At 44.0% G+C, this 240,204-nt stretch overlaps 27 protein-coding genes, 3 long non-coding RNA genes and 1 pseudogene across 59 annotated transcripts; 16 read left to right on the forward strand and 15 right to left on the reverse strand.

Annotated features, from left to right (window-relative positions):
* Positions 1–275: 275 nt before the first annotated feature.
* arid2 (AT rich interactive domain 2 (ARID, RFX-like)) lies at positions 276–15,074 on the reverse strand. 2 transcript variants are annotated; one of them, XM_037243616.1, is made up of 21 exons: positions 14,554–15,074; positions 14,344–14,437; positions 13,364–13,461; positions 9,244–9,377; positions 8,089–8,307; positions 7,953–8,020; positions 7,796–7,865; positions 7,462–7,712; positions 6,960–7,056; positions 6,661–6,870; positions 6,437–6,601; positions 5,883–5,961; positions 5,674–5,808; positions 5,397–5,593; positions 3,110–5,313; positions 2,743–2,873; positions 2,542–2,680; positions 2,383–2,468; positions 2,186–2,312; positions 2,030–2,121; positions 276–1,960 (listed from the first exon to the last, which is right to left on the reverse strand). In XM_037243616.1, exons 1-21 carry the CDS (start codon positions 14,643–14,645, stop codon positions 1,849–1,851), a joined length of 4,800 nt encoding a protein of 1,599 aa, XP_037099511.1. In that variant the 5' UTR covers positions 14,646–15,074; the 3' UTR covers positions 276–1,848. The 2 variants fall into 2 exon arrangements, with proteins under 2 accessions (XP_037099511.1, XP_037099512.1); XM_037243617.1 differs by having other exon boundaries at positions 2,379–2,468; positions 14,554–14,645.
* A 1,137-nt stretch (positions 15,075–16,211) lies between these two features.
* gas2l3 (growth arrest-specific 2 like 3) lies at positions 16,212–29,077 on the forward strand. Of its 4 annotated transcripts, XM_037243590.1 has the most exons (12): positions 16,237–16,292; positions 17,326–17,384; positions 18,070–18,153; positions 18,844–19,022; positions 23,161–23,216; positions 25,019–25,211; positions 25,527–25,645; positions 25,723–25,864; positions 26,333–26,396; positions 26,465–26,606; positions 27,066–27,173; positions 27,709–29,077. In XM_037243590.1, the coding sequence occupies exons 5-12, from the start codon at positions 23,193–23,195 to the stop codon at positions 28,936–28,938; spliced, it is 2,022 nt and encodes a 673-aa protein (XP_037099485.1). In that variant the 5' UTR covers positions 16,237–16,292; positions 17,326–17,384; positions 18,070–18,153; positions 18,844–19,022; positions 23,161–23,192; the 3' UTR covers positions 28,939–29,077. The 4 variants fall into 4 exon arrangements, with proteins under 4 accessions (XP_037099483.1, XP_037099485.1, XP_037099484.1 ...); XM_037243588.1 differs by having other exon boundaries at positions 16,212–17,384; XM_037243589.1 differs by lacking the exons at positions 16,237–16,292; positions 17,326–17,384; positions 18,070–18,153; positions 18,844–19,022 and adding an exon at positions 21,013–22,273.
* A 1,429-nt stretch (positions 29,078–30,506) lies between these two features.
* LOC119117369 lies at positions 30,507–34,051 on the forward strand. The gene is made up of 2 exons (XR_005096506.1): positions 30,507–30,699; positions 33,932–34,051. It is a non-coding gene; the product is annotated as an uncharacterized LOC119117369 (long non-coding RNA).
* On the reverse strand, positions 31,042–36,124 carry tm7sf3 (transmembrane 7 superfamily member 3). Its single transcript, XM_037243592.1, has 12 exons — positions 35,869–36,124; positions 34,997–35,151; positions 33,952–34,102; positions 33,551–33,671; positions 33,233–33,404; positions 32,985–33,162; positions 32,832–32,918; positions 32,476–32,556; positions 32,264–32,416; positions 32,033–32,133; positions 31,810–31,972; positions 31,042–31,746 (listed from the first exon to the last, which is right to left on the reverse strand). The coding sequence occupies exons 1-12, from the start codon at positions 35,927–35,929 to the stop codon at positions 31,493–31,495; spliced, it is 1,677 nt and encodes a 558-aa protein (XP_037099487.1). The 5' UTR covers positions 35,930–36,124; the 3' UTR covers positions 31,042–31,492.
* Positions 36,125–36,514: 390 nt separating this feature from the next.
* Positions 36,515–38,155, reverse strand: fgfr1op2 (FGFR1 oncogene partner 2). The gene is made up of 6 exons (XM_037243593.1): positions 37,848–38,155; positions 37,566–37,702; positions 37,384–37,501; positions 37,168–37,310; positions 36,990–37,103; positions 36,515–36,924 (listed from the first exon to the last, which is right to left on the reverse strand). Exons 1-6 carry the CDS (start codon positions 37,870–37,872, stop codon positions 36,784–36,786), a joined length of 678 nt encoding a protein of 225 aa, XP_037099488.1. The 5' UTR covers positions 37,873–38,155; the 3' UTR covers positions 36,515–36,783.
* Positions 38,156–38,325: 170 nt separating this feature from the next.
* med21 (mediator complex subunit 21) lies at positions 38,326–39,509 on the forward strand. Its single transcript, XM_037243594.1, has 4 exons — positions 38,326–38,414; positions 38,503–38,617; positions 38,856–38,956; positions 39,032–39,509. Exons 1-4 carry the CDS (start codon positions 38,373–38,375, stop codon positions 39,209–39,211), a joined length of 438 nt encoding a protein of 145 aa, XP_037099489.1. The 5' UTR covers positions 38,326–38,372; the 3' UTR covers positions 39,212–39,509.
* An 817-nt stretch (positions 39,510–40,326) lies between these two features.
* Positions 40,327–46,396, forward strand: LOC119117370 (serine/threonine-protein kinase 38-like). Its single transcript, XM_037243596.1, has 13 exons — positions 40,327–40,711; positions 41,630–41,769; positions 41,840–41,891; positions 41,968–42,090; positions 42,148–42,355; positions 42,417–42,571; positions 42,659–42,761; positions 42,841–42,902; positions 43,003–43,120; positions 43,182–43,305; positions 43,378–43,473; positions 43,548–43,639; positions 43,713–46,396. Exons 2-13 carry the CDS (start codon positions 41,636–41,638, stop codon positions 43,835–43,837), a joined length of 1,392 nt encoding a protein of 463 aa, XP_037099491.1. The 5' UTR covers positions 40,327–40,711; positions 41,630–41,635; the 3' UTR covers positions 43,838–46,396.
* Positions 46,397–47,878: 1,482 nt separating this feature from the next.
* Positions 47,879–56,684, forward strand: LOC119117417 (aryl hydrocarbon receptor nuclear translocator-like protein 2). 8 transcript variants are annotated; one of them, XM_037243667.1, is made up of 17 exons: positions 47,879–48,108; positions 50,379–50,490; positions 50,566–50,604; positions 50,832–50,870; positions 51,069–51,235; positions 51,294–51,376; positions 51,456–51,548; positions 51,639–51,756; positions 51,836–51,985; positions 52,708–52,945; positions 53,039–53,145; positions 53,951–54,101; positions 54,182–54,240; positions 54,315–54,429; positions 54,508–54,592; positions 54,670–54,748; positions 55,470–56,684. In XM_037243667.1, the coding sequence occupies exons 1-17, from the start codon at positions 47,958–47,960 to the stop codon at positions 55,625–55,627; spliced, it is 1,944 nt and encodes a 647-aa protein (XP_037099562.1). In that variant the 5' UTR covers positions 47,879–47,957; the 3' UTR covers positions 55,628–56,684. The 8 variants fall into 8 exon arrangements, with proteins under 8 accessions (XP_037099562.1, XP_037099564.1, XP_037099565.1 ...); XM_037243669.1 differs by having other exon boundaries at positions 47,880–48,108; positions 54,318–54,429; XM_037243670.1 differs by having other exon boundaries at positions 47,882–48,108; positions 51,078–51,235; positions 54,185–54,240; positions 54,318–54,429.
* A 2,111-nt stretch (positions 56,685–58,795) lies between these two features.
* zgc:162331 (uncharacterized protein LOC793007 homolog) lies at positions 58,796–67,790 on the reverse strand. The gene is made up of 6 exons (XM_037243613.1): positions 67,671–67,790; positions 65,356–65,706; positions 60,484–60,675; positions 60,264–60,417; positions 59,938–60,123; positions 58,796–59,873 (listed from the first exon to the last, which is right to left on the reverse strand). Exons 2-6 carry the CDS (start codon positions 65,585–65,587, stop codon positions 59,552–59,554), a joined length of 1,086 nt encoding a protein of 361 aa, XP_037099508.1. The 5' UTR covers positions 65,588–65,706; positions 67,671–67,790; the 3' UTR covers positions 58,796–59,551.
* A 53-nt stretch (positions 67,791–67,843) lies between these two features.
* Positions 67,844–73,852, forward strand: slc13a4 (solute carrier family 13 member 4). Of its 2 annotated transcripts, none has more exons than XM_037243611.1 (16): positions 67,844–67,982; positions 69,724–69,852; positions 70,377–70,513; positions 70,590–70,753; positions 70,816–70,870; positions 70,954–70,996; positions 71,300–71,380; positions 71,451–71,635; positions 71,699–71,818; positions 71,886–71,987; positions 72,055–72,156; positions 72,226–72,335; positions 72,615–72,724; positions 72,788–72,949; positions 73,017–73,154; positions 73,302–73,852. In XM_037243611.1, the coding sequence occupies exons 1-16, from the start codon at positions 67,860–67,862 to the stop codon at positions 73,437–73,439; spliced, it is 1,899 nt and encodes a 632-aa protein (XP_037099506.1). In that variant the 5' UTR covers positions 67,844–67,859; the 3' UTR covers positions 73,440–73,852. The 2 variants fall into 2 exon arrangements, with proteins under 2 accessions (XP_037099506.1, XP_037099507.1); XM_037243612.1 differs by having other exon boundaries at positions 70,957–70,996.
* Positions 73,853–73,941: 89 nt separating this feature from the next.
* Positions 73,942–74,886, reverse strand: LOC119117385 (cytochrome c oxidase assembly factor 6 homolog). Its single transcript, XM_037243615.1, has 3 exons — positions 74,766–74,886; positions 74,453–74,598; positions 73,942–74,372 (listed from the first exon to the last, which is right to left on the reverse strand). The coding sequence occupies exons 2-3, from the start codon at positions 74,594–74,596 to the stop codon at positions 74,274–74,276; spliced, it is 243 nt and encodes an 80-aa protein (XP_037099510.1). The 5' UTR covers positions 74,597–74,598; positions 74,766–74,886; the 3' UTR covers positions 73,942–74,273.
* A 965-nt stretch (positions 74,887–75,851) lies between these two features.
* ptprz1b (protein tyrosine phosphatase receptor type Z1b) lies at positions 75,852–98,523 on the forward strand. Of its 3 annotated transcripts, none has more exons than XM_037243566.1 (32): positions 75,852–75,923; positions 85,364–85,432; positions 89,784–89,963; positions 90,437–90,588; positions 90,666–90,761; positions 90,819–90,885; positions 90,944–91,101; positions 91,547–91,694; positions 91,873–92,057; positions 92,118–92,244; positions 92,317–92,357; positions 92,417–92,878; positions 92,939–93,083; positions 93,145–93,318; positions 93,382–93,526; positions 93,603–93,694; positions 93,756–93,841; positions 94,328–94,348; positions 94,451–94,547; positions 94,912–94,994; positions 95,065–95,199; positions 95,260–95,391; positions 95,450–95,607; positions 95,679–95,814; positions 96,217–96,363; positions 96,422–96,515; positions 96,586–96,659; positions 96,745–96,873; positions 96,944–97,096; positions 97,161–97,303; positions 97,371–97,506; positions 97,571–98,523. In XM_037243566.1, the coding sequence occupies exons 2-32, from the start codon at positions 85,369–85,371 to the stop codon at positions 97,712–97,714; spliced, it is 4,104 nt and encodes a 1,367-aa protein (XP_037099461.1). In that variant the 5' UTR covers positions 75,852–75,923; positions 85,364–85,368; the 3' UTR covers positions 97,715–98,523. The 3 variants fall into 3 exon arrangements, with proteins under 3 accessions (XP_037099461.1, XP_037099459.1, XP_037099460.1); XM_037243564.1 differs by lacking the exon at positions 75,852–75,923 and adding an exon at positions 79,128–79,408; XM_037243565.1 differs by lacking the exons at positions 75,852–75,923; positions 94,328–94,348 and adding an exon at positions 79,128–79,408.
* A 72-nt stretch (positions 98,524–98,595) lies between these two features.
* LOC119117354 (HMG box-containing protein 1-like) lies at positions 98,596–102,342 on the reverse strand. Its single transcript, XM_037243567.1, has 13 exons — positions 102,270–102,342; positions 101,494–101,589; positions 101,342–101,422; positions 101,103–101,277; positions 100,953–101,022; positions 100,755–100,866; positions 100,565–100,656; positions 100,327–100,483; positions 100,109–100,253; positions 99,921–100,039; positions 99,661–99,841; positions 99,458–99,599; positions 98,596–99,388 (listed from the first exon to the last, which is right to left on the reverse strand). The coding sequence occupies exons 1-13, from the start codon at positions 102,310–102,312 to the stop codon at positions 99,368–99,370; spliced, it is 1,434 nt and encodes a 477-aa protein (XP_037099462.1). The 5' UTR covers positions 102,313–102,342; the 3' UTR covers positions 98,596–99,367.
* A 471-nt stretch (positions 102,343–102,813) lies between these two features.
* Positions 102,814–109,095, forward strand: pik3cg (phosphatidylinositol-4,5-bisphosphate 3-kinase, catalytic subunit gamma). Its single transcript, XM_037242572.1, has 24 exons — positions 102,814–102,968; positions 103,447–103,666; positions 103,730–103,901; positions 103,956–104,218; positions 104,295–104,381; positions 104,455–104,555; positions 104,626–104,795; positions 104,883–105,070; positions 105,143–105,250; positions 105,316–105,394; positions 105,463–105,877; positions 105,943–106,041; positions 106,103–106,238; positions 106,599–106,664; positions 106,747–106,890; positions 106,949–107,030; positions 107,089–107,192; positions 107,266–107,412; positions 107,488–107,578; positions 107,642–107,772; positions 107,942–108,053; positions 108,122–108,279; positions 108,344–108,425; positions 108,525–109,095. The coding sequence occupies exons 2-24, from the start codon at positions 103,454–103,456 to the stop codon at positions 108,722–108,724; spliced, it is 3,348 nt and encodes a 1,115-aa protein (XP_037098467.1). The 5' UTR covers positions 102,814–102,968; positions 103,447–103,453; the 3' UTR covers positions 108,725–109,095.
* Positions 109,096–109,187: 92 nt separating this feature from the next.
* Positions 109,188–127,152, forward strand: ano2b (anoctamin 2b). Of its 3 annotated transcripts, XM_037242573.1 has the most exons (25): positions 109,188–111,246; positions 112,322–112,494; positions 113,346–113,378; positions 114,983–115,357; positions 117,404–117,502; positions 117,598–117,740; positions 117,891–117,945; positions 118,013–118,064; positions 118,981–119,036; positions 119,100–119,212; positions 119,277–119,411; positions 119,476–119,636; positions 119,702–119,784; positions 119,843–119,935; positions 121,714–121,788; positions 121,863–122,064; positions 122,131–122,242; positions 122,308–122,365; positions 122,434–122,534; positions 122,606–122,745; positions 122,822–122,974; positions 123,261–123,313; positions 123,839–124,017; positions 124,421–124,526; positions 125,117–127,152. In XM_037242573.1, exons 1-25 carry the CDS (start codon positions 111,210–111,212, stop codon positions 125,471–125,473), a joined length of 3,144 nt encoding a protein of 1,047 aa, XP_037098468.1. In that variant the 5' UTR covers positions 109,188–111,209; the 3' UTR covers positions 125,474–127,152. The 3 variants fall into 3 exon arrangements, with proteins under 3 accessions (XP_037098468.1, XP_037098469.1, XP_037098470.1); XM_037242574.1 differs by lacking the exon at positions 113,346–113,378; XM_037242575.1 differs by lacking the exon at positions 109,188–111,246 and having other exon boundaries at positions 112,375–112,494; positions 113,159–113,378.
* Positions 127,153–132,850: 5,698 nt separating this feature from the next.
* Positions 132,851–143,332, reverse strand: ntf3 (neurotrophin 3). Its single transcript, XM_037242579.1, has 2 exons — positions 143,154–143,332; positions 132,851–134,246 (listed from the first exon to the last, which is right to left on the reverse strand). The coding sequence occupies exons 1-2, from the start codon at positions 143,169–143,171 to the stop codon at positions 133,389–133,391; spliced, it is 876 nt and encodes a 291-aa protein (XP_037098474.1). The 5' UTR covers positions 143,172–143,332; the 3' UTR covers positions 132,851–133,388.
* A 3,722-nt stretch (positions 143,333–147,054) lies between these two features.
* LOC119116877 lies at positions 147,055–166,284 on the forward strand. 2 transcript variants are annotated; one of them, XR_005096380.1, is made up of 10 exons: positions 147,055–147,417; positions 155,493–155,626; positions 158,993–160,446; positions 160,507–160,625; positions 163,337–163,390; positions 163,935–164,027; positions 165,011–165,238; positions 165,326–165,429; positions 165,508–165,618; positions 165,944–166,284. It is a non-coding gene; the product is annotated as an uncharacterized LOC119116877 (long non-coding RNA). The 2 variants fall into 2 exon arrangements; XR_005096381.1 differs by having other exon boundaries at positions 147,056–147,417; positions 155,493–155,561.
* Positions 157,396–162,642, reverse strand: LOC119116874 (annotated as a pseudogene).
* Positions 163,735–167,196, reverse strand: rbm17 (RNA binding motif protein 17). 2 transcript variants are annotated; one of them, XM_037242578.1, is made up of 13 exons: positions 167,067–167,196; positions 166,778–166,909; positions 166,561–166,680; positions 166,333–166,499; positions 166,140–166,252; positions 165,967–166,017; positions 165,494–165,632; positions 165,266–165,417; positions 165,140–165,184; positions 164,709–164,782; positions 164,507–164,605; positions 164,359–164,431; positions 163,735–163,989 (listed from the first exon to the last, which is right to left on the reverse strand). In XM_037242578.1, exons 2-13 carry the CDS (start codon positions 166,898–166,900, stop codon positions 163,892–163,894), a joined length of 1,254 nt encoding a protein of 417 aa, XP_037098473.1. In that variant the 5' UTR covers positions 166,901–166,909; positions 167,067–167,196; the 3' UTR covers positions 163,735–163,891. The 2 variants fall into 2 exon arrangements, with proteins under 2 accessions (XP_037098473.1, XP_037098472.1); XM_037242577.1 differs by having other exon boundaries at positions 165,095–165,184.
* Positions 167,197–170,555: 3,359 nt separating this feature from the next.
* fbxo18 (F-box DNA helicase 1) lies at positions 170,556–175,658 on the reverse strand. 4 transcript variants are annotated; one of them, XM_037243018.1, is made up of 22 exons: positions 175,565–175,650; positions 175,407–175,450; positions 175,188–175,334; positions 174,687–175,090; positions 174,467–174,603; positions 174,253–174,400; positions 174,000–174,181; positions 173,851–173,925; positions 173,687–173,778; positions 173,427–173,595; positions 173,146–173,359; positions 172,953–173,040; positions 172,795–172,890; positions 172,589–172,725; positions 172,424–172,520; positions 172,198–172,364; positions 171,951–172,023; positions 171,685–171,879; positions 171,496–171,621; positions 171,256–171,362; positions 171,034–171,168; positions 170,556–170,956 (listed from the first exon to the last, which is right to left on the reverse strand). In XM_037243018.1, the coding sequence occupies exons 2-22, from the start codon at positions 175,423–175,425 to the stop codon at positions 170,795–170,797; spliced, it is 2,970 nt and encodes a 989-aa protein (XP_037098913.1). In that variant the 5' UTR covers positions 175,426–175,450; positions 175,565–175,650; the 3' UTR covers positions 170,556–170,794. The 4 variants fall into 4 exon arrangements, with proteins under 4 accessions (XP_037098913.1, XP_037098915.1, XP_037098914.1 ...); XM_037243020.1 differs by having other exon boundaries at positions 173,687–173,775; positions 175,407–175,658; XM_037243019.1 differs by having other exon boundaries at positions 175,191–175,334; positions 175,407–175,657.
* A 278-nt stretch (positions 175,659–175,936) lies between these two features.
* On the reverse strand, positions 175,937–178,178 carry nudt5 (nudix (nucleoside diphosphate linked moiety X)-type motif 5). 3 transcript variants are annotated; one of them, XM_037243038.1, is made up of 10 exons: positions 178,086–178,178; positions 177,804–177,868; positions 177,578–177,645; positions 177,458–177,510; positions 177,288–177,395; positions 177,111–177,206; positions 176,931–177,032; positions 176,799–176,807; positions 176,662–176,715; positions 175,937–176,601 (listed from the first exon to the last, which is right to left on the reverse strand). In XM_037243038.1, exons 2-10 carry the CDS (start codon positions 177,858–177,860, stop codon positions 176,492–176,494), a joined length of 657 nt encoding a protein of 218 aa, XP_037098933.1. In that variant the 5' UTR covers positions 177,861–177,868; positions 178,086–178,178; the 3' UTR covers positions 175,937–176,491. The 3 variants fall into 3 exon arrangements, with proteins under 3 accessions (XP_037098933.1, XP_037098932.1, XP_037098931.1); XM_037243037.1 differs by having other exon boundaries at positions 177,804–177,930; positions 178,086–178,139; XM_037243036.1 differs by lacking the exon at positions 178,086–178,178 and having other exon boundaries at positions 177,804–178,074.
* Positions 178,179–178,773: 595 nt separating this feature from the next.
* cdc123 (cell division cycle 123 homolog (S. cerevisiae)) lies at positions 178,774–181,688 on the forward strand. 2 transcript variants are annotated; one of them, XM_037243029.1, is made up of 13 exons: positions 178,774–178,903; positions 179,069–179,140; positions 179,254–179,314; positions 179,524–179,556; positions 179,637–179,732; positions 179,799–179,905; positions 179,999–180,050; positions 180,127–180,202; positions 180,407–180,529; positions 180,628–180,656; positions 180,733–180,837; positions 180,903–181,040; positions 181,190–181,688. In XM_037243029.1, exons 1-13 carry the CDS (start codon positions 178,830–178,832, stop codon positions 181,235–181,237), a joined length of 1,014 nt encoding a protein of 337 aa, XP_037098924.1. In that variant the 5' UTR covers positions 178,774–178,829; the 3' UTR covers positions 181,238–181,688. The 2 variants fall into 2 exon arrangements, with proteins under 2 accessions (XP_037098924.1, XP_037098925.1); XM_037243030.1 differs by having other exon boundaries at positions 181,193–181,688.
* Positions 181,689–181,826: 138 nt separating this feature from the next.
* Positions 181,827–195,357, forward strand: camk1da (calcium/calmodulin-dependent protein kinase 1Da). Of its 4 annotated transcripts, none has more exons than XM_037243027.1 (15): positions 181,827–182,090; positions 182,420–182,492; positions 182,602–182,642; positions 182,849–182,912; positions 183,114–183,218; positions 189,678–189,809; positions 190,495–190,569; positions 191,356–191,494; positions 191,716–191,842; positions 192,956–193,031; positions 193,845–193,957; positions 194,021–194,099; positions 194,199–194,286; positions 194,361–194,568; positions 194,641–195,357. In XM_037243027.1, the coding sequence occupies exons 5-15, from the start codon at positions 183,121–183,123 to the stop codon at positions 194,757–194,759; spliced, it is 1,254 nt and encodes a 417-aa protein (XP_037098922.1). In that variant the 5' UTR covers positions 181,827–182,090; positions 182,420–182,492; positions 182,602–182,642; positions 182,849–182,912; positions 183,114–183,120; the 3' UTR covers positions 194,760–195,357. The 4 variants fall into 4 exon arrangements, with proteins under 4 accessions (XP_037098922.1, XP_037098921.1, XP_037098920.1 ...); XM_037243026.1 differs by having other exon boundaries at positions 182,420–182,488; XM_037243025.1 differs by having other exon boundaries at positions 181,827–182,488.
* A 3,297-nt stretch (positions 195,358–198,654) lies between these two features.
* ccdc3a (coiled-coil domain containing 3a) lies at positions 198,655–201,585 on the reverse strand. 2 transcript variants are annotated; one of them, XM_037243034.1, is made up of 3 exons: positions 201,007–201,585; positions 200,610–200,787; positions 198,655–199,232 (listed from the first exon to the last, which is right to left on the reverse strand). In XM_037243034.1, the coding sequence occupies exons 1-3, from the start codon at positions 201,411–201,413 to the stop codon at positions 198,948–198,950; spliced, it is 870 nt and encodes a 289-aa protein (XP_037098929.1). In that variant the 5' UTR covers positions 201,414–201,585; the 3' UTR covers positions 198,655–198,947. The 2 variants fall into 2 exon arrangements, with proteins under 2 accessions (XP_037098929.1, XP_037098928.1); XM_037243033.1 differs by having other exon boundaries at positions 198,655–199,253; positions 201,007–201,579.
* A 931-nt stretch (positions 201,586–202,516) lies between these two features.
* optn (optineurin) lies at positions 202,517–206,920 on the forward strand. Its single transcript, XM_037243023.1, has 13 exons — positions 202,517–202,654; positions 203,477–203,601; positions 203,672–203,871; positions 203,986–204,147; positions 204,215–204,396; positions 204,473–204,569; positions 204,727–204,836; positions 204,914–205,063; positions 205,245–205,329; positions 205,404–205,562; positions 205,674–205,807; positions 206,215–206,288; positions 206,395–206,920. Exons 2-13 carry the CDS (start codon positions 203,481–203,483, stop codon positions 206,505–206,507), a joined length of 1,587 nt encoding a protein of 528 aa, XP_037098918.1. The 5' UTR covers positions 202,517–202,654; positions 203,477–203,480; the 3' UTR covers positions 206,508–206,920.
* A 491-nt stretch (positions 206,921–207,411) lies between these two features.
* mcm10 (minichromosome maintenance 10 replication initiation factor) lies at positions 207,412–213,766 on the forward strand. The gene is made up of 18 exons (XM_037243021.1): positions 207,412–207,696; positions 207,852–207,893; positions 208,059–208,325; positions 208,409–208,609; positions 208,691–208,801; positions 208,865–209,066; positions 209,150–209,315; positions 209,395–209,562; positions 209,686–209,802; positions 209,937–210,127; positions 210,193–210,287; positions 210,373–210,477; positions 210,546–210,977; positions 211,049–211,173; positions 211,257–211,370; positions 211,444–211,589; positions 211,667–211,709; positions 211,811–213,766. Exons 2-18 carry the CDS (start codon positions 207,887–207,889, stop codon positions 211,892–211,894), a joined length of 2,574 nt encoding a protein of 857 aa, XP_037098916.1. The 5' UTR covers positions 207,412–207,696; positions 207,852–207,886; the 3' UTR covers positions 211,895–213,766.
* Positions 212,699–214,092, reverse strand: ucmaa (upper zone of growth plate and cartilage matrix associated a). The gene is made up of 5 exons (XM_037243039.1): positions 213,910–214,092; positions 213,636–213,686; positions 213,460–213,558; positions 213,185–213,283; positions 212,699–212,930 (listed from the first exon to the last, which is right to left on the reverse strand). The coding sequence occupies exons 1-5, from the start codon at positions 213,965–213,967 to the stop codon at positions 212,842–212,844; spliced, it is 396 nt and encodes a 131-aa protein (XP_037098934.1). The 5' UTR covers positions 213,968–214,092; the 3' UTR covers positions 212,699–212,841.
* Positions 214,093–214,174: 82 nt separating this feature from the next.
* phyh (phytanoyl-CoA 2-hydroxylase) lies at positions 214,175–216,474 on the reverse strand. The gene is made up of 9 exons (XM_037243031.1): positions 216,339–216,474; positions 215,791–215,840; positions 215,486–215,596; positions 215,249–215,417; positions 215,094–215,175; positions 214,849–215,030; positions 214,634–214,783; positions 214,441–214,575; positions 214,175–214,362 (listed from the first exon to the last, which is right to left on the reverse strand). The coding sequence occupies exons 1-9, from the start codon at positions 216,402–216,404 to the stop codon at positions 214,309–214,311; spliced, it is 999 nt and encodes a 332-aa protein (XP_037098926.1). The 5' UTR covers positions 216,405–216,474; the 3' UTR covers positions 214,175–214,308.
* Positions 216,475–217,119: 645 nt separating this feature from the next.
* Positions 217,120–232,071, forward strand: cdk17 (cyclin-dependent kinase 17). The gene is made up of 17 exons (XM_037243024.1): positions 217,120–217,256; positions 223,256–223,400; positions 224,197–224,361; positions 226,495–226,628; positions 227,531–227,656; positions 228,126–228,182; positions 228,253–228,367; positions 228,446–228,540; positions 228,614–228,676; positions 228,765–228,888; positions 228,994–229,114; positions 229,183–229,280; positions 229,360–229,465; positions 229,772–229,814; positions 229,925–230,015; positions 230,126–230,203; positions 230,283–232,071. Exons 2-17 carry the CDS (start codon positions 223,274–223,276, stop codon positions 230,321–230,323), a joined length of 1,584 nt encoding a protein of 527 aa, XP_037098919.1. The 5' UTR covers positions 217,120–217,256; positions 223,256–223,273; the 3' UTR covers positions 230,324–232,071.
* A 725-nt stretch (positions 232,072–232,796) lies between these two features.
* On the reverse strand, positions 232,797–234,771 carry elk3 (ETS transcription factor ELK3). Its single transcript, XM_037243032.1, has 4 exons — positions 234,540–234,771; positions 233,909–234,451; positions 233,231–233,350; positions 232,797–233,160 (listed from the first exon to the last, which is right to left on the reverse strand). Exons 1-4 carry the CDS (start codon positions 234,744–234,746, stop codon positions 233,068–233,070), a joined length of 963 nt encoding a protein of 320 aa, XP_037098927.1. The 5' UTR covers positions 234,747–234,771; the 3' UTR covers positions 232,797–233,067.
* LOC119117066 lies at positions 234,760–238,074 on the forward strand. Of its 2 annotated transcripts, none has more exons than XR_005096410.1 (3): positions 234,760–234,777; positions 237,243–237,399; positions 237,730–238,074. It is a non-coding gene; the product is annotated as an uncharacterized LOC119117066 (long non-coding RNA). The 2 variants fall into 2 exon arrangements; XR_005096411.1 differs by lacking the exon at positions 234,760–234,777 and adding an exon at positions 237,014–237,140.
* Positions 238,075–240,204: the final 2,130 nt, after the last annotated feature.

The following is a 240,204-nucleotide window of genomic DNA, read 5'->3' on the forward strand; positions in this document are numbered from 1 at the left end:
TTAAATGAGCTTTTGTGTATTTTATTGATTCATCTTAGTATTTAATTCGATCAAATATTTTAAATTGTAATTATGCTCTTTGCATTCATGGCGATGCAAGAATTGGGCCGTGAAGTCATTACAGGGACAATGCGAAAGAAAATCACGTGTTAGGAGTTAAATAATCTATTTTTAAATTTAAAAACAACGTTTTCATCGAAGTTGTGATGCACTGTAGTACATTTTCCATTGCAAATAATGTCTAATTCATCACAGAAGAAAAGAGAAGAAAATGAAAAATGTTCAGTGTTTTTATTTAAAAACTATAAACAGTCACCAAAGTAAATAAAGCCAATCTCTAACAGACTGTTAGGTCTATTTTTAGTCACACATCCTACAGACACGGCAGAAATGAGGATAGTTGGGTCATGCCCCCCCCCACCCCGCTCAGATGCTAATAGGACAGGCAGTCATAAATGGTACACAACACACGGTAGAGGACAGTCTTGAGGACGTGAGCCGGAATGTGGCATGGTATTAAGAATGAAAAAATAGTACAATAAAACTCCACACTATATTAAGATAGAAAAAAGTAGTGAAGAAAATATCATACCTGCACGTAAAGCAAAGAACACAGGAGAAAACCTGTATAAAAACTCCATGTATTTAAACCAATTTACAAATACAAAAAAATTTTGGTACGCGCACTGTGCCCGTACAATGACAAAACGCTTACAGTGGATAGATATATGTCATTTGTTTTGTGTGTGTTTGTGTGTATGCGTGCATTGCGGGGTCAGGTGTGAGGAAACAGAAAGGGGAAAATACCTTCAATATTTTTTTTTTCTTCTACAAAATGACATGATATATTATTCCATACTCTTTCAGCCAGCAAAATGAGTTCTACAAGGTATTATAATACAAAATGTCACAGTTCCACAAAAAACTGTTTTTTTCCCCCTCTCCCTAGGCTTTACAGCATCAGTACCTTTGCAGAAGTATTTACAGGGTTTTAAGTACATTCATACACTGCTGAGTATAGAATCACATTAGATACAAGTGACCAGGGATCATAAAAAAAAATGCAAACAAAAAAAAAACATACTACTTTATTCAATCCTACCAAAGTAATGCTTCTATTAACACCACAGAGCAAGTTCTCCAGTGGCTGCATCATCATGAGAGAGGATCTTCTTTATATATATTCACAAGATATTTACAAGATTATTTTTTTTCTTTCATTAATTGTAATTTCATGTCATTTATTTCAATAATAAATAGGTGAAAATATATCGACTCAAGTAAGAAAAACCAAGCTACCAAGTTCCAAAGAAAAACAAAAGAAGTCTGCGCTAGTTGCCTGTCGAGTCCTCCGATCCTAACCCTGTGGAACGCCTTCCAAACCCCGCCCCCCTCCAAATAAAAACGGTGGTCTTCATTCAGTCGGAATTCGCTCGTCAGTTCGTGGGGCGAAAAAAAAAGAATCGACAAAATGTGCTCGTGTTTGGTGCTCATTTTTTTTTTTTTTTTTTTTAGGGGGGGGGAGGCGGGTCGTCGGCGGAGTCCCTCGGGGAAGCGGTTGGAAAAAGCTCCCTGTGATGGGCAGCTGGTGGAAGACCCCGTGGCAGTTTGTTGAGTGTGTGGACGAGGGTACGTGGTGGGCTTTCAAACACAGGTTGAAGGAGCTGCGGGGGGGGGGAGAAAGGGGGCGGAGCTGGGCAGCAGGCGGAGGTTCTTTAGTCCGGATTCCTGCGCTTCCGCTTCCTCCCAGACTCGCTACAGCTCACCGGCGGCGTCTTTCCTCCTCTCGCCTCGGTGGGCGCGTGAGGATGACGGAGGAGTTTCTAGAGGTTGTCCTTTTGGCGTTAGTTAGGCCTGGAGCGAACGTGTCAGTTCATAAAGGCATTTGGCGAGCGTGGTGGAAACCTCCATGTTACTTAGTGCCAGCACGGAGAGGTGCGCCTCGTGCTTCTTTACCAGCCTGAAAATTCGGGATTATTGTCAGATTCTCGCAGAGACAGAATTTTTTTTTTATTTCCTCCATACTTACATGCGACCACAGTCCGAGTGCTTGGCGATGTTCTTTAACGTTAAGGCAGCAGTTAGTCGGATGTGTTTGGTAACTGGTCCCTCCTTCTCGTCCTGATGAGGGCAGGAGAACATTTAAATCATCGCTTCTTTCCCAACGTTTGCTCGAGATGCTCACCGTGAAGTCCCTGAAGACCAAATTTCGAGAACCTCGACGGAGGGCCATGAGAGCTGCGCTGGGATGATTGACGATTGCTTTCGGCGGTCGCGCCGCCGGAGTACTGCCTGCCGCCGGTGGCGGCGTCCTTTCAAAGCACACGTTTACAAGTTAGGGCTGAAAATAATTCTCATCCCGGCGTTCAAAATGACACGTACTGGGAAGAAGTTGGGTTGGGGCTCTGCGCTTGCTGCTCCTCCAATTTGAGTCCAGCTAGCAAAGCTTCCCGAGAACAGTGTTTATCCTGAAAGCGAGTTCACGGAACCAAAGTGTAAGTTCCCCGGAACAAATACCAGGGTGCAATTCGGCGCTGGTACCTGTAGATGCGTAATGAACGACAGTCTCTGTCGCGGGAAAGGATCGCATCCTTCCCACTGACATTGGCCCGCGTACACGTCCTTTCCGCCATGTTGCGTCGCGGCGTGGTAAAACACTCGGGATGGAGTCTCGAACCACCTACGAGTGGAAACGACATCATGAACAATCAGATTGTAGAAAAGAGGGATTGCCCATCTTACCGTTTACAGGATTGCCAAAGACATTTGAAGTTCTGCCCCGGTTTCCTGCTCGGCTCGGGCGGCGCCGTGGGGGCTTGCTGGGGGGCGTTGCTGTCTGCAGGTTGGGTGGCGGGGGGCGGAGACGGGGTAAGCTATAGAAGAGATGAGAATTGTCAAAATATATCAAGAGCTATACTGTTAACTTTTTTAAAGATGCCATTTTGTATGCCGAGATGTAACCGAAGCGCTCCCTGGAGGCCTCAGTTGTTCTCTCGGCAGCTTTGCTGTAAGGAGGTTTGTATCGGTGAGAGCCAAATGGTCTGAACTGGCCGCACCTTCTTAACCTCCACGTCGTAGCGACGATCGGAAACACGGCAACGTGACTCACCGTTGTGCCAGCTGCCTGTGTGGGCGAGCAGTTCCTCTGCTGACTGGCGTTCTCGATTGCTACTTTGGCTACGGTGCTTGGGTCGGTTCCCGCCGGCACGGCCACCATGGTGGAGCTGCTGCCCGCGTTGTTGGGGTCGCTGATGGTGATTATCCGCACTCCCACTTTGTTGGGGATCCCCGAGGAGGCGGCGGCGGCCGCGCGATCCTCGCTCTCGGCCGGCCTCTTGACGCCCCGGGCTTCCGAGGCGACGCCGTTCGCCGACGCGCTCTGGGTGGGGGTGGAATTGGGGAGCAGTTGCTGCCTTAGCGCGGGCACGGCGTGGCCAGGCCCTAAAGGTCCGTTTGTTAATTCCGAGGGCGGCCTGGGGCCGATCGCCTGAGGTCCATTGGCCAGGCGCTCTGCCTGCTGGGCTTTGGCAGTGTCCTGCTGGAGGGGAGGACTGGGAGCAGGGGGACTCTTCTCGGCGGGGCCCACATCCCCGTTCCCCAAGTACTGCTTGGAAGCAATGTGATTTGGAATGTTTTTGCTAATGACGCCGCCTTCGCCCCGGTCCACGTCGCACACCCCGTTGACCAGCGTCCTTTTAGGGTCGGGGTTGCCCTCCGGGGCGGCGTCGGGGGAGAGGGCCTGCTTCCCATTGGCGGGGGAACTCTCCGCTGCCGGACCGTTTAGCGTCCCCTGACTGTTCCCTGAGTGGTATGGAGGGAGACTAGACTCCATGCACTTGCGACCGTTTAGCAGCTTGGCGCCGACCCCGACGTCCCCGTTACTGGTTTTCCCGTTAGCGGAGTCTCCGTCGGGCATGGAGGAGTTCTCCATCACCTCGATTTTCCGCTCGTGGATGTGCAAGCCGGTGGCGTCCTTGGCCTCCTCCTCCTTTTGACAAATGATCTTGTCGCCTCTGAGCGGAGCCGGCGGCGGAGGAACGGCGGGAGCTTGCTGGGACGCCGTCCCCGTCGAGAACGGCGGCGACGGGACGCTCGGGGCCACGGCGCCGTGGCTGACGGCGGCCACGGTGTTAAAGCCAGTGTTCGGGACCACAGTAAAAGTGACTTGTCCGGTCGCCATGGGGGCCTGGATGATTGCGGCCGGACTACTCGTCGAGATGATCTGGCCAGGCAAGAGCTGGACCTGACTGGGAACCAGCTGCACGTTCAGTTGCTGCGGCTGGGGAGGGGGCACCTGGGGGTTGTAGGCCGTCTGGTAGATGACCTGCGAGCTGGTGCTGTTGGGAGGGGGCACCTGCGGGGCGGGGAGGATGAGCTTTCCGCCCGGCGTGGAAGGCCCTCGCTTTGGAAGCAGAAGCTGTTTGATCAAGCTGGACTCGGAGGAGGTAGGCTGCGAGGGAGGAGCTTGCGGAATCATTTGCTGATGTCGTTTGATGGACAGTGCGTTCGCGGGAGCCGGGCACGGGTTGGAAGGGGCGCCGGACTGCCCGGCTATTTGAATGGACTGGGCACCGGGAATGGCGGCAGGGTTGGCGAGAACAATTTGGTGTATGGCCGGGGTGTAGGCTTGGCTTGGTTGAGGACCGGCACCGACTATGACCACACTCTGCGCCTGTGTCTGAGGCTGCTGGTTGGCTATCGTGGCTGCTGGCCCAGTGGACTGGCTTGGCGCTGGTTTGGGGGCGATATTCTGAAATGTGACACGGGAGCTCGTGGAAGCGGACGCCGCCGGATTATTTGACGCCGCTTGGATGGAAGAGGTGGTAGCGGATGAAGACACCCCGCATTGAGGGTCTACGTGGGGCGAGGCTCCCTGTGACGTGGGCGGAGGTGGCGTCGGGGCGAGGGGCGGGTGCTGGGAAATTGGGGGGCAGACGCCTTGCACCCTCGCCGTGAGTATGTGACCTTGGGGTACCTGTTGAAAAAGCGTGACTGGCGTCCCGGTGGGGAGCATGGGGGAGTGCTGCTGAAGCGCAGGTGAAGCGACGACGTTCTGCGGGCTGTGGTTCTGGGAAGCCGGTGCAGATGTCGGAATCTGGACGACTGGACCGGACCGGACTTGCTGCTGCTGCGCTACTGCCTGAGTGTTTGGTGGTAACTGCAGAGGCGAGTGCGGGGCCACCGGATGATGGGGAACAGCTGGGTGGCTTGCACTGGGGGTCTCCTTCGCAATGGCGGTCCCAGACGGCGTCGCGCCACCTACGCTCGGGCCTGGCGGCCGGCCTAGCTGGGGTGGATTCCCAGGAGGTGTCCCTAACACAAAACATAAACTAGTTTGTTTTTCCTCATTTCCAACTCCAATTACTCCTTCCTTTATCAACTAAATAAAGCTCTACCTGGAGGTAGCGCCTGGGGGCCGGCAGGGGCTTCGCTCCGAACTGCAGGAGAGGGCGCTCCACCTGCCGCCTGCTGGTAGTACAGCTGGACGGGCAGCGGTATTGACCTCCGCCTTATCCCCACCAGGAGGATGTGAACCGGCCCGTTGGATTTGGACTCGTCCTGCCGCCGCATCGTGTGATTGGGGAACACCGTCCTGTAACGGGCAAGGTAAAAAATTATGTGGAACATTTCACTCTTTTTTTTCCTCATCTTAGGGCAGTAAATAAGACTGACCGCAGACATTTGAGGAAGCCGGACGAGTTCAAGATGTTACTTCGACCCATTTTGCTGCACGTGGAAAGGTACTCCGAGTACATGTCTGACCTTGACACCGAGCCCTCAGTGTTTGTCTCAAAGTGTGCATTTAGCCTGTTAAAAAAAAAAGACATTTTGGGCTTAAAAAAACAATTATAAACAGTGTAGTAATTGTGAAGATGACTTACCATTGCAATGTAAATTTCTCTCCATCGAGTTCAACTATGCCAGGTGGTGTCTGTGCGGACTGAACCGGAGCCCGTGCGGCTGAAGAGCAGAAAAACAAAGCGGTACAAACGTTTACGCTTGAGTCATAAAAATGTATCGTCGCTGTGCTGATTCAGTTAAACGACAAAAAATGTGAGTTCCCAAATCTGTCCACTAGATGTCACATAAACGAATGACTACATTAGTTTGTGACGCAACCAAGTTGTTCTTTTTATGAGTCTCCAGAAAACTTGGCAAACGGTGCAAAAAATTATTGATGGGGAAAAAAAAAACAGTCAACTCCTTGATAAACTGGAAGGAATTCAATCTGCATGACTTTGAAATCAGATTATCACAAATCTCATCAAGCTGACATAAAAGGAAAAAAAAAAAAAGCCTTTTTAATTATTGCGCACCGAAATTCCTCTCGCATGCCGGCATCTGGACTTTAATGAGTAACAGTCAAATAAATCGTCCATATTTTACGTTTATTTGATTTGAACTGTCATGGTTGGTGTGTGTGAAGGACACTCACTCGTGGCTGTCGCTCCTTGCGCCGCCGCAGGTACCTGCTCGACCAGCTGCGGTCGAACTTCGGTCGCCTGTTCTGTATTGGCCTGATGCTCGATTAACCGCACCGCCGTTAGGGCATCGGGTCCAAACGTATGAAGGTCCACAGAGACTAACCTCACCAGCAGGTCTGCGGAGAGGAAACACGAGTTACATTTGGATTTTTTTCGCCGTCATCCGCTGCCTTACCTATGCTACGGTCCACACAGGCAATCTTGCTGCAGGGAACCTCCCCGAGCTGAGCCAACAGGTAGAGCACCTCCAACGAGGCCATGAGGAGCATGAGGTCAGGCAGGGTGAGGAGGACCATTACCTCCCTGTACGAGTCCTGGTCCACATACTCACAGATGAGCACGCCGTTGTCCTCCGCTTTGCTCAGGTTGCCCAGGATCTCCATGGCTACACGACAAAAAAAAGGAGACCACATTCCATACAAGATGTTTATAATAATAAAATCATAGATTTATTATAGAAGAGCAAAAGCGCACCTCTCATTTTGAGGAACCTGTCTCTGGACATTAAGCATTTGGTGATGGTGTGAAAGATCAAATGGGTCATCCGAAAGTCAACTGGGTCGAGCTGGAGCTGGAAAAAATAAAATAAAATCAGCAAGAGCTCTTGAATGAGCATTCCGGTGAAGAAGCAAAGTCGACAGAGATAGGGGAGAGAAAAGAAAACTGACAAATGTTTTCCATAAAGCGGCATTTGCTTTCATTAGCATTCATTGACGCGCGATGTCGTCTCGAACAAATGAGCAGCGCGCTTTTAAAAGTGCCCCTCGAGTTCCTGGAGACAAAGCTCTAACTGATTGCATCCAGGGCTCTTTGCATACATTTTCTAGAAATAGCACTTTGATGAGGAGTTCGTTCCCCGCACAGCAGTAAATTAACATACATAAATCATTCACTAAAGCTCCGGGGAGGTGTCGAAATAATAGTTTGGCGAGCCTTTCTGCTTGACCGCGTGCGAGAACGTGACCAATCGACTCACCTCGGCGGCCACGTTGCCCAACGTGTCCAGCCCGAGTTGCCGGAGCGAGATGAGGTTACAGTGGGCGCAGAGCAAAAGGAAGCGCAGGCACGTTCGGTTGGCCGCCAGCAGCTTCACGTTGGCCTCCTCGAAGGAGAGGTTTCGCAGGATGACGGCCACCTGCAGCACCCGCTGGGCCTCCATGTCGCCGATGCCCAGGTTCCGCGGCGGGTGGAAGAGGCTCTGCCAACGCTCCGCCACTGAAGTACCATCTGAACAAAAAGGGACGGGAAACATCATGTTGCCATGGTTACGCTTTCATGCAAAATATAATTTCACCCGATTAATCGATTACCTTGTGCTGTACTGTTCTTATCCCAGATCAGCTCCCTGACTTCAGCATCCTGCACCACCTCTTTCCAGAACTGAAAAAAAAAAAAAAAAAACGTTAGCCTACCAATATTGTGTGGATTTATTTTTTTTAAAAATGATTAAACACGCCAAATCATTACCCTGATAAAATCCCGGGACGTTTTCGCCTTCCAGTCGGTACCAAAAACCCCGGAGAAGCTGCCTAGCGCTACAAAAAAGAGAGCACGAGATGAACACACATTTATTTCTCCACATCCGACCGAGTTGCTGACGTACAGTCGTCGAAGACGCCAGTGTGGGCCAGTAGCAAGGTGACCAATTTGGGGTCCTTGTCCAGCTGCATGGCGTGCTTGCTCTCGTTGGAGAGCAGAGTGCAAACGTTGACGGCAAAGTCCACTTCGTTGGGCAGGCCCGAGAGGAGAGACAGCACCAGTTTGTTGTAGTCGCACGGCGGGATAAATTCAGTAGACAGCCCGTAGCTTTGGCGAAGATAGTCTGAGGAGAAAAGTTCCCAGTTACTTTCCTGATCCAAGTTTAATGGTACCCCTTTCAACAACAACAAAAAATACAAGTTCACAGGTCGGCAAGTTTCTAAGCGGCAAACAAAACGCAGTCGAGCCCCCCCCCCCCATTTTTTTTTTCCTTTAAGCCGCAGAGGACATCTAAAGGAACCGATCGAGTCGACTTTGCGCATTTACATATTAGCAACAGAGGGCGAGATTTTATCAGCGGTTATTATTTAGCCGCCTCGGCTTCAAAGAAAGCCTTTTTCTCGATTTACATTCGAGCAAACGTGCCAGGGATGGTAATCGTTGGCGCGGGGGGGGGGGGGGGGAGAAAAAAATAACCGTTAATGTAAATCATCGGAGTTCCTTTTACGGTTACAAGCGCTCCGTTCAATTTCTGCGACTTGCCGTTTGGACCCCTGAACACCTGCATCGGGGGTCGGGACAAAAGAGGGACTGTACGACAAGGTTCTAGTAAGGCTGCCGCGGGGGCTACGACCAAAATAGAAATCCGTTTGTGTGACTGTCATTCGTGGTTTAACGCAATGGCGGCAAAAAAAAAAAAAAAAAAAAAAAGTGGGCCAACTGTTACACTGACATCTGACACCTCTTTTTTTTTTTTTTTTTTTTTTAAACACCTGGAGGAGAACAAAAAAAAGACATTGCTGTGTAGAAATTAAAATCTGGATGGCCGTTAGTTGGAAATATGTTCTATTTTTTCAGTTGCATCTTTTTCCCTGCTTCTGAGAAAAAAAAAAGTGAGGATTAACCTTTTTTTTCAAGTTTGTTCACACACAAATGAGATTTTTAATCCAGCTACCTGATGCATAAAATACCACGCTAGCCCAGTGACGGACGCTAAGCTCGATTTAGCTTGCTAAGCATGGAAAAGGGGAAAACCCTCTTGAGAGGGCGTCGGGCTTACCTGAGACAACATGCTGCTGGTAGTTGTAAGACGTGGGAATGGCGCCAACTGGAAGAAAGGTCTTGGTGTTCCCCGGCTGCGCTTCGTCATCGTCCTCGCCAAAGTGGTGGACCCGCTCATACTTTTCCAAGTATCTGCGCACAAAAAAAGAAAGTGGTGAGAGAAGTGTACCCTGTTGCACTCCGAGCCTGAGTGGCTAAGGGAGGGAGAAAAGAATAAAAATAAATAAGATTAAATACAAAAAAAGATTCTAAGAAAAAAGAAAAAAACAATAAAAACCTAACCTGAACAGGATTTTTTTTTAAAATAAATATTCACACCCAGCAAAATGATTAATTATTTAAACTAGCTCTGACTTGCGGTCTTTTAAATGTTCACTATGACAAAATTTCACCAAACAAGTGTAAACATAAATCACAAAGTCATAAATCAGATTACAATAAATGAACACAAACAAATCTGTGGCTTTATCCCGTCAACGTTTCATAAAACAATCTGCAAACATGGACAGTGCTGAAATGAGACACTAGATAAATAAATGAATAAATCTCAACACCCTTTGCAATTTCACGGAAAGAATGCAATTTCCAAACTTGGCAAATCCTTCCCCGGCGATAAGGCAACACGTCTTGGGTCATAGCAAGCCGCACGAAATACCTCCGCGGTGAGCGTGTGGCCGTGAGTCACCGAGCGAGCCAGCCGGCGGCTGTTGGTGAATGAAGCCCTCGCTTGTTCATCACGGTGGAGGTAATCCCCCGTCCGCTGGCTGCCGGGTGACACGCTCGGCTATAAATACACGGCCGCTCGTGGAGAGGGAGGAGGGAGGGAACGAGGCGAGCGGGAGAGATAGGGTGCAACGTCATCAACCGCTGTCTGGCCAAAAGCAGATAATGACTATACATGGGTGGGAGCCTTTTTTTTTTTTTTTTTTTTTAAGCGAGAGGGGCTCCATACCTCTTTCTAGTGCATTCATGATGACAGAAAAATCTATTTTGTAGGTGTTTGATGTGCACACTACATTTTGGTTGAACCACTCCACTGATTTGAATGATTTAGGGTGAAGGGTCAAAAACAGGAAACGTGAGCTTCGCACCCTGCTCCTGATCAAAGAGGCTAACAGGAAGCTTGGCCGAGAGACTGAAGATCGTATCGCCTCGATTCCGTCAGAGAGGTGTGCATCGAGACTCTTGAACGATTTTGTGGTATCGTCAAGTGGCGCAGTGGGAGGGGGGGGCACACAAACGCTCCCACCACCTGGTTGCACAGCAGCATCATAAAAATTTAGCTAGTTAACTTTTTTTTTTTTAAACTAGTATTTTTCTGCTTGTTTTTCCTGCCCAAAAAAATTCTAATAACCAAAACAAAGTCTGGGTTTGATTGCCCTATTGCCCCTGGTGTGTTTGGGTGCACTGCCCCCTGCTGGAAGTGGATGATGGCATGCAAAATTTAAAAAAAAGTCTTGGCAATAATCCCAGCATGAGTTTCAAGCGTAACGTTTTCAACTATAGATGATTGACAGCAAAGAGTCAAACTGTAAAGACAGTATTTGGCACGGCCGTAATCGATCTGAAAATAAAAAAACATTCCTCCGAGGACTCAAATAGTGATGCTCGAAATGCAGCCGCCACGGCTTCGACTGATAATGTATGACAGGAGCATAACACATGGAAAGGTCAGCGCAATAATACCGTTCAAATTTTTTCACAGCTGCAAACATCTGCATCGGAGCGAGCGTGCGTCTAAAAAGGCTTTTCAAAACGATGCCAGTTCCTCTGCAGCACTGAGGAAGGAACAGTGATTGTTGTCAGGGGGGGGGGGATTTTTTTTTTCTTTTTTTAAGAGCCCAAAGCTGGTGCATGTTGTCAGACATAAGAGCAAACGCTGACAAATGCCTTTTCTAAAAATGCTCCTTTGCCTTCCATACAGTCCGATTTGAAACCAGGCTGAATCACAACAGATTTATTGCGATTGTTTATTAAAAGCTCCGGCCCCGAACAAAAACTCTCCGCTGATGATTTGCGATTTTAGCCGTAGCGACAAAACGCGGCAACCCGAGCTCCGCTGTCGAGTTCAAGGCAGATGCGTCAATCTTCCGGCCGGCGAGGAGACGAGAAGAAGAGATGAGGCTGTCAGTGGAGGCTGACACCGCCGGCGGGCAGGTCAAAATACAAAAGTCTTAAAAGCCCTCGGGTTGTCCGTGATGGATCGCTCTTGAGCTCCACTCGCCGGACGGGGTCTGGTCTTTATCCGGAACTGGTCTACCTACAATCTTTGTCGATGGACTTAAAAAAACTAATGCAACAGAGCGAGCGAGCGCTTCCTCGAAGTCGGTCGCTGCCCTCTGGGCGCTCTTGCCGAGGAAGCGGCGGTGAGAGCAAACTGAGGTTACGCTCGCGCCACCTGACTTGTCAAGTTTACATTTGGGAGACACCACGAGCTCCCCCCCCCCCCGACATGTTTTATTAATTCTCTCACGAAGGTGTGTCTGGATGATTGAGGGGAGGTTTCGCTAAAAATCTAGACGCGAGGGTGGGGAACTTGCTTGCTTGAATCTCCTCCCAAAAAAAAAATATAATCATGCGAAAAGAATTACCGAGGACATGTGAACTGAAATATGTCCATAACAGTTTTAGCCAAAGCCATCAAACCAAATCAGTTCTCAGAGTGGTGAGCTACTCTGCAGCTGCTGCAGGGTAAAAAAAAAAAAAAAAAAAAAAAAATCACAGGGGAGAGAACAGATTGGTCCAAATAAAACCAGCATATAGCAGAGTTTGCATTTGCAATGTTATACAGTAATACTTTTAAAAACAATCATTAAAAAATCATGGCTTGCGCTTATTCTGCCGCAGCTTGGATGAGGTTTTTATTAGGCCTTTAAAACAAGCGGCTCTGGTGGGAAATTTTATTCGGGAGGGGGGGTGTTCCCACATCGCTCTTCTGTCTCTTGCTCTTTAATTTGGATGATGAACCCGAAACGACCCCGTCCGATAAAACGCCAGCTTTTCTCATATATATTTTTTTTTAGATAGAAAATACTTTCCATCCTTTTTGATGCTGGCAAACAACACAAAAAAACTTCCTGTGGGCCGACCTGGAAGAAGGCCAACGGGAAACCTTCACCCTGCGCCGATTACATTTTAAAAAAAAGGTAAGAGGAAAATATAATTTCCCCTTTCATCCAATAAGCGATTTCACGCAGTCAGCAAAAACGCGGCGGCGCTCGCTCGCCTGCGACATCCACCGCGGCAAACTTCCTTTGATAAAAATCAACAAATTAGTTCCAACGGCTGTTGTGACACGCAGAGTGATATATTCCGCATGCCGCCTCCCCTCAGCTGTCAGCCTGCTCCCTATTTCACCAGCACCACCGAGTCTTTTAGAACCGACATAATTTGAGAAATGACTTTACTCCCGTGGTCAGCCAAGTTTTCTTATTGTTTCAAATCGGTCGTTTTAAAAACACCGCCGGAACCGTTCAGCAAAAAGTGGAATCCTGCATATTTACCGAGCCTACGAGTTCAACGGCTTCCCGCAAGAGGCTGGCAACTAGCACAACAGACAGTCTTGTCATCCGCCTTTCTGCCAAGTTATATGTTCTGCTCTTCACACCAGACCCCCAGAAAAAAAAAAAAAAAGACGTTTGTCTCGGCAATAAAACCTGACGGGGATCCATCTGTGGCGCTTAAAAGGAACTGAGAGCATCTACCGCAAAACGAGGGGGGGGGGAGAAAAAAGCTGTCAGCTTGGCCACCTTTGCAGCGTAGAAATAGTCGCAAAAGTGGATTTTCTAACAAACCGCCGCTTATGACAGGAACTAACACTAGATATGACGAAAGCTCAAGATGCTCCGAAGAGCCAGACTCCCCATCACTTGCAGCTGACTCGGAGCGCTGCAGCTTGAAACCAAAACAATAGCGGAAAAAGCAAAAAAATGGCCACGTTATAAAGGGGAATCCAAAAATGCATGATTCTTTCTTCCCCCAAAAGGTTCCGTGAAGTCACAACACAAAGTCACCAATTCCAAACAAATGGGAGGAGAAGAAAACCGCCTGTTGATTGCATCCTAACACTTGTAAACACTTCCCACATGCTGCCTGGGAGGCACAGAGTTGCTACTCACCGAAGGTAGTACTGTTTTAAAGCGAATGCAGCGTTGGAGCAACTCCTCGGAAAATTAAACTCTTCCCCGAGTTCATTCCATTGGTTTTTGTCAGACACCTGCAAAGGAGAGAAAAATGAGATGTTAGAGGAAAGCCAAAATATAATAAAAGCAATTGGAGAGAGCGGCAACATTGGAACCATCTGGTTTTCTATCTACAGGTTTTCCCCCCTCCCCATAAGTAATGTTGAAAATCAATAACCTTGTAAAATACGGTTTAACCGAGGTGTAAATAACGACGCGAATAAACACACGAGAATGCCGCAAATGTGTGCATCGCAACGCATTTATTTACATTTGACACATTAGTGTGTGTACAAGTGTTGGAAGACTTAACGTTTTCAGTTGAAGCTAGTTAGCAACACGGCTAACAGGCTAAGTTGACTTTTCCCACGCTAGCTTGACACGAAAACGACGCTAAACTCCCAACAAACTGTGCCCACGGAGAGGGAGAATGCATTAGTTGTCGGTAAGGCGTTTATTCGGGGTTCGGTGCGGTGCCGTTGACAGTATTCACTATGCGGGCCTACGAGGCCTGTATTTTGCGAGCAGCCATGAAGCCGAGGAAAATGGCGAGGAAAGAGAGAAGGCTTTCCCCGGCTAGTGGAGCGCCGAGCAGGCGGACCGGCAGCACGGTTCGGCCTCCGTGGGCTTTTCCGTGTGGCGATAATCGATGTTAAACGTGCCCGCTAATTTTGAGTGGCTCCAGAGTGCGCTCTGGCTCGCAGCGCTCGCCACTCAATGGAAAGCGCACAACAACACAAGGCAGCACATTGCAATAGATGGCAAACTAGCACAAGGCCAACACCGATCCACTATCGGGGCTGTCTGCTTTGGGGGGGATCCACTCGTCCCAAGCTGCCCCACACGGGAGTCGCAGAGCGGTCCACAAGCCGCACCGAGCGGGGTGGAAAAATATCCACTTTGGGTTCCCCACTCACCTTAGCAAATCCACCTAAAGAGACGACTCTGTAATAGAGAGCGGTCAGATCCAGCTCTTTTCCACCCACGATAGGAATCTTCTTGAACGGCGATCTGGGGAGATAAACGAGCACGAATGTCTCTCAATAACACTTCGGCGCAAGTCAGAGTGCGGTTCGATGTGAACCGAAAGTTGCATTTGGTGTAAATAAAGGCGCCCGAAATCTCACCCTCTGCTTTGGTGAAATTGCCGCAGCTCGTCCAGGAAAGCCTGTCCCTTCCTTCGCTGATCTGGAAGATTTTTCCCCGTCGAATTTGCCATTGTTTTTGCATGCAAAAACGGTTAAAGCCCACTTCGGTTGCTTCCTAAGACACCAACGATCCCATACTCCGCCGGCGCTCAGTCATTCGCGAAGCGGAGTGTTTAAAAAGTTAAAGAAATAGCTGGTAGCAAGAAGAGCGGCAGCTCGCTAATAAAGACTGATGCACACAGCGAGCGAACCCGATTCAAACCCGGACTAAGTTCCGAACGAACAGTCCCAAATACGAGCGACCTACCGGCGGATTAGGCGCGCCATAGCGGGACGTGTTCGATTAATGCTTTTTGGTCGCGGTTGTATTCGTTTGGAGTGGTTTGACAGTGTGGTACGGACGCGGCTCCGAGGCTATCGCACACACTGTAGAGCGGCAGAGGGATCCTGTTCTCAGACAAAAAGATGAGAAGGCCGCGGAGGCCAGCCTACCGTGCGTGCAGCGCCCTCTGTGGTCGATCCCCGCCACTGCCACCGTCCGTCCAAACCAGAGCGGCTGCTGCTGGAACAATAGACTGTTTTCTTTTTCACAAACCGTCTGACAAATTGTCTGATTTAAAAAAAAAAAAAAAAAAACGGGTCAGGAGATATTTGGGGGTAGGGTATAGCACTAATTAACGCGGGATCTTGTTATTGCAAAAGCCATTATGATGGTGAATATATTTACAGTCAGACACCCAGTTCAGATTGAAAACTACAGATAAACTTTACCCTCCCTCCCAAAACATATTGTACTCGTAAACATCATACGAGGGAAAAGGATAAGACACTAACAGAATCTATGAAAAAAATAATATTTTTCTTTGTAGATATCCTAATCCTTAAAAACTCAAGATAAACAGTGTCAAAAAGTATCATACTTGTAAATATACAGTACAGTTGTTATTGCATTATTCTAAACAAATGTTAGTTTTTGTCCCACTCTTAGACATAATAATTTAAGAAAACAAGACAAAAGCAGATAAGATATGGAAAAGATTGCAAGTCATCACCTCTATAAACACTGCAATATTAATTAATAGTTGTATTTGACTAATTAAAACTGTTTGGGGATATATATTAAAAAACTTGTAGTATGTGGCCAAAAAATGCATGCAACCAAGAATAAATCGGAGGTTTGTTTATGACATGTCATCTTACCAGGTAGCATTTCACTCGTTTTCTTCATCAACTAGTTAAAATGCATTGCTTGTTAACGAGATTGGTTAAACCATAATGTTATGCGTTGTAAAAACGCAAATTTTAAAGTATCCGTGTTTTTAGGCTTGCTCTTTGTTTGAAGAATTATTTCCAAGTCAAATTTGCAATTCCGGTCTAATTAACTAATATATTCCATAATTCCAATTACTTTGTTTTGCTTCTTCAAACTCTGTTTTTGCAATGTAAATCGCCTACTGATTTTCGTTATTGCAAAAGCAAGTGGTTATTAAGTATAACTTATGTTTTGCACCTTCGTGACCCTCCTAAAACTTTCATCGTTGCTTGACCCCCCACCCCGCGACCCCTTTTGAGTGTAACTGCCAAATGTTATCTTCTTGACAGGGTTACATTCAACCATTACGCGTACCCCCTTTACTCAATGAAAAAAAAAAAACCTGTCACAAAATGGCGGAGACGGACGTTAACAGACCCCATTTTGAAGATTTGACAAGCATGCGGTGGGGAAATATGTGTTTGAATTGCGTGCCACCTTCGGCGGCACGTCTTTTTTTTTTATTTAGCAGAGCGCACCGGAGTTCACCTCGGCCGCCGCCCGTTTGGACAACCCACGCCCGTCAACCGAATTCGGAGCTCATGAGTTCGCCGCTAGCTAGTTAGCATGGTAGCTTAGCGTCCCAAGCTAACTTGACGAGGATACTACCGAGCCGCTGTGAGGACATTGGGATAATCCTATTAGCTGCTAACTAGTGTTATCTACAAGTGTATTAATGTTAGTAATGGATGAATAGTTAGTAACGCCTCGAAACGCCGTTTAGTAGCAATACAATGTTGTAGCATCGCCTTGACGCTATTTGTACCACAGTCTTTCCCTCTGCTAACGCATAAAAAAAAATCAATATTATGGTTACTATATTCAGTTAATTCAAAAAATCATAGACTAACGTTTTTATTTATTTGTTGAGGTAAACATCACGTTAATAGTCGAGCTAATAATGTACGCTAATGTAATTACAGTGCAAGATAACATGCTAGTTATTCGATATTTTTTCACGTTCTTTCAATATCAACGTTGACATTTAGTTAAGGCGACCCTGCCGGGATTAACACAATAATAACAGAATGGGAAGTTTTTGTTAGTTATAATCAAACAACAAACGTATTAGCAATACAGGCTACAGGCTAACGTTAGCTCATTGTACTGTAACATGCAAGCAGGTGAATTTGTGTAAAATCAGATAATAAAACACTTGAAGCGCAGATCAGAGTTCTTACGTTTGATTAACTTGATAGTTAAGCATACATATTTTTCGTCATTTGGTCTTTGTTGACATGACTGTCAGAGCGTGATGTAGGTCAACTAGTTAACCCAAGTTCATAACTGACATATGTATAGAACTGTACACATCATTTGGCTGCATTGATCTATCACCGTGGAAAAAACATTAAACGAACTGTACTGTTTGTCTATAATTTGTCAATTCGATTCCTCCCTTTACAGGAAATGAATGTGTTTACTGTACCTACTTTTAGATACAACATAATATCTGCAAGGAAATTGAAGTTTTGTACTGGAGCTCATCATGTGACTTGTAAGTAATACAATGTTATATATGTCAAAAATGTCATTTACAGTATAAATTTTTCAATGATCATGCATTCAAAGAATTTGGAATATTTGTGCATGTTTGTCCACATATTGAAAGCATTTTTCCTTTTTTTGCTGTCAATAAAAAGTGATAAATGCAGCACAGCTATGTGCAGTCACACATCATATGATTTGACAGCCTGGCCACTAATGGCATATGGCGTAAAAGGGGCAAAGTATAGGCCAAGCAACCAAACAAAAGAACTCAGTGGGACGTTAACTGCGTGTAACGTCCTTACACGTCCCCCGGGAGTCCTCAATTTAAAGTTTTGGGGCACAGTGAGAATACAGAGGAGTTATCTAGTGGATTCTGGCTCCGCCTTGTGGCAGTCTGGAAAATTACATCTATCAATCAACTATGTTTACCTTTTCGTTAAATAAAGCCCGAGACCGGATTAAAACCGTGCAATATCAATACACCATGTCCCACAAAAAAAGAAATCAATTACTAATGTTTAAACATACCACTTTGCATGTTAAACTCAGCATCACTTATACAATATTCCTTTTTTTCTTTTTTTTTTTACTTGACAGATTCGTGCAGCTAAAGTTATGCAGCGTTTTATAATTTAGATTACATTTAAATATTGCTAACAATGAAAATGTATCCATTTTGCTTTTTATGTCAGTCCAATATCGGCGTGGAGATGCAGTCCATTTCTCACCACCAGGTGTCGCCTCAGTACAAGGTTTGGAGCCAGCTGTATTCAGAGGTATTCATTGTACATTTTTTAAAACAAAAATAATCCTAATATACATTTTGAGTATATCCTGAGATTTCCTAGTGTATTTTATAAAATTTGTATTTATAATAAAAATAATATTTTTGTCATTTGAAAGTTTTTTACTGCTTGTTTACCTCGGAGAGTATGAAACAATGAATAATATATTTAAAACAACTTCAAATTGTGTAATTTAAGTTTGTTTTGGTGAAACATTTTGTAATAATAAATAATTCACATGGCATGATGCTTTTGCAAATGGGGACATCACGTGTGTGTGTACCAACACTATTTAGAAACTGCTTTACATGTTTTACAACAAAGAAATATCTAGTTACTTGGAGCTTCAAAGGGGGCTTCTGTGAGACTGGACTCTTTCACAAAGTATTTATTATCCTGTATGGGAAGGGTGCGGCCCACTCAATACTCCTCCAGCTTTCTCACGAGACTAGACAGAGTATTCACTTTCCTTATTGTTTATTATAAAGTGGGCCATCATTTAGGACAATACCGCAGGGAGGCCTTTTTACTAAACTTATTCACTTCCATTTAGCATTCAACTACTTTTGATCACCCCATAATAAGTATAACTTAAATGTCTCTCATGGTAATTCCTTTTTGTGATTTCTAATAATCAAATTCTGTCATATTAAAACGCTCTATGGATGGTTTTAACGGCAGGTGAACCAGACCCCGCCCCCTCCAGAGGCAGGCGCGCTCTGATTGGCTGGTTCGAACAGCAGCAGCGCAACAGGGCAAGTTGACGTACAAAAATGACTCCCTTGCCGACGTCCACGTTTCCCACAAGGAAAAGCCGATTTGGTGCAAACTGAAAGACTCTCATCACCACTGCGCTGCTGGTAAGTGTTGTTTTTGTTTGAAAAATGTGACGAAAGCTGGAGAAAAGTTTGCAGACCGATCGGAAGGTTTCTACACTGAAAATGCCTCGTGGTGCATTGTATTAAAACTTACATTTAGTGTCGGAACCAAATTACAAGTCACATTCCTGCATTTAATGTACTTTTAGAGGTATATTAAAAGTACTCGTGAAGTTTAGACACACGTTTTTGTCCCTGATTGGCAGATGGGAATAAATAGTTAAGAGGATCACTGCGAGTCCATCTAACGTGGGAGGCTGCACTTGCTGATAAGATCGTGAATGTTTGGGATGAGGGAGACTAAAAAAAAAGTATTAGTAACCGATACTGCTGAATTTAGACTTGAGAACTTGTCATTTTGATGTGCAGCATACGCCCTTTGCAGCGTGCACACTCGGTCACGTGACTGTGAATCTATTTGAAATCTTGCTACAAATGTCATTATTAAGTATATTGTTTCACAAATGATTAAAACGATGTATTCCTTTTTTGTGAGCTAATGCATCATAAATAAATTTAAAAAATAATTAATACATAGTACAAAGGCAGCCTTCATCTATCTATTGGCACCATCTGCTTGATCTTTGGCACCAGGCCTTGGATTTCGGGCCAGTTCAATTCTTGTGAGACCCACATAAGACCAGCCCAGATGAGACAAAAGCAAGCTTAATGAGTTCAACTCCACCAGGCGCATATGGGCCGACACAATGGAGATGATAATGAAATTGCAGATTACCCTTCATTTATGTTACACATGTTGGGGGGCTTTGATTTCCATCCCTGTTTTGCCCGACCTTCACTGAAAGAGGGGCTTGAATAAGGATTTTGCAATTCCTAGAATACGTAGACCTACATTGGCGTGTCTTGGATACTTCTGTGTATTTTTGGAGGCTACATTTGGTTACCTTGGAGTCTCAACAATGAGCCCTACATAGTACATTGCTGTAAGTTTTTGCCTTGGTGACACAAACGATCGTATTTCTATCGTCGTAACAACCCATCGGGCCTCTTCAGCTTGCCTTGTGAGGTCGGCTAGTTGGAATTGATTTGCTGAGAAGTCCGCAAGGGACGTGATGATGTAATGGCCGTTAGTTTTGCATGTTTGGGAAGAAGGTCATCAGTAACGGCTCAGACCGGGCCCCTTGCCAGACAGGCCCGTTTGTAATTTAAAGAATGCCCGCCTTATCAACCGAGTGACCTCATCGAATTGTTTGACCTTCGAGGTTCCACTGCACTTGGTAGCGCTTGTACATATTTACTCCCCCCCCCCCCATCCTTTCAAATCAACCGGGCCCCTTCTGTATTGAAGCTGGCTTGTAAATGAAACACTCCTGTGACAGGATAATTAAGTCCCGACACAAAGGGCTCAGCAGGAAGGACTTGGATCGAGTGGGGAGTTGGTATTCTCTCGGGCCCGGCAGAACCCAGGGGAAGGTTGCAGGAGGTTCTTTTAGATGCGGTTCTGGCCACCCATCGTTTGATTATTTTTCATTTTTTTTCAACTCCACTAATTGAGGTCCAAACGCATGCAGCAGGAAGGTCGTAGCGTGCTCGGAGCTGAACGGGGTCATTGCCTTTTTTTTTTTTTTTTTTTAATAATTCATTTCAAAGTGACTCATAATTATATAAGGCTGTTCATGTTCAAAACATTTGTCATCTTTTTTTTTTTTTTTTGTTGAACTTCCAAAGAGCTAACATGACATTTCCTGGGAGTGTGAAAAAAAATGGGCCCAACATTTTTTTTTTTTGAAATTACACATGAGCCAACTCTTGATTTATTTGTTACTCATCTTTGGAATCCCTCCCAGGCATTCCCAGGGCAGCGCGGTGTAAAATCAAAAAGGACACTCGTCTGGAACGTTCTACTTTTAACTCCTTACATAATGCGCCCTTCATTTAATGGCACGGGCTGCGTGTGTGTGTGTGTGTGTGTGTGTGTGTGTGTGTGTGTGTGTGTGTGTGTGTGTGTGTGCGCCACGTGCTGAGTTTGTGTTGTGATGACGCTGCGTCGTGGAGGTGGATGCTGTCTGGAATAGCGTTGATCCTCTTAACTGATTAGTGCCCGCGACTAGAGAAGAGGAACCTGCGTGGGAGGCGGACGGACAGATGTCTACTCCCCCCCCCCCCCCCCCCCCACCTCCACACGCCATCATCCTTGTTTATTTCAGACCCCGAGGACTCTCTAATGAGCTCCTTTCCTTTTTAATCGACTTCTGGAACTCTCAAAATGGAAAAAAAACAAAAACACCTGGAAATCTGAGTTCTTTGGACTCGAATATCAATCGTTGGTTCTCGAGGGGCTTAGACCTGAAACAAAGGCGTCATTTCCATCGTAACAAGAAGTGCAGGTCGCTCGACTGAAATCCGATCTTTGTATCCCGAGGTTTCTGTGCGTCATTTACTCCGTTAATCCCTGGATTCGGAACAGCTCAATCCACACGCATAAAATGAAGCGAGGAATGAAGAACTAGTTTGTCCGTGAGTGGAATTGAGAAAGGGGAGAAAACAAATGATGGCTATTTTTTTCCTTTCCTGGTAACCATTTTGGAATTTGCGTGGAAAGAGTTGAGGGCCACTCCCAAGTTCATCACTACCACAACACAAGTTTTGTTTGTCTCCTCCTCCTCCGTCCATCTCGCCCTTTTGTTGACATCTGTGGGAAGTCGCGCCAGTCCATTTGCACAGTGACGAACATTTGCCGTGTTGTTCCGAGGGCCCGGATTGTTCCTTTCCATCTGAGATTCCAAATGTCACCGTTCTCCAGCTCTTTGGCACAACGGTGACATTTCAACACAATGCTTGAATAGTGTTGAAATTTTCAATGAACTTTTTTTGAAATATTTCATTTCAGCCTGTTTGGGGAGTTCTTGGATTGGTGGAAGTAGTTGGTGCAGGGGGGGAGTCGTCGGCGGGGGTGGGGGGGTGCAAAGGAAACAATGGAAGCTTTGTGAGTGTCCCGCTGTGACAGGATTTTTTTTTTTTTAGGGGGGGGTAGTCCTGGTTTCACCAAGCGTCGGCACTTCATCAGTCAGAGAGAGCGCCTCCTCCTGCTCCCATCCATCCCTAACTCGCCCCCCTCCCTCCCTTCTTGTCATCCCTTCGCTCTCCGTCGCCACTCACTCGTGCGCCTCCACTCTAACCGGCTTGCTAACGCATCTTAGCTGAGAGGGAAATGTGCTTTTTGCATTGAGAAGACTCTCACGTGGTCATTTTTTTTTTTTTTCTCCATTAAGGTGAGTGAGCTCACGTCATCTTTTCTTGGAATGCACTCTTTTGGAAATCTTTCCGCATGACAACATCAGTAATGTGCCATAGCGACGGTTATATGAGGTCATATTTGGAGAGGGATGTGTGTGGTGGCGGAGGGGGGGCGAAGGGGGGGGGTTGCACTATTGCCTCAGCTGTGTTGACCAAATTATCAATGTTATTAGGATCTCCATGCTGTGATTGCTTCCCCCCCCCTTTTGACAAACACGCTCTCACACATACGCACACCCGAAGGGACAGTTGAGTCGAGGGTAATCCTTCACATCCTGTGTGGGAAAGGGCAAGAGAGGAGCACTCGCGCTAACCACGTCACTTCCTCGTGAGAGTCACTTTTTATTCCGTGGAAACGAAAACAAGCATTTCTGCTCGTTATCAATCAATAATGAGCGCTCAGTTTGACTCGGCAGGTATCAAAATGAACGGAATTTCTCGCTGACCCAATTTGGAGTCTTAGAAAATAACAAAAAGAGAATTGTTTGAAGAAGAAATTTGAGGCCGGGAAGCCGTGATGGCCAAACTACAGTGGGACCTTTTTGTTACGCTAACAAAAGGCAATCCGGGAAGAGGTTTAACCTGAGGCTATTTTGATTTTGAATTAATTTTGCCAATCAGAAAGAAGGAAATTTATCAATAGTTTGATTTTACTACTGAAGAACTTTGATGGTACATTAACTAATAACTGTCATGTATTTCCAGTCGCACTTTTAAGTCGATATCAAGCCGATAGAAACTTATTTTAAGGTATCGGATACTCGCGGAGACTGCCGATATCAACAACTGCGTCAGAAAAGAATGCTTATTGTTAAAAAAAAATTTCCCCCAAAAGTTTAATTCTTTGCTCATATTCCCACAGAATGAAGAAGTGAATCATCTGTGATCGCAGTCATGGCTGTCCAGACTGGCATCCAGGTAAGTTCATGAATTAATTCATGTTAGATGGACAACACCACACAAAAAAAAAAAAAAGCATCGCTGCTCCTTTTTGAGCACCACCCATCTTCAAGCCAGGCTTTGTTTTCATGACGTTAGCAGCAGCTCCCTAGTTGTTATTTTGATAACATTCAAAAAAATGTCGACATCTGTCTCTCACCCAGCAACTGAAGCAAGCCCACCTCTGTCACGGCACGTCTCGTTCTCGTCACACGTGTCTGGCGTTCCGCTCTCGGGACCCCGAGGAGTGTCTTTAGCACATTTTCGGGAGGGGCGGCTGGAATGCAATCCAAAGTTTTTCCTCCTTCCCCTCCCAGTAAGCAATGTCAACCACGTGAAGATCCCAAACAACAAAAGTGTCAAGTTACGTTTTTTTGCATTGCGACGTATTTTGCAACCAACTAAACCCGTTTTTTTTATTTTTATTTAGTTTTTTTGGTGCCAGGCGATGCTCCATTGTCTTTTCATCAATCACAGCATCAACCAAAAATAAAGGAGCCCTAAATCAGATGTATTGATTAACTCTTATCCAAGATATTGATCCATAATCGACTGCAATGACTCTGCAATCGAGTTTCCGGTTGCGTCACGCAGCGCATTCGCTCGGGCTGAAAAAAAAAGTCCCTGAACGCATCATTAAAAGCGAACATCTGCCAGTTGAAATCTCACGTGCAAGTTATGTAATAGACAACACAAATCAAGACATCGATCGGTCTTTCTGCTTTCGTTAAATATCGAATTGTTTCGGGTCGCCTTTACCTTTGACCCTATTACAATCGCAGGAGGCTTGCGGGTATAAGTGGATCAAGTTAAGAGCATCAGCTCAACTCCATGAGGGGGGGGGGGAATCTAATGTACTGCTGATTTAATTCTCGGCTGTAAGGTTGCATTTAGTCGGCGGATTATCGGGAGACATTCCTCCATTCGGGGGGAAAAAAGGCGATTTAAGAAAATGGTGAACTGGCTAATCGGAGACCGCTAATCTGCTCGCAATGTAAATTTGAATTAAGTACTTGTACATTGTTTTTGTTACATAATTAGTCGTATGTAAAAAAAAAAAAAAAAAAACACATGCAAGTGCTCCCAGTTGAGTTTTGTTACATAACTCGCGTTTGTCCAGCTGGGTCGATTCAGCTCTTTTGATCCAAGGTCACATTTTCAGAACATCAGGTGTGTGCGCGCACGAGTTTGTGCATCTTTCTCTGCGTGTGCTGCGCTCGGGTGGAAAGGTCATTCCCGAGGCGTTTGCTCCAGCTGTTCACCTCACGTGTTGCCTGCAGGGACTATTTTTTTTTTAACCGAATAAAATCAGACAACAAATTTATTCGAGGAAATTAGTCCGTTGCCCGCAGTGGACTGCTAATTGTATAAATAAATTGTTTGTCGTGAAAACTTTCAACATTCATTTTAGTAATAGCGTAGAAAATATTGTCAAATAACTCCGTCTCTGTTCGCCTTCCTGTTTGTCGGCGGAATCATCGAGAATGTTTCAAGGCCCGCACGAGACCCTGCCTTGTTTTCAACACAATAACAACGGAAGGAATGTAATATCGGCACGTAATGGACATCGAGATTATCGCCGTGGGGGGGCGTGGCCGCCTCGTAATAAATTGCGTAACATCTGTCCGAATGAGTCATCTCCATGGACATCTGCTAGCGATTTCCCGAGCTTGTAAACAATGAAAGACTGTATCGAAGGGGTTTGATAATTCCCTAATCATTTGGGCATGACTAAAACCCACCTTTTTTATTTTTTTTTACGTTCCTCTGACTGCTTCTAGATATGGTTTGGCGAGAAGTTCGACGCCCCCGTCCTGAACCCGCGGTGTCCCCGCAGCCCGTTGGCGCAGCGGCACGGCCGCGGGCCCGGCCTCACCGACGTCTTCCAGTACGACCAGTGGCTGGCCGTTCGGCACGAAGCCACCCTGGTACCCATGCAGGAGGATCTCGCCATCTGGCTCACGGGCATGCTGGGTACGTTTGATTTCCTTTTAGAGCCCAATCGATTATAATTTCGCAAGGAGGAAATCAAAACTGGTGGGGTTTTTTTGGGTATCGCTCGGAAACGTGACGGGAATGACCCAACTTTTGTGTTTCTTTTCAAACTTGACTAGAAGCTCTGAAAGTCAGGTGCAGTTACTTTTGTTGTATTGGTTTAAAAAAAAAAAAAAAAAAAAAGTGGGCCAATCTTTGTCACTTTGTGCCCATTGTGGATTTTGTCCCACATAAGAATTCAGTGGCAGGTCCCATATTTTTTTTTAAGTGCAGACAATTGATTGACTTTTACAGAAGAGGAGGTGAGGGCCGAGTTCTTCATGGAGGAACTCAACAACGGCGTCAAGCTCTGCAAACTCATCGGCGCCCTGCAGAATAAAATCGCCCAGAGTTGCCCGTCTGCACTCGGCAAGGTGAGCAATCAAATCGGAGCTGAAAATTATTTCATTTGAGCTTTATGATCTGAATTTTTTTTGTTTTATTCCAATAGCTTTTTCCAACGCAGAAGGTTGCCTGTAAGCTTGGCGCCTCTCCGGGTTCATTTTTCGCTCGCGACAACACTGCCAACTTCCTGTCCTGGTGTCGGCGCATCGGCGTGGACGAGACGTACCTCTTTGAGTCCGAGGGGCTCGGTGGGTTGACGCCGCCGAATTTTTCTAATCCCGCAAAACCCTTTGCATAATTGTCAAAGGGATTTTCTCCTGTTATGGAACTAAATTAGGCTTTGCAGAACAAAAGGTTTATTTTATTCTCAAATCCGATGACGGCCTGTTTTCTTAGCCTGCAAGTACTGTTTTTTTTATTTTAAATCGCCGATGACTTCATTCAAGTCTCCCAAATCGAATCACACAAGCAAAAGCAAGCCAGGCTGCGAGCGGTTTTATTAATATCCGTACATTTCAGCTCTCTGCTCTAAATTTGTGTTCCCTTCTGCATGATTCAACCAAGCATCCTCCCTCCGGGGAATCATTAACTTCCATGTCACGTTTTCAAGCGTTGCACCTCTGTCGTCCCGGATGTTGTCGAAACAAGAGCCGAGAGGACAGCTGCTGCCTCGTGTTATTTCCTCATAAAGTCACCATTTTTATTTTTTTTAACAGTGCTGCATAAGGAGCCCAGGCAGGTCTGCCTCTGCCTGCTGCAAATTGGACGCATCGTCTCCAAGTAGGTCAATTTTGTTTTTCCATAACACATTGCGAGAAAGAATCCACGCTAACGCAAAAACTCGGCAGGTACGGCGTGGAACCTCCTGTGCTGGTCAAATTGGAGAAGGAGATTGAGCTGGAGGAAACCCTGCTCCTGACCGAGCAGCCGCCGCCGGCCGTCCAGACCTTCAGCGTGTGCTGCCAACATGGCGGCCTTTACCAGTCAGGGGTGAGTCTTAAATCTATATTTTTGGTCACACGTGAGCTCTAAATTCATCTGTAACATCCACGTGCCCCCGCCTCCATGATGTCCACCAAGATGGTGTCCGGCCGGCCCTGCCGCTTGACTGGTCCGCCGTAAGCGGCATGACGCATCGTAACTGACCATGTGACCGCGTCCGCAGGCACTCTGTGACTCGCTACTGCACGTGGCATTAAATAAATGCACAGATTTATTTTTTTTCTGCCATCTGGGCTGGTTTCCTGTCTCGTTTTATGACTCTAAGAACAAGTGAAGTGGAATCCAAAACATAAGTAGCTCCAAATGTGCAGCTCGGAGACAATAATGAAGATCGCCACGTGTTGCCTTCAAGCCATCTGCCGTTTATTTTTTTTTAACCATGATTCTAATTGTGGTGAATTCCACAAAATCAACCCTCCTCACTGTGCCCCATTGTCCCTTTTTCAGGAACACGGCGCCGACGACCCGCCTTGCTGCAACTGCTCCAACAGGGTGTCCATTGAGTACCTGTCAGAAGGTCGCTACCGACTTGGGGACAAGACCATCTTTATTCGGGTGAGAGTTATCGGCTACTCCACATCTCAAAGGGACACAGTGTGTATTGAGAAGGATCTCGTTGTTCCATCCGAAATTCGATACTCCCCGAGTGAATTACTCCCCCGAAACCCGTAAGCCTTGTTTTCTGCATCGCTTTCTCTATCGTCGGTGTTTCGGCTTTGTAAAATAATAATGTTGCAAAGCAGGCGACCATAATTAATGCCTAAATTGCTGTTTATGTTAGCTTTACGTTTTAGCCATGCGATTAGCGTAAGGACACATTTTTAAAAGAATGAGGCAGAGGTGAGTCAATCAAAATGTATTGATTGCACATGAAGGTTGATTTAAAAAAAAAAAAAAAAGTAGCTTAAATAAATATTTTAATTCAATGTCCCAAAGTGCTGTTTACATGTTAAGCACCACTTTAAAGCGCTGCAGGTAAGCTCGTTATCTTCCAACGGATGACCTACGGCGTTAGTCCCATTACATCATGAGCCAAAGTGCTTCTTCACGATTGGTTGACATTGAAGCCGAAACTTGTTGTTGTCCTCAGATGCTTCACGGCAAACACGTGATGGTGCGCGTCGGGGGCGGCTGGGACACGCTGCATGGCTTCCTCAGCAAGTACGACCCGCTGCGCGTGCTGCAGTTCACCACCTTGGAGCAGAAGATCCTGGCCTTTCAGAAGGGCCCGCCAGGCTTGGGAGGTCACCACGGCAATACGGCGCCGCCTCCTGAGATGGACCCCCTGGCGGCTGTCGACGACCTTATCTCCTCGTCGTCGTCCTCCTCTTCCTCGTCGTCCTCCTCCTCAGGCTCGGTCTGCAAGACCTCGCTGCCAGCCGCGGGTCAGACGTGTCGCTCCTACGCCGCTTCGCCTGCCTGCACGCCCACGCTGGCCAGGAAAGGGGCTGGCGCGGTGCCAAAGAAGAACCTCCAGTTAACGTCGCCCGCCCTGAGGAAGCCCACCCAGCTGCCTTTGCCTGTCTCCACCAAAGTCTCCTCTTCGTCCTCCTCTTCTTCTTCTTTGCCCAGCACACCTGTGGGCAGCTCCAAGCAGTCCCCCAGTCCAGTGCAGGTCCAGCGTAGAGCTTTGACGCCCCAAGCAGACCCGTACGCTGCATCCAGACCGAGGCTTCGACCGCCCACTCGCATCCCCGCCTCTCAGCCGAGGAGTCCGGTCTGCCCCGAGCCTTCTTCCAAATGCCCCAAACCGTCCAATCCCATCGCCGTGCCACGCCCTGCCACCGCCCCGAAAGATGCCCGACCCCCGCCTGGCGCCGGCCAGCGCACTCGCCTCGCGCAGCGCCGCCCCGGCTCCCCCGCCTCACGCCTCCGTCTCGAGACAGCGAGGAGGGTCCGGGCGGCAGCGCGTAATGCGGCCACGCCCGTTCTGCAAGCTCGCCCGGCCTCCCCAGCTACTCCAGAACCTGCCTCACCTCTACCCGTTAAAGACACCGCAGCCAAAACCAAGGTGCCGGCCTCGACCAAGGATTCCGGCCCCTTCCAACGAGGTCCCGCTGCCCCTTGGCGACACCCTGGGGGCAACGGTGCCCTCGCCAACACCAAAGTCAACCAGAAAGAAACCACCACAACCCAGAAGGCAGGACAAAAAACCTCCGCTTTGACTCACACCATCAAAGCCGTCTCGGCCCCTCCGAAGACCACCCCGGATGTCATCGCGAAACCGGAGCACGGCACCAGCAGGAAGATCCCTCAGTACAGAGGCAAGCGCGAAGACCCTTATTTCGAAATGAACTGTCGAAGAAGGCAGAAGACCTGATGGGAAGGGCCTTTACCAGCAGGCTGGTGAATTAGAAAAAAAAAAAATCTGCACTCGTTTCTGCTCCTTTCAAACTTAACCCTTATTGAATCAAGTCTACTGCAATTTTATTTCATAGCAGGGGTTAGAGTTTTATTTTTTACGCATATTCCACACTTTTCATCGAAAAATCGACAGTTCTTATGTCTCGTCTTTGTGGTGGAATAATCGACGGCTCCTCTTTAAACTACCTAACAGTTTCTTCTAATGTTTACATTTTTACACACGCAACAGTCGCGACGGTCTGAGATACTTTTGTCCAAAGTGAGCTTCGTAAGCAGAAAAGGCTACCAAAGTCATACGTGTCATTTCTAAACGACACAACCGGAACTGGAACGATTTTATTTCTCCAGGGAGTGATGGATAATGACATCTTGGCGCCATCAAGATCAAGTCCTCTGTCATGTGCCTTCATCACAAATCAGAGTGACTGGCATTAGAATGTATTAGATGGGTGAAGGGGATTTTTTTTTTTTTTTTTTTTAAATGAAATTTGCACAGTGTGTACAAACACTTTTTAAGGAGGCAAAGGTTACAGATAAACTACTGATCAAACTACTTTTTATTTTCTCTCATCAGGCCATGCCATCACTTTCAGTGCACATTCAAAACTTTTTTTAAATGTTTTCTATGTTGGTGTGTTGAAATTCTAGTTTTCCATGTGATGTTTGTCTATATTCATAGAGTATTTACAGATTATTAAAAGGTTTTTCCCCCCTTTGTGTTTGGCACTTTACAGAAACCTCTGTTCGTCACACTGAATGTTGATCATGTCTCTTGTCCCAGATACTGTTTGTTTTATGTGGTTGTTTTCTAATAAACTGGTGAAAATCCATCTTGACTGTATTTTGAATTCTTGTGGTTGATTTACGCCTTTGGAACAAAAGGTCAATACAAGTGCATTTTAATATAAACATATATTTTATTTCCAATTAAAATTGTTAATAAAAACAATTCTGATGAATGAAAACATCAGCAACTCCCAGAATTAATGAAATTTGAAGTCTAACTACGCAAATTTTCACTGAAAAATTCTGGTCCCTTTTTACACCCTCTCAATAGGGTTCAATGTAATGTGCTGCCATCTCGCGGAAATAATGGAACACTGCAAGAGAATTTAATTTGAAGTCTTACTACGCAAATATATCCGGAAAAATTGTGGTACCTTTTAACACCCTCTCAATAGGGTTCAATGTAATGTACTGCCATCTTGCGGAAATAATAGAACACTGCAAGAGAATGAATTTAATTTGAAGTCTTACGACGCAAATTCTTGCGGAAAAATTCTGGTCCCTTTTTACAGCCTCTCAATAGGGTTCAATGTAATGTACTGCCATCTTGCGGAAATAATAGAACACTGCAAGAGAATTAATTTAATTTGAAGTCTGACTAAATTCTTACGGAAAAATTCTGGTACCTTTTAACACCCTCTCAATAGGGTTCAATGTAATGTGCTGCCATCTTGCGGAAATAGTGGAACACTGCAGGGTATCTCAAATGCCGGAAGTAGGAACGCGAATGACGAGTAAATGAACACAGGTGTAAAAACCATTGTGCGATTTTTTTACTTATGCAACAGATAATGATTACAAATCTAAAAACGCGAGTTTATACATATATATCTTTTTTTTTTGTAAATATCTGTGGATTATTTTCTAAAGAAGAGTTTTGTTTGTCTTGCATGACTGAAACTGCACCAGGAACCCTGATCGAATTATAAAGGTGAGTGCATGTACACAATATAGATGTTAAAAAAAAATAATCGACACATTTTGACAATTTATTATTACAGTATTAAATGACACATTCTATTACTTATTTTATACACCATGAGGCTGGGATGTTCATCTAAAGTATTAAATAAAATATGGACCGAGCAATCTCGGGTGTTTTTGCACACCAAAATTCTGAGTAAAATTCTTGGAAAACAAATTATGGCACAATTGCGGATAAACAGTCAAACAGTGTAACAACTTTACTTTTGGGTCAGGTCCATTCCAACATGACAAAAAGAAAAGATTAAAAGCGTCTCTTTGGAAGTGTTTCCTAACTAGTCCGTTTTTGTTACTCACTGACTCAGCCTTTTTTTTACTGGTGCATTTTAAAGTATTTATTTAAATTAAAGGATAAGCCAGAGTTTTAAAACTATCCACGACCGCTGATACAAAATGTGCTATTTTGTGTTATAGTGCAAATAGACGAGTGCAGTGACCAAAGCATAAAAACCTACAATGTCATTATTATTATTATTCGGTTTCCTTCAGTTCTGTCTGGATCATTCTCAGTAATGCTGTTCTTGATCTGTACATAGTAAACAAAACAACGAGGGTCATTTTTTGTAAAACACCTTCACCCCTCACATTTCCTTCCAAATTTGAGGTGTGGCTGGAAGTGGGAGAAAAAGACTGGGATGCGTTTGAAGTCCATGACACGGAATGACCCCTGGCTTCCTCGCTACTTGAACGTCCGACACGACGTGGCGCTCGAACGCAACCCAGCTGTGGTTCGCTGGTCTCTAAAGCAAAAGCGGCGTGTGCTCTCCGGCCGGCTCCATCCGCCTGGTGAGCTGCCGCGCTCTGGCCAGGAGGCGGTTGGGCAGCGGCGGGAAGTGATGGCTCGGGTCCAGCACGTTCGTCTTGCGCCGTTCGCGCTCCTGCAGCCACATGAGGTACGGGCTGGGCGGGAAGAAAGGACGGGTGCGTTCCCGGTACAGCTGCAGGACGATGCCGGTGAAGCCCAGCACCACCCAGACGGTGATCATGATGTAGTCTAGACAAAAGAAAACCACAATTTAATATTTGTCGAGAGAACAGTTGACATTTACGAACTCACCGATGGTTTGGAACGGCACGTCAGTGAACGCGGCGCTGAAGTTGTTGTTGAGCAAGCGCTTGAGGATGTTGAGTGTGATGTAGGAGAGGCTGGTGTAGATGTAAGCGTTCACCGCCAGGATGACGGCGTAGGCGCCGATGACGCCGCACGTCGTGATGTTACCCTGATGAGAGAAGGAGCCAATGGAAACGCTCCGATCCCACAGCGATGACATCACAGTTACCTCTCGGGGCCAACGCATGAAGAAGAGCGGGACCATGATCATGATGCTGCAGAAGGTCACCCAGAAAACGGCGTCGGAGCGCCTGAACACATCGAGGTCACCTGAAAGAAGATGAAATATAATCCTGAGTGGAGTTCCGCAGGGATCAGGACTTGGTCCTCTATTGTTTGGATATTATACGAACATTAGTTTGAACTCTTGTGAGCCACGAGGAATTGACTGAGTTCCTACCGAGGGGAGTGAAGAGGACGGTGGCGGCGAGCAAGAATCCGAGCATCAGGCCGACCACCACCACGCAGGCGAAGACCGAGCCGAAGCGCCACCAGCTCATCACCAGGAGGACGCCGCCCACCACGCCGATCACCGTCGACACGGCCAGTCGGACTGCGAAAAGCGAGACGCTTAGAACGTGGCGACGACGTCAATGGACGGAAACAACTCACTGTCGTAATCCAGTCCGGTGGTCCTGGTGATGAGCACGAAGAAGAAGAAGGCGGAAAAGCTGAAGCCCATACAAAACAACTCTGTATGAGAAGAAGAGCTGTTAAGAAATCCACAATATTCCAGACGAGACAAAAAAAAAAAAAAACAGTCACATTGGAGACAAGTGGATGGCTAATCATGGGTTCATTTTGGACATAATACAACATCACATGCAGGAGACCACATGACAATATTGCCCATACAGTATTGTTCAAGTATTTGTAGCTTTGGCGCCATCTGGTGGTGTCTTACTATATGGAAAACAAACGAATTCGTCAACGGCAAATTAAATATAAAGTGAAGTTAAAGCGCTCACCAGATTTGAAGAATCGATGCCCAAAAAAGCAGACGAACAGCCCCGCTAATCCGATGATGGTAAAGAAAATTTTTGTGGTTATCTTTCCTGAAAAGAAAAAAAAACCTCAGGAATTCCAACAAAAAAAGGTTTTGTGAAGGTTTCAAGTCATACCCAGCGTTTGACAGCTGTCCAACTTGGAGGCGAAGCTGCAAGCGTACGTGTGGACCGGGACGTAGGAAGCCGACGTATTGAGGACGGGGTCTCGAACGATGACTGAGTAAATGACGCCCTGGCCGGGGATGGAGCTAAAAATAGCCGTAGTCATTTCTGTCGAGGACAGCGTCACAATCTGCAAGGAACGGGAAGACGACTTTAATCCGTGGTTGCGGAATTCTTATGATTCATCTGGTTTTCCGTACAAGTTTCCCGCTCTCCATCATTCCGTCCACGTCCGCCACGTCCTGGACGGCGCGGAAGAGGCTGGGCTCCGAAAAGTCGTTCTCAGGCAGGAAGTACTGATAAATGTCGTACTGCAGCCGCCAGCGCGTTTCTGTTCCCGTGGATGTGTCGCAAGATGGAGGATTGCCCCCCCTAGTGGACAAATAAAATTGTGATATTCTTGAGAAACCGCAGCGAATACCATAAAATCACTTAAGGCGTTAACAGCGGAAGAGGAGGCGGCTGAGCACGAGACCACTGCAGAACATGACGCACATGTGAGCTGTCAGCTAGCTTACCTCGCGTATCCCAGGTTAGCTGGCGCGAATTGGATGGTGGTCTCAAAGAGGTTGTAGCGTAGGTAGATGTTGGGGTCCACGTTCAGGTTGAACTCCAAGTTACAGCCTCCGGGTATGGGGTCTAAAACAGGGAGGGGGGGGGGGGCGGGGCGTTGTGACATGTCAGGATCACCCAGCAGCAAACATTCAAAGCTAATAAAAATAAATAAAATTAAATAAAATTGAAATAAATAAAAATAAAATCTAAAATCCCCAAATAAAATCAAGATGAACTGACTCCCCTCATCTTATGATGAAAGAACTTCAGCCTTGATTTTGCAGAAGCGCAAATGCAACTTCCTCATCTTATGCAACAAAACCAAAATCTACTTTTTTTAAGAGCCTCATCGTTGATAACGTACCTGCGCTGGAGAATGGCAGAATAACGCCCGTGCCTGTGACTGCGCTTCCATCGGCAGAGAAGAGGAACAAAATGAAGGACGTTTGTCCCGGCAGGAGCGGTAACAGGATGCCCGTGTCGGCTGCCGTTGATGACAAACCAAGCACTGGGGTCTAAAACAAAAACTCAAAAAGTTGTAATATCCCCTTCCGCCACTAGATGGCAGACATCTTTTTTCACATTTAAAATGCAAGACAAAAAAGAACCCAAATACTAATAGTAAAAATGCACAAATTAAGATCCATCAATCCTTTAAGTCTCAAGTTCAAATCTAATTTGCATATTTTAGCGATAAATCCGCAGCGGCGATTATCACAATCCCGCCTTTGTACAGAGCTCGCCTTGTTTTGGCAACACAACAACAGACGGAAAATGCCCATTTGATATGGTCGACGCTGAATTTATCCAATGCGACACAGCGGTACTAAGCGGTCACAAGAAATTCTTTTCTCATTCGCTTTGGACTAAAAAATAACCCTCAAGTGGTTTCGTATGAACCATAACAGAAGAATGGATTATTTTTTAAATTAAAGATGGATTAACGCATTTACCACGGCTCAATTTCAAATGATTATGAAATAATGACAACTCTCGCAAATGAGCTTAACTGCTACTTATAAAATCCACTCTAACTTCATTTGCGTCTGCATACGTTTCTAAACTATTTATATTTTCCTTTGACCAAAAATAAATAAATATACCAGTCTTGGGAAGGTTTCTGGGTCTCGCCCTGTTGTGACCGTTGGGCTCTTAATCATCTGAGAGCTGACGCAAGAGTCATGCCTGATTATTTTCTGATGTGATTTTATCTGACGGGTGTTGTTATGACAAATACCCGAAAAATAGAAACGTGACGTTGCAAAGAAAGGACAACACTGGAAGACAGCCAGCGCTGTTCTTTCTTCCTTCTCGGCATGTGACCGTTTGTTACCAGAAGAAGATGAGCTTTGTTTGTGAAAAGGCGTACTTTGTTCGTTGGGATTCTATTGGGGGGGGGGGGGTCTTACGGTGCTATAGGAGAGCGTAACGTTGTGACGTTGCGTGTGGAACTGCACGGTGACATAGGCGACCTCGGCGGGGATCCTGGTGGCCACGGCCTGCAGCGTCTCGTTCCCCGACACGCTGACATTCTGAAAAGCTCCCGGCTGGAAAACCACCCGGTCTGTCACAAGAGAGCAGTCGTGACAATCACATTGTCCGTATCCGACTCAAACTTTACTCAGATTAACTGTGGAAAAAAATTACATCTGCGCCAAACTTTTATTGGATTGAGTCTTAAAATTACATTAAGTTCCTTTGGGGTTGAATGAGGCTGAGTTTGTGTTAATTCCTTGTGATCATAGCTCATTGATTTTTCAATTCTCCTAAGGAGACTGAGCCAGCATATCTGAAATCAAAACATTTGAATTTTTTTTTTTAATATACACACTTAGACTTTGTAACTATTATATGGCAGCTTTAACATGGATGTGTGTCTTGGGCTTCATTTAAAAAGCATGCAAGATGATTTTCTGCACAAGTTGCCTTATCTCGTCTGACATTTTGCAGGTCAGACTTCTTGCTCTATTTTTTTGTTCTCATTCTGATTTAAGTGGAAGCACGTGAGTCGTGTGAGGGCAGACTTTAACCTTTATAAACACCTGTTTATACCGCTGTGGAAAAAAAAGTATTTATACACTGCTGTTATAAAGTACGGGGTCACATAACGTTAATTATCAATCACGATAGATATTGTTAATATGTTAAAAACAGCACGTTTAATTTAAAAAAAAGATCATTTTAAATCTTAAGGAAACTCTTTACAAGAAATCACCCTATCAATTTATTTATAGATTATATTTCTTGTAAATAAGTAAAAGCGTTATTATACTGTACTTACTTTCTTCCTGAGCTTGAACTTCACATATTAAACACAACAGCCAGCAGATCCACCGAGACATTGTTTATCTCCTTTATCGACTCCAATAAGTTTCACGAAAGCTCCCGTCAGTCATTTGTAACCTCGAACTCGCCTATGTTTAGCTAATGAAAGTCCCCGCGGGCAAAAAGGCGACATGCTTTTCAGAGTGACACAACTTCAGTGTTCTTCTGCTCGCTCTCCTAGTCTTCGACTCTCGCGGAGGTCTGTGAAGGCGCCCTGTGCGAGATTTGTGAGGTCGCGCGATACTTTGCTTCGAAACGCCCACTATTTTCGTTTGATAAGTAAATAATCAAAATGGACACATTTGATGAATAATACGCGACAGCTAAATAAATGCAACTAAATATTTTTAAAACAATTTATTTTTATTGTCCACGTATCAGTCTTTTCAATGACATATTAAAAACGTATGCATCGTGATGTTACATATCTACATCAAAATTTTGCATTTAAATCTCATTTTGATTGAAATAGTTAAAATATTTATTAGTGGTTTTGGTGTATAACGTTTATTTATTTCACTCTTCGGATTTATTAAGGCAGATTATCACTTCAATTTACTTGTGTTATTGTCTGTCAACCAGAGCAGTGGAAAAAATAAATACTGTGTTTGATAATCATATTTATTTTAGCTCACACAATTTTTTTCAAATCTCACGCACACTTTCAAGTTATTGCAAGTGCCACAGGCTTCACTTGCCACACTGGCCAAGCTAAAAAAAAAAAGAAAAGAAATGACAAGTGATTGTTCAACTGCAGCTCTGGAGGAGGGTGATACAGTAGGCATGCACAGTGTGATTGATGGTGGAACCATGGAGGAAAACTGGTGCATCCCAAAGACATCATCGTGGAAGCGTGGATAGGAAGTCCAGTCTAGCTTTTTTGTAAGCTGGCGTCAGTGTTGGTCAGTGGCGGCGGTGAGAGTGACATGGTTTCTGATGGGTCTTCTCTCTTCAGGATCAGGAAGGCTTCGCGACTGATTCCGAGCAGTTCTCTCAGTCCTTTGTTCTCCAGCTACGGCACAGAAACATGATGCTATTAATTCGCTTTTAAAGAGAGAAACGGTCCTTCGCTTTTACCTCGAGCCGTTTAATCCTTTCTTCATCTTGACATAGCAGCCCCTCATCCACCTCGATGGCTTTCCTCATCACAGAGGCCATCTCGTTGATTTTGTCGGCGTGCGCTTGCAGCTCCTGCGAAGGGAAATTAAATTAGGAGTCGTCTGGCTAGTGCGGGGTTAATTCAGTTTGAACTGACTGTTGTGTGCTGTTCCTTCAGTTGTGTCACAATGGTGGGGTCATCTCGGTTCCTGGCCATGAGCAGCCTGGACCTCTGCTCTTTGTATTTGTTCATGATGAGCCCCAGCGCCGACTGGTGTTCCTCCAATGATGTCCGTAGCTCTGCACAGACAAGAGTAGGATTAGTTCAAAACAAATAAAAGTCATAAAATGCTTTACTCTTTTCCATGTAAACCTTTGTTTTCCATCTGGAGAGCTCTAATTTGACGATTTTCCTGTTGGATGCCCAGGATCAGACTGGATCGAGGCCGATGACGTGCAACCTGGTTGAGTGTGTCAATCTCTACTTGATACTGGTAAATAAAAACAAATTAAATATGATTAATCACTCAAAATGCCCTCACCAAAACACCCTACCTGCTGCATGGCATCCACCCGCTTATTTAAGAATGTTGTCTGTTCAATTAACAGCTCTGCGGCGTTGTCATGGTTACGGAGCCGATCGACCAACGATTTGGCATCTGCCAGGACTTTCTCCAAAGTACAATTCATGTCTGAAAAGATACAACACACTTTTAGGAACCAAGAGTGGCGCAAATTGAAGAAGTCCGATATATAAACGAGGCGATCTATTACTAGACCGAGTAGAATACAACACTACAGTTCCTAACTCGGTGGAATCAACAATATCGATATTACCTGGAGAGCTCAAAGTGCAAGACATTAGCTTTTAGCTCGGTTGCTACTTCCTGTTGATATTTGGTAGCTAGCATTAGCTACAGCCACAACCTCGTCCACATAAATAGGTCAAAAATGGTGCCTCCTCGTTTTATTACAAGTTATCACGTCAAAAACAAAGTCGCATCACGGTGGCACGGTTTACAGAGTTGGTTCGTTGTTGAAAAACAGAGTCTTGAAATGATTAACTGGGATTATAACCAACAAAATGTTATCATGTATCGTCAACTCTTCGGAATTTAATGGCAGCACGCACGTCTCGTATAATCTCGCGTGATTACAAATACAAATCACAAAACCTTAACAAAAATCGCCAAATTATGGAAAATAATGATAAAGCATTGTTCTGTATTTTGCTACAGTACTGCAGATAAAATTTACTATAAATAAATAACTATACAAATTTGTTTTAATACAAACGATGAAGCACACGGTGGCACTATCGAGTCGAATTTTGCTCACTAATAAACGAAGAAGATAGTAAAAATGGCGGATAGGCTAACGCAGCTACAAGATGCTGTCAATTCGGTATGCTATTCCGAAGCTTTTATGCATATTTCCGATCCATACCCGATTCGGAAAGGTGTTTTAATAACCCATGCGATTGTGTTTGAAGCTTGCAGATCAGTTTTGTAACGCCATCGGTGTCCTGCAACAGTGTGCTCCGCCTGCCTCGTTCAGTAACATTCAGACGTCGATCAACAACGATCAGCCTGCAAACCAAACTGAAGGTGCTTTATTTCTAAAAGTTCTCCATTACCTTTACGAAGTTCTACATTTCTATGCAATCGGATAACAGACTAAGCAAAAGTGAAACATCGTTAAAAAAAACATTTAAGCACTCAAAAAATAAATTATAGTGTATTGCCCTTCATCACTTCTCAGTTATAAATAACCTTGCATAGTTAAATGCATACTAAATAAGTTAAGCTTTACTCAAACAATGACCAAATGTCATTCTACATTTAGAATACGCTCAGCTGTTTGCAGCCCTCATTGCCAGGACAGCTAAAGATGTGGACGTGCTAATTGATTCTTTGCCGAGCGAGGAGTCCACGGCAGCTCTGCAGGTCAGTGGTTAACAGATACAATAATACAATTAATACAAATCGAGATTGTGACACGATTGGGCTACTATTCACCAGGCGGCCAGTCTGCGGCAACTGGAGGAGGAGAACCACGAGGCGGCGGCCCGTCTGAAAGAGGTGGTCACCCGGGGTGACATGCTGCTGGAGAAGATCCAGAGTGCCCTGGCGGACATTGCACAATCTCAGCTGCGCACCCGCAATGGCGCCCCCAGCCAGACTTCGCCTGCTGAATCCTGACCTGCCGTCTTTTTTCACATCTATTATCTATTATCTACATCTAGTATTATTTATAACACTCAGCCGCGAGCCTCAAAACCCATGCTGGATCTGTCTGTCGGGTGAAAAAAAAAGAAGCCATATTTGATCACTTCACACTGGTAGACTTGTTTACTTGGGTTGGAAAAAAAATAGTCGGGCTGCAGTTCAGTTTTTGTATGTTTTCTATATTGATTTTGTAAATATTTATGACCACGAACTGATGCTATGCTCTAATGGCCATTTTTGGTCAATAAAGTTTGACTAAACAGTTGTTTATCCAAATGTGTTCCTGTAGTTTGTAGCATGCAAGCAAATGTTTACGTTTAAAGCTTTCCTCTCAGGAAAAAATAGGAATTGGTATTTTCTTTAGATTTTATAAGCTTGTACATAAATAGCTTTGGGAAAATGTCAAGCTGGAAAAGGAGAAGAGTGATGTGGATCAGGTTTGGGGCACCTTCAATAACAACACATTAAAGTTGGGCCTGAGGGGCAACAGAGTTTATTGGCCCAAAAAACTAAAAATAGAAGGCACGTCACATCTCGGTGGCCAATGTTGACGTTAGACTTTAAAAAAGCCTTCTGTGCTTAGCACCACACCCAAAATAAAGTGTCAGCAAGTCACACCCACATCCCCCTCATCCAGGCATACTGACATCATGGCTCTTTCATTTAAAAAAAATGAAGTTGCCCAAATATAGACTCTTCCTAAGCCATTTATGGCTCGTGACGTCATTTTCACGTTTTCCATTTTAAAGTCAAGAACGTAAAAATCCAAAATGACCTTTTATTGTCCTCAATTGCTTCGTAAGTAGAAGGATGGAACTAAATATTCAATGAAAATGTCTAATTTAATTCATGGTTGTATGTAAAAATAATAATAGTTAAACAAGAATAAAATCATTGGAAACAGTGACTTCTTTCATTCGCGCAAACCAGTCTGATGAATCTGCGTCCAAACGAAGGGGCGGATCCCAGCTTCCTATTGGCTGGAGCGCTTTTCATCCTCCAAAATCCTCCCCGCGTGATTGGCCGTTTACATTTTCTCTGCCGCTGATTGGCGTGACTTGACGTCACTCCAAAGCTACGCCATTGCGTAACTGCAGCGACCGATGAGTCCGACGGTCCGAGGAAACCTAAGCTACCTTTTCCCAATTTTGCACCTTAAAGACCGATCAGCCGCCATATTCAGAAACCAGAGGGTGACTAATGAAGATATTTTATTTTTTTAAATATAATTGGATGTTTTCCTTTTCTCTTCGGCTGAGGAAATGAGCCATGTTTTGTTTTTGATATCAGCTGTGTTTACTGTGTATAGTGGTGTTCCCGTTAAGGGTGACCGTTAGCTTAATAATTGAACCCTCCAGCCTTTTCTGCCTACATTTTAGGCAGAAAAGACGCTTTAACTCAATTTATTTTATTTTCTCCTGGTTCGTGGGGCTGGTGCCCAGACAATAATCGACTCTGGAGCAGGACACGGAGGTAGGTTGAGCCCATGTTATTTTAAAAAGCACTGGCTATTTTTACCCTGTTTGCTAATGGAACCTGTTAGTCTGGCGCAAACGGAATATAACAAGCATGAGATAAGCCTTTAAATATTTATTTATCTCTGGAAAATAAAAAAAAGAAGTCATCAATACCAGTAGCGAGCTATATTATATCTCTGTACGTGCGTGGTGGATTAAAATGTTTTTATTATTTGACATTTTTTTCCAATCCCTTGACGTGTTTTCCTTCCTTGCATACACCCTTTTAATTAAAAAAAAAAAGATTACAGTGAATTAAATTGATTACCGTTTTTTAGTACAGCAGTAATGAGGATTTCTGCTCCATTCTGCTTTTTTTTTTTCCCCCAACTCGTGTTTTTTTTGTTTTTTTTAACTCGTGTGAGTACAGCCCATTCCTCTCCTTAATGTCATGACTGAACTCTTTCATTCAGGGATGGAAAGTTTCCTGGCAGGTCTCTTTATAGTCCTTTTAAGGGTGGAGTGTGTGCATGAGTCGGCCTCTTGTCTGCACTATGTATGGCATGGATACGTCACACCAAATGTACTAAATATTTTTTTTTGGGTCAGGTAAACCAGCACAACTGCGTCCCATTAACCCCTCAACACAAACTTCCCCATTCAAGCGTTACTGATTTATTATTATTATTTCCTTCCAAGCAAATCAGGAAGTGTCTTGTTTTTGGCCGATTGTTGTGGCCACGTCTAGACCTCTTATCTCAGCCCCGCAGAGGTATTTTTTTTAATCTCTATGATCTAATCAAGAGCAATCATACTTTTCTACTGGCATCCTGGTAGAAAAGATTTTGATGATGTATGCCCCCGCCCCGCTTCCTTCTTTACCACATTCTTGTACGGTGGACTGACATCTTTTCTTTCTGTGTTTTTGCCACAGGATAGCATGGCCATGACTGGAGGGACGGCAGCCACCCTCTCCATGAGCAACCACACCCGTGAACGGGTGACCGTTGCCAAACTGACGTTGGAGAACTTCTACAGCACGCTGCTCACCCAGCACGAGGAGCGGGAGACGAGGTAAGATTTTTTTTTTGTGCTTTAAATTAAAAACAATTTCCAAGTCTCACTATTTAATTTCTGTTGCTAGGCAGAAGAAGCTGGAGAAGGCCATGGATGACGAGGGCTTGCCAGATGACGAGGTACAGCTGTGAAAAGATGCTTTAGATATTTTAGATCAAAAATCATATTTGCCATCGATGTTTTCTGTGTTGGCAGAAAGTGATGCGGCGTTCACAGCATGCTCGCAAGGAGACGGAATTTCTGAGGTTGAAGAGGACGCGGCTGGGTTTGGATGACTTTGAGTCGCTTAAGGTCATCGGGCGTGGTGCTTTTGGAGAGGTATGATGGAAAAATCATTTTTTTGGTTTAGTCTGTTGATCGTGCTTCTCTGTCCAGGTACGTTTGGTGCAGAAAAAGGACACCGGGCACATTTACGCCATGAAGATTCTACGAAAAGCAGACATGCTGGAGAAAGAGCAGGTGGCTCACATCCGGGCCGAGAGGGACATTCTCGTGGAGGCAGATGGTGCATGGGTGGTGAAGATGTTTTACAGCTTCCAGGACAAGAGGAACCTCTACCTCATCATGGAATTTCTTCCCGGAGGTACGTCTTACGTTCACAACTTCAAGGCACGGGAATTAAAACGTTACCTACTGGTTGCTAGGCGACATGATGACGCTACTGATGAAGAAGGACACCCTGTCCGAAGAGGCCACCCAGTTCTACATTGCCGAGACGGTCCTGGCCATCGACTCCATCCACCAACTGGGCTTCATCCACCGAGATATCAAACCGGACAATCTGCTGCTCGACTCACGGGTGAGTTTCTGCTCATATCTGAGATCTGACGGCATGTCGTTCAACAAGTTTGCACTCAACTATTTTTTTTTTTTCTCTCTCTCACAGGGACATGTGAAGTTATCTGATTTTGGCTTATGTACCGGACTGAAGAAAGCCCACCGAACAGAATTTTACAGAAACCTCACACACAACCCACCCAGTGACTTTTGTTAGTATCACACTTCTCATTTTGGTTCCGGGTTGAAGTGGAAGATTTTGCCATTGATGTCTTTTTCATGTTTCTGCAGCCTTCCAAAACATGAACTCCAAGCGGAAAGCAGAAACCTGGAAGAAAAACCGGAGACAGCTGGTAAATGTTTTCTGATGCTGTAGTGCCCCCTGTCGGTCATTTAATATAGCGAGAGTTTCATACAGGGGAAAAAAATGCTAACGTGTCTTGTCATTTTCAGGCTTATTCCACAGTGGGCACGCCGGACTACATCGCCCCCGAAGTCTTCATGCAGACGGGCTATAACAAGCTGTGTGACTGGTGGTCTCTGGGGGTCATCATGTATGAGATGCTAATAGGTAAAGCGTGTATATTTTGCATCCACGGGAAAAGACGTGTTAAAAAAAAGGTTCTCTTCAGGCTATCCGCCATTTTGCTCGGAGACGCCGCAGGAGACCTACAGGAAAGTGATGAACTGGAAGGAGACTCTTGTTTTTCCACCTGAAGTCCCCATCTCGGAGAGAGCTAAGGACATGATACTGAGGTATGTGACGTCTTTAAAATGAATTTTAGATTCAGGAAATGCAAAGTGATGGGTTTTTTTTTTGGGCTTCAGGTATTGCACCGATGCTGAAAACAGAGTTGGGGCAGGCAGCGTGGAGGAGATCAAAAGCCATCAGTTCTTTGAGCCTGTGGACTGGGAGCACATCAGGTACGTTTTGATTTCATGAATATACCCCCCCCCTTTTTTTTTTTCTTTCTAAATATTAATACAATTCACACCAGAGAGCGTCCCGCAGCCATTTCCATCGAAATAAAAAGCATCGACGACACGTCCAATTTTGACGAGTTCCCGGAATCGGATATCCTCCAGCCAGGTCTGAAACGTTCCCCCACATTATTTTTCGAATAACTCTGCCGCTGCTTCAATGCTTCTATTTCTCCCCCCAGCCAACACCACAGAACCAGACTTCAAGTCCAAGGATTGGGTGTTCCTCAACTATACTTACAAACGCTTCGAGGGCCTGACTCAACGAGGGACCATCCCCACATACATAAAGCCAGGGAAGGCTTGACAGCCTCTAACAGGGAGTATAAAAAAAAAAAGACATTCACGGATGTAACAGGGTCGGGCTCTCGGACGCCCCCGCTGGTGCTGAAGGCCGAACCGCCCCGCCCCTCAGTGTAACCGCCCTCGCCCCTCCCACCAAGTTCTTAAGCTCTGCTCTGCCGCCAACAATTAAGTTACCACGTTACCTCTGGTGGGTTTGCGTTGTATGCTACGCGCGAACCGGCGTGCCAATTACTGTGTTAATAGTTTGAACACTGGTCGCTAGGAACAAGGTCGTATGCAAAACTAAGTACTCGCTACTGAACGTACGCTGCCGTCGCGCTGCGGAAGGTTTCAGCATGAGTTTTATGCTCGTCCATCCACGATAGCGCATTTCCTCAAATTGTGGAGTTCGCTTCAGTAGACTCAACTACATTTAGGATTGGTAAAAATGACTAGTAATGTACATTTATGCACCCAAAGGACATTTATTGATAAAAAAAAAATAATCATCACTAATGATGAGCTTGGTTCAATTTACTCCCAAAAATGCAAATGTGAAATTCATTGTTTACAAAAATTGGCCTTTTCAAAGCGTGATCTAATATAAAAGTAGTACTTTGACGCAGTCTCGTGGCATTTTTGTGCCAACAGATTGCACTGAAATGACGAACCTTCTATTTGACCAGGCAAAGCGCTGTGCAATAGGAAAGTGGAGCTTTGTCGCCACCTTGTGGCAGTCTTTAATTTTCATTATCCATCGATTACAGTAGTATTAACTCATTGAAGTTAACCCGGATAATTTCTCTTTTCAAGGCCACAATTTGAGGAAATAGGGTATTTCTCATTCGTGTTAAATATATCTCAGGAAACGTGTTTCAAAAAAAAAAAAAAACACTACTAATCCATCTGATATACGTTAGTTGTGGAGTTAGTTGCCTCCGAATGTGTAAGGGTAAGTCTTTAGGTGTTACAGGGTAAATAAAATAGGCTTGAAGAAACAGCAGTAGCTTTAAGGAACCCGGGGTGTAATTCCATTATTTCATATTTTAGTATCACCCAAAAAGCGGAACAACTCATGCTTGGATCTTCCTCGTGCTGATTTCGATGACACCCCCCCAATATAAAGTGTGTAATGTGTCACATCCCTTTTACAGGCTTTATCTATCTCCACAATATTGCCGCCCCCTTTGACTTTGAATTCGAATCAGACGAGGTCCAATCAATTCACTTCCTTCTTCGAAGTGCCTTTGCATATAACTGGTCAATAATATTGTATCAATGTTATTAATCTTGTGGGGGCGGAAAAGTCGATGAAACTGTCTGGAAAGTAAAATAAGTCAAAAGTATGAGGGAATATCGATTTTAGGTCAGGCAAAACGAAGCAATAAAGTTGACGCGGCTGTTGGTCGAGGGAAACGACGGTATTTTTATGGCATTGATAAGAAAGCATCCTCATAAAATAACGTGTGTCAAAGCAAACAGTAGATGACAAAGATGCCTTGTGTATGTTGCGTTCAATTAGAACACAGTGGAAATATCTTCATTTCGACACTCCATATGCATCCATTTTTTTTTATATTAACCTTTGACTTCTGCTTCAAGTTGCACAGCTCGTACAAGAAGAAAAAAAAAAAAGCTACCAAAGATCATCACATGACCGTGAATCCAGATGTAGCTCACGCTTGATGCACTTAACCTCAAACTACCTTAACATGAATCACATCAACAATCCCACACACCTCCAGAGTGTTAAAATTCACTGTCTTGGGGGGAAAAAAAAAAGAAAAAAGTTGTTCCCATTTACACCACACGGTGGTGCTATTGCTGCAGATAAAATGGAGGACTTCGTCATTCTGTTGAAATGTTAGTGTAGTTTATGTATAGATTACAATTTGTATATTTTAGCGTTATTTATTATTTGTATGTCTCCGGATCAAATTTTAATCCTTGTATTTTACTCCCTTTGAATATAATTAGAATACTTTTCAACTAAGTTACATATTTTTTAGGTCACTAATAAACGCAAAGTTGATTCTTAAAGATTATTTTCATGGAGTAACACTGAAAAAATGACACTTGTGTAAATTAACTCATTACACACCCATTACTATCGAAACACTGGCAACAAAAGTGAGTACACTGAGAGAAAAAAAATGGCCTCAAAGTGTCATTTGTGATTGAATAGCAAGTGTGTTAATTTATTTTTGTCATTTGTTCAGTGTTGTTCCTCGAACGCATACGATAAAAAATGATAGGGGATATACAGGACAGTACTGTGAGATGAATTATTGTGATGAGTAAAAAAAAAAGGACCTAGAGGAGTACAAATGTTAATAAAACCTTGTTACTGTAGTGGGTAAAGGACCAAACTAGTCTCATTTTGTGTTAGGTGCTTATAAAAAGAAAAAAAGTAACCATGAAAAGTCAGGACAGTGTTGTTGGGTTATATATGTGATGACGTGTTTGTATTCTATCTCTTGTAGCTCGGTAAAAAAGGTCACAGGGGAAATGCTAGTCATATATTCACATGGTAACTTTTTATGTCGACAACATGGCAAAATAAAAAAAAAACATTGAGTGCGTTGAGTTTCTTATTTAGTACTAATACATGCTAACAAGTATATTTTGACTACAAATATACTAACACGTGTTAGTGAAACTATTTTAGTACAACTATTCCATTTAACATGTTTAAAGGGATTTTTGTTTTCACAAAAAACGTTGAACTCAGGATAAATAAGTGCTTAACTATTAATAAAATAATTTATGCAAAACATGTAAACAAATATGTTAGCAAAACCTTTTGGTAGCAATGTTATGTTTCATGTATTGTAGTAGAATCACACACACTGCAGTACAAAATAATTTAATTAATACAAAAATAATTTTCACTTTGTACTAATAAAGTAAACTCATTATTAGACGCATAATTAGTGGACATTAATTGAATATCAAGTGCGTCATAGCCTTGAACTGAACTTCAAATCTGACATTCTTCCATGGTGAGTAATAGCAAATCATTGTTTCATTCCATGTTTCCATTCTTTCTTTCTTTTGCTGTTCATAAAATGACGTCGCGCAGTCCAAATAGCTCAACATGCATTCTAGTCATCTACATTGCACGAAAATGACATGATGATGAGTGGTAAGTGTTTTCCACTGGCGAACGTGACGCCGTAGTACTTTCTCCAGACGCCCTTCCCTTTAAATGGGTTATCGAGTCAAAGTTATACAAGTTGTATCATATATAGGTCAACACGTGCCCGACCGGCACGTGCAGCCGATGCTCTTATGTAAAGTCTCGTACAAAGGTCTCAAATTACGCGATGTAGGTGAGCCACCAAGATCCTCTAATGAGAAGACGACTAATCACTTTGACTTTTTGTTTTTCAAATAAAAGCAAAAGCTAATTTTTTTTTGGGTTGTCCCAGTGTGCTAATGATTAATGTAGTTTATCTTAAATCAAAAATAGGTATGTGATGATCATACTGGAGAATGCGGAATCCTCTATAAATATCTTACAGTGTGGGCCTAATAGTTAAACTTTATTTCAATTAACTTATTGAAGGACGGGAAGGACTTAGGGAACAAGGTTAGTTTGATATAAGATGGAAAAGGAATGATGGGAAAAAAATGCTTATGAATCAAGGCACGATTTTTTTTGACTGGAGAAAGGGCAGAGTGAGACCTCTTACTTCCGCGAGGCTGCTTTCGACGAAGATCTGCAGGCACGTAAACACAGCCGTGGCATATCAGGTCACTCCAAATAATTTGGAGAACTAAATCAACTTGAAATAAACTTAAATGATTATCAGTAATAAATCAGTACGTAGCCTTTTAAAAAATGCATTTATGGCACGCCTAAGAAAACAAGATAATGTTCACTTGTGTAACAAAAAGATTGGTATTAAAATGATGCTAGAGTGTGGAATCAATGGCACGGCGGTGACGTCATCACAATAGGGATGAATGAAAGCGGGGAAAAAATGACCGAAAATTGTCGCACGCTTCGTTTACGCGGCTCTCCTGTCCCTCACGTTTCTGTCTTTCTCGACCTCACTCCACACCCACTCCGCCTCCTTTGTCAGAAAAAAAAAATCCACACGCACACACGCAAGAAAGAGTGGGAGGGGAAGACAAAAATGAAGTCAATTATACAAGTCGCCGGCTTTTCGCGGCTCCCTCCTCTCTCGCTCGGCTCCTCCACATGCGCCGCGGTGCACCGTAAAGCCTTCACCCGGACATCGGCCATGTCGGACGGAGGTTCCGGGGGGACCGCGGACCGCTTGGCAGGTAAGGGGCACCTATAAATTTACAAATACATTAGCTTGGCGTGATTTATCACTCATGATATAGTTTTTAAACACTTTGGCATAGTTTTAATTGACAAAGTGTCAAGATTTAAGACGTTCATGTAAATAAATTTAATTATTTTGGGCAGCAGGGAACTTTAGTAACGTCATAGCCTACATTTTTTTAAAAATTAATATGGTAATTTTAGTTGGACTCCGTCTGCGTAAGATACTTAAACTTAAAAATAAAACGAGAACAAAAACGCCGGTAAAATTTCCCATTCAGTATTTCGTACTACAAGCTTGTCTTTGTGCTGCGTTCCAGAGCACTCGGACGTCTGAAATTTACTTCAGTAAACTGCATCACTTGTTTCCCCCAGCGTTATAAAGAGAACAAATGTAAAGTGTTAAATTATATATCTGCTTTCCTTCATTTTAAACGACAACAATGCATTCTTTGAAAGTTCTAAAACGGAATTGTCCGACTTCCTAGCAGTCCCGGAACGCATCATACAGTTGGGAGGGAGGGGAGATGGCCTTGCTTGTCCGACATACCTCACGTCGGCACGTGATTGTAACCATGACGACATAACGTCCTTAATAGATGACTACATATGATATATCTGCCTTTGGTGAATATTTTAATGTCTATCGCGCTTACTTGTCGATTTTTTTTGTTTTTACTTTGATTTAACTGTCCACGAGGAGCTTAAACATGTCACGTGCGGGCACGAGAAAAAGTGGGTCAGTAGATCAGTGGTGCGGCACTTTCTCGTTTTCACCAACAGAGGTCGACAAAATTGAGAAACGATATTAAACGTGTCATCATTTTCTGGTCTAACTCAAATAAATGCTCCTATTTTGAGAATATATTTTATTATCTCTACGTTGTTAAATGTTAAAATATGTGAAACAAAAGAGAATTGCTTTTTAAATATTTTGCTGAGGTTTTTTTTGGCCTTGTTTTTCCTGTGTTCAAAAGGCTTTAGTGTACTTTTAGTCACTTTTGTGACCTCCGAGCACAAGTGATTTAAAAATAAAGAAAATAAAAGTAAGTTTTCGCATGACTTTTTGACACGTAGGAGGGCTTTGGAGAGTCGTTGTGTTATCTAGAGATAACCTAGAACATACTGTACTTTGTGTCGAGGCTTAAGGCTGCATCGAGTAAAAGGACACGCACACACCAGTGGGTCCCTTAGTTAATAACAGCTGGGACGCCAGTAAAAACATGTTGAAATTATTTTATAATGCCCTTTTAATGATACCAGGAAGCAAAATATTTATGTTGCCAAAAATAGGTGCATTTTATCTGGATGAAAAAAAGTTCTGCGAAAGCGTTTCATTTGATTCCCAGTCCCAAATACCTCATAGTTATTCATGTGAGATGCACTAATCCACAAGATAAAGCTCATATCATGCATGCTCCTTTGTGTTTTGCTTTGTTTATTCGGGTCCCCTCTCTCGTGTCGCATTCGCCGCATGACTCACAACATGGCAGCCCGTCCCGATGGCACGTTTACGCCTGGACCGCGTTCGAGGCAAACGATGACGCAGAGCAGGGCCCGAGAAAACGATGTGAGCGTGCAGAGTGTCGTGGGCGGAAGAGAGTGAGCCAGCCAGCTCCCACGTTCTCCGTTTTGCGTCACTGATGACCCAAAAAACTCCCCAGAAGGGATTAATGAAAATTATGTCAATAGTTATAGTGAAAATGAAAATAATCTGTGCTATATTGGTTGAAGGAGTTGGTGCAAAATGAAGTGGAAAAAAAAACTAAATGTGGGTCAGTGAAGGTTGACGATTCCGTCACTTATCAAGACTTTTCTAAAAAAAATTTGAGTCGGGCCAAGCAAAGTAGGTCAGTATTACAACCTTATATAAGATTTCGGTAAAATGATAGCCCCAAATCCAATTTACCTTCACGTGCCTTCTAGATTGACACATAGTTGAGACTAGCAAGATTTTTATAGTAATTACTATTTTACCAGCAATGCAGTGATTCTCGGTGTTGTACATGGGCTCCCTCTAGTGGCAGACAAATGAATCACTGCACAGTTCAGTTGTATTTAACTGAACTGTACTTAGGTTCAATACATTTGCATTTAAACTTAAAAAACATAAGTGTAATCCTGCTCATGGTCCTTCAATTATAGGTCCAAATAAATTTCTATTGGTGCTTCTTTGCCAATTCATTTTTATTTTTGTCGCTTCCATTCGCTAATAATAGAAGCAGGAGGCTGACTCAAGGTTTGTGCGTATGTGTGTGTTTGCTAGGTCGCAACGCGGAGGAGGAAGGGCCGAGCCAAGCCAACACTTTGCCGCCTGCCGGCGAGTTGCCAAGGAAGCGCAAGGGTGATGTGGAGGACACATTGGACGCCCTTGTCCAGTAAGACGACCACACAAAAACTGTAAATGATTCCTAAGACGGGTCAATATCCTAAAATGTCGTGTGATCTAACAGCCAGAGTCTTGACTTCCAAATGGATGAAGACCTCGACAGGTACACACATTTATTTACAATTTGGCATTTATTTTATAATTCAATTCTGGAGTGACTCATGTACACACTTATTGTGATATTATAAATAAATATTATAAAATAAATATTATATATATAATAATATAATATATATTATATTATAAAATATTATAAAATAAATATTTTGTGTTCTCTTTTATAAATATTATAAAATAAATATAAATATTGTTTTGTGTTCTCTTTTATAGATCAGAAGATGATCAGCAAGCCAAAATGAAATGCTTCAGGTACTTTTTAACCACAGGCTCATGTTATATTTTATATTAAAATAATGTCCCCCCCATAAATTTTTAATACTGTAATTCCCTTTCGCTACCACCAGACGGCGACAAAGTACTGTTAGTCTCAATGAATCTCCTTAACTCACTTCAACAATTTCTTGGCACAGAGTTGCCACCAGAGGGCGAACAATATTTATTGTGTCTTCATTCTAGGCAACCTCACCGTCAAATTGAGAAGCGGCGGCGAGACAAAATGAACAACCTCATCGACGAGTTAGCCGCCATGATCCCCGCCTGTCAGCCCATGCCAAGGAAACTGGACAAGCTGACCGTGTTGCGCAAGGCCGTGCAGCACTTAAAAGCCCTTAAAGGTACGGCACGCCACAAAAGCTATTCTGGGAATTTCAATTGACTCTCATTTCGTTCCAGCTGGGTCGAGCAGCGCTTTCGCCGCTGCCGCCCGCAAGCCTTCCATCATCCCTCATGACGACCTCAGACACCTTTTGCTTTGGGTGCGTGCCTCAATTCAGTGATTTTTCTACTCTAAAAAAATAAATAAATCTCAATGCTGCTTTATACGCCTCGTTGCAGGTTGCAGACGGTTTCCTGTTAGTTGTGAGTTGCGACCGAGGGAAAATTTTGTTTATTTCCGAATCCGTCTCCAAGATCCTCAGCTTCAGCAGGGTGTGTGTGTGCATGAATATAAATGTCTCCACTCTCCATCGCATGCTTCATTTTGTTCAATCAAAACAGCAATATTGAATATATTTGCAGGTCGAGCTGACAGGCCAAAGTCTTTTCGACCTCATCCACCCCAAAGACATCAGCAAGGTGAAGGAGCAGCTGTCGTCGTCCGACTTGAACCCTCACCAACGCCTCATCGACGCTGCCAGTGAGTTTGTCGTCATGACGACCACCCGATTCCCCTCTGTTAGCAGTTGTATGGAATTATTATTTTTTTTCGGGTGCAGCCGGAGTCCCAGTCCATGAGGACGCGCCCGTCACGGCGTCTCACTTATCCACCGGAGCCAGGCGTTCTTTCTTCTGCCGTATGAAGCACAATCGGGTGGAGGCAAAGCACAAGGACAAGCGCATACTGCCCACTGCTTCCATTAAGAAAGGTTTGTCAAGATAATAATCTCTCGGCATAGATTTTCTTCTCAATAATGTATTCTGACATGTCGATTATCCATGCCCTGGATTTCTGCACAGCATACGTAATCGCCATTTATAAAATGATTGTAGATCATAATTGGTTAGATGGATACTGCAAATGGTCTCATATATAGTCGCTAGGAAATATAATTCTGATGAATATAAACGGAACTTTTTTTGATTAGAAAGACCTTTCTCTGAATGAATCACACTCGTTTGCTATACCAAGTCAAGGTAAAGTTCCCAAACAAAATATTAGCCCACACGAGTGATTCATGGAAAGAAAGCAGCCAAGGACATATGAATGGAGGCTCTCCATGAATGAAGTTTCCCTTTTCCTAACAATGTTGATCAAACAAAGAGGAAGGAACATAGAAGTAGGTCGATGTTATAGCATTGTATAACCACAAAGTAAACGAGGCAGAAGGCGGTTCGGACAAAGTACTGTCGTAATTGTGCACAGAGAACCGGAAGCAGCGACCTCTGCGGGGGAATGTTGGAACTGCAGCTCCTAAAGTTATGCGCCATCTATTTGAAATTACCTCAATTAAATGGAATTTTTATTTTGAACACTTAAATACATACAATCAATTATAATTATTTTCATAATAGTAATAATTTAAAAATAAATAAATAATAAATAATAAATAATAATGTAGTCAAAATGGACACACTTGTACCTTTCTAGACTCGAGCCGATACTGTACCCTCCACTGCACGGGATACATGCGCAGCTGGCCCAGAAGCGACCTGGATTCGGAGCCGGGCGACACCGAGAAGGAGGCCTCGGGCCTCAGCTGCCTGGTGACCATGTGCCGCGTGCAGGGCCACGTGTCCCGCCAACCCCACAAAGACGTCAAAGTCAAGCCCACCGAGTTCGTCACTCGCTGTGCCGTCGACGGGAAGTTCACTTTTGTAGAGCAACAGTAAGTCCCGCCTCTCTTCTCAAATCCCCCCCGACTTGATGGCTCAGTTATTTAAAGCCTCCTTTTTTTTTTTTTATATATATACACACATAGAGCGACAACTGTCATTGGTTACCTCCCGCAAGAAATTTTGGGCACGTCTTGTTACGAGTACTTCCACCAGGATGACCTGCAGCACCTGGCAGAAAAACACAGGCAAGGTGATGGAGCAAAGGTGTCTTGCATTTGAATTCTGGGCATTCAAAAGCATCCGGCAAAAGGTTTCTAATAAACTATTTGATCAAATGAACCCAAAATTTTCCAACCACTGAGAACAAGAGTGGGCTAATTCAAATTTCATCCAGTTTTAAGTTAAATGCTGGTTGAAGTTCCAATTTGGACATATAGGAGGCAGTCTATTTTTTTTTTTACACTTTTCCTGATTCATCAGTTCCAACACTGGGCCAGCTTCCATTTCCAAGATGGCCGTGCCCATGAAACCAGACTCAGAGATTGATAGAAGACCCAGAAAGTAAGTAGTACAAGTGAATGTTATTGATAGTCTTCCATTAATTATTGATAGGTTTTTAGACTATTAAATTTAATGTTTTGTATTATTAAATACTGAGCCCACATTTTTTGTAAAAAAAAAGAAAAATAATTGTCATAAATCCTCAACTAAGCAAAATGCCAGAAATTGAGTTAGCCCACTCTAGCATGTGCATTACAATTGCTAGCTTGAGTTTACCTCCCGCAGTTTCACACCTTTTTTTTTTTTTTGAGCCAAGGCGCATATTTTAAATTCAAAAATTCACTTTTGGCCGTTTATCGCTCAGGATAAACAGTCAAGCCCAAATACAACATTAGAACACTTGCAAGGAGCTGCTATTGACCACAGCTCACACCCAGATACTCACACGGTTACTAGGCCACAACCCATATAAAATTATTTTACTCTCAGCGGTCATTGCTTCGACCTTATAATTTTTTTTGCACATTTCTTGACACTCTCCTTTGTCATTACAGTTCTCCGCAGCAAAGAGAAGCTGGAGACAATGTGCTACAAGTTCAAAACCAAATATGGTCCCTACGTTTCACTCCAAAGTCAGTGGTTCAGTTTTACAAACCCATGGACCAAAGAGGTCGAGTTTGTCGTGTCGTTAAACCGCGTTGTCCCGTAAGTATCCACGTCTCATTTTTATTACCACACTTTTATTGCCTTCATATTACACTGCTTGTATTACTTCTTTTGACCAGCAGAGGGCCCAGTCACGCAAAAGATGACGAGGCAGAAGGCAGCTCCAAAGCTCCTCACGGTACCAAAATCATCTCGTTCTCAACACTATATGTTTTTTATTTTATTCTTTAAATGATAACTTTTTTTGTCCAGCAGAAGAATCAAAACAGTTACCCGTTATTCCAGGCCTAACAAGTGGTGTGGGCAAAATGATCTACGCGGGCAGCATCGGTACACAAATTGCCAATGAACTCATCGATTCCTACAGGTAATTCCTGCTCAAGTTAGATTTATTAAATTTTCCGGTAAATGTGTGAGCATGTGCAGAATGTTTATTTAGTTTCAGGGCCAACTCATCCCCATCAAGCGGAGTGTCCAGCCCATTTGGTGCAGCCCAGAGTGTATCAGAATCCCCTCAAGCAAGCGGAAGTGTGAGTGATTTACTCTAAACATGCCGGCCAGATATTCATACTTATTCCTAATATTCTGTTTAAATGTTATTTTGCAGCTGTCAAGCCGAGAGGAGGATGCAGGAAGTTCGTCCGAGTTGAAGATTGAGGCGGTCCCCAGTGTTTTGGAAAGTGCAGGTACTGTGTCATCCTATTAGAAGAGGAACAAATTCGCAAGAAGAAATTCGCTACTGTGAAAAGTGATGAGGAATCTAGGACAAGGGCAATCAGAATAAATACGACAAAAAAAAAAAAATTATATTATAGAAATAATGGCAAAAATGATCATTTGCAGATGCTATCTGGACAGATAAAACCGATTGGACAAAATGCTTACCTCCCTATCGTGAAAAAAAAATCAAAATATATAAAAACATTAAATAAAAATGGAAAATATTTTAAAAATCGCTAATTAATTTTATAAAACGTTTACAAATTTAAAAAATATATAAAAATGTCAAAAGTATAGAAAATAGACAATATTTCTCTGAATATTTTTAAGAAATATAGAAAAAATAAAATTGATTTAAATATTTTAAATATATATATTAACTGCAAACATTACTAATTAATGTTATAAAATGTGTACAAATTTAAAAAATGTATAGAAATGTCAAAAGTATAGAGTATAAAAAAAAATAGACAATATTTCTGGGAAACTTTTTAAGAAATATAGAAAAATAAAATAGATTTAACTAACTTTAATTAACTGCAAATATAAATTAAAAACTGTGAAAAATGCTTAAGAAATAAAACACCTTTTATGATCATCTTGAAAAGATCATCCAACAATTGTCCTTAGTGTCCAGACAGGGAACATTAAGCCCGACTTGCGGCTGTGTATTTTTACGTGTCCCAGGCGAGCTGTCCCAGCAGGACTTGGACACCATGCTGGTACCGGGCCTGAGCAGCTTTAGCAACGATGAAGCGGCCATGGCGGTCATCATGAGCTTACTGGAGACGGACGTAAACATGGGGCAGTCGGGGGACTTTGATGACTTACACTGGCCCTTCTGAGACACACGCCGCAAAAAAAAAAAAAAAAAAAAAAAGGCTCGTGAAACAGCACTTGAAGTGGACGGGTCTTCCGGTGGGCTCGAAAGACTTTTTTTCTTTTCCCGCCCTGGCTTGACTATGGGAAAAAAAATCCGACAGACCTGCAGTGCTGCTAAACAACATTTTTTTTTTTTAAATAGTCCATCACCAAATGTATTTTTTTTCTACATTGGAGTCATTCAAGACTCTTTGCAGTATGCAAAAAATGGACACGATACCTCAGGCCTTAATTTACAGCCCACTTAACATTACTACTGCTTTCCACACATTCAAGCAAATTTCAAACTGTCAAGAAATGAAAACTTCGCGCGAAAAAACGTCGAGTTGCAGCAGCGGCAATTTCATTTTAAAAGTCAACTGTTCTGTTTAATGTATAGAATGTCGGAAGAATATTTCCACTTCAAATGGGGCCATAACTTTAAAAAATATATCTTAACGTACGGACGGGAAAAGACTTGAAAGTATTTAGTATGCCGATGTTTACTGAGCTTTTTGTGCAGGTTGAAAGTCACGTTAGCAACTTCTCTGTTGTCTGGATGCTACTTTCAATTTATTTAATAGCGTCACTTTGTTTGTATGTTGCTGAATGTCCCGATCCCACAAAAAGCCTTTTGTGAACAAAAACAAATTTGCTACTGAGAATATGCAACATTAGACTAAAAACAATTTTAGAGGATTAAAAAAAAAAAACAGCAGTGAGATTTTTTATTTATTTTTTTTTTTAGTAAAATCTTTTCTTCCTCCATCCAGCTCATGCAAACTTCACGGGTTATCACTGGCTCCTTGAATCTTGAAAAAAACAATGTGATTGTGTTGCCTTGTGTTTTTTGAATGTGTAGAATCAACAATGCGATGTGGCTTTGGAAAACCGCTTTGGAAAAAAAAAAAAGGTCGGTTTCGAACCCGTTATCAGAAGAAAGCGTGTCTTGTCTGTTTGTACGTGCGAATCGTTGCTGATGTTTCTGCTGTAAGGAGTTAAAGTTCAATTTGGAAGTAAAGTACTTTTTTTTTGTAGGAATTGAGTTCCTTTGATGCCATTTTGTTCTGAGTAAAACTTTTAAAAAAATTAAAAAAATCAGTCGACATAGTAAGACAGATGTTCTGCACTTTAGCTAGCAAAGCTAACACACCAGACATTTTGTTTTAAATGAGGAAAACTTTATTGATTTCATGGAGCTTTCAATGTAATCAAAACTGGATCCCATATAAAATGTGTATTTTTCTTCTTCTTGAATCTCTGCCACATATCCAACTACCGTATTTTCCGCACTATAAGGCGCACCGGATTATAAGGCGCACCTTCAATGAATGGCCCATTTTCAAATTTTGTCCACATATAAGGCGCACCGGATTATCAGGCGCACCTTCAGTGAATAAAACTTTGTCCATATATAAGATATATACATTTGGCCCGCGGGCCGGACTTTGGACACGCCTGCTGTAGTGGCTCAATATTGGTCCATAAATAAGGCGCACCTGATTATAAGGCGCACTGTCGGCTTTTGCGAAAATTGGAGGTTTTTAGGTGCGCCTTATAGTGCGGAAAATACGGTATTCCCAAAATGTAAACCCAAAAGCTGCTCATGATAGAATTCTCTGTGCACTGCTAGTTTTTGCCATCCCACAAAAGATTTTTTTGTACTTGGCGAGGTAAAACGAAGGCCCAATGAGCACGCCGTACTTCGGAAACATCTGACACAACTGAAAAGCGTAGCACAGCATTTGGTTTAATTCCAGGGGACCGTAGGTGGTCAAAAAAAGACAAGGGGTCATGACGCAAACGGGCGTGTAGGTAATCACCGCGGGGATCACCACATTTAGCACGTTCCCCACCGCTTGTCTCTTGAGAGGTGAGATGGTTTTGTTGCCACTTGTGCATGCCGGGCTTTGTTGACGAAGTGACAGGACCACACCCATGAGGCTGGCAAACATGATGAAGAACAGGCAGCAAACGACAATGCACACCGGCGCTAGCATGACGGACAAGTCGTTGATAATACCTGCGAAAAAATAAATGAGTGTATCGAAACTAGAAAATCAAAATCTGAATGTCCTCAATTTTGTAAATATTTGTATTCAGAAATGTGAGATGGTGCAGAATAACAATTCTGCTAGAAAATACTCCACACCAGAAGGGGGTGCTGTTTCCCACCATTACTGATGGAGCTAAAGGTGTGTGGCAATGACCAGGATTAATTACTCACAATTATTTAACTTAGATACACAAACTTACCCGAAGCCAGGCAGAACACAAATGTGATAATCCACACCACACTGGAGACCCCCATGTAGTACTCCCTCTTTCGCATTTTTAGGTACAGCACAGGTTGGACCACAGCCAGGTAGCGCTCGATACACATGCAGGTCAACAGCAAGGGGCAACCGATCAAGACGAACATCTCGAATACGTTTCCTGTCACGTTGATGGAATTGTTGTAGGTAAACTCCAGTTCTGGAAGCAATTAGTACAGTTAGCGCAGTTAGCATCAATGTTAATGTACGCATACATGAATATCGCGTATCTTCAATTAAGGCCTTTCAAAAATGTTCAATGTAGCTCACCTGTCGTATTTGTCGTAAATGAATAGGGATCATGAATAGGGAAAGCACAAGCGAATGGAACAAAAATGATGTACATGAAATCCATCAGAACAAGGTTCATGCCAAGGACCTAGGAACCAAAGATTTTGTGTAACGTTAGAATAAAACCAAACCAAAAAGCAGTTAACTGACCTTTGAGGCAGAGTTGGACTTCATCTTGCGGAAAAGTAACCAAAGCGTGGCACCGTTCCCCGTTCCACCTACGACCATCAGGGAAATATTAGTGAACCACCAAAATTGGTTCCAGCCTCTATTTTGACAGTACGCGTCAATTTCATCAAGATCAATTTTTGGGTTCATCACGCTCGTTAAATCATAAAAATCTTAGCGTCTAGCTTTATCTGTTCTCTTCAAAGTGCTCCTGTTTATATTCGGTGCCCGTCAGATCCAGAAACCAAATGAGCAGGTGTTGTTTTTTTTGTCTCAGATGCAAAGCGTAATATTGTTATTATAACTTCTTTCCATTGCGTCGACGGCGTCTTTTGTGCAACGTTAGCATGGCCTAAAAAAAAACGAGTACCAATTACGTTCCACTCAAGAAACATCTGCTTTTATTGCACACTCACATAAATGTTAAAATGAGTAGTTGAAAACAGACACGCTCAGAAAAGTGCAAATTTAATAGTTTGGCTACTTTAGTGCTAATATTAAAAAAAAATAAAAAGCCCCACAGTTAAAGTGACTACAGTATTTTTTTTTTCATAGTGTATAATACAAGGAAATCATAATGTAAACAAAAAGAAAGTAGTAATAAGAAATTTCCTGTCTTGCTCTTGATTCAGTGCATTTTTTCCAGTGTAGCACCTTTACAGTCTCTCAAAGCAAATTCGTGCATTTTTTACACTTTGTACATATTCACATAATTTGTCGTCTGCTGTTTTGATGATAAATTGAGAGTTAATAACAAAATGGAGGAACAAATATGTACGATTAAAACGATTATGGTTCCCACATGAATCGTATTAGATAAGAGACCTTAGCAATCCAAACAGAAATATTTGCCAGAAATATTTTAGCATGTCATGTTTTTATTTCTATTACGGTATTTATGGGATTCTGAGCATCCATTAACTAAAATATAGATGGCAAATTTTGACACCCCTTGTTCCTCCCAACCGGCTGAGCTCGGCAAACACAACCCTGCTTGTCTTCCTGTTGGACACCAAGTGGAGGAGAAGTCCCGCTTGCATGCACTAAAAGGGAAAGTTGCGGAGTTCGTATTAGCCGTTAGCGGTTAGCCGTGTAGCGCTTCCCTCCCTCGATATGGTTCGGGGCGGAATGACCTCATTGCCAGGGCTGCTGCGGCCTTGGGTTGGGATTGGGATAGATGGGCGCCGGGACGGGCTGGTGGAACGGCGGCGCCGACGAGTTGGGCGGATATGTCGAGGTGGGGTACTGGCCCATGAGGTGAGCTTGAGCGGTCGTTTGGGCCGGCGTGGAGGAAGAGGTGGTGGTGGGGAGGTGGAGGTAGAGCGGGGCGGACGGGGCGGACGGTGCCGAAGGGGCGGTTGGCGGCAGGACCCTCTGGAGGACCACGTGGGGGTAGAGCTGGGAATCGGAGCGGTAGACTCCAGGCGGGGCGGCTTTCAGCAGACTCTCCTGACTCCTATATGGAGGCGTTCAAAAATACGTTGTCCGAAAAACATTTTTGACTCAATCGGATCAAATACCTTTGATATCCTCTGTTCTCGTATCCGCCGAGACCTCCGGTCAGGTAGAGTGGGCTGTCCGGTGCCAGGCGAGGGTTCATCCTCTGCGAAAGATGGAAGATCTTCGGAGGAGGGAAGGCTTCCCATTCGCCTTCTTCTCTCTCCAGCCATCGCTCGTTGCGGCGAGTTGAACGCTTCCCCCTCCGTCTGTGAACAAGGAGTGAGTTTTCCTTTGCCGCCATTTTGTAGAAACAGTCGGTTTATGCTAGCATGCTAGCTAATCCTCGTCCTGAGTTTGATACCTTCTCACTATCAGCGGGACTCCAACATTTTTAGCTTTCACTCACCTGGCCCGAACTTCTTTTTTGGCTTTCTTCTTACTGGATCGTTCTTGTAGACAGCAGACAAGAAAAGACAGCGACATTGCCAAGATGACAACGCCGCTCACTACCGACGCTAACACCGCCACTCTCAACCCTCGGTCCTCTGGCCTGGGGATAGCTAGGACAGGGGGAATCCGAATCCAAAAGTGCTCTTTGATAGCTTAGCGCCTTTGAGTAGCCTTACCCTCACACACTGGCAAGTAGTTGCTCCACTGCGCTTTCCCGTTGCGGACGTTGCAGTAGATTTTTTCGCTACCCACTAGCTGGTAGCCGCCGCGGCACCAGAAGGCCAACGCGCTGCCTACCGACACCCCGGTGCCGCTCTCCACGTAGAAGGATCCCCGACGTGGAGGCAGGACGGGGATACATGACAGGCCTGGACAGACAAAACACATTTATAATCTGTTTTGATCTCCCCCATGTATTTTTTTTAGCAACCAGAAGCCCGAGTGTCTGTTTTCTACTCAGGCGCTGAAAGACACGGCGATATTGTACAACAGCGCTATTTTTATCGTCCTTATGCTGCAATACACAAATAACGCTCCGAGGTCTCGCTATTGTTAGAATCTCCCAAGACCTTGCACGCATAGCCAAAGTGGTGTCACTCGATATGTTATTGATTAGTGTTGACTTGCAGCCGTGAAGGAATATATAATCGTATTTATTTCTGCAGCCTTTTCAACTTTATTCAGATCATGTGACTAATTTAATTCTCCTGATGGAAATGTTTACCCCTGGAGTGGCTTTGCGTGTAACTTTTCGCCTCATGAACAAACGCTAATTAGCGTCATCTCACAAACGACGTCGGCTTCACTAATTCCGTATATGTGTGAGCTGGTTTTGTGTTTAAGACATGTGAGCTGCTTTCCGCTGATTAACAACGACAGATGGGAGGATTTCTGCAGCAGGAGAAATGCTGAGAGAGGATCCCGTCATCCTGTGTGAGGATGACGGCACATCCACTCTCGTTTTTTTCTCCCGCTCGCATAAACACAGATGAAGGCACACGTGCAACAAGGATGAGCTGACTCACTGTTTAGAGGACAAAACAATATGTCAGACTCTGTTTGTAAACAAAAACTATAATTGTTCCCCGTAATATTGCGATTTAATATGCAATTATTTTCTTTTAAATAAACACAACACATTGTTTGCAGATCAGTACAAATATTGACACCGATACCGAGTACCGATACTTCTAGTGTGTGTGCCTCCTTGAGCTTTTTCTCACACACACTTGCCGTCACTGCTGTAAAGCCGCATCCATTATTGAGTGTCTTCCGTGACTGTGTGTTTTAAGACTCTGTTGCTACGCCGTTGCGGGTAAACTAACTCATTTACTATCCCGCCAGGAAGAATGTAATGCCCAAAAGATTGAGAATGTGTTCTCGCCGGGAAACCTTTGTGTGGGGATGTTTGTGTTTTGCGCCGGTATTCTATTCAACGTAAATCCTGGCAACCCCTCGCAAACAAGCAAAAATTCGCTTGATTAGCTTTACGGACCCCCGATGTCTGTCTTGTTTAAAATCTTTAGTAAACCCAAAAAATCTCACGGCGCATTACTAATCTAAAATGATTTACGAGTTGTTTGGCACTAGCTTTGTTGCGCTTCACAACAAGTTTGGCAGATTTTGAAAATATTTTTTTTAAAAGAGAGGCTTCTAGCTCCTCCCACTTGAAGTTTACCGTCAAATTAAACATTTAATAAAGAGAATTACGCCTTTTGTATTTAAAACTATATGTGGCTTTGCCCTTAAAGTCAGCTAGCTCAATAAACTAGCTAACGGATAGCATCACTGTTACAACAACAGATTATATAATTTCATATATTTTTTTAGCTGAGCCAAATGATATGCCAGATCACTTTTCCCTTGTTTATAGTTAAAAATAAACGCTCGGGCTTTTCTGCCGAGAGTCAAAGTTGACGCAGATACGAGGTGACATTCTTCCCTAACAGGAGACTAGCTTCACATCACTTTCGTGTTACCCGCTTCTTCCTAAGTAGTCTTTTTAGTTTTTCTCTTGATATGACCTCAAACCAACTTCTCGCCATCACTGGCGTATCTATTTCTGATGTCAATACTGATTACCTAATCGCCTGTGTGTTTAATTCTTTGGAAATACACATCCTACTTAGCTGCTTTTTGGGTCAAATAAATGTTTTGGTTAGTTGCCGGTTCTAGCTCGTCCTGTGGGTGTCAGGTGTTTGATAGGAAACAGAGCGTGAAAGAGAGGGAAAAGGTTTAACACGCAACTGTGTCTGCAAAAAAAGATGCCTGTATTTTCAGTTAGAGCTGAGAAAGGACTACAGTAATCCCTCGTTTATCGCGGATAATTGGTTCCAAAAACCACCAGTACTGGGCAGGCTAACGAGTTAGCCCAAAGATGCTAATTCGCGATCGTGCAAACACGCGAAAAGGAATGTAAACGAACATTTGGAGCAATACTACATTGTCCTAAAGGTTAAACACATGTTTCCTCAATTTAGAAGTTTTATTTTGACTTTTAAATGTTTTTTTAATTTGGAAAAAAAATCCGCCATGTAGTGAAGCCGCGATGAACGAAACGCGAAGTAGCGAGGGATCACCGTACTTGAGTTTGAAACAACACAGAAACTTGTGTTAGCTTAATTTAAATTTTGCTGTTAGCTTAAGAGAAGTTCTCAAACTTTTTGGGTCCATATTTCTGCCACCAAGTACACATAGGAGTTGAAATCTAACATGTTTTTTTGAGGGCGAAGAATTAGTTATTCTCAGTGTCATGTGTATAGGGCTCCCTCTAGTGGTTGGCGACAGAATCACTTAATTAAATTCAATTAAAATGTACACGTTTTTAAAAATACAATTCAGTTGTGTTTAACTTTTACTGCAAATCTAAACCTACTATCCTCTTTTTTTATTCCACATAATTTAATAATAATTTAAAACCACTGCTCTCAGATTTATTATGACGCCATTCAGACAGAAAATATAATTACTGACACATGGGGGAAAAAATAAAAATCTCAGCAGATAAAGCACTCATTAAATTTACATGAAAAAGAGACAAGAGATCATAAATTGCACTTTCTGTTCGTGTCGCAAACTGGAAAAAGTCGACAAAAACAAAAAATCATCCTGACAAGTTAGTCAAAAGGAGTTTTCTGGATTTTTGGCAAAGACACATGGCGGCAGATTACACCGGGGTGTCCTCTGAACTCAGATGGACAGAAGTAATTGGCTTCAAAGCTACAACCCACTAATTGAGGGCCTTGTCCGTGTGCTTGGTATTCCCGTTGTCGTGCCATTAAGAGGATTGCCGACGCTGGAAATAGCCTGGGATAGACAAAGGTAATTGGCTTGGGGATAATCGCAAGGGAGCCATTGAAACATTTGACATGGACGTTTGGCTACCTGATGACTGTATTAGCGGAGGATAAGTAGCTTAGCGTTATCGTAAGGGGGATACCTTGCCTGACTAAATTAGACAGTGAGAAAAAGAAAATCGGTACAAAAACATTTGGACTGTTGGCAATGATTGAGCACGGACAGAGACTCTCCACACTTCGCTTTCATCAAAACAGACATTGAATTGACAATGAAAACTAATTTTGAAGTCACAACAACTTTTGAGTTTTATTGATTTATGATGGCAAGATCTTTTTTTCACCAGTACAGATAAAAAAAAAAAAATCACGCTAAAGTTTGACCCGATCAGGAGCCCGACCACCTGCTAAGCAAGCGCCCGAGGCCTGACAGAGAGATTTACACGAACGCTAAATGTCACGCACACACTCTGCCTGCCGAGGTCAATCGAAGGTGTTACCGTGTTAACGCAAAGATTCGCTGAAGTAAGCCTGGCTCAGCCGCCGCTTTTTGCACACGACAGTTTACCAAAAAAAAAACATTTTCCATGCAACCGATTAGTCTGAATAAAAAAAAGTGAAACCGTTTCGCTGCTGTGGGCTCAACCTGAGGAGTCGAATGGGCTTAAAATAAGATGGAGGGAGAGAAAAAGTCAACAAAATATGCACAAATGCGTTTAATGCCTGTGGGAATAATACATTCATCACACTTTCAGGATTTAGGACATTTTGGACACTCAACGGGGCTTTGCTGTGGTAATTCACGCATGTGGCAAGCCCAGCTGATCACATCTCTGTGTGTGTGTGTGTTATTAAAGCATAAAGTGCTTACTACTCCTCTGTGAGAAACAGAGTCGCCGTTATGAAACAAGCAACTGTGTTTATTCTCTAAACCTTTAAGAAGATTGGTGTTGTTTCACCGTGTCCATTTGTAATATGTGTGTGTGTGTGAGGCACGTGAGTTTTGCATTTTGTCTCCTGCTGACGGCTATTTTTCTTCCACGTGAGCCAGCCGGGCAGGGGGGGGGGGGGATAAAAAAAAAAAAAGAATGCAGGGGAATAAAGCGGGAAGAGAGTGAATAAGTGGGGTAAAAAAGAGGTTGCATAGGCAGAGAAAAGAAGAGACAGATGTGGGAATGGATAGAGGGATGAGGGACTGGAAGAGAGGAGAAAAGCAGCTCATGCTCTAGTGGAGGTGAAGTCATGCTCCACTTCGGACAACTGTCTTTAAACGCCTCGGCTGCTGCTTACACACACACACATGCACACACACACGCTTTGGTTTTTAGAAGACACCAGACAGCATTGCGTTTACGGCTGTGTCGCTGTCCAGCGAGCATGAAAGATAAATGCCTCACCTCTATTTCAACTCTTGATCCAAAAGCCCAGCCAGTAATTCAAACACTTAATCTGAGACCCCCTGCAGGCAGCGGAGCTTCTCCTAATCACTCACAAGTATTTGGACGCCAGTAATCACCAGGTATGAAGTTGCAATTTTTACAAGAAATAACATCTTGTCAGAGGTGATACGAGTACATTGGCTCCCTCTAGTGGTATGAGACAGAATCACTGAATTAAATTGAAGTAAAATTGACAAATTCAATTTGCAGCTATGATTATGTTTAAAGGAGCAAAGTTTTTAAAATCGTTGGATTTAAATTTGAAGTAGTTCAGGTAAAAAAAAAAAAAAGGTTTACCCGGCGACTGACCCACCTGAGTAGTTACGAGTTGGAGTTTGCGTCTCCAACTCGGTCTCCACCTCCGTCTGCAGGTCCGGCTGCATCTGGACCGTGGTGCCGGTCCACTCCTCCGGCGGCGGGGTCACATCGTCGGTGGCGTTCCGCAAGTCCTCCGAACTTAGTTCCGAGCCTCGGCTCGGCGCCAGCGCGCATAGCAAAGCGCTCAGCAGCAAGCAGACGCGGTGGCGTCCAACGTTGGGAACCATGGAGACAAGTGATGTGAGCGGACCGGTGGAAAAGTTCACAGGGTCACCTGTGTTGACCCCATCTAGGATCCTTTTTTTGCTTCAAGTCCTCTTTGAAAAAATCTCCTTCATGATGCTGGCTGCAAAACAGAGAAAGAACCAGCGTTTGTTTCTCCTGCGCTTTATTTCTCTTTGCTTCACTCTACCTCCCTCCCTCCCTCCCTGTCTCGTGCTGAGCTTTCTCGCTCACCGACTTGTTCTCTGATCTCCAGCTGGGCCGACTGAGCTCTTACGTAACAACCACTCGCCGGCTGAGCTCTCACTCATGCAGTGGCTGCATGCGTCCACCGCTGTGACCCGTTCACGTGCACCCCTGCTGGTGTTGATGCTATCGAGGCAAGCGGCAGTCGGTCACTTTTTAAATTGAAATGAACAAAATTGGCTTATATTTGGTTTTCAGGTTCAAATGAGGCATTGAGTTCTTACATTCGCTTTTTACTGTTTGTGTTATTATGATTCCAGGTATAGATGCTCAGGTGTACCATAAACGTGATCACTCTTGTTGATGTCTCTCCAGATAGAACGTCCACCAGAACGCATGAATCTTTGATGCACGTGGGACCAGAAATAGGAAGAGGCTAAAGAGTGGGGTGGGCGGTGAGTGATGACATGAGCGGCAAAACAATCATACACAGGAGGAAGGCTGAAAAGAAATTGAGATGCTTCTCAGTAGGGCTCAAAATTTCATACATCAACTCACAAATGTCAGGAAAGGCCTACTAGAAGAATTGAACTTCATTCGGGGTTAATCAAAAGCACTGTGTCCTGACTCATACTTAACATGAGGTCATAGTGAGGGTGTGCGCACTTATGCAACTCAGAAAACAACAGTTGTGTAGTACAAATTGTAGATCATTTTTATAGTGGGAAATGTTTTGACATGTTTTGTAACACCACAGCAACATCTGAGTTGAACGGGGGGGGGGGGGGGGGGGGGGTGTAGACTTTTCCTAAATATGATAGTCCTGCATTAAAGAGTACTCTGTGAGTTGAAGAGTATTAAAAATGCTTGCAGACGTCCATAAACTGAGCAAATCATTATTATGACCCTAATCCCTTACGCAGCCTTCTTGAAGCACATCAAACAATGTTATGTAATACAAAACATAACACACACACACACACACACACACACTTGCATTCCGACTCAATTCTTTTTCGTGTGTGTTCATAATCCGTCTGAGTCTCTCTCATCGTCTCTTGGCTCACACACATTGGAACACCCACAAACGTGTAAAAAAATAAAACCATAATAATAAAGCGGATATGACCTCTAATGTGGGGCCAGTATTTAATTCTAATTCCAATGTGAGATCGCTTTGCTTTAATTTAATCCCACATTAAACCAAAAGTGAAGGAAAACAGATCAAATAAAATAACCTAAAATAAATGTTGATATCTCAATGGACAGTGCGAGTATATAAAATTTGAATTTAATATCTGACTGATTTGTTCGTGGCTCAAACTCACTGGAATGACAGGGACATGTGCATAGCGCCCTCTTGTGGATTTCAATTGCAGTTACGGATATTTATTTCACATTGTCGTTGAACTTCACGTGGACTCGGAAACTTCTATCCTCTGAGCTTACAATTAATACTGAAGTTATTCACAGGCTGAAAATTCTGACCACATCATAATAAACTGAGAGGATAATCCTTTTTACCGAGTCCTTATTTCCAATCAGTCAAGTGTTTGTATGTGGAAATCATAGTTAATCCTCACTAAATCAATTTCGCCCTCTCACGGTTCAGTCGGATATTGCATACACAATAAATCCTCCGCTAGAGGGCGGTGTTGGATTGTTGCATTTACTACAGGGAAACTTTTGTTTAGTCTATATTTATGATATAAATGTTTTCCCCACTTTAATATTTCCCCACCCAGATTTGATTAGTTGTAGCTCCTATTTTTTTTTAAGACCCCTTGCACACGTGCACCCCCACACCCTTATGCAAACACCTCCAATGTGATTGGCCGAGAGGTGGGTACTTGATTAGCATACCTAAGCAGCCCAATAAATGAAATCCTGGGGCCTCCTCACCTGACACTGCAGAGCGGAACCAGAACGGGAGGAGAAGGTCGTGCAACACCGGACCAGTCCACTCATGCGTAAAAGCGCACAACTTTTGGAAGCCCTCCCAAGTTGTGCGGTGAGCGGAGCCTTCCAACCCCTCAGCTCGGCTGCTTGGTGACGTTCACGGCCGGTTCTGTTGAGTCGAGAGCCTCACCCATGAGGCTGGAGGCCGCAGCCAGAATGGATCTGCTCAGGAAGCTGTGGAGGGCGAGGAATCTGATCGTGGTGGTTTTCATCCCGCTCTCCCTCTTGCCACTTCCACTCATCCACCCCACCAGCGTGAGTCAAAACGAACTGGAGACGTGGAAAAAAAAAAAAAAAAATAGTAACAGAAGTTCTGTTGCCGTTAAGAATACATTTTACATTTTGTATTAAACTAAAAAAAAATCTGTTTAAAAAAAACCTGAAAAATCTAATGTATTTTGAAAAAAAAAAGTAAAATACAATAGACTTTTTTTTTTATATAGCGCTTGCACAGCAGCTTTACAAAAACATAAGTAGACGCGAAAGAACACAAATAATGCAAAAATACCTACAAGATCAAATCCAGTTAGTGTTGTTGGAGCTCCTTTTTTGATAGCTGCAGTCTACTGATGGGATTTTGTTGTGTGCGAAGCAATCAAAAGGCCCTTTTGTTGTGATGAATGATCATCTATGCGGGGATGTCACGTTATGTTGATGACATTGACATCAGCGGAAGATGAGGCCTGAAAAAGCTAAAAGAATTCATGTCTAATCCTTGCTTGAAAAATAAAAGGAGGGGAAAAGCAAAAAAAAAAATTCTGCAAGAACAATCGGATTATCGCAAGATCTAATCCATTGTGTGCCGAGTTGTTTGCTTGGAAAATCGGACGAAAGGCTAAACCATAACCAATACAGTAGTCGAATTGTCTTTTTTGACATTTTTTCATGTCAATTTATTAAAAATCACAATTGCGCAATTATGCTAGCAAGCTAACAAAGTTCAGGCTTTGTATTTTTTTTTTTACTTTATCTACGAGTGAGCTTCAATCACTCTGCCACAAGATGGCAGCATTCACATCGTTAATTATTAAAAGTACCCAGGTCGTCTGCTTTGTTGGTTTTTACAAATGTCTTATTCTAATCAAGAGCAAAATATTGTTCGTGCTTCTTCGCAGCCCGCCGGCCAATCACTGCTTTCCTTGCTATTATATCAGCGCATGTTTGGCAGCGTCCGCCGTTGGCCCAGGATGAGGCCGAGCCAGAGTGCCAGAACATCAACACAAAGAAAAAAATAATCTCAGTAATGAAGTTATATAATCCATGTACCGCCACCGACAACACGCTGGGTCGGCGTCCCGTTGGTTTCTTACGACACCGGCGACCGCAGACTGTTTCAGGAACAAAACATGCAGTTCCGTCAAACTTGCTCGTTAATTACCAAATTTGTTTGAGCAAAATGACACCCAAAACTAATTTGCGGTACATTTTGGTGTGGAGCAATCTTTGGTGTTCTTTGTGTAAATGACACTCGTGACCATTTCCTGAGCCATCTGATAAGAAGGAGTTGATGATCCAATCAATTGTCTCAGTTGAGGTAGAAGAAGTTCAAAAAAAGTGCAAACACTTTAGCTTTAACTTGCTAATCAATCGGAACAAAGAAATCAGCGACGTGTGATCGAAGGTCTCCCGGTGTCCTCTGATAAACACTAACCGATAATCAGTAATCAGTGAGTGCTGAATCAGTGCATCTATCAGTCGTGCTGATTTAGCACAGTAGCAAATGTTCATAAGTAAATAGACTAAAACGTAAATTTCTGTAAAACAATCCCAATCCTGATAATGTTTTTTATTTAAAAAAAAAAAATCCCCAAATTGACATTATCTGTCTTTATATTTGATGTGGGTGTAGTCATTTTAAACAAACAGTTCCAATTAATTCACTTCCACATGTTGGAGTACCCCAGGAATCAATGTTAAGGCCCCTTACCTTTCAAACGTTCTTGCATAATGCGTAATTATTATTTATTTATTTGATTTATTATGAATTATTTTACAGGAGGCAAGTTGCGCATATGTGCTAATAGTGACGGCAGTCTACTGGGTCTCCGAAGCTGTTCCCTTGGGTGCCGCCGCTCTCGTCCCGGCCTTCCTCTACCCACTCTTTGGGGTACTCAAGTCAAGCGAGGTATGTTTTTCCTATTTCAACATACAAAGCTTTGCGCTAAATCTTCCTAGCAATGCATAGAGTCATCGAATTTTCACTAAGTCCAGATCTTTACCTTTCCGATCACAGCATTACATAAAAATTGGACCATGTGACCAAAGCCGCCTCTTAACCGCACTGTAAGCCTCTTGTGAGTCGGTAAATATGCGAGCGGAGAGCTTTTATGCAACCTTTGGTGTCTGTCGGTACGCTTTCGGGTTTCTTATTTAACCCGATAGAGAGCTGGGAAAGTTGCAGCAAAAAACACCTGAGCGAGTTTAGAGAGTAAATAAGCGCTCGGCTTTAGATAGCCAAAAAAAAAAAGCTGACGATTCAATTTTTCTTACTGAACGTCCAAATTGATTCTGGTCTTGTATGAACAGTCCAGCAGAACAAAGTCCAGCCGACATTAGGTGAAAGGTCACGAGACATGGGCTTACATAATGGCGAGATTAAAAAGGACAAATATCAATTTCCTGCTGTGAGTTTTTCCGGCGTTTTTGCAGGTGGCGGCCGAGTACTCGAAAGATACAACGTTGCTCTTGATGGGAGTCATCTGTCTGGCCGCGTCCATAGAAAAGTGGAATCTCCATAAACGCATCGCCTTACGCATGGTGATGGTCGCGGGGGCCAAGCCTGGCATGTGAGCACCGTAAAAAAAAAAAAAACGCAAAATGAATAAGAAGACAACGAGGCGCTCTAATACCTTGTCCGTGCAGGTTAGTGCTAGGCTTCATGTGCTGCACAGTCTTCCTGTCCATGTGGCTCAGCAACACGTCCACCACGGCCATGGTGATGCCCATCGCCGAGGCCGTCCTGCAGCAACTCATTTGTACCGGCATGGCCGACAACCTCGAACCCGACGCCGCCGAAGACGAAAGCGGTACGACTCATGACTTTTCTTTCGTATCTTTTATCGGATTATGATTTCGAATTTCATTTCAGACAAAGAGGAAAACCCGGATAGGAACCAACTGGCGCTGCTTTACCGTAATGACGGGTATTGTTTTTTTTTCCCCCCCCCCCATGTCATCTTGATTTTATTTTATTTTTTATTTGTCTAATTTTCTTTTTCTTGTCCAGTAGCAACAATTGCAATAAACAAGAAGTGTCGACACTCAGTGAGGTAAGACTCAATTACCGTATTTTCCGCACTATAAGGCGCACCTAAAAACCTCCAATTTTCTCAAAAGCCGACAGTGCGCCTTATAATCAGGTGCGCCTTATTTATGGACCAATATTGAGCCACTACAGCAGGCGTGTCCAAAGTCCGGCCCGCGGGCCAAATGTATATATCTTATATATGGACAAAGTTTTAAAATGGGCCATTCATTGAAGGTGTGCCTTATAATCCGGTGCGCCTTATCGTGCAGAAAATACGGTAGTTTTTGTTTTAATCCAAAAACTGCCTCTATTCGGGACTCTTCAGGTCCAGACCGGAGAACCCAATGGTGTGAATCCAAACACCAACCAAGACCGCATCACACATCCAAACGGACACTTGCCGCAGGTTAGCAAGTAGCCGCTAACGTAAAAATTAGACTCTAGAAGTCACGGATTCGTATTTTCTTTTGTCGCAGGTGGCCGTGGAAATCCCAAACGTGAAACGCGTCAAGGCCCGGCGAGACTCTCAGTATCCCACCAAGCGGGATCACATGATCTGTAAATGTCTGACACTCAGCATCACCTACGCCGCCACTATCGGCGGACTCATCACCATCACCGGCACCTCCACCAACCTCATCTTCGCCGAGCAGTTCAACACGTATGTTTTTGGCGCCGTACTTGATTTACTCAACGCTGCAAAAAATCTCGCTCTGGTTGACAGGCGCTACCCGGATGCTAAGGTGATCAACTTCGGCACCTGGTTCATCTTCAGTTTCCCCATCGCTATCATCATGCTGGTCCTCACCTGGCTGTGGCTTCACTTCCTCTTTCTGGGTTGCAAGTAAGTACCGGGAAAGCGTCACGCACACGCATGAGCGATATGTATGATTGATGATGTCATCATCCAGCTTCAGGGAAACGTGCTCGCTGAGTAAGAAACGCAAATCCAAAAGGGAGATGATGTCAGAGAAGAGAATCCATGAGGAGTATGAAAAACTGGGACCGATCAGGTGGATTTCGATTCCGTCGGGAAAGCACGCATCGTAATTCCCTATTAACGATTTTTTTTTTTGGTAGCTATCCAGAAGTGGTCACTGGTGTATTCTTCATTCTGATGACTCTGCTGTGGTTCACGCGAGAACCCGGTTTTGTACCAGGATGGACATCGCTATTTGAGAAGCAAGTCCTCCCAAGAGTCATTATTTATTCGTACGATTAAAATGCTAACATCCGCTTTTTCTCTTTTAGGAAAGGCTATCGCACCGATGCCACAGTGTCCGTCCTCCTGGGCTTCTTGCTCTTCCTCATTCCGGCAAAGCGACCTTTCTCCTCGCCTTCTTCGAGCTACAGAAATTCGGGTAACGCTAGCACTGGCTTTTTTTAATCTCTTGCCACTATGATGGCAGCAAAGCATGACTTTTGTCGAAATAACCAAGATCCAGCAAAGCACTGCTTTTGTCTAAACATAGTTCCTTGGCAGTAAAAAGCACTACTTTTGTCTAAATGAAGCCCTCTGCTCATTTCCTTGACACTGAGATGTTGACAAATGTCGGCAAAGCACTACTTTTGTCCAAATGAAGCTCCTCAACTCACTTCAGTGAAGTTCTTTGGCGTTAAACTTTGATTCCATTTGGCAGCATCAGACCCACTGGCTCCCATGATCACATGGAAGGACTTTCAGAGGCTCATGCCGTGGGAGATCGTCATCCTGGTGGGCGGAGGCTACGCGCTAGCCGCCGGCTGCAAGGTACAATCCAGATCAACACATTCATTCCGAACCGCATCCTAGCGACCGGTTTGCGGCGCGCAGGTGTCAGGCTTGTCGGTGTGGATCGGTCGCCAGCTGGAGCCCATGAGCGGACTCCCGCCTTGGGCCGTCACCCTGCTCGCTTGCCTGCTGGTGTCGGCGGTCACCGAGTTCGCCTCCAACCCGGCGACGCTCACCGTCTTCCTGCCTATCCTCTCCGCACTGGTGCGTCACTTTCAACATACCGTTAATTTTTTTTTTTTTTTTATGAAATATTCTTTTTATTTCGCAGTCCGAGACCTTGCGCATCAACCCCCTGCACACTTTAATCCCCTCCACTATGTGCGTGTCATTTGGGGTCATGCTTCCTGTGGGGAATCCTCCCAACGCCATCGTCTTCAGCTACGGACACCTGCAGATCAGCGACATGGTATGAAACACACACACATTCCCCAAAATCACATGCTGGCTCGCACCTGCAGCATCAAAAAGCTTGTTTTATGTAACCAGAAGAATGAAAAATATTTCTCCACTAGAGGGCAGAAGATGCATAATTATTATTTTTTTCATCCATTAGGTGAAAGCAGGTTTCGGGGTGAACCTGATCGGCGTTGCTGTAGTGATGTTGGCTATCACTACGTGGGGGGTTCCCCTTTTTAATTTGACTGAGTTCCCGGACTGGGCGGTGGCCGCAAACGTCACTACTAGTTTATAGTCCCCCCCCCCCTTCTTGTCTGAATGAACTTATGGGAAGAAGGTAAATAGAGGGAAGGGCATGCTGCTTATGGGGGCAATTCACAATGAAAGCTGAAAAAGATATTTTATATCCTTAAATGCTGTGTGATGATATTTTAAACTTTCTTCTCCTGTACAGTATTTGGGGAAAACATTTTTAGTAAATGCAATCTTGAGGAAGCACAGAAAAGAAAATTCGCTCCATGGAAACAAGGCAAAGACTTTTTGGAGTTGCCATGGTGACAGATGAAATACAATTTTAGGAGAAGAAAATAAATGCTTTACAGTTGAATGCTAAGCTGCTAAAGGATGAATGTTGCCTTGGAGATGTGAAGGAGTCATTTTTATGAATGCAACATTAAGGTACAAAGGGTGAGCGCACAAACTTTTATGATAATCCTACAAAAAAATATGTTTTCTTTTTTTATCTTCACGCAATGGCTTTTATGAGTTCTAACAATGACAGGAAGAATCACTAGCTGGTATGCATTTATTCTTTTATTTGTAATTTATTCACGTTGTCACGCTGAGCGCAACTCAGTGGAGTCGCTGTCGAGGCCTTCCGGATTATTTTTGTAAATACAACAAAGAGCTGGTTCCATGTATTTACAGATGTTAGGAAGACCAAATATGTGTATATGAATAAAATACATTCAACAAACATGTAGTTTTGTATAAAGTGTGCACGATCACAAACAGTCAAAGGAACACCCAATGCAACTTTGATTTGTTCACATAAATATATTTAAAAATCAATCAATCAGCATAAATGTCACCAAGGCTTGATTGTGGCAAAAAGTCACAAATTTTAGGGTTACGAAGGCTGCCGGGGACCATCTGAAGGTGTGAACCCCTCTGTATTCATCTTCTCTTTATATTTCAAGAAGTCTCTTCTTTTACTGAAATACTTGACCTGCAAGCAAAAAAGGTAATCGTAAGAACACCTCCAATATGATGAGCAGAAATCGGATTTGCATGGGGGGGATAATTTACCCACTGAGCAGGGCACTTGGATTCAAATTCGCTTTGGAATTTCTGACAAGCTGCAGCCTTGTCATTGTTGTCATCCATACATTTCCATAATAAGTCCCTGGCATCCCAGCAGACCTTTCGTTCCACTGCGTTTGGAGCTGCCATGACTGTATTTGAAGGAATTGGAAAAAGGTAAACATGTTATTTGTATTGCTAGTTGCAGCACTTTCGAAGCATTACTGTAAATCATGCAACTTCTGTTTTAATGAGCAAAAAACAGGACGTTTAGCACACAGTGAGAAAAAAAAAAGTTTGTTCGCTACTGTATACTCACTCGATCAAATTTCGTGGATATAGTCCAACCTAAATCTACTGTTTTCCTATCAAAACACCAACTATGTACATTTAACGCAGAAGCATGAGCATTGTGAAGGACAGCGCGTCTCCGTCGCGCATTGATGACGTCAACAGAGCGTCATTGTTATGGTAGGCTTAAGCTTTGGCCGTAAAAATTATAACATTGAGCGATTAAGAAGTTTTTTTTTCCCCTTAACAATTTTAGACGTTTTTAAATTTATTTGCAGTCACTTTTTTTCTTTCAACGAATCGCTGCCGCTTCTGAGGAAACACAAGCTGGCGCTGACTTTAAATTAAATTAATTCTCTTGCAGTGTTCCATTGTTTCCGCAAGATGGCAGCACATTACATTGAACCCTATTGAGAGGGCATTAAAAGGGACCAGAATTTTTCCGTAAGAATTTGCGTAGTCAGACTTCAAATTAAACTCATTCTCTTGCAGTGTTCCATTATTTCCGCGAGATGGCAGCACATTACATTGAACCCTATTGAGAGGGTGTAAAAAGGGACCAGAATTTTTCCGTAAGAATTTGCGTAGTCAGACTTCAAATTAAATTCTCTTGCAGTGTTCCATTATTTCCGCGAGATGGCAGCACATTACATTGAACCCTATTGAGAGCCCTATATTGCCCCTGGAAAAATCCGGTGGCAACATTCAAACTAATGCAGCAAAATCTTATTTCAAATGATTCATTTTACATATATTTGCAACATAAATACATTATAAAGTGATTAAAATTAATATACAACTTTGTGTCGACCACTAGACTTTTTATACACGCTCTGTATCCAAATGTAGGTCATCCTCTCCAAAATGTTTTGAGTTTGGTCCCATTCAAATGAAAGTATTTTCCCATGCAAGCTGTTTTTGTCACCCAGGTTATTTGGATGCACAATAGCGAGTGTGAGAGCTTTGCAGAGAGTAAAGGCCAAATTAATGCACCGTGTTGATTAACTCTCTCCTTCTTTTCCCCCCCCCTCTGTCCTTCCTTGCTTTTCCTCTCAGCCGATGAAGAAAAGCCCCAGAGGTTGCCATGGCGCCCAGCAGCAATCCATCTCCGTTTGTGTGCTCGTTCGGACCAAGGGGGGATGAAAAAAATGCAAACCTCTGCAGAGGATGCAGTGCTTTTAGAAAAGTAAGTGATTGGCGCGTTCCACATATCATTTACACTCACATATCTCGTGATCTCACTTCACTGACTTTTTTTTAGGTCTTAAGTTCACAAATCTAAGTTGATTTGAGCGTTAGCTAACCTCAAATATGATTTATACTAATCCAGATGTTGCTTGCGTCTTTTAAAAATACACAGGAAGAAAGCGAGAAAAAACAATTTTCCTAATAAATCGTAAAATTAAAGGAAACAATTTAACGCACCGATTATCGATGATTATCTTCACGTAATGACGTAAATGGAGGCAAAAAGAAGAGGCCACAAGACCGATTTGATTCCCTTTAATCTCATGACCTACTTAATACAGCAAGCTACAGCCCGCCTCCATCCTGCTGTTACATAATGGGCAGAATCATAGTCTGGGACAAATTATTTTTGAAATTTGCAGATTGTGCTTATTGAGGAGGGTTATTGTGATTGGTAAACATCTCATGGAGCCACTCCAACATCCACGAACGCTCCATCTATTCTAGGATGAGCTCCGCCGCCGATGAACTGAGTAATTGTGCACGTCTGGCCAGGCTTTCATGTATAAATGCACCTCATTCGCACCGACCCATGACCATGGAAAATGGCCGACTCCATTCTCCAGCTGAGGTACACCTCTTCACTATGCTTCGAATTTGGCTGGAGCTCAAGGTTACATGTTTGATTGAGGTGACGGCATTCAAGTTTTTCCCAAATGGAGAATAACAACCCACTTTTGCAACGACGGATATGTTTACTGACCTAACCAAATCAATGAAGAATATTTCGAAAAGGAATTTACTGACCTAGCCGTTTCAAATCAATGAAGAATATTTTGAAAAGGAATTTTTCTCGCTCGGCGCCGGTTCAGTTAGTTCAACACCAATTCACACTCGCCACGTTACCTTTTTTTAAAAGCAGCTTATTGAAGAGAAAAGTTAAATCCTCAGCAAGGTTTATTGACCCAATGCCAGCTTAGCTTCACAAAGTGCTCGTTTGGGAAGATTCTCTCTCGGGCCAATTGATTCACCTTCGAATTGGTTCATTTCTTTCATTTCATCTTGTTGTTTGTGTGGCACTTATCGTAAATTATATATTTTCGCTGCGTTGCCTCACTTTGGTGCTGTTAAAAAAAAAATATATATATATTTATTTTATTTATATATATTATATATATTATTTATTTTATTTTTATATATATATATATATATATATATATATGACATATTCTGTCTATCACATGACCAGAATATGGATTTATGCAGTTTATGACGTCAAGATAATCACAACATAAACCTCGTTGGGGAAATGTAATAAAAGTACGAGATGAGTCATGTGTCTTTGAGATCTACAGCCAAACCTTTCACGATCCAGCAAGGTAAATGTCAAATCACAGACTGACACACACACGTGAAACACTGGCGCACACACACAGATGTAGGCGGACATCTTCGGCACTTTTTGAAGTCGCTTGACGCAAATGTTAAATGACAACGACCCCCGCCAGCTTTTTTTTCTTCCCCTTTGAAAAAAAATAGAAAAGATCCTACATTTCAAAAGATAAGGAACAAATTGATTCTTAAATGGAGCCTGAGTGTCCCTGAAGGAACATTTTTTTCCTTTTAATTAATACGAGCAGAGAGACTATCAATAAAGTGCTTACAGATAAATTTCCTCTAATCTCGCAGGCGCTGATAAATGACAAAATAGGCATCCGGCAAATTACATCCGGCTCGACATTATTTTAGTCATTTGCACATACCAGACAGTCTGCTCACTCATCGTATAAGCACAGGGCCTCACATTTGCCATCAACATACACACATGAACACACACATCGCAAAGGCTAAACATCGACCAGTTAACTGTCAGGCATGCCGCGGCCACCACGGTGACCTCCAGTTGCCACCGCAGGAAGTCAATATTACTGTCAACTCCGACTCGAGACTAAATGCCATGGCAACCACACACACGCGTACACGGCAATAGCATAACATGAGGACCGGCAGGTGTGTGTCTTCGCGTTTCCTGCAAAAATGTATTAACAAAAAATTAGACTTGAACCTGTCAAGAACTTCTCAAAGCTCCTCATGTTTATCTCTGTACGTTTGTATTGAAATGTAGCCATGTCACTAATAAGCTAGCTCAAGTGACTCATTCCCAAGACCTACAGAATGTATTCCGGAAGCGCGGGCATTTGAGAGGATGTTATTCCAAACACTAGAACCTAAATGTTGGACCTACAAGTGGGACACAAAGGCTCTCCTGGCGGAATTGAAGGAGGATTATCTCTCTTAATTTATGCTAATGAATGCACACGGAATAACCAGAGCAGCTTGTTCTAGCAAGGCTCAAGGCCGTCTCTCGCATTCTCGCACACAATCGCTTAAAAGCTGCCTGTTGCATGTGAACCCGGTTCCCGGCTCGTTCTTTTTCCCAGCGCACACCCTCGGTGCTGTTCACTCGGGTCCTTCAGGCCAATGTTGTTGTCCAACCTTTGCCTAATCCTTTTACATCAACACACACTTTATTTCCGCCACGGGAGAGTTTTGTCGTGTTCCGCTGCGCGGGGCTGCTCCAGTTCGATGGACCCCAGCCTTTCTTTTTTGGCAAATTATTCATCAAGGCATACTGTGATCAGCGGGGTCTCCATGATTCCAAGTTCCTTGAACGCACCCTTTTATGAAAAGTCCTCCAAAGAGACTTGTTTTTTTAGCGCTTAGCGGGAAATTCAGTCATCTGTAGATATGGCAACCATGACAACATTAGATCCTGCAAAAAAAAAAAAATCTATTATGACTTTAATGTTTGAGTATAGAAATTAAATTGAATACAGTATTTGTCGGTTCCTGTCTTCATAACATGTAACTGCGTGACGTTTGTATGGGAAGTTTGCGCCCCCTTGTGGAGGCAAGATGCTAAAAATGATGTTAGGTGGGGTGTCAGGGGGGGGTTTGCACAAAGTGCCTTTCTGACTAGGAGCGCCCCTGGAGGCAATTCTGCAACCACAATAATCAACACCGTCATTCTGGAGCCTTATCTAATTTAATGTCCCGCAATTAATTTCATGATAGACGTGCAGTTTATGCAACAGGAGCTCCGCGTGCTTTCAGAGATGAAAGGCACTGATTGGATGTCAAGTGCACGCACACACACACATCCAAATCCCTGGAGTCAGATCACCGAGACGCCCCTCATTCATTTTCATTAAGGCGGGTGGGTGGCGCTCACTTCATCCCCGTTTGCGTCCACATTCAGTCGGCCAGCCGAGCGAGCCAGACAGACAGCGCAGACCCGAAACGAACCGCGCCGAACCCGAGCGTCGATTAGCGGCGTCAACGCACACCGACGCGATGACCTGCTAGCGCATCTTTTACGCACGTTTTTCCCCAATTCGCGTGTCATTTCTCTCGCGGGGGGCACCATGGAGACAATATGGGTCCACCAAGTCCTCTCCCGGCTTTTGCTCCTCAGCCTCGTGGGTAAGAAAATCCGATCTTTCTCACGGACACTCCTGTCAATAATTACGATGATGATAATGCGCATTTGGGTAGAAATGCATGAAACTTTTTTTTTTTTAATGGCAAAGCATCTCCAATAACATTGCGTGGTGTGTTTTGTAATCGGCTGCAGACACATGTTGAAGATGCTGCGGTGCATATGTGTGCTACATTCGTGCGCTTCGAGCACCACCAACTATTTTTCACGAGCGTGTTTAGCGTGCAAAGCGCGGAACTGATTCACAGCATTATTTGTTCTTAATTTGCTACCCGTCTGGAAATGGAAGCATTCACTTAACATACACTGAATTTAGTGTCCAATTAGGTTGCTCTCATTTCATTATTGTTGTTATTGTTCCAAACCCTTAGAAGGCATAAATACAATTTATTATTACTATTATTATCTGGGGTTACTTTGATTAACCTGTAATTCTCTACGTTTTTACAAATTCCCCAAATTCTTCCAAAAATGTTGCTTTATTATATGTTGTGGAAAAATGTTGAGAAAAATAAATCTGAAATTACATAGCCAGTTATTTGGCATATTTCGGTGGGGGGCAGTGCCCTCACAGCCCCCCTCTCTAGCTACACCAATGTAAAAGCAGTAAAAACTCAACATTAATCATATATATTGTTTATAAATATGCCAATTTTCTTGTTGGGGTTGTAGATAGTGACTGTTCCCTGCAGCGACATGACCACAGTGTTGTCCAACCATCTGTCTCATAGTATGCCAAGTCAGCGCTCTAAAACAGTTTCTTCTATTACACATACCGCAAGCACGCACACGTTCAAATGTTGTGACCTTATTTGTCCCTTGAGCTCCAAACACAGTCTGTCTCGCCTTCGGGGACTTTTGTTGTTGTCCGGCATTTGTTAGGAGTCGGAGGTCACTGATGTTGGATGACAAAGCCTTGTTCAGTGGAGTGTGTTGCTAAATCAACTTTTCATGACTTGTGGTGTCAAATGACAAATTAATCTGAGTTGAAGGCATTTTTATTGTGAACGAAGACAACGTCGGTGCACAGACTCCCTCTAGTGGCGCGCTAAAGAATCACAGCTCAGTTGTATTTAACTTTGAAAATCCCTGTAAAGTGAAAATATATTTCCAGATTTTTTTTTATTCCAAACCAATCCGTTTTGGGAATTTGTCGTCTCACCCTCACTGAATCATCTCATCGGAATATTGATGGCTCGCCAGTGCGTGACAATTGGTGTGATGGACTCTCACGAAAACAGCCGGCGTGCCATCGATCATTTCGCAGCTCTGCCCGCAACTATGTGTGTGTACCTCCCGATTATCCAAATGAGATCAAAACAAATATCTAATCAAGTCTACGAGAACATACCACCGTATTGTGCACCGCATGCTAATCTGATCATATGTTGTCCTTGTGAGATACCATCTGGCCCGCTTCCCTCGGACTGTGCGAGGCATCCGGCAGCATTATGGGATGCCTAATCGTAATTGCCTTAAAAAAAACAACAACCTGGCACACTCACTAAGTGTAAGCATGAATAATATATCGAGCGTGCCGATGACATGAATTATTATATGGATGAAATGTGTGTCATTTATTTACATGACATCGGATTGTGTCAGTTAACTCGCAGATTATTGAGTCAAGTATTGATTAACTAGCAGATAGGGTGTTGCTTTCAGATGATGTCATGAGTTGTTTCAGATTTTTTTTTTTTACACAGACAAACCACAGATGTTCCAGTAAATAATTCATTTAGGTTCTGCTGGGATATTTTGCCTTCCCTCCTTTTGTACATCCCCAGTATTTTATTCCTAAATGTCTTTACCAATTTTCCTCATTCAAAGTATATTTCTCTACTTTTATATTGATGCTTCGCTAACAGCCAGCGACAAAGTTGGTTGCGCAACATTGGCCTATCGCAGTATTTTGTAATTTGTTTACTCAAATTGGATGCAAACGTGCAGTCCGAGTTTTAATTTGCCAACACCGATTCATTTGGCGAGCTTGTGTTACATTTGACTTCTTTCTTCCAAGTTCTGTGGGAACCAGACGGCGTCATTGTTCATGTTGTCAAAAGTGAAGTCCGACCCAAAGCCAATCAATTGAATGAAATGTGATGTTTTGTAGCGAGGCTCATTTGGCAACTGTGACCAAATGCGAGTTGATGAACGCCCCTCCCCACTCTTAAAACATACTCGCATTCCGATAGTAATCCATGAGTAGAAGCTCAGAGAATGACAGTCTGGCCTTTTTCCAGTTCCCTCCCCCTTTGGCCCTGCTCCGAGTTCTCAAGTGCCCTCAACCGGGTGGTGGCCCTTCACAAGTGAACAGCAAGGGGTAAACATCCACTTTTAAAAAGCATTCCACCATCCCAGAAATGAACGCAATAGAGCGTCGCAATCCAGTTTTTTTTTTTTTTTAAATCGAGGCTAAGCTTCTGGAAGCTGTGCTCTATTTCGGTTTTTTGGGGCTAGCAACAAATGAGGAACGAGAGGGGAGGAGGGGGGGGGCTTAGATGACCCGAGGCTGAAAGACACGAGGAGGGGAGATTGTTACGTCTCCATGGCGATGGCGAGAGTCGGATCAGGAAGCTGACAGGAAGTCAGGGTGTTCCACGCGCCATGGTGGCCTTTTTGGTTGTCATGGAAACGCCATTCATTCCGACTTGATGGACAACATGATTCCTCAATGAATATTTTCCACTGGAAGACATAAAATGCTTTCAATGTTTATAACAAGTTGCTTCCCGATCATTTTTTTTCTTTTCTTTTTATGGTGGTATTAGAATGCAAGGACGGATGCAGGATTACTAATCACGCACGCGCTCGCTGTATTTTCCCCACTTTGTGCCAAGCAGATGGGATTGGTGCATCTCACTGCTCAGACGAGGCAGGCAGATTAGTGAGGTGAATTAGAACACGCCGCCTGCATGCACATATATGTTTCCCGGCATCCGAACATATTTGCAGAGGTCATTTACAATTCTTCTTCAGATATTACTCGTCCCGCTCGCGTGGTTTGATTCTTCGCCGCAAGCTCCGAATTAGATAGTTTCACCTCTCGCGCTCGCAAGCGATGAAAAAAAAATGTCTTAGCTGCAGGGTAGAATGCAAGAAGGAAAGCTTATTCATCCTTTTACACCTGAACTCAACACCAGCCGGAGGTGAAAGCTTGTAATTGCATTTTTGTTGAGCTTTTGGGGCTACTGACAGAAATTTTTCTCTGCTTTTTATTATCCTACTGTGCCCGAGTCTCATCATAATAATGATATTCAACTAACTGAAGTTTTTTTTTTTTTTATGCAAATGTCATCAGCCCAAGGATTTGTAGATGTTACGCATAAACATAATCAGTGGGAAATAGCAAACTGGAAGAGGAAAGTCTACACACCCCTGTTTGAATGCCATTTTTTTTTTATAATTGACATAATTTTCTCCAACTTTAATGTGACCTGCACAATGAATTTTTAAAAGTCAATGGTTGCATAATTGTGCACACCCGCTGATTAATTACGATGGGGCTATATCTCAATACTTTGTAGCACCTGGCGGAGCTAGAGGGGGGCAGCTGGGGCACTGGCCTCCCTTGAAATATACTTGGAAATATGAGTTTTTTCTGCTGAATTTTTTTTGGAGGGGTTGTCTTGTGAGAAATCGAGTCTAGTAGTTGTCCAATTTGACCACAGATCTAAAGAATTAAAACCCAAAACGCTATCAAAACATACACCTGTGGATTTATTAAACATTTCTGTGCACCGCCAATGTTGTCTTTGTCAAGAGCGGCTTTTTTTTTTTTTATATCCTCAGCATGAAGAAAAGGCTGAACTTTAAAAGCAACCCTCAAGGCGCTTCAACTCGACATAATTACAGGGGGAAAAAAAAAAAAAGCTAAGCTTTCATCATGCGTGGTGTCAGGCTTTCCGAGTATTTATTCATGTTTAAACCCCCCCACTGCCTTTTATTAATCCCGCTGTCGTTCACAATGCACCAAGAGAGTGCAACATTGATTTTTCTTCATCTTTAGAAGGCAACAAACACATGCCACGATTCCGTGTTTACACCAGCAATTACACAAAAATCACATATGAACATTTAAAACGTTAAAAAAGCAACATGTTGTACCCCATATGTCCGTTTATAACAGGGTGTTACATTTCACTCCCTTTTTGGACATGCACACATGTACAGCTGTCCAACGGGGCCCCCAAACTCTCACGGTCACCACACACACACTCACACACAGATCCCAGTGATAAGCTTGTCTTCTTGGGTTTTAAATTGCAGCTTTTAATACCGCCCAGTCCTGGCGGAACAATGTACGGTTTGTTTAAAGCTCCACTGTCCTCCATTTAACATAACGTCTGATCCTATTAACTGCTTCCTTCTGTTGCTGGACTCGAGTGTGAGAACGATGAAGAGTAAAATGTCGATCGGCAAATGAATCGGAAAAAAGTGTTCGGGTGCTTTGTTACCAATCTGTTGAATTTAATTAAAAAAGTCGCATCAGTAACTTTCGTGGCTGTTCAAACTTGGTGGAAACCTGCGACAAGTCTCGAGAGATAAGAATTGTCGCTACTCATCAAACATTTAATTACATTTCTGCTGAGGTACAATTAGCTGTGATCTGTTTTCCAATTCTGTATTTTTGTCAATGTTTAAATAAGGCTAAATAGGATGACTTGGTATTTGGGGTTTTCTTTAATGGGACAAGTCTGGATCAGTTATAGAGGAGGCCGACGGACAATTCCCTTCATTGGAAGGATTTTGGTCTAAATCAGCTCGCGGGAGTCGGCTAATCCAGCGCTCTTCTGCTCGTTCCATTTCTGCTGAGACAGGCTCTGTGATCCCAAAATGATCAACAATCCTGCTTGCGGCATCTTCGCTCAGCTTGAGCTCATGGGAATCCAGACGGATTTTCGACTACGTTGTAAGTAGAGGAAAGCGGACTGATTTGGCTCATTTGTGCTTTTATACAAATTAGTCTTCAGCATAACATGTTTGTAGATTGTAGTCCACTTCAGATTTGCCGACAATTTTTAAAAAAATGATCTCACCCGTGATAAGCTTAATATTGTTAAATGTGGTGTCCCGCAGGGATCAATACTAGGACCTTTAGTGTTTTGATTTAGTAGCTTAGTTTAGTATTTAACAAAAGAAAAACACGATTTGATGCGTTTCCAAATTCTAAACCATCAAATTCAGACTTTGTCGAGTAGGAATAACTGCGAGATAAGTGAATGAGGGCACAATAAAAAGGGAGAAGAAAAGAAGTCGCCGCCGCAGGCCTGTAGCATCGCTAATTGCCTCATTAACATCCCACAGCCGCGTTTCATGTAATGTATTCTTTGCTGCACACACACACTATCGAGGCCAATTATTACCTGTTGTTTTATTTTAACCTCTAATGGAGTCGTAATTTTAAGCCATAATATGTAATGCCTCTATATGCAATGCGCATATATTGTTAGATATTAAAACAAGCTACAAAGTGAAGAGTTGAAATGATTTTTTTAGCCGGATTTTGGTACACAATGTTTATCTTTTTTCAGTCTGTTGTGGTAAACAACAGGATTATGCTGAATTCATGTTGTGGATATGACAGTAGTTGCCTTTGACCTAAATTTGACTCTGCTGAGTATTTGGAGGTTGGAAAAGGAAGAAAACAACAATGTTGTTTTATTCACCTTGTTTTTGATTTATTCATGTTCTGCGTAATCTGTAATCTTATGTTGCTATTCTCATCATGGTGACTTTTCCTTTCCCCTTGAGTTGTTTTCATGCCATGACTCATCGAATTTGCTTACTTCCTCATGCTCTTCCCTTCAATGACATAATTAAATGGCCCCGAGTATTTTCGCGGATGCATCACAGTGTGTGACAACTGAATTCGAAATGTAGCTCAAGCGTACTTTTCCACAATATGAAACCAATTGTCGTATTTGTTTCCTCCGCAGTCGCCATGGTGGAACCGTTGGTCCGCAACTTGAAGAAATTCCCAGAAGATATCGACTGGTCGTACACAGGTATGTACCACTTGCAATATTTTACGGACTATTAGGCGCACCATATTATTAGGCACAATATAATCTATTTTAAAAATGATAATATAAAAAAAATATGACTAAAAATAATAAATTATTATATTTATATTGTGTAGCGTATCACTTTTATTTGATCAATTTAGCACTATTATGCTAGCTTCAACTAGCTACGCAAGAGTTACTTGAAGCGTAAAAGAGAAATGGAAAAATTTAACCTTGCTAGCCAAGCATCTGTGTTATGACTTTGGCGAATGCTAAATGCTAACATCTAAATATGAATGTTAAAATAAACCGTAATGATATTGTCTCATATTGTAACATTGGAAACGTCACAAATAGCTCGCCCTGTTCCTGACAAGCAAATGAACAAACTTAAGGATGATCCGTGCCAACGTTGCGGAAAAAAACCCAACACACTGACAAGCCCAGCGTATGTCAGTCTCAGATCAGTTGATCTGTTGGAATTACCGTATCAGTCGACATCTCCCATAAGAGAGCCTTGATCTGCCTCGGGCCATATGCTCACATGACTAACTCAGCATGGAGCCCTTGCTGCGCTTAAGCTAGCCAGAAACAAGAGTGGTCAGAAGCAGACGAATAATAGTCGGAGAGGAGATTATGGCCTCTTACTGGGAAAGGCCACCCGGGTCCGAAGGGGTCATCACTGGGCTAATGGAGGGCTATTAATCATATTAACCTCTCGTGGATTTCCAGCGATATATATATTTTTTAATCATCCATATTTATCAGTTAAATTTCATCATTTGGAAATAACTACAAGGACAACCCAGTGCTGAAAATAAGTCTGAAAAACACGATTCTCGTTGGCAATCTCGTTTTCCCGCATTTTACTGATTTGTTTTCTTCCCTCTATCAGCTCTCGGGCACACGTAGTCCATTTGTCAAAGAGTGCCTCCTCTTCTTTACTTACTTTCCTATTTTGCCTTTCTTGATTGTTTATCACGCTACACTCGTCTCTGATGCTCATCATCACACAGGAAAGGCGAGCTGGTGCCAATTTGTGTTGCTTCACTGTAACCGGAGACACTCTTGCCATATGCATGAGAGTGTGTGTGTGTGTGTTCTGGTCACAATCGGGTCTTTCTGAGCAGCTCTGTTCCCTCGCCCTGTTCTGTTCACTGAGCCGTGAGTAAAAACATTAACATGTGAAAGAAGCGCACTTCATTGTGAGGCAGCTTCTTTTTTTTTTGGAATGGTTGGGAGAGAGCTTCACGAATAAATGAAAGGAAATATGTAGAAAAGGACGGCGGAGAGTAAATGTCATACAATCGTTTAGTCTGGGTCGTTATTGAGAGTCTTAGCTGTAATAATATAATATTATCATTCCTTAGATTCAAGTTAATTTGAATTTCCGGGAAGCCATGAGTTTTTGAACAAACTTCCTTCATCATGATGGTCCCTGGTGGCCCTGGGATCCTTCTGCCTGGAGGACCACCCCCCCGGGGGTCCCATCTGTTCTGTTTGCATGCAAGTTTGCACTGATTGTCCACAGCAAGGCATTTTCTCAGTTCTAAAATCCTCCCAAAATAATTTTCTATTGATTCCGCCTCTGCGCGTTGCCCCCACAAAGTATTTGCAAGGATGCAAGCCAATTTGGGTCAGATCTGTTTAACGTAGTGAAAACAGTTTTTCCCTGGTATGACCATTGATGTGATGTACTGACCTCAGACCAGCGTTCGCAGCTGGAGCTCGCAGCGCTCCACTTTGCTCTGTTCATTTGTGTCTACAAGCTGCCAAAACTGTTTGAAAGCTGCTCCGGCTTCGGCAATGATGCTCTTTTATCGTGCCGGCGTAAATCCATCTGCTTGGCCTTCTTCTTTAAAGCCACACACACTCAAAGTCAAAGGTCAATGTTGTTTCCTTCTGTCATCATTTTAAGGGCTTTCCTGTTTTGGTCATAGGAGATCCCACCTTGAATATTTGAACCGAAAAAAGCCCGCGAGCTGTTTTGGCGGCTCACTCCGTGTTTTCCTGCACGCACATGTTCGCAGCTCTCGACCGCTCGCCCACTCGCCAAATTCTTGAGGCTGGTCTTTCTTCTGCTCCAGTTGTTAAATATTCTGGTGAGGCTGCTCCTAGAGCTTTTGTTTCAGACATGGGTTAATGATGAGGAGGTGTGCACGTACACGTGCCACTTCCTTGTCTCCTCATGCAGCTTTCATTTATAGAAAATGAAATGGAATGACTGCGGCTTCACTTCGGTTTAATATTAGTCACCCGTAAAATTAAGGAAACTGAATTACTAATGAAGTAACAGAAAAAAAATTGATTTGAATCAGACTGTAAATTAAAGATGACACTTCGACATTACAACTCGTACTCAAAGCGGTACTAGCGGTTTAGCTAGTAGCTAATAGAGTTAGCTTAATGAACCATACTAAAATTCATACAGGCAATCCACTGCCTGATCGTGTCGTGTTATTCTTTTTTTTTTTGCCATCTTGGGAGTTTGACATGTTTTTATGTCTAGATGAAGCGGAGAAGAAACACTTGCTCTAGCTTGCCGTCTGCGTGGGTGTGCCGCTTTCATCTTGTCAGCTTTAGGCTCAATCTTTTATGTCAAACAATGTGAATGTCTCGCCCGTGAAGAGGCACTTGAATTTATTTACATGAGGAAAAAGCAGACAAAGAAATACGATAGGCGCGGTGAAGACGTGCTAACGAAGCTCTTTTGCTAGCAAGCTAAAAATACAATTTATTTTTTTCTGCTCCCAAACGTCTCTCAGGAATGTATTTGAATAGTGAAAGCAAAATGTTCCATGCTAATTTTCAAAATTCGATTCTGTCTAATAATCATAATCAAATTCTATTTGAATCAGAACTGAAGCCACATGTCAAATTATTTAAACGAAAGGCGATTCAAAAGAGGAAACCTGCAAACGTGAAACGAGGCTAAACTCCCTGTGATCTTTTTTTTCCCTGTGATTCGATAATTCATACTCAAAACTTTTTAGCGGCGGGTTAACCAGCTTCAACAGCGACGATCCGGCTTTTAATATTTGATACCTTTTCGGCTATTTTTTGCTAGTGCTGAGGCAAACAGAAGCAGACAGTCTCCCCCCTCTGAAAAACTTAAGCCTTACATTATTCAACTTCATAATCTTACATGTATTTTTGAATGGCTCTCTGGCTCAGCAGGGCAGAACCTATTCACAGAGGGTGAAATTAGCACTTTTTTTTTTTACCGTGTCTGCCTTCTAAGGGAGCTTAATTGCTTTAAGCAGAAGGCGAGAAACTGCATTTCAATATGTCATTGTCTATCATTAAGCATGAAAACACTTCTTTGGGCATTCAGGAAACCAAATAAACAACATAAAAGTACCACTAGTATCACTCCTAGTTGAGCTAAATATGATTCAAAGAGAATAACATATTACAGTGATCCCTCGCTACTTCGCGTTTGGTTTATCGCCGCTTCACTACATCGTGGATGTTTTTTCAAAATTAAAAAAACATTTAAAAGTCAAAATAAAACTTCTAAATTGAGGAAAGGTGTCTAACCTTTAGGACAATGTAGTATTGCTCCAAATGTTTGTTTACATTCCTTTAGAAGTCCGTTTTCGCGTGTTAGCACGATCGTGAATTAGCATCTTTCCGCTAACTCGTTAGCCTGCCCAGTATTTCTTGTTGGTGATCGTACTTCGCGGATTTCACTTATCGCGGGTGGTTTTTGGAACCAATTATCCGCGATAAATGAGGGATTACTGTAGTTTTCTTTAGATTTGCGTTAAGAATGTCCACTTAGCTTCACGCTAATAACAATGCAAAACTCCATAGACATGCTCATGAATAGCATCAAATGGCGGTGGTTCATCAAAATTGTAACTATTTCCGTGAAAGCAATTCTGAATTATAGAGCTTGTGTCTCAAAGGTCATTTCGGTTTGCGTGTGTTTTCGTCAGACTTCAATTTCACAGGGATTGCCCTCCACGCCGTCCTCCGCCACCGTTTTTCCCGCTCATTGCTTTCCTTTATGCTTCGCGGAGCCTCATCCTCTTTATTTCTTCGCTTAACACGGCAGAGTGAGCAGAAAAGATGAGGAGGAGCACCAGAAGGTCCACTTGAAATGCATGGAAGGGGATTGGTCTCATCAAAAGTTGTCGTTGCTAACTGTGGATTTATGCTAACTTGAGCTCCGTATTCCCCGTTGCGGTTCTGATGCAAGCTTCTCGAGATGTTACTTTACCTCCCACACTTCTATTAGTCTGACAGCAGTTCTTTAGATTTCAAATCTGGTGTGATTTTTGTTTTTGTGGGTGAAATATGAAATGTGTTGCTCAGCTTGCTCGGATTAACATCACATGCTAAACAGGTACCCTGAACCAGCGCAACTGGGGTAAGAAGTACCCGACGTGTAACAGCGCCAGACAATCGCCGGTGGACATCGACGAGACCTTCACCCAAGTCCGACTTCAATACCAGAACCTTCGACTGGAGGGTTGGGACAGACTCATGGCGGAATCCACCACCATCCACAACAACGGCAAAACAGGTTTGATGATCTTCTTCAGTTGCTGGTTTAAAAAATAAATAAAGGAAGTCATTGATGGGGAGGCAGCCAGAGGCACAACACTTCACAGCCAGATCAATGTCAAGAGGCAGAGATGAAGCCGAGCATAAGAAAAGAGTCAATAAAAAGCCGGAGGGGAGAATATATAGACGAGAAATAGCAAAAACCGAAACGACGGGAGTATGACGACCGATGTCTCGCCTAATAAACACACCAATCCCGTCGGAGCGATCTCATTAGTCGCTTATCTATACATTCAAATGAATCTCTCCATCTCTTAAAGGCCAAAGAGGAAATTAGATATCAGGGCAGGTAGCGATGCAGAGCCACTAAGAGGTGATGAGGAATAATGGATGAGCTGTACCGTTAACTCCATTTCATATCCTGTTATGTCCTTGAGGAGCTACTTGGAATTTATTAGTCTTTGTTGCAAATGTGTGTGTGTTTTTTTTTAGTGGCTATCAATGTGGATGGAGACTTTTATATAAGCGGAGGCGGGTTGAGCTCCAGGTTCCGCGTGAGTACCGTCACCTTCCACTGGGGGCGCTGCAATGCGACTTCCGATGGATCCGAGCACAGCCTCAATGGGATGAAATACCCTCTTGAGGTATTTCAAAACAAACTATAATATTTACACTTATGCTAGCTTCGGGCTAACCCGCCGATTTTTTTTTTTTTCCCCAGATGCAAATCTACGCTTACGATCCGAATGCTTTCCGAAGTTTGGAAGAGGCCATCAGGGAGGGAGGAAGGATTGCGGCATTAGCTGTGCTCTTTGAGGTAAGTCAACAAATCAGTCCTGAAGTAATAATTTACTGAAGAAGTCCTTGTCTGCAGATCAGCTTGGACGACAACGTAAACCTCAATCCCGTCATCGACGCTGTCAACACTGTTAGTCGATTTGGTGAGTCACCTTCAAAAATATTTTACGTGCTTCCTATTCTGACTGTTTTTGTGTGCAGGTAAGAGCGGCTCAATGGAAGCCTTGACCCTTCAATCCTTGCTTCCAAACAACACCGCCAAATATTACATCTACAACGGCTCGCTGACTTCCCCTCCTTGCTCGGAAACGGTCGAGTGGGTCGTCTTCAAACACCCGGCGGAAATATCGGAAACGCAGGTGAGTCGCCGCGGCCGTCGTTTGTTTCCGGCCATGTGTTAGCGTGCATTTGCATGATGGAAATGAGAGTGACGAGGCGTGACACGGGCAAATAGGCGCAAACTAAAAATAGAACAGCGCTCGCCCATCCGGCTGGCACTAACGCAATCCTCTTACACGTAGTGTTTACTTTGGCATCAAAACAAGAGACATACCGTATTTTCCGCACTATAAGGCGCACCTAAAAACCTCAAATTTTCTCAAAAGCCGACAGTGCGCCTTATAATCAGGTGCGCCTTATATATGGACCAATATTGAGCCACTACAGCAGGCGTGTCCAAAGTCCGGCCCGCGGGCCAAATGTTATATGTGGACAAAGTTTTATTCATTGAAGGTGCGCCTTATAATCCGGTGCGCCTTATAGTGCGAAAAATACGGTATTTGTTTTTGTGCCCCCCCCATGCAGTTGGAAGCGTTCTGCGAGGTGATGACGGTGGAGCAGGCGGGCTACGTGATGCTAACCGATTACCTGCAAAATAACTTCAGAGAACAACAGCAGTTCATGGGACAGGTGTTTGCCTCGTACACGGGAGTTGAGGACGTGCCCACGCCTAGTAAGTCACGACGGATGCCATTTTCAAGGCTTTGAAAAATATGGAGGTGGGGGGTTAAAAGGCAAAGTGCTGACCGACCTCCAAGGTCAGCAATTCGCTATCCTCTCCATCTGCATAAATTTCAAACTCTGAAATATAAAGTAGCTCCCCCTCACAATTTATTCCACTTCAACTCTAGCCTGCAGTTCGGCGCCAGAAAACGTCCAAGCCGACGCTCAGAACGAAACGACCATCGTGGTGACGTGGGAGCGTCCGCGTGTCGTTTATGACACGACGATCGACTGGTACACCGTCACCTATGAGCGACTGCAAGGTCCGAACCAAAGAAAGCAGGAGTACAGAACTGACGGGGATCAGGACGTGGTACGTCTCACATATGTCACAAATATCGACAATTGGATTTTTAATTTGGGATTTTTGCAGGGAGCCATTATCTCCAGCCTGCTAAGCAACAGCAGCTACGTCGTTCAAGTGGTGGCTGTTTGCACCAACGGCCTCCGAGGAAGATGGAGCGACCAAATTATAGTCGACATGCCGTTAGAAGATCCCGGTACGAACACGCCAGGATCACATCTTTCAATTTCCAACAACATATTTATATCTTGAACTAATCCCTCTCTAGAGAATGAAGCATTTCCCGATGACTCGAAAAACACCAAAGAGGTAAGAAAGCGTCTTTAACGTAAAATGATTATTTGTTCAAATACAATTTTCATTCTTAGATGTCACCTAACGTCAATTGGCAGAAGCCGGAGAATCCCGATCCTCTGGATTTGACTCCAGTCGATCACAGTCCGGTGGAGGAGATCCCAGCAGAGCAGACTAGAGTTTACCAAAACCAACCCACGCATCACCCCCAAACAACACAGAACCCGCCGGACCAGGTCGCCGTTCAATCCACCCCAGAATTTCCTCTTCCCGAGCCGCCCGTACAGAAAACACGGCTCAACCCCGATGTAAAAAAGAAAAAGCCGAAAAGTGACGACGTGAGCAAAAACCACATTGAAGATGGGCGAAGAACTCGAACGCAACGGATATTTACCCACGGCGGCTTAGACGGCAACGGCGCAATCTGGGTAACTAGCATAACCCAGCAACCGGGCTTCCTCTTTCCCGTTTCGGCACCTAGCACGCTACCTAGCGTCCGCCAACAAATCACACAAGACTCCTCCCTGCCGCTTCAGGTAATATCCAAACTCCTCACAGCAAACTCCTCAAAAACTGAAAATCTCTTTCCGTTCCAGACTCAAGATCTCAGCCCAACGGATCCAAATAAGTCAAACTCCTCTGTGAAGAACATTCAAACCACCGACGTTTTCTACGAAGACCCAATCAACAGCACATCCAAAATGGCCGCCTCTTCTCTAGGATCTACTTTTACATCACAAGGTTAGCTAAAAAAAAAAATCGGCTTTAATAGGACCTCCCGATTGACATTTTATCCCTCAAGGAACCACCGAATCCGATTCACCCGTCAACAAACCCCCAGAAGCAAGCACCTCATTTTGGATCTCCGAGAAGACGACGACTGGAAGCAACACTCTCGCCGATACCGTCTACAAATCCTTCACTTCCTCTTCTCTCCTCAGGGTTCTCATGCATACCACCCAGCCCATGTTTAATGGTAAGACCTCAAGACCGCCTCTCTGAGCTTCACGTCCCAAACGTTTGTCTTTTTTGACGTCAGAGGGAAGCAACAGCAGTCACGAATCTCACGTGGGGTTGGTCGGGAGTGTCGAGCGGGAAAAGAGGACCATCATTCCTTTGGCTGTTGTCTCCACTCTCACCATTTTGTGTTTGTTGCTTCTGGTGGGCATTCTGGTCTATTGGAGGTAAAAAAAATAAATAAACACAAAGTTGACATCACACAAACCGGCATCACTTTTTTTTTTTTTGGTCATGTGACAGAAACTGTTTCCAGTCGGCTAACTTCTACCCCGACGACAGCACGTCACCGAAGGTCATCTCGGTCCCGTCCACCCCTCTGCTGCTCGCCACGGGTAACAATCACTCCCTCCTAAAATCGCCGTTCTGATTTCAAACGGAAATTTTGTGTGCCAGACGGTCACGAGCCGTTGACGGTGAAGCAATTTGTGAAGAACGTCATGGAGCTCCACAACACCAACACCTTCTCCACGGAGTTTGAGGTGTGTGTTGTAATATGTGTGTGTGGGGGGGGGCAATTAGAATCAGACCATCCGTCATAGCTTTTTAATAACACACTTCCATATCCGCTAACATCATGCTGTTAAGAAAAAAAGCTTTTAGCTAGCTATTAGTATAGTTACATAATTCAAATAAAAATATTGTCTTTTTGGATTGGTGTCAAAACGGGGTGCATCTGCATGGCATCAGTCCCCCTCTGTTTCCTAGCATGAACTTCCAGCGTAACACACAGAAAGGACATTGGCTAAATTCTGATTTTGGGCCCCTTAGTAACGGAAAATTTGCAGAGTCGGGATTATATAACGGCTTGCGCTCAACCTCTCTGTGTGCATATGACCCCCTTTGTACCTGGACCTGCACTGACTCCCTGTCTGCCTGTGTGTCACCCCCCTCCTCCCCCCCCTCGACTCTCCTCTCATCACCGCCATCGTTGTGCTTTCCGCATCCTCACTTCCACCCTGCATTAGATTGTGAAAGAATCCTACGAGGTAAGATGCTCGCCAGCCTTTTCAAGTTTTTGGGAAACGACACTGGCAATGAAAATAAAATAAAGATGACACAGAAATTGTTTTTTTTGTGTTGTCCTCTAGGAGGTGCAAGCGTGCACAGTGGACATGGGCATCACCGCCGACAGCTCAAGTCAACCCGAGAACAAATCCAAAAACAGATACATCAACATTCTGGCCTGTACGTCTCCATACAGCATTACAGTGATCCCTCGCTACTTCGCGTTTCGTTTCTCGCGGCTTGACTACATTTTTCCAAATTAAAAAACAATTCAAAAGTCAAAATAAAACTTCTAAATTGAGGAAACATGTGTCTAACCTTTAGGACAATGTAGTATTGCTCCAAATGTTCGTTTATATTCCTTTAGAAGTTAGCAAGAATTAGCACATTTCCGCTAACTCGTTAGCCTGCCCAGTACTTCTCGTTGGTGATTTCACTTATCGCGGGTGGTTTTTGGAACCAATTATCCGCGATAAACGAGGGATTAATGTACTTTAATTCACCAAAATATGACGTAACATCTCAAAATATTCCTCCGTCACAGATGACCATAGCAGAGTGAAGCTGACTAACAGTTTGGACAAAGACGGGAAATGCGAGGACTACATCAACGCAAACTTTGTTGACGTGAGGTTTTTGTATTTCAAAATATATTTCGCACATATTTAAAACATTCAGTTAACGCTTTCGTCCGCAGGGTTACGAACGTACCCGGGCCTACATCGCAGCCCAGGGTCCTCTTCGAGCGGGCAGGGAAGACTTCTGGAGGATGATCTGGCAGCAGAACATCGGCATCATCGTCATGATCACCAACCTGAAGGAGAAAGGACGGGTGAGAACATCATCGGCTTTTCTCATTAGGTCACCTGCTCACTCCTATCGTTCCTTATAGACCAAGTGCGATCAATACTGGCCAGAAGATGGTCAGGAAGAATACGGTTCATACCAAGTGACTTTGAAGAGCAGCAAGACCCTCGCTTACTACACACTTCGGACATTGATCGTCAGAGAAACGGCAAATAAGGTAACGTTCTCCTGATCCTTCTCAACCTCAAAGTCCACCAACATCTCTGATCCTCCAGGCGTCGCAGAGGAAAGTCGAACACACAGTCCAGCATTACCACTACACCCAGTGGCCAGACATGGGAGTACCAGAATACACTCTACCTGTCCTGTCCTTCATCAGAACTTCCTCTCAGGCCAGAACTCAGGATATGGGACCCGTTTTGGTCCACTGCAGGTATCCTGTTTGTATTTACGTGTGTGTTTACATCGTGAAACTGGCGAGTATTTTTTGTGTGTGTGTCACAGTGCTGGCGTAGGGAGAACGGGGACTTATATTGTCATAGATAGCATGCTGCAGCAGATCGAGGATCAAGGGACGGTGAATGTTCTCGGGTTCTTGAAACATGTGCGGACTCAGAGGAACTTCCTGGTTCAAACGGAGGTAAACAAACACACAACGTAGAGAACTGTCTTGAGGTACTCGCCACCTAAGTGGATTTAAACCAACCGCACGACTCTGCTAGCTTCGTGCTAACAAACAATGCAAAACGCCATAGACGAGCTAACGATTAGCAGCTATGTGATGCTGTTCCAATTATTTATTTATTTGAACCTTTTTGACCTAAAACCCATTCAAAAAAAAATATTACATATTCCCGAAGCAAATCGGATGGAATTTTTATTTATTTTTTTTACTTCTTCAGTTTAAATGTGCTGCAGTAAATTACTGACTGCCACCTAGTGGCAGGAAGCCATCTTGTAACTGAGCAACATCTCTTAAATTGATATAATGAGATTGAAACTGAAATTATTTTTGCTATGATATTGTCGGTCTTGCCTCCAGGAGCAGTACGTGTTCATCCACGACGTTTTAGTAGAGGCCATATTGAGCCGCCACACCTCCGTCGCCTGCGACCATCTCCACTCGTACGTTTCCGGCCTGCTCACACCTGGAGCGTCCGGGCGGACACGCATGGACAAGCAATTCAAGGTACACGTCGTGTAAATTTCATTTCGGTTTGATCGGGTCATGACGACGATTGTTTCAGTTGATCAGTCAGCGGCAAGCCAAACACGCCGACTACAGCACGGCTCTGCGAGACGGCAACGCTATGAGGAACCGAGCCAGAGCCCTGATGCCGGGTTAGTCTCGTCCTCATATCAACCACCCCGAAATACTCTGAAGTCACGATGAAAGGTCTTGTGTTTCCAGTGGAGCGATCAAGAGTTTGTCTCACCGCCACAGAAGGAAACTCCTCAGGCTACATCAACGCCTCCTACGTTCTGGTAAAACAACTTCAAACGCTTTCAAGTTAAGACATCGGTCACGGATTGGAATTTTTTTCTCAAGCTGCTGTGCTTTGAATCGCAGGGCCATCGCCACAATAAAGAATTCATTGTGAGTCAGACGCCGCTCAGCAGCACCGTGGAGGATTTCTGGAGAATGATCTGGGAGCACAACACACGCGTGGTGGTCCAGCTGTCCGACCCACATTGTCAGGTTAGGGCAAAATCTAAAAGATTTACATCTTCAAATTTATGTTGATACACACACGCATGTCTATGCGCAGAGTGGGGACCGGGACCTGTGTGTGTATCGGCCTGGTGAAGAGCAAATAATGAACTTTGAGGGATTCACTGTGACGCAATCAATGGAGAGCCACGCGTGTCTGTCCAATGACGACAAAGTGCTTGTGCAAGATGTCACGTTAGAATCCACGCAGGTTTGAAGGACACATTTATTTGCACTAATTGGACCCAAATTTATAGGACACTTTTCTTTTCTAGAACGATTACACTCTAGATGTGCGTCTCTACAGCGCCCCCTGCTGGCCCAACCCTGACAGCCCCATTCGAAATTGCTTTGAATTCATCAACATAGTGAACGAGCACAGCAGACGTGCACCAGGGCCGACAGTTGTACACGACCCGTGAGTACCACATTACTCTAATTTTATTTCCTGATTCTAATTCACTTCTTTGACTTTTTTTTTGTAGACTGGGAGGTGTTACCTCTGGTCTTTTTTGTGCCCTCGCCACATTGTCCAACCAGCTTCAGGACGAAGGACAAGTCGACGTCTACCAGGTGGCGAGGATGACCAACCTCATGAGGCCGGGAGTGTTTAATGATATAGTAAGTGCTCCGACACACACGTAATAATCCACAATAATGAGGACCCCCCCCACACACCCAACAGGAGCAGTATCAGTATTTGTACCGGGCCGTGCTGAGTCTGGTGAGCAGCCAGGAGGACCAACGAGCCCTCCAGAGTTCAGAAACCAACGGATCAGTACTGCTGGGGAATAACAACATTGCCGAAAGCCTTGAGTCACTCATGTAGATGACACACACACTCACACACACATGCGATAACAGAACAAATCAGTAGTGATGGGAAAATGAAGCTTCATGAACCAGTTGTTGTATTCTTTGGGTCCTCTAGATAGCAATGTTGGTTTGAGGGTTTTAAGAAATGGCAAGTCGGTGGGCTTTCAGCTCTTCGTTGCCATCTAAGTAAACACAACAACGGATTCATGAATCATCTTGAAGCTTCATTTGCCCATCATTACAAATCAGTGTTAAAGCGTCCAAGTGTCCAAAAGCTGTGAGTATTTTTTACACGCTTAAAAGTCTTCATTCTGTGAAGCCAAATTCACTCAGTTTTTTTTTTTTTTTGCTAACGCGACTGTTTGACTAAACCAAAAGGATGGCTTTGTGATCGACGTCTTTTTACTAAAGGTGGCTACTGTCTCGTTTGCACTTGTTAAGTCTAAAATCAAACAGTTAGACATTCCGTCCAAATTCCGTCGTCAGTGTTGAACAATTTTTGTCAGTATTTTGTCCCCAATCAGACACGATCAGTCTATAACAGTGAAACCTTTTGTTGTGTAAATATCCCTTAAATACCAAAAGGCCAAATTACTGTATGTTTTTATGTATATTTTCTATGACATTTTTCTAGTCATTTACACATATTGTATAACTACGTGGATTCTATTTGATAATTCCACGTACAGATCATAGATTTAACTCATTGTTAACGCTTTTTTATCGTTGCGGTAATTCTAGCAAGTTAACACATTTATCTGCAACCACAAATGTGTGCGGTATTGTAAATAGCAAAAGATTGAATAAAAGACTTGAATATGACTTTTGGGAAAAATCCAAGTCTCTTATTGTACACAAATGATCCAAGTCTGCTCGTTGCGATTAAAAACAAAGAAAGCTTTAAAGTGTTTTATTATTTTTCAAACTTTATATTGCATTGTCAACAAATGGCAGAACAGAGCAGTAAATAATCCACAAACATAAAAGTTATGAAAAATATTTGTCATTATAATGTCGCAGTCACACATGATAAAGTGTATACAGTGCATCATAAATAAAAGTCGTAAATAATACAGACTGTGTCAAATAATGCGATATTTCTTTAACGCTGCACCTTCTCCGTTCTTACATTTTATACTGGATCAATTAAAATGCACCGAAATAAAATCGAATTATGATGCCTCAACACATTTATGTGTGATGATCTCAAAATATTTGATAAAAATATATTTGTATTATTCAATTATGGCACATTATATCGGTGACACATTTTTATGAATGTTGACCTGATTATTGGTGAAATCTAAATTAAGTTGGCATGCACATCTTAATAACGAGTGTATACAATATTTACATAAAGTACAGTAATAAGCAAGCTAATTGTAAATTTACAATTTATGTTGCAGTTAAAATAAATTCACATAAACATTACAACATGCATTTATAACTGGGGGGGACCTGCTTCAAGCTTATTGCAAGATAATAGTGTAGCCATCCCGATTTATTTTCCTTTTAATCCTCAGCACGAAAGCTATCATAGCACCAATTAGAAGCCAGAAAAGTGAACAAAATGTCGTCTCTTGATTTGATTTTTAAAAGGTGGATGAGTCCCCCCCAAAAAAAGGTAAAACTCGCATGTCATCCTGTAGCATTTTTTTTTTTTTTTTTACTTGTCGCCGGAAATCACCTGTTGACAAAAATAAGCATTTATTATTATCATGAAGAAATAATTTTGGAGATTTATGTGTGTCCTCACATAATCGGTGCGTTTGCGTTTCCAACAGTCCGGGTCGAGCCTCTTCTGCTCATCGGCGAGAGCTTTGGCCTGTAAGGTAAACACCCGACGTTCTTCGGTCCGCATTTTCTTCCAGCGCTCGCCGAGTAGCACGCTGATGGCTCTGAAACGCACGCACACGTTTCACACTCTTGCGCAATACCGCGGCGGCGGCGCACACCAACCTGTTATCCTTGCCCGGGTGCATCTGCGTGTACTGCACCCTGAACTTCTTGGCGAACAGCATGAATGCATTCATTGGCCGCTTACACTTGGGTGTGACTTGGCTACTTCCTGGTTGGAGGACATTTTGGCTTTTGATTGGCTTGCGGTGAGGACAACGGGAGCGGCTGGGTGTGTCGGCGTCTGTTGGATTTAAACAAGCTTTTTCTTCACTATTCTTTTTTTTTGATAGTTGAGCGTTGTCAATGAAAAGATGCCAAACCTTGTAATGTGTCTCGGTGTGGGGAAATGGCGCCCCCGCTGGACTGGGAGGCATATCGCCGTCGGGCCATGCTGCTCAGCAGGTAAACGGCGGAAGAGTCCAGCGGTGTGAAATCGTAACTGCGGAAAACGCACCAAAAAATGATCATCTCGGTCATACGTGCATGTTTTCACGGCACTTTGAAATACCTTTTAAATGTGTCAAAGACAAGCGAGTCATCTGTATGTTCGGCATCTCTGTGACCCGGAGGAAGGCAAACGTCGCCTAGCTCCATTTCGTAGCCGGCTATCCCGTAGCGTACCACGGTCAAGCTCGGGTAGAATGACGACCAACCTGATTAAAAAAAAAAAAAAAAAATGCAAGTTGTTACAGGCGAGTCCTCTCTCGTACGTCCTTGCTTGCTCACCTTTGTTTTTAACGTAGAACGGGTGGTCAAGTTCACAGCGTGCAGTTAACAAGCTGTGTCCAAAAGCGCCAGGGTCAAAGGTCAGCTGTAAGATGGCCTGACCAGACAAGACGTTTTCGGCGTGTGCCACAAGCTGCAAACCCTCACAGCCGTAACTCTGCAAAATGGTTTTATTTTTAGTCCGCTATGCAAATTGCTCATACTTGGATGTTTATTATTTATTTTTTTAATATAATACCGCCAAGGTGGACTGTTCCTCAACGTCAGACTGAAGGTCCTCAACTTTGCGCCACTCGACATTGCCGCCACTGTGGAAACGTAGGTGAGTACCTACGCACACAAAACAGCTTCAGAGAAAATACAAATAAAAGTACCACATCATTTGAATTTTTTTCAAATTAAACGCATTTAAATATATGCGCGTGTACCTTTAAGAAAGCAATGCCAGGCAGTGGCAGGCCAGGAGACGCTCCAGGCCGTGTCTTCGTCATCAGACAGCGAGGATCTGGTGGACACGGCCGAGCTGCATTCGCTGCTCGTCTGTGCAAACATAAAAAAAAAAACATCATGCAACAAAGCGACTCTGAAGTGGTTCCCTCGCTTCATCCATGGTGGCTTTGCTGTACCCTGCCTCTGCTGGAGCTCGGAAGGGGAGGCCGGGCGTACGAATGTAAATCACTTCGGGCAGTAGACGAACTGAAAATAACAAACCCAGATGTATTAGTGAAGTACTTTTGCTCATGTGCTTGATCTTAAATGTAGATGTGTGATTCTACCTGCTGTGGGGAGAATCCTGTAGCAGGGGGCTCTGAGGCCCGGTGGCAATGTGAGCAAGCTGGGTCAACCAGCGGGTGTCACCAGACCGCCCACGACACCCCGTGGCCGCCTCTATTTGATAAATCGCTGTCATCTCTTTCTCCTCTGGAGCCTCCTCCAGGCTTGGAAGATCAGCTGAAGAAAAAGCAGAGGGATGTTTGTGTCTTTGTCTTTTAAAGTCATTATTGGTGTTATTTACCATATTCTGTTAATTCCATATCACTCTTTGGGGTAGGTGAGGAGTCATGTGATTGGTCCTGATCCACTTCTACAATCTCTTCTGAGTGGGGAAAAAAAACGAGTGCTGATTAATAGGAGAGGTCTGACCGTTGCCACGGAGATGGCGAATACCTGTGCATTCGCAGTGGGGCTCGGTTTCCTTGAATTGTTTGAGGTTACCACTTGACAGGCCTTTGGGGATCACCACCTCCCACATCATCATGTCAACTGAAACAGTATGTGATTAGAAATGCAAATATCACACAGACAAAAACACACCATTGCTAGTTTTTAATCTTTATTTTTTTTTAACCCGCCTCCAAAACTGTTGCACAATATGGTTATCATGTGACAGGCTCTTGTTTATAAACTTCGAGAGCGTCCGCGCATGCGCGTAACGACCCATTCATTCAACGCTGTGAATGACGGCAACAAATAACGCAGGAGCAGTCGTAATAATGTTGTTATAACTAGTTATTCAGACGATGTGTTTTGAAAAGTCATATTTGGGAGACATAAGCACAAGAAGCAGTTTGATCGGTCACGACATGAAAGTGCGATTAAAAATTGGGATTTCCGTCGACGAACGCGAGAAAAATGTCTATCAATTATATATATTCGTATGAAAAACGATGTCTGTGTTGAGAAAAAGTGAATCAATATAATAAATACGTCGAGTGAGTTTAGGGGAAAGGGCCGTTTCAACAAAAACAACTAACGTCAACAATGAAGCTTTAAGAGCGACCGAGCTGCGGAGCTCGTATTTATGAAAAGGACAGGCCTCGTCATCTCGATCTTGTCTCGTATTTTTAAAGTTTAAAGCATACTCAGTACATTGGTGTGGTCGCTTGTCGAACTCGACGGATTAAAACGCGGAAAAGTTTTGTTAAACTTTTTTCTTTACTCACCTAAACAGTGGCTTTGTACGGAAAAGTAGGTTGGTATAAACATATCATCCTCGTCGATCCTATTGGTCCAACCTGTTGTCAATCAAAAGCTAGCAGCATCATCATTGGTCTGTTTATTTGCAGACGCCCTGCATTTTTAAATCGAGATAAAAGATAAAAAATGAAAGATTAAAAACGATGATAGACCGCCTTTATCGTCATTGAACAGAGCAAATAAAACTGTTTATTAATCAGTATCCAAGTATTTATTGATTTGATTGCAGTACTTCTAACTTTCTTTTTTGTTATTGGAACCAATCAATAAAATTGTTAGGTAGGAAATTAATAAATAGGTTTGAGTTTTAATAAACCAATTTAGTTATACAAGAAAGTCTAGTCTGTATTTGTTAAATTTAGTTTGATATATAAAATTGAAAAGAAAAAAAACACTGAAGCTACTTAATTTGACCGCGAGATGGCAGCAAAGATAAACACTAATCAACTAATCAACTATTATTGTGTTTCCGAATGGCCTTTTATTTTGAAGGAGTCACAGGATGTTGCTAACTTGTCGGGCAAAATTAGCAAATCACCACTTTACACCGGCAGCGAGGCAACGTTGTTAAACCTTTTACAAGAGTTTTATTTGTACAGTAATGTTCACTATTCGCCTCATTTTAATGCCGAATCTTGGGTTGTTTGCTCACTTTGCATTTCTTGGTGAGTTTTCCTTCGCGACTTTCTGCCACTTGTACCCTTACAACTTTCTTGCGGGCCGCATCCCGTTAAGTCGTGCCGTCTTCTCTCAATATTTTCTCAATTAGTTATTTTGTGATATATCAGTTTGTCAAATTTGTCAAAACTATGTGTAAGGTAAAACAAACGTGTCATTTTGTGTAGTATTGCATTCACACAAGCTTCCTGTTTTTTGGGGAAAAACCAACCCCCCCAGTCATTACATCCTGTTTATTTAAATAATAATATAAAATGGCAATAGAAGCTTTTAAATTTTTGTTTCCTGTTGCTTTAAGACACTTTGGTGCCTATTTATATTTTGCTTCATTACATAAATGCTCCAAGAGTTTCAAATTGTTAGAGCAATGCACTTCCTTTGCAGAGCCGCTTTTTTGCCCACCAGCTTTTCCAAATGGAATAATTCCACTCAAAATGAATTTGTCCCATTTTATCGCTCCTCAAGCTAGGCGATGGAGGAGCAGCCCGTTCAGACGAGTCAGGAAGAGCAAGTAGTGTTGCGAGAGGACAGCAGTCGGCGGAGACGAAGGAAAGCCATCACGTCGTCCTCCTGCGCTTCCATGGATCACGTCGCCGTGGAGTTCATCCTCCCGACACCCACGCAGGGTGGCGACGCCCCTGACTCGCTGCAACTGGAAGTTGCGGGAAACTGGACAGTGGAACAGGTTGCTCATTGTTATTTAATTATCCACTCAACTTAAGGTGATTTTAAAATTCTCTCCTCCCAGGTGAAGGCTCAGGTTTGGCTCAATGCAGTGACCTCCAACCTGTGTCCGGAATTCTACAAAAGGTTTTCTCCAGACCACTGCATACTGCTCTACCAGAAGAAAGGCAACACGTGTGAAATCTATGACAAACACCAAGTTTTCCAGACATTGGACTGCGTTCGCTACTGGAGAGGTTTGTTTGATTCCTAATGATGAAACCAAGGTTTTAATTTTTTTTCCTCCAAAGCTTTGAAGAAGGACGTCGGCCGGATCAAGATGGTCCCTCGTCCGCAGCCCTCGGATCAGAACCTCCAGTACCAGTGTTTCCTCAACTATCTGATCGGCTACGACGTCACCGACGTCAGCAACGTACACGATGACGAGCTGGAGTTTACCCGCAGGAAGTTGCTGACGCCGAGACGCGTCGAGTTGTCGGGACGCGACGCTAAGCTTTACTCCATGGACCCGTGGGTGACACCCAAGGTGTTGCCGGAGCACCTTTTGGGAAAGGTCTGTTGAATTTTTGGACTCTGAGAGCCACAAAAAATTAATTTCTGTTCTTGGGCGGCTCTTTTCGTCCTCTCAGGTCACCAACGGCCACGTCCTGGTGGTGATCCACATCCACTCAGCCAGTCACACCATCAAGGTGTCCATCGACGACACCCCAGCGCAGGTGTCGCAAAGCGTTCCGCTTCATCGTCTCGATTTGCTTCTCCATGTCTCACATTCTTGTCCGTCCAATGCAGGTTTTGTCTTGCTTCTTCTCCAAAATGGCAAATAAAAGAGGCTTGCTGGGCATCCCCGACAGCTCCTGCGAGACGGATTTTGTGCTACGGGTGTGCGGCAGGTTTGTTAAAAAAATCGAGTCGCCAATCGACTCGGGATGGGATGAGTTAGTCGGGTTTGCTTTTGAGCAGGGAGGAGTATTTGTATGGCGAGAACCCGCTGCACAACTTCAACTGGATCCGTCAGTGTCTGAAGAATGCTGAGGAGATCCACTTGGCTTTGGAGACCCCGCCAGACCCTGAACTGGATCTGGTCCGTGAAGAGGACTGGGCCCAAGTGGACGATTGCACTGGTGTTGCAGGTCTTCACAGTCCTCGATTTAAAAAAAAAAAAAATATATATTTTTTTTAGTGAGGGTCAATTTTTGTCATTTTGGGTGTTTTCCCAGGCACGCACGAGCAGCTGACCATCGACGAGAAGGACCACGAGCGAGTGTTCACCATCTCCATGTGGGATTGTAACAGGAAATTCCGGATGAAGGTGCTGGGAATCGACATCCCGACTCTTCCCAAAATTCCCGACTTTGTGGTCTACATTGAGGCCAGCATCTTTCACAGTCAGCAACTTCTTGCCCAGGTGGAAAAACATTTTTTTGGGTGAAACAGAGATCTAAAAAGTCAATTTATAAACATCATTTTTGTACTTAAGGAGCGGACGACTCCCAAAGCCTTCAATGAAGAAGTGTTATGGAACTGCTGGTTAGAGTTTAACATTAAAATCAAGGATCTGCCCAAAGGTTCTCGTCTCAACCTCCAGGTAATCTATTTGAATCATTTTAATATGTATTCCATATTTTCACTTCCATCATATTTTCATCCCAGGTGGTGTGCAGTAAACAACCCCAGCCTCCGGCCTCCAAACGTTCTTCCTACCAGGACAACACATCGGGAAGTCACAACGGTAAGGCCGTCTGAAATCCCGCCGCCGAACCCTCCCGAAGCGATCCTCACCCGCTGCCGTCCGTCAAGGCAAGACCAAGAGCCGCCTCTTGTACTACGTCAACCTCCTGCTGATCGACCACCGCTCGCTGCTGCGCCAGGGCGAGTTCGTCCTGCACATGTGGAAAATGCCCGAGAAGAGCGAGGAGAGCAGCAGCAGCAGCATCAACGCCGACAAGCTGACGTCAGCCACCAACCCGGACAAGGTTTCCTCCATGGCCGTCTCCATCTTGCTGGATAAGTACTGCTACCCCGTGGTGCTTCCCAAAAGCCGCGAGCAAAGTCAGGACGGCGCCGACGGACGCGAGCGAGGTCAAAGGGATATGCCCAACCACCTGAAGAAACAGTTTGCCGCCATCGTGGCGACCGACCCCCTGCATCCGTTGAGTCCTGAAGACAAAGAGCTGCTCTGGCATTTCCGACACGAGTGTATACGCGACCCCAGGTACTTGGATAGGGGAACAGTAGTGGATTGAAAAAGTCTACACACCCCTCTTTCAACCCTGTTAGGGCCTATCCAAAGCTGCTGTCGTCAGTCAGGTGGGGGAAACAGGAAGACGTCCTGGCGATGCACCGCCTATTGGAGCGCTGCACCGCATGGGACAGCAGGTAAGAAGCGCCGTTAATATTTGTCACTTTGTTTCTCACGATCACTTTTGACGCACGTCAGCGTTTTGGACGTCGGCTTGGCCATGCAGCTGCTGGACTGCCACTACTCTGACGCTCAAGTTCGCTCCATGGCTGTGAGGAAGTTGGAGACGCTGGAGGATGATGACGTGCTGCGATACCTTCTGCAGCTTGTTCAGGTTTGTTTACTGCCATGTGCTTCCTTCATTTTCTTTTAAAGAAAATAAGACTGAAAAATATGATTTAAAAAATAAAGTATGTATAAATTGTTATTCAATTATATATATTTTTTTATTTCCAAATTTTCTTTTGCCATTTGTTAATCTTAATATTTAAACATTTTTTTCATTTTTGTATTTATTTTTGCTTTAGTTTTGCTTTTATTTTGTATTATAATGTATTTATTTTAAATCTTTATATATTTCTTAAATTTAATTGTTCAAATATTTTTTTTCTATTCATTTTTATTTTTGCTTTTATTGATTTTTTTTGGGATTTTGGCAGTTGTGGTCTTCCATAAGCAGTGTGTTTGTGTGCAGGCGGTCAAGTTTGAGCCCTATCATGACAGCGCCCTTGTCAGATTTCTGCTCAAAAGAGCTCTTCGGGTAAGCAGGATGAAAAATACATCACATATCTTCTACAGGTAAAAAAAAAAACAATGGCACCGTGTCTATTTTTGCCTTTCAGAGCAAGCGTATCGGCCATTTCCTCTTCTGGTTCCTCCGCAGCGAAATCGCCCAATCCAAACATTACCAGCAGAGGTTTGTCGTCCTCCTGGAGGCCTACCTGCGAGGGTGCGGCGAGGCCATGCTGCAGGATTTCGGAAAACAAGTGCGCAAATATTCTTCACAAACACACCACTGATTAATTAATCGCATCTTTATTCTAGGTGGAGGTGACCGAGGCTTTGCAGAAAGTCACCCGAGAGATCAAAACCATGTCCCCGGACAAATATGACGTCACCACACAAGGTTGGTTTTCAAAATAATGCTGAGAGTGTTGCAAATTTAGCAAGAGTGTGTTTTGCAGTGGTGGGTCAGATGCGTCAGAGGCTGGAGACACTGCAGTCGTCCGGTCTTCCGCAAGGTTTCAGGGTCCCTTATGATCCCGGACTGAGAGCCGGACGCCTGCTGGTAACGGAGACGCGCGCTGTCGAGACTCACATGGGATTCCTGACTGAATGGTTGTTTTTTTTGGGGGGTTCAGATCGAGCAGTGCAAAGTGATGGCGTCCAAGAAGAAGCCGTTGTGGCTACAGTTTGAAAGGGCCGACCCCACCACCTTGTCCAAGGACCCCATTGGTATCATCTTCAAGCACGGGGATGATCTCAGGCAGGATATGCTCATCCTGCAGGTGACGGACAGCCCCCCCCCTCTTGTCATTTTTTTTTTTCGTATGTTAAGTTTTGTGTTTCTTGTTTCCCGCCAGATTCTGCTGATCATGCAGTCCATCTGGGAGACCGAGTCTCTGGACCTGTGCCTGCTGCCTTACGGCTGCATCTCTACCGGGAACAGGATAGGTCGGTCATTCTAATTTCATGATTGATTTCATTCCACGTTTCATCCCTCAAATTGTCTCTCAGGCATGATCGAAATCGTGAAGGACGCCACCACCATCGCTAACATCCAGCAGAGCGTCGTCGGAAGCACCGGAGCTTTCAAAGATGAAATCCTGAATCAGTGGCTGCGGGATAAAAGTGTGGGCGAAGACAAAGTATGATTTTTTTTTTTTTGTCTTCATGTTTGCCTCTCACTGTTAAAATGAAGTCGCACAAACGACAGACAGGAAGCGGCCGTGAGCTTCGGTGGTTTCCTGTCGCACAAGCTACTTTTAGACCCGCCATCGCGTTTTATGAATTACAATTTCAAAGTTGTTTTTCCAGTTTCAACAGGCCGTGGAGAGGTTTTTGCATTCCTGTGGCGGTTACTGCGTGGCCACCTACGTCCTGGGCATAGGCGACCGCCACAATGACAACATCATGATCACTGAATCTGGTAACCACGTTCAACTTTGGCTTTCAAACCAAACATATCCATGAGAATCGTTTTTTTTTTTGCGGCAGGGAATCTCTTCCATATCGACTTTGGTCACATCTTGGGGAACTACAAGAGCTTCATGGGGATCAGTAAGGAGTGGGTTCCCTTTGTCCTCACGCCAGACTTCCTATATGTCATGGGAACGTCGGGAAAGAAAAGCAGCCCCCACTTCCAGAAATTCCAGGTGCTTCAGCCGCAATTTCTCACATTTGTGCACTTATTTCATGCTCCTTTTATTTGGGGATCAGGATGTATGCGTGAAAGCTTACCTGGCTCTTCGCCACCACACCAACCTGCTCATCATCCTCTTCTCCATGATGCTGATGACAGGTGGATAATGCTTCAATTCAATAAGCCGCCTTGTGCTGTGTTGGCCACTAGAGGGCAGTATAGTGTGCTAAAATGAGTTGAAACGTAATTTCCTAATAGGCATGCCCCAGCTGACCAGCAAGGAGGACATCGAGTACATCCGCGAAGCGCTCACCGTCGGCCGTAGCGAAGACGAGGCGCAGCGCCACCTTCTGGACCAGATTGAGATTTGCCGGGAGAAAGGCTGGATGGTGCAGATAAACTGGTTTGTTCACCTGGTGCTGGGGATCAAGCAGGGGGTGGAGAAACGCTCCACATGAGGAGGAAAAATTAGGCAAGATGATTATAAAAACAACAATACTGATGACATGCTAAACTACTTGCTGTTTTTTTTTAGTGATTTAAATTTGATTGGGTTTTTCAGCTTTTTACATGAAGCCTTTCTCGTTCAACAACTACCTATTGAACTCCATTCTTAGGCGTTACTGCCCCCTAGCGGTGTTTACAACACACAGCACTTGTTCCAGTACAGTATTAGATTTGTTTGTTTGGTTCAAAAATGCTTTCAAATATGTTTGAAAAATATATTTACTTACATGGGCTCTCTCGGGGACATGCAGTCGGGGAGGCAGAGCCTCACCTGCATCTAAATAGTCAAATAAATTGTTAATTAAAACCCTTTTCAATTTTAGTTATTTCTCCTTTGTATTGATGTTCTGTTTTCATATTGCTTTATTAGTATAGAATCTGACCACAAGAGGGCGCACTGTGACATAAGACTGGCCTGTCAAGCATCCTACTTGCATCCCTCTCATCTCTTCTTCCTCCCTGTCATCATTTCTGCCATCTCTTTCCATCTTAATCATTGACATTATTGTTTCAGCCGATGAGTGGGTGCAGGTGGACAAGCCTGACGCCCTTTCTTCTTGTTTTCTTCTCACTCTGGCTTTGAACTGCAAATGGATTTGTCAGTACAGGAAAAAGAAAAAAAAAAAGCCTCCTCAGCTCTTTATGGCTCCTTAAAGCTTTTTAGCACGCCTTCGTGACTTGTGTGGAGGCTGAAGCGATTCGCTGAACGCAGACAACTGTGAATGGAAATGCAAAAAAAAAAAACACTTTGTTGTTCTTCATTTGTGATTTCAAGACTCATGGTAATGGCACAAATCCAATATCATGGTCACAATATTAGGAACAGCACATCCTTGTATAGTATATCTTCTGAAATGGTCTAAATGTGCGAGTTTCAGGGAGCAAAGTAGTGCGAGGTCTTCTAATCTATCTGGTTCCTTTCCAGGAAATTGTGAACCAGATCACACAGCAAGGGAATTTGTGTGTGCGTGCGCGCCAATGCGACAATGTCAGTTTCGAATGACTTTGCAGCACAAATTAATTTCAAACTATCGTCCATATTCGTACTTGTCTTGTGGTTTGTAAAAGAAATGCATGGAAATGAACATATAATATTCTTGACTTCAATGGTGATGACCCGTGGGTGTGATGCACTTCTATTTATGTTCAATGAGATGTACGTTTCTTTGAATTTGCGGATTGCTTGTGTGAAATTTACACGGCGGATGTATATAATTGTCATAACGAGTACAGTCGTATTTTTGACGGATTATTGCAGCGTTGTACTCATTTGCGATGAGGGAATTTGACGCAAAACTCAAGCGCGTCTCTGGAGCTACGATCTACTGCCATCTAGCGTTGTCGTTATGAACTGCAACTATAATTTACCATATGAAAGGCTGACGTGATGAATTATTTTTCATCTTTCTTAGTAGGTCGCCTTTCTTGACAGGCCTCAGAATTCTATTTTCTCAATCAGCTTCTGACATAAGCATTGGTCTTGTTTTTGTGGAATATTTTTAGACAAGCAGGGGGTGCTTTCCTGCTGTATGTTGCCGTGGGAACTGTCAGTCAAATCTAATTAAAACACACCCACTCGCTTCTCATCAGAGTTTGCCAAAATACTTTTTTTTTTTTTATTCGCAACTATGATTTGATAGCACTATAAATAAAACCAAACGCATCTTAGGCAATAAGTTCCATACATGTATTAATGAACAAAATTGTCTTCGGGAATCTTTGGAGATGTCCAAGCTTGACCTTTTCACAGCTGTCAATTACTACTTATAGCCGTTAATAATTAAAATGTAATGCCCTGAACATATCAGAACCAGCTGTAATTGGATATTGAACATGGAGGTGTGTGTATGGGTCTATCTGTGTGCTGGTACCACATCAGATACCCTTACTGACAGAATGTCTGGGTGCATGCGATTGGATGCTCAAATAACTAGGCTGAGATAAAATGGGGAAATAAATATATCATCAATATAGTAACAATGTGCCTTCACTCACAAGTAAATCAATGAATATTCTGCAATTGGAGTCCCTCAAGGTTCAATGTTGGATCCCCTTCTTTTCTTTCTATGGATGAATTTGCAACAACATCTTTGGATATTTTGTGATTGACAGTACGTTTTGATTTGTTTCATGCATCATGTTTCATTTGCACCTTTGGACTAATCCTTTTGTGTTTGTGCACATCAACAGAAGGCCAAGTAATTAATGCACACGAGGCCCCAATAATCTTTGCTTGTCTCTGCATGGTTGTAATTCCAAATACCCAATCAGCCTGGTGGTTGTCCCACGCCCCCGTCCGTCCCACTAGGCCAGTTGGAGTCTAATCCCGGCCGAGCTAATCTTCCACTGATCTAAGGATTGCACTGCTGAGTTTGCTGGGTTTCCTCTCACCTGCTGGCCACAACATGCCCGACTGATTTACTGAGTGGACGGAAGATGACTTCCCGCCGATCGCCCTCCTCTACCTGGACAGGTGAGTGTCACATTAGCAACCACCAAGCTACCGCTATATGCAGATAGAGGGGGAAAAAAAGATTAATGCATCTCCAACTATGTAATCGTCAAATCTGATTGCGTAAAAGCATAAGCATTAGATCATGTGCTGCTAAATATCCCTCTTGACACATATCCCGAGTCATAAACATACGCACGAGGGATATTCTCTAAGCCCGTCCTCGGGTATTTCAAACTGGCGACCCTCCAGTTGCGAGACCTCCTTCTCCAGCATAACCCCAGGCTGACTACCACATGCCAAATGAGCCGTACAAGACTGTAAAAAAGTCATCTTGACCTTCTAATTCGCATTTCCCGTACATTGAAGTGCAGAATGGACGACTCAAGCGACGCTAAAGAGTGAGCTGTCCAAGGTACTGAAATGAGAGCACAGTAAGATGCCCGGGTTTGTTACTATGGCTACAGATGGCTGTCTCCCTAAATAACCACTCGTCGTACGTAACCTTATTATTAAAAGAAAGGCTATTAGATGGACATAAAAGAGAGCAACTCTTTTCTAGAAGCGCTTTTGGCTGAGCGACAGAGTCTTGTCATAAATAGAAATACTAGAGAGCCTACAAATACATTTATACAGCAGGGTGTGCACACTATCGCAACCCTGTCATCCAAGTTGTTTACTTCCCCTCTTGAAAATATTTCAATGTTATCTTTGGCTCATTATTTCACTAAAAGCTGCCATTCGAACAGGGGGTGTGTAGACTTTTTATATCCACCAAAAGAGCTTTCATAACTAGACTCGGAATCTCGTTCAAGCTTTTGGAACGAGATGTTAACATGAACTGAATGATGAATTTATTTTTGTGTATTTGAAGCACATAAATACGCTTATTTGCTTTTTCCAGGATGAGAAGAATGTTGGACAGGACAATTCGTGAGACGATAATGTACATTTGAATCAATACAGCTGAATCATCCAAGATGCTCCACTTTCAGTTCAGTCTTTTGTCCCTAGTGGGAATTATTTTCAGAGTCAACTGTACATTGTGCACATCAGTGCTTAAAATACAATATCTTCCTTTTTTTTTTGGTCGCAGAGTCACGAGGGAACGGACGAGGCTTCACGTCGGTGGCCACGGCTCTCAGCGAGTCCTCGTCCATCCACAGCGACACCTTGTACCACCTGACCAGGGATGTGGGCCTGGAACTCGTGTCCTACAGCATCCTGGAAGCAGAACCTGACAATGAAGAAGCTCAAAGCCTACTTAAGGTGACTAAGTGATGACTGGAGGGCGTCAAAGCACTTTGTAATTAAGTGAAACTCCTCCTCGAATCTCAACATAGTTACATTCCAGACGATTTTGTTTTTTTAATCAATACAAGAGCTGCATTAACATTTCCAACATCCACAGTTCCGAGGTTTGATTCCGGCCCTCCCTGTGTAGAGTTTGCGTGTTCTCCCCGCCTGTGTGGCTTTTCTCCGATTTCCTCCCACATCCCAAAAACATTGAGCACTCCAAATTACCCGTAGGTGTGAGTGCAGATGGTTGTTCGTCTCTGCGTGTATCAGTTCAGGGTGCCCCGATGAGATCCCAAATATCCGAACGGAACTCTCAGTATGCTGCAATGCACTTGCGCCAAAATACATTTATAGTTACTGCAGCTCTTGAATTGGCTTGGGGCAGGTGTACCTAATGAAGTGGCTGCTAAGTGCACTCACTTTACAGATTGCCTTTTTCTCCCCCCCCTCCCCTTTTTTTTTTTTTAAAACAAAGCACACAGTGCCAAACGCGCCGGCGCTGCGCACGCAGCCCGCGCACACACACACACACACACACACACACACACACACTCTCAGACACTCATCACACACTCGCTAGATGGATGCCTGCTCTCGTGTGCGGATCATGCTCCCGCTACGCGCTTCCCTTTAGATCTGAGCCGAAGCTCCTGTAGGATTTGGCACCATGAAACCTGTTGCAACGGCACGGCGGACTACGCGGCGTGACCTGTAGTGTCGTTTTTGGAGGGATGGAGGAGGAGGCGGCGGGGATGAATTCGGCTGCCTTTTTGCCAACTTTTACTCATCGTCTCCCTCAACTTGTCTGATTGTGTTTGAAGCGTCACAGCATGCAGACTGATGACAAGATCCCAGTGAGTACAGCAGCTTTTTAGTTTTAGATCTGCTCCTACGCTTTTAGCGATGAGCTCTTATGTGTGTGCTAGTAACCTGCTTTTTACTATTGGTAATCTATTATAAGGAGATGATGGAAAGCTATTGTAAAACAAGCAAAACATTCTCCCAGACGTTAACTTATTCATTGTATATTTTTATGAATAAATTAGCCAATTGATAAATTATCATTTTATTCGTTCAAATATCGGCTTTAGCCTCAATATCGCTCGGGCTTTAATTTAATGTCACGTCCAATTCAATTTAAACAACCAAAGCAATCACTTTTTCCTAAATGCTGCTAGCTTGACGCTAACACATAATGGGAAACTCCTTAGAAAGGCTAACACATAGCATCTCTGGGGTGGTATAGAATGGATATTTGAACACAAACCTCAATATAGATAGACAATATAACACTCGCAGGTATATATTCTTTATCCTCTGCGAAGAATGACAATTTACTGAGTCAGGGAACCCTGCTCCTTCACCCCCACAAAGAGTATTTTTTATGCTAATCTTCTTTTCTTCTTGTTTTCTTCCTTTTGTGCTTTTGAATACACCTCACATAATATGCGGAGGCGTTCCTTCCACCCACGTAGGCAGCAAATATTTGTAACGCTTTTTCCTAACGTTGCCGCTAATCCACCAGGGGACCCAACACGGCACGTGACCGCGTTTGGATGGTATCCAAGGGAAACACCACGGGTCTGTGTACTAAACAATCCCTAAAAAAATAAAAAGGCTCCCCCATTCTTTTGGACACCTAACTGACGTTTGGGGAAAAAAAAAAAAAAAAAAAGGCCACGCGTGAGAGAGAATGTGCATACCTCACTCATACTTTAGAGCGGCTGTATTGTGCAGGGGAGTCTTTGTGCTGTGGCGTTGCTCTCTTTTTATTGTCTTTCTGGTCCTCACTCCGCCTGTCAATGTGTCCCCGTTGGCCACAGTTGTTTGTTTTACTCTTCTGACCACCTGCCGACAAAATCCAGCAAATATGCGCTTTCCTTTATTTCTCACAAAGCTATTCAATGGGGGTTGCTCAGCTCGTTGGAGTACAAAAATGAATAATTATCCCGCTAATCATTCTAAATTCTCACAAGAGAAATACAAAACATCCATTTTTAAAGAAATGAAATCAGCACTAAAATCTCCCAGCATGCTCGGCGGCCTATCGAGCCTTCCCTCTTGTGTCCTCAATGTTCCGTCTCCTTCCAAACAATCCGTCTAAATAAAGAATCCAAGTGGCAAAGGCCACGCGACTGCCCACTCTGCCGCGAAAAAAAATTCTCACTTCAATGTTTTTGAGAACCTGCCAATAGCCACTTTGTGCGCTCGTAGCCGTCCGTGCTCAAGTTCATTCAAAAGGGTTACGTAAGCTTTGGTTTTCATTTGGGGGAGGGGGGGGGGGGGCAAAATCGGCTACTGTAATTGATACAAAACAACCACACTCGGAATTTGTTTCAAGTGACGATCGTTTACACGATTTCGTTCCGTCTATTTATTGTCTAGGTTAATCCTAGCAAACTAATGATTGGAATATTGTAGACGTTTGACATGTTGTCTTTTGGCTTCTCTTCTGCAGGTTGTCAGTTCTTCGTCAAGCCCCCAAGACAACGGCGAGGGCCTCCGCTTCTCGGACGGCCGACGGAAAGTCGACTACGTCCTGGTGTTCCACCAGCGAAGACACGCCTCCGTCCGCTCCCCCGCCAGCACCTCGGTTTCCCACGACCGACTCTCCATCGTCTCCAACGGCAACTTCCCACAGGGCTCGGACGGCAAAGGCGGGGGCGGCGTGGTGGGTGGGGAGGCCGTGAGCGTCGGCGAGGTGTTCATGGAGCTGGACAGCGGAGAAGCCAACGAAGCGGCCGAGCCCGCCGACCACGAGATGCATCTGATCAGACAAGAGTTCGAGGCCAATCTGCTGGAGGCCGGCTTGGAGATCGAAAGAGACAAAGAGGTGAGTCTGATGAAAATAATAAATAGAAATAATAATAATGATAATGTGTTTTATTAATAATAAAAAAAGGGCTTCCAATGAAACATTTTTGCTAACTCATTCACTTTAACAGCTGAAAGTAACTATTAAAGTAACTTGTAACAATTTTCATGGTAACCATGGCAACACTGCTGCTCACAAACATGAATCATTCGATATTTAGAGGCTCGTGAATAATCCTAATGTCATTATTATTCTAAGAATTGTAGCGGTTTGCCAACAGTGATGAAAGTCCCCCAAAAAAATGGTGAAAAAAAAAAATCGAGCCGGGAAAACCATCTGCCTCCGATTGCCAAAGAGAGCGCGGATGAGGGGGAGGCATGAGAGAACAATGTGCATAGTAATAGTAGAGTAGTAGTATGACGTGCAAGGCGAAGCACTGTAAATGATGACTGCAGCTACTATCAGCGAGAGAATCCAAACATTCCAGATGGTGGGAGGAGCCTGCATCGGGAAACACCCCCGCAGTGTAGGCCCACGAAAGTAGGGCGCCAGTCACGATAAGCCTGGATCCAATTTTGGTGCTCACTTTTGTTGCCAGCGTTTCACAAATGAATATGTTATATCAAGGTATTAGCATGGAGGCTAAATGCTAACAAACAGTGACAACAGTGTGAAGCACAGGCGTCGTTCTTTTCGCAACTTTAAAATATTCAACATCTCGATTTTTTTTATATGTTGAGCTCCTCACACCTACTGCGCCTCAGTCATTTTCACAGTCGACGTTTCCTTGACTCCCGCCTCTCTCTCAGCGACATGCTGGCGCCCAAATGATCACCCTCTCCTATATGAGCCCCCCCCCTCGTCCTAATTCCCCCCCCTACTGAGATAAAGAGCTAATTGGAAATCCCTCTACTAATTAACCTTCTCCAGACTCAAAAGTATTTATATCTGCTGCTTTTTGACACAAAGCGAGGGAAGGAGAGAAAGAGGGCAGGAGAAGGTGAACGTGATGATCTTTTAGTATTAAATTAGATACTGAAATCAAATTAAGTTGTCCACTTTAGTTTTTTTTTTTTGACGGGTGTATCGAGAGGGGTAGCGGGTAGGAAGATAATGAAACACAAGAGCAGCGAGAGTGGCAGTTGAATGAGGCGGCCTGTCAATCAAGTCGCTGAAAGCGTCGCCCCGCCAGGTACAGTCATAAAGACGAGGGTGGGCTGAAAGATCTCGGGGGCGTCCAAGTCGAGAAAGGGAATCGGGTTTCTATCGTTTCTATCACGATCAAGGTCCGAGAAGTGTAACGTTACCTGCATCGGAGCGGCAAACAATATGGCTCACTTTGATATTCACAAATCAGTCACGTACTCCATCCCGAACGCATTACTTATTTGCGAGCTTGCAAATGCTCCATTATTCCGTCGAGGGACGGGTGAGTCATCATCGGCAGAGCGGGACGTTATTTAGCATGCAGTGTTTTTCAGGACGTGATGATGTTGGACAAAAGGGCCAAATTATGTGCCAGGAACAGGCTGCACCGTGCAAGGAGTGTTGAAAATGCAAATTCTCGCCAAAGTTAATGTGTGATTAGGGACGTGGACGGAATTGCTTACGCCGGCAGGGATGACATTTAAAATAGGTTGGATAATGGACTGTTATGTCAAAATTTAAAACGGAACAGCATCTTGAGTGTCCTCAAGCAGCCATTTGGAAGATGGAATGAGCAATTCTTGTCGCCGGCCCAATTAAAGTTTATTCTCAACCCAACATAAACTGCTGAATGCTAAAGCACAACAACATAGATAAGCTAACAAATCTATGTTGTGATTTTTTTTTTTTAACTGCGGCTCAGTGAGACACTTGAAAGTCCTCTTTATTTAAGTCTGCATCTGTGTATTATTCTGCCACCTGGTGGCCAAGATGCATATCAGACAAAGTAGCCAGGAACGGATTAATGACCTTCTCATTCATTTCAATGGGAACTGATGATTTGAAAGTCCCAGAATGAATTTAACCGGTGCATGTCAGTAATTATTTCATACGACTTGACTATGATTTGTTTTTTAGGTGAAGGCTCATGGTCTGAGCTTCACCCGCCTCCACGCACCCTGGCCGGTGCTGTGCAGGGAGGCGGAGTTTCTCAAAATTAAAGTCCCAACCAAGACGGTATGCTGAGTTCCATACATACATTCACTTCTGAACTTGGTGGTTTTGATAAGCTGTGCGGGTTTCTGTAACACATGGTCCAATGTGTCCATCAGCGCTACGACATTAAAGAGGAAAGTGCGTTAAGCAGTAGCGTGTGGAGGAAGCTGAAACAGCTTTTCCAGCCCAAAGTGCCCCCTCAGGACCACGGACCCACCAAGTTCCTCACCCACTGCTTCTCCCGGGACAAGCTCCACCTGTGAGACCAAAACCACACACACACACTTCTACTATAGTGTTATATGATTGGATAATTTTAATTGCTGCCATCTAGTGGAAGCATATCGAATTGTCCTGCAGTATATGTCGTTGGCATAGATAGAAACGATTCATGCGTGGTGGTTGTCAGGTACAACATCACATCGAAAGACTCCTTCTTTGACAACGCCACCAGGGGGCGCATCGTAAGTGTTACGCCGCATCAAGTTCCTCGTGAGAATTCAATGTTAATCCAGTGCGTGTTGTGTTTAGGTGTACGAAATCTTGAGGAGGACTGTTTGCGTACGAAGCTGTCAAACCATTGGTAAGGAACCATACTTTGTTTTTCTACGGCGATAATGCCAAATACCGTATTTTCCGGACTATAAGGCGCACCGGGCTATAAGGCGCACCTTCAATGAATGGCCCATTTTAAAACGTTGTCCTTATATAAGGCGCGCCGGACTATAAGGCGCACCATTAATGCATCATGTCAGATTTTTTTTTTTATTTCGACTTCAGACGCAACAAATTACTTTATAATCACAAAATAATAGTCTTTTTGATTCATGATTCATAGTCTTCAGCGGGCCACTTATGATTGATTTCATGACACAATGCTTCGGGACAGTTTAAATTTAGGAATTTGGTCCATATGTAAGGCGCACCGGACTATAAGGCGCAGTCGGCTTTTGAGAAAATTTTAGGTTTTTAGGTGCGCCTTATAGTCCGGAAAATACGGTACTCAAGTAGCAGTGGTGTGCTTTGGCTTTCCCATCGTGGCAGAAGGTGTCGCCGGAGGATATTGCGCAAGTTGGAGACCCCCCAAAAAAAATGTATCGCCTTGACCTAATTTCCTCTTTGCCCTCAGATCTTGCTTGAAACATTTTGCCACCGAAACACACAGAAATCACCCCCCCCCCACCCTTCCCCACAGCCTCTTGTTGCATCCCGTCCACCCCGACAAGTGGGTCACGCAAAGCCTCAAGAGTGAGTCTTAGGTTCATTAATAGCCCAGCTCATCACGCCGCAGTCCTTCCCTTGTCACTTTGATGAAAGAGGACCTGTCGGTTTGTCCTCCTGTGTGCCGCTGTCCGCAGGTCAGGTCATTTCTTCCCCCCCCCTGGAATGGACTAAATAGGCCTGACACTAAATAACCCCGGCTGTGCATACGACAAAACACACGGCAGCTCTGCTTACCTTTTTCACCTTTGACCTGGATCGACATTACTCTCCCACAGGTATCACGACATTGATAGCGAAGGGCGTCTACGACTCTGCCTTCCCTCTTCACGATGTAAGTTTTGGCTCCACTTCATCACGACCCGACCCGTCTGCTGATTTTTGTTTCATTTCGCAGGGAGATTACAACGCCACGGGACATCCCGAGGAGAGGAACGACCGGCAGATTCTCCACGAAGAGTGGGCCCGATACTCGGCCTTCTACAAATACCAGCCCATTGATTTGGTCAGGTAAGCAGATGACATCATTTTCTTCCATGATTTGCATCACCAATCTGTTTTTTAATATTTACAGGAAGTACTTTGGAGAGAAGATCGGCCTCTATTTCGCCTGGCTCGGCGTCTACACTCAGCTTCTCGTGCCAGCCTCCATCGTGGGAATTATCGTTTTTGGCTACGGGGTAGCGACGGTGGACACAAACATACCCAGGTGAGTACATCGCCGCGAATTGGCCGTTTACGTATTTGCTTACTCTTCTGGTTTCTCCCGCCAGCTTGGAGATGTGTGACGAGCGTTTCAATTTCACCATGTGTCCCCTGTGCGACGGAGCCTGCGATTTCTGGCAGCTGAGCACGGCCTGCGGCACGGCCAGAGCCTCGCACCTGTTCGACAACCCCGCCACCGTCTTCTTCGCCATCTTCATGTCACTGTGGGGTGAGCGTCTCATCAAATTAGACCCCAAAAAAAAAAAATTAATTTGCATAATTCCACCTACGTAGCCGTGTTGTTCCTGGAGCACTGGAAGCGTCGCCAGATCAGTTTAAGCTTCAGCTGGGATCTGACCGGCATCGAGGATGACGAGGTAGCGACGCAACAAACGCGCCGTCCGGATGACCCGATAAATCTTCCTTCCCCTCCAGGAACACCCGAGACCAAAATACGAAACCATCCTCCTCCAGAAGAGGCAACGGAAGCAGAAAAACAAGAAGAAGAAGAAGAAGAAAAAGAATCAGGTAGTGGGATGAATTCAACGGGGACAGTTCATTAGGTACAACACAAGCAAATTCTTTGAACTGCTTTGCGCTTCTCTTAATAATATCAGAGAATGATCTAGATTGTCTCTGAATTGGGTCACTCCATTTCCCCGTTGGCCCACATACGGGTTACGTCCTTCTGTCACATCCACATGAATACATTTCTATGGTAATGCGCCGCTCAACACCTTGTCCTGGAAACTGAAACGACACGAGCCAAAAATGTCCCATGTGTTCCCGCCATCAGTGAGTCTGTCTTTGTGTGTGTGTGTGTGTGTGTGTGTTTGTGTGAGACGTATCCCTCCGTCCTGCAGCCTGTCAAGCAGGAAGATGGGACAGTGACAGGGAAGGACAGATGGAGGAGAAAACTGCTGTCTGCCCTATCTGCAGGACCACCGGTAACCCCCCCCCCAAAAAAAGACCCCCCTACACCTCCCTGCCCCTCCTTTCATTTCCTTTCCTGCACACGGTGGCCTATCTGTTCTTCTCTTCCTGTTCCATCTTCTGGCTATTGCGCTCGCAGGTATTGGATAATAATAATAATCCATATAATAATAATACAGCCATCCATTTCCTGTCATAATAATAATAGTAATTATATTATCAAAATGTGAAAATAATACAAAATTGTACCCAAGTAAATTAAATACAACTGAACTGCGCTTAGGCAGTTATTCTTTCGTGCACCACAAGAGGGAGCCAGCATGCCACTTGTGGCAATATAGCCTGGAGTTATTGATTTTTTTTTTTTTGGGACTAGCATTGGGGAGGAACAGATTGACAAATTAAATATTTAGATTAATGGTAGTTTATTTTCATTTGTGCACATTTTTGTTTACCGTGTTCCATGATTGAAGTTTCTTCGCGATTTTCTTAATTTGATATGAATTGAAGTCATTTTATTTGATTGATTTAGCACATTTTTCTCCAGTTTAGAGCTTTTTAAGCTAATTTTGCATGTGAGCATGAACAGCTGTCCCTCCTGTTGACCCGCCTGACTGGCTCAATGCCGAACCCGACAGTGTCTTCAAGGTCTGCGCACTAATAAAAGCAAATAGAGCGGCCGCTTTATATAACATGACCCAGTTGTGTCAGTATTCATCCGAGATCTTTCGAATGTCGTTCCAACTGGCCGGTACTATCCGGGGAAATTATTCTTGCCCTTTATGTTCCGTTTGTCAACATTCAGACGACGTGCCAAAAGTTTCTGTCGTTTCCTTCATCAGCGTTCCGCTCAATTTACACGTTTTTACACATGAAAGCCGATCAGGATGACATAAATCGACTATTATAACGAAGCAGCAGTGAGTCATTTTTTTTTTTTTTTGCCAGATTGGAATCTAATTATGTATAATTTGATCCAACACAAATTTGGTGCATTTTCAATAACATCAAATAAATTCTGTACACTGATCTGGCTTCTCAGTGCAGGGTCTGATTGAATGTTTAAAAAGAAACAGGAAAGGACAAAAGACAGATTTAAAAAAAAAAAAAAAATCGAGGGATGGTGAGAAACAGCGGGAGGGCGGCGAAGTGGGAGTGATGCATGCTGGGCAGGAAGCCAGAGGTAAGATTAGTGACCGTCACTATGGTGACACGCATCTCTCTCCTCACACTTTCATTCCACGGGACGAATGAAATGCGGATGCCGATTTATGCAAAAAACTGCATTAATTCAATACGTCCACTAGAGGGAGCCAGAGAATGTCTTCAAACGCTCCCAAAGTAGTAAACGTGACCTTTATCTTTCCCGTTAGATTGCTATCGAGAAGTTAACCTGGAAAGACCGCCTTCCTGGATATTGCATCAATGTTTCCTCCATTCTTTTCATGGTGAGTCCAATTGTTTTGATTTAGTCCATGTGTGAACTCAGAGCTGATGACCGCGTTTCTATCCCTGCCCTTAGTTCGGTTTGACCTTTTCGGCCGTTTTCGGGGTCATCATCTACCGCATCACAGTGTCGGCGCTGATGGCCATGAGCCCCGACCCGGAGACAAAGTCCAATGTGCGCGTGACGGTGACGGCCACGGCGGTCATCATCAATTTGGTGGTTATTCTCATCCTGGATGAAATCTATGGTGCTGTGGCGGTGTGGTTGACAGAGCTTGGTAAGGCTCCCGGCGAAAATGAAAATAGCTGTAGATATCCTGAACTCTTAATTTGCTGTTTTGCAGAAATCCCCAAAACGGAGACCAACTTTGAGGAGCGTCTCATCCTTAAAGCCTTTTTGCTGAAGTTCATGAATGCGTACGCGCCCATTTTTTACGTGGCGTTCTTCAAGGGACGGTACGTTGCTGCTTTCCCGAATATCACATCCACCCATAATTGCATTAACTCCCAGCGTGCTTTAGGTTTGCCGGTCGACCGGGAAGTTACGTGTATGTCTTTAATGATTATCGAATGGAAGAGGTGAGCGTGGATCTTTGACGTCAATCAACCCGATGGAGAGTTCACACCTAAAAGTGTGTTTCCTTCAGTGTGCACCGGGGGGTTGCCTGATCGAGTTGTGCATTCAGCTCAGCATCATCATGCTCGGGAAGCAGCTCATCCAAAATAACATCTTTGAGATCGGCATCCCGTACGTACGTCGAAGCGCTTACTTTGAATCGCATACAGGTCGTGTACATTTTCCGCTTTCCATCCCGGCAGGAAGTTGAAGAAGCTAGTGCGTACGCTGAAGGATAAAGGAGTCGAGAAGAAGGAGGAAGATGAGAAACCTCCTCAGCAGTGGAACCTGGACTACGCCCTCGCTCCCTTTGAGGGCCTCACGCCTGAATACATGGAAATGAGTGAGCACACCACGAGCCGGGATTGGTAGGTCAAGCTAACCCAAATGACTTTATTTCAAATTTTTTTCTCCCACAGTTATCCAGTTTGGCTTTGTCTCGCTGTTCGTGGCCTCCTTCCCTCTCGCTCCCCTTTTCGCCCTGCTGAACAACGTCATCGAAATCCGACTGGACGCCAAGAAGTTTGTGACTGAGCTCCGCCGGCCGGTCGCTGCCCGCGCCAAAGACATCGGTAAAATCGATTTACGCATCGTTTGTTTTAAATGACCAGTGATCTTGCAACTTTACAAATCCTCACAAATGAATATTTATTCAAATAATGTCATGTGACACTCCAAAATGTTGAAATTACTTAGTTTTAGCCAGGTATTTTCTTCATCTACCACTAGAGGGAGCCCACATACCACTCGTGGTATCGCATTAAGAATATCTGCGCTACATTAAATGAAGTCTACAGTTCACTTTAATTAAAGCAACCTCCATTGATTTTTTTCCTTTAACTGATTTTCTCTTTTTAGGTATTTGGTACAACATACTAAGTGGCATGGGAAAATTCTCAGTCATAATAAATGTAAGTAAAGGAAATATGTCTTATTTAACAATGCATTTTTTAAATTTATTTTTCATGCTATGCTGGTTAGCGTCCCTCTTGTTACCGTGGCAACATCATATCCCTTATTTCTTCATTAATAGATGTCAGCTGACATTAGACAAGCTCATTATGATTGTAAAAGGAGATTTCTGGAGTGTCAATGCAAACAACCGGCGGGTTCTGGTCACGCCTGGAAGTGACTTGCATTTAGAACTCATAATCCTACTCAAGCCTTGAGCGAGCTGCCATCTGATCGATTGAGAAATGAATTCCCCTGTCACGAGCGACGAGGGGGAACTGGCCTCACTGAAATCGATTATCTTCTTTTTAAATATCTTCCAACCAGAGGAAAATCCCATCGGACCGGTTGTTAATAAGTGAAAGCGGAAAAACAATTGTTTCTTTGTTCCACATTTAGAATAATGTTTCTCGACAATTCCGGGAAAAAAAAAATCGTTCTGGAACCAATTGTCCATAATTTTGTGATCTTTTCACTCTCTGGAGGCTTTTGTGATATCCTTCACGTCGGACTTCATCCCTCGCCTCGTCTACCAGTACATGTACAGCCAGTCGGGGACCATGCACGGCTTCATCGACCACACGCTCTCCTACTTCAACGTGTCCAACTTTAAACCCGGCACGGCGCCGCACAATTCCGACCACGCCGATGTCTCCGTCTGCAGGTAAAAACAAAGACTCTTGTGAAGTGACGACGAGATGGGGCCACAAATGATGCCACTATCTCATAATCGCTCCAGAGCCAAAGGGCACACGGATTCTGACAGTTGACCCTTATGACATAACAAATCATGACGGCAAAAGAATGCCAGTCTTTGTGCCAGGGCGTGTCTCAAGCATGATGCACGGCGCCGTGAAATTGGCCATTAAGACCCCCGATAAGGGTCCGAGTGTTGCCAGTGACGCCTCAAGGCTCCATGTCAAACGCCTTAGACACTTTGTTTCTTTGTCCGGATAGCTGAAAGGAAATCGGTCATTTTGCAGATGAGATAATTCAACTCAGTTGTCCTTGGAAGTTAGTAAGAAACAGAAATGCATATTTTCAAATTGTCCCCCCCCTCCCCTCAGGTATAAGGACTACAGGGAACCCCCTTGGTCTCCAGATGCGTATCACTTCTCCAAACAGTACTGGTGCGTCCTGGCGGCGAGGTTAGCCTTCGTCATACTCTTTCAGGTAGGAGCCCACGCATCGAAATGTCTGGATTGTTTTTGGGGAAAACAAACAAAGGGGGAAAAAAAACATGACGACGCGAAAATGAAGTCAAGCTGCTATGCTGAACTAATGACTTCTCATTGTGAGTGATCACTCAACAGAATTGCCAATACTGCCTGAGATGATACTAGTAAGATATTTTGAAGTTCACACCGTCAATGGAAAAATGTTCTTAACCTGGATCTCATTACAGTGTTAAGGTGTACTTAATTAAACCCAGCAGACGCGTGTGAGTCACTCGCAATTTATTTTAAGCACAAAATACCCGTGATGGGAAACATTCAAGATGTCTCAGTGAGTTAAGTTGATTTGATAATGAGAACCTTCCCTATTTGTGCATAACTCATGCGGAGTAAATCTCAAATGTAATGTGAGGGCTCCCCCTAGTGGTCTGTAACTGCATTACCGAATTAAATGTTGAAACTCGTTTTCCAGCGCTTGAAATTTTATTTTTAAATCGAATACGGTATATTTGTTGACTAGAGTTCAGTTTTATTTAACTTTGTTTCCAAGTCTGCTGCATAGATTATTTTTTTGGTGGCCTCCTGTAGAACCTGGTGATGTTCCTCAGCCTGGTGGTAGCCTGGGTGATCCCGGACATTCCCAAAACCATCGTGGAGCAGCTGAAGCGGGAGAAGAAGCTGCTGGTGGACCTCTTCCTACGAGAGGAGAAGGACAAATTTCAGCTCATCCAGAGCCTCTTCGCCAAGGACGCTCCCGTCCCTCCGGCCGACCATGTCCTCCCCCTCCCGGGGCGCTACAACACGCTGCCCCAGTGTCCGACTCAGGCGCCAGATGACGACGACGGAGGGCCCAGGGCGAGGTGCAGGGCGGCCAGTTTCGGCTTATACACCAGGAAGGTCCCCCCGTCACCCAGAAACGAAAATTCCAGACACACAGCTGTGTGACATCTCAACAAGAATGTCATGTTTGGGTGATGCCTTCCTGTAAATGCCATTTTGATGTCCTGGCGTGAAAGATCACTTCAAATGTGGTTTTGTCCTTCCTGCTGACCGTTCACCTGATCACTTTTTTTTTTTTTTTTACTTCAAAATGGAGCCTCCCGCTTCATTGCGTAGACAAGCAATAATATCGTTATTGGCTGAATAGCATTCTAAAAGAGATCGTAGATTACACAAATAGATTAATTCAGAATTGAACAGTGGTTACATAAATACAAATATAATTGTACTTTTCAGGCTCCAGGGTTGGGAAGCTCAAATGCTTCAAATAGCCCCAAAGTGTCGATTGTACCTTCAGGGACAACAAACGGACTCCTACTGGAATGTAGTCCTGTTCTTTTTTTTTTTCCTCGATAAATGAATGGATGGAAATCGTTTCTCGGTACATTTTTGGAATATTTCTGCTTCACGTGCTTAATGATGCTCTTTGTAGATATTTATTTTCAACTCGTAGCAGACAGAACATCAGATTCGATAGACTTACTGTACGTATTGTTAGCGAAAGCTCGTTTCCTGAAAATGCTAATTGTTTCCATTCTCTGTTTACATTGAACGTTTCAAGTTTTTTCTCGATTCTTGTTTTTCCATTGCCAGTAATTATTCCTCGGGTACATTCGCAGCCCTCCATGTTTGACACTATTAGATACATGCCATGATGTAATGTACTTCCTGTTTTAGAAAAACAATCTTATTTGTTGCAGCACTGAAACTGAGCACAGTCAGACTCATTTGAATCCACGCACAGAGAAACTCACATTCAAGTCAACTGTTTTCCGATTTTGGAAGTAACCGAGCATTTACTTTTGCTGATTACAGTGTTAAGTCATAGCTGCTGTCATAACATGCTGCAAAATGTCATTTGTGTTTTCAGAGGCCTTGTACATGCTCTTTGTTTTTGCCATGACAACATCTGTGTGCTCACGTACTATCCAGCAGCAGACTGTTACATTATTTATGTATTTTAGATTGACTTAAAACGAGCAAATTGTGACCGTGGTACATTCTTAAGACTACATACATGAAATACATAATTGTTGGATGTCTTACAAAAATAATTTGAACACTGTCTTATTATGTTCTTTTTTTTTCTATATCTCTTCTGCCTTTCTGTAATGTGAAGTCCAAATAAAAGTATTAAATGGAGGACGGTTAAAATGGAGAGAATAAAAATGAAAGGATGTAAACATATGTACCCGTGGCAACCCTTTTCATACATTTTTTTAAGTACGTTTTGTTATTGTTTGTTGGTAAATTTGATATAGGGGCTAACTGTTCCTAAAAAAAAGGTAATGAATTGTTTTTCCCTTTTTTTTGTTCTTTTATTGATTGTATTTTATTTGTCATTTTTAAAGGCACAATGACGACTCATGTAATACCGTTGTGATCCTCACAAAAAATAGACAATTCAAGAATTAAGCAGGCTGAATGCGAAGATTATTGTGACATGTTTTTTTATTTTATTTAACATACTTTTACCATTTTTTCCATTCCACGTTTGCCTGTTTATACGTGCAGGTAGCCTTTCACCTGTGTAAACTTGACAAAAAAAGTTTTTACATCTCGGATCATCCACTTAATAATGCATTAAGAGTTTGTAAATATCGAATAAAATCTGGCATATCGTGTGGATTGAAATTTCTCTGAATAAGCTACCAGGTTCTGGCTGCCATACTGAGTTACAAGAACTCCTAATTTTCCTGAACGCACCACTGACATCATTTCCTGTTTTATTGATTGACAGGTCTGATTGGTCACACCTGCGTGCGGAAACGTCTTCATGTGATGCTGTCAACGATGAGTCCCTTACATTTATCAGCAGGTATATAAAAAACAGATTATTACTTTTATTATTTGTAAAATGACATTTTAGACAAGTTAACAAGACCGGTTTTTTGAGAGAAATTCCACCGCTTGTACTTGTAATGTGTAAGAAAAACTGTTTGGGTAAACGGTCGCCATTTTGTAAACCCCGAACGTACTATTAACACAAGTGAGGAAAATACGACCATGTAATTAATACTCATACTAATAATTATTTATGTACAAGTGTGTTGCTGCATTTGTAGTTGAATAATTACTATTCATATTTTTGCCCCATTGCTTATACTTTTGCTATCATTCGTTTCCGCTGCCTTTTGGTATAACAGGAACGTGAAACCAGAGACCTTTTGATTATATTTGTATATTTATCACCAGCATTAGAGTAAAGTAAATAGATAGTATGAGATGTGATATACTTTTCTTCTTTTTTGATTTGACACTTTTCAAGGACAGAATGAAGGCAACCTGGAAAACTTCAAGCTCAACCAACTGGAAACAGATCAGTCAGGTAAGCGCCATTCCAGATCTGTTTCGCTTCTCACTAAAAGGGAAAGATAATATACCATACAATTTTTTCAAAAGCACCGGAACATTAATCAGTGATTGCGTGCGTGATGCTTCGAAAGAACTCGAGAGAACACAATACCTTGTTTAAAAGTTACAACAGCAACAAGCTTGGTCAAGATTAGACAAAAGATGACTGTGTCAATCCATTTGTAGAAGGTAATGTTACAATTACCCCCTGTAAATGGGATGGAATTGGCAGGAGAGGAGGAGAATAACAAGAAGTGCCTCTTAATGTAAGCAAAAGAACTCCTTTGAGTGATGTTGAAGCCAAGAGCTTGGCAAGAGTTGACTGATGTGACAGGAAAAAAAGACCTTTGAGGTTATTTACATGCGGATGCTTGCCTTAAATATCCTACTCTTGCGTAAGTTTTTTTTTTTTTGGCTGGTGCTACTTAAACTGCTTATTTCTTGTTCCAATTATCTACGCCTACCTTGATACTAATATGACTTTTCAGATTGAGTAGTCACAAATTATAGTAAACAGTAGCATTTCACTTATGTGCTAAATCTGAAGACTAGGGGCGCTATTTAAACGGAAAACAGATAATAAAGAGGTAAAAAAAATAGATTTACACAATTTCCATTGTTCTTTGCTGATTGGCTAGGACAGTCCACATGATTCTCCTGCCTTTCTTGTGAGGGATATTATTAAATATTATAGGCGTGCTTCCCTCTTGGCAGCATCCTGATTTTGTATTGTCTTTGTTTCAGAAGCCATTTTAAGAGCAATTTGTAAGAAAGTCTGAATCAGGCAGTAAATAAATCGTGAATAGTGCAGCAACTGTCGAGTTCCTGGCTCCAGTTTTCGAGTGCAAAAATCAGATCTTTGCTACTGTTTGTGTCTGAGTTCTGTCACTTTTACACACAAGCGTATGGAAGGCGTGCGAGGCGCGATTGCGAACGGTGCGTGTGCGCGCACCGACAACAACAACCCACGTCTCTTGTTGACCTCACACACTCTTAATGTGGCTGCTACCCAAGGCACCCACAGCTGTTTGGTGAGTGTGTGTGTGTGTGTGTGCATTCCATGCGCATGAGGATGTCCATCTGTCGCATCATTGCTCGGAACGCAACACGACTTCCTGAATGGCGAAGTGGTCGTGATTTACGCTGACGTCAATGCTCATTCGTGGATTGGAGCACTCAAGGAAACCTCATCAATTCCTGCCTTAACTGGATTTGTCCTCCCATTGTTTCCATTAAGTTGATTATTCAACAGCTTAATCACACGAAGGTTCATTGCCGAAATTAGTTACACAGCGTTTAAAACTAAGTCAGCTAATCGGCTGATTGGTTACGCTGACTCCATCTGACCGTCTTGCCACGAGAGTAGGATTAACCAAATACAACTGAATTTTACAACAGGTCATGGCAGTCAAAAATTGACGAGATTGCCACCCTTTTTTGTCCACGCGTCCTTGTCACAATGTGTTTGTGTTTTGTTATATTTTTTCCCAATATGTTTCTTCTTCCATACAGGATGTTACAAAAAGATTTCGACGAGACACGCCGACGTCGATAGCTGCGAAGGTATGTGCTAACTTCCTCTTACTTTTGTCTAAAATGTCTCTCTCTTTATAAAATATGTTTCCGAGATGTTTTTAAGTAACCCCCGAAAATGTTTACAAAGCCTCTCGATCATTTCTCACCTCGGCTCATCTATGTTTAATAAAAATTGGAATATCAATGAAACCACACATTGTAAGCAAAAAAAAAAAAAAAAAATACAAACATGTGCGTGCGGTGATGGGTTCACACGAGCACAACCGCATCGAAACTGGGGTGACCTTGGGGGTCCCAAAGCCCCCAAATGATGACATCATTCATCATTTCTGTTTTGGCGCAGGGAACAACTGACCTCCAAGCGCTTTCGCTGCATAACATAACATGGAAATTATTTTACTGTTATTGACAAAATTCCGTCCAATCGAAATGAAGTTTCGCTTGATTAACTGACGCTTAAAAATCCCTAAAATAAGAATCTATTCTTCGAAAGGTCTAAATATGACCAAAACTGTGTTACCTGACTTGTGAGAAAACTTCAGATGAGGTATTATTTCGAGTCAGTGGGTTATGACACCACTTCGGCAAAGGGCTAAAATAATATTATGTCACAGTTGTGGGAATGGTTGTGCTGTGATTACGAGGCCATCGTACACCCCTGTGCCGCATTAAAAAAAAAAAAAAAAAAAAAGTTTGACTCAGACAAATGAAATGTCACCAGAGGATGAAAAATCTCGTAAACTTAAAACACGTAGTGAAGATCCTCGTAAAAACAAACTGAATGTTATTGGATTCCAAAGGCCACCCCTTGCAGACATTACCAAAACAAATGTTTTTTTGAGGGAAATAAATAAATCAATGAATGAATAATTTTGTCAGTCCCTATTTTTATTTTTTGAACCATGTTCTATGTCCACGCATCCATCCTACTGGGTGGTCGACGGCGCGTTGAGCTCCAGATGTTCACGCCGCCCTCACATCTGCAAGTCATCTGGTGCGCAAAGCACCTTCTCGTTTCCGCCCCCCCCCCCCTCTTTCCCGCTATCCCCCGATGTGTTTGTGCTAGCACCGGGACGGTCTCGCCCTCCGCCGCCTGCACAGGCCTTCCATTGTCACCTAATTAAACGTGGGCCCGCATAACGACAACCCTTTCCCCACCCTATCAAACATTTGTTGAAGACCTGCCAGACGCACTTCGCCGTTCGATAGCGTCACATTTTGCTTGGATGCTCACTCTCTGCTTTGATAGCTACTTATAAAAACGTCGAAAGCTGCATATGCTACTTTTACGGTCGTATCCTCGGCCCGAGATCTCCATTTGACCCGTCGGGCCGGCATACATCCAGACAACTATGTGAAAGGGCCTATTTTTGGCAAGACACTGATGGTTGGCCTCCCCGAGGACCATATTAGGACTTTTATTCCGAGCAGTTTAAAAAAGATGGTATTCAAGGGGCTCCTTTCAAAGCCGATATGCGGAATGTCTGATGCCGAGGGAGGCATCGGCTCCCGGCCTTCTAAAGCGCTTCGTAATCCACAAAGTCTCAAGTATGCGAGATGGAGCAGATGATCGTGTTCTCGCGCAGATGGAAACTCTCTGCGATGATTAGAAGCAGAAAATGGTAATTCATAAACAACATAAATTGTCCCTTCAAGAATTTTATGGCTTATATATTTTGCGTCGTAAAACTGCCTTGTTAGCGGCTAACAGATAGCAGTCGAGCCGCAGCTAAATGGCAATACTGAAGTCGAAATGTATCTATTTCTATTACTTTTCTTTCAGCAAACGATGGAATATCTCCCAAATCGCTGTTTCGAAAGTAACTGACATTTTCAGATTCAGCGACACCAAATGACCTGAAAGCTGTTGAAACGTTCTTGGCACCGAAACGTACTGTCGACAAGCGTAACCGGTGGCTCTGATTAGATTTGATTTAACACCTCCGATTATAATATTACTGTTAGTCTTCCGTCTTTTAACACATGGCCAAGGTCCAAGAAACACAAACCTCTTCTCGCCTCAACACTTTAAAAACCTCAGCGAGACATTTCTTGCACTCGCGTCTGTCAGAGCGCAGCCACCCGATGCCGAAAGACTTTAGTAATCTCTTCTCGCTTGTCGAGCAAGCAAGGATGTAAGTTAATACTCTCGCACCAAGGTCCGCTTCATCCGGGCGAAAAGGCTTATTTGGCTACCCGCGGGTTTGTTTTAACAGGTTAGGAGAACATCGAAAATGTCTTTGCAAAAGCTCGTTTGGTCGCACCTCAGCCCAAGATGAAAATTAGCGCAACATTAGCGTCGCGTGAAATTGATCTGCACGTGGTTTAAGGAAAGGATGCTCAATGGCTTCTGACAAAGTACAACCACAAATCCCCCCTAAAGTTGTACAAAATCAAAATAAGAACAGTCATTCATCATTTTGACATGGCAAATTTTAAAACCACAATAATAACACATGTTTGAATCATGGGCCAAGGGACCAAAACAATGGCTTCTGCCATGAGTCGCAGATTTATTCTTGTAGCATTGTGAAAACTGATTCTCATCCTTTTTATTTCGTCAGGATGCTAATTGCTAAGCGCTAATTTCCGTAACATCTACGCAGACATTTGATCAGAAGGCGTTGCTGATCTCCTCGCTTAAGCCTGGCAAATGATAGGATCCTCTCAGAATAGGAGATTACGGAATTGAATCCCACCTCGGCATAGTATACGCGCATCTCCTTAAATCAGCTTTGCCCCTTTGTAAGACCCCCCTAGACGTGGCAAAATTTGACGTGGCCTCGTATGACTTCCGAAGCAGCTTTTGCGGGAATTTATTTTTCAGTTTAACCATGCCCACTTTTTTTTTTCCCCTCCCCTACGTCACACTGACTGTGCGCCGTATCAAAGCATATACATCCGATGTAAATTGGCCGTTGTGTTCGATTTTGTGCAGTCGGGCCGTGGCGGCCAGTTTCACGTTCTGCGCCAGTGTCTCCGATCCCACGCTTTGCCAATTTGGAGATTATCATATTATGAACAGAATAAAAAGTGACAGCGTCCCGCTGAAAAACAACGCCGAAGCCCAAATTGATTCCAGACGTGTATATTCACAAGCAATAAATTCTTGGTGTGAAGTTTTTATTCTTTTTTTTTGTATAAATTATTTTGCAAACCAAATAAAAGGAACCTGGTGGTGAATAAATATAATGCGGTAAACCAATCCACGCTATTATGACTTTGTTGATGGAATATTTCAAAACATGAAGTGATTTATTTTTTTCAGGTTTTATTAAAAGGAAATAACATATTGCCCGTGATATCAGTTTGGTGACGAGAGGCATCCGTGTAGACAATACAACTGTTTTTTTAATATATTTTTTTTATCATCACTTCATTCACTGACAGCAAATTGTGGATTTGGTTTGTGTATGGCTTCACAGACTTCCGTTTGAAGCTATGGTTTGGCCAAATTTTCGAATGTTTTGTGTGTGTGCCCAAACAAATCTGAAAATTGTCGCTGATAGTTTGCAGCAATTATTATTTTTTCTTTTCTGGAAATTGCTGTGTGTGTGTGTGTCCAACGTTTGCTACGCAGCCACACTGGTCAAGGCACGTAATAAATCTCATGGGAAGCACCTTTGCAGCCCGGCTCGGCTTTGTAGTCCATTGTCGTTCATTCCTGGTCATAGAGATTTTTGGTTCCTTTGGAAGCAGACTTCTTTCAATAAATAACACAAATATATCCATACGTATAGATTTAGATGAACATGTATCAACTACATGCATTTCATATAATTTAAATAACTTATATATACAGTTCCCCTTCACACCCTGACTCGGATGAGTTCCTCCAAAACAGCAAGGCTGCAACCAGCTCGCGGATTTGCAGCATGAAAGTGGACCCACGTCTTTCTTCAGTAGGTGTCGTTTTAGATGGCCGCCAAAGTGCATGATCCCGTGGCGGAGAGCTGGAAACGGAAGATGTTTACGTCCTGTGACGTTTTCTGGACAGTGCGCAAACGCAGGACGTGTCGATGCGTATCCACCTCCAGCCGACCGAATTGCGAACCTGCGTCAGCGCCCGCACGTAAGTCTGCGTGGTCTTGCACTGGGAGTTCCAGTTCTTGTCGTCGATGCCCCGACAGCCTCCCTTAAAAGGTCGAGGGGCCCGACAGCGCGTCTCGTAAAAGTATTGTTTAATATCCTGCGCCGCGCTGGTTTTAATTTTGTCCAAAACGGTGACCGGGGTCCCCCTGGTGTCCACCGCTTGAGTTTTATCAGTCACCCACTGGCTCTCGCTGTCGCACACCGAATATTCCCCGCGATAACTCTTGTGCTCCGTGTAGCGCTTCTTCCGGGTCTTGTTTACGGACCTCTCGCCCATCAGTCCGCCGCTCACAAAGTCGTCCGCCATATAGAGCGGCGGCGGTTGCAGCGGCGCCCGGTCACTCAGCAGCACCCGGGGCGAATTAAAGCGCTTGTGCTGCCTCAGTAGCTCCGAGTTCAACATCATCACCTGGCCCTCGCCGCCCCGGCCCGCCTCCTCCCTCCAGTGCTCCGCGTCGCCGTCGGCACTGAGGAGAGGCGGCAGCGCTTCCCGGTGCTCCGCGTCCCTGCTTTTCCCCTGCTGGCTTTGGTTCCCCCGGTTCTTCCCCCTGGTCAGGTCAGCCTGGAGAAGCTGTATGATGAGGGAGTTTAAAGGATCCGGACTTGTCGGCGGGAGCTGCTGCTGCTGTTGTTGCCCCTGGCGACTGTTGCCCATGTTGGTTGCCTGGATACCATAGAGGTACACGAGGACCATCATGTAGAGCAGGATGGACATCACTAGATTCACCTGTAAGATCTGCAAAGACAGACAGGAAGAGAGCAAGTTTGAGAACTCGAAACGCGGCTTTTTTACTTTCGAAGGTGAGGATTAGTAGTCATTTTGTTGTGATGTTTGAATTCTTCCCAAGATGAAACTTCACGTCAGCTGACAAACTTACACCATGTCAGAGGCCATTTCGACTACACGTGCTTGTTTCCGTTGCAAATTAAGCCCCGGAAGTAAAAAAAAACCCAAAAAAAAAAACAGTGTACAATCCTCCTCCACTTCCTCTTGAAAGAAACATCGCATTGCATGACATTCTAAAAAAAAAATAGCATTGATAGTAAAGGTAAAAAAAAACCCACGTAAAAAGATGTCCAATTTTCGGACCCATAATTTCAGAGCCACAAATTGACTTAACTGTTTTCTACCCCCCACCCCCCCCCAACGCACATGGCGATCAGGCGCCATTCCGCCTCCCAGACGACCCTTTCCATTGCTCCATCAGTCCCTTGCCCCGCAGTCTTATTTTATCCTCCCCTATTGGCCTCATTGATAAGTGCTTCACTCAAGGCTATACAGCTGTTTTGCTCAAAACCCCGGAATTCTCTTGACGTCACGTGGACATGCTCTTCCTTTCACAATTACACACACCCTCAAGTTCTGCTATATTTCCATGCGCGTATCACATTTAATGCCCATCTTCATTTCCTCTAGTATAATGATGACTTGCCAAAAGCAGCGACGAGATCTAATCTGATTTCATTGTTCAAGAAATGACAAGAGTACTCACTGAACCGCCGATAACGAGCATGATTATCCAAAACCTCGCTTTCCGCGAAGACTAAATGCATTCTGTACATCCTGTAAATTACTCCCGTGGCAGGTTCGGGCAGGAAGAAGCATTTGACGCCTCGGGGAGTCCAAAGAGAATTCCTCACATGCACAAGAGTTTTGCAAAGTTGCGTTTAGTGTCAACTTACGTTACGGTCGGCCTTTTAAATGTCTTTATTTGGTGACTAGCTTAAAACAGCAGTTGTTTTTTTCCGCCTAGCCCTCGAAAGTAGGTGAGCTGGGGTTACTATGGCGACAATTTATCGCTATCCATGACAAGGATCGTGAAGCGCCCGCTGGTCATTTTAAGGTCAAATCGTGACTTGTCATCGGCATCATCTGAAAAATGCTTCGCCCCAAAGTGTCATGAAGTTGGAAACAGCATGAAACATGTTTACAAGAAGGTCATCAAGCGCCTGTGAGACTTGCTCAAGGACAATTCATTTTTTCATGTGACATTCAGATGGTTTTGCGGTCGATATAAAACCGGGCAAATCTGGAATGCTAAGTTTCGGGGGGCTTTGTCTCGCACCGCCGCAGTGCTCCATGTGATGACTTTTTTTTTTTTTTTTTTTTTCCTTCTTTCTATAATACTCATAATTTGTACTGGCTCCGTCTTCTTCTGGTGTCTTGCCAATGATCTGGGCCGTTTCATCGATGGAGACAATTGAAAGTTTAATTGTGCAGATGTCCTCAAAGGCGAAACAAGGCGGATTCGACAAGCCAATAAAAGTCGAATGGAGTCAGATGACACGTCGGGGTTGTACAGAGTGACTTGAAATCGTTTTTGATCAAGGGCTGTAATGAACTGAAATGATTTCAAGGCCATTTTTTGAAAATCTCGAGAATATGAAAGGAACACATTTTTATTTTCACATTTAATATCCTGATGAAACATGTATTTGTTTGTTAGTTTTCCCTCCCGCTGTCTTTCATTGTCACTAAAATAAAAGCAAATGTCAGGCCAGGGCTGAATGACATTTCGCTTTTGTTTTTTATTTAAGTGTCAGCGTTAACCACACAAGTCATTCTTTGATCCCAGCGTCAAGTTCTTATCATAATTTCTCATCAAGCTGCAGAAAAGGATGTTTTGCTTTATATTAGAACCAAAGCGAAAAAGATGATAACCAGTCACATCCAAAGAAGTTTGTTTCATGTGGAGGTCTGCTTTGTTCTTTGGTAAAACTTTTATGAATACATTTCCCAGTTGCGTTTCGCACCCGTAAGAGTCTGATTAATGGATCGGATGCAATATTTTATGCTGACAATTCACACATTAATGACAAAGCGGCTCATTCAAAGAGTACAACAATTCACTTCTTTATATTCCGAGTGTCGGCTTTACGAGGCCATAAATTTACATTGGTCACATGGTTGCAGCGTGACACTGAATGTAAACGTTCGTCGCAATGATGCAGCAGTGTTTAACAAGTCAAGTGTCAAATTAAGCATCAAACTGAGATAAATATATGTCCGGTGTCCAAAAATAACCGCGTAGCTTTCTCTTAATAAAGTCTTGTTCAGCTTGATGTTGACAAATAATGCAAAACGCCATAGCTGGGCTTAACCCATGGTGTCAGTCTCGCGGCGCTGAGCTATAAATATTTGAACAGATATAACCATATTCACGGGCATATATTCTTTATCCTCTGCAAAAAACAAGTCAACATCTCCATGTATTCATTACACCGCCCCCAGGAGGCCAATATCAAAAGGAGCGGCGCAGTGTCCATTAAATTGTAGCAAACAGCATTTGATTCTGTATATTCTATTTCATAATGTTTTTATAAATTAAATAAAAAAACAACACTGTTTGGTTTTGCAGGTTCTGATGGAATTGTCCAACCATTGCAGCACCTCTCCGGGACACCAAGGTAAGATCATTTTAATGAATATATATAAATATATAATAAAATATATATAAAATAAAGTTTAATAAATAAAATAAAATATATATATAATATAAATATACAATTTTAATTATTTTGAATATACTTTTTTTCCCAATTGAAATATAGACCAAAGTAATTGAACTTGTGCATTTTAATGAATATATATAAATATATAATAAAATATATATAAAATAAAGTTTAATAAATAAAATAAAATATATATAATATAAATATACAATTTTAATTTTAATTATTTTAAATATACTTTTTTTCCCAATTGAAATTTAGACCAAAGTAATTGAACTTGTGCGTTTGGCTATAAAGGGTAAAAGACATTTGTCATTCACGGTCGGAACGGCGTGCGCTCGGAGGCAGCCTCGTGTTTATTGGAGCCTTTCCATCCCTGATATTACATTAGGCGCGGCTCTGAATTATAAACTGCTTCTTGAAGTGGCGTAACGACGCAGTGGAAATAAACATCGAGCTTAAGAGTCCAAATAAACGACACACTAGGGGAATAATCGGCAGCACCTTTTAACGGCGGTGTGAACACGGCGACTCCCGTTGATCGTACAGACCGGGCGGGCGCTTAGTGTCGAAGCTTTACAGGACAGTGTGCCAAAGCAGCAAATCCTCCCCGGGGATTTTCACCCCAAGACGTCTGAGCGCTAATACTGCCCAGTCGACTCCAGATGTTTGTACGGCGAGAAAAAATGTCAAGCATGGAGAAAAATGTCAAGCTCAAGGTCATGTTTGCAGCTCGTTTTTTTTTTTTTTTTTTTATCCTCCTAATGATCCTAATAATAAACAGCCCGGGAACGATGAACAGCAACGCAAGAGTCATGAAGGCAGAATTTGATACAGATCTACGTTTCGTCCTCCAACCTGCACAGGAGGTTGTCGAGCTCAGTTAAGAGGGAAGGGCAGAATTCCAATGATAATAGGGAATTTCGTTTTAGGAGCCTTCAGGCAGGTGAGTCATCGAGCTATTACGCCGTGACACAACTAGTTTGAGAGCGCAAGCGTCGTCGCAGGTTGTTAGCGGCCATGCTAGCAACAGCTGATTTGATTGATTTCCGATCAAATGATAGGACAGCTTTGCTTATAGCACTTGTTGTTTTTAAAACGTCATTATGCATACCCTTTGTTCTTTGTTCCATGGAGCACATCCTGTTTAGAGATGAATCTTATGATACCAAATCTGATACCCCCCCCCAGCCCCTTATCATAAAAAAACAGTTGCTGTTGTCAATGTGGTTAGTGATCAACAAATCTTTCCTTCTACGAGCCAGTGAAATGTTTGGATGCTCCTGTAAGATCCTTTTCATGGTGTCCAACGGTTAAAAAAACAAATAGTTGTCGGGTACCCGTCATTCCAGTGACAGCTACTCCAAAGTCAGTGAGCTCATAGACCTGTTTGCGCTCACAGGAAGAGATTGTCAACAAGCCGTGTGTGTGTATAAAACAGAGAGTACAGTTGATTCAGTATTATAACCGAATCGCCCTCAGAGATCAGGGCAAGTTAATCCAGCGTCAAGCCTAATGGAATCACCTACACAAGAATAGACTTGTAAGGCTCTACAGTGGCTTTGACCTTCCTCAGTTGTGTGTGTGTGTGTGTGTGTGTGTGTTTGTTGGTAGTATTTTATCGTCTGTGGCCTCTGCACTTGTTAATCATCTGGACACAGCGCCAAGTGACGAGGGCAAACTCGAGGAGCACAACTGCTTCGCCACTGTCGAGACAAAGAACATGAATTCAAATGCAGGAATTTAATTCTATAGATCTTTTTTTTATGGGGGGGGGTCCTACCTGGAGTGAGTAGATGATTAACTGCCTAACGTTTTGTGCTGGGTGACCAAGTTTATTTCACTTGGGCTTGACATTGGAACTGGGCGCCTAAAAATTATTTTTGATTCCAGTGCCATGAAAAAATGATTTCACATTTTGCTCTCCCATATATATATCACGCTTGAGCGTTTTGGATCAAGCCAATTTTGGACAACCCAAGTAAATGTAGAATCCAGTTTCTAAATTAAAAAAATACTGCCCTGTCAGTCAGACAAAGTGAAGTAAGCCAGAAGATGTCAAAAAGCCACGCATCATGCTAAGAGCGCTATGACGACTCATCCAGGAGTTCACATGGATGGAGTCCTGAGAATTTCAGGCCTTTCAGCAATAACATGGACATTGGGCGAAAATAGAATTCATAAGCAAGGCAAAAACCACTACTGACAAAAACAATACAAAGGCTTGGCTCACATTTGCCAATAAACGTCTGGGTGATCGCCCAGACATTTTCACAAATATTTTGTAAATATTTCCAAATCGAAAAACACTTTGGTCTGTGGCAGCTCTGTTACTTAAGGACCTTGACAAAGTCCAGACTTGAATCCAATTCAGATTTTTTGTATTACCGATTCTGTGACGAGTTATTCGAAAATTGCCTTTTTTTTTTTACGTAGGCTGGGATATTTTTTTACAATAATAACTTAAATCATTTAGGAACTCCATTTCATAATTACTTGGGCTGTCTTTATGTGATATTCAAATCAAACAAGAGTGTGGTGACTGTGGAAAAAAATATCTGGGATCTGGAGGGATCCATCTCTTTTTCATGGTACTGTATATTTAGCAGTCACATCTGAAGAACGTCCTGAGGCCCAGTAACTCCTGGAACAGCTTTAATAAATTTATTTTACTAAGTGCAAGCAAACAATCGCATTAAAATGATCCAATTTGTAGAAAAAATCAGTAATTGTTCATTGTTGATAGATCCTTATCAAAAAAGTTGGTAGCAGAGCAAGCCGAACTGAGCGCACATGATCCACCTCAAAATACGGAAACCAACAGAGGATATCCAAGTTTCCGCTCGGAAAAGCGCCTCGATACAAGACGCTGTGCCGTTCTTCTTATGATCCCTGGATGAGATATTATACGATACTTAGACTTAGACTTAGACTTAGACAGAACTTTATTGTCATTTTGTCAACACTAGGTGTGTACAAAACGAAATTTCGTTGCATACGGCTTTCAGCAATGTAGAGGTATTTCGGCTGGTTAAAAAAAAGTGACATTCTATATAAAAATATGAAATAAGATAATTATAAAGTACAAGGTGCAGCAGTGATAAAGTATGTGAACAGTGCAGGAGACAAAAACAGTATTTACAAATGTGCAGAGGAGTGCTACGTTTGAATGTTCAACAGTCTGACGACAGCAAACTTCATTTGATATTTAAATTTTCCGTGTAGCCCTAATCAATCAGCCATGTTCCGTAGAGATCTAAAAAGTTGAAAACGAGGAGTGACAAAGACTTGACATGTTAAAGTGGCCACCATAAATCCTACATTTCTCACCGCCAAAGTGCGAAGACTGTTTCATTTTATAACTTGGAATGTAGCTGACAACTTGACTTGCTTTAGCTAAAATGGCAATGACTGCTTAACATTAGCCTCAAGGCTAGATAGCGATAAGCATGCTAGGAGTCAGCTGCCATTCCGCTAATCAAAGCATCTCATGTACAGCAACAATATTTTCGAACTCTGTGTTACTTAGGCGTGCCCGACTAAAACGTCAACATTTAAAACGTGTTTTAGTACAGTATACTGTACGCCCGTCGTGCGTTTGATTTAATGGGCCCCCTGACAGAATGTAAACAATAAGACAAAATAATTCTGATGAGTTGCACATGTCTGTACAATTCTTCTCATCCCACTCTCCGGCGGGACCGCACGAGTCGGACTTTCACTTTGTTCTCCCACTGACTAATAAAACGGAGATGAGTGGGCAGATGCACATTAGGGTGGATCTCCTTGTCGAATGCATTTGTATTGCAACGTCACATATTCGACAACATTGAGAGGAGTTTTATCAGAGTCACATTTAGGATTCAATATTTAGCTTCATTGCAGAGATTAAAGTTAGGATTAGTTTTATTTTAAGGTTCGGGTTAAAACCAAATGGCAGGACAAGCAAGGATTAGGTGTGTGTGTGTGTGTGTGTGTGTGTGCTTGTGTGCGGTTGACACACTGGGCAACGAATTGTGCCCGCCGGCCATTCGAGCGTCTGTCAGTTCAAATATCAAAGCGGCCACTAACCAGACTAACACGTTGCCGCAGATCACCGACGGGCATCTCGTGGCACTTTGACAGATCCGCCACTGTGCTGCCAACTCACTAACCAAGTTCACGCTTGTATACACTTGCTAACAATCTTTCCAAAGTCAACTAGGGTTGGGTTGCTAGGCGATACGGAAAACGGATGCTTCAAAGTGAGATACTCTAGAATTCAGGAGTCCATTTATCAGCATGATTCCACCGCTCTTATCAGCAGGTCGCAGAGGCCGCGTTTCGAAAGTGGAAACACAAAAGATGAATGGGGATGTTGAAAAGTGGGGCCGTTAAAAGAAAAATGAGGTCCGTAAATATCAGGGCAGCAAAAGTGAGGGTGATAAAGTCAATGATTCCAAACAGAGGGCGTAGACTAGCGGGTCGGAACCGGCGGTCATCCGACTGATGGTGCCGGGAATGCGTAAGCTCACCTCGGAACCGCTTGATGGCTATCGGCGCTTCCCGTCCGTCACGATCAATAGAGCAAAAAAGACGCCGCTCGTTATTCACTTTTTAATGTCAGAGTTACATATTTGGATTATATGAAGATAAAAGCGAGGCCGCGAGCAATAACTCACGTCGTACGTTTCTTTGCCCATCGTGCCGCGTGATTGCTCGAGCCGCGCGGCATGCGTTTAATCAAACGCCCGATGCATTCTTCGCTCGTACGAGCCGTAAGAATGCGCCGCGTATAAACACTCTGCGAAAAAGGATAAACAATGACGGGGGCCGGCGGGGCTCCGAAAATTACAACCGCATCAGATGAAAGGAAACAACTCGATCCAAGCGCCGCCGATGTCTTTGGTTCGGCGCGAAAGCTGTTGGAAGACGATAGGGTTCAAAGGTCAAGGTGGTCTCTTGTCTGACAACTCAAATTCCAACACTCCGGTATCTCGACGTCTTCCCAGGAGAGCCTTGCGAATCCGAGCAGCGCTCTCACGGAAGAGACAGAGAGAGAGAGAGAGAGAGAAACAAAAAAACAGACATTGAAGGAAAATTCTTCTCCTTCTCGTCTTTTGTTGTGAAACCGGTACAGTGGCAACCTGATCGCTACTGTAAAATCTGGACTCATCTCACCACATGATTTTGGGTCCAGATCGCTATCGGCACGCGCTTTTTTTAGTTTACACAGCGAAGTGTCTGCTCTTGCAAGCAAAAGCAAACGATTAAGACTCTTGGGAAGATGTGACGACTCCTTCCAAAGTAAACATTTCATGGAGATGGTCTCGAAAAGCGAGCCGGGATTTTGAACATGGCCGTCCTTTGCTAACTTTGCAGAGGAATCCAGCAGCATGGCAAAAAATTGTCAACAAACCATCGTGAATCGATGCAGCTGTCGCCCAAAACGAGTTGGCATCTTTTTTCGCGGGGCCTATAAAGTCGACATATGTAGCACTGGCGCATGCCTCGTCTCCTAATTCCCCTCACCCTGCTGCTCGCTTGCATGGCACAGGCGGGAGGGCATCCAATCCGCCGCTGCAACAGCTGTTCTCCAGCCCCCTTGCACGCGGACAAGCGCTCGAGTCGACTCTCAGCGAAAGGGAAAAAAAAAAAAATGCAGCCAAACCCTCACACCTGCATCGTCAAGCCGTCGCGCCGACACGTTTCCGAACTTTACACCTTGACAAACTTTCCCAAGCTCAAAAGAAGCCATTTCTTTTTTTTATTATTATTATAAAGTGAATATATGTCGACAAGGCTTCACGCCTCCCAAAATACAAGCTGGACCACATCAGCTCGTTCCACTCCCTCGAACACGTCCGCACGCCTTTCCTCACAGCTCCAGGGGACGCTCACAATATTTATGCGCAACTTCTCGAAACCCAACCCCTCTTACCTGCACAAAAGACACGGGGTGGGGGGGGGGGAAATCTCTCCTCCCTCTCATTTGTGCTTTTTGTATTGGCCCAGAGCAGCTTTTTAAATACATAACGTGTGTTGTACAAAAAAAAAAAAAAAAAAGGTCAATATTTACTCTGCAGCCCTTCAAAGATTTGAACGCCGCCTTTGGTGCCAAGTTCAGTTCCGCCACTTGAAGACGACCACAGTTCTAATTTTTCCATGTGATTTATTTCTTTGAATCAGTAAGCAAAGTTAGTCCTCCTACCGTAATAAAGGTAACCATAGCAACGGCCGGTTAGTATCCAACAGAGTCGACATGAAGGTGATTTAATTCTTGGACAGAATCCTCTGGCGAAAAACTTCTCTCTCACTCAGGAGGGCTGCCGAGCGCCTTCGCACCACCGCCGCCACACTGCTTCTGGAAGGAAGGAAGGAGAGGATCAGGGTGTGCGTAATTCTCGCTCTCCCGCTCTCTTCCTCTCTCTTTCTCCCCCCCCCCCCTTTTTTCTCACCCCTTTCCAACATAATCTACACACACTCTCCGATGCAGGACAGATGGCTCTCGGCGCAAAGAGCTGCTATAAGTTAGCGCGTACCTGAAGTTAGACTTCAAATTTGGAAGTGCACATTGTGTAAACATGGGAAAAAAAAAAGATTATTTATATTTTATTGACGTAGTCGACGACGGTGTGATGACAGTCGAGTCGAAGTCAATTAATCGATTTCGGCGAACCGGTTTCACGTCAAGACATATTTTGACAGACAGGCGAGAATAAATGACAAATGTTGAATTCAGTTTTAACCTGCGTGTTTCTCAACAAATCGGACGGTCTCATCGTGTATTTTGTAGCGAAAGTTGCTGACGAACGGACGAGATTTTATTGTAATAATGGAGTTTATTTATAATGCACGTAATATAACAGTAATAAAACAGTTTCTTGGGGGGTCTTTTTGGGCTCAATCAATCCTCGTTTGTCACGTCAACATCCAGTGCGTGCAAATGCGACTAAATATATTGTTGGAAAATTCCTTCCATGACAAAGCATTCATCATACATCACGAGAGCTCCCTGTTTCGGCGTCCCTTTTGCCAGCGTCATCCTTGTAGCATGCGTTGCATTTTTAATGTCCACAACGGCAATGCTTTTCTTCACGCAGCCCCTCGGGCTCGCCGCATGATGCCTAGCTGGGCTGAGTAATTATTTTCCTGGACCAAAAAGTGAAATCATCAAATATGAAAGCAGCCAGGCAAAGGGGGGGGAGGTGGAGGGGGCAAGAAAGGACTAGTCAGCTGACACATGAAACTATGACTCAGAAAAGATGAAGAGAAGTGTGATGTTGGATGAATGAGCAAATTGGATTGCGCTTTTTGATTTTGAAATCGCCCAGGCCTCACCAGAAAGAAGTAAATTTTGAAACGTGAGATTAAATTCACCTTTGTTTACGTCGGGCATCGAGAACAATGGCAGCAATAAACAGCAGACACGCTTCCTATTGAAGTCATTGTCGGGCACATCGTTTACGTCAGACTCAGATAATTAATTAGCCAACAAATAGGAGGACAATGGCAAATTAACAGGGAACGTGTTTGCAATGTACACAAGAGAGCCAGCAAAGGCTAGCGAACTTAATTTCGGCGCTGATGGAAGGCGAGGTGATTTCCTCCGCTCCATTTTTCCGAGCAAACGCGTGGATGATAATCAGAGCAGAAGACTGCATTATTCATCCCACACTCTTATCTGGGAGAGAGAGAAGCATTAGGAGGGAATCGCGGATGGAGGGAAGGTGTAACGGTGGAAATGAGCACGGTTAATAAAGCCTCTTGAATTTTTCAAGTCGGAATAAAGTGCTTTGACGTCATGAAAAATCCAAGCATTTTTTTATTTTTATTGCTCAGCAGGGTGTGTCCTTGTGAATTTCACAGCATTTTTATCATAACATTTTATTTATTAAAAAATGGATACAACCATTTTTGGGGGGGATTAAAGCAACAATTTAAGTTGAAATTGCCTTGAAATTTTTATTTCACCCAGCTTTTTTTTTTTTATAAGCAACTTTCCCCGATTTAGCAATTGACTTTTGCTGTGTCACTTTTTCACGACTCAGCATCCCTCCGTGATGTCCCCACACGGCATTAACCTTTACACCGTTTCCAAACAGGGCGTCGCTCCGCGAACACTGGCGCTCGGCAAACCTACCCTGAGTCAATAAAGTTGGCGTCGGATGAAAAGAAAAAGGAAAAAGTAGAAGTTGAGCCAAGCCTCTGTTTGGATGATGCGTATATCCAACTGCGTTCTACACACAACATCCATTATGCATATTTCCCCATCAATTATTTGCTCAAAATTAAATAGATGCTTTTCTCCGTGAAAAATACATGAAAGCAGCCAATCCTGGCAAAGGTGTTTCCTTGCCTTTGACCTACTTTCTACGAGTTACAAATTCCAGCATAGGAAGTGGAACGTGCGTCGTGTTAACAACAACAACAAAAAAAGGACAAAGTACCTGCGGTGGGTTGAAGAGAAATGGAAAAAGGGCTTTTTAACTACGTTAATGGCAACGAGTAGCTACAAGTAGCAGTCAATTTACAGTAGTTGAGCGATGTTGTCATAACTCTGTCTTGGTAATGACACTGCTTCCTGTTTTAGTCTGGAAAATATTTACTGTGGTGAGAGCATACATCAGCCTTGTTTTCGCGACGATAATTCACAAATAAGCGGACATTCTGCCATTTTTCTGTGCCATTTGTTTTATGGACCGGTTGCTTTTGGCTTCACGTATCGGGGCCGAGCTTTTTTTACTGGTGTCTGGGTCGAATTCCCACTTTCATGGATCATCGCTTGGCGGCGACACACAAAAGCATCACACACAAGTCGGAATTTTTTTAAAACTGAAACAAGAGGCGATCATTTCAGAAGATGTGACCACCAACACGATGGCGAGAAACTAGAGAGGATAAGAACTCAGCGGATGGCATAGAAGGACGAGGATAGAAAAGGAAGGTTAACTCAAGGTCGCAGGTTCGGTTTACTTGCCAAATACAAGAGAAAGGAGATTTTTTTTTTTTCTCTTCTCTGTGTTTGAGAAAGAGAGAGAGAGAGAGAGAGAGAAGGTGTGTGTGGAAGAGAGTTTGTGGGTTAGATTGCCCGGTCAGATAAGTCCACGAACAACTCTCGGATTGTCGAAGGAATGTAACACAAGAGTAAGTGCTCTAATAAATAAAAGCCTTTCAACAAAAAAAGGTAGAGGCAACTGTAAAGAAGGGGGGGGGGGGGGCGAGGAAGTGTGTGAAGCAACAGCGAGTCGTAAACATTTCATTGGGGAGTTTATAAAATGCATTCTGTCTCCGAAAAGATACGGCGATTATTGCGCTTTGGACGTGATGGATGAATGAAGCGTGTAATCCTCAACAGATGCATTCACTTGATGGTCCGGCATGTTGCGTAATCTGATTTGCAGGAAGCAATAGTGACTCGTATTCAGTAGCGGAATGATAGAAGAAATTGTCAATTTTACTGAGGATGGAAAAAGGAAATTTGTATTCAGTAGCGGAATGATAGAAGAAATTGTCAATTTTACTGAGGATGGAAAAAGGAAATTTGTATTCAGTAGCGGAATGATAGAAGAAATTGTCAATTTTACTGAGGATGGAAAAAGGAAATTTTGTGTTTTTTTTCCTTAATTGTAACGTGCATAGGTCACATGACACCTTCACTGCACAAAAGCGCCTGTCACGTCGACCCCCTTAGAAGAGGAAGACGAACGTCACCTCGGGGTGAGCGATGGCGGCCATCTGCGGCAGGGTGGGGACGACGTTAAACCTTTTGCTAATATGCGCCCTTTTTTTTTTTTCTATCCAATTTAATAACATGGTACAATGGGGGGGAATTATATCTGTTAAAGATGACATGTTTGTAGTAAGTTGATCCGCACACAAAAGTTCAACCCGGCGGAGAAAGGAATGCGACGGCTTTTATTGTTGACTCAACTTTCCATCTCTTGTTCACTCAGTCAAGGTTTCATCCGCTGGAGGGTCTTCTACAAAGACGAGGAGGAGGAAGAGGGGCGGGGTTAAAGGGTCTAAGGCAACACCCAGATTATGTTGTTGCTGAGACGGCGTGTTGATGACTTTTTTTGGAGTGTATTGTGTCATCCTTGGTAACAGATCAAACATTCGCCAACATTCCCTCCGATCCAGAGGAAGGAAACGATAGCGTGCGTGGCACGTATACTTCGACGTCGGGCAAGTCGGGGCGGCGTGCTGAAATTAGCCATAATTGACATCTTTGTATCGCTCGGATCAGACCTGAAGTGGATTTTACTTGTGGAGGCCAAACCAGCTGCGCTATTTATCTCCACAAGACGCTCCCACAGGGGATTTTCATTATTTCCGGACATGACGTACCAGCATCGATGCTCACTCAAATTGGCATCGGCTCGCATTTGTTTTTGCAGTGGAGAAGTTAACACAAATGAAAATGCTTAAGCGTATTTTTAGACATGGAATTCGTCAGGAGCACAATACACCAGGTGACTAATATTTTTTTTCATGCTTTTAAGGCACTCCAGTGTTTTCTTTGCGCCTCATTAACTGTCAAGTTGTGCCCTCCGCGCTGTTTGCTTTAAGATGAGCTTTACCCAGTTTATTTTCTTTGCGCAAGGAATTTCCCCATTTTTTTTTTTCCACCCCTCGCTGCTGAAAAGACACAACCAGATTGAAATACTGTGACAGCAGACCTTATTTGCACAGTGAGCATTTTTTCAGCACCCGAATTCCCCAAAGCCGAGGAACGCACCGAAATAATTTCTAATAAATGCGGGTTAAATGGATCGATCCAAAAAACGGCAACAATCAAATCATCCTGCTTGTTGTTTTTGCGCATGTGTGTCAGTCATTGCACGGATTTGAAAGCGAGATGATATTTTTCAACTTTGACCTTTGGGACCGCTTGTCAGTTAAGATTTCTGTCTTTGCCTCGCTTTCACGTCATACACGACCACCGGACGGTAACCGCTCGACTAACCCGAACCACTGACCCAAACCGCACCCCCACCCCACCCCCGCATGGGATTAGGTCAGACTTTTCCCAAGCAACTTTCTGTACATCAGTTATGTCCGAAAAATACATTCATTGCAATAAACGCCAAATGACTTAAATGAAGAGTTCAGGCGTCAAACTTTCCCCAGGTGGTGATCACAAGCTAACTGACCCAAGACTTCCTTTTGACCCTGCCGGACCACACCAACTCATTGACCCCCCCCCCGGGCTCATATTTCGGCTTTGTTATAATCTGCCTGTGAGCTTTTTGTGACCTCGCACTTTCATTTCCCACCAACTATTTTGTTCAGATGTCACTCAAAGATAAAAAAAAAAGTGCAAAAGTCTTTTTTTTTTCCCCATTTTGACCAGTAAAGTAGGACTCATAAACGAGCTCTCTTGTGCTTGTGTGTGTGTCACACACAAACTCAGTGAGAGCGCAGTAGACCCTTCAAGGATCACTTACCAAATTAGCATCTCAGACCGCCTGATCTTTCTTCCAGTTACCCCTCATCTCCATTATTTGTCGTTGGTCTTCCTCTTTATTTCTTTCAAATTGTCCCTCCGCCCTCGTCGTCCCGCGGTGCTAAATCATTTTGCCACGTGACGGCATTGCGCAAAACCGCTAAATAGATTATTTTAAGGCCACAATGAATACCGCACCATAAATAGACAAAAAAATGATTGTGTTGTGATGGGAGTTGATTTATGCGCAACAACAAACCTGCGTATTCATTTTCAAAGTGACGTCTGAGAACTCTCAAGGGTCCCCGAGGAGCTCTCGAAGGCTGCTCGCAAACTTGATTTTCGACGTGTCTGTTCGTGTGTGCGACTAATTCACAGTTTTTACACTTGTAGCGTGTTTTTGTTTTGTTTCCTTTTAGGCCATTGTATGTACAGTGCCGCATCACTTTTTCAGCACTTTAATAGGTTGTAATGCGTTCTGCTATGCTTCACATCAATATGGGCATCAATCAAAGCTGTCAAGTCCGCTCGGGAACGGGAGCAAGGCCTGAATTTAAAAGCGCCGCACTGACGATAGTCTAAGGAGAGCCAGCACGCAAGCACACGCAGGGTTCTAGCTGAGAGTGGTATGCTGAAAGGAAGTTGGTGAGGCAGCAGACGGGCCAAGTTTTGACAAGTCTCTCACACGCTCCTCTCTCTCGGCCTCACTCTTTCACCGCTGTCATCCCGTCCCGCCTCTCAAACGTCCAAAATGTTTCGCAGACAGCACAACATTAATATTTCCCAAAGGCTCTACGCGACACGTTTCAGGGACTCGGAAAACAAAGACGTCTTTGATAAACAAACATGGAGAACTGCTATGCTGGGAGTTCTGATTGTATCACATAGTAAGTTCAAAGTTCAGCCGGGTCAGTTAAGCGACGTACGAACACAAACCGCAACAACCGCATTACAACATTAAAATGTCAACGTTGAAACACGGAAGCTGCCTGTGAATGAGGAAAAGGCGGCAAGGCGCATAGTTTACATTTTAAACACATCTCATGACAGATCACCAACGTACTAGATTTGATGCTAAGATTGCTAGCTTGTAGTTTGTAACAGACATTGAGACAAAAGTCAACATTCATATTTATTTGAATTTCTTTATTGAGACGTCACAAGATTTATCGTAATCGGTGAACATCACGATGAGTTGTCGTCGTTGCAGCAAGGATTTATTGATTGCTTCCTCACGCATGCCATCATCTGTCTCAACCATCTGCTCTTCCTCACATCCCCCCCCTTAAGCCCCTTTCATTACATCCGGTTGCAACTTGATTGCCCGTGGAAAATAAAAGCACCTAATATCCGATATTAAATGTCATGTGTTTCCTGCGATATAAACTCGCTAGCCCGAAAGCCCAACGTGACAAATGTTTAGCCTAGCTAGCAAATTTGCTCAATTTCACCAGCAGGACATTCTTTTCAAGTTTTCAACAATGACTCGTTCATTGATATTCTTAAAATCGTCAAAAACCTAAAGGCGAAAATATTTTTATATATCTTAACATGAGAAACAATCATAACAATTCATTTGAAAAATCCCCCGAAGTCATCGACCAAGTCAGCGTGAAAAGATTTTGGCATTGTGACGTCACACTACCGAAATGCATTGGAAAAACAGACTTACCCATTGAGTTCATGTTTCGGACAAATCCTCTGCTACTTTTGTGTCTTGTCAAAATAAGTTTCACGATCGTTTGTTGATACCAAATGCATCGTTGTTCTCGGCCTCGGGATGCGGGAGCTGTTTCGATCATGTTTTCCAAGCCTCCAGTCTCATTTTATATAATCCAGTTTTGAATAACAAGTTTTTTTTTTCCCCCGTCAAATATTTTAAAAAAAGTGATGTGACTTGAAAGAAGCTAGCTCGGGACGCGTCAGTGCTCCTATCTATTGCGTTGAAGTGTGCAAGTCAACGTGGATAGTTGCAGACTAAATATTTGTTTTATTTTCATCTTGAGTCAAGATCTTCCGTGTCATTTTAGCGTAACATCATGGGCTATATTGGCGAGCTCCCAACGCCAAACAAATAAGCCTCGAGTGGCTGTAAAAAGTATAAGCCTGATATCAGAGCATCATATCGTCCTGTTACTAAGCGTCATAAGCTAAGCACTGTTGCTTTTATGTCTACGATGGCTTGAATAAATCCAGTGTTTGGCTCGGTAAATGTAACGTCTTTATTCCTCCTGAACAAGTCGTACATTTTTGTCTTTTGAAGACTTCTCAGCCGCTGCGATAAATGCAACAATTATCCCAACCGAGTCGGGCCGTTAATCATGCCTAGTAATGAATGGATTCTTCATTGGAAAGGAATGAATGGACGCTATCGAGAAGATTTATCATCGGAGTTGAGCTGGAAAACAAACACTGTCAAGCTTTTGAGTAAGTTGTCCCGTCTAAGAATTAAAACAGTGCGCCGAGATCGTCGATTGATTTGAGGCCATTTCGGAACCGGTGATGAGCTCAGTTGGCATTTTTGCGCAAAAAAAAGGGTTACGTAATCTAAGTGACACAAAAGAAGCTGCTTCCATGAGTATTTTGCAAGCCATGCACTTGCCCGCCGGCTTTCCCTCTGCCAATGAGCAATGGTGGCAAACAGCAACAGTCGTTGGGATTTTTCTGAATGAGAGAAAAAAGCTTTGTCTAAGAAGCACTTCTTGATCATCTTGATTTTACACCCTCCCAAAAAACAGCATATCAATTAAACAGTAAAAGCGCCCTCGCCCATGCCATCCGTTTTGTTGCATTGCATAATCCGATCGAAATGATACCATAACACGCTGTAATCAAATAAAAAAAGAAAACGGCGATTTAGCGATCAAATAACTAACCCATCCGGCTTGTTCACTGTTGCTATGTGTGTCAAGCGTAAATCCAAAACCTCCAAGCTGGCCAGACTCATGATTATTTAGCATCATGATGATTATTGGATGAAATGTCTCTGTCTGGCTGTCGGGCGCAAAGTAGATGGAGAAGTGGGGATGGGGGTCATCCACTATGCCCACATTGGGTCACATCCTCTCCATGCTGTCGTCACGCTACGCTCAGTATTAAATCCATCAGGAAGTAGAGATGAGTGTTAATCACCGCTCATCTGACTGCACGCAGAGATTACACACTCTCGGTAAACATAGCCTGAGTATATTTTGCATCAATCCTTAATTTATCCGTACATTACTGTGAAGGACCGAATACAAGCAGCGTATGAAAGTGGTTGCTCGCTTTAGTGATGCTATTGGAACACAAACACTTGTGTGCATATATTCTTTATCCTCTGCAAAGAATTAATCATTAATGACGTCAATTATTACCATTCCCAGGTGTTTCTATTATACTACCTGGTGGCCACGGTGTGCACACCAGGAGTAGCACAATGAAGCGAAACAAAAACGGTTTTATTATTGAGCCAACTCTCAAAACATTTTTTTGTCAAACTGCATCTATCTCTCTATCTATCTGCATATTAATTGAATTTATCAGTGAGTTTTTTTTTTGTCATTAGCCTCGAACGTTCAGTAATAAACGTAGAAACTCCACGTAGATTTTTATAGTGTTGTATTGTGGCTCACTATTGCCCCTAGAGGACGTAGTTGGTAAGACCTTTCGGGTCTCATAAAATTGACATTTGAGCTCGCTAGTTTACTTGTGTGGTTTCGTGTCTGAGCCACAAGTGTTCATACGTACATTAACATTCTCCGAGACAGACTCCCTCTGCGTCTGTAAATACAATCAGAAAAAAAAAAAAAAAATCTGAAAGTGTTTTCCAAGAATAGTCAGAAGAGCACTTTGTCGGACTTCTCAGTGAGCTTGCTATTCCTGATGTTGTCTGTTTACTGCGTAATCATTTTATAGGCCCAATTATGGAAAAACAGCCTGCTGTGAGAAACATGAAAATAACCTATGGCTTCCTTCCCTTGTAACTGATGTGATGGGAGGGAAGATAGTTTTTTTTTTCTTGTTGGAAAAGTTTCAAGTATTTCCAAGTGGATTAAAAAGAAGCCCGTGAGACCGCGTTCCTCCTAACGAATGAAAATCAGTTTCACTCTTGATATTGAAAATTAAGCAATAACTCTCTTCAAAGATTCTGTAAGGTCAGACGTATATATTTTTGCTGCCTCTATTTTCGTCCGGAATTTTTAAAAGAGCCGAAATTCCCCGGAGTGCATCGTGACTTTTACTGTATGTGTCAAGGGAAAGGCGTACAGTTCCCAAGGTGGTGTCCACTAAATTTTCATACAGATGCGAATGATTTACTGTACATATGACAGCTTTATGATCTCGAAAACTTCAATTTTACATTTTCAAATAAAACCCACTCTCGACGTTCACATTTGACGTGTTTATGTTTGACGAATGATTGTTAGGGTTTCTGTTCAAACTCGTTGGCGTCAAGGGGACTTTATAGGACTTTATGTCCTTTAAATGTCGGCTATTGTTATTATATACTGTAATTACGTTCATTTTACAAGCACTAATATAAAATAAATAAATACAGCGGGTATAAAAAGTCTACACACCCCAGTTTGAATGCCAGGATGGTGTGACAAAAAAAATGACACATTTTCAGCCCTAATGTGACTTTTATACTACTGAAATGACGATTCAAATATTTTTCAACATAGGAAGTAAGACTATACAACTGAAATAAAGCGTTTGCACAAGTGTGCGCGCTCTTGTAACAGAGGATTTGTTGTGAATTAACCAATCAAATATTAACAAATGAGAGACAGTGAACAGGGGTGTGTAGACTTTTTAAGTGCACTATTTGTAATATTGACGTATCAATTAAAAAAAAAAGACTTAATAAATAATACAATAAATTGTTAGGGCAATCCAACTGACATTTTGTGCAAGCCTTCTGCCACCTTGTGGCTCGTCGCGGCACTGCATGTGTCTACTAATACACCACTGCAATTGCAAAAATTCCTCCAAAGTCGTATTAATTATTGTTATATAAATATTTAAATGAAAACGTGTGCTTAATTTAGGGTAGATAAAATATTTGTAACTTACTGCTGAATTTCCAACTACTTGCAATGCTTAGTGTCATTACAATGTACACTTAATAATTTTTATTTTTTTTTTACTGACTAAAGCATTGCTTTTCAATGACTTTGTCAGTACATGCATAATAATCATTTAGATTTACTGGGCTTTTTATTTTTTTATCGTATGTCCAGAAGAGGGCGCAATTTCCCTTCATATGAACAAGCGGCAGCAAAGTGGAACAGTTTCCTTCCTATCATGGGCGGTCTGACTCATTCACAATGCAAGAGGTTGTAGTAAAAGTGAGTCATCTTGAAACTATCCACATGTGTGGATTATTTCCATGGAAAACTCACATGACAGGAGGCTTTTAGTCCAGATTATGGGGCACGATGATCTGACCACGAGACGCTCAGACTATGGGATTAAACGGGGCGCTCCTGCAGGTTCAAGCACTCGGTCACGGCCGACGTGCACTTCCTGACCTCTGCGGTGCTCATCATTTGCAAATTGGGTGGTCACATAGCGAATGAGTTTTAAAGGTGGCCTCGCGTCAACTCGGTTAGCATATGCTTAAAAGCGTTTGCAAATGAATGATCACATGTTGAAAGTCAATGTTTGCCTCCTCTGCTTAGTCACACTTCCAGAAAAAGTCAACACTTGACACGTTAAAGAGACTGGAAAAGAGTTTTGTTGCTCTCATTTGCACGGACTTGCTAACGGCAAATGGTGTCAGAGAGAGTCGCACGCAGACTAAAAAAAAAAGGCTGTAAATATACTTCTTGAGCTATTTTTTTTTTAGAGAGCAGAAAATCACAAAACGCAGTGTCATCGCTGAAGTTTATTTGCTGCTCTGAGGCGGGTGGCGTGGGAAGAGTGGAGGTCAAGTCTGGTGCGGGAAAGGCCATTGTGGTGTCAAAACGTGAGCGATCCGCTTCAACAAATCACCGAGTGGTGTCAACAAGGCGCCACGGCAGGAAGCCGTTTCGGATTGTCATCCTGACACAGTCTTTTCCTGTGTACTGTAAACTTTGGGAACTTCATAGTAGCGTCAGATTTTTCGCTAACATCACAATGACTCTCATGTCTGGCTAGTTGAGCACCAAGAGACCAAATTTCACCCAGCCAGTTCAGCGAGCGAGCCGAAAATCCGAATTGAGCCTTGCGATTAAGATGCTGGCAAGCGGGACTGCGTGTTCTCGAAGTTGCGTAAGCTTATTAGTCGTCGACCTACAGAGTCAACAACGAGCCACTGTTTGTACACAGAGCAACCAGGTGACACAATTGGCCTCGCGCTAGATTCGGACCTATGACATAAGCCAACCCGATTCACCCCGTCGTCCGAATTAGCATCCGTTAGTTAGCACAAGTTAGCAAAGAAATTAAAAAATGCATGGACCTTGGCCGCTTTGAGCAAAAGTTACGTTAGTACATTGGAGGCCTTTTTCCTCGACCGATCTTCGACCCTTCTGCAGAGGTCAGTGGAAGGGAAACTTTGTGCAAACCGCTCTTGCGTATACACACTTACAAAATTGCGACTGACTCACAATGGGAGCACAATGAGTGAACTTTCGATACTCTGAGGAAACCTCGTGCCTCTGCGTCCACAATGGAGCCAAATTCATTCCGGTGTTTTTCCCCTTCTCACTCAGATTGTCCCGTCCTAACTATAACCATCATTTGTTTTTATGGCTTTATTGCTCCCGATATCCCCTAAAGCAACTTTCTGTTGTGACACTTCCGATTTGTCAGGCAAGTCCTGTTAACCATTGTTAAAGTCGGCTACCGAGCAATGTCGTAACGTTTAAGGAGTATTCTTCCGTTAACGAGAAATGTTTCATGATGTTAACGGCGTTTAAAAAAAACGTTAAATAATTATGTTTTTATAATTCCGTGACCTCGTTAGTAAGGATTGGACAATGCTAGATTTTTTTTTTTCGTTTGTGGGACTTTGGATAAAAGTCCAACGTCTCACAAAAAATGTCACGTCACTTTACGAGTGGCTTTTATGGTCACAGAAGGAAGGAGATGAGTGTGACGACACTGAGTAGTTTCTCCCTTGTGTTGCAGGAAGTGTCATCATGGTGCCACAGCAACACACCTTCGAAACATCGGCCCATTTGTTCATCATTTTGGAACGTACGTGACCTTCCGCATGTCCATCTCTCCGGTTGGTTATTCCTGATGCGGGAATTGGGAACGAGGTGAGGTTAGGATCGAAGTTAAAGTGGATTCCACTTTTCCCTCTCTTCCTTCACCTTCTCATTTCCTTGTCCTCTTCACCACCCCTGATGTTAGCGTGTCCACAACAACCTATCCCATTAGCCCTATTAGCCGCGTAGAAACACAAGGTCAGGAGAATGTCAACATGACACACAACAAAAAACTGTAGGGTGACTCATCAAGACGAGTATTGTGCCTTTTGTGTTGGACGCATAACTGCGCGGCGGAATGCCATAAAAGGCTCTTTTATTTCCAAGCCGGTGCAATCGGGGATATTTAATCCCCTCCTCTCCATTCATGTTCGGCTTATCCTCTCCATTCACACGGAAATCTAGCTGTCAATACCCTGCGCACACAAAGAACGAGCAATTTGCACGAAGAGCGAAGCGAGGTAAAACTGGACATATTCAAACAGGCAACGTATTGTTCATAAGCATAATACAATTTAGACTCTGTAGTTTTGTACTAATTTGAAACAATCTATATATTTTTTTATTATTTAGTTATTTTAGTTACTTAACCACAACAGGTATGATCAATAAAATAATAAACCGAAATTCATAATTGTTTTGGGAAGGAAGATGTCTTTTCATTCATATTATTTTTTTGTTTACTCTTGAATTGGATTGATCAAAAGAATGAATCACGTAGTCGCTCAAACCAGTTGAGCTTGTTCGGAGGCCAAGCGGCGCTTTCCCCGGTGGCCTTGAGCCAATAACCTTCACACGTGCCCTCGTCCGTATAATGTCGTAAAATTGTGAAACTCGTCGCGATGCGTTTGAAATAGGTCAAAAGAGTCGATTCGCGCTCGTGCGTTTGAGCCTGAAGTAATCTCGTCCACAAACGGGACGCCGGGTCACATGCACGGCTAATAAGGAAGCGCTAATAAGATAACAGAAGCTGAGTCATGATAAAGAGCGGCAAGACCCGACCGTGTCCAATGTCGCAGTCTGCCGGAATTTGTCAAATGTCGTCGTCGTCGTGGGGCGGAACGCAAATAGAGGACGTTTGAGGTGCGGACACCTTCATGACTGGAACCCTCGGGGGGGATTGAAAGCGCCGGCCCCTTCGTTAACGCGGCATTAAAGCTGCTATTTGCGGAGCGGGCGGCTTAGCGGCTCCACGTTTTACCGTTCAAAAGGCCTGACACAGCAGCTCGCGCAACCACAGCAATGCGTGCCAACAAATTTGGACCCCGGAGAAGGACAAGCAAAGATACATTTTAGAAATGTACTCTCCCTTTCCAAAGACATTTTCGGGGGGAAATTGCCGTTGCCTAATTTGCGGTACTTGTGAAATACTGGCGGCAACCCAAATGTTGGCGAGAAATGAGCCGCTGCAGTGATGTCACCAAAAGTGTACGTGTGTACGAGTGCGTGCGCTTGAGGGACCTGATGGCGAGCACACAGACACCCAAATGCTCAGTCTGACCACAACTCACCACAAATGTTGACTTGTGTCTCTTTAGGTGTTGAGTGAGTAAGACGGAGACCCAAATAGGAGGCCAGGCACATTCTCAGCTCATCAGAGAGCCAAGTTATATTTATAGCCAACTGGCATTAACACCAATATCAGTAAGGAGGGGGTGGGGGGTCGGAATCCAAATTGTTCTGCACAGTGGACATAAATAAACATCACCTTGAATTAGTCGTTTTTATTATCCATTGCCTGCAACATGGTCCTGAATTGCGTCAGTCATTTTATCAGAAGACAAGGTGGCTGACTCACAATAGAAGAAAATACACCAAAATATTTTGAGTTGTTTTATTGGTCCAGCAGATGCAAAATCAAGTACAACATACTGTCCTTGCCTGCATAGTAGGCCCCTCCTCCCTTTTGTGTGTGCCAAAAACTACATAGAAAATAAATAGAGAATATAATAAAATTGGAATAAAAAAAAAGAGAAACACTTCAAGTAGATTGTACTAACATGCCAACGGTGAGAAGCAGTTTCTTCCTATACACAAACCCCGCTTGCTCTTTAAGTTCCGCCACATTAGTACAAAAAAAAGACATATTTTCATTCAAACCTTCCAAGAGAGTCAACATCCGTCTCCACTTATTCATATTTACAAAGATATTATTAACAGCACGCTTTGTTATCAGAAAAATAGAGGTGCTTCTATTCGTGCGGCGGACAAAGACAGTCACGAAAATAACCTTTGCCCCAAGAGTGACAAGACCCTGTTTGAGTCGGCGTGTTCGCGAAATCGTCCAATGTGCGACGATACGAAATGTGGAAAACGGAACCAGGCGAAGCAACAAGCGCTAACAGGCACTCTACGGCAAGAACGACCTCCGTTTAAAATCAAGCGGCTTGTGTTGAAGCACATTCAGGAATGAACAAAAATCTCGAAATGCGTCCCAAATGTGCAAAATCATTCAACAATTTGGCTCCGCCTTGACACCCACATAAAAAAAAAAAAGGTGAAAAAAGTCCAGTGTAAAATAAATACAATTCAGTGAACGTCTCCAGTGTGAACGACGGCAAGACTGACTTTTAAATCCCCCCCCCCCCCGTAGGAAAATCTTGAAGGAAGGCATGAAAAGTGACAATGTTTTGCTTCTTTGGATAAGGAAAAAAAACTGAAATAAAAATCACTCCCCTCTTTTTTTTTAAAGATTTAAAATATACCAATGTGAGAGAGGGGGGGGGGGGGGGAAATGATGTCATCTTTTCCATGTAAAAAGGCTTTTTGTAGAATAACTTTCATTGTGTCAAGACATTGAGTGAAGGGCGGCGGGTGCCGCGTCGACGCTTCATTGCGACCGGCAGGGCGTCATGAGTGTCTCCTCAGGTTCTGCAAACACAAAATGTGCCGAGCCAACGTTAAAACTCAACTCCACCCGTTTTTGTAATGTTTGGTATGCGCTTAGCGGTAGCCTAATGCCGCCTATTGCCTACAAACTACCGGTTATGTCACCTGCTGGTATTTTTAAATAATCCTCACGTGCGTTAGCACTTTGTCATAAAACGAGGGAATGATTCGAGGGAAGAGCGAGACCACTTCCAGGTAATGGAGGACGGTTCGCCTTTTTTATTTTATTATAAACACACAAAATAAACCAGACACACGGATGAGTCAGTCTGACTCAGCGCAACAGCATGAGAACTTTCACTTCTATAAGGCGGCTATCATTTCCATCCATTGAAAGTAATAGCATAGCAAATATAGACACTGAATTATTATTTTTTTTTCCCCCCTCAGTCACACTTAGCTGCTGTATGAATACTTACAGGCAAACTTTGCCCAGCCAGTGCTGGAGAAGCAGGAGAAGGCAGCACAGGAAGATTTGAAGTTAAAAAAAAACCGATGGGTGACCCACGACTGATTTGTTTATGCTAGGACTCACCTGGCCGGCCAGTGTTAGCGGGAGGTGCGACGGGCTGCAGAGTGCCAACGAAGCCACCGAACGAGGAAGCTCCTGGATGGGAGCTTCATCCAGGTTGTCGTGCGAGGTTTTTTGATGTTGGTCTCGGGGGTGGTAAAGGAGTCACGCTGTTCCTCCGGATCAAGCTGCCCGGACCTCTCCTCACCTCCTGTGCAGAATTCGACTTAATATCCAACGGTACAGATAAACGGTACTCGTGTGAGGAGGTCTTACCTCGGGTCGGTCTCTGTGAGTATTCACTGCCTCCACGTTCAAAGAGATGGACCGATTTTGCAACCGTGGCCACAGGGGTGAGCTTCAGCACAGTATGAAGGGGACACTTCAGGTAGGGCATCTCATCTGCGATATTTAAAAAATAAATGATTGGTGATTTGTGGTTTACATGAGCATATTGATGAGTGTCATCACCTGCGCTTTTATCCAGGAGTAGGCCAGGAGGCAACGCATGACAGCCTGGTGGCGATGACCAGCACATTCTCCTGACGCTCCAGCTCCATAATGACCGGCTCCACCCTCTGGACAGGTCCCTGGTAGGACTTGAGTCAACAAAATGTAAGTGAATGTCATCTCAAGTTAAGCACGAGGAGTACCACAAGGGTCAATTTCGGAACCTCGTTTATTTCAACTGCAGTTGTAATACTTCCAGTATTTTGGACTAATGGGGGTTTTGATGATGCTAAAAAAACAAAAGTCGGGATTACTACATCTCTATTAGTTTGTATCGAACTCTGTAGAAGCCTACCTCTCCAGCGGGGGTAGCGATAGTAGTATTTATCTTCATCCCTCAAGGCGAACTCCTCAGGAAACTTCTCCTTAATCTCATCGTAAGTCATCTCCTCACCATAATCCCTAAAAAAAAACAAAAAGTCGGTAAATGTGAATATTTATGCAGGGAGAAAAAAAAAGTTGCGTCCAGAGTGACACCCACTGCGTCAATTTCATGAGGGCCTTCCACTGCTCGTACGGGACCCCCAGGTGCTCGGCTGTCTGGATGCTGCTGCACAACTGGCTGGTCCAGACCTTCAGATCCTTCATCTGCTGCTCCTCTACGAATCCAGCCAAGGCGCTGGAAAACTACAATGGAGAGCGCAGAAGAAAAAAAAATCACCGCCCGATTCCTCCAAACGTGGCACTGAAGCTTCGGAATATCCCCTACCTGCCTGCCCCTCGGGCGATGAGGCCAGCGTCGCCCCCGAGCCGCCCCTCCAGGTTGTCTGTGCTCTCTCCGTGTCGACACAGGTAGATGGTGCGCGGCTGGACGTGGATGTTCATCAGGTAGTAGACGATCTTGCTCTGGGTGTGATCCTGGATGCGGTTGACCAGGAAGCGGCGGCCCACGTCTATCACCTTGATGAAGGAAAGGTCCCTGCAGGTCGAGAACCCGATTAACAATGGAACCGAAAACAAAGTATGTCAATCGAGAGCCGGTCTTTTTGAAAATGAGTTTCTTGCCTGTCGTGCTGATCAGGGTCCAGAGGCTGGTAGCTGGCTTTTGTAACATTCAATCCTCCTTTGGAAATCCACACGGCGTCCGTCTTGTTGCAGTCTTTGTAATCTGGGCAGGAAACCTTCACTTCCTGGAAGAAGGTCAGATTTATTTGTCACTATCAAAATGCAAATTTCAGCTGTGGTCAGTTACGTTATCGTGAACTCACCATGATATTCGAGGCGATGACGCCCGGGTCGTCGCAGACGGACTCGATGAAAAAGATCTGGACAGAAAAAGGGGTAAATGAAGAGACACCAGACCCCCCCCCCCCAATCCATCCGGTCGCCATGGTAACCACATACCCTGTAGCTATTCTCGAGGGCCAAACTGGAGATGAGCTTCCCGCCTATCCCTCGTGGTGTTGGTTGCATCAAAGACCTGCCGTAGACGCTCCGTCTTAGTTTGTGTCTGAGTTCTCTGGTACCGCTGATGCATCATGGGAAACTTACCGCGACTTGGCCTCCCTCGTCTTGCAAGTAGGACTTGACGTCCCTCAAGGCTGCTAAGGCACATTGTCTGAAAGCCAAGATGTTTTTTTAGTTTTTCTTTTTTTAATCGCAAACACTGTATGTTGTATTTCCCGTAAGAGCATCCACTTACTCCCTGGATCTTGACAGCGCACTCGTTATCCGACTTAAAGAAATCGATAGGAGCCTGTAGTTTTTGACCGCTTCCCTGCGGTACTCCCCCACGTTGAAGACTGCGGGCGGTAAACGTCGCGATGAGAAGACGCTTCGGCTTTGTCGGCGGGCGCCCCGGCCGGCGTGCGTACCTTTGGTGGGCATGCCGATCCAGTTGAGGTAGCGCGTGAGTTTCCTGGACATGTACGTCTTGCCCCGAGCCGGCAGGCCCACCATCACGATGACGGTCGGGGGGTTGGCGATGTGGGGGACGCCGCCCGCTGTGGGGGACAACAGTTTACGTTACACGAATGGCCTGATTTTCTGCACGGCACGCATGAACAAACTACTATGTCACCTCTGTTAGCATATTCTGCAGCTTACTAAGCATTTCTTGACGTCACATGAAGTCAACTTAAGTGCCTCTGTTACCGCACCGCAATAAACATAGGCAGTGCCAATTCACTAATCTTGTTTCCATAACACAAGAACCACATGAACGGGAAGAAGGGATTAAGGGCGGTAATTGACATTCAGACTCTGCCAGCAGGTCTGGCCCAGCTCTGACAGTTGGAAGCACATACTTTGCTGCAAAAAAAAATATCATGTCATGACCTGATTTAGACTTGAGTCTTTTTTTTTTGCAAAAATAGCCACTGGAGGCTTTGGAAGAGTGGTTAAATATAAGCAACACTGCCTCTACTTTTGTAAACTACTGTTTGAGTTTCAGAAGCTGCTTAAAAATATGAATATGCTTGAGAAAAAAAAAAAGTATCTTAACAAATGCAATATTTCATTTGCTCAGTTTGAAAGAATGCAAAAAAAAAAATCATCCGTATCGCGCCATATACACGCGTTGGCCACCGACCAATGAAAGGCTGAGTTTTTTTTTTTTGCAGCAGCATCCCACTCCGGGTTGCGACGCAATGCGGTTACCATGGCGACTTGTGTCTCGTCACGCACGAGTCGAGGCGTGCCGTGCATGCCGTTGTCGGACAAGTGCACCCGGCACCCACGTTCATAACCAGCAACCCATAATTGTAGAGTTTTTTTTTTAATGTATTTCTTCAATAATCACATTAGTAGACAGAAACATCATGTATAAACAAAAAGATAAAAATTGGGGAGGCGGCGTCGCACATCAAAGAGGTCATAGTAATATCAAATCCTATTCATTCTATATTAGATGTTTCATTTCAATAATGTACTTTACCTCTACGGGGTGCCGGCTTATCATCCTTGGTAGGAACCCAGATCTTTTGGATCCTGTTCTGGGTCAGCTCTCTGGGCATTCCTTGAAGACTTGGAAAAGCTGCACACAATAAGTGGGAAGCACGGCGATTCTAACACACCCACACAAAAAAATAAAAAAAAATAAAAATGAAGCGTTGTAAGTTTTGCCTGAGCAAGAAAAACAATCCGCTAGTGACGGTAGAGGCCGCTTGGAGCGTTGAGTAGAGCTAATCTGCCGGTCTGCGGCGTCGATCCGCTATTTAAGCCTGCCTGGTGGAGAGGCAACGTGACTGGGATGACGACACAAACGGTGGCGTCATGAGCGATGGGGGGGCAGTAGCACCACCTTGCGGACATTATGGTCATTACGACGAGAACACTAGTGGCTCAAAAATAGTATTTTAAATGATGGGACAAGCCGAAAGTCCGATAAATCTCACGAGTCACTTAATAGTAGGAATGTAAATAATAATGAGTAAAGTTGCTTTAGCTTTAATTATCTGTCAAGGAATGTTTGGTGAGCTTGTAAGGCTTGAGCGAGTTACTCATTTCAAAACTATAGTAAAAATGTAAGCACATTTCTTATTATGTAATTATGTCCTGCTCTATTTTTAGTTGTTTTCCCCCACACCTTGGACTTCCCAAGTGAAACGTGAAGATTGTCACTCGTCTACTGCTCAGGCTTGCACCACTTAGTCATCGTGGATGTAGTTACACATATTACACATACCAGTTCTGTACAAGCCTCAGGACACAAAATCTCCCATGGCGTAAACATGTTTTTATTATTACAAATTAAGGACATACGAACTCAGGAGATGTTCACTGGCAGATTAAATGTTTTTGTTTTCTGGAGGTAAAACCAATGAAATGTTCATTGCGTCATTCGTGGCTACACAAAAAAAACATTAATGACGTGAGCTAAGTGTATTTGGCAAATGTGTTTGTCTTTTCAGAAAAGGAGCTTCGATGTGTACTGCGCAGGAAGTGCCGGTTAACTTCTCACTCAGGTTTGTCACTTTGTTTACATTGAAAGAGCAAAATGAATAAAAGAGTGAAACATCCCTCACGGGTTACTCTTCGTTTCACCATCCAATTTGTTTCTGAATGATGAAATCTGCTCCTGACTGATGTCATCTGCTCCTGACTGATGTCTTGCCAGACAAAAGCCCCGAGAGGAGCGCTTACATAAGTTGGGAATGAGGCTGAGGCTCTGTCCCATAATGGACTTGGGGCGAAGTTAAAATTCTCTGCCCTCTGGAGACACCACTGTGAGACAAAATTGCAGCAGGGAAAGTAGGTTCTCCTAAAAAATGTCATCTCATGAACTCAACTTTGCAAGACAAAATAAAAATGAATTTTAGTCCTTTATTATTTAGAGACAAAAGGTATTTTCCATCTCAGAACTATGACCCAAAAAAAAAAAAATTGAAACTACACACAATTCATACAACAGATGAGGAAAATAGAAAACAGGTGTATTTACATGACAGGAGACGACGACCTGGTGACTACTCGCCCAGGTTAAAAACCCGAAATTTGTCTTGATCGTAGAAGCAGGCCTTGACGACCCGCCCGCCGAAATAACGTCCGTTCAGATCCACCACAGCTGCGGAAGACAGAAGGCAACAGTCAAACCGTGTCAAGGTAAATAAATCTATCTAAATACACCGAAAGAATGGCAACAAAAAGTGGTTCAATACAGATGAGGTTCAGATTATCCTTATACCGCGTCATTTAAAAAAATAAATAAAATTCCCCGCATGTCCTGCTTTGCCCGTATTGTGATGTAAGCCCAATTCCGCTGGGAGACTGGACTAGGTTGCTGGGCCACATCTGATATAACACCACAGGGAGCCCCGTCACACCTTTGTTTCCAATCTGGGCCAACCCAATTAGAAAGCAACACACTTTCACCCCACTATAATTGAGAAGTTATGCAAAAGACGTAGCAGAGATGACGAAATGCCATACAAACCTTTAATGGCCGACTCCACTCTTTCAAACTCCAGAAATATTCTGACCGCTTCGTCATCGGGCACTTCGGCGATCTGTGGAAAAAAAAAAAGGCGCGTTTAGGCTGGGTTGAACCAACGACGGTCCCTATTCAACCTTTTGCCGCTCACCTCGAAGATGACGCATTTAATGACTTTGCCGTATTTCTCGCACTCTTCTTTGGTCTCGCCCTCCAAGTCTTCGTCCACCTCTCCTCGGCCCACCATGTTCTAAAAACGGGCCCAAACGTTTAGCAAAACCCAACGGCTCACCAAAACGAGTCCTTAACGATTTTCAGGGAAATTTCGTAACAGTTTAATATGACAGGCGTACCCTCAGTAGGACCACCTTGGTGGGATTTTTGAGAATCTCTGTCAGCGGGTTTGCATCAGCCTTCTTGGAATCCACTAGAATGGAATAAAAAACATTTACTAACTCCTGCATGGAGCAACCGAAAGGCTGATAACAAAACAAAAAAAAACTCTGTATTGTATCAAATTGTATTGTTCAAGTGTGGGCGTGTAACTCAGTACAATTGTAATTTCATCTGGAGAACTTTCTATGGAGTTCGTGTGGTATCATTTTTTCCCCCGTCATGTTTTGTAATACTTTTTTTTTTTTTTCTCCTCTCCAAGAACATTACACAAAAGCAACAGTGCAGTGCAGATCACCTTACACCTGAACATATCGTATTAATAAAAGAAATAAGCAGCTGTGACCTGAGCCCCAAAACGAAGAACAGAACGGCAACTGGGTGGTCCCACCTGCTCCTCCGGGAGTCTCGGGAGCAACTGGCGCTGGAGCCCCTGCTGCTCGGGCGACACCACAAAGTAGAAGCATTCAGAAGATGTTCAAACTCAAGCGTATCAGTGCATCAAAATCCTTCTTACGTTTTTCCGCCAAGTCCCCGATGATAATCTTGCCACCTCTTTTGCTCGTCTTTTCCACAGACAGCGCCGTGCTCAGCCCCTGCTCGTGCTTGCCTAGGCCTTGGCCCTCCTTGAAGCCGTACTTCTGCATGATTTTGTGAGCCACGGTACCCCTGCAGGAACAGGTACATTCAGTGAGACAACGTGTATGTCGTGTACCAATGCAGTAAAAGGATTTGTCGGACTCACCCCATGTTGGCCAGGAAGGAACTGGTTGGTCCGGGTGGGGAACGCGGCCGCTCCGAGTCCTCGTACATGGGCGGAGGGATGGCGGCCTTTGAGCCTCTGCTTGGACGAGCTTCGTCCTCGTATGGGTATGCCGAAGAACCTTGTTCATTTAAATCAGGGAAGTGCAACTTAAATGATGGAGGGGGGGGGGGGGGCACAATTTTTCACCACTGCTACTAACATTTTTTAATGAATCAAGGAGCCACTCAGAGTGTGGTCCCACCAGTTACCCATCCCTGAATAAATTTCAGGAGATTGATGAAGTTGATATCGTGCGTTAATGCTGACAATGCCTCCCTCTGCTGGACAAACAGTGCTATTACAACACAGGGTCCGATTTCCTTGTCAATGTTCAAGCTGTTGCAAATGACCACTAAACTATGATTCTTTTAACCAGGTAGTCTATGATAGGCCACAGGGGATGTCACACTCACCATCTCTGTCCACAAGTGATGAAGGCGGAGCAATGGCAGCACCACCCATACCTGAGGAAGCGGACACACAAAAACAAACAGTAAGTCTACTTTATTCCTAAACAAAAAGATGTTTGTTTTTTTAAATGTCCAAGTCGTATGCATGAGGTAATACAAGCAAAACACGCGCTCACTTCGTTTTCGCCGCTCCTTCTCATAATCTTCGTCTTCATCAGAGTCCTCCTCTGCTGCTGGGAATCTCGAGAAGCCGCTTGGGGCTCCTCCTTCATGTCTGTCTTTCCTTTTCCTAGTGGGATAAATGAAATAGTGTGACGGAACTACCCCCAAAAAATCTTGTGAACAGATTTTGTACTGTCTTTAGTCTACTTTTCTCTGTCCTCAATCTCCTTCTGGCGTTCCTGCTCCCTCTGCCGCTGTCTTTCCTCCCTGTGCCGCTTCAACACCTTCTCATAGTCGTTGGGAAACATGGGGTCGTACTCGTCGGCAAGCGGGATCAGCACATCTCCAGAGGAGAAGCCGGCGGGGGCGGTCTCCTGTAATGTTTAGCGTAGCTTCAATGGGGATCTTTACCATTTAAGTCAAAGGTGATCGGACCTTGACTGCAGCAGCGACAATTGGAGGAGTGTCTGGGATTTGTCTGTCTTCAACGGCGGGGCCGCCTCGCTTTAGATCGATGACGGGAGCCAAAACATTAGTTTGCTTCGTCCGATGCGTCTGCACACACATGGAAAAAAAAATTCCGACACATTGATAAATAAATACCAGAGATACCTGGGCTTTAGTTTAAACCACACCAATTGCTTGTCCGTACCTTAGCTTGGGTCAGAGTTGCCTTCTTCACCTTCAGCTGGGACTGCAGCAGCTTGAAGTTTTTGGACCATCCTTCGGTCTTGGTGTCACTTGCACCCACGCCGAGGTCATCATACAGCGACATTGCTGTTACCTGAGAGAGATGGTCGCCAGCAACGAACAGGTCAGGTTTGTAACAGAGCGGCCACGACAAATAGCTCATGTTAGCTGAATACAGTTCGTTACAGTGGCCTTTCCCTACCGCGTAGCAATTCTGTCGAAATACAGTTTGTAACGAATGTTAAACCTACCGTTTTGGAGTTAAGTCGATATGAATTGAATGAATTGATTTCTTTTAGATGCACATTGAACAAAAAGGCATGTTCTTGCAAGACGGAAGCAAAAACCGAGCGCGTCAGTCAACAACACTCCGTGACGTCTTTTTTTTTTCTTTACTTGTCGCGCCACCTAGCGGCCGGATGACCCCGGTTGAGCCACAACGGTGCTTGATATGTTGCTTGATGATATCGACGTTTTGCAATTTCTATAACACATTTTTTGTTTGATACAAGGCTTGTCGTGTTTGCATGTGTTTTTGTCGAACCGGAAACTACGGCAGATGATTTTTGGGACGTGGGACTACAAACATGGCGGACCGCACAATCAGCTGATGTCAGAATCTAGGCGGCTCCGCACTGTCGTGGGAGACTCATAGCGAAAGTTAATACGAGCATGGGTACTCCGCAGCCAAACTCGCTCGTAAATTCTGTCGGATGGCTTTGGGCTTTGGACTTCTGCTTGTAGTTTGCGTCGTGGCGGGCAAAGCGCGCTGCTCCGACAGCGGTAAGAACTTTAATAATAATTCATTAAATTTGTAGAGCGCTTTTCAAAAACCCAAAGGCGCAAAAACTATAAACCATCTACGCTCACACTTGTTTATAGCTCTCTCTATATATATAGTCTTTGTCAAACATTATTTGTATAGATATTAATCGCTGTTTTTACTTCATTCTTATTCCTATGTAAATTATATGGATCTTACCGATGCCCAATAACAAACAAAAGTGTCAAAAGTCATATATCTATAACCAGTGTTGAGTTTAATGATCATAATTATTGTTATTGATCCTGGACAGATCTACAGTATGTGCACCCTCACTAACCGATTGGGATTTTGTGACAAAAATTTATCGAGCCGTAATTTAAAGAGTGGCCAATTAATACTTTGTTCATCATTGTATGAAATTAGTTTGACTGTTGTGCCTTGATGAATTGTGATTTTGTTTATTTGGGAAGTTTTTGTGGCTTAATTACAAAAGGGTGTCCCCGCTTACAATGGAATAAGGCTTCCATTATTTTTTTACATTTTTTGTTTCACTCATATGTTGTGTAACACACTCGGAACTCTTAATTGTATAATTTTGCGTGAGTGACATTGTCAAAAATCCAGTTAAACCCGTTGACGACCAATTTTAGCGCATACTTTATTTGTTTTTTATCTTCCTGGTTCAGTTGCGGTTTCCTTCATAATTACTCTGAGTGCTTATTAATTGCATAACAACCGAGCTCGACGATTGACTGTCAGCCCTGTGCCTCCAGGCCAAAGTGAATGCCCGTGCTCGGGAATCCCTCGTTGGCCTCAGACCCAGCCTCCGCCGCAAGACTGCCACCAGCTCAACCGAACTTTCCGCTACATCTGCCGCAAAGGTTACCTGAGAACGGCGGGCACGTCCAACCTCATCAGATGCAAAGCCGGCAGTTGGTCCTCTCCCAACCTCGTATGCAAACGTAAGTCTTGAAATAAATCACCTCGCCGACGAGCAGCTTACAGGATGCACGACTTGATTGTGTTTCCAGGGGACCCCAGAGGAGGCGCATCCGACGACACCGAGGCAGGTGAGAGGCGCGCCGAGCTCGTAGCGTCGTATTCCGAAAAGGCTCTAAATGCCGCCAAATGTGCCTGACGCTCCCTCCACGTGTCCATACTGCAGAAGCCGCCACCACCAGCGTGGAGAAACACCGAAATATATCGGAGCCCGCCGACTCGCTCATCAATGATACCAGCAGCGACGCTTCTCTTTGGCAAACCAACTCCTCCTTGGGTGGTGAGTTTTCTCTCTATTGTTGTTATTGTTCCCAAGTTGGCATTCGATCGCTAGCGATAGAAACTTCGCTCTGTCAGCTGCTCTTTAATGTAAGATTGTGAAAACTGGTTTGCGGATAGTTACAATTCTCACGCCTGTTTGAGGAAGCCAAAGAAAAACTGAACACTGTCCTTTGGACTCTGCTTTTACAGACTTATTTATTGTCTCAATATTTGGTTGTAAACTATTTCTAATCAGTCCTTCTCATTGGCAGGACCTGGAATCACCACAATAGCCGTCGTTGGCGTTTTGGTAGCCATCGTGGTGGCGCTCATTGGAATCGGCCTCCTTTGTAAAATGTAAGCCGAGGGAGTAACGTTTTCAGCAACTTTGAATGCCTTGCCGAGCCGTCTTATCCTACGAAATCTTCACTAATGGTATTCCTCTTTGTCAGGAAACGAGCGCGAACCAGCGATTCGCCGCAGATGGCACCAGAAGACATTCCTTTGAATGAAGCTACGTCATAGCCTTGATGAGGAGGTAGTAAAAGGTGTCAAACTCTTTTTGCACAGAAAAAAAGGAGACAGCAGCTGTCTCGTTTCATTGTGCTATGGATGTGAGTCAGGCCACAAGTGTAGACGGCTTGGCTGCCTTAAGGAAACTATTTCCTCGTGCTTCTCCACTGTTGAACACCTGCAGCCCATCAAGACTCGGTGGTGAGCAAACCGGGTCACGTTCCGAGCAAGTTGGAGTGTTGCCCATCTAAACATTTACTGGAAGTTGTCGAAGTTGATGAAACACAGTGCACAAGCACTTATAACGCGTTCACATACAATGGTGCCTTGAGAAACACTTTTACTTCGTTTCTGATTATGTTCCAAACGTTCAAATGGCAAATCATTTCTCACCATTGAAATCAATGGAAGCTCCATTAATCCAGTCCGGCCTTCCCAATAAAAACAACCGATATTTTTATAACGTGTATTGTAATGAGGACAAACAGCTCACTTTAATATTGTATTTTATATAAGCATGAAATGAAAAGCTTTTAAGTCTCACGACTTCACTAAAAATTAGCCAAACGATAGGTCATATCTCAGAAAAGTCAAGGTTAATTCCCACTATTGATTCAAAAACCCTTTCATCAGTTGCTTTTTTCCCCTCAAATATTGAATAAGTAGCCATGTAGCAATTTCTTATATACATATATATATATATATATATACATATATTTTTCCAAATGGACTTTTTGTCAGACACATGTCTCTCTGGACTTTTTGTAACTTGGTGTTCTGCACTCATGCAAACTACACCCATAATAAATATGTAAAAATTCATCTGGAATTTTGGCATTTATGTTTTTGTATGAGTTCTGATGAGAAGTTTTTCCTGTCCAGATGTTATCTGATGACGGATGATAACGTCTCTGTGGAATGTGTTATAACCAGCACGATTGCTGCGACGCGTCCGGACACATTTCCTTTCTTGAAAAGATCCTTTATTAATCCTGTGAGGAAAATGAAGTGGTGCTTTGAGAGCAGCTGTATTCTGTCAATGTGTCGGAACGTACTGGTAAGTGTTTACATCGTTATCTGTAATTGTATATCAACGACAACAAGGAGACGCCTTGGACAGTTTGCATGTCGAGCTTACTGCTAATAATTTGTCGCCGCCATCTTGTGGTGTTATTGTTGATCTGAAAAAAATGCTAATGTCCATTGCGCCAATGTTTTATTATAAGCATTTGAACAGATCACAAAACATCAAACTCAACTGCAGTATGAAAGCCTATACTGTTTTATATTTTCATATTTACAAACAACTTATTTTTCTTAACCTTTTCAGTCATTTCAAATCAGACCGTTCAGTCCCATTTTTTAACAGACAACAGTGAATCAAAACAACCCAAGTTTTCTGTTACAGAAATAAAAAAAAAGATTCCCAGTCAGTTCCAACTAGAGCGGCGCGTGGAAAATGATGTGGAATAAATGTTGGTTGAAGCGCTCTGGAACTTCAGCCATGGAGAGCACGTCGTCCGTCATGAGGTAAGCGATGGGTCCGACGCGTGTCCACACGCACCTCTCGCACAGCGCGCCCTCGGCGGACGGGCCACTCGTCTAGATGCAGACAGATGCTCATGAAAATCATACTTTGATTTGTAAAAAAAAAATTCCCAGTTGCTGAATGTCCTCACATATGTCATCCGTCTTTTGCACATCATGAAAGCGGCACCGGGCGTGATGCAATTGGGACAGGCGGAAACGAGGCACGGCGGCGTCTCGCCCGCTTTCAGCGGCGCAGCGGGCATCACCGACTTTAAGAAGTACTCCTGTTGATGACAAGGTAAACAAATGATTTTTTTTTTTTTTCTGCATCTAGTATTGTAAGAATGTTTGATCATGTGATCATATCCTACGCCAGTCTGGGTGATGATGTACTGGATGCTCCTTGTGATGATGAGCGTCGTTCGAGCGCGAGTCACCGCCACGTAGAGCAGGTTCCATTCGTCGTTGGGGACGTTACCTGAATGAAAGTTTTAATTTGTTGCGTGATTTATATTTTATTTTAGCGCAGGTTTGTAATTAGAAGAAAGAGAAAAAAAAGTCGGGGGACTCGTTATACTCTCCGACTAAAGAACTTTGAAGCAAACACTCACTAAAAGAAAATTCGTTGAAGTGGTGGCTGTTGTGTCTGGCGCTGGGAACGTTGATAAAGTCGCAACCGACCATCACGATTTCAAATTCCAGGCCTTTGGCTTTGTGGACTGTGCCAAGTATGAAGTCTGGAAGGAAGCAGAAAAACAGGGGAGGAACGGTCATGTGTTCCAATTCTCCAAAGCGCACACCTGCTTCTTTAACGTTATCCTGCGAGTGTCTCCTCAGGCACTTCACCAGATCAGGAATGCGATTTGTGTATTTGGTCACAATGGTCAGCTTGGCCTCCAGGTCGCGGTCGTCCGTCTTGCTGACGTACAGCTTCAACGCCTCAAAGGGGTTTGGTTGGATTTTTGCAAACGATCCAATCAGGTGGTCCTTGATCACTGATGAAAAGAACGACAATCGTTTCCTTTGCCGATGCGACCGGAACAAAAACGATATGCGCGAGCCTCACGTTTGCGGTTATCTTTGCCTTCCATTAGGTACCAAATGTCCTTGATCTTACTCAACCCGATGTTGTCCACACCCTGTCAGGTAAAGAGCATCCACAATTATGTATTTAACATTTTCTGGGAAGCAGTGGCTGAGTCCATAATAAGGGTGAGCAACATATGGCTCACGGGCCTTGTCTTGTATTGTATCCATCGTACCTTTAGTCAGTAGGGGGGGGGGGGAAATCCGTGTGTAGACAAAACACTCACGCCTATGAAGTGGATGTTGCACTTGTTATTGGCCTCGGTTAGCCGCACGGCTTCGCTGAACACGCCAAAATTACACCTGAACAAAATGGCCGTGTTTCCCTGACGGGGGCTTATCCCATTGGTTATGTCCTGTTGGGCCTGGGCAGCTTTTTCATCAAACACGCCCCCTAGGAAAACGGATCACGTAAAGTGAGTCTGGCGAGGTTGTTTGTTTCAAGCCGTCTACCTTTCTGCCTTCCCCCGACGAGAATTTTGCGGACATCCTTGCAGACTGTGAGGATGCTGGCCCCCACGAAGGCGATCTCGGCGCCAAAGCGGAAACTCTGGACAATGAAATAATTTTAGATTTGGAATCCGTCCAGTGTTATTCTCCGTGTTGTTGCGTGCAAACCTGTGTTAGGTAGTAGATGTGCGTGTGAGCCACAGTCTGCAAAGCGTTAATGGCACCTCTGAAGGTGTAAATCTGCTGGTGGGGATCGCCCACCAGCATTTTGCCGCATTTCTGGATCAGCAGCACGTCCATGATGGCTAAGGGGGGGGGAAAAAAAAAAAAAAAGGGAAGCATCGACGACCAAAACTCAAGACTGAGAAACTTACTGGGGGTGCAGTCCTGGGCTTCGTCGATAAAAATAACGTCGTATTGGTCGGAGAGGCTGACCTTTGGCTTTTGGAGCTGCCATAACTTTAAGTAACCTGGCGGAGATAAGAAAAGTTTATAATTGTTCACACGAGGCTTACGTGAGTCACCGTCTTACCGTCGTGAGTGATGTAGTGGGCTTTTTCGTCCATCTCATTGAGGTCCTTCATTTTCATCCAAATGTTTCCTGCATCTTGGACATACAACTACAGACAAAAAGATGAATTTCAGCATTTTGATGACAGCTGTTTGAATCGTACAAGTGGTTAGGACGATGGAAATCAGGCGGCATTTCGTACAGCGCTCCTCACCTCTTTTTCTTCTTCAGTGATGAGCGTCTTGTTGCCTTGAAGACTCACTTGCGAGAAAGGCACGTGGCTCCGCTCGATGCTCTCGTTGACGGAAGCCATGAAGTTGTTGAGAGTCTGGGCTACCACTTTGGCCTTGGCGTAACCCCCTCGACCTTTGGGCAGGACCGTGTTGATGGAGAAGACATTCAGATTGAAGGTGAGCTTCTTTTGGTAGCTGCGTCATAAAGAAAAAAAAAGAGATCAAGATCTGAATTGGACACTTGGCCGTGCGAGCTTCTCACAATTTCCCGATGTCTTTATAGGCCAGCGAGTGGACAGTCTTGCAGTCCACGTTGGGCGGGAACCGCTGCGAGGCTTCGCTAGCAACCGATTTATTGAAGGCCACATACAGGAAGCGGAGGTGCGGCCGCTGCTCGGCGTACTTGATCAGCGTGGTCGTCTTCCCCGTACCTCCAACGCAAAAACGGTACGTTAGCCGGCAAGACCCTGACGGGAGGCCGAGTTATATTCTCGTAATTTTGAGCGTGGAGGTTCGTTGTACCTGCAAAGGCAACAATCTTCACCAAGTGGTCCTTCTGAATGTCGTGGCTGAGGATGTTCAGCTGTTCTGAGGTCAACTTCATGCGCGAGCTCCTGGCGGGAACAAAAAAAGATCTCAATCCGAAGCGCTGAAGAAGATACCCAAGACTAAACTGATAGTCTCACCGGCCTTCCGAGCAGCTAACCGAAAAGGGGCCATTCTCCCTCAGGTGAAGAACATAGTAGATGTTGTAATGCAACCTGGAAACCACCAAAAAAGGGATTAAGGAGATACGTTTGACCTTATTTCCCATTTAAAAGTTAGCCGGCCTCACCTCTCGCTAATCTTCACCTTGTTCCTCACGGCAGCCAGCAGCACCATAGCCATGTGACTGAGGAACTCGGTGACGTCGCTGTACGACATGCAGTCTTCCAGCAGGGTCACCAACGCCTGCACGTCCTCCACGTTCTCGCTGAGGAGTAAGATCACCGCCATGGCTGCAAACGGGTTGGGGCCCTGCGGGAATCAAGCACGTGTCATTGTAACTTTTGGAGACAATATAAATTGTGCGAGTGTGTCAGTTGAACCTCCACGTGCAGATTCGGGCACTTGGGAACATTCCGTATGCGTAATCTGATGGCGGCCTCGGCGTGGGGGAAAAAGCGATGTTTCTTCACTCGCTCCAAAACGTCCGTCGGATTCACCATCGTGCCAAACTTATGGTGCGACATTAAACTGCCCTCGGACAAAGAGCCTCGATTAATGTTTGAAAAGCGGCCCGGATGATGTTGAAGAACTTACATAACGAGGTTGCGGATGCCGTGCTGCGACATTGCTGGCTTTATGACGCGGCCGTTGATCAATGAGGAGGTGACCTCGGCCATTGTAACCTCTTCGTTCATCATGAAGCGGTAGTACTGTTTCTTGAAGGGCATAAACTGGAAAAAGGAACAATTATTTTCAGGGAAAAAAAAAAAGTGCCCCGATTTTTCATCACAGCCAAAGTTGTGGTGCGCATCACCTTGTCATCCTCAATCATGTTGCGCCACCGATTGCACACGAGTATGGCGCTCCTGTACAGGTCTCGAGCAGGAAGGAGGCTGAGGACCTGCCTGAGCAACTCCTCCGGGAGGTCGTCAATACAACCCTGAGGTTGCAGCAGCTCCTTGCTACTCCCGAGGAGACCGTAGGTGGCATCAGGCAGGGGTTCCACATCCAGCTCCTCGTGCACCAACTCGTCAGAAGAGTCAAACTCATCTTCAAACATGTCGGAGGTTACGCCCTCTAAGTAGTCAATGTTCTTGTTTTCAGGCTCCTCCTCCAGGTCTGAGGGCAACGATTGCTCATCGTCCTCATCTTCTGGTTCGCCATGGAGTCCATTTGTGCATGGGGGGAAGCCGTTCTCCGCACTAGAGGTGATTGATGCTGTCATGAAATGTTAAGATGACACATTAGTAATGTCTCCCCTCTTAACCCTATATGCCATCAACAGCCAAATTCTAATTTAATGTAAAGTAGTCATCACATTTTGGTCTCTTGGTAGGTCTTGGGTTCAGATTGGAAGTGCTGCCCCGGCTTCCGCTTAAACTTTGGGGGTTGGTGAGGGCTTGGATACCCGCTTCACTTTTTTCTAGCTCGTCTGCATTTAAATGCCTCCTCTTGGCTCTCGCTTAGAAAAAAAACAAGTAATGACGAATCTAAAACACAACCATAGACATTCGACTTGGGTTAGAGGACTGACCTTTTACTGCCACTTCCATATTTTGTTTTTTGTTCAGCTTGCGCAGTACCTGGATTTAATAAACCTTAACATTTAAAGCTGAGAACTAAACATTTGCGGGCACTCATAAATTATAACCGAGTCGCCCCACTTACGAAAGTATTTGATTATAAAGAAATGATTGCTGGAATTGTTACGTCGTAGGGAATGAAGTTCAAGTAAATACCAAAACAAAATTGAAAGCGTGTTTTCGGCGGAAGTGACGATTTCAGAAGCTTTCGCCTTTGCTTTTAGACACTACTGCCATCGTGTGGATGCAAGCTGTAACAGCATTCCATTGATGGGTTGATTTAATTTAAATCGATCGTTTTTTTTAAATTTACGTCATTCAGGAGTTTTATTGTAGAAATTTTGTTACTATACCACCCTGGGAACAGACTAGACTTTTTTTTTTGTAACATTTAGTTCTTACTAGAAAAGCAAAACAAAACAAAAATGTATAGTTGAGCATTCTCTGGGATATACACTTCAGTATAAAGATTCACACAAACTCAAAGGTAGTAACGCATTTATTAATTGATTAGCAAAATTCTAGTCCCTGGGGTAACTACAGCATCAATGTTGAGATGATAGCACAGCATGGATTGTTTAACAGTAACTTTTTGTATTTTACAGTACACTCGAAGGAGCGAATAAAACCTCAGCGACATGTACGGTAATGGATGAAATGACAATTGTAAGACCGGAAACGTACAGTATTCATGATTAAAAACATTGTAAGTAAGTAAATGAACGGACTCGAGCAACCGTGATTAATATTTGGAAAAAAGGACATGCGCAACCTAACCCTTCCATCAATTAATAAGTATTCAACATACTAAATTAGTAAACAAAATGTGTTAAGAAATGTATAAAAGTCACAAAATGTAACTACCACAATGTCATTAAAATCTGAAATATGAAGTTGATCATAATTCCTATGCTGAAATGTGTGATTAAAAAAACAATTGGAGGCTTTTGGGGGACTTGGAATGTCACTTTGGAAAGTTGACCCTCATCAATTCAGGCAATTTAAAATGGTCTTCAGAGTTTGGTCCTATGTTGTTTCACTGCTTAAGCACAGGGAGCTCCTTTGGCGTGAAAAATGCCTGCGCCATGCCCATGGCAAAAATGTAAACCTTGGCATCCACCACGATTTTTTCTTTCTTCAGGAGCTCTGCAGAATGAAATGCAGTCAGAGGCTTAGTAAACACGAGTCGAGACACCGAGCGCTTACCATCTATTTTCATCTGGAATTCATCAAGGGGTACAAGGACCACTTCCACAAATTCTGAGGGGGGGGAAAAAAAAGTCCAGTTTGTTCATTGACTATTCACTTGTAGCTTTATTTTATAAATATAAGACTCAACTTACCTCCATCACCTGAAGAAAAAAGCACAAGAGGGAAAATTAGTTTGATACACATTTTATGAATCTTGGATACATTTTAGAACCTTCGCACGAGCGCAGGTCCAAACAAGAAAACAAAACTTCTCTCTCCCTCACCCAGCTGCTGTGTCGGGTTGATATTCTCCATTTCGTCTCCGTTGATGTTGACCATGACGATCTGGGTGGTGCAGTTGGACAGGCCAGGATCCAGACAAGTCACTGCATTAAGCGACAACAAAATGTATTTCCGGATCGCACAATTTGTAGTTTTCTAAGTTCCCCAAAGCGTGTGATTACCTGGCGTCACTCCGACGACTTCCCCTTTGTAGCCTGTTTCTTCTTTCAGCTCCCTCAGCGCGGCCGTCGCTGCGCTCTCACCCGCGTCGATCAACCCTGAGCAGAGATGTAATCACACTTCTTTATACACACCACTTGGGTCAAGATTGAATTTAACAGCACGACAAATGTCCTCACCCGCAGGAAGCTCCAACGTGAAGCATCCCATCGGTGGACGAAACTGCTTCACCAACACCACGCAGTCCTTGTGCAGTGTCCTCTTCAGCAGCGCGATGATGCCGACACCTAGAGTCAGATCTGGCTCAATAAGTTCCCTCAAAAGGTTTGAGACCCCTTCCCAAAATTACCATCTGCGTCTGAGTCGTTGTGCCTCGTTGTCCTCCTCACCGTCTCCCAGAACCTGATGGAGGAACACAACTTACAAAAACATGATTGATTTCTTACGTCATGGCAGAAGATAATCATACCTGGTGTTTCCAGCCGGGTCCACATAAGTGGTCTTCTCCAGCTTCACCCATTTACCCGATGCCAAGATCTGCAATAAAATGACACCACTCATATATTTCCTAAGTTATCCAAAATAGTGATGCGTTTACGTCCCAATGCACGTATCTGCAGATTGTGACCCACACGAGTGACGTGACAACTCATTTACGATTTTTTTTGTACATTTGAGAAGTTACTAAAACACACCTCTTCTTTCACGACGTGAGGCACCGTCGTCTCCTTGGAATCTTCACTGTGGTTCATTGTATTTTCTGAAATACGAACAATTCCAGGCACCATTTCGATTATGCCGTTGGACGTTTGGGTTCAGGAGCTGCGCAAATTAGCAATCGGTTAAAAATAAAATAACTTTGTTGCGTGGACATATACCGGTGTGTCCAGTCTTTACGTTGCACGATAAGTTAACGCCCCGTCAATTTTGAACTTTAAACAGTCATGTGAACTGGTAAATGTTTAAACTTGACTCACGTGAAACCACCCCAACTCAGCCGAAGAAGACAATGACGTAGTTGAGCACTCACGTTGTTTGTACTTCCGGGTACCATAAACGTCACCCAAATTCTAAACTTATGTCCAGTCAGGTGAAATATGTTGAAGTAATTATTTTTTTCCCCTTCCACTCTACTAGTGAGGGGTTGATCATCTTCTCCCCATGCAAGCGTTCATTCGTATCATACTTCTTGATTTCTTTAACAGATTTTATAATTGCAGGAAGAGATTTCAGCATTTCATTTTTTTATTTCTTCCAGGTACTCAGCTGATGCTATTGGATTTTTGTGGCTATAAAAGTAGGATTTTTTTTCGCACTCTTTCTCCTGTCAGGCTCCATAATCCGTTTTAGTCTGATTGTTGTTTTCGGTTTATCACCCACACTTCTCATCTGTGTCAGATCTGTTACTCCCTCGGCAACCTGAACTGAACTAATCTATTATGGCTCATCTTATTCGTGGAACATCTCTGATTTTGAGTGTACCACTAAAATATCTCCCTCGTTCAGTTCAAAACATTCGACTGATGTTATTGCAAACTATCAGTAGTTTATGGTACCAACAATTATCGAACATACAATATTACATTAAAAAAAGTGGTAGGTTTAGGTTTGTTACAATGGGAAATAACTCGCTACAGTATATCGATAGTAAGTAAATTTACTCAAGAAGGGTTCGGAAGATATTTATTGACGGACGCAGTTCCGTTACAGGAAGTTGCAGCATGAAGAAGGAGCAAGTTGCTCACTGTCAATTTTCCGTCTGGTATCCGATATTTAAGCAACATACAATTAAAAGGTAACGAGGTCAATATGTGTGTACAGATAGTTTTATTTTTGTCCTCATTTTTTCTTGACCATAGTTCAAGACATCATTTCTAAATCACCGCGTTTACTGGTGGTGCTGTGCTATCTTTCATAATGCTGTCAATGATGTTCCTAATCATTATTTTATTGTTTACAGTCTGATTCTTCCACTGCCTCAAAATGTAACAGATTATTTACTGGACGATGGGACGCTGGTAGTTTCTGGGAGGTATGAAGCACCACACTTAAACACCTAAAGCAAAAAATATATATTTATTTATTTATTTATATTTATTATTATTATTGTAATGTTGATTGCATTTTGCAATTTCCCTTCCCAAGTGATCACATTCCACAGCAGCCACATATTAACAACGATTCCGATGCTGAGGAAGATATTCAGGTGAGGGAAAAATGAAAGGATTAAATTCAAGAAAGTGTTGTGTTGCTAATTTAGACATTTGGTTGCTGTTTTTAGTAACTTTTCTGACCACTCTAATTTGACTTTGTTTATTGTAAGGCCAAATCGCTCAGCTGTGTCTTGCATCTGTGCATTTGTCTTGTTTTGATCTAGCAGCCTTGTAACATTTCTATTCCTCTTCTACCTTGTAGTGGTCAGATGATGAAACAACCACCACAGTCACAGTAAGTAACTCAAACATAACTCTCATGTATTTTAATGATGGATAATTGCACAGCTTGATCCCCGTGCATATGTCTATCAGGCTCCTGAGTTCCCAGAATTCACAGCCAAAGTGCTGGAGGCGATAAATGCTCTGGGTGGTCGTGTTTTCCCCAAACTCAACTGGAGTGCACCAAGGGTAATCCAGATTGTGTTGAAGCGCATTTTAGTTATTGCCACTTGTAAGATTGTGTTTTCATTTTAGGACGCCAACTGGATTGCACTTAACAGCTCTCTGCAGTGTCAGAGCCTAAGCGAAATATTTCTCCTCTTCAAAAGCTCCGACTTCATCACCCATGACCTCACGCAGCCGTAAGCCGCGTATTCACAAGCATTCGCTTTTTTATAACAGATTTATGTGTAGCATAATCTGGTTTTGTCTGCATACTTCCCATTTGTGTGCAGATTTCTTCACTGCAATGACCAGGATTCGCCTGATCCGATCATCAATTATGAGGTATTAAAAAAGTTCGAAATGAAGTAGTGTGCATTTTTATTTTATTCTGATAAATGTGCCGTGCTCCTCTCTTCAGCTGGTCCTGAGAAAGTGGAGCGAGCTGATCCCTGGCGGAGAGTTCCGCTGCTTTGTTAAGGAAAATAAACTGATAGGTAAGGTGCTTTTTATATCAAACCAAATATGTAACATCTACATTCGAAATAAAACGGGATCAAAAAGGCAAGGACGATCAATTACTACAGCTTCCAGTAGGTGGTGCCAAAAGACTCATTTTAGATATGGTCAAAAAAATATGTGGGGCCTTGTCGCCAATAGATTTCATTTTATGGGATATGTACATATTTATTTGTATGCAGCAATCAGCCAAAGAGACTACACTCAGTATTATCCGCACATCTTGAAGCAGGAGGAGTCCATTGTTCATGCTATCCACCACTTCTTTAGCCAGCACATCCAGTACAACTTCTTGGATGAGGACTGTGAGTATATTTTGTTTCATGAATTATGCTCATGGAATTTGAGTACCATATTGATTGATTTGTGTATCTCTTTTTTTTTTTTTTTTTTTTTTTTACAGTTGTGTTGGATGTCTATAGAGATAGCCAGGTAAGCCTGAGCACATTTGTGACAAGCTGAGACATCAGGAGAGACATGCTTTTTCCTTTCTTTTATTGTTTTCAAGGGGAGAGTGTGGGTCATTGATCTGAACCCGTTCGGGGAGGTCACTGACTCCCTTCTGTTCACCTGGAAGGAGCTGACGTCCGGCGGGGAAGTGGCCCGGCAGCAGGTTAGCCGAGGAGCACTCGCAGCGTGACCCTAGTCGTCGTTCTAATGCGCCGTCGTGTGTTGCAGGACGAGCCGGATTTCCGCTACACCGCTAGCGAGGTGACGGTGCAGCCCAGCCCCTGCCTGAGCTACCGAATCCCACGTGACTTTGTGGATCTGTCAACTGGAGAGGACGCTTACAAACTCATCGACTTCCTCAAGCTGGTGAGGATTCAAAGAAAGCTGCATGGAAGAGCAGCGCATAATTTTACATCCTATCACATCTGGCACTTTTTATAAATCAATAAGAAGAATATTAAGGTTCAAAATGTGTCACTGGCATCGTGAATAAAGAACTTTCTCGAAACCAACAGCAGAAAAGCCAACAGGAGGACGAAGAGGACGAGGAACCTCCGCCGTGACTTTCAAGTTCCCTGCACGATGTGACTCGACACCCCGCCCCACCCCTCAGGTGTCCTGAAGCAATCCAATCTGGACATAAGAGAAAATTGTTATGGTTGTAGCTCACGTTTCATGTTTAGCCTCGGTTCCGTTTTATCTTAAATCCCGTCTGCCTTTCTACCGCCCAAACCCAGCAGGAGGACGCCAGTACCTTCTCAGCCCCTGAGCAAACTTCTTTATTTAACACTAAAGCTCTTGATCACCCAGTCACCTTTAATGCCTCTTGGCCGCCGCCGCCCTCCCGTTCGTCTCAACTAATTTAGTCTGAGCACTCCTGACAAACTCATTGCCTCCATCCTTCAGCCCCCCCCCCCTTTTTTTTTTTCCTTCCTGTGTGCGGGTTTCCCATCATGCATCTCTGTAGACCGCAACCCTACGGACCCCCCCATTAAACTTGTTGTCATATATCGACTGAGCTGTCACGTCTGGTGGATGCCCCCAAACGACCACGTTCGAAATTGATTGTGCTTTTACATAACGCTTCCAATTACGCCACGAGCCAAACGAGCCCTCCTCACTTTGTCGTGTAGTGTGTGCTGGAGTGTGTACTCCCCCACCGGCGCACCCCACCTCACTCCCCCCCACCCCCCTCAGCTGGATTGAAATAGCAATTACAGGAGTGTAGAAAAAGCTGGCGAGCTGGGAGTTCTAGTTAAAGGGCCCCGCGTGTGGAAAATACTGCAGGTTTATCATCATTATGGGATGCGGGCCGACATACGGCCGCAGCGTCCTGCTTTGACCCATTCCTACATTATGGTAGATTTTGCAGAAATCAACTGTATCACCATGAAACACCTCCAGTAGTCTTCAAGGGTGAGTCATTTTACTCTATTTTATTTTGATGGTCATCTTTGAATACAGTCAAGATGGGACTCCCAAAGCATCGTACAGTTAATAAAGATTTACAATGCCAGCAGGGCACAATTTGCTGACTCAGTCCAAAGGGCGAGCGGGAGGGGAGGGGGTGAGGAGCCAGCCGTGTTTTCCTTGGCTACAGCTGAGAAAGGGCTGCAGTGCTTTGCAGTCAGAATACTCATGAGCAGCCAGGACTGCGCCTCTTCACCCCCCCCCCCCCCTCCCGTTCTTCACTGCCTGTGTCCATGCAAGTATTAAGGCCAGTGTGGGTTGTTGTCGTCCTGCAGCCTGAGATGACCTCTACGGCTGTCCCGACTGAATGTGAGGATCAAATGCTCCCTCTGCAATGAAGTAATGTAGGTGGGACTATACTGACCCAAATTGGGAGGTTGGGGGTATTGTTGGCTGTAATATTATGCTGCATTGCTTAAACTGGAAAGGCACTGATAGCTTTTCAATTAATCTCCAGGTGACAGCATTTCTCGTGTCAAGTTTGACAGAGAAGCCGAGGTAAATACAGGAAATTGCCATAATAATGTCAATTACACCAATGCTTTATTTTCTAATTTTCCATCAAATACAATAAATTGTTTTTTTTATGTAGCAGTAAAAAAGTGCAAAAAGTCCAGAACAATTTTTTTCATTAGTTAACCAAATGTAAGTAGTGCCAGTCAGGCTGAAAATTCTAAACCCTCCTTATGCTTTTACTTTTAAAGGCCGTGACAGGAAGTAGAAAAACATCCGGAAATTTGACAGCTGAGGGAGGAAGAAGAGGAGGAGGTGAGAGAGCGATGGAAAGGGGGAGGGCGACGAGACGAGCAGGGTACACGGCAACCTGCTGGAGGACTCACATGGTCCTGCCGCAGCTAAGCTCTCGCTACCGGGTTCAGCTCTCACAAAACTCACAAGGCTCGCCTTTTGTTGTTTACAATAATTCATTTTTTTCCCTTGCATCCCTCCTCCCCCCCACCCCACCTTGAGCAACGCCATGGCTCGGGAGAACGGAGACACCAGCGGGGGGGAGACGTGGAAGAAGCAGGTCGACGACATCAAGAAGATGTTTGATCTGAAGGAAGTCCTCGGGACGTGAGTAGAAACAACTTCCACCGCCCTTGACGTTCCTTGAGCATCCGTGCTAGTGTGCAAACAAAGTGACTTTGCGGTGACATCATTTCGACTTGATCAGCACCGGACCGTCAAATATTCTCATTTGGGATAATGGGCTGCCGTTGCGGAAGCTTAACAGGGCTCATTAATTACTCTCACTTTTCTAAGTCAGTTCATTTCCCCCCCGTTGATCTCATTGTAATAACAGTACAATCATAAATATTTACAGGATAGATTATGCAAATCATAGGCGTGGAACTAGGATCTTAATATGTGTTCCAGTTTGTTGTATTGTTCTTATGATGATAACCACTCTATATTATTATTATTATGAATGGAGGATGAGCAACAGATATGATTCTAGGCAGTTTGACAGTTCAAGTAGGATTCAGTTCAATATTGTTATGTATCCAGATTATTACCCAAAACATGTAAAGGGATGCAATTGGTTGTTCCGTTCCCCGACAAAGTTTGCAACTCGCTGTCCTATTAGTCGTTTTGACTCCTCCCGTGAGCAAGGCTCATAAAGCAAAGCTAACGGTGCCGCTAACATTCGGCGTTTTCCAGGATATCTGGAACAGAAGCTTCGTGTTGGGCCATTTTTTTTTTTCTTATTTCATATACAGCCAGGACCTCCTGTTCCAAAGTGATCTTCTCACTATTTCCCGAGGGAGGGAGGGAGGGATTCTTGTTGACAACAGCAAGCTTTTAACAGATTGAAGAAAAGCGCTCTCTCAGCACCAGTGACAGTTTTGTCGTCGCACTTGCACATTTTTTTTTTTTTTTTTTCCCGCTTGAATTGACACGCTCGTGTCTTGAGAGGGATGTTTCTCGCCTCTCCTTCTTCCTCTGCCTCCTTTTTCCTGCCCCCAGGCTCTCCATAATCCTGACAGCTAGTCGCAGTCTGCTGTTTTTTTGTTTTTTTTTCCTCCTGCGACTGGTTTGGACGGCAGCCTGGAGGAGCAGTGGGGGGGGGGGTGTCACAAACACATGGGACGGATTGTAGATTGGGATTAACCAGGTCGGGATTTAGAGGGCCTTCAACTTGAATACAAGGTATTCACCTCAGCTGTTGATGCGGAGTAGAACCGAGCCCAGTTTCGCAATAGCCACACATTAACTAAGCAGGAGGCAAGAACTGGGTGGCCGACAAGCAGTCACGGAGGAGTGATTTTTGATGAGCGGCAGAAATGAGTTGTTGTCCCAAATGTGGCGGGGTGACCAATGTGTGTGACGATTCATTTGGACCGCTAGCTCGTGCGGCAGCATTCTTTGATGGGCATTTCCTGTAAATTAAAGCAGACAGGATGTGGTGTCGTCCATCTAGCCCATCACGCTTGACTCGCCTCTCTGGGTCACACTGCCCTTGGCATAATCACTGCCTATGTGCAGCTCCCATGAATTCTTCCGTGGAATTATTTGTCGTCTCGCTTCAATGTTTTTATTTCCGTGTCAAGGTACAGCTGGACGGAAGAAGGAAATTCAAATAGGCCGAGTGTTAGCATTGCTCTTTGCATGTGTTTTCACACGGCCGAGTACCGAGTGGTAAGCGGCCATTTTGTTTTTCTACTTAGAACTCGAGCATCGGAAGCTCTTGCCTACGAAAGCACGAAATTACATCCGTCGTCTTTGTAATATGTCACCATACCCTCATGCCGCTGTCGTTCACTCCTCAATAATTCAATACTTGGTTTTTTTTGTGTGTCTCACCCGCATCGTTTAGCAGGAGACGTGAGAGGAGGACACTGGTTCCAAAAAAAAAAAAAAGTAACAATTGTAGCCAAGTGTCAGCTCATGATAAAGAAAGTGAAACCAAGAGGCCCCCAGAAAGACAAAATGTGTGACGCCGACGCACTGGTGTGGTTAGCGCTAGCGCTGATGCGTTGTGGGAATGTTGCCGTGTCACCCAGAGCACCCTGCCCTTAATTGCTGCTCTAATTCCCTGCTGCTGCCTCACTTTCTGGCAGCCCCCCCCACCCTCCGCCCCCCTTCCACACTATAGTTCTCGCTTCATATGTTGCGCAACGCCCCCCTAACTGCCCTAAATTCGACCAAGCTGTATTTTGTGTCATTTTCCAAGTTGCATAATTTACATTCACCAGTTGCTCCGAGCTCACTCCATGCAAAGGTAAGATTACTATTTTGCCGGGAGTCTCGCTTCGCAGATTGACACGTGCGTATTAATGAGCATAAACTATAGTCCATTATCGGATCGTCGCACTATTTTAAGCCTCACATCCAGCTCGTAATGGCCTTCAAGCTAAAAGCTTGCTGACAAATGTGTGCGCCGGCGACGCACGGAAAGGTCATTTAAGAACACTTTGCGTTTGTCATTTGAGCCGAAAAAGCTCCGGGGAAGGAAGGAAGTTTTTGAATAAATTCATTTTTCACCCATGTAGTCATCAGGCCCTTTTATTACCATCCATTTCATTTCCAACTGAAGTGAGATGTTAGAGCAACTTTTTTTTTTTTTTTTCTTCTTCCCCCTTTGACTGGAAGATTTGATTTCAGTGATGTTGCGCAATCCCACCGGGTCTTGATGCTATCTGTTGTTCTTGAAGGAAATCAGGACCCGGGACTGCTTGTTGTACGCAGGAGCCAATCCAACCTATTTTGTCGCTCGCGGGAGGAAGTTAGATTGGTTTCCCTTCGCCGTTATTGTACAGAAGTTCATTCCGTGCTCCAAAGGAGTGTAATTGTGTGGTTGCTATCAGTAAGTCGACATGCTGCGACATGCCTGCTTTCGGTCTCTGGTGAGCACAAAACAACTAGCGATATGAATGCGGAATTTCCCCGTGAAGCCCCGAGCAGTCAAATTACAAATGCCAAAATTAAATAAAAAATAAAAAAAAGACTTGCTTTGTGTAATACAATACTCATAGCAATATATGTCCAAATATTGGCAGTTACCGTGGTAACACCTCATCTGGCGTTTCTCAGTCATGGATGATCTTCTTTTTTTTTTTTATTTCTTTTTTAATTCAAGCGCAGACATATACGTTTCCGAGCACTCACATATTGTAAATAGACACGCACACAAACACACACACTGCTAAGCTTAGCCCTGAAGTACGACACACTTGTGAAACGCATGTTTTGACTCGTGCCAATTTCCCGGCTGTCAATCGTGAAGATTTATAAGGTCAGGAAAGATTGACTCAGAACCGGCAGTGTGTTATTACTCCCGGGGAACCCTGTGCCAACATTGACCAATCTTTTAACAGTTTATTCTCTGAATGTCATCGGTGAGTGTGACTTTCTAAACGTCTGCTTTCCTCATTGTACTCCATTTTAAATTGGCCTTATGATGAAAAATGTAAACAGAAGGGAAGCCTCCTCATATCCTGCGGCGGTCAGGCTTGTTGCCATGGCGAATTCATCCATTAGGTACTTGTGAAAAGGAACACACAAAGCAGACATACGTTCATCCAGTCGGTTTCCTTTTTCATCAATGAAACGCTGAGCTGTGCCATGATCTGATTGGTTGCTTTTCTCTAAGGGGAGAAGGAGTGGGGGGGGGTAATTGGCTCTCAATATATCCGGACTGTGCTTTTCTTGTTGTTTGCGTCCAATCCATCGATTCCTCCATGCCGTTTCGCCAGCACGCGTGCGCGCTTCTTGTTTTTCCCGTTAATGTTTAATTTCGTCCCCCAGCATGCACCTTCCATCTGCCGCAGCATTTGCTGCTAAGAGTCGAGCCCGTTCTGGCCCGCCCCATATGGGCCATGGCAGCGATTAACGCACTTTGAGAGCGACTCTCTGCCAATTGTGCAGATTTGTTGTTTTGTGCAGGCATTTCCTTCGGGCGCGTTCTGCCGTCTTCATCCCCGCTCATCGGAGCCACAGTGAGGACTATAATTGGCTCTTAATTGCTGCCGTGGCAACAGTGCTATTTAAGTGCACCAAAAAAGGCGGAAAAGGCACACATGGATCTGTTAACTCTCTTTCCCTCGACATATTTTTACGAATGGAGCGCATGTATATGCTGTCTTCTTTTTAACCTCTATCGCCGCTGGATTAGAATCTGCAGCCGTCACGCCGATCCCTCTTGTTGCCATAGTGATTCAGCAAAGCCTTTTTTTTCCCCCCCCACGTCGGTCGGGTGAGACCCCCGACAACAAACCCTTGAAAGGGTTCTGGAACTGCTAAATTGTGGTCGAGTCATAAGAACCGATGAGAAATTGTTGCATCCTTTGATGGCATCACTTCAGGGGGGGGCACAAAGGAAGAAAAACCAGACAACGATTTGCGCTTGGCATTGTATTCGCAAAAGAACACGTGAGCTCACGCCAGTGACGTCGGTCGGGCGTTATCTCCGCCAGTGCCCTGTCATTATCGGGCCTTCGCGTGTCTGCATACCCATTCAGAGACAAATGCCACCTCTTTGATTACACCGTTCATTATTTATATGGCAAGAGCAGATTTACAGGGGTGACATTATTCCTCCCAGCATGGTGCATTTGTCTGCGTGGTTTTCAAGTAATAATTATTTTCGTGTCAAACCTCCACCATCATAAAATAATTTATTTATATTTATTATATCATTAATAGTTATATCTATCTAATTATCAGAAATAATTTATATTTATAAATATATATATATTTTTAATTATTTGCACAAACTATCCAGCTGACGGCATCCAATTCCGTAAGAGTACGATGATCGCACCTTTTCAGGGGAATTCGTCCTTTTGAAAATGACAAGCGCCGATGGCTGCTGTCAGTCTCCGTGTTAAACGTGTCACTGTCACCTTGTCCTTCTTTTTGAGTCCCTTCCTTCCTCCCTCGCGAGCGAGCTCGTTTGAGAAGCACACATACACCCGACACAATTACACAGGTTCATAGAGGAGGAAATGTGGTGAAGTGCACGAGCCGGCTTTCCAGATGTTGTAGCAGCTCGACTAGTCCAATCAATCAACCCCCCCCCCTCCCCTTACGTTCTTTTATTACATCAAATATAGGGGTTGGGCTGAGCTTATTTTATAGATGTGTGTATAGTATCCGAGTTCGTGCTTTACAGCTGTGCGGCATTTACATTTTAAGTGCGTCCTTCCTCCCTCTCTATCTCTCTCCTGACCTTTTTCCCCTCATTTCACTGAGCTTGACATTTTATTCAATGAGTGTTTGCATCACTCGAGGGCAAATTATATTCATGAGTATGGTGACATTGGCTCTTATCCTTTACCAATGGTTACAGACAAATATATAACATTTGCATTACTGTATTGGAAACTCTCGTCCGCCTTCTCAGTGCGGCAGTAATATTAGTTTTGGAAGAATGAAAGTTTCTCATGGGTTGTTTTAAATACACAATTATCTTTGTGTGTACGTTCCCTTTGTGGCTTTACACTAGATGCTCGCTTCCGCGTGGGCTCACGTCTTAAACATACGAGCGACCTCAAGTGCGCAACGCTACATCCCACGCACTTGTTTTGTCGTCACCGACAACCACAACAACCATTATCGGTGCGGGCAGGTGCGTGCGTGTACGCGTGACGGACATCTTAGGCCCATTACCAGGGGCAACCGGCCGCATGATCACTTGTCACGGTGGCGAGCGTGAGGCGAGAAGAGGAGGTGAAGGTGAGAGGCGTGAGAAAAACACAGAAAGGCAAATCGAGCAGGAAACCTTCTGTTTTGTGTATCGTCACGCCCAAATGACACAATGAACGAAATGTTTGTGAAGCTTTTTTTTAGTTACAATCGGGCTGATCAATAGATCTGCTCCCTTTCCTGTTATAGGCTTACGTTTATTATGTTTGCCCATCAAAGCGTTTGAAAGTGCCACTGCGTGTCCTTAATTACTTGAGGGAGTGCTACAATTATGTTCTAACTAGCGGTGATAAACGGTGTTAAATTAGCTAGCTTGCGTTAGCGATGGCGGACGCGCCGTTGTGACGCTTTGCACTCTATCTTCTTTTTTACTGCGAAAGGAGGTTGAATATTGAAAGATGGGAAGATGTTCAGCACAGCGGCAAATTGGTGACGCTAAAGGCAAATGATCTGACGATGGGCTCATCTTCATTCATGGCACTGCTTGTTTTTGTGATACGCCGCACACTTCCCAGAACACGCGTGAAGACATGGCCCAATTTGCATTTCGGTTCATTCGCCTTCAATCTTTGTGTCGTGGATAAGTCGGTGGAAGAATGCCTCCAGTCAATCAGTAATTAAAATGCTAATTTCCTCCGTTAGAAGCCGTTCCACTCACTTTTGTTCCTCGGGCCCAGTTGACGAAGTTTCGAGAGCAGGCTCTCAATCTCGGCGCTAACCGCGGTGACATTTTCTGTAACAATGAAGTAAACCCGTTCTAATTACACCAGCGACCAAATTAGATTCACGTGTTCTACAAAAAATAATTTAACTATATATACTATTATGAGCTACAATGAATATTTTTCTTCCTACACGACAAAATCTGAATTGACACTTTTGCAGAGGCGCCTTTTCCGAAGTGGTCCTGGCCCAGGAGAAGCTGACGGGTCGGATGTTTGCGATGAAGTGCATCCCGAAAAAGGCTCTCAAGGGGAAAGAGAGCAGCATTGAGAACGAGATCGCCGTGCTGACAAAGTGAGCAGCTCCACAAACACACACACACACACAGCGGCGTTAGCCATCTTATTGGTGGTTACTGGGGCAACTATGCATCTCCTCTCTTTGCCATGCATGACAAGCCCCTCCCATCAGCCACGATCAAATCGATCGACTCCAAACCGTATTCATTCACATTTCTCATTCCGGGAACGAATAAATCCCGTTCCCCATTCACATCTCGAAAAGAAAATGAATGAAATTGGCTCTTCCGCCAGCTCCGTTTGCCGCCATCATCCCGGCCCGTCCTTAAATACACTCGCGTTTATTATCACGGCGCATGAGTGAATGAGTCACATCACGGCACTCTACTTTATCACCGCTTATGCACTCATAGCGACTCTTCGATACTCACCTGGGAATGCCCGAGTGGGCTCGAGCCGTTGGGGATTTACCGCCGCTACCAAAGCGAGCCACGATTAACCCACACGCCCACACTCAATCATTTGCGCGGGAGGTATTAGGATAATGCATGTACAGAGACTTCTCCCCTTTGTCGTAACCATGGAAAAAGAAAAAAAAAAAAAAAAGAAGTGACAGGCTTGAATAGAGGGTGGAAAAAAAAAAAAGATGTCAGTGAGGCAAAATGATTTCTACCGAAGCGGCAAAAACACGGTTTAAGGACCCAGCTGTGGAATAACACGTTAATCTTTGTTCTTTACAGGATCAAGCATGAAAATATCGTGGCGCTGGAGGACATCTACGAGAGTCCGGATCACCTCTATCTCATTATGCAACTGTGAGTCGCTTTTTGAGAAATGTTCCGAAGGTCAAAGGTAACATCACAACCTTTTGACTAATTGACCAAAATGTAAATATCGACCTGACACGTTTATATCGTTCAGTGCCGCATCTCTGCTCAAGCAGCAAATAAGAAATAAATAAAATCGAGTTACTCCAGATTTTATTTGTTCTGGCTTTTCGCGCCGCAGGCTGCACTCGACTGTGGCAGCGTAAAACATTTATGTCATAATGTCAGACGGAGAGAAAAGTGTTTTCCTCAAACACTGATCGAAATACTTAATAGTTAATTTGTCGAAATTTAAATTGAACACCGTCTGAAGTCGAAGCACTATTTCACCACGCCGGCCTAATTTGTTTGAAATTCACTCGGGAACAATGTCTTCACAACGAGCGGCAGCTAGCGCGGCAGATCAATGCGGCGTGACAACGTTTGCTTTGTTCCCCGCTTCCCCTTATGTAAGCAGCGCCGCCGCGGGGAAGGCAATCCGTCCGTGCCGCTATGAAAATCGATGAGGGCGGAGAAACTACTGATATTTTTCTCGTGGAAAAAAAAAAATGGACACATTTTAGCGGGGGAAGTTGCTGACGCTAAAGTAAACGTAGCAATGCTAACTACTTTTCCATCAAGACTCAAATTGACATTGCACAATGATTTTTCACTATGATATTGATTCATCCAGCAGGGGGAGCTACATGCCTGCACACTACTCAGTGTGAAATTTGGGCCTGTTTAGTTGAAGGGCAAACTTTTATGTGATTAACACACATTTGATTTATGCAGGGTGTCCGGCGGCGAGCTCTTTGACAGAATCGTCGAAAAAGGCTTCTACACAGAAAAAGATGCCAGCACGCTCATCCGACAAGTCCTGGATGCTGTCAACTACCTGCACAACATGGGCATCGTGCATCGAGACCTGAAAGTAATTTTATTTTATTTTTTTTCAGCGCTGGAATAATGTCAGGGCTCTGTGAGGTCAGAGCGGTGCGTGCTGCCTGATTAGTCGTCGCACAAAGCTTAAGCTCACCAGATGCGTCTTTAATACCCTTACCCATCTGTGAATTTATTTTTACTTTGTAAAAAACAAAAACAAACAGTTGCTTCATCTCTACCTTTTTGTTGTGTCTTTTTTTTTTGCTACAGCCGGAGAACTTGTTGTATTTTAATCCCCACGATTGTTCCAAAATCATGATCAGCGACTTTGGTCTTTCCAAGATGGAGGGGAGCGGCAATGTCATGTCCACTGCTTGTGGCACACCGGGATATGTCGGTAGGTCACGTGGATTCATACAAACGGATTTTCAAATTTATGATGCACTTTTGTTTTGGACTAAAACTCCGACATGAATAATGTCTTTTGTGTGTTTGCATCTGTTGTGAGAAGACACAGATGTTCAACACACATCAGCACAAACAAGCGATTGCTCAACTTGTCTTGAGCAGACATCCTTTTTCGAAATTTTATTTCACTATTGCGTACACAGACAACTCACCCTCACTTTAACTTAATAGTTTATGAATGTGGGCTTTCATCCCATGTCAGCAAAAAAAAATACATTTGACTTTAAATGGTCAGACACATGCTTAAGTTTTTTTTTTTTTTTTTTTTTCTTGTCTTGTTTCCTTCTTTGGCCTCCTTGCAGAGGTTTCCTTAGTCACATACCTCTAACTATAATGCAACAGTCAATAAACCGTAAACCCACCAAGTCAGATCTTAATGATAAAGAGCAAAGTGCAAAATATTTGCCTCATTGCCAAGCTAATGTTTTGACGATCGCGTTTCTTCCAGTAACACAATCTCATCTCATTACTGTGCAAATGAGGTCCTCAATGCTCAATTTAGAATGCCCTCAAGCATTGAGAAGAATCTGCTTGTTCTTCACTGGAACACCACAAGGATCCGTACTAAGTCCCCTTGTTTAACATAGTTTGGTATCATTAGAGGATTTAAATGTAGCTCGTTTGTATCCTGGTGCTAATCTTGCGCACTAAAATAGAGAAACCAGACATGATGACCTCACATGTTGGAATCGAGCAAAACAACATCACAATGACTCATGGTGGAACTATAAACAAATACGTTCTCATTCAGCACACAATGTTTTTTGACCCACATTAGTAGATAAAATCCTTCCTTCCTTCTGTTCCACCATGACATGTTACTCCACAAAAAAAGAATCCGCACACCTCCTTTCTCACCATTAGTCTGCGGCCTTTTAAAACAGCTGCTTTGTCACATAAAAAAAAAACCTCCACTCCTACTTTATCACCCTCAAGCTTTTTATGCTACGTAAACAACCACAAAGTGCCCGTAAAAGGGACTTATCAGCATTTAAGAAGCTTGAAGCGCCAAAAGCTTACTCATTCCATCTGTCTGTTGCAGCACCAGAAGTTCTTGCCCAGAAGCCGTACAGCAAGGCAGTGGACTGCTGGTCCATCGGAGTCATCGCCTATATTTTGTAAGTCATTTTCTCAATCGCTCGTGATTTTTTAAATGATGCGAGCGCCGGGGCGCGGTGATGATGATGCTGTTGCTAGGCGCCATCATCCGAAGCAGATGCACAATGCCCTTATATGGAAATAAATGGTTCTGCTTGTTTTGTCTTTTGCTGCAACTCACACACACTGTTGTGTATTTTCCACCTGACTAGGGTTCAAAGGTCAGAAGACGATAAAGCGTGAGAGATGGGAATCAAAGAACACACGGAGATTTGCGCGTGCGTGCGAGCCAACCAGCGGCTCCCCGCTAGCAGTTTGCACAATTAGTCTGGCGATTTGGACCTTGTTAGCTTTTAGCTGCTGCTCAGGTGGAAAGATCACATCAGGTAATCAGCCATGCGAACCACCTGGGAATTCTAGGTGAGCCCGGAATTACGTGAAAGCAGATCAACAAAAAGTTTTTCAGGCCGATTGGAGGAGGGATCGCAGCAGGCCTCCTGGTTCCTTCGAACAATTTTTCCCGCGAGTGTGTATCGATGGGGAACGGCATTTTAATGAGTCTCAAGGAAAATCCAGAACTTTCGTAATGAGGTGCAGATGATGTTTTGTTGGCTCGGCGTTAATTACGATGGAAGATTGAGGCTGTTTGTCTTCAACGCTCCCGATCTCACGTCAGCTTGATAGCAAGGGTGCAAGTAACTGTGAAATCACTCCAAAAGGAGCGCTGTGAAAAAAAAAAAAAAAATGATGAGAGAATGTTGCAATTAAATGAATCAAACAGGTCCACTTAACTTGATTGGCGTCGAGTTGAAATGAAGTTCTCCCATCCACAGGTTGTGCGGCTATCCTCCCTTTTACGACGAGAACGACTCCAAGCTCTTTGAGCAAATCCTCAAAGCCGACTACGAGTTCGACGCGCCCTACTGGGACGACATATCCGACTCCGGTGAGCCTCTCTTCAATCTCCTCTGCCTCTTCTTCACACTGATTCCATACTGATCTTTTCCAGCCAAGGATTTCATTAGCAACCTAATGGAAAAGGATCCAGCCAAGCGGTTCACCTGCGAACAGGCTCTCCGACATCCCTGGTGAGCGACACAGCAGAGGCAGGCTGACATCAAGACATCAAATCAATAGCCGTATTGATTGAGTCATGAGTGCTAACAAAGTATGCGCTCGTGCGCCAGGATCGCCGGGGACACGGCACTCTGCAAGAACATCCACGAATCCGTCAGCCGGCAAATCAGGAAAAACTTTGCCAAGAGCAAATGGAGGGTAAGAGATGACGATTATTCCTTCGCCGGTTGTTTACCGAGACGGCTCACGGGCTGTTTCTCTGCCTTTTTTAGCAAGCGTTCAACGCCACGGTGGTGGTTCGCCACATGAGGCGGCTGCAGCTGGGCAGCAGCATGGGGAGCAGCGTGGACGCTTCCAACCCCCCCGCCAGACCCGTCCCGAAGCCGGGTACGAGTCAGGCGGACCGCAACGGGCCCGCCGCCGGCTCGGCCGCTAGCCAGACTTCAGCTTTTGACAACTTAGCGACGCCGCGAAAAGAATGTGAGTGTTGAACATTTTGTACTTAATAAAATTCAATTACATTTTTTTGGGGGGGCTTGGCTCCTCCCCCAGGTGTCGCCACGCCAGCCACTCCCTGCAGCCTGGCCTCGGCGGCCGCTTCTCCCGTGGCGGGGGCCGAGCTGAGCCACCCATCGGCGGTGCCCGCCCCCGTGCTCGCCGAGACCAAGTGACGCCAGGTGACGCGGGGGACCAGCTGGGAGGCCACGGCGCTGTGAGATGAAGGAATGCGGGTGTCCTCCTACTCCCCCTCAGCTGGTTCCTCGCCCTGCTCCGAGGTGAGCAGAGGACCTTCGTTTGTAAGCACGCAGCATCAAGCCCCCCCCCCCAAATGAGCTGCCTGGCGCCGAGTCACATGTGAATCTCATCTCCCCTTCACCAATGGAATTCCATGTACGTTAGTTCTTTTCTTTCAAACTGTTGGCAACTGGAATGTTTTTCTATCTTCACTTAAAGGTGGTATGTGTGCTTTTTTTCAAAAGGCCATCCTTGTCAAATTTGCTAGGAAATTCAAAAGATCATAATCAAGACGATGGGTGGCCACTACCTCATGCTAATTAGCAGCTTTGGAGTCCAAACGCTTCTCCCTAAGTGGAGTCCCCCCCCCCCACTTCCGGTTTTGTCGCTCATCTCTGCTCTCGGAAAGTGTTTTGTTCCTTTTCAAAATGCGACACATAGCACCTTTAAGATCTTTTTTCCTTTGGGGCTCGTCCGTCTTTGTGTCTTTGTGCTTCGAGAAGTGCTTTAAAAGTAACTTGTGACTGTTGCGAGAGGAAAATACGAGTTAGCGCTTATATCGATTTTGCACGGCGAGGGGGCCGGATAACCGACACAGATTTGACACCAAGAAGAGATTGTATTGTACTTTCAAACGATTTTACGAATGTTGCCCTTGAATGGACTCACTTAGAAATGTACACTACATGGACAAAAGTATTGGGACACCTCAATAATCCATTTCCACGACTTCGAGGTGTCCCAATACTATGTCCACATCACGTTTATTATCGGTACGTGACGACGCCCCGATTTGAGAATGGCCCCGCCTCTGTTCCTCGCCACCGTCGATCGAAGCCATGATGTCGCCGCGCGCCGTCTCGCTGCACCCAGTGCTCAGGGAAAACTGCAGCCGTACGGAATTTCACTTTTGCATTGCTCCAGCTATGTAAAAAGTTGCACGTACACATGATTGCGGCAATTTTTTTTTTTTGACTGGCGATAATGGCCTTTGCAGCAAAAGCATAGCGGCGCAATATATCAGATTGTCATTCGATGCTATCCCTTTATTACGCAAGCGTGGAACTGCCAATGTGGAGTTAACATTTTTGAAATGGCTATTTTCAAATACGTTGGAACTTATTAGCCAATCCAAAGTGTTCCCGCCGCAGTGACTGCTCCACGCTTCCCGTACTTGATCGTGAATATGTAGCCAAAGACCAGAGTGAAGAATACGACGGGAATTCGCACGGGGCTCGGCTGAATTCGACAGGAAAGCGATGATGCTTTGATGGATTTTATATGATTTGATATGATCGTTGTTATTTGCCATCTTTTTTTTTTTTTTTGGAGTGTGTTTATTTCCTCTCCCGAGAGTGCCGCCGCCGCCGGATGTCCGAATGCGACGATCCAGCCGTTTCGATCGGACATCGATCCACCCGGTGACGTGTTTTGTCTCCTTTTGTGGGTTGCCGTCTAGTTTTTGGATGGCGGTGAGTCTGTGACATGCTTTGTGAGCTCTCGATTGCCATGATTGTAAGTATTTATGCACATGTTATTTAAAGCCACTGCATGGAGGACAACCTGTAATATTCCCACAACCCCCCGAAATTGAACCGGCTTCGTCTTGTCCGTTTATTTTAGCGTGTCTTTCGATGCATGTTGTCTTAGTGAACCGTCTTGAGTTTTGTTTTGAATTCAAACGTGAATGTGTCAAAGTGGTCGTTTATTACCCCTAAAACATAAACACCGTTTTTTAGAGCTCCATGTTTTTTCTCAGAGGAAACTAAGCGTCATTATTGAAGAAAAAAAAATAATGTTTATACATAAGGGCTGAATCTGATTATTTGTGATGAACCTGTATGCTGTACATACGGAGATGGATTGCTATGCATTTTCCAAATTCTGTTATTTTTCTTTTCAGGGAGGGGAGGGGGGGAGGAAATCCTGAAAAGTATATTAATTGGAATGTTATACAGGAAAGAAAGAGCCTGCTCTTCAATCCCTGAAATTCACATCTGCTTTTTCTATAGGAAAGAAATGATTTCCCGACCATTATCGGTAATTTCACAAAAAGAGATTGAATTTTGATGAATGTGCTGTACTACGGGCAGAGGCTTCATGATCTTACTCCTCCGGGCTGGTATGTCTTTGCTTTTGAATGCAATGTTTAAAATGCTTCTGTATATAAATTGTGAACTATAAATGATCATTTACGAATGTTTTGATGTGCTGGCTTGAGTTCGTGGATGAGCGATTGCGTGTTTTGATTGTATTGTCTTTGGAATGTTCGGATGGGGCAGGGAGGCGGGACTAAAGTCCTTGTTAAGAGTTTTGACTTTTGACAGTGGAGTCGAATGTTTCGTGTTCCAGTACCAGTTCAGTGTCTGTGAACAACATTTATTGATCTCAGGCTTGCGTTTTTTGCCATTCTAAATGAAGAAATCCAAAGCTGTGACAACTCTGAAACACACTGTTATGGAATTCAAGTGGCTCTCATATGACAACAGTATCGTCTCAGTATCTGTGTTGTGTAAAAAAAAAAAAAAAAAAAACGATTCTGGCACCGATGTCCAACATTTTGTCACAGAATGGAGTTTCAGTTCTACAGACAAATTCATTATATATATATATATATATATATATTTTTTTTTTAATATATATTTGTGGCCATAATTATATTAATTTTAATTAAAAAAAAATGTTTGCCTCAACAAAATATGAAAATATTTAAAACAAAAGAAATAATGAAAATATTTCGCTTAACTCAAATGTGGGTCTGAATTTAGGCCCTCGACTATTGTTTGTAGGACTGAAAGTCTGTCTGCCGTGCTTGTGATGGTGACCAAGTGTCTCCCAGTCTTCTTTGTCTTGGTCCTCGCCCATCTGGCACGCCAGCGTCACTCACGCTCAACGACACACCGGCGTACTGATGCTTCTGACTTTGCGTGTCCACCGGGCTTGTATATCGGATGCCTTCGACAATCATGTGCACATATCAGTTACCATGACGACACAGGCTGGATTCTCTTTTGTTCTTCTTTGTCTCCTGGAATAAATCCTGAATGATCACTAAAACATGTTTTTTTTTTCATCTTCCTTTTTATCACACTTGTTTCCTTTTTTGATATTGTTCTAATTGTGCTTCTTCTCCCCCCCGAAGTAGGATTTAGGTTCCGTGCATGTGGCAATACGGCCGAATAGAGCATATAAGGTATTTGGTGTAAAACAGATGTTGAGCAGACAAAAGACAGATGCCGCAAACTCTCCAGGCAATTGTTACCTTTCTTGGCTCCAGTTGGAATTCTGCATCAGAAGCCGGCAAACACATTGTTTGCAGATGCTGCTGTTTGGCCACTAAAAAAAAAAAAATTGGACCTTCCGCCACATGTTCTCTCTATCATCCGAACCTAATCCACAATTGTTATGATGCTTCCGATAGCTTGATATGTCTCTGAATGATTTCCAAATCCCTGTAAATATTCCAGATTTTTTTTTTATATGCCTGCAGGTTAAACGTCGGAAAAAAAATCCCTCCTCATTATGGGAAGTCGATATACAGAGGTGATGTATTTTCCCTGCATTACATCTCAAAACCAGTAATAAGACTTTCCATTCAGGCTTAATTAGAGGAATATTTCAGCGCCGTCCTGCTGTTCTTGACCCCCTCACAACACACATTCCATTCACTTGATGAAGCAGACATGCACACTAGTCCTCTCCACACTTTACACCGTATCCTCTGACCTACAATTCTCTTAACACCCGAATAAACGTAGGGCAGCGCCGTTTGATTCAAAGTTTAAAAGTCACATTACAAGATCAAGATACATCACAATTTCAAAAAAATAGTCACATTCCATCTAGTTTATTATATCAAAATATGAGTAAAAACTTTGCAGCCAATCAGATTGCTGCTTAAACTGACACAAGATTTTATTCTATATGCTGTAATAGGTGATATTGGATATGAATAATACATTTGAGCATTTTCAATAAATGTTATGAACCAGTAGCTTGATTTTCCACCCTTTATGAATCAACATGGAGAAAATCTTGAATGGAGACTGAAATCCAGATACTGGGATGGTTTTTGTCCGCAAAGACCGCCCAGCAGTCTCTCATAGTCCAACCTTCAGGTTTGATCAGAGTCGAATTCTCTGCCGTAGGGCCGAGCCGGCGTATCGCCCCGGCGGGGGTTCTTCCTGCGTGATGGTGTTGAGGTGATGGCCGACTTGGCGCTCGGCCGCCGTGAGCCTCACCAGCAGGTCCTGCGCCTCCTGCTCGGCCTTGCGCGTAGCCTTGCGGGCGTTCCTCAGGGAGCGCTTCACTTTACGGACGCGGCTCTTTAGTTGTTTGTTCCTGCGCTCGGCGGCGGCTAGGCGCTCCTGCAGGTTGCGGGCTCGCTCCTCCTCGTCGAACAGCGCCGCCTGCATGGAGGAGCACAGCAGCTGGGGGGGGAGCACAGAGTCAACGCGCTTGTTTATTTTCCTCACAAAACTGGAGGACAAACCTCTCAGCGTCTGGCTGTGTAAGTGATGTGATTTACCCAGCATGCACTTGGAGTATATTACTCTTCTTCTTTCATCACTGCACACCAGGAATACCACTATACACCCTGATATGTTTTTTTTATTTCTCCTCCAGTGACAATTTTAGAGGAACATCTACACAATGCAAGTCCAATCAAAATAGACTCATATATTTGCATTTGTGAAGTCTTTCTCAAGAAGGTTGATTCTCTATGGGATATCTAAAACATGCACACATCTGTCAAAACATCCGCGTATTACCTGCCAGCTGTAAAAATAACTGCACCCATGTAAATTATAACATTTGAAGAAAATATTTTGGTATTGACTACCTTTCAAGCTGATGAAAGTCCATGGAAAACATTTACGAGAGCCAGAAAACATTGTTCTAGCTTTGAGCATTTCTCTCATCAGCACAGGTTAAATGTTAAGTTCGCCTTATATAATAATAGGATCGGGGGAAATAATGGCTTATCTTTCAGTGGAAAGATTACATGGTAGCCTCTAATGAAGGGTTTTGAAAAGAGAGGAAGTCCTTCAGGGGGTGTCTGCTTCCCACGGGGCTGAAACAACACCACCCCGCATTCAATTTTAGGAAGTCACGTCTTGAAAGCTTCAAGTGTCCACCCGGGAAGGAAGTTTTTCCCAAACTGTATGGCAAGAGGTGACAAAAAAAAAAAATCTTGGGAAATTCCTCAACACCTGTACTGCCTCGCCTTGACCCGCACGACCCCCTAAAGACGTGCAAGTGCTTGTCATCCACAAGCCTGGAGGTCAAAGCCACACACAAACCAAAGATGCTCTTTTGCTTTGTGCTCAGGGTCAAATAAGTTCACAGATGAACATCTCTGCTATTTGACCTTTAACCATCAGTCGCTTGCTTTAATCCTCACCGGCTGACGTGAGCGTGTGCGGCCCAATCACGTGCTTGCTGCATATTAGTACGTTTCTCTACCCTAGTGGATTCAAAACCCCAAGACTAGTTAATTTACAGAGGCGTAGTTGCGAGGGGGGTTTGGGGGGGACCTTAACCTCCCCACACTTTTACAGCCAGTAAAACAATTCAATTCCTTTTTAACATGTCATGGCATGTTTTCTCGAGCTGCCCATGAGCAGTCAGCGGAGGAACAAAAATGTTTAGCTTACCAGCCTGCTTGGGTGCATTACGCTAGTTATCTTGCTTGCTAGCTATATTTTCATGCTGAAAACAAACCAAAATTCTCCTTGAGTATCTCAACAATTTGCCCCCCACAACATTGAATATTAACACCCTACCCTGCTGTCTTCCGCAGTGTCCCACTCGGGGCTGAAAGTGTGGAACGGCTGGCTCCCCTGAGTGCAGTTGGAGAACTGGAAGAGGCTGGAGAAGGTTCGCCGGTTCTCGGCCGTGTCGGGGAAGATGGCGTCCTGGAAGTTGACGCCGTGGGGCAGGATATTGTAGTTCTCATCCATCCTAGTGGAGGAATCGTGAACATTCAGAAAGGATGCCGCACATGTCAGGTGAGTTGTTTATGTCTCCACCATTGATGCTGGAGTTCTCCAATAGTATCACAACCATCAAGAAATGACCATGGAAAAATATTGAATTTAGAGTAGGTCACAAATATTTAGATTGAATAAAATATTATTCCTAGGGGGTGCACTTGTCAATGAATTCAACTCATTTGTATACCTGAGGAAGAAGAAGTAGGAGTAGTTCTCCATCACCGTGTGAGATTGACAGGAGAGGTAGCCCAGGCCGGTGAAATTAAGCCGGGACCCCGCCGGGACCTCCAGCATGCTCCCCCAGGCTTGATCGCATAGCAGCTCCACCTCCGCCGAGTACAGCAGCCCTTCCTCCGCGCCCTCGTACCCGTAACCGAATCCGACGGGCAGCGAGTTGTAGAGGCTGTCCACCCCACCACCCAGGGGCTCCCGGTGGATGGCTAGAACCCGCGCGTACACGATGATCTCGGCCAGCTCCGCGCGGCATCCCTCGCTCAGTGGCCGCCACTCGGACGGCAGCTGGCAGCCGTGCGTCAAAGTGTCTCGGTGCGTAAATACGCCAAGCAGTGCAATGAGAATAACCGTGGACGTCATCACGGAGCCCCGGAGTGATATTCAGCTTGCAATTGCAAGTTGAATTACAATTGGACGCTTACAAATACAAAAAGTCCGCTCCATAAATTGGAAAAGCGCAAAGAACCTGCTGCTTTCGTGCAAACTTTGGGAGCCAATTCTAAAGTGTCCTTCTCACACGCCTCCTTTTTTAAGAGCTCTGCAGGGAGCATCGGTGCTGCATTCAAGGACACATGAAAAAGTGGGTCAAGTGTGTACATGGAATCCCTCTGTCGCATAACTCACTTTTCAATTCAGAGTTGAATATTGAGATTGCTACACAAACTGGGAATGCACTTACAAAAAAATAGTTTTTTTTAGTCAGAGTTCAAAATGACCCCCTTTTTTCCTTCTTTCTCGCATACCTGTAATTCCTTTATTCTTTCCTTCCTTCCATCCATTATGTATTATGCAAATTTGTAATAATAAAGGAGACTGATGAAAAAGCAAAGGGACATTTAAACTTGACAACATTCACACCATTACCCGTTTGTGCCTGTACAACACTGCCATCTAGTGAATTTTAAATTGAATCCCAACATGCTTGAATAAAGGCTGTAATTTCAATGTTTTTTTTTAAAAGGGAACTTGAGAAAATATGCAGCGAATTCAACAAAAAATCCAAATGTTTGAGAACTTTAAAGGGGAGCTGTTTGAATATTTTACCTTGCAGAATCAATAGCTTAAAGATAAAATAATCGGTTTACGATGGTATTTTGTTTCTACAGCAGCGACAACACCAGAATTTGTACAACGTCCATCACTAACCCGAGATAACGCTGTGGTTAAGGCATAGTATTGATAAATTTGGTAAATATGCTTAAAATTTGAGCAAAATGCTTCACGGCGTGACGTTAGTTATTGACGTATAACGAGAACCGACGCGTCGTAGCTACGATTTATATCCTTTGTGACGTCAATCAAAGGGAACAGATTCAGTTAAGTGTGCGTATCTCATGACAGGAAAACGAGACGAAGACGTCTTCAAAATAAAAGGTTTCAGTGTTCTCACGGCTCCATTGAAAGGGGTCGTTGAGTTGCCTATCTTATTTTGAAGTCAATAACTATATTGTCTTTCTTTTCAGTGTTGGACTTGAATTTCACCCAAACCAGAAGCGGATATTGCAAGGTTCATCAACAATCCAACACTTACCTTAATCTCCATTGTTGCTTACTTGTTTTCGACACGAACATCTAAATTTGCTTTCCGGATTCCACTGAAGGTCAGTTTTAAGCTTATTTACTTGTTTTGTTTTGACGCAGTCCGGAAATGTGTTGACTTCACAGCTAAATTGATTTTGAAAGAAAACTTGGCTCGTCATTTAGTACGTATCGAAAGAGAAAGTCGATGATGACTGTAATATTTCGTCCAAAAGTGAAGTTTATTCCACTTGTGTCTGCTGGAGATTTGTCTCCACAACGATAACAAGACAGCACATTGGAATGAAAAGCAGCCGTAGAAACTAAAATACTGATGAAACTTACGAAACTAAGCTACATTTAAAACAAACAGATCAAGACAAATCAGAATAAAACACAAAATTGACTTAAAATAAATCTAAAACTGCTATTGGAGTGTGTTTTCATGAAGAGCGCTTTCAACTTTACAACTTTTACTGTATATTTTATTAATAGAAGACAAACCACCCTCGTCATCCTTTTTTGACCTTGAAAGACTTTCCCAACTGACCCGATGGACGTCCACGATGTGATTAAGATGCCATGTGACCTGCAGATGACATGATGTCATTTCAAAGTGCCTGGTTGTTTTTCTTGCTAGTGCAGCATGCTTAAGTCCTGAGTCACTTTTCAGGCTTTGTAATGACAATCCGCTAAGTTTACCACTGTGGGAACCGCAAAATATTAAGACTAAACAATGCCACAATGATTTATGCATCTATGACAGTATCGCTTGAAACCAGGTTTGCAAAGTTAGGGGAATTTTCAGCGAGCTACTTTATCACGCAGTTAACCGACTTTCCTCCCTTTTTGCAACCCAGTATTATTGCTGTAAAGAGCAACGTTTTGTCTTTTACTTCTCTCAGCATCATGGATTCCGTAGAGCCCGTACTGAATGGGGACACTGCTCGCTCCCCCAGTATGGTGGAAACGTCAGAGGAGGCGTTGGTCCAGATGAAAACTCTTATTCAGGAAAACCGCAACCTTAAAGGTGAGCGAAGGTCACGTTATCGAAATGATCTTTGCACGTCCACTTTACGTGCTTTTCCCCTTTCCCGCAGAGGCTTTGCGTCAGACCAACCTGTCGATGAAAGAGCGTTTTGAGGAGCTGTTCTTGTGGCGCGAGAAGCAGCGGCAGGAGCGGGTGTTCCTGGAGACGAGGCTCGGGGAGGCCCGGGTTCAGATGGAGGCCCTGGCTATGGAAAACCAGGGGCTCAGCAAGAAAGTGACGCAGTCACCCAGTGCTTTGGATGGCTCACAAGTGAGTGGGCTTGTTAGGCAGGAGATAGATTCTGCAAACAAAAATCAGGAAAGCGGCAGGGATGCACACGATGAGCAATGTAATCCTAATTTTCACTCAACATGTCATTTCCAGGTCGTGCCTTCCGGTCACAGCGCCGAAACGGACGCCCTGCGCGCTCTGGTCAGCCGACTGCAGGCGGAGAAGAACGACCTGGTGGCTCTCAACTCCGAGCTGCATCTGAAGTGCCAGCCCAACTCTTGTGAAGACTCCTTTATCGAGATCATAACTGTGTCGGTGAGAAGAAAACATCAACCTCGAAGCGCGTTAGCGGTGTTTAATCAAAAGACAACTGTCTTTTCAGGACGAAGGTGGTGTCGGCGTCCTGAAAGACGCCAGTGAGAGCAGCAAACATCTCGACGCGAGCATGACGGCGTCCCGTCTGGACAGCGAGGAGGTGACCGTCAGTCACCTGCTGCAATCCCTCAGGAACGAGACTCAGCGAGCCGAGCGGCTGCAGGCCGAACTGCAGGCAACCGTTGACGTGTAAAGTTTTTTTTTTTTATCATTCGTAAATGCAGTCCATCAATTCTTTCCCTCAACCTTGTTGCACTCTTAACAGAATAAGAACGATGGAGGAAAAGAAGAGTCAACATGCGACCATAACAACACAGACCAGCTTGACAGAAGAGACCAGAGACAATTCAAAGAAGGTCGAGGTATTCATGTTTTTATGTATCTGTGTGAGTAAATTTGCTGTTGTTAGTCAAAATCAGGCCTTCAAAATCAAAATAAATAATGAATAACCGAATTCTCACAAGGAAGTGGCTGGACGTCGCTTATCAAAATTGTCTGAACGGTTTGTTTGCATTCCAGGTGGCCTCCGAGTTTATAAGATCGCAGATGATGGCATTGGTTCAAAAGCTGCAGCTGGCCCAGGGTAAGCTGGATGAAGCGGAAGGCATGAAGAAGAACCTGCAGGAGCGGTTTGTTAACAATTACTTTGAGGGTAAACAAGCATATAGGATCGCACTATCATGCCTCAACCTGATTCTCGGCGCAGATGTCGCGAGATGGAGACCGACGTGGCCACTCTGAGGACCCAACTGGTCGACACGCAGGCTGTTAAATCGCAGAACGAAAAGCTCAAGGTGCAACTCAACAGCATTCAGGCGCAGAGCTTAATCGTGCAGAAGAGGTCCGGGGAGGAGAGGTCCGTGAACACTCGTACTCGCAGCACTGATCTGATGGGAAAATAAAGCTTCAAACACAGAGTGCCATCTAGAGGCGTCAAAAAATACAGCAATCGCTTCATGAAGCAACTTTGAAGCGTCATTTTCCCATCACAAATTTGTCCCTTTGAATGACATGTAATGAAATTCATTTTGGGTCAGGAGCAACCTGGCCCAGCTGAAGGACGCCTACGCTAAACTGTTCGAAGACTACAATGAGCTCCAGGAAGAGCAGAAGAAGAGAGAGGTAATGTGTCAAGCAGCAAAATGTTTCGCCGGTTTGCTATTTGCTTTGAATCAGTCAAGTGACTGGTGCCGCAGGCCGGGTTGGTGGGCAAGGAGGTGGTGGACGATCTTAAAAGTCAGCTCGGCGCCGCTGAGAAGGCCCTGGCCACCAAGCAGGAGCACATTGACAGCTTGAAGCAGGAGGTCTTCAAGAAGGAGAAGGAGCTGGAGACCATCTCTGTCTTGGAGGCGCAGGTGGGCAATTTTGTGGCTCTTGAAAGCCATATTTTTAGTCTTGTATTTCTTTTAACATCTTCATTTTCCAATTTGATGTGTTTGAATCGTGGCGATTCCCTCTCTCCTCAGGCCGAGGTCTACTCCTCTGATTTTTACGCCGAGCGGGCGGCGAGGGAGAAACTGCACGAGGAGAGGGAGTGTCTCTCTGTTCAGCTGGAATACGTAAAGAAGCAGAACATCCATCTGCAGGAGGAGATGAGCCGGTATGGCGAAAGATTGACAAACAGCACCGCAACTGGTGGTAGCAGCCAATGCAAAGTGGCTACAGGCAGGCAATTCAATTAGCAAACAAATCTGACTTTTTCTAGGACCACTACGCAAGAAGCAAAACTGTCCCATTTGCTGAAAACACATCTCAAATATGCTTCTCAGTTATTTTCTGTTACACCCTCATAGGAAGAAGAAAATCTTTCTGTAAATCATAATTAGTGCCCCTTCTCCATAACGTCCTTGCTAATATAAAGTAAACAAAAAAGAAAATAGCTATACAAATGGCTGCTGCCACCTTGTGTAGAAGATGCGCAATTACACCTTATTCACATGCGCTGCCCAGGACTGCACGAAAGGTGACGTTCCGTTTCCTCACTCTTGCTGAATTGTGTGTCCACAGGCAGACGTTAGGTGAAATGCAAAGAAGACATGTGCCAAATCCAAATGCACAAGGGCAAGCTTTAGTTTCAAGAGGTATGATTTTTATTGTTGATTCCTTGACTTGATGCTTTAAAGCAACAGTCTGTGGTTGGGGGTGGAAAAAAATGGCCACTCAGCAGTTTTTTTTTTTGTCTTGCAGGCACCAACTGGCAGCGTCAGGGCGGTATTCCCGCACACGTTTGTCCAAAGTGCAACGAAATACTGCCAGATCTGGACACTCTGCAGATCCACATCATGGACTGCATCAACTAGCCCCCGTCTCGTTCGTTTATGATAGTGATAGCCGTAATTGCACTTTAATCTGAGTCTTCCTCTGGACTTAACTGTTTCCTGTGATGAGACGAGAACGATTCAAGTCAGTGACTCCTCGCTTGTTCAAATGTAAGATTCGGAAGAGTTGATATCTTTTTCATGTTTGACGTCATCTCAGTTTTGTTTGCGTGAGTCAAGGCAATACGCAAGGAATGTCCAAGTATAGAGACTTTAAATAAATCTGTCACTCGGGGGCTTTTGTACTATTGGGTATTTGAAATTTATCATCGGGCACATATACTTTATATAAGCAGGTATATTTAATTTTAGGAGGCTCACACCTTGGCAACCTTTTGACCCTGCACACTGCTCTTGCAAAATGTTCTGTTAAATAAATTGATGTCATCAGGTCAGAGCATTGTTTTCTCCGTGATAAGTGAGCACATGTCCATGCATTTCAAAATGATTTCATCTTAACAACTGGAGTGAATTGTAGTCCTCAAGGTCCTGAAAACGGTCATCATTGCCTTCCACCACCCTGTGAAGACATGGTAATTCTATTTTTATTCACATCTTTATCCAAATAATGACTATGTCCCTCAAACATTTAGGTGAAATGAATATGCAGATATATCTCCATTGACAATTGCATGTTTATGTATTTACAATTATTACAGCATATATTTACAATTATGCTTCTCTTAATACTGTATTAAAGTCCATTATTTGTTTCCTTGTAAAAAAAATAAAAACGCTTTTTCTACTCTTTAGGATGTCGACAATAGGGCACGCCTACTTTGTTGCCCGAACATTTGCCTCTCAACTTTTGTAAAATAAAACATATTGCCGGTAAACTATGCTCCTTCTGCATTTAGTTATCCGTTTTACTTATGTACATTTTTGAAAAATTTAGACTTAACTAAGAAGTAAATCGAATATCGAGAGCGCTTTTACAATCAGGCACATTTGAGCCACCTAAAAATGATTTGACAACCGCGGGGTCCTCAGTTTAGCGCCAGTTTAGATTTTCTCCCTCGCTTTGGGAAGAAGAAGAGCCAAAAAAATGGTTCGTTAAACAACAAAACACGGATATATTTGTGTTACAAAAATAATAGTAATATACTGAAACGACGTTTTGATTCCGTTGAATAGTAGAGGAGACACGAGGTGGGAATTTGGCACTTAAGTGGTAAGTTGTCTTCGTATGTTGAATTTCGTGGACCGACTATATTGTAACTAATCAAATTATATTCACGTCTTAATGGTGGTTTGGTAATGTGTAAAATATCTAATGTGTACTGTACTTGTAATATTACTGCCACTTAAACCGTGTTTGTCCTGTAGCTTGGCAGGCGTAATCGGGTTGACTCTACTTGATAATGGATTGTAAGTAATTTTTATTTTATTTGGCATTTTTCCTCTCAGTTTCCTCCACATTCTAAAATAAATGCATGTCAGGCGCATTGAAGATTCTATATTGTCCATAGATGTGAATGAGAATGTTTTGTGTTTATTGTGTGTCGAGCAGTACATTTTTTACTCTTTATCAAGGTGAAGACGATTTGGACATTTTGACAGCCCTGTTGGCTGAAAATGATGGCTGCGAAGAAGACCAGCAGCAGCAAGCAGATGACTTGGATGACCTGTTTGACAATGACGATGGCGAAGAGTACGTGGAAGGACGAGATGTGGAGCCGAAGGACGAATTGACCGAGTTATTTGGAGATGTGGATGATATTGAAAAAGAAGAGCAGGTGGTGAAAGAAAATAATAGCAAAGCCAATGAGAGTCTTAACAGGTCCCAAGAGGAGCTACAAGGTTTGTATCTGCGTCATTTCTTGCAGAACACATCACAAGTTGATGTTTCATGGATTTTTTTTTTCCCTTTCCATCATGTTCAGAGGAGTTGAGGCAAATGCAGGAGAAAATGCAGGCATTACAGAAGCAGCTGGAAGCAAGCCAGAGTGCTCCCTGCTCCTCTTCCTCGCTGAAACCATCAGGGAGCTCACCCACTCTGAAACCTTTGCCTTCCAGTCAGGCCCCAAAAAAGCGTATCCCAGAAAAGCCAGCGGCTGTGACACAGAAGCTAAAAAATGAATCAGGTACACGCTTGCTTATAATTACGTTCACTGTCATGACGGTCTGTTTCACTGAAATATCAATGACAGTGTCGCCCAATCCAGGAAAAACAGGAGGCCAGGAGTCCTCTGACTTTATCTCCGAGCTGAGCAACGCCGACTCAGTCAAACGCAAACCCAGAGTGACCCACCAAAGCAAATCCAGCACTTCACCAGGTTAAACTCACCTGAGTTATTTGCGCTGCTCATTTCTCAGTGTATTATTATTTTTCATACCAGAAGCCAGAGCACCATTGGTGGAGATGAAGATGGGAAGCTCCTTCCTGCCTGTGGAAAGCACAAGCAAGGCGGCCACTCCTCAGCGTCAGTCTACAACCTTCCAGAGCAGACCCTGCCCGACTTCTTCTTCAGCAGGACCGCCGAAGCTGGACTCTCTTCCTAAAGATGTGGCGATGGAGAAATACTCTGGATTGCGGCTCAGGTCAGGACTTTTTTGGGAAAGCTCTAATTAGACCCATTCAATTCTCTGCATGTTTTTAATCAACCATTTTGTGCGCTTTTCAGAAAGCCACGCGTTTCATCCAGCGATATGGACCGTAAAATGGCCGACCGCCGCCTCATCCGCCTCTCACAGGTGCCGGAGCGCCTGCAACGCGAGAAGCTGGAGGACAGCGACTGGGTGACGTTTGGCGTGCTGGTCAGCAAAGCAACACCGCAAAGCAGCAGCAGCGTAAGAATCCCGTATTCGATCCAACGACGCTTTTGAGACTTTCTAGTTTTTTTACACCTCAACATCTCTGCCGATAAAGGGTAAAACATTTAGCATCTGGAAGTTGAACGACCTCCACAACCTGGATGTGTTCGTGTCGCTTTTGCTGTTCGGAAACGTCCACAAGGAGCACTGGAAGACCGAAACGGGCAGCGTCATCGGAATCCTCAACCCCAACTCCATGAAACAAAAAGACGGATATGATGGGGTGAGCGCAAACATCTCACATTAAAATGCCAATATTATTTTTATTAACGTCGCCTTTGTTTACTGCCATGTTCAGGCAGTTCATTGACTTTTTAAAAAAAAGTTTCTATCTTATAACATGCAGGTCAGTTTGACAGTGGATCACCCGCAGAAGGTGTTGCTGATGGGCGAAGCTCAAGATTACGGCACGTGCAAAACCATGAAGAAAAATGGAGACCCCTGCTCTCAGCTTGTTAACATGGTAATACTGTCAATATAATATGGGAATACACTTTTGACTTCAATGAGTCATTTATAATTCTAAATATTGAAATAAGAGTCAATTATTTTACTCTTCAAATAAGCTTTGACATATATCCTTCTTTCTGCCCTCAGTACGAATGCCAGTTCTGCCAATATCACGTCCAGGCCCAGTACAAGAAGATGAGCTCCAAGCGCTCCGAGCTGCAGTCGGCGTTCTCCGGAAAGGCGCCCAGCAAGGTGAAGGGCGTCAGCCTCAGGGAGCGCCTCTGTCAGGACGGCTTTCACTACGGCGGCGTCTCGTCGGCAGCCTGCGCGGCATCACTGTGAGTCCAACGATGGCGTCTGCTCTCAAGTGACATTTTCCTAATCGCATCCATATGCGGCGCAGATCTGCGTCCAAACCCCAAAAATCAGGACAAACAACTTTGGACAAGCTCTTTGTGAAAGGTTCCGCTCGTCACATCCTTCATGCGAAAATGCTGGGTAACCCGACTCCAGCCATTTCATTGGATCCTTTCTCCACGGATGGAGTGACGTGTCATGCTGACAATTTGTTTCCATCTTGTAGCCCTGAAGTCGTCTGGTGAGGTGTCAAACTGTTCGAATGAATTCAAGAGCTTGATGTCGGTGCCGTCGCCGGGAGCTCTGCAGCTCAAGAAGCACTTGATACAAGGTATGCAACCCGGGACAAATGTCGACCCAATGTCACCACAGGCTCAGAGTTTTCGTCTTGTCCGTCAGCCCCTAAAGACGCACAAGGAGCTCCTGTTCAGTCTATCTCGGCTTCAGACCTTCTCAAGCAGCAGAAACAGAAGCAGAGGGAGTTCCTGCTGAATCGTCAACGTCGAGCGGTCGCAGTGCCCAAGTCAGCCGCGTCGTCTTTACTGGCATCCCCCAAAGCAGGCGTCCCCGCGACCGGCCAAAGCCCCGCCACGCCGCAAACCCCCACGCTGGGTCGAGGCTTCGCAAAGGGCGAGGACGTCCTCTTCTTCGACGCCACCCCGCCCGCCGCCACCGCCCTGAGCATCTCCGCCACCAAGCTGGTGGCTCTGAAGAAGCTGAGAGCCAAGGGGATGGCGCTGGAGAAGGACGACCCCAACGCTGTCAAGAGGAAGAGGATGAGCTGCAGCGAGATCAGCGCCCGGGTGGAGAAAAATCTCACCTCGCCCGACGGTAACCACACTCAACCCGTTTGGTGGAATGAATAAGCAGTCACCACTGTGTGTTCAATATCATCCACGCAGTCGATCGCGGCGATTCCGATGAGCCGGCTGAGAAGAAACAGCGAGGTGAACGCGACTACATTCAGTCGGCGGAGTTTCAAAAAATCCTCAACGCCAAATCTCTCCATGGAGCGGCACTACAGGCGGTACGAAGCACCTGCTGAAATTGCTTCCCGCAGTTTTTTCTCTCTTCTCATTTCAATTTGTTTATTTTCGCCGCCCCTCGCAGACTGAGTATCAACTCCAGGAGCGATATTTTGACGCGCTAGTGAAGAAGGAGCAGATGGAGGAGAAAATGAAGGGCATCCGGGAGATGAAGTGTCGGGCTGTTTCCTGTCAAAAGGTCACTTCCTGTCCGCCACCGACAAATAGAACGACGCCACTTTACGAGTTCTCGTTTTTTTTTCGCCTCGCAGTGCGACTACACGTATTTCAAACCGGCCGATCGCTGCGTGGCCGAGAGTCACCCGCTGCGCTGGCACGACGCCATCAAACGTTTCTTCAAGTGCCCGTGCGGCCAGAGAGCCATCGCCCTTGACAGACTGCCGCACAAACACTGCAGGTAGCAAGCAACCTTGCATCCTTCGAATCCTTCCTGCATTGAAATTTGAACTCGGCATTTGTCTCGTATTTTTCCAGCAACTGCGGCCTCTTCAAATGGCAGCGTGACGGAATGCTGAAGGTAAACGCCTCGTTATCGAAAAAGCATCCAAGACTTTGTGTTTTGCATTCCTTCCGTCTGCATGAGATAAAATCGCTGCTTCTTCTTCTCTTCTCCCACAGGAGAAAACGGGCCCAAAGATTGGCGGAGAGCTTCTCAAGCCCCGAGGGGAAGAACACGGAAGGTTCCTCAACAGTTTAAAGTAGAACCAATTTTTTTTTAAATGACTTTTCATTTTGATCATGTGACATTTGGAAGAAATTAAACCACTGTTTGGCATTGGCCAGAGGGGAAAGTTCTAAATACGCAAAGAATTTAGTTGTTTCCCTTTTTGGGTGTTCCCTCTAAATATTGGTTACACCACAAGGAAATACTTGACTATGATTTTGTGATAATAGAGAGCAAGAATTTTGCAGCAGGCCCGAGAAGATCCCCTTCATGCAAAAACTCGGCATGTTTCTGTACTTAAAAAGATCTTGGAAGAACATCTAAGGTTGGTCATTTATTCGAAATGTATTCATCTTTTACTTTGGGTGATTTGAGAGCCGCTCAGTGAATCACGTCTCCCTCTGCACACAATATGAAATGTGAGTCTCGTCTTCTGCGTGAAGGCAAAACCAATTTTTGTAATCTTCTCCAGGTGTCGGGGCTCACGCCAGCCCGGAAATCTCAGGTTGTATTTTAAACAGGACAACATCAGCTTTTAGCAATTACAGAGTGCTTTTTGGCTTTTTCTCCTTCTGCTTTTCCGATCCGGAAAATAACTTCAGCCTGATGACTTGCGCAGCTCGTCTCTTCTTCCATTTGAATACTCCGAATTCCTGACCGCGCTGTGGTTAAAGCATCAAAAATTTGTCTTTGTCGGGCTCCAATTCTTTCCCTCTCAGGAAATCAAACGCGTTGCAAGTCCAAACCGTTCCACTCGTGTTTACGAACGCCTCAGGCTCACAATCACGGTAACCTTTTATGAAGCTTGTATGTCCGTGGAAAAAGCAGTTAAAACAAACATGCCTTACCTAATGTTGACTTTATTTGTTGAGTGTGTCCAATGTAAAAAAAAAAAAAATTATACACAAAGCAGAATTTGTTTATAACATTTTTAGGATATTTTAAGCTATATTAAAAGATACGGTTCACTTGACTTTGAAGACAATTAGTGAAACCAGTGAAAGCGAGGGTATTGTCCGTCATAGTTGTACTCGCGATATTGCTCTTGCTTCTCTCTGCTTCGTTCGCCTTGTTCTGTGCGTTTAAAGGAGACAAAACATAACACAAATTCATTTTGTATTTACCGTTTTACAACCTCCTGAAACAATATTTAGGTCTTATTGTGACGTAGCGCCAAATGATTTTGAAAAATAATAATTTTTTTCTTCCCCCCCGTCAATATTGCGATTGCAATTTTTTTTTTTTTTTCTCAATGTAATTTTTCTAACAAAATTTATTACATAACACAAAATTAGGTTATTTTTCTCTTGCGAAATGAAAGATTTTACCGGTCCGATCCTCTTCGGCGTAGTTCTCGTACTCGTTGCGTTTCTCTTCGTTGTTCTCCCTCCGGCGCTCCGCGTTTACCCGAAACACCCTCTGCTCGGCTGGAAACACACGGCGACCGAGCGTTTCGCGTGAGAAGGGACACTGCGCCGCGATATCCCGTGACTCCTTCTGAAGGCCCGTGATGAATATTCAAGGGGCTTCACACTTGATTGACTTAGCAGCCGTTAAGACTCATATTTTGCTTTTTTCGATCTGTAGTCAGTGTACGACTCACCAAGCTGCTCGTAATATCTCACTGAGCGGCGACTGCGGCGTTTGAAAAAGGTGGCAGCGTCCGCCTCGGGCATGAACACACGTCGCGCCGCCTCTGGTGCTGATGGGGTCAGAGTTCAACGCTTGAAGGTTAGCCGCAGTTGTGAATATTTATGTGATGTGTTTCGCGAGTATCACCTTTGACATCAGCTGCGTTCGGGTCATCGGCACTTTCACAGAAACTGGAAACTAAAGACAAATATTCACTTGGAATGTATTTTTGTTTATCCATGCCAGGCAGAACAATTAAAATGCTTTTGAATGTGAAATGTGTGCTTGGGCTGAGTTAATGTTGGTAAACACATGCAAAAGAAGGTAAGAAATTATTTTTTCCCCTCAAATATTTCCCAAGCTGCTCCAAATACTCAACTGACTGATTTTGCCCAAAAACAGAATCAGAGGATGAACTCACAAGTGAGGATGAGGAGGGTGATGAGGCAAGACAGAGCGAAGAGCGGACTTCGAGACATCTTGGAGAGCGGGTACGGACTGCCGACGGAACTTGCGCGGAGAAAAGTAAGAAGGGCGGATGAGAGGCGGGAGGAAGAGTGGGAGGAGAGAAAATGAGGAGGGACTTTAAACGACACAATGACGTCGATTCGAGCAGTTTATTATTAAAACATATTCAACAGCTAGCGTACATTCATTTAAAGTGTCCCGTAAATTCAGTTTGTTTTTTTTCCCCGAGTGTCAAAACTGTCAGTCAATGTTAAGCTTAAGTGCACAAATTATGACTAATTATCACAATTATCTTTTGTAAAGTGAACACAGCAGCTGATTGCTCATTTAAACATAATTTTGTCGGCTTGTCTCAAAGTCCGCGTCGCTCTCCCTGTACCAGGCGGCCTCGGAAAGCCCAAGTGTCCTGTAGGGGGCGACAAATGAGTTTAGTCTTTATTGCCTTTTGCGCTTTCAAGTGGTGTCAGTGAAATGCTGAAATTACCTGAAAGGTGAGACTGACAGTCCCGGAGTACTTCCTGGACACTAGCTCCTTCACTTCATTCTCAATATTTTCCTGCGATGTTCCCTTCACGTCGATGTAATGGCAGTCGGAACTGGCGTAGTGGCAGGAGATAGCCTGGAAACAAAAAAAATCGTCACACTTTTGCAAGCGTTGATCGGATTTGGTGTCGTACCTTACGGAATCCTTCCGTCTGATTCATTCCAGAACCGTGGATCAGCAACGGGTGGAAGAAGACCGTGTCGCCCTTCTCCATCTCCAGGTGGATCCTGGGATGGTCTGGGTTGTAGTCACGCACTCCGTGGTACATCTTGTTCACTCCACCCTGAGTGCGGGGAAATTCAAATCAGGCTTTCAAGCCAGGCGGTGATTCTACGTCGGCGCTCGGACCTCCCACTCTGGGTAGTCGTGCTCCTTGAGCGTGCCCGTGTGCGTTCCCGGCAGGACCACCAGGCATCCGTTCTGCCTGTTGACCCGCTCCAACGCCGTCCAGGCGCAGACGATGCGGTCGGCCGGTCGGAATGGGAAGTAATGCAGATCCTGATGCATGGGGTGGCGAGACGTTTTCTTTCCTGCAGACACAGATGAGCTTTTCGAAAACCAATCCGGTTGTCAATTTGAGAGCGTCCTCTTACCTGCATCGGGAGGCTTGTTGATGAGCATGGTGTGCATAGCCATGATGTTCGGTCCTGTGAAGCAGCCCACATACTTCAAGATCTGACAAGAGAAAGGTCAGCTTTTAATTTTCGGTTAGTGTTCCAAGCACAACGTTGACAAATGTGTTTCATACCTGCGGTAAGGTGCAGTACCGGAAAAGTTCGGGATCCTCCTGGAAGTCTTGGAGTTTGGTGACGGCTTTCTGATCGGGAACAAACTCCGACTTGGAAATGGCCACGTCTCTCATAACCACCAGACCGGGAACATTGACTTTTCGTTGACAAATGCGCTCAAACTCCTTCCTGAAGACAGAAAGACGCAGGTAAAACTATTTCGTACTTCATTTGATGTTGAAGTTTCACGCCGTCACCTGAACAAGTCAATGTCCTCGTCGGCCACAAGATTCCTGACAACAAAAAATCCATTTTGCTCATAGAAGAGCCGCTCTTCTGGCCTCAGCAGGTCATTGTCGAGTGTGTATCTGACAATGAGAAAATATTTTAATTCACTAACTCTTGAGTCACATAGAGCTGCTGTCAGGTAACTAAAAATAGCAAAACAATGCACTCAAGTCTTATTTATTACTGGGTTACGTTACAGTTGGAAGTCATTGTTTGAACTGTGTCAAAGGGGGCAATAAATACTTATATAAGTGCATAAAGGAAAAAGTCTTACCTTAGATTGTGGGGGTGAGGGGCGGTGCTTTGAGCCGACGTCGGTGTTGCCTGGAGTAGCTCAAGTCAAGGATGATAGCAGATTTAAATCCACGAAAATCTCAAGACACGCTTTTCAAAAAGACAGTTTAACTCATTTATTTACGGCGCACCAAACTCATTCTGCATATTTCCCATGATGCACTCCATGATCTCAACCTTGCAGACACTCTGTTCGCAAAGACGGCGCAGCAATAACAAGTCCTGCCGTTATGTTCCGACACTTTGCAATCAATAGTTTAGTTAGCCGGTTATTACGCTAGTCGTAACTACGTGCATAACTGTTACAGTTGTCGGGAACATTTAATCATTTAAAATACCGTTACTTGGGAGCATTTAATGTTTTATTATATAAATATCCTTCTGCGCAGATCATCCAGGCGGCCTTTGTCGTCTCTGGTGAGACTCCCCGGCCTGTGTTACCTTCGCAGTCCACGTCTCGATGCACAGCTCTCGGATATATAAGATGAAGTTAGCCGCGGTAAAGATCCAAAAAATTAAAGAGGATACAACCACGGCTGGGGTCCGATCGAGATGCCCCATCATCAATTTGAGCCTTTCGGCAGCCCGCGACATAGTTTAGCAGGTTGGTAGGCGCTCTTGTCCGGTCACTTCACTAGTAATATGTGGAAGTAGGTCAAAGAGCAGAACAACAACACACGTGACCTTTTACTGTTGTTGGGTGTATAATCTTTATAGTTCAACAACTTGAAATACCGCACAGTTAAATGGAGCTATATCTGTATAAATCGCATCATAACTTGATTAATTTAACGGAATTCTAATGGTCTGCAATAATACACGCTTCACCCGTCTCTCAACTTCACCAGCAGAGGGCGACCTGTCACTAGAAATCGCCCAGCTTTCAAAATTAGTCTCAACATTTGTAAATAAATGGTGACAACGTGGATCGCAATTAAAGCTAAAACAATAAAAGAGTCTTTTGTTTTGATATTTTAATATTTATAATTATTTTAGAATAAATGCCGGGATTTGACTGAGAGTATGACGATAAAGGACGGACTTCTTTTCTCTCCCAGTAACCGGATGCTGTAATGCTTTTATTTCTTACTCAAACAGGAAGCTGCTTCGCTATCTAGTACAGCTTGATGGCAGCTAGCTTGATTGCACCCCTCCCGTCCCCTCAGTCGCTTGTAGAACTGAAGCTGCCTCTCCCGAATCTTTAATCGGCTCACGCCGCCACAAAAACAGCGTTTTAAAGGGGTTCCGTCTGTCGTCCTTTGTCCCCATTGCCCTTTTTGGTTTCTGAGGACGTTATTCCTTTTCTTTACAAAAACGCCTGGAACCGGAACCGAGCCGGAGCTGTGTTTTTCGGTCTACTTTTGTGGGCGGATACAGCGGAGGAGGGCATCCGGGCCTGGCAGCTCCGGAGGGTCCGCTTAAAACCACGGAATTCACCGTTTACAGGTAAAATTCTTTCAAAAAACACTTAGGGAATTCATCCGTTCTATCTAATTCTAGAGTTCATAACCTTTCGGTAAATTCGGCTCCAAAGACGAAAGCAGCAGAGTGGTTTGTGGTTCCTAAAACGTCAACACAAGCGCAAACCGAGATGCCACATTGAGTGCGCTGTTTTGACATTTGACAAATGCTTTTCGTTTTGCCCCCAGAACTCGCTGTGTGCTCTGCAAATATTTAACTTTGTTGACAAAGTGTGTATTATGGATGCCTTCATGTTACCGTTCAGGTTCTGCGTCTATCACAAAATGTAAAAACGTAGGTGTGGTATTAATAATAATAATAATACATATTATTTATAAGGCGGCTTTCAAGGCACTCAAGGTCGCCGTACAAACATAAAATAGCATAACACAAATTTGAGTCGTATTTCCAATCCCTAAGCTTTTTTACTTTTCGTGAATTGCAAAGCAATGTTGCAACCTCTAGCTTTTATTTTTTTTTGTGCATACCTATGATCCTCTTGTGTGTTACGTGAGGTGCACCTGCTCCCATTTAATATTCTAATCTGACAGATGCATGTCTCTCTCACTCGTCCTGTTTGAGGCCAATTTGCTTTCACAGTCCTTCACCTCTTAATTTGACGTCTAAGCCAGTGTGTGTTCTGACCCACATCCACATGTTGGTTATTGAGGGTAGCACACCCCCAGAGGACAAAGTCATTACCATGACGTCCCACTACCATTGTTAGGTCATGTGGGAGTGCTTGCATTGATCTGCATTATAGCTCACACACGCAATGTCTCGTATGAAACTGGCAGTTGACAAAGAATCTTTTCTCACAACGATTACGTTGAAAATACTCTGCAGAAGTTTCACTTCAAAGTGTCAACATGCTCACCAGGCCGAAGCAGGGTTTTGTCTTTTGCTGGGACTAGAAATATTTGACAGAAAGACGGCACCAAGTTTCAGTTGTTGACAAGTCAGTGTTTTTTTTAATTTATTTATTTTTATCAGAGCTTTGAAACAAACTTCAAATGTCTTGTGACACCATTATAACAAAGATAGGTTCATATTTTTGGCCTTCACGTGACAGAGTTTGATTGAATGCTACCTTACCTGTTCTTTGAGAGCCATCCTCTTAAGAGCCATACCAAAATATGAAATCCCAACTCACATTGACACCTCTGCATAAGCTAGAATCTTCTATGAAACCAATATGGGCGCTCTTGGAATGTGCGAGGAAGCCAAAATACACTTATAATCCTTAGAAATTGAAACCGATCATTGTTAAGACTTAATGCTAATATTTACATGTTTAAAAATGCACCCCAACTATGGTCATATGTTACGTAAGGCCTCCAAATTGCCCACAATGCTTTGCTGCGGCGCAGACTGTGCTTGCTTTATGATCAGCCTCTAAAACACTGTTGCCATTGACAACGGCTCCGGCTCTCTCTTTCTACCCCCCTCGCCCCCCCCTCTCGTTTACATAACGTTAAAAATAATTCCTTTTCGTCTTGTTGCTTTTCTCCATCTTGAGAATGATTGCGATTCGTGTGGGGTGATGCATGAATCACACCCAGAAAAATGACGCAAACTATGTAAGGAATGTGGAGTGCTGTGCGATCTTTTTATCGGTCTTCCTGTTTGTGTGTTGTGTGTGTGTGCGCGTGCGACAATCCTGGCCGTACCGCATCCGACTGATGTGACACAGAGTAATGATAGAGTGCGTGCGCTTGTCAGCCCGCGCGAGCGTGGTCGGATGTCAGAAAGGGATGTTCGCTCTTGTATGTGTGTCCGACTTTGTGCCGCAAGTCACATTGTCTGCATTGCCATGCCGCTCGTTCCAGATGTGTGCGCCGTCGGAACGGAGAGAGGGACACTGGCTGATAATCACATCAGTGCATAAACAAGCCGTCGCTCATTCATGATGAAATAACATCAGATGGAATGAAAGCGGCCATTTGCACATGAAAGCAGGGCAGGTGTTTGACTGCAGACTTCCATACGGGATGGAGTTTGACAAATTGGCACAAACGACCCCCCCCCCCTCGAGTGCTCGGTGGAGGTACAATTAAAATAAGGTGTTTAGGAGTTCAAGAAAGACTGCATGATTATTTTTTTTAGCTCGAGTTTCAAGACACCAAGGTCTTCACGAGAACCTGGCTAACCCCAAGGACGGGGGAATTGCTCACGGGAGCGAATCACCCAACACGGCGCCGCGAGTATCCGCCACCTGTTCCTCAGGCCCTCGAGGGTTAGTGGAGATATTTGGAACTGGCGAGGGGAGTGGCAGGTTACATCATGGAATCCCGTAAAGCATGTGCACTGGCAGGCCTAGAGGGGGGGGGCCGTGGGGGCACTGCCACCCCTTAAATATGCTGGGGCATTTTTCTATGAATTTTTTTCAACCTTGCTCTGCCATAAGCAATCAGTGATAACCAAGATTGTATGTAAACTGAATCAGTATAGTAGCCCGCCCCCCCCCCTTCTTCCAAAGCATTGAGCACTATGTCAATACCAGACTGGGAAGCAAGGCTTTTACCAGCCTGCAATCGTCTTCCAGTCCACTGCCTAATAGCGAAACGAGTGCACATCACGCGGGAGCATGTGAAAAGACACAGGCCATCAATGTTAATGCGTCACCTCAGCGCTCCGCATCGTTTGTTCACTGCAGATAAAAAAAAAGAAAAAAAAGAAAGCCACAATGGGGTAAAAGAAACAAGCTAATTTTAGGTACTCTACAGTGGCGTGTAATGCCACGGCGTAAAGGTTGATCGCCCGCTTTCGAGTGTCTGCCGTCGTGTGAGGGCTTGACCTCCATCGCCGTGTGTGTTTCGGGTTTGATAACCTCACCGTCCTGATACACCGATTGGAAGGATCATCCTTTAATTGAAGATTAGCGTGTCCTGCCTTTGTCATGACCTCAGACGCCACACACACCAACACACGTGTGGCCAAAGCTATATCGCGGTCCGTCTTGTGCGGTGTTGACATTTGGATGCGACCGGCAGACTTTGCAAGGCTTCCAAATCTATAAATAACACGTCACCTTCAACTCACCCCTTCCACTTGTCCATCGTCATTCCTTCTGTCGTCACTGTTCCTCCTATTGAGAGCATCTGCTTTGTCAGAAATTGCTCGAGCATCACACGAGGGACATACAGTACGAGTTCCTGCCTTTATTTTGATCGATCCCTTTTCTTTATAATTATGTCATCCCTTTATCTATTAATATTAACATTACAGCCTTTTGTGCTTCTTGCTCACAAGAACCCAGCGAAGCCCCCGTGGGTCAGTCATGCTGAAGCTCCCTTTTTTTTTTTTGGCTTCTCTGGAGCAAACAAAAGGGTCTTTGAGCTGAGAGCACCCACCGCGGCAGGCAGCAGTGGCGACGCTGTTTGTATGCGTCCTCATGGCTACACAAACACATGCTTGTGACTGCACTGGAAGCCTTTGAAACGCTTCTGATGGCCACTAAAGAAAAGAAAAAATGCCTGTTGACTGACCACAAAGTGAAATCAATTTAGAGGTGACAACATTGGGTTGCTTCACACAAGTCTTTGCAGTGTTTTACATTCTGATGATTAATTACAATAGAGCGCCATTTACTTTCGGAGTTTATTGATTTGTTCTTGCCTTCTATTTTTTTTTTTTAATTATTATTATTTATTTTGAATGGTACAAACCCAGAAGAAAATCTATAAGAGTTGTTTGAGGTTCCAAGGGCAATTTATTCATTAATGTCGGTTCGGGTTTACTTTGGCTGACTCATTCCAAAGAGCCTCTCCGTCTCCCATCCATATGTGCGGCCTTCATTTGCTTGTTTTTATCTGTCAGAAAGGCCGGATGTACTTGTCTGATGGCTTTCTTTCTCCTCCAGCTTCTATTATGCTTCTTGGAATGTCTGGTCGGTCGCTAAGGCATTAATTTCTTCTCAGAGTTCCACAACAGGTCCAATGCTCGCTTATCTCCGCTCCATTGATCGAAACTACTTTGGCGCTTCAGAATGTGAAATTACGGGCTGCTTCACACAAAATGACATGGTAACGACTAAAGAGGAGCTCTTGCCCATTATTTTCCTCACAAGCTTCTCAAAGTCGAGTCTTGCTTCGGCAGGGCTGGATTCTCTCCATTCCCGCCCGCCATTATGTCTCCTTTCCTTCTCGTGGTCCCTCCCTCTTCCACCGATTCCTTTTCACACTCTCCTACTGACTTTCAAGACACATTCATCTCCTCTCTGATATCCTTCGAAAGGAGGTGTAGGGAAGCAGGAGACGGGGGGTGTAATTATTACGAGTGCAGTAATTAGTCTTTCAGGTTTGATGACTTCCCTTGTGAAGTGTTCTCCTGCATTGACTATCCAGGATGCTCCAGGAAGGGGGGGGGGGGGGAGGGGGTATGTAGATCGGTGAGGTTTTTTTTTTTCCTCTGAGAATGTGGGTCAAAATTTCAGGATTTGCCGATGATGAAAGAGTCACAGTCAGGGGGCTCAGTATTTTTATTTTTTTTTGCAGAAACAGACAGATTTTCATGCCAGATTTTACATTCCCTCACATACACTGCCATCGCAGGCACAAGCTGCACCACACACACACACACACACACACACACACACACGTCATTCGTCTTTGTTTTGCGGCAGAGATAAAACCCGGCTTTGTTACACTCCTCTGTATGGGGGACAAAGACTACTTATCTGCCCGTGTGCGTTTGTACGTGCGACTGAATTCATTTTAAACGTACACAAGCCGGTTATTTTTTCAAAACATCATTTTCATCCCCGTTAGATTCAACTGTGTACATAAATGTGTGTGCGTGAGGGTCATCAGATCTGCATGATGGCAGAGCCACCAGGGTTGCCATGACACACTTCCTCTTCCAAAAGTAGGCTCATCACACGAGCATGCCGCAAATGCTCTCAATTTTTTAAACGTGCTGTCATGGGGGGGGGTGAGCTGACTTATTTAAATATTGAAATGTTTGCTGTTTTGATGCAAATGTGGTGTGAACTGAATGCATTACTTCAAAAATAAGACACCCCGTCCGACCATATTTAATTTTTGACAGCATATTAATTTTTAGCCAAAGTCAAATAAATTTGTGAGCCTTTCCTGGGGTAGACTCGTATCTTAATTTGACTCAAACCAGTTCAAACAAACTACCTAACAAGAAATTGTAACTTTTAATACCAAGCAAAAAACAAATTCAAGGGCTCAACCTAGTTACAGTTGCTACGGAGCATAAATGCAAACTTTATTCTCGCATTGCCCTCCCATAGCCTGGTGGGCTTTTAAAATTGGATCGACTCCAGTGCGCTATATTGAGGCCTTTCGCCGAATGTGCCAAGGTGATCCATAATTGGACGGATGGGCGACTGTGCGAACCCTCGCGATGATTAATCGCTCGCGCCGTGCGGCGACACGGACGACACACCGCCCCGGGGGATGTGTCATGAGTGGGAGCTGTTCACGGGAAGGAGGAAGGAAGGTCGGCTTGATTGTCGTTGAGGGTCAGCCAAGACGGGCAGGCGGGACATTTCTGCGTCTGTTTCCTCCCTTACGCCCCCCCACCCCTTTTTTTTTTTTTTTTTCCGCGGACTCGCTTGACGAGGCGTTGACACGGCAGCACAATGAGCAAGGAGCAGCTGGAGGGCGATTGAGCAAGGTGTTTCCTGCCGTCCGGATCGACAGTCTTGACGTCAGGCTCTTCTCCTCCTCCAATTAGTCGACACCCCCTCCCGGTTTAAAAGTGAAAACAGCCTCATTCAATTCGGCGATGTTCATCTTTTATTCATGCCTCGTTCATGCTTTATGCATGTGCCGCTCACGCGTTTGTCGAGCGGATTAATATTGGATTAAAAGGAGCCTTCATTCATGGGGCTGCTCGGAGCTGAGCGGGGATTGTCTGCAATCCCAAACGCCAACGCTGGTGAAATTTGGCTTTTGGTGCGACACTCGGGAATGAATGCTGACCGTGTGTGTGTGTGTGTGTGTCTGTCGCAGGCCGCTCACCGCCCCGCCATGGAGAAGATGAAGAGGATTAAGAAGCGTCTGTCGTTAACGCTCCGCTCGAGTCAGACCATCGACGAGTCGCTCTCCGAGCTGGCCGAGCAGATGACCATCGAGGACGGCGGCACCAAGGACAATGGTTTGTAACTGTGCACTCAAGTCCATTTTTATTTTTTCAACAATATCCATACTTTTTTTTTTAGCGTTGATCTCATAATCAACATAATAATGCTAATTTATCATTTTAGCCCTATGACTCACTTATACCTACTTCGCCAGACGATGAATACAACAAGCTTTTTTTTTTTTTAACCACGGCTCCAATAAAAACACACTTTAGTTAAAAACCCTTCAATCTATTACCTTGCAAATGCCTTGAACGGTAATTAAATCTCTCTACACAGTGTACATGGCCATCTGCGGACATTTTATAAAAGTGCTTTTAGCAACTTGCCTGCTCTCACGGGGTCTTTAAATTATTAAACACTGACGACGATGCGGAGTGAATGAAAACATTCGGTCGCGATGGGGATGAAGCGGTTCAGCGATGTTATGTAACGGGAGTAATGTCTCACACACACACACACACACACACGGGGGCATTTGCATAAACACACACTCAGCTCTCTCAGCGAGAAGGTCAGCCGGGACACCGTCAGCTTAGCGAATTTAAGACTTAGTTTACCCTCTGTTGAGCAACAGAATCTACACCTGGAGATCAGCTTCAAAATAATATACGTTACAGCTTGTAAACTGTTGCGGGCTGTTTCGTTTCCTGAGATGACGTAACCTGGTGTATGATTGGCGGGAGCTTGCCAAAATAATGATAATAATAATCTTCGGTAAATACGCCGCTGGGGTAATTCCGCCGTGTGTCGGTAATGAACTCTGCTCCACTTGAAGGCCAAGCTTCTCGCGTCCTTGTTGTCTTTCAGAGCCCTTCATGAGGAACGGCCGCCCGCCCACCTCCCACAGCATGCACTCCTTCCTGCACCAGTACACGGGCTCCTTCAAAAAGCCGCCGCTGCGCCGGCCGCACAGCGTCATCGGCGGCACCTTGGGCTCGTTCATGTCCATCCCGCGCAACGGCAGTCGCTTGGGTGAGCCACGCAAACGCCGATTCTCTTCACAGAAAGTCACAGATCGCCGTTCGTCCTTCCCACCTTTGCTCTTTCCACACGTGCGACCAAAGATGACGATATTTCCTGTGAATTGATTCACAACCGATGTGTAGCATCTTGTCAGGGGCGACGTGACTCACGGTGATGACGCGCCATCTCGCTTTGCAGGGCAACCCGGAAACTATCAGTCACCACTTTCATAAAAGGAAATTATCAAAGTGTCAAATTGAGAAGAAAAATGTCAACATACTAGATTACAGGACTCTTGGTTATATAAACGCTCAGTTGAGCCAGATTGAGGAACAGACTGGGCCAGATTTTGTTTACGCCGTCTAAAAAAAATTATATAATCACCAAGCATCACCAAGCTCGATTGCTAAGTTCTGTTTTGACTAGGGATGTTCACTCGTCCACTCGTTTAAGACGTACCAGTTTGAGTACTCAATTTCGGAGTATTCACCGATACCAGTCACCCATACAAGTACTTTGGATACATATAAGTAACAGATCATTTAAAAAAACAAAAATATTCATCCTAATAGAAAATTACTTTCAAATTAAATGGAATTTTGGTCAATTTTCGATTCTATTTTTCTAATTTCTAGTTCCTGACAAAAAAAACAACAACCTGTCTCTCTCCACCGATCCGTGCAAGAAGTCATTCACGCCCGTTTAAAATCACACAGGATTTGCTATCTGTGGTATGATAAACATCGCTCTTTAAAAATGTGCAACCAAGCGGCTTGATGCTATTATGTTTGTGTATGCTTGATAGGCCTACTGGGCCTCGCTCTGGACCCCGGCCCAGATGGAGGAATGCGGATGCCAAAACGGGCCACTTTTGTAGGACAAAGCGCTACTATGGTCATACGAACGCAATATTGCTGGGTAAATGTGCGCTCCGAGTAGGTCGCCGGCGATATGGGACGGAGGGAGCTATGATGGAGACATGCAAATGAGGATGCGAAAGTGGGAGGGGGGTGAAAGTGAAAGGAGAGGATATTTGAGGATGTAACAAAGTGAGAGAGAGAGAAGTGAAATAGAAGGTTTAAATTTGTCGTCAGGTTTTCTTGCATCCTTTCTGGAATCCTTGCGCGCATTTGCGTCATCTCTCTGACGCCTTTTTCAGGGTTTTTTTCCCCAGGAAATCTCACCACGCTGTAATTTGGAAGTCGCTACACCCACAGTTTAACGCGCGTGCTAATTTTAGCTAAACTCGCCGCGTAGAATGTGTTTTGCACAGCCGAGGGCATCGTCCCAGTCGGCCGCGCATCCGGCCTGCTTCCTTTCCTCGTGCTCGGTGACACTTTCAGATTGCGTAATATCACCTGTCGAACAAACGTTGCAAGCAAACCATCGCAGCATTCGAGCTGCTCCAAGTCGACCGGCATTTATTCTTATATCTGCAAAGTCATCGCACTTTAACAGCTTCAGGGCTCAAAGTCCGAATAGAAATGACTTCAGTCGTTTCCTGGATTAAACCTTCTCTAATTCTGTTTCTGTAATATTTATTAGAGGAATGAACACATTTGAAAGAAATCCCCTCTTGATCGCGGATAACAAACTGCAGGCCTTCACTCACTGCATGTGTGTGTGTTGAGTCGGGAGCTTTGGAGGGTTAGGACCGTGCATCTGCTTTGGGCATCGTCGCTCACGCTGTGCTTGGCAAGCCGTGGTCGTTTTACGGCCCTGGAAGATGCGCTAAAGTGTTTATTTATACTCGGGCCTCGGGATTTACAAAAGCCTGACCGTTGTATCAAAATAATGAGCTTGTATAACGAATTGGTTTAAACGCTCAGGTGGTGTTTAAACTCTTAGGTTTGGACTTATTTTCGAGAGATGAAGCTAACTTGCAGCTAATGCTACTCCGTTGGCATTATGAACGTGGGCTGTTTGTTGTCGGGGGTCGTTGAGCAGAGCAACTCGAAATCTCGCCTCCTTTATTGGAACCAGTGCAGAAAAATCACTGCTTGGCAGTCAGCCCGGGTGCATTGTGGTTGTCGAGGGATTCCCACTTTATGAGCAAAGAATAAATCACACTGCCACTTTGTCTGCCTCGACATCCACTTAATTAATGCTTAACACAGTTGTATCGTGTGTGTTCTGTTTTAGACATTGTGCACGAGAATCTTAAGATGGGCTCCGACGGAGAGAGCGACCAAGCGTCGGGGACGTCATCGGACGAGGTCCAGTCCCCAACGGGCGTCTGCCTGAGGAACCGAGTCCACCGGAGAATCTCCATGGAGGTAATATGTGGTCGCCTTCCCCACATCTCTGCCTATGCACTGTTTTTAAATTTATTTTGAACTAATTCCGGGGGAAAATAAATGCCACAAATATTACAGGATGCGTGATCATGTAAAAATATTGCCCATTCCTGAAAATGTTGAAGTGTGATGCTGAGCTCGGAGGATTTCTGCCCCCTGCTGGATAAAAAAAAAAAGATGCTGAGGAAAACCTTTTTTTTTTCCCCCACATCCTTGTCCTGATGTGAATTTGAAGACGACTTTAATATCGACTCAATGTACCGAAGACATACTATTTGTGACTCAGCGTTTTTTTTTTATGTAATGCATTTCGGCCTTTCCTCATGAGGTCGCAAACGAGGAGCCAACTCATCAAAATAACCCCTTAGCTGTTATTTTAGGTGAAATAATAGCCTCTTTGTTGCTGCGTCTTTATATAATCCTTTTTGAGAAGCCTTTTTTGTGTCCAAACAGGAAGCACAATTACATAATACGATTAGCATCTTGTTGAGGAATCATAAAAATAATTCAGACAGCACCTTGATCAAAGCCGCAATGATATAATTCTGGTATCGAGGCCAAATTTGACAACCTATGCGATCTTCTATTTTTACACGCCACATGAGTCCACATTTGATCAAGATTAGACTTATTTTGCTGTCAGAACACACAAATCATGCCTGTCCACATCCATGTGATGGACCTAATCTGTTTTGTCTCACTGGCATGGGAGGAAGAGATGAGAGCGAGTTATTTTTGCCGCCTGTCTCCAGGAGAGCGTGGGTGGACTGCTTTTGTCTTGCCCATAACATTCTGCTCTCTCTGTGTCGTAATTGCATGGACGAGAGAGGATGAAATGTCAAAATATATGTATTTACATCTGCGTGGGTTTGTGTTTAAAGGACCTCAATAAGCGCTTGTCGCTGCCGGCCGACATCCGAATTCCCGACGGCTACTTGGAGAAGCTGCAGCTCACCAGTCCTTCGTTCGACCAGCCGCTCAGCCGCCGCTCGCGCCGCGCGTCGCTGGTGCGTATCTGCATGTGTGTGTGTGTGCACGCGCACGCATGTGCCACTTTTATAGCCCCGCAGTGCTCAAGGCACCGGGAGCAGCCTGTGCCAGTTGCCATGACAACCGACTCAGCAGGAGCCCGAGATGTAAAATTTTAAGACCCGATCGCTTGCAGTCGCGTTGTTTTTGAATGGGGGTGATGCTGATGGTTGTCAGATAATTTTATAAATTCAAAAATATTTTCTATAAATCAAAAATATGTCTAAAATGTTTTTGCTAGGTTTGTTTATATTTCACTTTGATCATTTACGAAAAATAAATTGAACAATTGTTAAATAAAGTCAGTCAATCAAAAAAACTTTTTCACATTTCAATTCAGCGAAATAATGAATAAAAAATATCAATACATGTCAAATTATTTTATCAGCAAAAATATGTTTGCCTGACTGTTTGACTCCCCATCGTAATGATGTGCTCTTTTGTTAGTCCGAGATTGGCTTTGGGAAATTGGAGACCTATATTAAGCTGGACAAACTGGGAGAGGTGAGAAAAGCTGCAAATTCAAATCGGAGCGGCGATTGAACTGCTGAAGTCAACTGCATCTGCTTTGCAGGGAACCTACGCCACCGTTTTCAAAGGACGCAGCAAGCTCACCGACAACCTGGTGGCCCTGAAGGAGATCCGCCTGGAGCACGAGGAGGGGGCGCCGTGTACAGCCATCAGAGAAGGTTAGTACATTTTTCAGAGAAAACACATTGCTGCAATGTTGGTTTCACGGCAATGATTTTTTTTTTCCATTTGCGTAGTGTCGTTACTGAAGGACCTAAAACACGCCAACATTGTGACACTGCACGACATTGTTCACACCGACAAGAGCCTCACGCTGGTGTTTGAGTACCTGGTAAGCAAACTCGGCTTTTTGCTGTGAATTTAAAAAAGAAGAAAAAAAATCGAATATACCATGTCTTGTGCAGGATAAAGATCTGAAGCAGTACATGGATGACTGCGGAAACATAATGAGCATGCACAACGTGAAGGTCGGGATACAGTTTTACCATTTCCATTTTGCTCTTTTCCGAGCTCAGATGATTATTTCCTAACGGCACGGAACGTCTTTGGCCGCAGGTCTTTTTGTTCCAGATTTTGCGCGGGCTGTCGTATTGTCACAAGAGGAAAGTTCTCCACAGGGACCTGAAGCCTCAGAACCTCCTCATCAACGAGAAGGGAGAGCTCAAGCTGGCTGATTTTGGTGAGAGTGGTGCCAAGATTTTAGATGTGGAAGCGATACTCGGATCATTTTCAATTCCCCCCCCCCCCCCCCCCCCCCTTTTCATGGTTTTGGCCAACGCGGCAGGTTTGGCGAGGGCAAAGTCGGTCCCGACTAAAACGTACTCTAATGAAGTGGTGACTCTTTGGTACCGACCTCCCGACGTTCTGCTGGGCTCCTCCGAGTATTCGACGCAGATCGACATGTGGTAAAAGAAAATGGCTTTCTCCGTTTTGCCTCGCCATCCGAATCTCAGCGACGATTGTTGGCTCGCAGGGGCGTGGGCTGTATATTTTACGAGATGGCCGCCGGTCGGCCGCTTTTCCCCGGCTCCACGGTGGAGGACGAGCTCCACCTCATCTTCAGGTTACTCGGTGAGTCCGGACGAGCCGCCAGGTTCAAGTCGAACGCGCTCGCCAGTGCTGACCGTCGTCTGCGCTCGTGCCGTCGCAGGCACGCCCACGGAGGAAAACTGGCCGGGAATCTCCTCCGTCGAAGAGTTCAAATCTTACAACTTCCCCAAATACAAACCTCAACCCTTCATCAACCACGCCCCCAGGTACGCCATTGTGTCTTTCTATCAATTGTCGGCTTTAAAGTCCTCCCGCTTGATGTTGTTAAAGTCGGACATTCTCGTTTTAACATGTGGCAGTACCGCGTGCAAACACAGACCTTGAGTAATAATGGCCTTTCTGTGGGCACGTGAATGTTTGTGTGTGTCTGTGTGTGTGGAGCAAGAGAGGAAATCCTGTGGAACATTGTGAAGGCGGCCGTCCGCTTCCTTCCTCTGCGCGCTCCCATCAGCCTTTGCTGCAGACAGCCATTAACCTGTTGTCCTTGTCGTTTTTTCTTTTCTTCCTTTCAGGCTCGACGGCGAAGGGATCGAGCTGTTGCTGGCTTTCCTCAGAGTGAGCCTTAACTTCTCACACACACGCATGCACGATCATAAATTCCAAAATGAATCATCATACTTTTCATGGAGTTGCATTAAAAACCAGCGCGTTTGTCCGCTTGGCAGTACGAATCCAAGAAGAGGATCTCGGCCGAGGATGCGATGAAACATTCCTACTTCAGGCATCTTGGGATGAGAGTTCACACGTTGCATGAGAGTGAGCACACACACACACACACGCAACAACAAAAACATCGTTAATGTCAAAGTCCAGTCAGAAGTTGCTTGTTTTGAAACGCAAAATGAAGGAGAGCCACTCTATTTCAGGTGTGTCCATCTTCACATTGAAGGAGGTGCAGCTGCAAAGAGACCCGGGCTACAGGAATTCCTCGTACCCGGAGTCAGGTGACTCTATTTGCTTTGCCGACCCATCGGAGGAAATGTCTCTCACAGCTGATCCCAATCCTCCCCTCGTTTCCTCCAGGCAACGGCAAGATCAACCGGAGGCAGAGCATGCTCTTCTAGACTTGCGGATGGACACCTTCATCGTCGCCCTCTCACCTGACCAGCATGACACAGTGATCCCCCCCCTCACCACGGCCCCTCCCTTCCTGGTTTACCCAACACACACGCATCCACATGCACACACGCCTCTTGAGTTAGCTTGACCGTTCAATTGGTGTGTTTATTTATTTCCGGACGGTGGGGGGGGGGGGGCTGTTTGCTGCTAAAGTTCTACTGTATGTATTTAACAAAAACCTTATTTGTGTGAGCGTGTGTCTACGTTTGTGTGTGAAGTTGAGCCTCCGTGCTATTTTTTATTTTTTTTTTTTGGCCTCGGCTCCCGATTAATTTTGTTTCAAAATTCCACGGATGGCGTTCAAGCTGTGATTCAAGTTTTTGGAGACCACTCGCTTCGTTTGTTTTTATATTAACGTGTTTAGAGTTTCGATTTTTGGGTTTTATTGTCGGAAATGACACATTTCAAAGTCTTGATTTGGCTCTAGGTGGGAGGACACCAAAATGTAGAAAACCCTTTTTTTTTTTTTTGGTTGAGTCAGATCAAATTTGAACATTTGGGATCAAAATTTGGAGCCACACTGAAACGGGAAAAAAAATAGTAAAGTCACAAGAAAAGTTGCAATATTATAACAATAACTTGAAGAAAAAATGTGAAAATTTTCACATTTATTATAAAGGCTATTTTTGTAAAAATATATATATTTCTTGCAAAATACGCTGACTTTATAATTCTAATGGTCCAACTTTTTCTCTGTTCTTGCAAAATTCCAGCGTTCCTCATAATGTTGACTTTTTTTTCTATATCTACTATGGCTTCATTCTCTTAAAACAGCAACATTTTTTTATTCTTCTGAAAACATTGTGACTTCATTGCAACAGTGCAAACGCTTTTCTTCATAACACTCCCTGCATCATATTTCCTCATAATGTTCTCTGACTCTACTTGAAAGACGACTTCTTTATTCTCATCAAAATAATGCAACTTTCTTCTTGTATAGTGCGACTTTAAACAAAATTACAACTTGTATTTTCTTTTCAGTGTGGCCCAAATACTTCTCGGAAGAAAGCAGTGCGGGTGGTTTCAGGAATTTTTTTATTCCCTCTTTAACTTTCACTGCAGTAACTTTGTGTTGAACCTGCACTTTTATTTTAAAGACATATTGGCAGGCGTTAGCCGAGTGTACCCAACAGTATTAAGTTCTCTACGTCTGTGACCTTTGAAATCTCGCGTCAACCTGCAGGGGGGGGGGGGGGGGGGGGGTCGTGGAGCAGCGGGGCTTCTCCACGCCCCGGCCCGATATTGTAGTTGATTTGTATGGAAGTCTCATTCCTAGTCGCCGTGCGTTTACTGAAGAGCTCCTCGATTCTCGCCGCAGACTCAGAAGTGTGCTTTGCTTTCCCGCGCTAGATCATGCAGCAGATATTTTGTCTAGAAGTGGTACACTCCCCGTAGCAGAGTGTAAAAGCTACAATGACCCCAGGGAATGTATCGAGTGTCTGTAAATGTTCTACATTCTGATCCCAGTCCACGAAATGTGCAGTAACGACTACTACGACTTGTTGTTTGCAGCTAATGGTGTCCTAATCCCGTAAGCACACTGTATTCGTCTTTCACAAGTAGATGCAAAATATATGACCGATCGTTTGACATGGCAAAGTGAACCTATTTTTTCTACCAATACGTTGTAAAGCTGATGTTGTCTTCTAGCCATGAGACAAAAGATGTGTGTTTTGTTCACTTTGAGGAAGCAGAAAAAAGAAAAAAAATGAAATTAATGGTCATCACCATGAACATGTATTCACAAAAGAAAAGTGAAATACTGTTACTATTAACTTCGATGGTGTCCGTATATTTTGAAATGAATCGCAGTAACGCGCATGACAGGAGATTTCTACCGCGGCTTTATTTATCGTTGTACCACTTCAAAAAATGTGTGACTGTCCTGACTTTCATGTGAGTGTGTGTGTGTGTGTGTGTGTGTGCGCGTGTGTGTGTACAACAACGGTGTCTGCCTGCTGCATGCAAGGCCTGCTGTGTTTGTGAAAGCACACTGAGCTAGCTGCCTGTGAACAGTTGGTGTGTATGCGACTCTTTCTACTGGAATTATTTATTTCTCATAACCATCGCAAAGTAAATTGAATCTGTTTCATATAACAAGTCTGAGTTTGTTCTCTCTTGGTTACGTCGTTCCTAATAATTTGACAGCTGACTCAATTAAAAGGCCTTAAAAAGTGTTATTATTGACCACTAGGGGTCATCAGAAATTAAATAATGCATAATTTCATCTGTATGCTCATGTCAAGACACTTGATTCCCTATAAAATAATCGTTTAATAAGCATTTCTAAATTATAACTCACAAAGTGAGTCATAGAAGGCACAACAGATATAAGGCGTTAGATATAAAACAGATCAAAAAATTGATTATCATCACGTGATCAATTTCAGTATCCTGAAAATAAGCATGTTTTAAAAAAAAAAAAAAAATGTGGAAAAAAAAGGTTAGCCAGTTCAACTGCTGTGTGTCATTGTCACTTGACTGGTTCATAAATCCAGTTGCAGCTCCCAAAAATCATGATTTCCCTCACTATGTTCAACAAAAAATGCTGACCTTTGCACTTTCCTCAAACTGTGATATACAAAATGCATTTGATTGTCTCCCCCCCACCCCATACAAAAATATAAAATGAGTTTCAGTGTTTTTTTTGTTTTTTTTTTTTAAAAAGACTTATTGGCACAGGTCTCCGTTAACAGGACTTGTGGGAGGACATCAGCAAAGGAGAAGAAATGTCCACATTGTGCCAAGGCAATGGAATGGCTCCGTTCAACAAGGTAGGGAACTGCGTGGGGGGAAAATAGCAGATGGATAAACATCTTTGTTGATCCAAATCAAAGTGGTGTGCATGTTACCTGGAAGGTGGCGTGGCTTTGCAGATGGCCTGGGCTTAAAGGTCCCACTGGACTTAAATTGGACCACAAGTGGATGTTGGACAGCAGCGGATTGGGGGTGAGCAGTAGACCCGATGGCGTCTACAAAAGCACAAAAAAATGTGTCAAGATGAAAAGGTCGTGTTGACTTTGGCATCAGGCATCGTCATTAATCTGCCTGCGATGGCTTGTACTACTTTGTAAGACCGGCAGAGGGCGTAATTGAATGGCGCTTTACTGATTTTGAGCCCCCGCAATGACATCCGAAGAAGACGAAGCAGGAAGTAAGAAGGAAGCCCGCCAAGTTTGGTAAGACGTGAACGTGTCTTCGATAAATACTGTTTTCCGACCATTATACTCGTTTTGTTTTTCATATTCTTTAGATGTTTATTTTCCGAACGAGTAGTTAACTGGCGTCGTTTTGTCGAAAAATAAGCTCCAGTAAATCGCTAATAACCCAAACGGAATATGGCGGCTCGTGCGACACTGTGACGTCATGCCCTCACAGTGTAAGTGCGCCTCGGTTGCCAGTAAACGTTCTGGAACATATGGCATCACTTATAACCCCCCTCCCTTCTCCCATTTCCTCCCCGACTGCAAGTTTCCTACTAGCGCATGCTTCTCCCTGCATTGAAAAATGTGTTCCACACCATTTTGTACCTGTGCCGTGAGGAAAGCTGGAGTCAATGACCCAGAGGGAAGGGCTGGACTTTTCAGGGCGATGGAGACGAGATCATTTCCCGTCACGAGCAGGGACGGGGATGACATTTCCAGGTCTTTGGGTTTGTTGAATTTGGAGCGCTCTCGCTCCCTCTGACCCGATGACAGGTTTAAAGGTACATCGCCCTGTTCGCAATCATCAGTCACTGCGTGGACGGGACTCTGTGATGAGGAAGATCGAGCCGGGGAGTTTTCAGTCACTGAAGGGAGGGAGGAATGGCCGCGGTTGGTGACGAACCGGATGACTGTGGAGCTGTCGTCATGGCGATTGTATCTGGACTCTGTTTTGATGTAACGGGGCCGTTCTAGGGTGTGACTGGCATGAAGGTAACAGTGTTTCCCATTTTCGTCCTCAACCTCCACGCCTCTGCAGTCTTCAGTCCTCCGGCCGGCCTCCACGGCAGCCGGGTCCATCTTCAGAATGTCGGGGAATAAAACAAACTTGTACACAAACTTCTGGCCAATCACTTTCTTGATGATATTCTGCAAAAGGAGCAAGTTTGAGTTAGTGGGCGACTCAACACACATGACACCCCCCGCCACCCAATTAAACAAAGCCCACAAGGCTTACTTTGTCGTAGTAGTAGCGCAGGGCCCGGCTCAACTTGTCGTAGTTCATGTTGTTCTTGTTCTTTCGCAGGCCCCACAACTTGGCCACCTCCTCCGACTTGAGCAGCTTGAACTCGCCGTCGTCTGACGTCCAGCAGATGAGATGTTTGTGGCTTTGGTCGAGCAGCAGCTGCAGGAGGAACTGCCACAGTGTGCTGGAGCTCTCCATGACGGTGCCAATCCGTGACGATCAACCACTGGTAACACCACAACATCATTTGATACACTGACGCACTTTGGAAATGTATTTTATTTACAACAACTATTGTAACTGTCTTCAGCTATCTAAGCCAGTGACGTATAGTGACTGCAAATACAATTAAATTATCTTCCACTAGATGGCGTAAAATTCGATTAACCTGTTGCCGTTCACACAGCAGCGTTTTGTTCAACAAGACGAGATCGTCATTGTTTCAGTACATTTAGTTTTAATATAATTTTTGTTTGGCCGTGCTCTCTTCCTCGTGGCTCAATAAAGATTGTGAAACACATTGCAATCAATATTAGTACAGTCGAGTAAAGTCGTCCAGTTGCTCGTAGTAGCATTTTTACAGATATAGAAAGTAAAATGCAACAATAAATGTTCACGTCCTCTTATTATTATAATGATGTGTGTACTTGCCTCCCTGGTGATAAAGCCTTGCTTAACTGGCTCGTTTACCTGCCAGTCTTTGTGTTTACTCGCCTCCCGGCTTTCTGAACTTGCCTTGACTATGACCGCAATTAATTAAGACAAGCCTTAATTACGCATTTACGACTACCGGTAGATGCCAATTTGCAGCCTCGACTTTTTAACAATAGAAACGGAAACACCCTTAGCAACCAAAAGCGGTCACAGTCCGACGAGTGGTTTAGTATTGCCGCCATAAATCATAATTAATGTCCGTTTGCGCTTTTTCCTGTTTGCGTTCTGATTTAAGCGAGGGAGGAACTGCGACTTTCTGTGCGGGCCTAAAACGAACACTTCCTGTCATTCAGGGGCGTTTTTCCCGGATTTAAAGCCATGCCTCGGAGGAAGGCCGGACTTCCTGTCACCAGAAAACAAACACACACACATGCATACAATACATTTCTATATCGATTCATGTCAAAATGAGCTTTCTGATTTCGTCCTGTCGGAATGAAACTGCTCCTTTTCACCAGTTGAATGCCAAAAGCTCCTACAAGCTTTTGAGTCACAGGAAGTTTACTTGGCCTCATGTGATGCAGAATTAAGATCCTCCTACACACAAAGCCTCATTTTTCCTGTTGAGTCAATGCACTTTTGGAGATATACTGAATACAAGTGTTTTTGTTGTTGCGACTCGTTTGATTAGTCCGTAAGGTCCAGAAAAAAACAGAATCTGAAAGGGACTTTTAAAAGCAGTTATGCATTGCTCACTTTTTTCTCCTTTGCTACATGTAAAATATTAAATATTTACTTGTGACTATGTCTAGGACTGGGGAAAAAAATAGTGTTGCGCCATTTTTACGGACGTTTAATGTCATTTTTAACGTGCGACCCCATATTCGACCTTGCTTAAAACAACTTTTAAAGAAGTATTTTTTCTTTTGGTGTTGACGCAACAGAATTAGGAATAACCCGCGCCTACCCTCGTTTACGGCACGGTTGATCCTCTTCTTTCGGCCCGTCCAGATGCGCGTAAAGTCTAAAGCGGACTGCCAGTCGTCTTGTGTTGTGGCTCCATACCGCTGTGCGCGAAAGCGGATCCGCGGCTCTGCTCTGTGCTTTGCTTACCACAGAGCAGGAAGTCGGGACGCGCAGACGGACATCGGGCGCACTTCCTGTGGCGCATTATTCCCATCTGTGTAAAGGCGCGCACGCACGCACACATTCATGCGAAGCGCACGCACGAACAGGACGCCACTCAGCGAACTGACGTCATACTTTTTGCTTCCTGCTCACCGGGATGGGTTCCTGTTACACGCGCACAACGAACACACACAGTTCGCCTTCCTGAAAAACACCAGTTGATTCACACTGTAACTGGTCTTGTTTGTAATCAAAACAAATTCCCAGTCTTTAAAAAAACATATTTCATCCAAAGGATTTTAATTAGCTAACCGATTTTACAGTATGCATTTATTGTCGACTTTGAATTTCTTTTCTCCCTCAACTTGGACTTTGTCTCCCTCTTGTGGCTACAGGCAAAGCCTAACATTCTGGCAAAATTGCACTTGTTGACATCTGCACGATCACTACTACAAGTTGGACTCAACACTATTACTAGTGCAAAACAATAGTTTGAGTAAAGTTAAATTTCGTCCAAGTGAATCAACTTTGACGCTATCACGGAAACAAGTAGTTACAATTTACTAATAACGATGAATAATTGCAGTCGTAGGTCCATTTCTAGCGGCACCAGTTTGGTTGGAGTTGTTTGCGCCCTCTACTGGTTCTGATAAACACTTCAACTGAAGGTTTACTTCCGGTTTTGGCGTGAGTCGCGTTCATAATACCTCGGAAATGGGATGATAGTTTTCATATTGCGCACACATACTTGCGTATATTTGATTTATCTTTATATAAGATGTTAACATCTACACTTGTGCATCTATGGACGTGAGTACAAATTATTTTCTTGTCGAAATTAGGATCGCGAATCGTCTTTTGTGACTCGATTCCGACATCTCACTGTCGTTTGAATGCAACATCTTCCACCAGGCGAACATGGGACTTCGGCAGCAAGATGAAGACCCTGCAAAGTCCAAAGAATCCACCTTGTCTTTGCCGAAACACTCCTACTGGTTCGACTTTTGGATTTTCGTCGTCTTTGACGTTGTGTTTTTCCTGATTATGTATTTTATAGTTCCCTAATATGGTAAGGGAACACTGGAGACGTTTGTGGCGTTTATAATCAGTGGGCATTTACGGAAGTGGCGAAACATGGACGTGTTTTGCGACAAACGTTTAATCCATGTACTAATTCAATGAATTTTCACGAGGTAACATTTTATTATAGACAAGTAATTGCTTTCTAAAATGCGTAAACTGAAAGCTGATGTTATTCAAATTTACGACTATAAAGATGATAAAAGTTGCCAAAACGTTCCCTTGAACCTATTTGGTGTTTGTCTAGTTTGCCACTTATTGCTCTTTGTTGTTGTTGTTGTTGTTGTTTTGCCTGACTGCACGATTTGTTTCTTTTAAGGGCGATGAGGGGGACCAGAGACTGAACTGCGATTACCAGTCCTGCTCATCGTTGTGGAAATGCTAACCCAGCAATCGACTGAATCCTCACACAATTTAATACGATGTCCATAATAGTTTCTCGTATTCAAAGACGAAAGATGTGCCTTTTTAAACACGTGTTTTCTTAACCATGTCTCACTTTGTGTGGCAATTGCCACTTCTGGAAGGACTATTGAATCGGATGATGAATTGACATTTCATTTGTAATAAAGAAAATGTCTTTATTTTTCTGTTTCAACTGAAACTAAAATGTTACAATCATAGATGTTACCGATGGAAAATAAATCAGTGTTTGTGAAGTGTGTTTTGAAGTAGGTGTGTTCTGTGTGTCTATGTTGCCTTTATAACTTGCTAGTCAAAACAAACGACAAAATTGTCATTTCAATTTCGTTGTGCATGTGTGACAATGACAATAAAGATCTATTCAATGAGCATACTTATAGTCTTGATGACGCAATTTGGTGATCGAACTGAAAGTGAAAGGTGTCCCACCCACTGGCCCTCACCCCCTTCTCCTGATTGGCTGGTTGATCTGTGACGTCATTTACGGACACTCCATTAGGTACACCACCACTTTCAGGCCACTTCATTAGGGAATAATCATGGTCAAAGCTTAAATGAAAGTGAAAAGTGCCACACCCGCCCTCACCCCCACCTCCTGATTGGCTGGTTGATCTGTGACGTCACTCGGACACTCCATTAGGTACACCGCCATTTTCAAGTGTACCTAATAACAGGCCACTTTATTAGGGAAATATGGTCAAAGGTCACAGGTGTCAAACTCCAGGCCTCGGGGCCGCATTCCAACATGTTTTCCTTGACTCCCTCGTTAAGTGCACCTGCGTGAAAAGTTGGGCTCCTGCAGCACGTGAAAATGCCCTCAACTTTTCCCGCAGGTGTGTTTAACGAGGGTAACTTCGAAAACATATTGGAACGCGGCCCCCGAGGACTGGAGTCCGACACCCCTGGCAAATTTGCTCAACACAGTCACCCTAAAAAAACATTCCCTCGTTAAGTGCACCTGCGTGAAAACTTTTAGCTCCTTCAGAACGTGAAAGTAGCTAAAACTTTTCACGCAGGTGCGCTTAACGAGGGTCACTTGGAAAACATGTTGGAACGCGGCCCCCGAGGACTGGAGTTCGACACCCCTGGCAAATTTGCTCAACACAGTCACCCTAAAAAAACATTCCCTCGTTAAGTGCACCTGCGTGAAAACTTTTAGCTCCTTCAGAACGTGAAAGTAGCTAAAACTTTTCACGCAGGTGCGCTTAACGAGGGTCACTTGGAAAACATGTTGGAACGCGGCCCCCGAGGACTGGAGTTCGACACCCCTGGCAAATTTGTTAAAATATGTACATGAAAAAACTTTAATCCAAGTCTTATCATCAATCAGGACAGCATGTATTTATTTGTGGTTTCCAGCTGCACTTATACTGTATGCTCATCTTGTACAAGAACAAAACACAGTCACCCTAAAAAAAAAAACATTCCCTCGTTAAGTGCACCTGCGTGAAAACTTTTAGCTCTTTCAGAACGTGAAAGTAGCTAAAACTTTTCCCGCAGGTGCGCTTAACGAGGGTCACTTGGAAAACATGTTGGAACGCGGCCCCCGAGGACTGGAGTTCGACGCCCCTGGCAAATTTGTTAAAATATGTTCATGAAAAAACTTTAATCCAAGTCTTATCATCAATCAGGACAGCATGTATTTATTTGTGGTTTCCAGCTGCACTTATACTGTATGCTCATCTTGTACAAGAAAACACAGTCACCCTAAAAAAAAACATTCCCTCGTTAAGTGCACCTGCGTGAAAACTTTTAGCTCTTTCAGAACGTGAAAGTAGCTAAAACTTTTCCCGCAGGTGCGCTTAACGAGGGTCACTTGGAAAACATGTTGGAACGCGGCCCCCGAGGACTGGAGTTCGACGCCCCTGGCAAATTTGTTAAAATATGTTCATGAAAAAACTTTAATCCAAGTCTTATCATCAATCAGGACAGCATGTATTTATTTGTGGTTTCCAGCTGCACTTATACTCTATGCTCATCTTGTACAAGAACAAAACACAGTCACCCTAAAAAAAAAACATTCCCTCGTTAAGTGCACCTGCGTGAAAACTTTTAGCTCTTTCAGAACGTGAAAGTAGCTAAAACTTTTCCCGCAGGTGCGCTTAACGAGGGTCACTTGGAAAACATGTTGGAACGCGGCCCCTCGAGGAGTGGAGGTCACACCCCAGGTTTAAGTGAAAAGTGCCCCACCCGCCCTCACCCCCACCTGTTGATTGGCTGGTTGATCTGTGACGTCACTTGGACACTCCATTAGGTACACCACCACTTTCAAGTGTACCTAATAACAGGCCACTTCATTAGGGAATAATCAGGGTCAAAGGTTAACTGAAAGTGAAAAGTGCCCCACCCGCCCTCACCCCCACCTCCTGAT

This window comes from Syngnathus acus, chromosome 23 (genome assembly GCF_901709675.1).
Source record: "Syngnathus acus chromosome 23, fSynAcu1.2, whole genome shotgun sequence".
Classification (NCBI taxonomy): domain Eukaryota; kingdom Metazoa; phylum Chordata; class Actinopteri; order Syngnathiformes; family Syngnathidae; genus Syngnathus; species Syngnathus acus.

Excerpts from the sequence above, each read along its gene's own strand:
- cdc123 (XM_037243029.1), top strand. The coding sequence starts at position 178,830 with ATGAAGAAGGAGCAAGTTGCTCACTGTCAATTTTCCGTCTGGTATCCG. Across the intron at positions 179,733-179,798 it reads TCAACTGGAGTGCACCAAGG|GACGCCAACTGGATTGCACT; the intron begins GTAATCCAGATT and ends TTTTCATTTTAG. Across the intron at positions 180,657-180,732 it reads ATGTCTATAGAGATAGCCAG|GGGAGAGTGTGGGTCATTGA; the intron begins GTAAGCCTGAGC and ends ATTGTTTTCAAG.
- ucmaa (XM_037243039.1), bottom strand. The coding sequence starts at position 213,967 with ATGTCTCGAAGTCCGCTCTTCGCTCTGTCTTGCCTCATCACCCTCCTC. Across the intron at positions 213,559-213,635 it reads GAACGCAGCTGATGTCAAAG|CACCAGAGGCGGCGCGACGT; the intron begins GTGATACTCGCG and ends TGACCCCATCAG. Across the intron at positions 213,284-213,459 it reads GAGATATTACGAGCAGCTTG|CCGAGCAGAGGGTGTTTCGG; the intron begins GTGAGTCGTACA and ends GTGTGTTTCCAG.
- slc13a4 (XM_037243611.1), top strand. The coding sequence starts at position 67,860 with ATGAGGCTGGAGGCCGCAGCCAGAATGGATCTGCTCAGGAAGCTGTGG. Across the intron at positions 67,983-69,723 it reads CACTCATCCACCCCACCAGC|GAGGCAAGTTGCGCATATGT; the intron begins GTGAGTCAAAAC and ends ATTATTTTACAG. Across the intron at positions 73,155-73,301 it reads ACCTGCAGATCAGCGACATG|GTGAAAGCAGGTTTCGGGGT; the intron begins GTATGAAACACA and ends TTCATCCATTAG.
- LOC119117370 (XM_037243596.1), top strand. The coding sequence starts at position 41,636 with ATGGCCATGACTGGAGGGACGGCAGCCACCCTCTCCATGAGCAACCAC. Across the intron at positions 41,892-41,967 it reads AGGGCTTGCCAGATGACGAG|AAAGTGATGCGGCGTTCACA; the intron begins GTACAGCTGTGA and ends CTGTGTTGGCAG. Across the intron at positions 42,572-42,658 it reads ATCTGCTGCTCGACTCACGG|GGACATGTGAAGTTATCTGA; the intron begins GTGAGTTTCTGC and ends TCTCTCTCACAG.
- ptprz1b (XM_037243564.1), top strand. The coding sequence starts at position 79,351 with ATGGAGACAATATGGGTCCACCAAGTCCTCTCCCGGCTTTTGCTCCTC. Across the intron at positions 92,879-92,938 it reads ACTCCTCCCTGCCGCTTCAG|ACTCAAGATCTCAGCCCAAC; the intron begins GTAATATCCAAA and ends TTTCCGTTCCAG. Across the intron at positions 93,695-93,755 it reads CCCTCTGCTGCTCGCCACGG|ACGGTCACGAGCCGTTGACG; the intron begins GTAACAATCACT and ends TTTGTGTGCCAG.
- fbxo18 (XM_037243017.1), bottom strand. Across the intron at positions 173,041-173,145 it reads TCACTGAAGAAGAAAAAGAG|TTGTATGTCCAAGATGCAGG; the intron begins GTGAGGAGCGCT and ends TTTTGTCTGTAG. Across the intron at positions 171,169-171,255 it reads ACATCATCACCCAGACTGGC|GAGTACTTCTTAAAGTCGGT; the intron begins GTAGGATATGAT and ends TGTCATCAACAG.
- phyh (XM_037243031.1), bottom strand. The coding sequence starts at position 216,404 with ATGTCGCGGGCTGCCGAAAGGCTCAAATTGATGATGGGGCATCTCGAT. Across the intron at positions 215,841-216,338 it reads ATCGGACCCCAGCCGTGGTT|GCAACACCGACGTCGGCTCA; the intron begins GTATCCTCTTTA and ends GAGCTACTCCAG. Across the intron at positions 215,418-215,485 it reads GAGGACATTGACTTGTTCAG|GAAGGAGTTTGAGCGCATTT; the intron begins GTGACGGCGTGA and ends TTCTGTCTTCAG.
- ano2b (XM_037242573.1), top strand. The coding sequence starts at position 111,210 with ATGACTTCCCGCCGATCGCCCTCCTCTACCTGGACAG. Across the intron at positions 119,785-119,842 it reads CCGGCATCGAGGATGACGAG|GAACACCCGAGACCAAAATA; the intron begins GTAGCGACGCAA and ends CTTCCCCTCCAG. Across the intron at positions 122,243-122,307 it reads GTGGCGTTCTTCAAGGGACG|GTTTGCCGGTCGACCGGGAA; the intron begins GTACGTTGCTGC and ends AGCGTGCTTTAG.
- optn (XM_037243023.1), top strand. The coding sequence starts at position 203,481 with ATGGATTCCGTAGAGCCCGTACTGAATGGGGACACTGCTCGCTCCCCC. Across the intron at positions 204,570-204,726 it reads ACAATTCAAAGAAGGTCGAG|GTGGCCTCCGAGTTTATAAG; the intron begins GTATTCATGTTT and ends TTTGCATTCCAG. Across the intron at positions 206,289-206,394 it reads GCAAGCTTTAGTTTCAAGAG|GCACCAACTGGCAGCGTCAG; the intron begins GTATGATTTTTA and ends TTTGTCTTGCAG.
- ccdc3a (XM_037243033.1), bottom strand. The coding sequence starts at position 201,413 with ATGACGTCCACGGTTATTCTCATTGCACTGCTTGGCGTATTTACGCAC. Across the intron at positions 200,788-201,006 it reads TCCTACTTCTTCTTCCTCAG|GATGGATGAGAACTACAATA; the intron begins GTATACAAATGA and ends TTCCTCCACTAG. Across the intron at positions 199,254-200,609 it reads ACACTGCGGAAGACAGCAGG|CTGCTGTGCTCCTCCATGCA; the intron begins GTAGGGTGTTAA and ends CTCCCCCCCCAG.
- LOC119117385 (XM_037243615.1), bottom strand. The coding sequence starts at position 74,596 with ATGGCAGCTCCAAACGCAGTGGAACGAAAGGTCTGCTGGGATGCCAGG. Across the intron at positions 74,373-74,452 it reads CCAAGTGCCCTGCTCAGTGG|GTCAAGTATTTCAGTAAAAG; the intron begins GTAAATTATCCC and ends TTTTGCTTGCAG.
- med21 (XM_037243594.1), top strand. The coding sequence starts at position 38,373 with ATGGCGGATAGGCTAACGCAGCTACAAGATGCTGTCAATTCG. Across the intron at positions 38,415-38,502 it reads TACAAGATGCTGTCAATTCG|CTTGCAGATCAGTTTTGTAA; the intron begins GTATGCTATTCC and ends TTGTGTTTGAAG. Across the intron at positions 38,957-39,031 it reads AGTCCACGGCAGCTCTGCAG|GCGGCCAGTCTGCGGCAACT; the intron begins GTCAGTGGTTAA and ends ACTATTCACCAG.
- mcm10 (XM_037243021.1), top strand. Across the intron at positions 208,802-208,864 it reads CAAATCCAGCACTTCACCAG|AAGCCAGAGCACCATTGGTG; the intron begins GTTAAACTCACC and ends TTTTCATACCAG. Across the intron at positions 209,067-209,149 it reads TACTCTGGATTGCGGCTCAG|AAAGCCACGCGTTTCATCCA; the intron begins GTCAGGACTTTT and ends TGCGCTTTTCAG.
- camk1da (XM_037243025.1), top strand. The coding sequence starts at position 183,121 with ATGGCTCGGGAGAACGGAGACACCAGCGGGGGGGAGACGTGGAAGAAG. Across the intron at positions 189,810-190,494 it reads GAGATCGCCGTGCTGACAAA|GATCAAGCATGAAAATATCG; the intron begins GTGAGCAGCTCC and ends TGTTCTTTACAG. Across the intron at positions 191,495-191,715 it reads TCGTGCATCGAGACCTGAAA|CCGGAGAACTTGTTGTATTT; the intron begins GTAATTTTATTT and ends TTTTTGCTACAG.
- zgc:162331 (XM_037243613.1), bottom strand. The coding sequence starts at position 65,587 with ATGGTTCCCAACGTTGGACGCCACCGCGTCTGCTTGCTGCTGAGCGCT. Across the intron at positions 60,676-65,355 it reads TCCAACTCGTAACTACTCAG|GCCTGTCATGTATCCCCGTC; the intron begins GTGGGTCAGTCG and ends TTGTCTGTCCAG. Across the intron at positions 59,874-59,937 it reads GAGAACAGAGGATATCAAAG|GAGTCAGGAGAGTCTGCTGA; the intron begins GTATTTGATCCG and ends GCCTCCATATAG.
- fgfr1op2 (XM_037243593.1), bottom strand. The coding sequence starts at position 37,872 with ATGTCTTGCACTTTGAGCTCTCCAG. Across the intron at positions 37,703-37,847 it reads TTGCACTTTGAGCTCTCCAG|ACATGAATTGTACTTTGGAG; the intron begins GTAATATCGATA and ends GTATCTTTTCAG. Across the intron at positions 37,104-37,167 it reads TGAAGGAACAGCACACAACA|GAGCTGCAAGCGCACGCCGA; the intron begins GTCAGTTCAAAC and ends TTCCCTTCGCAG.
- rbm17 (XM_037242577.1), bottom strand. The coding sequence starts at position 166,900 with ATGTCGCTGTATGATGACCTCGGCGTGGGTGCAAGTGACACCAAGACC. Across the intron at positions 166,018-166,139 it reads GAAGGAGCGGCGAAAACGAA|GTATGGGTGGTGCTGCCATT; the intron begins GTGAGCGCGTGT and ends CCGCTTCCTCAG. Across the intron at positions 164,432-164,506 it reads TTAAATGCGTCATCTTCGAG|ATCGCCGAAGTGCCCGATGA; the intron begins GTGAGCGGCAAA and ends TTTTTTCCACAG.
- gas2l3 (XM_037243588.1), top strand. The coding sequence starts at position 23,193 with ATGGCTGTCCAGACTGGCATCCAG. Across the intron at positions 23,217-25,018 it reads CTGTCCAGACTGGCATCCAG|ATATGGTTTGGCGAGAAGTT; the intron begins GTAAGTTCATGA and ends GACTGCTTCTAG. Across the intron at positions 27,174-27,708 it reads ACAAGACCATCTTTATTCGG|ATGCTTCACGGCAAACACGT; the intron begins GTGAGAGTTATC and ends TGTTGTCCTCAG.
- cdk17 (XM_037243024.1), top strand. The coding sequence starts at position 223,274 with ATGGAGAAGATGAAGAGGATTAAGAAGCGTCTGTCGTTAACGCTCCGC. Across the intron at positions 226,629-227,530 it reads ACCGGAGAATCTCCATGGAG|GACCTCAATAAGCGCTTGTC; the intron begins GTAATATGTGGT and ends TTGTGTTTAAAG. Across the intron at positions 227,657-228,125 it reads GCTCGCGCCGCGCGTCGCTG|TCCGAGATTGGCTTTGGGAA; the intron begins GTGCGTATCTGC and ends CTCTTTTGTTAG.
- LOC119117354 (XM_037243567.1), bottom strand. The coding sequence starts at position 102,312 with ATGTTTATACCAACCTACTTTTCCGTACAAAGCCACTGTTTAG. Across the intron at positions 100,867-100,952 it reads CGAGCTCCAGCAGAGGCAGG|ACGAGCAGCGAATGCAGCTC; the intron begins GTACAGCAAAGC and ends ATGTTTGCACAG. Across the intron at positions 99,600-99,660 it reads CACCCGGGCAAGGATAACAG|AGCCATCAGCGTGCTACTCG; the intron begins GTTGGTGTGCGC and ends CGTGCGTTTCAG.
- LOC119117417 (XM_037243663.1), top strand. The coding sequence starts at position 47,958 with ATGAAGTCAATTATACAAGTCGCCGGCTTTTCGCGGCTCCCTCCTCTC. Across the intron at positions 51,377-51,455 it reads TCAGACACCTTTTGCTTTGG|GTTGCAGACGGTTTCCTGTT; the intron begins GTGCGTGCCTCA and ends GCCTCGTTGCAG. Across the intron at positions 51,986-52,707 it reads CACTGCTTCCATTAAGAAAG|ACTCGAGCCGATACTGTACC; the intron begins GTTTGTCAAGAT and ends GTACCTTTCTAG.
- arid2 (XM_037243616.1), bottom strand. The coding sequence starts at position 14,645 with ATGGCAAATTCGACGGGGAAAAATCTTCCAGATCAGCGAAGGAAGGGA. Across the intron at positions 5,962-6,436 it reads GCAAGGAGCGACAGCCACGA|CCGCACGGGCTCCGGTTCAG; the intron begins GTGAGTGTCCTT and ends TCTGCTCTTCAG. Across the intron at positions 2,469-2,541 it reads CGTTCATTACGCATCTACAG|GATAAACACTGTTCTCGGGA; the intron begins GTACCAGCGCCG and ends ACTCGCTTTCAG.
- pik3cg (XM_037242572.1), top strand. The coding sequence starts at position 103,454 with ATGGAGGAGCAGCCCGTTCAGACGAGTCAGGAAGAGCAAGTAGTGTTG. Across the intron at positions 107,413-107,487 it reads AGGATATGCTCATCCTGCAG|ATTCTGCTGATCATGCAGTC; the intron begins GTGACGGACAGC and ends GTTTCCCGCCAG. Across the intron at positions 108,054-108,121 it reads CATCATGATCACTGAATCTG|GGAATCTCTTCCATATCGAC; the intron begins GTAACCACGTTC and ends TTTTTGCGGCAG.
- nudt5 (XM_037243037.1), bottom strand. The coding sequence starts at position 177,896 with ATGGTGCCTGGAATTGTTCGTATTTCAGAAAATACAATGAACCACAGT. Across the intron at positions 177,646-177,803 it reads CTCACGTCGTGAAAGAAGAG|ATCTTGGCATCGGGTAAATG; the intron begins GTGTGTTTTAGT and ends ATTTTATTGCAG. Across the intron at positions 177,396-177,457 it reads CAACGACTCAGACGCAGATG|GTGTCGGCATCATCGCGCTG; the intron begins GTAATTTTGGGA and ends ATCTGACTCTAG.
- elk3 (XM_037243032.1), bottom strand. The coding sequence starts at position 234,746 with ATGGAGAGCTCCAGCACACTGTGGCAGTTCCTCCTGCAGCTGCTGCTC. Across the intron at positions 234,452-234,539 it reads TGCGCTACTACTACGACAAA|AATATCATCAAGAAAGTGAT; the intron begins GTAAGCCTTGTG and ends CTCCTTTTGCAG. Across the intron at positions 233,351-233,908 it reads CAGCTTTCCTCACGGCACAG|ACGCCATCGGGTCTACTGCT; the intron begins GTACAAAATGGT and ends GTGCTTTTGTAG.
- tm7sf3 (XM_037243592.1), bottom strand. The coding sequence starts at position 35,929 with ATGTCTCGGTGGATCTGCTGGCTGTTGTGTTTAATATGTGAAGTTCAA. Across the intron at positions 33,405-33,550 it reads GCTAACCTGGGATACGCGAG|GGGGGGCAATCCTCCATCTT; the intron begins GTAAGCTAGCTG and ends TTTGTCCACTAG. Across the intron at positions 31,747-31,809 it reads CGTGCCGTTCCAAACCATCG|ACTACATCATGATCACCGTC; the intron begins GTGAGTTCGTAA and ends TCTTTTGTCTAG.